Here is a 288,358-nt window from a genome sequence, read left to right on the forward strand (position 1 = left end):
CAGACAGACAGACAGACAGACAGACAGACAGACAGATAGATAGATAGATAGATAGATAGATAGATAGATAGATAGATAGATAGATAGATAGATTCAGACAGACAGACAGACAGACAGACAGACAGACAGACAGACAGACAGACAGACAGACAGACAGACAGACAGACAGACAGACAGACAGATAGATAGATAGATAGATAGATAGATTCAGACAGACAGACAGACAGACAGACAGACAGACAGACAGACAGACAGACAGACAGACAGATAGATAGATAGATAGATAGATAGATAGATAGATAGATAGATAGATAGATAGATAGATAGATAGATAGATTCAGACAGACAGACAGACAGACAGACAGACAGACAGACAGACAGACAGACAGACAGACAGACAGACAGATAGATAGATAGATAGATAGATAGATAGATAGATAGATAGATAGATAGATAGATAGATTCAGACAGACAGACAGACAGACAGACAGACAGACAGACAGACAGACAGACAGACAGACAGACAGACAGACAGATAGATAGATAGATAGATAGATAGATAGATAGATAGATAGATAGATAGATAGATAGATAGATTCAGACAGACAGACAGACAGACAGACAGACAGACAGACAGACAGATAGATAGATAGATAGATAGATAGATAGATAGATAGATAGATAGATAGATAGATAGATAGATAGATAGATAGATAGATTCAGACAGACAGACAGACAGACAGACAGACAGACAGACAGACAGACAGACAGACAGACAGACAGACAGATAGATAGATAGATAGATAGATAGATAGATAGATAGATAGATTCAGACAGACAGACAGACAGACAGACAGACAGACAGACAGACAGACAGACAGACAGACAGACAGACAGACAGACAGACAGACAGATAGATAGATAGATAGATAGATAGATAGATAGATTCAGACAGACAGACAGACAGACAGACAGACAGACAGACAGACAGACAGACAGACAGACAGACAGACAGACAGACAGACAGACAGACAGACAGACAGACAGATAGATAGATAGATAGATAGATAGATAGATAGATAGATAGATAGATAGATAGATAGATAGATAGATAGATAGATAGATTCAGACAGACAGACAGACAGTATTTGTATATTTGATGTAAGTATTTGAGAGGGGGTTTGATTTTTACCTCGGTGTGATCTGGGAACCGCAGGAGCTTTTCATTAGACCTGTAAAATTCACCGTGTGGAAAGAGTGACATCTAGTGTTTGTAGCCAGATTTAACGTCTATATAACTTTTGTTTGTTTCACATGGATCTTCTATACATTTGAGATGAAGAAAAGACACCTCGTGTGAACACTCGTAAGTCTCTTAGTCTCTTAGGGCTTTTTGATTTTCAAGTGACATATGCACATTTTATTTTTTGGTATTAAAAAGAATTAAATTATTATTTTTAAATATTTAAAGAGTATTGATATTTAATATTATACACCCGACACTAGTTTTATGGTATTACAAATTATTTCAATTGTAAGCAAAAACAATGGTCCCAACGTATTTCCTGTTTTACATATTTAACTTTTATAGCTTCCGACAATCAAAAGAGCCTCATATTGATAATATTATTATAGCTGTTTCACATGAAGTTATGATTGAATTTCCTCTGTTACACTCATGAAATAGTTTGAGAACTATTTATGGATCAATGACATGACCACATTGAAATGGTCTATATAATGGCCGCAAAAAAAGTTTGGCTTCTGCCTAATCGCTATTAACAAACAAGGTTAAAGAGATTTTGTTTAAACTCCTTCACAGAATATATCCTGCCATACTTTATTTAACTAAATATAAAAAAAGATGAGATGTAAAGATGCAGAGGCCAGAAAGTGCTGATGATTTACTTTGTAATTGGCCTTGTGTGTCTTTTTGGGGGGCGAAATGTAATTGGCTTTTAGGAATTTCTGAAGCTAAGACAAAAATTCCCATACATTTTTATTATTTTCTTTATTTTAATGGCCAAATTTCGTATTTATTAGTGTAGGATTTCAGGTTAAAATCAAAGTTTAAAAATTAAGTAAAACATTATATTGAGTCCATATTATACCTCAAAAAAAACTGTTTGCATTGTACAAGCCTGTGATATTGTTTAATATATTCCTGTGATATTGATTATATCTTGCCCTAGTCTTTGAAATGTTCTTGACATTTGTTGTACTTGAATGGCATTGTATTTTTTGACGTTATTCAATAAAAAATAAAAAGGGGAAAAATGTTTACTAGAGAGAGAAAGTACTCAAACAAGACTGTAAAAGAAGAGAAAAGAAAAGAACTTACAAGACTTGTTGCTAGAAGAGATACAGCTGTGGCCGGAGGTAAACAACAATTATTCATGCTATTTATTGAATTATCTATTAATTGCATTTTATTAATGTCTACCCGCTCCGGTTTCCCCCACAGTCCAAAGACATGTGGTACAGGTGAATTGGGTAGGCTAAATTGTCCGTAGTGTATGAGTGTGTGTATATTTATTTATTTACTTGCGTTTTAATTTATTTATTTTCCTATTTATTTATTTGCTTGTTTATTTATTCACGCAATTGTCAGTATTCTCACGCCAAAAATCCACTTTCTCACGCATGCCATTAACATTTTCCCAAAAATAAGCGGACTCTTTTAGCTGCAGCACAAACTTCTGCGCGAGGAGATCTGGAGGATTATTCTGCGTGTGGAGCGCATCTTCTTCGGACCAACGCGACGCGCTGTATCAATCACATCAGGAAGGCAGTCGCATTTTCTGGCAGTAATTTCTGATTAACACAAATCATTTTTTTCCTCAAGTAAGTTACATCTAAAATGCAATTTCAAATGCGCCTGGAGTGCCCAAAGTAATAATGGTGACCGCTATCAATAAGGACATCACAAGCAGCAGAGCTAGCCGACGTTTCCGAATTAGCGGGCATTTCTTTCTTTTTCATCATACAATTCTTCCTTTTCTCATCAGCTGACATGTCTTCTAATCGACTGGGATGAGTGAAAAATACTTAACATACAACTGAGATGCAGAATGAAAATAACTGGGACCGTCATGTTGCTTAAAAGTAATTTTGTTGATGGGAGTTATTGCTTTCACTTATGCTCACGACCCCATCTTGCGTTACTCCGTCTTCAACGCATCTCATGACGAGATGCTCAGCAAGTTCCATCTGCATTCTTTAAAGCTCTTACTCTTCATTTCAGTCGTGTCAGTTCTTACGGTGTTGCTGTTTGTACTTGACCAAGGTGAGTTCAATACCGATGGTACTAGTGGAGCCACGCCAATCTCACGAATTCCACTTCGTGAAGCTTCACTTCGGGCCAGTCTGTGATGTAGTTTCTCGCGGTTTGCGTACATAAACGCAACATCGTGAGATATATTACATGTTTGTTGCTTGAAATGTGCCGCCGAGCTACATTCCGGGTACTCCAGCACGGACTGGCGCCCGGTTGGCTCGTGCACTCCCTGGGGCGAGGCAGCCGTGCTCCCTAGGCAGGGGGCAATACAGACTCTGAGGACCCTCACGGAAACACGGGAGGCCGGTGCTTCACATATCTCTCGAAGTCCGCTTCATGAAGCTTCACATGGGCCAGTCTGTGCTGTAGTTCCTCGCGGTTTGCGTACGTAAACGCAACATCAGGTGGAATATTACGTGTTTGTTGCTTGAAATGTGCCGCCGAGCAACATTCCGGGTACTCCGGCACGGACTAGCACCCGGTTAGCTCGTGCACTCCCTGGGGCGAGACAGCCGTGCACTCTAGGCAGGAGGCAATACAGACTCTGAGGAACCTCAGGGAAACACGGGAGGCCGGTATAGTGGGACCTGCTACGAGCGTTATGGTGGATGGGAGCAGCGTGGCCCACTTTAGCTTCTATTTTAAATTATAGTTTTAAACTTTAGTTTACTATAGTCTAAAATAGACAACAGGGCCTTTGTGTGAACTGTTGAATGTTTTGTTTTGCAGCTGACCTGTGTTGTTGAGCAAAGAAGCCTTTCAGAACAACACACAAGACACACGTGGATTATTTGAGCGTGCATTATAATGGTTTCTCCGGTTTCTGTCTTCCGGTTTGTTATTTTCAGATAAGTTTGCAAATCAAACACAATAATGTTCTCTTTCTAAACACCTGAATTGTGTTTTTATTTGTCCTAGAGCTCACTGTAGCCTACATTGTCAAAACATTGAATGCATTTGGTTGACAATAATAAAGTGGTCCAACAAATTAGTTACAAATATACCTCCATTTCTCTCCAGAGTATTAAAACGCTTAATAAAATAAATAAATAAGGTTTTTGAAAAATGTTATATGTAACTTCATCAGAATTACACGTGCTTTCTCCTGGGATATCTAGCTGTCAATTGTAGTTCTAGTTTAGAAATGTGTTTACCATAAGCTACTGTTTCTATAAAGGAAGCCTGTCAAGTGTTTAAGAAATGTCAATAATCTAACCAGTGAGGTGAATGCATTCACATTAAACTACATAATTCTTTGGAAGTAACGTTAAATCTACAGTTAAAGTTGATAAGAAAAGCAGGAAGAACACAAACAGGGAAAATATTAACTGCTTACCTTCAGGTGAGGTTGTTCTTACAGTGTTTCACACACATTTAATGGCGATAGTTTTACTCGTTTTTGTGACCTTTGCTAGCTATGAAATTTGAAGGGAGCTACTATATAAGCTTTAGGCCAAGATAAGCTCAAGACAGAGTAAATGTTAATAAAACTGATAAATAATTAAAACTATGAGGAAAAATGTTTGCCCTAAAACGCAAACCGAGTCAATATATCACTGTAGTATAGCAGTTCTTATGGTTGACCACGAGGGGGAGATCTTATGCTGTGGTTGGGAATACTGTTTACTAGAAAATCATCTGGATTAGACAACTTGTTAAATATCCAGCTTCTATTTGCAATATGATTCCCCTTCATATTTTATCTAGTTTGGGTGGCATAAATATTTTTTACTCGTAATTTTGATAACAAAATACCCGTGAAACTTCCGTCATTTCACTGTCAAGCTTTTTTTAGCAGCGAATTTGATTTACAAACACAATTTTTCACTACATCTTTACTTTGTTTGGAATAACAAGGACATTTTATATGAACAAAAATCTCTCTATATATAGTTTGTATTTATTTTTTGATAACTGGTTTGGAAATACCATTGTATTGGTAAACCAATTATTTAATTCAGGTGGTCTTCTTTTCATATATGAGGAATTCTTAACTAAATATAATTTTCTCAGACCACCAGAGGAAATTACAATGGCTTTAGCACAGTCTATCCTAAAAGATGTATGTTGTATAAACATCAAAACAGATTAAATGATCAACTATTACCACAATTTGAACCCAGTGACTCTCTGGTAGGTCAAATGTGCTTTTCCTATAGTTGTAAGAATAATAACAGATCAATAAAAGCTCTTTTCCAAAATGATGCTGCATCAAAACCAAACGCAATAACATACTGAAATCAACTTATGAGTGATGTTGTTTGCAGAAAAGTTTGGCTTCTGCCTAATCGCTATTACAAACAAGGTTTAAAGAGATTTTGTTTAAACTCTTTCACAGAATATCCTGCCAAACTTTATTTAACTAAATGTAAAAAAGATATAGATGTGAGATTTAGCTTTTGCAAACAGAGGCCAGAAAATGCTGCTCATTTATTTTGGTATTGCCCTCATGTGTCTTTTCTTTTTCTTTTCTTTTTGGCTAAATGTAATTGACTGTTGCTGTTAATACTGATGAAAAATATTACTTTACATTGGAAAGGTGTTCTTTGAGGAATTTCTGGTGCTCAGACAAAAAGTCCCAGACATTTGTATTAATTTTTTTTTTATTTTAATGGCCAAATATCATATTCATAAACGTAAATTTTTAGATTAAAAAAATTATATATTGAGTCCATATTATACCTCAAAAATATCAAAATCTTCTGTGAATTGTACAAGCCTGCATATCATTTAATATATTCCTGTGATAATGTTTATTTCTCCACCTGTAGCCTTTGAAAATTTCTTAACATTTGTTTACTTGACTTGCCTTGTATTTTTGACGTTATTCAATAAAAAAATAAATAAGAGGCACAAAAAAATGTTTACTAGAAATCACTTAAATAAGAGCCACAGACTTTTAGAAAAACAGGGATAAAGCTGCCAGAAGTTAATGAGTTAATTTGATTATTTATTAAATTATCCATTAATTGTATTAATGTCTATCCCGAACCCTAAAACAAACTCTGATAGTAATTAAAAATCACACTTATACTGAATAATACTCATATTAGTCATTAAATTACCCAATGAATTGTATTTTATTAATGTCTACCCCAACCCTCACAGTAACATAAACAAATACGTTAACTATTGTTATATAGTGTACAGTTGTGTATCCTGATATTTAGAGTGTTTAGTAACACCTTCCGTAGCCTTCAGTATGATATTTTTATCATATTTATCATAAGATATGATATTCTTAGTCCTTTTATTAATCCGGGGTCACCACAGCGGAATGAACCGCCAACTTATCCAGCAAGTTTTTACGCAGCGGATGCCCTTCCAGCCGTAACCCATTTCTGGGAAAGATATTTTTCATAAAATAATAAAAATGAATCTGCATCATTAATCAATATTTTTAAAGCTATATTTTCTAGTTGTTTTTAAAAATTAGCAAATAAATTAGTCCCTTTATAAGAGAAGTTTTGGGAACCCTTGGTCTGAAAGTCCAATAAGCACTTACACTGACACACAGGTGTCAAACTCAGCTGCAAAAGGGCTGCAGCTCTGCACAGTTTAGTTCCAACCCTAATTAAACACACCTGATCAAACTAATTGAGTCCTTCAGGCTTGTTTGAAACCTACAGGTAAGTGTGTTGGAGCAGGGTTGGAACTAAACTATGCAGGGCTTCGGCCCTCCAGGAATTAAGTTTGACACTCCGGCACTAACAGAATAATGAGGACACAGCGACACCTAGTGATTGATCATGGCCAAAGGAACAACTTTATTTCTCAAACAAAACAACATAATACAAACAAGTAGATAATCATTGAAAACACTTTCATATTGTTTAGTTTGGCCATTTCATACAGTCGAACACCTCAGTTTGATTACAGTACACGAACCAAACTGCTCACACACTTCAAGATAAAGATCGTATCAAATTCTGTCAAAGAAACATTTTATAAAGCTGTAATATTTACTGAAACAACGGTCAAATGATATTGATCCAAGGGTGTGTTTGAGCAGCATTGCTGACCTGCATGCAAGCTGATTAAATGCTCACACTGGGACTGAACAAATATAGCAATATCATTTGACTAAGTGCTTTTAAAGACCTCTTTGTGAACACAGTACAGAACGACTCCATTTGAAAGAGTCTCATTCAACATCACAATTATAAAGCATCTATATATATATACACAACTTCAAGTCAACTGATCATTTCAAACATCAATCAGTGTTCATCACTTGCGCAAAGAACGATAAAATATGTGCCAAAAAACTGCAACATAACAGCATATAACAACTCGGGACGTCTATGAAAAAAAATATCCATAATGCTTGTTGACATTTCTAATGCAAATAAAAACTAGTGTTATATTTCTCATTTATTCAATGTCCTTTAAATACATTCTCTAGACCGTATTCGCTCTCTTTAAAAAAAAAAAATACAAACTTAATTACAATAAACATCTAATAGTATTAAGATTCTCACATTTCTCACAGAATTGTCTTTATATTAGCAGCGTGTTATTCAGACGACTCTTCAATGAGTTTTAAGGACTGGATTCAAACCAAGTAAATCACAAAAATAAAGTGAGGGGGAGAGGTACCATTAGTGCAACAAGCAATGCAAAAATATATTAAAAAAAGAAAGAAAGAAGAATTCCTCTCCGAGACGGGCTTGTGTGTTTAGACGTTAAGATGATGAACCTTCCTGTGAGATGGCTGAAATGTAAAGATTTGAACAGTTAGATATTTACAATCAGACACAGCTATGAATACTACTCATTTTAGCTGAACCAACCAACCTGTGAGATATTTTCTTTTTGCTTCAGCTCTTTCCTCTGAATCAAAGTACCACACAGTGATTGCATACCTGTAACACAAAAACACACACTTTTACATTATGCCAAACTATTCCTACAGCTACTCTACCTGACAAAAGCCTTGTCGCCAATCCCAGTTGTAAGAATAACAAATAATAACTTGACTTCTAGTTGATCATATGAAAAAGTGGCAGATGAATAATCTGCTGAACTGCATTCCAATCATCACAAATACTGCAGAAGATCTATTGGAACCCTCATGGAGCCAAGATTCTCACAGAAATCAGTCAAGTTTGGTGAAGGAAAAATCATGGTTTGGGGTTACATTCAGTATTGGGGTCTGCGAGAGATCTGCAGAGTGGACGGCAACATTAACAGCCTGAGGTATCAAGACATTTGTGCTGCACATTACATTACAGACCACAGGAGAGGGCAAATTCTTCAGCAGGATAGCGCTCCTCATACATTAGCTTCCACATTTAAGTTCCTGAAAGCAAAGAAGGTAAAGGTGCTCTAGGATTGGCCAGCCCAGTCACCAGACATGAACATTATTAAGCATGTCTGGGGTAACTGCACGTTCACACTGAAAGTGGCGAGAGCGTCAAAGTAGCTGGAAGTCAGCGGCGACAAGCGGCGAGGAGCAGCGCGGCACGTCTTCACTGGTGTGGGCATCGGGGAGAGTTGAAATCAAGTTAACTTTATGGTAATGAGCTATGAAGCGGTTCAGCGGCAAGCAATCAGAATGAAGTTCCTGAAAGCAAAGAAGGTAAAGGTGCTCCAGGACTGGCCAGCCCAGTCACCAGACATGAACATTATTAAGCATGTCTGAGGTAGCTGCACGTTCACACTGAAAGCGGCGAGAGCGTGAAAGTAGCTGGAAGTCAGCGGCGACAAGCGGCGAGGAGCAGCGCGACACGTCTTCAGTGGTGTGGGCGTCGGGGAGAGTTGAAATCAAGTTAACTTTATGGTAATGAGCTATTAGGCGGTTCAGCGGCAAGCAATCAGAATGAAGAAGTCCACCGCTTGAGAGGAGTCCAGAAAACACAATCCTGTGAACTTTGGTTCCGACCACAGTTGCTCCCAGGCGTTTGATTATTGCGGTCGCCGGATTTCCAATTATTTGCAATGTTTTGTTACAGGAACATAATTTAAAAAGTTACTGGTGAATTGATGATGTGCATTAATAGTTAAAAGTTTTTTTTTTTTTTTTAAAAAGCGGGAATGTCATGCAACAATACAAAACAGTATTGCTGCTTCAGGATATTTCAGACATATGGACACATTGGATAATTAAGTGGAGCAAGGCCACACCACATGCAACTTGATCTTCCATTGTTAAATGAATTTGGTAATAAGTGTGCAACATTTTCCCGCTAGAAAGTATGTTTTTATGCGGGAATGTAACTAATATAATATGCTGCAATGGCCCCTTTGTCTTCCGCCGCGGCTGAAGACAGACATCGTTGTTGCCAGGGTGGCCAGAGTGACCTTTGACGCTCTCGCCACTTTCGGTGTGAACGTACAGTAAGATGAAGGAAGAGGCATTAAAGATGAAGCCAAAGAATCTTGATGAACTCTGGGAGTCCCGCAAGAACACTTTCTCTGCCATACCAGATGATTTCATTAATAACTGATCTGAATCATTGCAGAGATATATGGATGCAGTCCTTCAAGCTCATGGGTGTCAGACACAATATTCATTCTTTTTCCACTGCAGCATGACTTTATATTCTATACTGGACATTATTTCTGTTAAGTGACAAGAGTTTTTTCAAAGCAAAGTTAGACATTACTGTCCTTATTAAATCATTAAAAATCAAGGCATGATCATATTTTATTTTGGTCAAATAAGCCTAATCTAGAAGCCTTTGCCTTTCATATAAGCCACTTTTGATACCAAATGATCCACTAGAAGTCAAGTTATTATTTGTAGTTCCTAAAACTTGGATAGAAGACAAGACGTTTGTCAGGTAGTGTACACTGTAAAAACAACATTGGGTTCCACACTATCTGTTTATGTTGGGACAACATGAAGGAATTAAGTTAACTTATTAGTTTTTACAAATGTAAATGAATTAATTGTAAAACCGTTAGGTTGTCACAAAAAAACTCAACAATTTGCTTCAGCTCACTTTAAATAATGATGATAAGCCTTTATCTGTCACAACACTTACATGTAGAGAAATTGGACCCCAACGACCATACACAAATCTCACACATTTCAAGGTAAAGGTAAAGGTTAAGTGTAAGACAACTAACATCATTTATTGTGTGTAACATGAAAGCTAATGCACTCACCTTGTAGCATACGACGGCTGAACTTCATGAGGATTCCTTCGATCTGACCAGAAAAGCAGAAGCCGGTCAAATAAAGGCTCAATATCGGCTACGTAAGGTTTCCCTTCAGGAAAGATCCTCAGCAATCCCCCATGTTCCTAATAAAACACAGAGTGACATCTAATTATTAGTCATTTATAACATTTATAGATTTATACATCATATGAACGCTGAATAAAAAAGCTTTCCATTGACGTATGGTTTGTCAGGATAATATTATCTGAGATGTAACTATTTGAAATATGATTTGAGCGTTAAAAACATCTAAATATTAAGAAAATCCCCTTTACATCTGTTCAGATTAAGCTCTCGGCAATGAAAAAATATGTTTTAATATAGTTACAGTAGGAAATTTACAAAATAGCTTTATGAAACATGATCTTTATTTGATATTCTAGTGTATTTTTGCATAAAATAAAAATAATTTTGACCCATATGGTCTACCGATGTGTTTTATGGTTATTTCCAGACATATATACAGACTGGATTTGTGGCCCAGGGTCATACATTTAAACACTAATTAATCAATATATACTGATGTTTTAAGTTTAGTAGAATTTCACATTAGTTTTACCTCTAGTTTTCAATTACCAATGTCAGCTGTAGTTTTACTTGTAGTTCTTTTTACTGGGAATTCAATCCAGCCACATTTTTACCACAGGCTAGTTATAACTATAGATTAAAAAAACATAGTTATTTTTACTTCTTACATAAATTTGTACAGTTAAATGATTTGCAAATGGCGTTGAAATAAAGTAAAAAGTACCTTGGCATTCCAGTTTTTATTCAGATAGTAAATACAGGTGACGCAGCGGCCATCAGCATTAGGGTTATCTACATGTTTCACATATCCAGCTCCATTTCCAGGATAACAAGCCACCATTGCCTGAAAAACAAAACACATGAAACTAAGTTTGATGGATATTTTACATTACAATTTATAATTAAGTTATAATCCAGATAGCCTATGTTATCTCTTTGTTGCAATCTTGTACTTTACTTCAATTTATGTATTTGATAAATCAGTGGCTAGTAAATCTTTAAGGCTCTTTTTGAACAACTAAAAAACACAAGTAAGTTTGTAAAGCTGCAGTAAACAGTAAAGTGGCCCATTAAACAACACTAGATAAATCTTGTACTTTAAATGTACAATGTGTAATTTTCGCCACTAGATGACGCGTTTTCACAACAAACCAAAGCGTAGTTTGATGACGCCCGTGAATGAGTGTGGAATCATAGGAGTTGTGGTCTTCATTAAATACAACAGGACAGGTGCAGAAATCACGAGCTAAAGTATTCAACACTTTTATCATGGTAGTATAAAGCAGGGTAAGGCAAAAAGAAGATCGCTGAAGCCACTGATAACGAGAGACGAACGCAATGTGTCACGCAGTGGAACTTTTATTATGCCGCAGTCCACGGCTTCCGGTTTGGTGTTTTCATGTTTCCCTCTTGGTTAGCATGGCGAAAATTATCTGGATTTAAACATTCTTGGAATCATTTCGGGTAAATGTAAGTACATATCTCATCAAAGTATATAACAGTGTTCTACTGTTTTTTGTATATGTTAATGAAAAAGTCGTATTGTGCCTTTAATCTATTTTGTTGGTTGTTTTAGTCTAAAACAAATGTATAATGTCTAAATATATCGGCTCATGTCACAAAATATTAGTCTGTTCGTGTATAAAAATATACATTAGACAAAAATTGTTTCTAAAGTTGTTTCAGTTGTAAACAAATTACACACACACACACACACACACACACACACACACACACACACACACACACACACACACACATATATATATATATATATAATTATCTATTAAATCTAAAATCGTTTGCTTTTAATTAATTTACTATGTAGTAAACTCATTTCTCCAATACCTTTGCTGGTCAAACAAATGTTTAACGTAGATGTTCAATAGTTGTTTAAACAGTTTTATTGTTTAGACTTTCAAATATTTCTGTCTGGTCTATTTTTATTGTTAATAAGATATGCTGCTTTGTTTACAACTGAAATATCAGATTTGGAGAATGAAATCCCTTTTTTGTTTGTTTTCACACTTTAACATATTTGCAAATGTTACACTTTGTAATTATGTATTTATATACAATCAGTTTATAAACTTTTAGTGCTTTACAAATAATAAGCTTTTGATAATTTCCAAATATAAACAAAAATATATAAACACACACATCAGAATTATTAGCCCCCTTTAAAATTTTTTTTTATATATATTTCCCAAATTATGTTTAACAGAGCAAGGAAATTTTCACAGTATGTCTGATAATATGTTTCTTTTTCTGTTTTCTTCTGAAGAAAGTCTTATTTGTTTTATTTCGGCTAAAATAAAATACGTTTTAAAAAAAATTATTAACTATTTTAGGGTAAATATTATTAGCCCCTTTAAGCTATATATTTGTTCTATAGTCTACAGAACCATGATTCTACAATAACTTGCCTAACTAACCTGCCTAGTTAACCTAATTAAGCTAGTTAAGCCTTTAACACACTACCGGCTTATTTTAAAATAAGCTTCTCCTGCTCATCAAGACTGCAATTATTGGATAAAAAATTCAGTACAAATTGTAAAATTGTGAAATGTTTTTGCGCTATAAAAAACTGTTTAAATATAGTTTATAATTTTATTTAATAATTTATTCCAGTGATTTTAATGCTGAATTTTCAGCTTCATTACTCTAGTCTTGAGTCACATGATCCTTTATAAATCACTCGGTTTTGTTATAATTGTAATAAATATTTAACAATTTGACTTATATACTTATATATATATATAGTTCTATTCTTAACTTTTGTCAAGTGTACTTCACTATTACAGATATACAAAGACCAAGTTCAAAGTGAACTCTCTATATTGTGTATTATTTCAATTGTCAACGAAGGGTTACTTTAAACAGAGCAAAGATATAATGCAGAACTCAACCAACAATAAAAAGGTTTAGAAACATTAAACATTTAACAAAAACAGTATTTCTGTCACATCAATAAAGACTAAACATCTGTTTCACTAGCACAAATATTTAAGAGAGGAGCTTTGTGTGCTTCATTGTAAAAAGCTAATTCTTTAGCATATTCTAATTCAAATAATAATAATCATAGTGCAAAATCTGTAATTTACCATTACAAATAAAATGTTATAGTGCCCAAAACTAATGCACTTGATTGTCCAGTATTTTACATATCTATTATATAGAAAACAATATACACTGTAAACAAACCAAAAAGCACAATGCAATGTTTTGGCCTTGACAATTGGGTCATTTAGACAGTCTAAACAACAATAAAACTGTATAAACCAGCAAACTATTAGAGCAAACCGTTTCCGACTCACATCCATACATCCTGCATGATTGTTTAACAATCAAGTATTTCAAAAGTGAACATTCATGTTAAATTATTAAAATCTAATCACGTTCAGCTTGATTATTATCTACAAAAATGCAATGATTATTAAACAAAGACCATAATATCTGCAATTTACCATAACAAATATGTTCTTAAAGTGTTCAAAAAAAAGCTCTTGATTGTCTATATCCTCTAAACAGATACTAGGTAGCCCTTCCCAATACAAACACACACACTCACACACACACAATGTGGGCAACAGTCACCGGTGCCCGTGTTTACATTTCTGCAGAGCAGTCTTTATCACAGTCACATTTCCACAATAAGAGCGCATACGCAGTTTGTCGTCACAGTCATATGTAAACATGCAGCAGCAGAGCGCGCAGGAGGAAGTGTGTGCGTGAGTGTGTGTGTGTTGAAGAGAGTGAATCTGGCCATAAGCCAGAGCTCTGGGGGTTTAATGACAGAGCTACGTGTTGCGCGTGAGTCCACAGACACACACACACACCATACAGAGCTCTGATTCAGCACCATTTACTCCCATGCACTCACCGTCAATGTGAAAGCGTTCCAAAACACTGGCTTAGCAAAGATCATTATCACTGGAGAAACGAGATTTAATCACAGTTGTAAATGAGACAGATACACTTATAAGAAGTTGGTGTAGAATCCACTGTGAAATTTATACATGTGATTAAAGTGACAAATAAATCCAAAGGAAACACTGAATTAGAGCATTTATTTTGAAGTGAAATAGTAAACTACAGACATTTTCACTCGGAGAAGTGGATTTAGTGCTTGATTCTGGTGTAATTGTTTATATAATGTACAATACTTTTTTTTTTTTTTTGCTATTTTTTTACATTTTTTCTACTTCAAAATGAGAAAAGTACATTGACAAACACTTTAATGCATTTCTGCTTTACAATTTAAAGATTAATTCACTGTGTTACCTGCCAATTATTTGTATTGTTTAGGATAAATGTTGTTTCTAAATCTGTTTTTCTTGTTAATAATGCTTTAAATACATACATTTGTTATTAATATCATTATGTAATTCAGTTTATTTCAACTTTTTTATGTACCTAAACTACTCTGCTATCTAAAATACAATATTTACACTTTAGTAAACTACTAAAAACCTCATTTAGAGGATTATATTCAATTAACCATGTTTATTGTCTTACTCTAATCACTCCCGATTTTTAAAGTTATCTTAATATTGTAATCATTATTATATATTTATACACTGTAAAACTTAATAAGTTAAGGTAACTCAAACCATTTGAAATAACCGATTGCAACAAACCATTTCAGTTCAAAAACTAATCCTAATGAGTACTTTGAACTTGATCCATTGAGTAAATGAAGCGGTTTTAGCACAGTGAAACCAAATAAATTAAGAAAAATCCAACCGTTTGAGGAAACCGATTGCTACAACCCAATTTGAGTTACAGTTAGTAAACTAATCTATATGAGCACTGTGAACTTACTCCATTTAAGTTGAAGTAATGAGGTATTTAATTAACTTGTTACCTTCAACACTGAGTTCAAAACTCTTTTCAAGTGAGTTGAATTAACTTCCAGTAAATTTTGTGTAAACTATTTCATTTGATAAAGTTGACTGTTAGGTTTTACTGCGTGCGTGTGTGTAAACACAAAACATTTATATATATTAGGCATGGGCTGGTATAGGTATCTAGTATGGTAACCTTGGATAAAAATATTACGGTTTCACAGTTTTCATGTTGTAAAAAAAGTTTTTTTTGAATGTCTGGGAAAAAAAAAAATTCTCTCCTTTTACCACAATATATTTCATATTATGAAACATTTATGATATTCATGCGTTTTTTTTTTTTGCAAAATATTTTTACCTTGACTTTTCCAAACCGCGATAAACCTTGAAACCGGTTATTGTCCCATCCCTAATATATATATATATATATATATATATATATATATATATATATATATATATATATATATATATATATATATATATATATATATATATATATATATATAAACAATACAAATTTTTTTATATAAATTACATAAAAATAAAGTGATTGAATTAATAATTGTGTAGCTCCTGGTCAACAATAATTGATACTGGACATTGCATATCTTTGTGATGTGACTATGCGGATGCGCACATTGCGATATCAATACTCAAACAATATATTGTGCAGCCCTGTGCAGCCCTTATATATATATATATATATATATATATATATATATATATATATATATATATATATATATATATATATATATATAGATAGATAGATAGATAGATAGATAGATAGATAGATAGATAGATAGATAGATAGATAGATAGATAGATAGATAGATAGATAGATAGGTTGTTGTCATTATTGTCTGTGTGATTTTAAATGTGTAACTACTTCATACAAAAAAATGTCTTTTGATCAATTAAATATGTTGAGTTATACATTATATTTACATTTATTTAAAGCGACTTTAATACAATTGGTGAGGTATTCAGCGATTCACAAGAGGAGGCAATACACACAAGAAGTGCTTGTTATATAAAGTAAAAAGTTTTTTTTTTTAAGAGAGTGAGAGAGAAAAAGTGTTTCAAGATGTGGTTTTGATTTTATTTATTGGGGTTCAGGTTGTTCTTGGAAGGGATGGGTTTTAGTTGTCGTTTGAAGGACAGCAGTGAATCCGTCCAAGTGGGAATGGGAAGATCATTCCAACAGCATGGAACATTGACATTGGAACACTTTATTAGGGCTGCATGATATTGGAAAATCTGATATTGCGATATTTTTTTTTTCATTTTTCTGTGATAAATATTGTGATGTGAATACAGTCTCAGAGAATGGTGAATAGCTCTATTTGGTTTTTCTAACAGTAATTAGGTACAGAAATTTGATAATCACAATGCAAAAATGTTTCTCCTACTTTGTTTTGTCTTGTTTCTAGTCCAAATATCAAAAAGAAAATCTTAGATCAAGTAAAAATATTGTTTAGTTTATCACCATCAAAAGAAATAAGTCAAAATTAAGAGTTTTAAGGAAATGATCTTGCAGTGGGGTTAGTGAAAAAATCTTGTTTTCGCTTTAAAATTCTAAGTAAGAACTTTTTATTTCCATAAATCTTATAAATTCCATATAAATACAGTAATTAAATACATTTCTGTAGCTTCTGGTAAACAATAATTTACATGGGACATTGCATATCTTTGCGATGTGATTATTGCAGATGACCACATTGCAATATCAATGACGAAACGATATAGTGTGCAGCTCTACATTATATCAACTCAAATGTACAAGTTATGTTATTATTCCCAGATACCATCTGCTTTTGTCAGCTGCTATTAAACCTGCAATATTCTACGAAAATAACCGGCTGGATGTACATTATACCTATCCCAACAAATGGAACTTTTGATTTTAATAATATATGAGCAAATATTGAAATTATATAATCAAATTAATAATTAAAAACACTTTTTTGCATTGCTGTGTCATGTTAACTGCTAAGTGTTAACAAACAGACCTTATTGCAAACCATCATGTTACCGTTAATGAGGAAACCGGTGAAACAGAATCAGAAAATAGCCTATTTGTTTCTCAACTCCAGTGCAACTCTTGTATGCGCAGCTGACTAGAGTAAAAGTGTCTCTTCCTGTGGCTCCAGTGCAGTGAGAGCAGTCACGTATACTGTTCACAACAGCAGAAACTCAAAGCCTATCTCTGCCATTCATCACCAGCACAGTAAAGACAGTGTGTGCCAAACGCACTCTACTGTAACTGATCAAAACAAAGAGCCAAACAAAGACACAAACTAATGCCTGATGGACTGAAATCCTGCATTCACCCCAAAGAACAAGCAAACTCTATGCTGTGAAAAATAATCACAAATTTAAATGTCCATCCTATTTCAATTAGAGAATACTGGGTTGGTAAACTTGAAAATAAACCAATATTTTTATTCTGTAAATATGCTGTAAGTTGATCAAAATCGACAGCTTGCATTGTTATAAAGATTTCAGGCAAATTATGTTCTATTTATCAAAGAATCCTAACAAACAAGTGTTATATGTGGAAAATAAATTTTAAAACTACTTGGGGTTTTTCCAGCCTGATCTCACGAGAAAACATAAGTATTTTATGTTTTGCCAGTTTAGTGGCAAATTTGTACGAGTTCAGTCGTACCAAATTGTATGATTTTAAAAAGTAGGCGTGGCACCTAACCCCACCCCTAAACCCAACCGTTATTGAGGGATGAGCAAATCGTACTAAATTTTAAGAATTAGATCTTACGAATTCATATGAATTATCCACTAAATGAAAAAGTTACGAATTGCTGTGAGACTGTGTTAGGTTTTTCTGGATTTACTAATTTAGCAGGTATGGGTTTGAGTAAAATGTTAATATTTTTATTACTATATATAGGTAATAATAGATTTATGTTTCACATGTGAAATAAAAATATAGCTATTCATTACTTTTTGTTTGTTTGTTTGTTTGTTTTAAAATGACAACTGGTCAGAAAAATAACAAAAGTTTTTCATTTGTTGTGAGTAGAAATCTGAGTTATTCCACCAAATGTTGACTCTTTACTTATTGTTTTGAAGTTATAACCAAGTTATAACATAAAAGTCTGAAAACGCGACCTTTTTTATTGTTTTCTACCTTAGAAAGTTAAATGAAAATGAAATGCAATCAATATCAGTAGTTGTACTCAAACCATAACTCTTTTTTTTCTTATCTGCATGTATATGTTTTTATAAAAAATAGCTTATTGCTAATAGCATTGTTTTGTTAGTCATTATCAAACTTTTAACACTTGGTATGGGTAATTAACAAAAAATAATGACATGTTTATTTATTTATACTTTATATATGTTTGTATATATGAATCCTAGTTTTGCAACACTTAAAACTATGAAGTTACAATAATAATATAATGTTTTATGTTCCAATTTTATCGATTAACAGTTGTTAAATAGTAATTGATTCAATTACTGATATATGATTCAAATTCATTTACAAATATATTTTCCAGCTGATAAAATATGAATATGAAAGTTTCATTAATCTTCAAACTTAAAGTTATTAGTCTTATAATATTTTATGTTTAATTGAAATCAATTAACAGTTGTTAAAATATAAAATTACTGATATATGATTCAAATACTTTTCCAGTTATGGTTTGCAGCTGGAAGGGCAGCCGCTGCGTAAACATATGCTGGATAAGTTGACAATTCATTCCGTTGTGGTGACCCCAGATTAATAAAATTACTCAAATACATTACAAACTTTTTATTTTCCAGCTGATACCTTTGTATTTTATGTTTGACTGTTATCAATTAACAGCTGTTAAACAGCAATAATCAGTTACTAATATATGATTTAAATACATTAGAACTTTTTATTTTCTAGCTGATACTTTTGCAAACACGAGGACCGGTATTACGATATGAGTTTTATAACATAAGTTATTACTCTAAAAATATTTTATGATTAACTTTTATCGATTAACAGCTGTTAAACAGCAACATTCAGTCACTGACATATGATTTAAATTCATTTCAAATATATTTTCCAGCTAAAATAAGGATGCAAACATGAATCCAAGTTTCATAACAGGACTGTTAGCGATTAACAGTTGATAATTATAATTTCCTAATATGACTAAAACACATTAAAACCCTTTTTCTTTTCCAGCTGATACTTTTGCAAACATTATAATATGAATCCAAGTTTCATAACACTTCAAGCTAAAAAAGTTACCAATCTTATAATATTTTATGCTCGACTGTTATCGATTAGCAGTTGTTATACAGCAATATTAAATTATTGATATAACTGAAATACATTAAAGACTTTTTATTTTCCAGCTGATACTTTTGTAAACATGACGATATGAGTTTCAGAACGCTTCTAAAAGTTACTAATCTTTCTTATGTTCGACTGTTATCAAATAAGAGTTGTTATACAGCAATATTCAATTACTGATTTGACTGAAATGCATTCAAAATTTACATTTTTGCTGATACTTTTGTAAACTTGTGAATCCAAGTTTCATAACGCTCTTATAACACAAATCTGCCTACTTATATTTTATGTTTGACTGTTATAACAGATGTTAAACAGCAATAAGCCTATTTAATTACTAATATATGATGCTAATTAATTTAAATATATATTTTCCTAGCTAACGATGGAAACAAATATATATTTTCCCAGATAGGCGACTCAGTGGTGCTGTAGGTAGTGCTGGCACCTCATAGCAAGAAGGTCGCTGGTTCGAGCCTCGGCTCAGTTGGTGTTTCTGTGTGGAGTTTGCATGTTCTTCCTGCATTCGCGTGGGTTTCCTCCGGGTGCTCCAGTTTCCCCCACAGTTTAAAGACATGTGGTACAGGTGAATTAGGTAGGCTAAATTTTAAACTGTACAAGTGTGTGTGTGGATGTTTCCCAGGGATGTGTTGCGGCTGGAAGGGCATCCGCTGTGTAAAAACTTGCTAGATAAGTTGGCGGTTCATTCCGCTGTGGCGACCGTGGAATAATAAAGGGACTAAGCCGACAAGAAAATGAATGAATTTTTCCAGCTAATGTAGGGATGCAAACAAACATGAATCCAAGTTTCATAACAGCACTGTTATCAATATTCAATTACTGATATGATTGAAATACATTACAGCTGTTAGGTTACTTTTGTAAACATGACAATATGAGTACAAGTTTCATAACACTTCAAACTAACAAAAAATACTAATCTTATAATATTTTATGTTAGACTATTATAAATTAACAGCTGTTATACAGCAATATTTAACTACTGATTTGATGGAAACACATTTAAAATGTTTTATTTTCCAGCTGATACTTTTGTAAACATATGAATCCATGATTGATAACACATGTAAAAGTTACTAATATTATATTTTATGTTTGAATGTTATTAATTAACAGTTGTTAAACAGCAATACTCCATTACTGATTTGACCAAAACATATTAAAACCTTTTTATTTTTTAGCTAAAACTTTTGTAAACATTACAATATGAATCCAAGTTTCATAACACAAATCTGCCTACTAATGTTTTTAGTTTGACTGGTGTAACATTTGTGAAACAGCAAATCAGCCTATTTAATTACCTATAACCCTAACTCTAGCCCTGCTGATATGATGCTAATTAATTTAAAAATATATTTTCCTAGCTAACGATGGAAACAAACATGAATCCAAGTTTCATAACAGGACTGTTATTGATTGACTGTTGATAAACAGCAATATTCTATTACTGATTTGATTGAAATACATTAAAACCTTTTTATTTTCAAGTTGATATGATATGAACGATATGACATAACACTTCAAACTAAAAAAAGTACTAATCTTACCATATTTTATGTTTCACTCAATTAACTGTTAAACAGCAATATTCAATTACTGATATAACTAAAACACATTAAAACCTTTTACATTTCCAGCTGATACTTTTGTAAACATGACGATATGAATCCAAGTCTCATAACACTTCCAACTTACAAAAAAGTGAATAGTATTATATTTTTTTATGTTCAACTGTTATCAAATAACAGTTCTTAAACAGCAATATTCAATTACTGATATATTATTTAATTCATTTTTAAAAAATGCTAGCTGATGGTATGTATGTAAACAAATACGAATGTAAGTGTCATAACACTGACTAATCTTATAATATTTTATGTTTAACTATTATCGATTAACTGTTGTTAAACAGCAATAAGCCTATTTAAATACTGATATATGATGCTAATTAATTTAAAAATATATTTTCCTAGCTAACGATGGAAACAAACATGAATCCAAGTTTCATAACAGGACTGTTATTGATTGACTGTTGATAAACAGCAATATTCAATCACTGATGACTGAAATACAATAAAACTTTTTATCTTTTCCAGCTGTTAAGTTAGTTTTGTAAACATGACTAAAAGAATCCAAGTTTCATAACACTTCAAACTAAACAAAACACTAATCTTATAATATTTTATGTTCGGCTGTTATCAGTTAACAGCTGTTATACAGGAATATTTAACTACTGATTTGACTGAAACGCATTCAAAGCTTTTTATTTTCCAGCTGATAATTTTGTAAACATGACAATAAGAATCCAAGTTTCATAAAACTTCAAACTAAAAGGAATCTGCCAACTGCACACTTATATTTTAAGGTCGACTTTTATAACAGTTGTTAAACAACAAGCCTATTTAATTACTGAAGAATGATGCGAATTACTTTTAAAATATATTTTCCCAGCTAATGTAAGGATGCAAACAAACAATCCAAGTTTCATAACAGGACTGTTATCGATTAACAATTGATAAACATTCATTCATTCATTTTCTTGTTGGCTTAGTCCCTTTATTAATCTGGGGTCGCCACAACGGAATGAACCACCAACTTTATCCAGCACATTTTTACGCGGCGGATGCCCTTCCAGCTGCAATCCATCCCTGGGAAACATCCACACACTCATTCATACACACACTCATACACTACGGACAATTTAGCCGACCAAATTCACCTGTACTGCATGTGTTTGGACTGTGGGGGAAACCAGAGGAAACCCACGCAAACGCAGGGAGAACATGCAAACAACACACAGAAACGCCAACTGAGCCGAGCCGAGGTTCGAACCAGCGAGCTTCTTGCTGTGAGGCGACAGCACTACCTACTGCGCCACCCCAATTGATAAACAGCAATATTTAATTATTAAAACACATTAAAACCTTTACATTTTCCAGCTGTTCGGCTATACTTTTGTGAACATAACGATAAGAATCCAAGTTTCATAACACTTCAAACTAACAAAAAAAACAAAACAATTTTATAATATTTTATGTTCAACTGGATTCACAGCTGTTAAACAGCAATATTTAATATTTATGTAAGATTTAAATTCATTTAAAAATAAGTTTTCCATCTGATGGTAAACAAATATGAATCGAAGTTTTATAACACTTCAAACTGAAAAAGTCTTGTAATATTTTACGTTCAACTTTTATCAATTAACAGTGATATATGATTCAAATGCATTACAAACATTTCATTTTCCAGCTGATACTTTTGTAAACATGACTATATGAATCCAAGTCTCATAACAGTTATCTTATACTATAAATAAAAATCTTTTAATATTTTATGTTTGACTGTTATCGATTAACAGCCGTTAAACAGCAATATTCACTAATATATGATTTAAATACATAAAAACTTTATTTTCCATTTGATACTTTTATAAACATTTTATAAAACAAAATATGAATCAAAGTTTCATAACACTTCAAGCTAAAATAAAAAAGCCTCTTTTACTCTTATAATATTTCATGTTCGACTGTTTTACGAGTTTTTGAACAGCATTATTTAATTATGATTGAATGATTTTCCAGATGATGCATTTGTAATAACTTTAAAGTGACACTTAGCAGCATGAATCTTACCTTTGACCTCGCACGAATGCTTTTTCCCAGTCGTCCCACACACAGAGAAATGAGTTTGTCTATAAGCGTTAATAAGAAGTTGACGGCTTCGGTTCCCCTCTCGGTCCCATTAACCCACGTTATTTTATCTCCTCTGATGTTCCTCCGGCAAACTCCACTACTTTGCCCTGCCAGCTGCCCGTCGTTGAGAAGCCCACAGGAATGCATGCGTTTGACCTGCCCCAAAACCATATGTCCTGCAATGTCCCCCAAAAAATGGTCCACGTAAAAAAAGCCCTGATCCAACAGAGCCGGGACAACCTGCGCAAAAGCCAAACTCTCCAACTGCGTGTCCAGATCGTGCTGAAGAAACGGCATTTTGTCCTGAGGCTGGTGCATTCAAATGAAAGTTTTTTGTTTTGTTTTGTTTAGTTTTAAGAGAGAGAGATGTCTAAATTGTGTGTGCTCGTCCTTTGAGAGCCGGGCAAATAATGCCAATGTTTTATAGGGACTCTGAATGCGCGTCCATGAGCGCCGGAGGATCAGAGCTCTGCGCACCTGACGAGCATGTGAAACGTGCAGAATGTGTGTCGCGCTCCGATGGGCGGATATTCATATGAAAAACCCCATTCAGCGCACTTTACTCCAGCGAATGAGGCTCGAGAGCACGTATTTCCTATGATCGACACCTTGTTAACCTGTAGGGGGCGCTCGGCGGATCAGAGGGCCAAGCACTTCAAATAACACGACATTTGCTCACATTTACATCCTTGAAAATGCATGGATTCTAATCTAACGTTTTTAAAACGTCACAAGGGCTTAGATTTTGGATTTTAAAACAGCTTGACATTGTTAATGTGTTGCTTTCATAATATTTTGTACTAAACAGATATAGCACCTACACTGTAAACAATTATAAGATAAGTTAGTCCTGACAGCATGTGCTTTAGGTCATTATGACTCAGTAAACTGTGAATCGTGTTCTAACTTAATTACGCAAGCTGTTTTAAGTCATATTAACATAATACAAGTTCAATGGACTCATAAGGTTTATTTGTTTCAGCTTAAAAATTAAGGCAACCAGGATTTTTTTTACAGTGTAGTATTAAAAAAGTAACATAAAAGAAATGTTTTTGCATGAAAAGAAAATTTTGGATCCTGTGAACATGTCTGCAGCATGATATGCTGGCTGTTTTAGGATGAAACTTTAAATAACATGATATTTGTTTACATATACATTCTTGAAAATGCACGCATTTTAATCTAATGTTTTATAAGGGCTTAGATTTGTTATTTTGAAGCTGCTAGGATATGTAATTGTGTTGCTTGAATATTTTCTTACTAAATATAGGTTAATAATGATTAAACCCACAAGGAATCTCCATGTGCAGATTTTTAGCCCATCATTAATTCTGTTTATTTACTTGTGTAGATGTGTGTACATTTATATTTATTCAGTTTTTAAATAATTTTTTTGTAATATCGACTAATACAAAAATATTCGTTGGATTTTTCTTACAATACAGCTTGTAAAGTAATATTGTACGTCTGTCTTTTAGTGGAGATATTATATGAGAGACTTTCTTTGTTTACCAAATAAAGTTTATCTAATTGGAATTTTATTATAAACACTAAATAAAAGTTAAAAAGGTATTTTTTAATTTATTTACTCCCAAAATAATTTTGCATCCACATAAACCCGCAGATTTTTAACAAAATTCTGCACAGAAATAGCAAAAATTGTCCGCAGATTTTGTATGGCCCTAATTTGGCCCTAAAAGTCAAATAAAAAAATGTTTTTTGCTTTTAAATAAAAAGAAAACTTTGGTTCCTGTGTACTTGTCTGCACCATGATATGACTGTCGTTTTTTAGGATGTGAGTTTAAATAACACAACATTTGTTTACATTTACATTCTTGAAAATGCATGCATTTTAATCTAATGTTTTCAAGATTTTACAAAGGCTTATTTGGGATTTTGAAACTCCTTGAATGTTATTGTGTTGCTTTTGTAATATATATATATATATATATATATATATATATATATATATATATATATATATATATATATATATATATATATATTATTTTTTTTTTTTTTTTTTTTTTTACAAATAGGTATAACATATTCACTGTAAACAAATATATGATAGATATGTTTTAGGTCATTGTGTCTTAGAAAATAAAGTTAGAACATGATTAATTTAGTTTAATAAGTTACACAAGCTGTTTTAAGTCAGTTTAACATAAGTTCAATGGACTCATAAGGTTAATTTTATTCAGCTTAAAAATTAAAGGCAACAGGATTTTTTACAGTGTAGTATTAACTACAGTTACATACAAAGTCACATAAAAGAAATGGTTTTGTATAAAAAAGAAAACTTTGGATCATGTGCACATGCCTGCAGCATGATATGCTGGCTTTTTGTAGGATGGAAGTTCAAAGAGCATAACATTTGTTTATATATACATCCTTGAAAATGAATGCAGTTTAATCTTACAAGGGCTCATATTTGGGATTTTGAAACTGTCAGTACATGTAATTTTATTGCTTTGATGATAATTTTTTTACTAATTTTAGCCTAATAATAATTAAATAAGTTAAATAAGAAATGTTTTTGCTTTTGCATAAAAATAAAGTCTGTGCATGTCTGCAGTATGATATGGCTGACATTTTACAGCATTATTAAAAAGTCAGTAACATGCCTATTTCTTTCTTAGAACATAAAAAAACGCATGTGTGTGTATGTAAATATGTAATTTACCACACTTGCTGGAATTAAAAATGCACCAAGTGCTTGAATTTGACTTTAAAAAAAATATAGTAGGTAGCTACCACTGATCTATATATTATCTATTATACATCAGTGACTAGGCTTACCATGTGTTATCAAAACATTTAAACTTCAAATTGCAATATTTTAAAATTTGTAATATTATTTATTCATATCCGATGTACAAATTGCGTTTAATCTCTGAAATCGCAATTAAAATAAGCCTACTTTTAGAGCTTGATTCAGTCATCGTAAATAACAATGATTGGTCCATTTTGACTGTCGATAACAAATGGAACGAGGGTCACGTGATAAAGCCGCCTACGTGCGAGTTAAAGCAGTGCTCTGAAAATGATTTACATGTGAATGAATGGTCAAACTGAGGAGTTTATCTGCGGCATTAAAAACACATGGTGAGGTGTTAAAACAACGCATTGTGTGGGTAATGTTTCAGACATCTTAATTACGTTCAAGATGCTTTAAGAGGCAGAAAAAATGTTATATAAATGAGTTTTGTTAAATGGCCTAACCTTAAACAACTTTTTATTAATGCCTGTTCTTCTAATATAGATTTTATAATAATCCTGACGTTGAGCTGTTTATAGCCTCTATTTTGTACATTTTTATTTATTTATTGTCAATCCTTATTTGTCGTTTTAAAAATGTAAATCAATTTAATTTTAATCGAGAATATGAACACATAAGAACAAAAACACAAGAATAAATAGATTAAAATACAAGAAATGTGGAGCAAATGTAAAATATCAAGACTGAACAGAACATGTGACACATTAGATCATTATTTTGTTGGTTTAATAACGTTTGTTTGGATATAGGCCTAAATAAATATTTAATCTAATATAAATGTGACCCAGCCCTAAAATGTAAAAGCCATAGTCTATTTTTATATAAAGACCAAATATTCTAACATTAATATTATAAATTGTATAAAAATATTTCTAATATGTTTGTAATATCTTTATTTATTAATTCATTCGTGATCGTGGATTTTACTAATAGCCTATGTATTTATTTATTTATCATCATCATCATTAATTCAAGTGTTTATTGCTGTTAAAATAAATTACATTTTGCATTCTTTTACTTCAATCCTATCCATAGACCCATCACTCGTTTAGGCCCCCTGAGGAACCCCAGACCCCCGTTTGCAAACCCCTGCCAACACTATACTACGTGACAAAGTCCAGTCCTGCAAGCCCCGCCCACTGAAGATCCCCGTTTCACACTGAGCGCCAGTCTGTTTGCTTGGTGAATTTCTCGGAGTTCAGCCGAAATGTGCTGATTTACTATCAGTGAAACCCAGCAGCTCAAACCACAGGCTCAACTCCTGTGCATTCATTCAAAGGCAAACAGTTTATCAAGAGGGAAATGTCACCATAAAGTAATCAAGACCGCCCTAGTTTAATCTCAAACAGTCTGCCTTTAGATGTAGTGTACGTGACAGCTCATCGTAAGATGTTTAAGCTCATTTAATAGTCATGCCCGACCCCGACCGCCATTGAGGAGCACAAGAGCCGCATGTATGCGAACAAACAAGGGGGGGTTTCCAAGAAGTCCATAAAAACAGCGCTTTACATCAATCACACAACATGCATGAGTTTTCTTTTTCTCTTCTCTTCTGCTCATAATTGGGAACTTTTGCAACAACAGTCTTTTATTGAATCAGTGTAAAGCATGCACATTCATTGTTATTATCATTTAGTATTAATAAGTCAAGTCATTTAATCATAAGTAAAATATTATTAATCCTCTTATGATCAAACTTTGCATTGCACCAGTTGTTTTTTGACGACGAATCTGTGTCAAATCAAAGCATAAAACCTCATGCACATTAAAAATGAATAATTAATATTAAGATCATCTCAGTTTCTGTATAGTGAAATGCATCCCTTTTGGACCTGTAAAATAACGCAGAATCTTTAACATTTCTTTTCAAGATGTGCATGCACTTTAAAAATGCTTTGTTATTGTAACCCAACATTGGGTAAATTAATACAACCGCTGCGTTAAAATATAAATGTAAAAATATACATTTTAATTTAAACTGTAAAAAAAAATTATAATAATAAACCCCATTGTTGGGTTTGTCCATGTATATGTCAAATATGGACAAGCCTAACATTGGGTTACTTACAACCACTCATCGGTTTTTACAATAAAGTTTTGTAGTGGCAAATTTGAGCTCAGTCATAAAAAATGTGATTCTTAAAATGCGTGGCAGTAAACCCAGGGTGTGAATTACAGGGGGGTTTGGGGGGGATTGACCCTCCCCCCGATTAACGCTTGATCCCCCTGAATGACATCAAAACACGATGGGGATCAGCACTTTAATTGTAAGAAATAGCTTTCTCTGATCACTGGTCTACATCTTAAATAATAACAATTAAAAATGTTTAATATAAGTATACATACGACCCCCCCCAACCCCATAATGGTTTATACCAGTGAATGCATAATGCGCCAATCAATGGAAAAATATCACCAGCCTGAAAACATGGCAGTTATTAACTTAAGTATTCACAAACATTCATTCATTCATTTTTTTTTTTGTCGGCTTGGTCCCTTTATTAATCTGGGGTCGCCACAGCAGAATGAACCGCCAACTTATCCTGCAAGTTTTTACGCAGCGGATGCTTTTCCAGCCACAACCCATCTCTGGGAAAATTCACAAAACATGTTACTTGTAAAATAGCTGTTTATATCTGCATGTAGCCTAGAAAATTAAAATAAAATAAAAATCATAGTTTCTATAGTTTGATCTACAGTAACCTCTAAAATAGTCACTAATATCCCTCAAATCACTGAAAACATATACATTTAATTAATAAATCTGATTTATTAATAAACTACTCCCAACCGTCATTGGAGGATGAGCCATATGAATTAGCCAGGAATTGCCACAAGCTGATTGTTCACTATTTGTTCACTTTAAAAAAGCTTTTTTTATTTCTTCAACTTGGGGTCAAACTGTTACATTCTCAGAAATAAAGGTACAGGAGCTGTCACTGGGAATTTAAAAGATTCATTGTACCCAAATAGCCCACAGTGGTACCTAAAAAGTGCATATTAGTACCCAAATGTACCTAATAAGTAGGCCCAATCTGATCATCATTAATTCTGTTTATTTACTTGTGTAAATGTGTGTAAATTCGTATTTATTCAGTTTTTAAATTAATTTCTGTAATATTATTGACTAATATGAAAATTTGGTATGATTTATTTACAGTACAGTTTGTAAAGTAATATTTTCTGGCTTTTACTAGATATATTATATGGGAGACTTGTTTTGTTTACCAAATAAGTTGGATCTAATTTGATTTGCATTGTAAATATTAAAAACAAGTTAAAAAGGTATTACTTTTTATTTCATATATTAAGGTTTTAGTTATAATACTCCCAAAATTATTCCGCACATCAGCAGATTTTTACCAACATTCTCTGCAGAAATGATAGAAAATGTCCGCAGATTCCGTCTGGCCCTAATAATAAGTAGGCTATACCAACCCTTCAGGTACAAGTATGTAGGCTACTTTGAAAAAGGTACTGCCCCAGCGGCTCCTGTACCTTTATTTCTGAGAGTGTAGATTAAAAAGTTTAATTTAAATGTTATTTACCAAAAACAATTAACTAAACTTTGAGTTTGTCCATATTTGACCCAACATTGGATTGACAACCCATCATGTTTGCGCGTGTCGTCTTCCGTCTTCTGATCAACTTCGAAAATATGCATTGCAACAATTAGACCTGTTGTCTATCATAATTGGCCATGTTGCAACTTGCAAATGAAAGCATAGCTGCATTTCCAAATACAAGCACAAACACCTTCTGTTTGTGTATTTCTTCCAGCAGTCAATTTCTTTGTGGAACTTAAACAGTTTTGAAACAAGTAGAAGATGAGTTAATGATGGCAGAATAAAAAGATTTGAGTGAAATGTCTCTTTAGACACTGCCGGTGTTCATGCACCTTTCAATTTTGATTTTTTTTTTCAAACTTTTAAGTAGGCTTATTCATTTTAACACACTTTATAAGGTATTTGTTTGTAGTCTTTAACTGTTACATAATCAAATTTTAAAAGTTCTGTTTTCGTGATGCTAATGGTCTCTCCTCACCTTGTGTCTGCCTGTGATTTTGAACTTGTCCAGTCTGCCGTCCGCGCACGTGATCAGTTTGTCCATGCGGGTCAGCAAATAGCCGATATTTTGGCAGCTGCCCTCGGTGCCACCGACCCACGCAATCTTGTCTCCGCGAATAGCTTTGCTTTTGTCCAGTTTTTGGCTCGCCAGCTGGCCGTCCTGCATGCCACCGCTCTGGTGAATGCGCCGGACCTCCTGCAAAACGCGCTCCCCGATCCGGTCCCCCAGAAACCGGTCGATAATACACAAGCCGTAGGAGTTCATGCACGGGACCACGTACTGCAGCACGAGTTTCTGCGCGTTTAAACGCTTGTGCTCTTTGCATTTAGCCCGGTTGCTGCGGGGGTTCCTCAGCTCTTTGGGCAGCTCATCTGGATCGTTTCTGCCGGTTTGGGGCCGGTTCGGGACCGGGCAGGGATTTCCGCGCTGATCTGCCATAGAGTTTGTAGAAGTGCGGCGCTCCTGTCAGATGAGATGAGAGGGAGAGTCTGAGTTACGTGAATATCATCACATGTGGCACAGCTTAAATTAGAGCACACACACACACACGTTAGAGATGCTCAGAGGAGACATCAGATTGGTCTCGAAGGAAAAAGCGTTAGGCTAAATAATGTCAGTGAAAAGTCAGCATGTCATAATTGTCAAAGATTGTATCATTAACATCTAACCATTTATTATTATTATTATTATTATATAAATTATCACCATTTAAAGATTGTCATTAACATCTGGCTATTTATTATCATTATTATTATTACTATTTTAAAAATTGTATGATTAACATCTAACCGTCTATTACTTGTATACTTATTGTACCAGATTCATATCAGCCTGCAGCCCAAGATTGGTTACTCATTAAAGCTAAGCAGGGCTGAGCCTGGTCACTATACTGGATAGAAGACCACAGGGAAAACTAGGTTGTTGTTGGAAGTGGTGCTAGGGTGTACTCGCTCTATGTACAGTTGTCTTGAACCGCGCCAAAGAATGCTTGTCCTCTCTCCTGACGACCTGCACTCAAATTACATTCGGGCCTGCGCACGCTTACGTCATCGAGGATGCGCTGTTCAGTAGAGAAGCCTTCTCGCTCAGCACAGTGGAGGTTTCTTTAGTTATATCGTTGTAGTTGTTTGGGATGCAGTGACACAGTCAAATATTTCACAGAACAGATCAGACACTTTTGGCGCTCATGAACAATCATAAAGTCCTTGTGTTGCAGATATTAGGAGGTTTGCTGTAGGTGCAGCTGTTGTGCAGTGATGTGTTTGCATCTTTATTAAGTACGTCAGTTTGTGTTCATTGAACAGTAATAAATCCATATGAAACAACCCTGTAAGAGTCACGTCTTGTCTTCAGTTTCAGGCTCAGGCGCGCTTTGCACTCACACTATAATCGTACCGCGCCAAAGCCCAAGTGAACTGCACTCAGGCACACCTCTTCCAACCGTGCCTAAGCCCGATTCAGAGAACTCACAGAAACGGGCCTGGGCACGATTTGAATAGCATAGTGTGAGTAGGCCCTTAGAGAGGCCAGCAGGGGGCGCTCAACCTGTGATCTGTGTGGGTCCACATGCCCCAGTATAGTGAAGGGGACTACACTGTCAGTGAGCGCCATCTTTCAGATGAGATGTTAAACCGAGCTCCTGACTCTCTGTGGTCATTAAAAATCCCATGACACTTCTCGTAAGGAGGGGTGTAGCTCCAGGCCAAATTCCCTCCATCCACCCTTATTTTGTGCTATACTATATAAATGCACATTACCTATTTAATACTGTTTTAATGATTTTATTATTAACATATGACCATCTATTAATAATATTATTGTTTTAAAGATTATATTATATTATTAAAAGACCATCTATTATTGTTGTTGTTGTTAATTAGCAGATGTAAAGGCATGTCAATAAGTTTATATATATATATATATATATATATATATATATATATATATATATATATATATATATATATATATATATATATATATATATATATATATATATGTATGTATGTATGTATGCATGCATGCATGCATGCATGCATGCATGCATGCATGTATGTATGTATGTATGTATGTATGTATGTATGTATGTATGTATGTATATATATATATATATGTATGTATATAATACCCATGTATATAATACCCACCCCTATAATATATATTATAAAATAAAGTATATTTTATTATGACTAAAGATTATGAAGACATGTACACAGTGACACAATTAAATATATTTTCTTTTTATTTATTTGTTTATTATTTATCTTACAGTATTATTATTATTAACAACAGTAATTATGTAAGTTAATTTATCAAAGCACATTGTAAATGTAATAATTCACTGTTAAGAACATTAGATCAGATCATCTATACCAGACAGATTAACATTGACATATAATTTTATATTTAACCTAGAAATAAGTTTTTTTGTTCTTTTCAGCATAAAATGTTGAACTTAATTTACTTTTACTTTACACTTAAAAAATAAGGAAAATACATTTTAGATTTATTCCTGTCACAAAGATATAGATATAAGATAAACATAAAATAAAATAAAACAAATTTGTATTTTGTTTGTATTTGTTTATCTTCACTAGTTTTGCATTTCTATGTTAATTAGTAAAATATACTTATGTTGATATTAATTTTTGATTATATTAATAATTTCTTGCCATGTCATCAGTGCCAAATTGACTTCTATATTGCTTATGTGACCTCAGACATTCACATTTAGTTAATGATCAAACAAAATCATTTATTTAGTTTTTTGCATATCTCTCACTGTGTTCTCAGATAAATCTGACGTGTCTCTGAAATGTCTGGAAACACCACTGAATGCACGTTGATCGGCTAAAAATAGTACGGAAATAATTAAAGGCATATCGCAGACGTGACGTTTGTACTGACCCAGATGACAGATCTGCTGGCTGGACTTCTGCACAGAGAAAGGTCAGAGTGAAATGACATTTGCACAATGGACTATGACACGATGCTGTGGGGTAAATGAACATATCAGTTCAGATGGTAGAGTAAAAAAACTAGTTTATTTTTGTATGTTACAAACAAGTTTGGGTTTCTTTCTTTTGTTGAACACAAATATATATATATATATATATATATATATATATATATATATATATATATATAGAAAAGTGTGTGTGTGTATGTGTGTGTATGTGTGTGTGTGTGTGTTTGTGTGTGTACATACATTTGAAGTCAGAATTATTAGTTATATATTAGTCAAATTATTTTTTTCTTTATTAAATATATTCCAAATGATGCTGATGCTATTTTTCTTCTGGAGAAAGTCTTATTTGTTTTATTTTGGCTAGAATAAAAGCAGTTTTAATTTTTTTTAAAAACCATTTTAAGGTCAATATTATTAGCCCCTTTAAGCTACATTTGTTTTTGATAGTCTACAGAACAAACCATTATTATAAAATGACTTGCCTAATTACCCTAACCTACCTAGTTCACCTAATTAACCTAGTTAAGCCTTTAAATGTCACTTTAAGCTGTATAGAAGTGTTTTGAAAAATAGTCAAATATTATTTACTGTCATCATGGCAAAGATAAAATAAATTGGTTATTAGAAATGAGTTATTGAAAGAATTATGTGTAGAAATGTGTTGAAAAGTCTCTCCGTTCAACAGAAAATTGAGAAAAAAAATAATCAGGGGGCTAATAATTCTGACTTCAACTGTGTATATTCATTCATTCATTTTCTTTTTCAGCGTAGTCCCATTATTTATTAGTGGGTTGCCACAGCGGAATGAACTGCCAACTTATCCAGCTTATTGTAACTTATTTAACTAAGTAAATCATGTTTTCAGTTTTCTAAGTATGCAAGCTGTTTTAAGTCAGTTTAACATAATATAAGTTCAATGGACTCATAAGGTTAACTTGATTCAGCTTAAAAAATTAAGACAAACAGGATTTTTTTACAGTGTAGTGATCGGCCGATACCAAGTACCGTTTTTTTGCCATGGTGATCGCTCAATACAGAGTACCGATTCTTTGTCATGGTGATCGCTCAATACAGAGTACTGATTCTTTGTCATGGTGATTGCTCCTTACAGAGTTCCAATTCCTTGCATGGTAATCAGCAGATACAGAGTACCGATTCTTTGTCATGGTGATCGGCCGGTACAGAGTACCAATTCTTTGTCATGGTGATTGCTCCATACAGAGTACCGATTCTTTGTCATGGTGATTGCTCCTTACAGAGTACCAATTCCTTGCATGGTAATCAGCAGATACAGAGTACCGATTCTTTGTCATGGTGATCGGCCGGTACAGAGTACCAATTCTTTGTCATGGTGATTGCTCCTTACAGAGTTCCAATTCCTTGCATGGTAATCAGCAGATACAGAGTACCGATTCTTTGTCATGGTGATCGGCCAATGCAAAGTACAGATTCCTTTGTCATGGTGTTTGGCTGATAGCGAGTCAGAATTCCTGGTCATGGTGACTGGGCGATAGCGAGTATTTGTACATAACTTGTCATGTTATCATCTTCTTACACAAACACTTGCGATTGGTTCATGAGATCGGCCAGTTCAGAGAGTACCAATTGAGTCATCTAATGTGATTATCAGCTGATACTGAACTCTGGCTGTGGTCGGAGCACCCCTAATAGTTGTATTTGAAAGTTGTGTTTCTTTTGTTGACACATCAGAGCGAAAGTTTTATAATAGTAACAATCTCCTTTAGTCACTTCATAATTTAAAAAATAAATTAAATTTAATGTATATTCAGGGAGATTTTGTATCAATATATAATAAAAAATAATAATAATTATAAAAATACTGTGGAAGTAAATGCCTGTTTCTTTATCCCAATTATCTTAATTATAACTTAATGTTCAACAGAAGAGACTAAAAGAGATTTTGTATCAAGTGGAGGACGAGTAAATAAGGGGTGAACTGTCCCTTTAAGCAACTGAAAAGCTTCTCAGTAAAGCACTACAGCTCTAACAGGACATCGCTGAACATCTAGAGTACAAACTCCAGCAGAGCAGCGATGGCCTACGTGAGGACACCCTCATCCTGGAGTTTAAACTGTAACCAGCTGCTATTCTCGTTTTGACTCATGCCAATGATATGAGCGCAGGACGGAAGTTCATTGGTTGCTGACTGTAAACTAAACTGATTCATCCATATCTTCAGTTCCACCTGTTGGGCGAGGATCAATATTTATAGGTTATTTATAGCTCAGACAGGCATGCTGTAATATGTTTTATGATCTGTTTTAAGCTATTTATGCATATCTACTGTAAACAACTGATAAATATGATGATTATACTGAACAACATGGATATCATCCACCCCGGCTCAAATATCAATAACAAATAGGTTTGAAGTATTTACAGCAATTGTGTGTTGCATAAATAAAAGTTTCGGTGAATTATAAAAGTCTATATATCAGCAAGTAACTGAATAAATCATTCAATCAAGTCAAGTGGTTGTAAACAATTTATTTGGGCTGAATTTAAACAACTTAAGTTGAACATTACTACACATACATTGTTTGTTTAAATTCAGCCCATATACATTGTTTACAACCACTTGACTTGATTGAATGATTTATTCAGTTACTTGCTGATATATAGACTTTTATAATTCACCAATGTTCAGTGTAACATGCTTAATTAAATGTGGAATTTTGAACACTAAAAGAAAAGTGCCGGGTTCCACACAATGGATTAGTGTTGGGTTAACTTAAGTTTATGCACATTTAAGTGGCTTGAACAAAAATTAAGTTGTCCAAAAAATTCAAGTTTTAGTTAATTTTAAATTGGGTTGAAAAAAAAAAACAGCAAACATCCCTTTTTGTGTAGTGGAAAGACTGAAATATTGATTATTGATATATTCATAGCTTAAAAGTATTTTGTGTTTAATTCATTTTTTACTTTAAAATTTCATGGGTCTGTGAAATTGGTCAAATTAGCAACTTCTGAGTTGATATGATTATATTGATTTTAAGTTTATTATTATTGTATTAGTTTTTGTTATTACCATCATGGCTGTCAAAAAATGGCTGCCTAAATCAAGACAAAACCCGAGTGTATTTTGTTTGACAATTCTAAGGTCAACCATTTAATCTCCAGCACATCTGGCTCAGTTTCCTCGCTTCACCCATGTGGTCAAAAACTTGGGTGAGAGACTAGACAGCAGTGTAAAATATAAGCAGATTGATTCTGTGATTAAAGCAAGCTTTTTTTTTTTTTCCAGCTTCGCCTTCTCTCTAAAATCAAGCCCTTCCTGAGCAAGGCTGATCTTGAAAAAAAACCATCCATGCTTTTGTTAGTTTGCGTTTGGACTACTGTAATGCACTTTATGTTGGAGTTAATCAGTCATGTCTTCATGGTTTGCAGCTTGTGCAAAATGCTGCTGCTCGCATGTTGACCAACAGTCGGAAAAGTGAACGCATTACACCAATTCTCTACTCCCTAAAACTGGCTCCTCGTTAAGTTTAGTATTGATTTGAAACTTTTGATGTTTGTTTTTAGTGCCATCAATGGCCTTGCTCCTATTTATGCAAATTTTTGCATGTGCACAAACCCAGAAGAGCTCTGTGATCTGCTGACCAACTCCTGCTTGAAGTCCCTCGGTCAACAAGCAGTGGGGTGACCGCTCTTTTGCAGTGGCACATCCTAAAGTCTGGAATACCCTTCCCACTGAGCTTCATACAAGCCCTGACCTGACACTTTTTAAAGCCCAGCTTAAGACCCACTTGTTTAAATTGGCTTTTAATGCAGGGCACTGATGCTGTGTTTTAATGTTTGTGGATTTTATTGATATTTTTTTTACTGTTTTGCATCGTCTGCTTTTCTGTTGTGTTGTATAATTTGCTTTTACTTGTGTCAAGCACTTTAGTCAGCCGTTATTGTAGTAAAGTGCTATATAAATAGTAGAAGAATTGATAAATAACAAGATTTAATTCAGTATTAAAATGTACTTATTTTACCACAAACAGGACACCTGAAGTGTAAAAGAAAATCTTTATTGCAAAACTATGTTAATCAGTTGAGAAGTCAGGAACAGACTAAAATAATTTAGATTCAACATTTTAATTGAGACATACAACTTGTTTTTCATAACTAGAGGCAATATTAATGTTTACATACCATTTACAATCTCCTCCATAAAGTAAAAGACTTATTTTCTCCTCAGGATTTTACAGTGAATCTGCTGAATAATTGTTCCAGAGCTCGAAGATCAAGGTAGATTACAGAAGGAGTTTACTGAAGTGTGTTTATGACCCGAGCAACCGGTTCTGAATGATCAACAATGGCGTCACACATCCGTCCATGACTCGCAATGTCAAATCTGATCAAAAGTAGATCCAAAACTATACCAGAGATAATTCAAACCACGTCATTTCAGGTCAATAAACCTCTATAAAAATCTTACAAACATGTATACAATTAAATATACACATCAAAAAATAAGTATCATCTGAACAAAGCACTGTCATGAAACAAAACTGAAGCATTATTTAAAAACAAAATCCTATATATATCTTATTTATAAAAGGATACCTTTGCAGACAGGGCAGTGTGTGCTATTACAGCGGCAGACTGTGCTGTTTACTGTTGTTCTCCTTCAGCAAACACAAGTGTCCATGTTTGAAGTGTTCATTTTCTTTCACGTGGAGAGTAGTTTTGGAGCAGTTCATTTTCCCGCCAACAGACGGCGGTGGCGCGCAGGATGATGATGACGATGATCCTGCTGGCTGTCGTCACTGGACCACTTCAAAATAGTGTAATATAGCCATAATGTGCTGCGGCATGAACACATAACCGGTGTAGACCGCCATCGCTGCCACTGAGATAAGCAGAGAATCTGAGATCATGGTTAAGGAAACCTTTATACAAGAGAAAATCCATTTATAACAACTAAACTGGATAAAAGATGGAATTAAATGGGGAAAAGGTAATGAAAAAAAAAAGATTTAAAATATATATTAATGATAATTATTATATAAATGAATTCCCAGAGATGGGTTGTGGCTGGAAGGGCATCCACTGCGTAAAAATATGCTGGATAAGTTGGTGGTTCATTCCGCTGTGGCGACCAGAAAATGAATGAATATAAATAAAATGGCAGTAAAATAAGTACACAAAATTACAATGAAATAAATATGAAAATTGTACTAATGTTTGTAAAAAAAAAAATAACTGATGCATAAGAGGTCAATGATATATACTAGGGTTGTCATAATTCTGGAATTCCATACCAATCAATACTGGCATTTTAAAAATGTCCATCTCACTAACATTTGAGCGCTGTGGAGCGTTCTTAAACACTGCTGATTTGCCACTGTGATCACGTGCTCAACACAAATGACTGTGATTGGCCATGAAGCTCATCAGTTCACCAAACTCACCACAGTTTACGGAGTGTAACCACAGAAACAGGGACACTGAAGTGCTTCAAAGCCGAGCTTCATCAGCAGATCTCTCGTATGTTTGCTTATAGACAAACCAGCTGATCGACGTGACTTTGAAGCGCTCCAGTGTCCCTGTTTCTGTGGTCACACTCAGTAAACTGTGGTGAGTTTGGTGAACTGATGAGCTTCATGGCCAATCAATGGCTGTTTCTCAATATGCGTTCTTCAGCGGTCTTGCGTCCTCGTGTTCTCGTGTAACGTCATCATCAGCTGCCCAAGTTCAGTTCCAATACTCAAGACCGCAAGTACGGAGGACGCGTGAAACTTCCCGGATGTGATCTTGATATCGAGGACGCACTGATGCAGACTTGAGCACCGAACTCGCACTGGAAGTCCCAGAAGTCATTGCGACTGGAGATGGGAAGCGCAGCATTTTATTTAGATTTATTAATAAAGTTCAGAGATATAACTTATTCACCTCAGGAGTTTCCCTAAATGACACCGTGAAAGTAAACATTACCATGGACATCTTAATAAAGAAATAAACACATTAAAGGTGTTTGTTTGCTGAAATTCGTATTAAAATCAGTTTTATTTATATTGTGCGACATATATTTATAATGTTTTATGCAATTTTGAAAAGGAGAAAAACAATAAATCGTTGTATGAAGGCTGTAATGTTTAAATAATTTACCATTTAAAACACGTGAAGGTCACATGACCATCAGGAAGAACGCAGCATCTCAATTCTCAAAGGACGCATTCTCTGCCCTCGCGGTCTCCTGAGTTCGTTCTTCCGAGGACACCTGGCAAGACCGGTCTCCACAAGAACGCAAGTCCGTTCTCTGCGTTCTTGGAATTGAGAAACAGCCACAGTCATTTCTGTTGAGCACGTGAACACAATGACCAGTCAGCACTGTTTAAGCATTCAAATGCTCAACAGCGCTCAAATGTTAGCGGGAAATGGATGTTTTAAAATTGTCAGTATCAGTTGGTACCAAATTCCAGTTTCGTGACAACCCTAACAGATACACACACATAAATAAATACAAACATATACACACACGCACATATATCAGACATGGGATGATAACCGAATTCAAAGTTCACCATGGTTTGGAAAAGTCAAAGTTTTAAAATAGCAGAAGAATTCTGTTAGACAGTTTGTTTGTTTTTTTATGACTGTTTTGTTGATTTTTTTTAGGGCAACAGCATCTCCAGCAGTAAAGGACCCTCCACATCAAAAGCTACAGTGGTCAGCTCACGATTTAGAAAACAAATCACTTATAAACCAGCATCCAAGCATGCTATAGACCTGAACAATGCTTCTGTATTTCCAAAAAATAAAAAATAAAAAGATCTCCAAAGACGCCTTTTACAAGTTGTAAAGAAATCTGTGCTTTTTAAAACTAAAGAAGACAGCAGAGGTTCATCCTTTATTTGGATTATTTAGTCTGACATGTCATTCATTTATTTACTTTTCGTCTTAGTCCCTTTATTAATCCGGGGTCACCACAGCAGAATGAACTGCCAATTTATCCAGCAAATGTTTTACGCAGCGGATGCCCTTCCAGCTGCAAACCATCTCTTGGAAACATCCATACACACTCATTCACACTGATACACTATGGACAATTTAGCCTACCCAATTCACCTGCAGCATGTCTTTGGACTGTGGGGGAAACCGAAGCACACTGAGGAAACCCACACAAATGCAGGAGAACATGCAAACTCTACACAGAAACGTGACTTTCTTGCTGTGAGGTGACCGCACTACCTACTGCGCCACCTACGTCGCCCATCTGCCATGTCTACTGTTGCAAAATATTATAAATATTTCTTAAAATAAAATAAATAGTGTTTAATGGGGGGAAAAGTTGTTGTTTTTTACTCAGACATTTAAAAAGAACTTATTTTACAGCAGCAATCACAATACTGTGATACTTTAAAATCACTGGAATAAATAATTAAATGATAAACTATTTTTGAACAGTTATCTTATAGTGCAATAACACTTCACACTTTATACTGTATTTTTGATTAAATAAATGCAGCTTAGGTGCTATAATTTTCTGTTACACCATTCCTAAGATTTATACAAGTTCTTTTTTTAATGTTTTTTATGCATCGTACATAAATGTGTTTTTGAAACCAATGAAGACAGCACAATTCAATGTTTTCTTTTAATTATTAAGCCTGACATATGTAGTTCTAAAATATTATAAATGTTTTCTAAAATGAAATATCTTGTGTTTAATGGGGGGAAAAGTTGTTATCTTGACTTTTATGAACCGCGGTTTACCTTGAAACCAGTCCCATCATCCCATGCCTAATACATACACACACACCACTAGTCAAGGTTTGGGGTCGATCTGATTTTTAAATGTTTTAAAATAAGCTTCTCCTGCTATGTATATATATATATATATATATATATATATATATATATATATATATATATATATATATATATATATATGGGCAATTCCATGCAAATGTCAACCTTGCCATAAAAGATAATTTAGTTTTCACCAAAATAGACAAACCGTTTCTACATTTTTTGTGTTAGCAAGTATTTTACAGTACTGTAAAAATACTCGTAAATGTATCTGTCAGTATTTCAAACTATTATATTTAATTTGCCAAAATCACACAAGTGGCTATTTCACAGCTGTCACATCCATAAGGGAAATGTGTCACATCCATAACGACACTTTTTCTTCATAAATGCAAAAATGTCAAATAAAATAAAATCAATCATTATAATTCTATAGTGAGCCGATTCATACCTGTTTGATGAGCATTGTTTCTTTTGGGTTGTGCAGTTTAACTGTCAGAATTTCTAAATAATCTGTTGTCCATTGTAAAAAAATTCGCAAACTTTTTTTGTCACATCCATAACGCATGTTTATTTTCCTAATTTAAAATATAAAACATGTTTACATATTGATATTTTTCTGCTACCATAACTCTGTGGTGAGCTATTTTGGAAAATATAAACAGAAGTTTCGATACAATGTCAACATATACTTTCTGTGTGAAATTATGTTTTGAGTTTTTACTGCAAATGTCACATCCATAACGCTGGAATTGCTCATATATATAAGGTTAATAATTTTGTTATCTTCTGCATTTACTGTAGTTATAAATTAGCTATTTTTAGTACAAACACTGTGCAATAAGTCATAATCATGATTTTTCAATTCTGAATAAACAATAAGGTACATTTATAAAACTATATTGAAATAACTGTTAGAAAACAGGCCAAGCAAAACTGCTGCTGTCTTGGGGCTATTATGTTTTTCAGTCTGGCTACCAAAAATTAATCCAATGATTAATGGATTAATTATTTTAATTAATACATATAATGTTTTTTTGTTTGTTTTTTTTAGCAAATGTATGCATTTCTTTTTATTTAGAAGAAAATGTATTCTCTATTTGTCCCACTTGAATTTAATTTGGGCTACCAAAACAGACCAAAAGTCTGCCTGTCCAAACGGCTACCAGAGATTTTGAAATTTTGCAAGCGCTGGAAAAATATAACAGAAAATATCTTGTCAGGTTGTTTTTTGTTTTACTGTCTGTGGGTTAACCATATACAAACCCAGCACTATAACACTGCTGTAAAGGTGTCAGGTGACATCATTTCCCAGGTGACCACAGAAAAATGTATTTCTCACGACAAAAAAAAGGCATCAAGTAAAACAGGTTACAGTGAAACTGAAGATCAACATGTTCTCAGAAGACACCTGGAAATCAGGTCATGTTGTGTCACTGATTTAAATATCACACGTCACACCCACAAGTGCGACACACCACTCATTCATTCATTCATTCATTTATTTCGCAAATACACACAGCTAAATACTTCCTGATTATCGTATATTAATTATAACCGATAATAAAAAACAATGACGATAATAATTTAGCTTAAAAGAGGAACTAAAATAATCAGCTGTTACGCAAACAAGTTAACACACCAGACTTCCAGAAACCACGCGTGTCGGAAATACATTATGTATTTTATTTTAATAATGTCAAAAACATGTCTTCGTATTAATTTATTAGTTAGTAGTACGCCACGAAAAAACAACTAACACTTAAAGAGCGAGGAAACAACTTCATACCTTTACCGGAGATAACAAGACAGCCCAAATAACGCTCCTTACGCATACAAAACTCAATGTTTTATGATAAAAGGATACTGAAGATAGTCCTCTCCCAAGGCTCCAGCATATACAGAGCTGTTACGAGCAAATACTGGTAATAAAACCAAGATAATTGTTTCCAGGCATCTCCAAACGCCATGTTTTCTGTCGGCTCGTGTTGGTCCCACCGCCGCTCCCTTCCGGATTGGACTAGAGCGTGACATAATAAAAGTCACGTGGTAAGGGGAAAATGTTGGCACTGAGTGTCAAAATAAAAGTCCGACTGAAATCCAGATCACAAAACAAATAATGTAATAAGCTGTTTTTATATTTGTTAGGGATGTTAACGCTTCGAGCTCACGATCAAGTGTTTATATAAAACCAGCTGTACCTCAGTCTGATTATTGGCTTCATAAAATGGAAAAAGTGCTACATTATGATGCAAAATTAAACAGAACAATATTGAGGTTTTATATATGCACATTCATTTATTTTTGAATGGTGACAACTAGTGACACGCTCCCTATATTGTTTACCACACTATTTGAATATTTAAGCCAAAATGACATGCAAGTATATAAGTAAATATGACCTGATTTTAAAGACTAATATAAGTAAAATAAGCCAGAATCAAGTCATAGATTAATTAATGGATTTTTATAAGTTTGTGAGAGAAAAGAGAACGGTTTTGAGACAAAATTAGAAACTGAATTGATATTTTAAGTCATTAAAAGTTTCTTTCAGTTGACAAAGAATTACATTTTAGCCTGGAATTAGGTTTAGGCATTGTTTGTGAAACTGGGGTACATAAACAGAGTATTTATCATTAAAAACTAAAAATATCAGAGTCTAAAATAACCAGAAAATTAAATGTTTCTTCAATACCAGTTGTGAGAGCAACAAATAATAACTTGACTTCAAGTTTATCATTTGGAAAAGTGGCAGAAGGTAGATTTTTAGATTAATTATCTGTTGAACTGCATCCCAATCATCACAAATACTGCAGAAGATCTATTGAAACCCTCATGGACCCAATAATGTCACAGAAACCAGTCAAGTTTGATGGAAAAATCATGGGGTTACATTCAGTATGAGAGATCTGCAGAGTGGATGGTAACATCAACAGCCTAAAACAGGGGGGTCAAACTCAATTCCTGGAGGGCCGAAGCCCTGCACAATTTAGTTCCAACCCTGCTCCAACACACTTACCTGTAGGTTTCAAACAAGCCTGAAGGACTCAATTAGTTTGATCAGGTGTGTTTAATTAGGGTTGGAACTAAACTGTGCAGAGCTGCGGCCCTTTTGGAACTGAGTTTGACACCTGTGGCCTAAGGAATCAAGACGTTTGTGCTGCCCATTACATTACAAACCCCAGGAGAGGGCAAATTCTTCAGCAAGAACAGCGCTCCTTCTCATACTTCAGCCTCCACATCAAAGTTCCTGAAAGCAAAGAAGGTCAAGATGCTCCAGGATTGGCCAGCCTAGTCACCAGATATAAACATTATTGAGCTTTTGTTAGGCAGTGTACATAAATTTATTATATGTGTATTTAGAGGGTTTTAAAGCACAATCTGCCACTTTCCCTAACAGACCAGCCATTCATTAGGAAGATTATATGCATTTCCAGCAGCAAGTAAATAATTTACATGTCACTTCAGTTTAATTCCCATCAATATCCTCTCCAGGTACAAAAATACAATAAAAAAAACCCTTAAAGAACATATCTTAAAGCCAATAGAATCAACTATGTGGAAATATGAAATGTCATTTACATGAAGCTGATCACTTGTGTGTGTTTGCATTTTACAACATCAGAAATCAAATAAAACCCTATAAATAAAATCATAAGTCTAACACCATTCCTTTCCCTCCAAAAAACATCTCCATATTTACTTTACAGTAAAATTATCTACATCAAACCAACTGAAAGAAGTGGTTTGGATTGATTGTGTCCAGTAAATGTCTTTAGCAGTGACTGGCGAGGATGTTGAAGAAATGGTAAACCTCGTCTTTATCAAACACAGCCACTTCAGTAGAGCATTCAGTGCACTTGACTGGGTGATAAAGCTCTTCTTCATCCATTCCTGCCAATCGTGCGTCAGTCAGACCTGCATTCGACTCTCTTTCAGCCTCTGTGGATGTAGATGCAGACTCCTGACGTGCTTTCTTCCTGCTGCGGCTCTGCTTTCTCTTGTTAATGGTTTTATAGCGCAAAACTTCCTGTTTGTTGACAGCGCAGTTCATCACAAACATCGCTCTGTACTGCGTGTGGTATTTCTCATGCCTGTTGATTAAGATAAATGTTATTCTATTGTGATCGTAACAAGCATTCTGCCTGATTTATTTATACATTACATTTATTCAGGGTTTCCACTCAAAGTTAAATGTCAAATTCTAGTAAAAAGCTGTATTTCCATGATCTATAATGAACAGAAAAACAGGCCGCTGTTGTGTTGAGCAGTCTCTAGAGAATTTAGCGATTTCTTCAATCAACACAAAATCAAAAAAATAGTGCAAAATATAAAGGAGCTTGCTTTTTTTTTTTCCAATTGCTGCAGATTTTTTCACAGATTTTGACCAAACACATACTTCAAATTCTTTTCATGCCATCTGTATTGTTTAATATTAAATAACATTATATTGTTGAAACTGCACCGAGCTGTATTCGAGGTCTCTGACCCACTTTACGCCTCTCACACCACATGCGCATGCAGTTTGTCTTTCACACTGAACAAAGGTGCGTCAACAGCGCACATCTGACCGGCTCATCAATCAATCTCAGTCTATTCTATCTAGTTACCCATCTATATATACATCTGAAGTCAGAATTATTAGCCCTCCTGTGAATTATTTTTCTTTTTTTAATATTTCCCAAATGATGTTTAACAGAGCAAGCAAATTCTCACAGTATGTCTGATAATATTTTTTCTTCTGGAGAAAGTCTTATTTGTTGTATTTTCGGCTAGAATAAAAGTAGTTTTTAATTTTTTAAAAGGCATTTTAAGGTCAGAATTATTAGCCCCTTTAAGCTATTTTCTTTTCAATAGTCTACAGAACAAACCATCATTATACAATACCTTGCCTAATTACACTAACCTGCCTATTTAACCTAATTAACCTAGTTAAGCCTTTAAATGTTTCTTTAAGCTGTATTGAAGCGTCTCGAAAAATATCTATTCTAATATTATTTGCTGTCATCATGGCAAAGACAAAATAAATCCGTTATTAGAAATGAGTTATTAAAACTATGTGAAGAAATGTGTTGAAAAAATGTTCTCTCTATTAAACAGAAATTGGGGAAAAAATAAACAGGAGGGCTAATAATTCAGGCGGAATATATTATATAATTCTGACTTCAACTGTACATAAATACACATTTTATTTTTACTTTGCACCAAGACACGCAGCACTTCCTTCCATGCTGTTTCCTTAACCTGCAAGTCTTTATTTGACTAATTATTTAGATAATAAAGAACTGTCTGCTGCTCACACTCTATGAGGAGTGTCATTCATGTATTTTCATGTACACCAAGGTGCACACAGAGCTCAATCGCCTGTGATATCGTGTAATTTTGTTTATGATTGTCAGGATAGTAATGAAATATAATTAAAATGATATTTGTACATGATCAAACTAGTGTGCAACTTAAGCAAATTTTAGGTTTGGTTTTGTAGTCTGGGACTCAAATAAATATTTGTTGCAGTTTTTAATCGTTTAAGTTCATTTAATTGAATCTGTGGATATTATCGAGGCTTTTATTGGGTAAAATTGCTACTTTTATTGTCATTCTATGTGTCTTTGGTCATTATCAATGCACTGTCACTTTAATTAAGCGCGAGCAGCACAGCAAAAATAGATCCAGCGCCAAAATGATCGCGACACTGCTGCTTCAGCGTCACTCATGCTCCGTACTGACGCACTCTGCTTCTGCGTGTGGTAAGACAGCTTTAATCTGTTGAGATGGACACTGAAAAAAAACACGCACTGCTCGCATTCTGCTTGTGTGTGTGGCGTGAAAGAGGCGTTAAACGCATAGTGACATCACAATTCAGCCAAGGCTAATTTGAACAGGGCTAGGTTTGTTGTACAGATTGCTAAAATCAAATGTGAAATTTTGTAACAAACTTCTGTACATGTTGTTACGAGATATCAGTACCACAGTTGCTTAATTAAGACAATTTTGAAATAAAAAATATAAAAAGTGAAATTTTTAAATATTTTTTCTAATGCAATTGTTGAGGAGAGTTAAACACCTTTTGCTTGTTTTGATAATTTAAAGTCAATCATGTATCAATTTTATTTATTTTGTCAAATAAATCTGAAATTTTTCCTAAATATTCAAGGAGGGACTGGTTGAGGATGGAGCATTGACAGACAGTATTTTAACAGGTACAGCCTGATGACTGCATTGATTGTTGGTTGACAAGTGGGAAAAGAATAAAATGGCAGTGAAAAATAACCCAACCATTACAAAAGCAAAATATGTAAAACAGCGCGTTAAAAACACTATATAGAAAAAACACATTTTGATAAACGGCAAGTAAAGTTTAAATCACAAATGAAAATCCCTGACTTGGACAATAAAATACAATTCCCTTATTTTCAATGTCTAGAATAGACCTTTTTAAATGTAGTGATTGTCCAGAAATTCCATAACTCTTGAGAACCTTGAATTATAAACAGACTAAGGTAAAATTATTAGCTCTCTTGTGAAATTTTAATTGTTTCAAAAATATTTTGCGAGTGTTGTTTAACAGAGATTTTTTTAACAGATTTTTTTTTGTTCAGATCTTTTTATTAACATTTTGGTTAATAAAACATTAATTTCAAAAGTATTTGAAAAACAGAGACAAATTATCTTTGCTCCAACAGAGCCCCCTGCCCCACTGCACCATTTCTCTACAATATGTTATGCCTATTTATTTATCTGCTTTTCATCATGTCATAATATATACACACATACAAGTAGATAAAAGTTCTATTATATGTTCACTCATCTATTGGACATATATACGCACACAACGAGTCACATTAGGCTTCGCAAATGTAAAAAAAAAAAAAAAAGAAAGAAAATAATTTAGATAGAAAATAAAATAAAATGGAGGAAAGGAAAAAAAATGTGAGATACAAATAAACAATGGTCAAACTGAAAATATTAAGTCTGGATACATTAGTTTTATGTATGTCAGCACTGGCTGCCAAATAAGATAACATTTTTGACTGCAACCTTTGGTGGAGTACAGAATCTTCTCCATTGTAAGATGGTACATATATTTTAAACCGATTTTTTAAACAATAATTTAATAACAAATTTTTAATGACTAATTTCTGTTGTGTTTGCCATGATGACAGTGCACAATATTTTACTAGTTATTTTTAACAATACTAGTATTCAGCTTAAAGTGACACTTAAAGGCTTATTTAGGTTAGTTAGGCAAATTTGGGTAATTGGTCATTGTATAACAGTGGTTTGTTCTGTAGACAATTGAAAATAAATATTGCTGAAGGGGGCTAATAATGTTGACTTTGAAATGTTTTACAAAAATATTTTGTCTGCTTTCATTCCAGCCAAACTAAAAGAATAATCCCTTCTCCAGAAAAAAAAATATATATATTATATGAAATGCTGTGAAAACGTCCTTGCTCTGTTAATCACTGGGGAAATATTTGAAAATGAATAAGAATTTCACAGGAGGACTAACCATTTTGACTTTAACTCAAATTTTATCTATGAAGGTATTTTTTACTCACTGCATGTCAACTGAAACTGGTGGAAATTTCCCTCCATATTAAACAGACTGTGGTATAACATAAAATAATCTGCACAGATGCACAACATGACATTACCTCTGACAGTCCAGACACAGTGTGGTCATACAGGCAGGACAGTTGAGCACAGCATCACTGCTGGGAAGAGCCTGGCTTTTGCCTCTTCTGTTCGCTGATGGCGGTAACGGTCTCTGACTTCTATATCTGTATTAAAAATAACAATAATAAGTTATTATCAAATAATAAGTTGTGAAAACCAAAATCATTTGAGCTCAATTCTGAGTGACAAAAACTCATTGGGGTAAAGCTGGTTTTTCATTTGCACATTCAGCCTTTCTCAGTAATATTATATTGTCAGAGAAGTATTGTTTGCAAATTCTAAATAGGGAAATCATTTTGGCAGCCAATGACTAATAAAGTACAGCATTGCTTACAGTCAATTTAATAGTGATCATGTTGTTATACTTGCAAGTCATTTTGGCTTAAATATTCAAATAGTGTGGTAAACAATATAGGGAGCGTGTCACAAGTTGTCACCATTCAAAAATAAATGAATGTGCATATATAAAACCTCAATATTGTTCTGTTTAATTTTGCATAATAATGTAGCCCTTTTTCTATTTTATAAAGCCAATAATCAGACTGGGGTACAGCTGGTTTTATATGTGCACATTCAGACTTTCTCCTAAATAGTGCTAATGCTGCTTTCAAGTCATACTTGCATGCTACTTGTGACTGATTATTCAAAATAGCATGGTAAACAATACCGATCAAAAACGTTAATTACTTCATATATTGTTTTCTACATATATTGTTTTTAGCACCAAAATGTATTACATCTAACTGGCTCACATCAAACCCACCTACATATAAGAAAAGGATCCAAAATATTAGAGAAATTTACGAAACGGAAAGGATAACTTATTGCCTTTGACTCCAGATAAATATATTTAATACAAGATTAAACCCAATCCTAAGAATAATACTTAAACACCTTTAAACAACCACATTATACACATATCCAGTACATGAAACATCTCCCAATGCACCCCTCTCCCGTTTTTTTTTTTTACTCCAACACTATACAGTGGGGGGCAAAGTATTGAACATATCATGTTATTTCCTGTGAATAATATTTCTAAAGGAGCTGTTGACATGGAATTGAACCAGACTTTGGTAAAAACCCAAACAATAAAAGCATAAAAATAAAACAAAACCAAAAAAAAAGTATTGATGGTTCTGTGGGTCTTGTCTATCTAATCTGATGTTTATTTAGTATTCTCTATTGAATTCATGTCAGGTGATTGGCTGGGCCATTCTACTGCTTGGTTTTCTTTCTCTGGAAGCATTTGAGAGTTTCCTTGGCTGTGTTTTGGATCATTGTCTTGCTAAAATATCTATTCTGGTTTCATCTTCATCCTCCTGCTAATGTAGATGTTGGACTGAAGCAGATAATATTCATTTACACTGATGAACGGCAGAATGTTGCTGAAGAACTACTGAGAGATTTCAGCTGCTGTCTGGGCTTTCACTGCATTCCACACCTTCCTTTCTTCATGTGTTCAATACTTTTTCTCTGTGTCATTTGATTTTATTATGCATAACTTCATTTTTTAACTAATTAGTTTTGTTTTTTTTGTATATATGGATTTCTTTGGTTGTTCCGAACATCCAGTGAACATTTCAAGTCAACAGCACCTTTAGAAATATGTTTTCTGAGAAAAATGGTGACGTGTTGATTACGTATTTCCGCCACTGTATATATATATATTTCTTTTTCTCCCTAATTTTTCAGTATTCATCTGCATCCCTATTGAATTTCTCTGATGCATTTCTGACTTTATGTAATTTACTAATAATGAAAAATAAAAACGCACGCTTTTCTTTTTGCATCCACCCAAGCCTGATCTCGGTCATCCTCATCTGGGTCGTACAACAGCTCGTCATTAGTGAGAAAAGTGCGCTGCTTCCTCCTCAGTCCCTGAGAAGCACCTGATAACCATGTTAATAACTGTTAATTATGCAGTTTAATGGCTGAAGCACAATTAAACATTTAGATGTTCATAAGTGAATACCAGCTGTAACATCTTCATCCGAGTCGGAGTCAAAGTAGATGCTGTCATACTCCTGAGTCTGTGGTTTGTTTGCTGCAGAAGTGCTGTCATTAGTCCCAGTTGCTTGACCTAGAATTAAATATTGATTAAAGCATTACATCGTGTACTAACAACACGTGACATGACAAGATTCCAGCAACAAGCAATTTATTATTATAATTTTGGCTTAGAAAACAGAATTCAAAACACATGATTTGTGGAGTCAGCGCAACTTTAATCTAATAGTGTGTAAGTGTTTTTAAAGGTGCACTAGGTGACTGTCTTCAGAAACCTTTTGGGTTGTGCTGGTTGAAAGTCTCTTCACATTCCAATAGTAATGATTAAAGTAAATCAGGGGTGTCCAAACTCGATGTCCTGCAAAGTTTAGTTCCAACCCCAATCAGACACACCTGGGCTAGCTAATCAAGCTCTTACTAAGCTTTCTAGAAACCAACTTGCCTCAACACACCTGCAAGGATGAGCTCAAACCGGCAGGACGCCGGCCCTCCAGGACCAGGTTTGAATACCCCTGAAGTAAATGATCTAAATTTATTTTTATAATCTGGGTAAGGCATAAAACAAAAAAAAAAAAACATTTCCAATTAAATATTGTCGGACCGACAAATAACTCAACAGGTTACAACTGGTAACTCAAACTGTCAACAAATTTAAATTAAAATTTCAGCGCAGCCTCTATAAGCAGACAGATATGTCACTCACGCGCATACATGAAGCACGGGTCTATCGCTGATAGAGAAACGTCAGGCAAACTCCACATCAACCTGAACTTCTTTCTGAAAGACCGTAGCCTTGTATGCATAAAAAGAAATAGTGTTTCTGAAAGAGCTTCTGCCAAAAATGCAGAATCAAAACTTCTAAACTATGAATCAATATCAGAATTACTTTTGCACAATGAAAGTGAATGACGTTATGCAGTTCAAAACAACAATCTGTAGGGTGACTTCTTTTAGACAGGTATGTTTTAAAAATATTTTAGCCACGCAAAGCTAATGTAGACTGTGTTGTTGTTTATGAATGGGTTTATATGCACAGTGGTGTTGTTCAGCTACTGAAAACGTCCAGCAGAAGATTGGCTATTTTTAAGTTCATGGAGAACCTTTTACAGCATCGATAATATAGTCTGTTAAATAGACCTGAGCATTGCAAAACAAGCGATGTGCGAGGATCAGCGAGCACAACTGAAAATGAAAAGTCCCTGGTTGTCTTGGTAACATAAATATTAGTGTAATGTAAACGGATGACAGGATATTTCAGTTTTTAGCACTGCTTTTTTCAGACCTAATTTTTATTTAGTTTAATAACAAAACATCAGTAAATGTGCTCTTCCGCCTAACCAGCTTTACTGAGGTGAAGTTTGATTTATATTCATTCACACATTCATTCATTGAACAGTGACAGCCTGTAATAGTTTTGGGGAAATATAATCCTGCACCAGCTGACTTGTCCACAACTACGCTTGATAAAGCGTGTGTCTCTGTAGAGTTTTCTAACTGGTGAATGACATGATCTAGTGTTCCATCTAATCAGTGCGCGTTCACGTGTTCCTGACTTAAGCAGGCTTGGCTTTGGACAGCAGGGAAGGATCGTAAAATTTCTAAGCTATTATGCTAATGCTAGCATTCTGGCAGATCACCTACTGCACCTTTAAGGCCTTTGAGTTTATGATTTCAAGCTAATTTAAAGCATTTGGGCACAGGGAACTTAAATTCACCACTTTAAAAAAATATTAATTGTGTTTAATTATTTAAACAACGAGAACTATACAGAGTCATTGGAAATCTGATAGTGTGAAAGTGTTTTTAAGATTAAGCTAATTGGCCACAAGAAATTTTAAAGAAATTTGACACTTTATGTTTTCCACTAATGAAAGTACATATGAATTGTGTTTAATTATTTAGATTTGATAACTTATTTTCTGTAGCTGAATACTGTTAGACACCACTGAAAACCATAAAGCACTGTTATTTCTTTTTTATTTTTGCTCTATTGTTTTCGTCTCTCCTTTAATTTGTTTATTTTATTTTGTAGATTTTATGAAAAATCGTCCCAATCAATGTAACAATATAAGTTCTAACAAAACAAAGCTCCTGCTGTTTATTTTTTCTTCAATTTCTGTTTAATGTAGAGCAGATTTTATCAACACATTTCTAAACATGTTTTAATAACTCATTTCTAATAACTGATAACTTATTTTATCTTTGCCATGATGACAGCACATCATATTTGACTAGATATTTTTCAAGACACTAGTATTCAGCTTAAAGTGACATTATCCCACGGTTTCACAAACAAGGTTTAAGGCTAGTCAAGATTAAATTGCATGTTTGAGCTGTCTCAACTCAAAATAACTTGCAGTGAGATGTCTTACAATACGTCAGTCTCCGGGTGCACACCAGTAAAATATTTTCCTAAAGCCATTTTTATGAATGTGGCTTAAATAGCCTAATTTAACTAAGGCCTAGTCCTGGCTTAATCTAAGCCCTGTTTGCGAAACTGGACATTAAAGGCTTAACTAGGTTAATTAGGTTAACTAGGCAGGTTAGGGTAATCAGGCAACATGCACATGTCTAGTCATAGGTAGAAAAAAATGTCTCTACCATAATCTCTGCAAAAGTTATTGTATTCTAACTGATAAGAGGTGCTGTACAAGCCACAGAAATCGATCATTGTTTTCATATTTCACTATTCTTTTGTTTGATCAAACATAATTCACTGTGTTTGGAGCACGTCAGACATATAAAAGGATTACTTATGCACATCACCTCAAAAACATCTCTTACCTGAAGCACATAGCATAAGGTAAGAGATGACAGCTGTATGTGCTATCTGGGGCTGCTTATTGATCATAAATGTATTGTTTTCACTTCTGCGCCATAGAAACACCGTGATTCATAATTCAGTAAAAAAAAAAAAGCAAGAGCCGTATGAGCACCGACAAGAGCTTTCATTTGAGCTATAACTTGTACATGTGTCATATATGAACCATATTAAAAATATGAAAATTACCCAATGTTCAATATCCAGCTCGGGTATCCAAAATACTGTGTATTTAAATGTAAATAACTTTTGTACAGTAGAATAAAAACCAGAGTGATGCATATGTGCATAAAATATAGATTCTACACTTTCAAACGAAACTACTTAAGAGGGTCTGGTGCAATGCTAATCCTTTAAATCTTAAAGCGAAAGTTGATGACGTCGATGATGGAGTTTAACTGGTTAAGGGGGCTAATAGTATTGACCTTAAAATGTTTTTGTTTTTTTTATCTGCTTTCATTCTAGCCGAAATAAAACAAATAAGACTTTCTTCAGAGAAAATACTGGGGAAAATTCCTTGCTCTGTTAAACATAATTTAGGAAATATTTGAAAAATGTACACGATGGCAAATAATTTTGCCTTCAACTGTCGCAATGTCAGTTTTTCCCCAATATCGCGCAGCCCTATTTGTTGCATATTTAGGGGTCATTGTTTTAACCCAGAGGTGCACAGATATTGAGAGTGAATGAGTAAAACCTTGTGTTGTAGATGCCGTCCAGCTGCCCTCCAGGCTCTTCATAGTGCTGCTGAGCTCAGCCTCCATCTCCTTCTCAAACTCATCTCCACTGGAGGACTCGCTCTCCCCCGTCAGATATTCTCTGATCAGCTTCCTCTTCTGCTCCGGCGTCCCGTTCAGGAGGACATCCAGCTCATCCTCAGAGCTGAGGAAATACAGATGAGGTGAAGTTAGTTTGACGCTTGAGTTTGGAGTTTCATAATCATTAATAAATCACTCTGATCATCTCATGAGATTTGAGCTCAGAACAACTAAAATATACAGCTGAAGCCAGAATTTTTAGCCCTCCTAAATGATTAGCCCCCCTGTAAATGTTTCCCCAATCTCTGTTTAATAAAAAGATTTCTTCAACACATTTCTAATCATAATAGTTTTAATAACTCATCTCTAATAACTGATTTATTTTATCTGTGCCATGATGACAGCACATAATATTCTAGTATTCAGCTTCAAGTGACATTTAAAGGCTTATGTAGATTATTTAGGTTAACTAGGCAAATTATTATATATGAGTGATTTGTTCTGAAGACAATCGAAAAAATACTGCTTAAGAGGGGCTAATAAATAAAATATAATTTTATCAATAATAAATATTGTACAATTCCTTTTTTAAACCTTTTAAACAGCTTAAAAAGACTTCCCCTTAAAATATATATTGAATTAAATTCTCTGATGTTATATATATATTAACATTTATATATATATATATATATATATATATATATATATATATATATATATATATAAATGTTAATATATATATATATATATATATATATATATATATATATATATATATATATATAGTCAAAATATTTTTACACACGTCACACATTTTTCTCTTTTAATAAATATTAGCGTGTAAGTCTTGAGTGCCCAATTCTATATCCTGTATGTGCAACCTGGTCATGTCGGTTTTCAAAATGGTAATACTGTTTTTTCAAACTGTAATTTAAACAACTAAACATTGTAGCAGTATATACCTGATGGTGGGTTATGCATTTTACATATTTTATATTATTTCTAGACCTTTGCATGCGTGCCTCAACTTAAGAGTGCGTGTTTTGTCTAAAGGTAACGTAAAGTTAACGTTATGTTAACAAATGTAAACTTCTCACAATATTATTCCTTTTAATAGAAATGTCTTGGGTTACAGTATTATATATATATATATATATATATATATATATATATATATAATGTTATACACAATAAATCCATTATACTCATACACCGTTTGGTTTAAACAAAAGTAATATTATTCTGGACAACTTCCAAACGCCACAACTTTATACCATTATACCATAGTGTTTGGAGTTTGTGATGAATTTATATAGTACTCTACATAAAAATGTTCATGTTTATAAAATATATGACTACAAAAATAGGTTATGAAGGTATTTATGCTGATAACAGTGTATGAGGCTACCAGCACAAAAATCAGCCCACGTTAGTTTGTTTACATGCTGTGTGAATAAATGAGTGTTTTGGCATTTACCTGCTCGCGGCTCCTTCATCATCGCTCGGCTCTTCAATCTCGTATGAATCATAATCTTCCTTTCGGTTCATTTTCTTAATTTCGACTAAAACACAACGACTAAAAAACGTGTTTTTGCTTCACAGACACTGCAACATCAGAAAACGTTGAGGAATGTTTCCGGGTGTCTTCTTTCTCAATTTCAAAATAAAGCTGTTAAAATAAAAGTCCTGCAAAAATACTTAAATATTTACTTTGGTCAATCAAGGGTCTGCTAAACAAAGAATTTGTTAGAAAGGAAGGAAGGAAGGTAGGTAGGTAGGTAGGTATCTATCTATCTATATATATATATCTATAGATAGATATAGTCTATCTATAGACTGTCTGTCTGTCTGTCTGTCTGTCTGTCTGTCTGTCTGTCTGTCTATCTATCTATCTGTCTATCCGTATCCAACTGTCCATCTCTCTATTTAATATTTGTCCATTTCTATCTGTCTATCCTTTTCTGTTTATCTACCCTTCTGTCTGTATATTTGATATTAGTCTTTTATCTATCTGGCTTTAAATTATGTTATACAACTGGATTTTCTCTATAAAAGTCTAATAGCAATATTGTCATTTTAAAGAAATCCAGAAAATTACAGCCAGAATAAAATTTTTATATGGAATTGAATAAAATGTTACAATCAGGTTTATTCTATTTAAAAAAAAGGAAAAAAATTATACAGATTTTTTTCTTCTGACAATTACAATGGTGAGATTAACATTTACATTTGTTTAGTTTGAACTCGTCTGAAGTAAAAGTTTCTTCCTTTAAAATAATTTAATTGAATAAAAACTTTCCTAAATCATGGCACCTTTTGATATCTTACACACAAAAAAGTAAAAAGTAAATAAATTGTAAATACATTAATTAAATATTTAAATAAATGTAATTAATATTTTATATAAAACACAAATGAAAAAAAAAAAGAATTTTCAAAGTCTCCATTTCTTCCCATCGCTATATATTACCAGTAAGCGAACACTGCTTTGATAATTTTCTTCTTTCCCTGCTTCAGACCAATCAGTCCTTTGTTCACATTTAAATAAAAAGAAAACGTCACTTAAAGTAAACAGCATCATTTATTTAGTTATTTTCATGGTCATTTTATCATTGTTATCACCAGCGTTTATATCAGCATTCCTCCATCTGAATAAATGGAAGCTTTGGTCACATATCGTGAAAAACAACATTCATATACAGTGCACTTTAAAAAAAATCTGGAGAGAAAAAAAAAATGCATCCATGTATAATCTTTTTTTCTTTTCTTTTTAAACAATATATGATTCTACATTAAGGCAAACATACCAAAGCGTTATTCATCAGGAATGAAAACAAAGAAAAATTAGTCTGATTACGATGATCCATATAGAAGCTATACGATGAAAACTAACACATGTACAAGGCTTTTGAGTGACCATACACTTTAATCGTAATAACAATCAGCTCAACTTGAACAAGATATCAGAGCAGCGTCCACACACAGATCACCAAAAACTAACTTTAAAGATTACAACAGAGGGGAAAAACAAACAAACAAAAAACATGCGGAACAAAGTAGTAGAACAAAACAAAAACAGAACAAACAAACAACAATATAACAAAAGAAAAACGAGGAACAAAATAAAACCAAAACAAACAAACATGCAATACAAGCAAGCAGAACAAAACAAACAAAAAAACAAGATACATAAAATAGGAACCAAAAAAAAAAACAAACAACAATAAAACAAGATAAACAAGGAACAAAACAGAACCAAAAACAAACAAACAACAATTAGAACAATATAGAAAAAAATTAACATGTGGAACCAAATAACAAAAATAAAAAAGCGGGACAAAATCGAACCAAAAACAAACCAAAACAACAACAATTAGAACAGCAAAAAAAAATAATAATAACAAAACAGAGCCAAAATAAAACAAAAACAAGCGGAACAAAACAGAACAAAAATAAAACAAAACTGAAAACAAACAAACAACAAACAAGCGAAACAAATTAGGGAACAAAAAAACAAGCAGAACAATATAGTAAAAAAACATAACAAAAAAAACTAACAAAGTGCTATCAAAACTGAAAAAACTAAAACAAGTGCAACAAAACTGGACAAACAAACAAACAAACAAACAAACAAACAAACAAGCGAAACAAATTAGAGAAAAAAGTGGAACAAAAAACACAAAAAAAAAGCACAATAAAGTAAAACAAATAAAAAAACTAAGTGTTAACAAAACTGAAAAAACAAACAAACAAACAAACGCAACAAAACAAAAAAAAAACAACGGAGCAAAACAAATGAGTAAAAAAACATAAGTGGAACAAAAAAGCAAAACAATACTGAACAAAAAAAAAACCTAACAAAACAAGGGGTTAACAAAATAGAGAAAAACAACAAACAAGTAAAAAAAATTAGGGGAAAATGAGGTGGAATAAAAAACAGAAAAGCAGAACAAAATAGAACAAAAAACTAGTGTTAACAAAACTGAAAAAACAAACAAACGAACAAACAAATTGGGGGGGAAAAGTGGAACAAAAAACAAAAAAAGCAAAACAAAACAAACTAACAAAACAAGTGTAACAAAACTGACCAAAAACAAACAAACAAAGAACAAGCAAAACAAAAAAACAAAAACAAAGCGTTAAACCAGACAAACGTTAACAGAAACAAAGAGTGACGAAAGCGAACCCCATGGAGAAAGGATGAAGAATTAAAAGCCAAAAAGGTGTGAATAAATGAAGCCGTGTATCGTGTGGATCTTCCACAGTGGACTGCCTCTCTGTAGGGGTTTGTGGATGGAGTGTGTGGTGTCTCTGGTAGTGGTGAGTACAGACGTCTCTTTAGACAAACTGACCCCATTATATGTTCTCTCCTCCATCTTCCGAATGAAGACGAGACCAAAGCAGGGACCAAGCCCTCTATCGAGAGCCCACCTTGGGCATCTAAGTGTCCCCTTTCAGGACTCCCAGGCAGCTCTGCAGCAGTTGTAGATTCCCCTGCAGAGAAAGAGAAAATGGTCAGGATGTATGGAGAGGAAGATGTTTGGATATCACTGAATGTAAAGTGAATGTAAACCTTGGCATGTTTGAGTTCCAGCTCTGCCAGTTCCACCAGGTTCTTTCTGAACGCTGCTACTCGCCGTGTCTTGAAATCTATCAGTTCTGTAGGGGAAGCAATATTATATTAATTATATTATATTATATTATATTATATTATATTATATTATAACATTATCATATTATATTTTATTATATTACATATTATTGTTATATTATATTTTAATATATTATATTATATTATTTAACATTATATTATATTAAATTTTATATTATATATTATATTTTTTTATATTATACTTTTATATTGTATTATATTATGTTATATCATGTTATGTTTATAAAGATTATAATGTTATATTAAATTATATACTGTAAAAATATTTTTCTGTTATCATTTAAATGCATTTTACTACTAATATTAAAACAATTATTTTAATACTATTATTAACTACTACAACGACTAATAATGATAATAAAAATAATAATAATAAAACAACAATAATATCTGTACCAATGCTACTACCAATAATAATAATTTTCTAATAATAAAATTATATTTTAAGATATACTCATTACACACACTGTATTATTATTATAAAATAACAACAATAACAATAGTAAAGTTGATAAAAGTTTTATTTTTAGTTACAACTGTGTTTCTGCAGGTTTCAACAAGTTAAATTTAAGCCTTTAAATACATTTTTAAGACCATTATAAATGAAATTTTAGACTCATAAAGGGCTAAAGGCTAAGTTTTTTTTATGGCCCAGATGGAAACGATTTTTATTTGCCTTATCAAAATAAATATTATCATTTAACACGTTTATTAATACAATAAAATAATTATTATAAAAAATATAAATATTTTAGATAATTCTTAGCAAATTATTTTAAATATTGTGTAAAAACAAAGCAAGCTCTACTTGTATCCATACACTTTTTTTTTAAAATAAAGAAATGAACAAATGCTTTAAAAGTTTTAAAAACTATAATAAACTAAATCTATGCACTATCTGTCCAGGTTGGTGTCCTCAGCAGTAAATACATGGAGCACTTTTAAACAAATAAGATTGAAAGGAAAATAATTGAACCATTATGTAAAACAGAATTGAAAATGACCTTTTTTTAAGAAAAAAGTTTAAAGTTTTATTGAGATGATGGTTGGTGATTGAATGGGTTTAAGCTAGATTGGGTAGCAATACATGAAGGAAAATTAAGACTTTAAAAGACTTTAAAAGTTAAGACCCTATAACACAATATTTTCGTACATTTAAGACTTTTTAAGGCCTAAAATTCTGCTTTTGGGATTTAAGACAATTTAAGACTTTTTAAGACTGTACAATGAGAACATTTATGGCTGCAATAGTTTTCACATTAATTCACACTATTTTTATTTCTTTTCAATAATACATCCCACCCTAATCTATCAACATCTAAGACAGGGTCCCCACGCTTTCACGAAAAGCATTCAAGGACTTTTCAATTTGAAATTAAGCACCTTTGAAATGTATACCTCTGCATATGTAGTGCCATGAAAGTCCTCACTACTAAACATTTCACTTACAGCTAATATTTACATAGAAAAAAAAATCATGTTCAAAGAACTTTAATAAAATTCAATAGTGCTGATATTCATATGTGGTTTCTGAAATATTGATAAAATGTCCATTATTTGTCAGTGTTGTTGTACAAGATTTAAATGCAAGATTTGTAATTTAAAGAATTTCTCAGCTTTTTCAGTACAATTGTTGAAATTAAGCCAGAAACGAGTTTAATTTCAGATTTAATTGAAACAATTTAAGGAACAGTGTTTGTTTTTAAGTACTTTCAGAACCTTGAGTCCATATGTCTGGAATTCAAGTAGTTTTAAGTAATTTCAAGACGTGTAGAAACCTTGCTAGGAACATATCAGTAATTTCTTTTTTTTCCCCAAGTACCTTGTTTTGCAGATTCAGAGATTTTCTCAAACTTCTGACAGCACACTTGCTGTGTGGTTTCTGCTTGAAGGACGTCCTTGTTTTTAGCTCTGGCTTTGTCCAGCGCTTTATTAGCATTCTCATAATCAACTAATGCCCGTCCTCGTCTGTACAGCAGGTCCTGTTGAAGAGATCATGCCATTCTCAAATAAAGACAAAACTTTTTTCACAAACAATAAATAAAAGAAGAAGAAGATGCGATAAACAATCAACATTAGGGATTTAATGCACATTAAACTGTTTTGATAAATACAGTTGAAGTCAGAATTATTAGCCCCCTGAATTTATTGCCCCACTTTTTATTTTTTTCCCTAATTTCTGTTTAAAAGAGATTTTTTTTCAACCCATTTCTAAACATATTAGATTTAATAACTCATTCCTTATAACTGATTTATTTTATCTTTGCCATGATGACAGTAAACAATATTTTACTAGATATTTCGGAAGACACTTCTATACAGCTTAAAGTGACATTTAAAGGCTTAATTAGGTTAATTAGGTTAACTAGGCAGGTTAGGGTAATTAGGCATGTTATTGTATAACGATGGTTTGTTCTATAGACTATCGAAAAAAAAATAGCTTTGAAGGGGCTAATAATTTTGTCCCTAAAATGGTTTTTAAAAATTTTAAAACTGCTTTTATTCTAGCCGAAAAAAAAAACTTTCTCTAGAAGAAAAAATATTATCAGACATACTGTAAAAATTTCCTTACTCTGTTCATCATCATTTGGGAAATATTTAAAAACGAAAAAAAATAAATAAAAATCAAAGGGGGGCTAATAATTCTGACTTTAACTGTATACAAGTCATGGTTCAGTATGTTTAGTTAAGGCCAAGTAAACAATATTGTAATCTTTTTGGCTTCTATTTAACAGAATTCATAATATTTCATAATAACAACAACTATTTATGATGATCATTGTTACAAAAAAACACTTGACTCAATTGAAATATTCTAAATACAAATATTATGCAAACATATTCACAAAATAAAATGAAGATAATATTTTTTTAATAGTATTTTTATGAAATAAAATTAAAATTAAATAAATGAATAAAACACTACTTTTGTTACTTCACTTTAAAATAGTCATGGTTCAGAGCATTATTGGTATGGGTTAAACAACATTGCTTATTTTTTCTATGCAATAATTCAATTAATGAAATAATTGAGTCTTATAATAATAACAACAAAAACATTAATAATAATAATAATATCAATAATAATCATACAAATAAACAAAACAGTATTACTATTGTTAACTTTAAAATAAAATCTTATTTAAAAGCAACTAAGAAATACAAAAATGATTGACTATAACTATTATTAAACAAATTATATTATGAAATAAAATACTAACATTTTACAAGAAAATAATAATAATATTTATTATTATTATTATTATTTCACTAAACTGTGTTCACAAATTCAGCCCATACCTTCAAATAAAAACAATAATTACGTTACAAATAAAACCTTACAATTCTATTTCAGCCAATGCTTGCACATTACCATAATCTACTACTACAAGTTCTTATTTTGAGATCAGGTACTCAGCATAATTGAGCAGACCCCATTTTGAAAATGAATATTTTTTTCCATTTCTTAGTGAATATGGGTAATACATTTTGGTGCATTTAAACAAAACAGATTTATTAAACATATATATGTATTAAATAATATTTTAGTCACAGAACACCTTTAGAAATTAAAAGATAATACAATTAAAAGCAAGCAAAGTATTGCAAAAATTGTATACTCAACAAAATTGTGTTTATATTTTGTTTCTTTTGACTTTTGCCATTTTTGAAAATTTTATTTTATTTTTTTGTCTAACATATAAATTAAGGCTACTAATTTTTGACCATTATTGTAAATTATTTTGATAGATAAGCTACATATTTGGCTTCAGTACTGACTAATCTAATTATATGCACAAATATAATATTGCAAAGCATCCTATATATGCTGAGCCCTGTATAACAGCTAACATACTTGAATATATTTCTAAACATGTTTGCTGTCACACTTTATCAAAACAGTTTACAAATATGAATCATAAGCTTCAGGTTTTCCTGCATTTTTGGCTCTGCCAAGTGCGAATCTGTGCAGACTGCATTTACACTGCATGGTTAAAGTGACCCAATTTTCTCTCATGGAACACAGATGGTATATGGCCCACATACATGCAAGCAGGAAAATATAATATAAAAATCACACAAATTCCTATTTACTCAGATCAGATTCAGGCCTCGTTCATATGTGGAAAGTTATCCAATATTAATAGGCTGTGTCTCCTCATGTCTGCAGTATAAGCAGGTAGATTTCCCAGTAGAGCTGCACAATTAATGGAAAAAGATCTCGACTCATCCCAACACACGATCTTAATCCAGCTTTTCTACAATTCAGCTAATTATATTTTCAAGGTCAGGAGAAAAGCATAAAGGCAACGCACAAGTCTTCACATTGTTTTATATACGTTGCTCAGAAACATAGACACCTGCAAATGGAGTTAAAAGTGTCACATACTGTATTTATAAGGTATAATTCAACCAAAATGTCATTTCTGTCTTCATCTAATGATGTATTCGAGACCATGAAATCACACGTGATGCACTACTAAGAGGATACGTGTGCTCGCCAATGATATATACTTTAGTGAACAGAGGCTGTGAATAACAGGTAATAAAGTGGCCAATAACGTTCAGTTTGTTGCACAGAGCGATTGTTTGAGAGAGTTTTTTTCCCTAAAGGTGACTGCAGCCATGACATGAACAGCATTCGGCAGTGAAAGTTAAAGCGCGCGTACATGTTTTAAATGATCATATCGCCTTTTAGAGTTCTGATTACGACAAATATTTGATATGTTTTTTTTCTTTCATAGCAAACACAAAGTGTTGTGCATGAAAATAAATGTTTAACATAAAAATAAATGCCTATATATTGAATATAAACCAGGATGGAATTTGACAACAAATGTTTCATTTTACCAGTGAAAAAAATGGTCTAATTATGTTGTCATTGACAAATGGCACGCCTATGCCTCAAACATAAGAAGGCCCCGTTTACACTAGTGCGTTTTAGTTTTAAAACGGCGTTGTAGAATGAAAACGATCCACGTCCACACTAGCGTTTCAGGGCCTAAATTATTCAGCTACACGACGCCTCAACATTTCTGCTGTCTGTTAAGTTGCTAATATCAAAATAAAAATAGGCAGTTCCCTCACATCATGTTTTCATTTTATTGTTAAGGCAGTGAAACAGCATAGCCAGGGTGATGTGAATAACTTTATAAAGTACACTCCATATCAAACTTGATAACTTGATGATGTCTGAACTTACAAGGAGAGGATGCAGGACTGAACTGTGTGTGTAGGCTACTTAATATTGAGGGAAAAGCCGAAGGCGAATGTCTGCAGCCCCGCCTTCGTTTTCAGAGGTCTCCGTTTTCCCCCATCCACACTGAGACGGAGCAGCAGCGTTTTAGAATGAAAACGGCCTCTCCAGCGTTTCCAAAACGCTCCGTTTTCGGGGCTCGAAAACTCCGGCATAGTGTGGATGGATGGCGTAACCGTAGCAAAACTTAAGCGTTTTAAAACTAAAACGCATTAGAGTAAACGGAGCCTAAATAAACTTCAGAATTATGAATAGTTGTATTCTGATGTCATCACTTTACTGTGAGTTAACAAACAGGATATATTTTAAGTCCACCATTCAAAGTCTATACAAAACTTTCAACTGTAGACCTACACACAGGCCTAATATTAATATTATTGTTGTTTTACCATATATTAGAGAAATAACAATTATAATAGCCTACTCATGTTAACCTTTATATAATAGAATCTACAGAATCAAGAGAAAATCATGATCTAAATTTGAAGCAAAAAAAAAATTGTGATTCTCATTTAAGCCAGAATCGTGCAGCCCTAAATGAGTCACATGTCATTAAAAAAATGGAAAAACTCTGACGCTTTCATTTCAGAAAAGAGTTCTCCAAGAGTCCCAAACCTTAAATCTCATGAACAAGAACAAATGTATATTGTCATGTAGCTTAATTAAATGCATTCAAGCATTTTAATAATAGGGTGAGAGAAACAAAAAGCAAAACATCCACCATATAAACAATATAAACCAATATAAACTACATACATCACGTGCATAACTCATGCCATGGAAACGAAATTAAAACTCCTACTGGTTTAAAAAAAAAAAAGCCTAGATTTAAAGATGACCAAATTAGAACTTTTCTGTCACACAAGAGTGAGGCCTAAATCCACAGTATTAACAATTCAGCCTAAAATAAAACTATTGTATAAACGATGTGCACAAACCAAACCCTGAAGTCTATATTAAAATAAGATCTTTTTTTTCATAACTTATTGTAAAACTACTTGACAAAAAAAAAAAAAAACTAAACTGTGCAGATTAAATACTAGAATGGAGAAAAGAGCGGTCTTTTAACATCAGCTGTCAAGTCAGCGCCCGCTCTTTTTTTTCAGGGTCATTTGTGTTTGCATGTGCAGCGTAAATGCAGACATCAATACAAGTCACTTTTAAAAGATGATGCAAGAGGGTCATCAAGAAACAAATAAATAAATGAAAAAAAATAATAATAATAATAATATTAAATAAGTAATAAATCTAAAAAAATTAATAATAAAAATAATAAAATAATTAATAATAATAATAATATATATACCAGACACAGTCACAAAATCAAAATTGACCATCAGGATCTGTGGTGTAAATGTATTCTTCGACTGTATGGCAGTGTAACTTGTCTCCATCGATGGAGAAAATACAAGTCACTTTTAAAAGATGTAAGAGGGTCATCAAAAATAAATAAATAAATAAATAAATAAATAAATAAATAAATAATTTAAAAAATGATTTTAAAAATTCTTAATAATAATAATACTAATAATAATAAAAATAACCATAATAATAAGAACAATAATAATAATAATTTTATATATATCAATCAGATACAGTCACAAAATCTAAATTGACCATCAGGATCTGTGGTGTAAATGTATTCTTGGACTGTATGGCAGTGTAACTCGTCTCCATCAATAAATCAGTGAGTAGTAAAGCAGCTGTATTGAGCCTCTGTCAGCTCCTCATGCTAATACACAAGACTCTACCTTTGCCGCCTGAGACTCTCGGAGGTAATACTTCAACAGGTCTGCAAGCTTCAGGTCCTCATCGGCCGCCACACGCGCTTCAATTTTCTGCACAGGAAACAGAGATGAAAAACAGGAAGTGCCGAGTCTTTTATTCTGCTTTCTGTTTTGATCAAATCTGCTGAGGTCAGAAACACCTCTGCAATTACAGTAGCTGGACAGAAAACAAGAAAACATCTCACACACGTTCACACAAAATGTTCATTTAGTTGATTATTAACTAATGACAGTGTAAATTCTCCATTCATCAGAAAAGTTTGGTGACAATTAATTGTAACGTTCGCTTGCAGAACGTATTTTGGACAGGTGTGTGCGTTTGTTTGTATGTGGGTGTGTCATTTCATGCGTGTGTTACAGGTAAGAACGGCATTGGAGGATCTGCATTTAATGCTGATGACGTTGGCCGCTGACGCTGGGTTTGCGCCTCCAATCGCTGGTTGGCGTAGCGTTTAAAAGCAGAGCCCAAACTGCAATGGCGATCTCTCTCTCTCTCTCTGTCTCTTTTCTTCTCGCTCTTACTTTTTCTGTGGGTCTCTGTGAGGACTGTCTCTCTTGCGAGGGCTAGTCTGAGAGAATGTGTTTAGCTTGTGTTTAATGCTCTTGTCTAAAGCTTTGATATTTGATAATGCAATGTGTGTTTGCTTGTGAACTCGTCCAGTTAACTGACATGTTTGAGTGATACCTCAGAGAGGTGTAGGAGTGAGTAAGTCGCACAATATACATATACAACACTGACAAACATAATTTGTATTAGTTCAATAGGTTCAGGAGGATGTGCTGTTTTTTGTATGTTTTGTTTTTAGTTAGAGTAGTTTAATTAAGACGTTTGGTACGTTGAGCTTTTTTTCATATTTAGTTTAGTTTGTTGAAAACCGTTACTGAGTTTTGTTATATTTATTTCTTTGATTTAAGCACATCTAACTACTTCCTCTCCCCCAGGTAATTGATCATGTAATCATTGTAAATATTTTAGTTTCTCTGTACAATATATTTTCACTAGTTTCACTGGAGGTATGGGCAATAAATAATTGCAGTGATATTTGGTTTTCAGTTCATTTCTCTCTCCATCCGCTTGTCACACACATGAAACTATTGTATGTTATGTCACATACTCTTAGTTTAACATTAACATCTGAAAGGACGTAACATAATAATAAAAAAACAACAGTCAAAAGACACATCACTAACTTAAAATAAAAATAAACAAAACACATAAAATGAAAGCTAAATTACACATTCATATGATATAATAGTCCATAAATAACATCACAACACAATGAGTTAACAAAACTCACTATGACAAAACTAAAATGCAATGTTAAGCATTAGTATTCATTATTAAACATCTACTAAAACATAATTTGTAAGCTATTTTGCAAGACTTTTTTACACTACATTTCTTTTCTTCTTTTTATAATGCCAGAAAGTGTTGTTGTTTTAAATGTGTTGTGATTAAATAAATCTTAAAAATGAGGTTATAAGTCTTAAATGTTACTTCATAAGGTAGTACAGCAAATAATTACTTCAAATATTAAAACCCATATACACGACCTGACAAGTCTTGCCCAAAAGTCCATGTTTATGAACAACAAATAATAACTTGTTACTCATTTGGTATCAGAAGTGGCTTATATGAAAGGCAAAGGCCTCTAGATTACGCTTATTTTACTAAAATAAAATATGATCATGCCTTGATTTAATTATTTAATTAGGACAGGGATGTGTGACTTGGATAAGACAAAAGTTTTGTCACTTAACAGAAATAATGTCCAGTATAGAATATAAAGTCATGGCGCAGTGGAAAAAGAATTAATATTGTATATTGACTCCTATGAGCTTGGAGGACTGCATCCATACATCTCTGCAATGACTCAAATCACTTATTAAAATTATCTGGAATGCCAAAGAAAGCGTTCTTGCAGGACTCCCAGAGTTCATCAGGATTATTTGGATTCTCCATCTTGGGCCAAACATGCTTAATAATATTCATATCTGGTGACTGGGCTGGCCATTCCTAAAGCACCTTGACCTTCTTTGCTTTCGGGAACTTTGATGTGGAGGCTTAAGTATGAGAGGGAGCGCTATCCTGCTGAAGAATTCACCCTTTCCTGTGGTTTTTCATGTAATGGGCAGCACAAATGTCTTGATAGCTCAGGCTGTTGATGTCGCCATCCACTCTGCAGATCTCTCACATGCCCCCATACTGAATGTAACCCCAAACCATGACTTTCCATCACCAAACTTGACTGATTTCTGAGGGAATCTGGGATCCATGCTGGTTCCAATAGGTCTTCTGCAGTATTTGTGATGATTCATCTGAAAAATCTACCTTCTGCCACTTTTCCATATGATCAACTAGAGGTCTTGTTATTATTTGTTGCTCTTACAACTGGGATTGATGACAAGACTTTTGTCAAGTGATGTATATTAAAAGTGCTATGAAAATGAAAGCACTTACCCGTGTTTTCTCAAAAAGCTCTGATACTTTCAGGAAAAATCTGTTTGGGGAGGAAAACAAAACAAAAAGCACATTTGAGAAACCCATTTGTCTCCATTAGCAAACCGGCTAAAATGCTTCGATCGGTGTCGTACTTGCACAGATCTGTGGAGTCTTGAGTTCCTAAAGTGTAGAGCGTGGAGGCGATTCTGTTGATGTCATCCGCTGCACCTGAAAAGCACACACATATACAAACAAACAAACAAAGACAGAGACACACACACAGACATACACACAAACATGCACACAAACAGACAAACACGCAAACAGACACAGAGGTCAGTCAAAGCTGCATATCCAGCCCGAATCACACCGCTTCAAAGCTCTTTCCGCTCTTCCAGATCAGGTTTCCGTGTTGTGCCAATAACACTCAAAGCACTCAAGAAAAAGCCTAAACATTTGGCTCAGAACAGGAAAAACACAACACAAAAGAGTCACAGGAATGATAAAGATGAACTTCTGAATACTGCATCTGAAGAGAAGTCACCATTTTCAGCCATCTGAACTATGTGCAACATAATATTATAATGCAATTAATTTCCAAAAAAAAAAAAGGTACAACTAAAACGGTAAGAGCCGTCAGAAACAGTGTTAACTGATAAAGAGAATTACTCCCTTTTGAAGCGATTTGTGCCTGATATTTGTCTGTTTCTTCAGGAAAACTTGAAAGAAGATTTTAAGCTAAATCTGTGGTGCATGGAGATTAGTGTAATGCAATTCACTGGTTATCGTTTTTGAGATTAAAAATAAACACATACAAATAAATTCAAATCAATCACCATGGCTCTTAATGATACACTGATGTCTTATGATGTAAACGATCAGTATGTGCACGATGTTGAACATTATTAACAATATTATTAGCTTTAATCCACAGTCTAAGAGTGAGAGTAAAGCTCTGCTCATGATTTGGTAGTCTGAGACGAATTTGGGAAATCCTAATGCTCGTTGATTGTTAAGGTGCATCTCAAATTGCATACTTATGCACTGTTCTATGCCAACTTGTAATATAAATAGTGTAAGTAGTGTGTTCACACTGAAAACTCTTAAAATAAGAAGTGCACTTTAATTACCCGGATGATGCACTCATTCAACCGGTGAAACGAAGTGTGGAATTATGGACAGTTCATGCACTCAATGGCAGCTGGTTTGCTCATTTAGCAGAAGGGGTGGCGCTATCAGGCGCACATGTTGGATTACTTCATTTATTTTGGATTGTGAAAGCAAAAGTCTCCTTAGAGAGTGATTATGGCGCCTCCTGATGGTGAATGCGGTTATCCTCATGGCAGGTATTATTTGATAGTTTGGTCATTTATTTCACTGATTTGGCAACCGTCATCAGGGAAATGGTTTAAATTTCCGCTAAGTCAAAAAATATTAGTGCTCTATTTTGGACGACACTACATACATAAACTATGCTGTTGAGTGTGTAAGTCCATAAGTACACCGTGCATAAGTGCATAGTGAGCCATTTTAGGACACAGCTTTAGTTTGACATTGACACCAGCAGCTGGTTTATGAGGACTACTTCTTAAAAAAAATAATAAAAAAAAAGAGAAAAGACCCTGTAAAGTATGTATTTTAAGTGTCTTGGATTACGAGGACACAAGGTACAGTTGAAGTCACAATTATTCACCCTACTGTGAATTTGTTTTTCTTTTTCAAATATTTTCCAAATGATGATTAACAGAGCACGGACATTTTCAAAGTATTTTCTACAATGTTTTCCTTCTGGAGAAAGTTTTATTTGCTTTTTTAGGCAAGAATAAAATCATTTTAAAACCTTTTTAAAGTCAATATTAATAGCCCCCTTAAGCATTATTTGTTTTTGATAGTCTACAGAACAAACCATCGCTATGCAATAACTTGCCTAATTACCCTAATTAACCTAGTTAAGCCATTAAATGTCACTTTAGGCTGAATAAGAGTATCTTGAGAAATATCTAGTCAAATATTTTGTATTGTCATCATGGCAAAGATAAATAAATCAGTAATGTGTTAAACAGAAATTGGGGGGAAAAGAATATAGGGGGGCTAATAATTCTGACTTCAACTGTATGTCCATGTAAACCACCTTAATAGAGTACATCTAGATCATTCCTATGTCATTATACAAATCTCTGTTCATCTAAACCACCACCACACACACACACAGACAGCACTGTTCCTGTGACAAGAGAACTTTGACCTTGCCTTTTCCTCAATGCTTTTGTTGTCACGAGACCCAGCAGAATCTATAAACGTGTCATGATTTTACTCACAAAAACGAGACGGAGACGAGAGAAACTTACTTTTGTGAGACCTGATCATTCGGTCAGATTTGGCAGAGGAGTCTTTGACTCGGTTGTGATACTCTAAAAGGAATGTCTTCTCATGTTCAAAGAAATCATCCACGTCCTGTCATTGAAAAATAAAAACAATGCAGAGTCACATAAAAAACATACTTTTCACAAATAACTATATTATTTATATTAAAATAGCAATTAAAATATTATATTAATTATATACAGGCCTTGACATTAACCCGCCAGTGCTCCAAATGCAGGGAGATTTCAGCTGTGTGTAAGACAGTCACTCCCACTAGCCACTTTGGCCAGTAGAAAAAGTTATTTATTTATTTTTATTTTTTTTTTAAATGGTAATTTTCCTAAAAGCAGGGTTCGACAATATTTGTGCAATTGCAATTTTAGAATAAAGAAGCAGCACGACTGACAAAAAAAATATCATCAATGCGAGCAAACGAAAGCAGGTGAATACCAAATGAGAGGCTGATCACTTGCAGGTGATGTGATGCACGCTTTTTAAAAAAGCGTGTGCGCTACCATTTGCTGGTGCGAAGCAGTCGTGCCTGGAAAAGCAACTGCGTTCGGTTCTCTTTGAAATAGACTGGACAGCAAGTGCTTGTGCACTCACAATACTGCTGCTTTTATAATTGTCTCTGCAACCAACACCAGCTGCCACTTTTGCTTTAACCATTCTTTAAACAGATTATTATTGGCCTAACCATATACATGCGATCATGTGTTCATTATCACACACAGTAGGACCACGTTTTTCACCAGCTTTCTTTTGCTTACAGTTTTTTTTTTTTGTTAATGGCTTATTTATTTTTTTACAATAACATTGCTTTAATAGGAGATTAACTCCCCATTTATGTTTAGTTAACTTGTGGTCTGAGAGACCTAGCCATTATTTTAGATACATGGCAATACTTTTTTTTTTTTTAACAAAAATATTGTTGTATTAAAAAGTGCATCTATACAGCAGTATTTTGCATGTTTTGACACATTATTTAAAAATTGTGGCTAAGAAATAATTATTTATTTTCGGTGTGATCTGAAAAAAATTGTGATAGAATTTGAGAAAATCAATCTTAGTGTTGAGCCCTGAAAAGTTATGTGAAATAAAGCTAATTGCAATGAGACACTATGAAAACACAGCCCATTTGCTCAAGCTCACTGAGCAAGCTCATACACAACACAAAACAGTGAAATGAATGAGGCGGCATGTGAACATAACATCTAAATCAAGTAATTTTAGCATGCCAAAGTCAAATATAATTTTCCCAATAATAAAAGTGTGGCTAGTGAACATGGGGAGTGACTGATGTTGGAAAACTACTAGACACAGGGGCTGGTGATCAAAAAAGTTAATGTCAAGTCCTGCTTATATACAATATTACCGACATTAAACTGGCAATATTTCCTATTCTAAATACAAATATTATGCAAACGAATTTGGGAAACAGAATCAAAATATTTCTGATTTTTAATATCATTATTATGATTAAATAAAAACAATATTTATAATATATATATATTCAATCATTCATTTTCTTGTCAGTTTAGTCCCTTTATTAATCCGGGGTCGCCACAGCGGAATGAACCGCCAATTTATCCAGCACGTTTTTACGCAGCGTATGCCTTTCCAGCCGCAACCCATCTCTGGGAAACATCCACACACACACATCCAAACACCCACCCACACCCACACCCACACCCACACCCACACACACACACACACACACACACACACACACACACACACACACACACACACACACACACTACGGACAATTTAGCCAACCCAATTCACCTGTGCAGCATGTCTTTGGACTGTGGGGGAAACCGGAGCACCCGGAGGAAACCCACGCGAAGGCAGGGAGAACATACAAACTCCACACAGAAACGGCAACTGAGCCGAGGTTTGAACCAGCGACCTTCTTGCTGTGAGGCGACAGCACTACCTACTGCGCCACAGCATCGCCACATAACATATATAATTATATAATATAATAAAATAATCATAAATAATAATAATACTATTGTTACTTCACTTCAAAAAGTCATGGTTATGGTATGTTACTGGTATATATATAAGAAAAAATGGCTTTTTTGATGCAATAACTCAATTAACAAAATAATTGAGCCTTTGGGATGTAATGACAGCAACAATTTCAACCTGTATTTCTGACTACATGTGTCATGGCCATCCTGCATTCCTCTACTAGTCAAGCATTCACCAGAGACTCATAAACTGTCCTTCAACCACAAGCTGAACTCAAAGCCAAAGTAAATAATTCCTCAGAAACGGTGCTGGCCGCTGTGGCCTCTCTTTCCTCCCCCTGATTTCTAAAGCAGAGTCACATAAAAGCGTCACATGATGCAGATAGAAAAAAACAACTGACCTTCACTCCAGCCACCAGAACCCCGTCTGCAGATTTCACCACGTTCTTAAAGAAATCCTCCAGTTTCTCCTTCTTGTTCTTCCCTCGTACACTCAGCTGAAATGTCAGCAGATAAAGACAAGGACAAATTAAGAATTAAAGTCTTAGACATTATTTTTAGCAACTACTCAGAATCAGTTAATACTCAGCTATTATTTCAAGTCACAAATCCAAGGTCAAACGAACAATTACATGCTCAGGAATATTTTTACACAGTATTTACTAGAGCTGCACAATTAAATCGTTAAAAGATCACGATCTCGATTCAACCCCTTAGACGATCTTAATCCCGCATTGCTACGGTTCTGCCAATCATATTTTCAAGTTCAGGAGAGAAGAAAAGGCGGCTGCACGAGTCTTTTCATTGTTTAACACACGTTGCTCCGTGACATTGACACCTCTAAAGGATGTTGAATGAGCCACATACTGTATTTATAAGGTATAATTCACCTAAAAATGTCATTTTTGTCTTAATATAATGATGTGAGCTGCTGACCGGGAGCTGTTATCACAGAGAGGGCGCGCGCTCTACTTAGTGAACAGAACCTGCATATGTTGCGAGTAACAGGTAATACAGTTGTAAATAATATTTAGTTTGTGGCACAGAGTGGTCGTTTGGGAGCTGCGTACGAAGTATGAACAAGCACTTAGCAGTCAAAATGAAACCGAAAGTGTGCACTTCATTTACATGATCATTTCGCATTTTAGAGTTATGATTACGACAAGCATTTGATATGTGTTTTCTTTCATAGCGAACCCACAGATGTGCATGAAAATAAATGTTTACAATGTCAGTATAACTACTCTAGCCTGTATAATGTTGACTATAATCTGATAATGTGAAATGTCTGATTTTACCAGTGAATTAAGTTGTCTAATATGACAGATTGCAAGCATATATCTCAAACATAATAATTCAACATCAGAATTATTATAAGAATAGATTAATATAGAATAGAATTAATTATAGAAACCAGTAGACCAACACATAATATTATTATCGAAGTTGTGCGATTCTCATTTTAGCCAGAATCGTGCAGCTCTAGCATTAACTGAATTTTAGGGATGCAACGGTTCTCTGTAAAAAAAAAAAAAAAAAACATATCATCCTGGTGTCCTTCCATGGTTTGGTGCGCTCTGTGATCCGCAGTTCAGAATATGCATTATTAATATTGGTTTGTTGTGCTCAATTATCAAGATGTGTTGACATAATTATTATCTGCATAATTGGTTGAGACTGTTGAGTCAAGATTTAAATATCCTCGGTCAGAGGATATTTATTTATTTATTTATTTACTGTTCCTAAAGTGCGGACTGAGATGGGGAAAAAGGCTTTTATATACGCAGCACCATTTGCATGGAATAATCTACAAAGTGGCAGTTTAAGGAATTGATTTCACTAAATGCTTTTAAAAGAGTATCAATGATTTAGAAATTGAAACACAGGCTTGTAGATGTTTTGAATAGTTTGTTTGTCAATGTGTGGTTCATGTTCACTGTAAATAGTTTTTTGTTTGTTGACCTATCTGACATGTATACTGCATAATCTTGGCCAGGATGCTCTTGTAAAAGAGATTTTTAATCTCAATGTGTCTATCCTGGTAAAATAAAAGGTTATAATAATAATGATGGTAACAATAATAATGATAGTTATAATGATAATAATAATATCAGTAAATAATAAAAGAAAAAAAAGTCAATTATTTTAGAATGGCTAGATTTAAATAAAAAATAATAATTACTGCAATAATTACAATAGTATAATCATTGACAAGACTTAAACTATAGTCATTGCAAAACATAAATAAATAAAGGAATTGTAAACTTACGTCTTGGTTGTACTCTAAGAAAACGTGAAAGTTCAAGTCTTTGCGCAGGACAGGATGGGCAGCAACGCGGCACAGAAAGACCTCATGCATCGCCACAGTCTTCTTGAAGATGGCCAGATATTCACTGCAACACATTTTCAAATAACACTTTACAAGGAGGTTGTGATAATTTATGTATTTACTAACACAAACAAACAATAAATAATACATTTATTCAAGTATTTATTGATGTTTGTTAAAGTTAGCCAATAGAAATACAGTTGCAAGTTAGAACAATAAGGAAAATCATTGTATAACGATGGTTTGTTCTGTTAAATATAGCTTTGGGGGCTAACAATATTGACCTTAAAATGATTTTTAGAAAGTTAAAAACTTTTTATTCTAGCCGAAATAAAACAAAGACTTTCTAGAGAAGAAAAATTATTATCAGAAATACTTAAAAAAAAAAAAAAAAACTCTGTTAAACATCATTTGGGAATATTTATTTTAAAAAAAATAATTAATTAATTTTTAAAAAATCTTATTTGACAGGAGAGCTAATGATTATTATAATTACAATAATTTTGACTTCAACTGTAAGATGATGAGCGACTCACGCCTCCAGTTCCTGCTTCATCTTGGTGAACTCCTCCTTCGTCATCGATCCTTCACCTTCTCCGAGTTTCTGGAGCTTCTCCCGTGAAGCGTCGAAATCCGGTCTCGGAGGGGCAGGAGGAATCTACAGGGAAAGACCATAACTGAGACTCCCAAAATAATTTCGCTTTTAGAGGGCATGGTGAGAACTACAGGGTGGTTTGGTGGGGATTGACCCCTTTAAATAACCCTTGATCCCCCCTTGAAAGACGTCAAAACAAGATGTATAGGGAGGTCTGCCCTTAATAGTGAGAAATAATTTCCTCTGATCTGTATCATAAATAATAATAATATTATTAATTAAAATAATGGATAATATAAATATACATGGACAAAAAAAAAAATCACTCAACAGCCTGAAACAGGCAGATTTAGAGCACCGATGGACATAATAAAGATTCACAAGACATTTTTATTGTAAAATAGCTGTTGGAATTTACATTGAGCCTAAAATAAAGTAAAATTGGATGCATAGTTTGTATAGCTGGACATACAGTAACCTTTAAAATAGCTAATCAGAGGTCAAGATACACTTAATATCCCTCAAAACACTGAAAACTATGTTTTATTAATACATTAGATGCATAACCAAAAAAGTCAATGTATAATTTGCATTCTTCTATTAAGACTCTGTGATAGATAATATCACCATTTACTGACTGTGAATTCTCAGTGTGGTGTCTAATGCGAAGAGCTATAAATAATTCAGAGCCTTTAACTTTTTTACCCTGACAATAGTTTCAAAGGAAACTGTAGCAAATATCGTTTCCCCTTTTTTCTTGCACCTGAACTGAAAGATATTAATACTGCGACAACAGATCTACTTATGAACAGCAGGGCTATAAAAGGACATTAAGTGATGATTTCAGCTTTGGCAAGAGTGGCTGGAGTGTTTGCTCTCAAACACACACACATAATGGAGCAGTGTTTAAAGAGAGCATGAGCCCGACAACTCAAACAAGTGTCCAGTGTAAAGCAAATGAAGGAATTACTTTACAAGCAGAACTGCAAACTGCAGGCCTGGGATGGCGATTGGCCATCAGTTACATCACTAACAGTGAAAAGATTTGGATCAGTTTTTAAAAAAAAGACAGCTAGTTTGCTTATCAATATTGCATTTATTTCATAAAAAAAACAGAAAATAGTTCTATTGTGAAATATTTGTATTTTTAATGTTTTCTTGATCAGTGTACTCTAAAATTTTGAAGGAAAGCTGAGTTTTAAGCATGAAAGCTTTTTTTATGTTAATTGAAAGCGGGGAGAACTCGCTTTATAAAGTATCTGTGTACATATGGACATGGCCTTAAATCACTCGATGGGCCCTATCATACACCCGGCACAAAAGGGCGCAAGACCTGTTTGCCCCGTCATGTTGTTATTTTTAGACCAACGCAACCTTCATTTTCCAGTTTTCCGCCACGTTGTTTAAATAGCAAATAAAATTTGCGCCACTTTGTGGACTCATTGGTGTTTTGGTCTAGTAAAGAGGTGTGTTAAGGCGCATTGTTGGTGCGTTGCTATCTTGAGGATCAGAGGCGCGTTAGTTGTGCGCCTCGCTTACACATTGCTTAAAACATGCAGGATGTACAGCAATACGCAAATATCTTTACAAAGGAAGAAGAATTAAATGATTAAAATATTACAAAAATTTATATTTTGTACATAAATATAAATACCACTGCCTTTATGCTTTCTTCTTGGGGGCTTTTTTTTTAGTTTATTAATGACATCTTGCTTTTGCATAACATTGTTATTATTTATTATTTATGCATATTTCTATTTGTTTTATTAAAAACATACTCAGATTTGTGTGTTTGAATATAACTCCGTTTTTTGACCACACTTCGTTATTATTCTTCATTTACTCGTTTGCTGGAAATTAGAACTGAATTTCGAAGTAGTTTTGAAACAAATCTTTGCGCTTAAACCAAATTAATAAAAAAAAAATAAATCAATAAACTAAATCATCATAGCACACGTGCTGCTGATGATGTGACAATAAAAGGGATTTGATTTGATTTAATTACGCAGGCTAATAGATGTCAACACACTTTCCTTATCCACGAAAGAGAGAAAGTGAAAGACCGATAGGAGGAGGCTCGTTCTTTATCCTCTCGCTGCAGATTTTCTGGTTAACTGTTTTCTCACTAGTGAAGCGTTCAGTTTTACCACTTACAAAGTCCACCAAGTAAATAGCAAATGCGCCATGGCCAACATAACTGACTCATAAATGTAATGGGAGATGAGACTGTGATTGGTTTATGCTCAAAACATTCCCATAACACATTAAGACAATAAGCTAAACCCTGTGAGACCATGCGCCGGGGCGCAGAGCATATTTTTCAGTCCTTAAAATAGTAAAAGTGAATTCGGAGACTCCCTTAATGCTTTTGCACCATGCACTTTAGACTTTGCACCTAGATTGTTAAAAGAGCCCGATATGTTTAAGAGAAAAAAACAAAAGCAAATTCTAAGCTTGAATTCCACAATGGATAAAGTTAGCAAGTGGCTGGAGGTCGACAACAACCCTTTCTTGACATTGAACATCAGCAATGTGACTATTGTAGATGCGCACATTGTCCTACCAATGCTGAAGCAATATATTGTACAGCCAAACACATAATAATATAGTAAATACTTACAATATATCCTGCATATTCTTCATTTTCCACAAACGAGTCGTGGAGCCAGATAAATTCTTCATGCTGTCTGACCACGGAAAATTCATTCTGCTTGAAATTAGGTAGAGTGCTCTGGGAAAAAAAACAAAACAATGTAATGAATGAGTGCAGTAAATGACATGCACACACAGCCAGCTGAAATCACAAACACACAGTTGTGGATTTCTTCCATCACTGATGTTGCATACCTTTGTGTGGACGGTGAACTTGACCTTGTCTCTCTCACTCAGAGCGTCTGAAATGTCCACCTGTAGTGTAGCGTCAGTCTGAAGATCCACATTCACCGCCCTGGGCTGTTAATACAACAATAAATACAGTGCAATCAATACAGTTTCCATAGGTCATTTAGTACTGTAGAGCTGTGCAATATGGGGAAAAGAAACCCATCGCGTTTTTCTTGACCAATGTTACGATTTCTATCTTAATCACGATTTCAAACGATTTTCACACAGAAATTTTACAGTGTGAATATGAAACATATTTCAAAGAAAGATAATTAGATTTTTATCAAAGGCCTGTAACATGTCTCTAAAACAGACATAAGGCAAAAAATGCACGAACAAGTACATTATTTCCAATGGACATGTACGCATATTCCAGGCGCCCCTATTTGAAAACATCTGAATTTTTTAAAATGCCAAGTCACGTAACAAAAACTGACCAATCAGCTTCATACTTTACATAAAATACACACATTTTAGTATTAACAGTAGACTAATTACCTCAGACAAACACAGAACACCCAAACACCCAGTGCTTTTTAATTTTCTCCATGAATAAAACTTGTATCAGAGCTGCAGCAATGTTTTGCTGTTTGTCTTCCTCTGTGAAAATAATTTATGGTCGCCCAGTAATGACAAAGGAGCGCGAGTGCAAAAGTGCGTTGAAAATGCTAAAGGAAGCGACGCGCCTCACGCTTTCCAAATGCTTTTAAATGTGATATGTGACTGGCAGAATACATCAGCCTTCAGATATACAAAGTAATCCCACACCACAGATTTTGACTTTTTGTGGGCACCAAGCCCTCCTGTGCTGAAGTCATCATCCCTGTTTATGCAGGCTATTTGCCATTAAGCTTACCTGTTCTCTCACTCTTAGGAGCACTGTGTTATGATTGGTTCAAATAGCAAACTAGGGGAGAAGCATTAGTCGGGACTGGAGTGCACAAAAATTTTGAATAAATAAATCATTTGTGATTTCGATACGATATTAATTAATCACACAGCCCTATAGTATAGTATAAACGTCAACCTTGCCATGAAAAAAAATTACGTTTTTACCAAAGTAATGATATAATTTCTACGTTGTTTGCTTAGGCTTGTATTTTACAGTACTGTAAATATACTCAAATGTCTCTGTCAGTGTTTTCAAACAATTATATTTGATTTACCAAAGTCACACAAGTGTCAATTTCACATCCATAACAAAGCTTTCTCCTCATAAATGCAAAAATGTAAAATAAAATCAATGATTTTTGTTCTATATAGAGCCAACCCTTATCCTTTTTAATAAGCATTATTTCTTTGGGGTTGTGCAGTTTACCTCACAGCATTTCTACAAAGTATGTTATATACTGTAAACTTGCAGACTTTGTCACATCTATAATGCATGTTTAGTTTCCTCATTTAAAATATAAAAATAAATTTTAAGTTATTTAAAATGCATATTAATGCTGCAACATAGTAAGTGAAATGAACATTTTAACACACACTGTTGAATACCAGACAAAACATGACAAGAACAAACAACAGTGTCATACTATGGACATACAAATAATACTTTTAATGGGACTTTAAGCTTTCAAGTACATTTGTAGGTAATAATAAAAAAACTTTCTCTGATATTTTAAGCATCAAGGAGTGCAATACATTAAATTTACACTTAATTTACAGCCTAATTTTCCCCCACATCCTCTCACTATGGTTTTAGTATAGCAACAGCCTTTGCACACACAAAAAATATACACACTACGGTCAAAAGTTTGGGGTCAGTATTTTTTTTTTCATGTTTATTTTTTTAAAGAAAATTATTGTGTTAATCACGGTGGCATTTATTAAATATAAATAAATTGTTAAATATTTATTACAATTTTAAATAGCTGTTTTCTTAATGTGTGTTCCAATGAAATTATTCTCCAGTCATTATTGCTTTTATTACTATTACCGTTAATAATAATAATAATAATAATAATAATAGCAATAATAATAATAATAATGTTAGTAATAATAACAATATTAATAATAATATTAGTAATAATAGTGATGATAATAATAATAATAATAATTATTATTATTAATATAAGAGCGATTTCTGAAGGATGTGACTCTAAAGACTGAAGTAATGAAAATGAAAATTCATCTTTAAAATGACTGAATAAATTATTAGAATCTTATTTTACAACATTTAAAAATCAGACTGACCCTAAACCTTTGACCGGTAGTGTATGCACACATACTGTTAAATTTAACACAAACTAGACTCATTTGACTCAAATACTTTATTGAACGATCACAATTTGGCCCAAAATGACAAATTAAATGTAATTTTAAATCTGTATAATCTGCCAATATCCCTCAAAATCCCTATATGTATGACACAATAGTAAACTAATATTTATATGGCTGAATTAGTATAGTTTTTTTATTTTAACAAATTTTGTTTCAAAGTAGACCATTTATTTGCATTTATTGTCTTTTTCTGTGCAAATTGGTAATTGCATGGCCTATATGAGTCATGGGCAGCACGGTGGCGCAGTGGGTAGCACAGTCGCCTCACGCCTAACCAATCGCTGGTTCGAGCCTCAGCTGGGACAGTTGGCATTTCTGTGTGACGTGTGCATGTTCTCCCCGTGGGTTTCCTCCGGGTGCTCCGGTTTCCCCCAAAGTCCAAAGACCTGTGTTATAAGTGAATTGGGTAAGCTAAATTGACAATAGTGTATGTGTGAGAATGGGAGTGTATGAGTGTTTCCCAGCATTGGGTTGCAGCTGGCAGGGCATCCGCTGCGCAAAACAAGTAAGTTGGAGGTTCATTCTGCTGTGGCGACCCCAAATTAATAAAAGGACTGAGCCCATGAAAATGAGTCATCTCTGCTTTGACCTACATTTAATCATTCAAAAATTCAATTTGTGTTATTTGCCTTTGACAACATACAAACAGCACTGCAGAGAAATATCAGGCTATTATTATTATTATTTTAAGTAAAATAATATGCGACTTGGTCACTTATTTATCTGGGGTTGCCACAGCAGAATGAACCGCTAACTATTCCAGCATTTGTTTTACGCAGTGGATGCCCTTCCAGCTGCATCCCAGTACTGGGAAACACCCGTACACTCTCACATTCACACCCGCCATCATGCACTACAGCCAATTTCGTTTTACCCAATCCAGACTGGGGGAAACTGGAGCATCCTGATGAAAACCCACATGAACAACTGGGCCAGCCGAGGCTCAAACGGTGGCTGTGAGGCGAACCACTGAGCCACCGTACCATTAAAATAACATCATTTCATATATTATAATCTTACATTAATGAACTCACTGTCAGAGTTACAATAGCTATATAAATTGTGGTAATAATTAAGCAAATACTATGGTTAAAACATGGTTGTGACTTTAGAATAAAGTATTTTAATTCTAAAAAACACTTGTCCCCAAAGACCCACACATTTTCTGCTACAATATTAAAGACTTGTATTTGGCTCCTGGTGATGCATCAAGGTAGTATGAAGTGAAATGATCAGTCTGTTAGAGAAACCAAACAGTGTTTACAGCCTCTAAAGTCTTTTCTTAGTGTGTTCGCGACAGTCTGGAGCAAGTCATGTCGCATAATAATGATATATGCAACTCACGTGTGAACTGACCCTTTTTGTTTGCAATGAAGAGAGAGAGACAACGTGCCTCATCAAAATACTGGTTTACCTGGTGCTTACATCAGGGTTCTTACTTTTTTTTTAAAGTATTCTCAAACTTTTACAACACTTACAAGTGTGTGAAATTACATATACAATCTTCATCACATTATATCAGATGCTAATCTTCGTTTTATTCTTTAGTATAGTATTTTAAGGAAATGTTTTGATGTCATGCTTGCCCCAAGCCCAATATTAAATTACTGTCATGCATTTAAGATGCAAGTAAAGGAAATTGTAGATCGTGCATCATCTTTAGTAAATATTAAGTAAAATAAAATCAAATAAATGAATATGAAAGCAACACTATTTCAAAACCTTGAATCTGAAATTCATATTTTTCACAAACTCCACAGTCTACATTTTATGCTAAAATATTTGTTTTATTTTATTTTAAATAGTTACCTATTTTAATTATTATTATTATTATTATTATTATTATTATTATTATTATTATTATCATCATCTATTAAGAAAAATAAATAAATATGAAAGCAACACAATTATTTAATTTACTTGCATTCTAAATATATTTAATTTAATTTCAAAGGGAGCAGATAAGAAAAGATCATTCACATGCACAAGTCCAGTTTACAATTTTTGCAAAAAAATATTTGTTTTATTTAATTTAAATATTTTATTATCATTGTTGTTGTTGTTGTTGTTGTTGTTGTTGTTGTTATTATTATTATTATTATTATTATTTAATTAGTAAAACAAATAACTGAATATGAAAGCAACCATATTGTATTTCCTTGAATCTGAAATTCATATTTATTTTAATTTCAAAGGGTGCAGATAAAAAGACCATTCACATGCAAAAAAACTCTACAGTCTACATTTTATGTAAAAACAAAAAGATTTGTTTTATTTAAATTGTTAATAATAATAATAAAAAAAAAAATAATAATAATAAAATAATAAATACTATTATTATAATTATCATCATTACCTATTTAGTAGAATAAATTAAAATATTATTATTATTATTATTATTATTAGCTATTTAGTAAAATAAATAAATATGCAACACAATTACTTTATTTACTTCCATCTTAAATTCTTATTTATTTTAATATCTAAGGGTACAGATTACATTTAATAAAAAAAGAAAAATTATTTGTTTTATTTTATTTAAATAGTTAATTATTATTATTATTGTTATTATTATTATTATTATGATTATTATATGCAATAAGATTAAAATGAAAGCAACAGAATTACATTTCCAAGCCGCTTAAGATTTCAAAACTTGAAAATTGATTAGGGTAAAGCTGGTTTATTTTCACACATTCTGACTTTTTCTTTTTAATAATATATTTCAAAAAATTATTCTTTGCAAATTATAAATGCAGAAATCATCTTAGCAGCCAATGACTATTAAAGTACAACATTCATGATAAAATATTTTTGCTACTTTCTCTTTACTGTTACTTATTATTTAAAATGAGCTGTGCAACAGTTCCTCAGGGAACTTGACTGTTTGTTTGTTCAATTAACTTGAAATTGTAAAAACCATTGAGTTAACTTAATCGATTTGCGATGAGAGGAGATGAAGGGATTGTGTGGAACCCAGTATTTTTTAACAGTCCATTAAATAGTGCTAATGTTGTTTTGAAGTCATACTTACAAGCGATTTTAGACAGAATATTCAAAGTAGTGTGGTAAACAAGATAGGGAGTGTTTCAAAAGTTGTGAACGAGTAAATAAAACCAACTTCACCTCAACATGTTTACATTGTTCTGTTTTATTTTGCATGATGATGTAGCACAGTTTCTATTTTGTACACCCAATAATCAGACTGGGCTGAAGCTGGTTTTATCTTCGTACATTCAGACTTTCTCTTTAAAAACATTATTTCAGAAAAGTATTCCTTGCAATTTCTAAATAAGGAAATTATATTAGCACAATGATCAAAGTATGACATTGTTTACAGTCAATCAAGGATTTAGGACGTTTCTAAGGGCCCATACGATCTACCATCGATCCTTTGTTTGGGCATAAAAACACTTTGAAATAAAAATAAAAACGGCAGGATTCCCTTTCCTTTTCATTACAAGTGTCGTCTCGCCTTCATATGCAATCCTAAAAACAATCATGTAGCGGTGCGTGACTGTCAGCTGACCGGCTCAATAATGCTAAATAGACGCTGCTTCCCAAACGGATTCTGTACACGCGATTTGAAGCGGAGTGAAAGTCTGGGTTTTCGGTGCGTTTCAACACATATACACATAATTAATAATAATCTAAAGATGTCGATCTTGGTGGGGGTTTTTTCAAACACAACTAATTTCATCCTAAATGAGCATAAAAAGTTAGGAAAGCAATCGAATGATTTCATTATAACTTTAGATGTGTGCATTTTTAAAGTAACATCTGTTATTTAATGTAAACAAACGAAAAAAATCTAAATAAATAAGTGATTCATTCGCTGCTTTTTACAGGGCTCTTTACAGGCTCTTTTCCACCTTCAAATTCCAGCATTTTCAAGATGCATTTGTATGCTTTTCCAGCACTTAACAACCACGGTTAATTGTGCTATTTTAAAAACACAATATATGACACTTCAACTTAAATTGTTGAATACTTTGGAGCATAGATTTATTGTGATAGTTTACCCAAAAATTATTTTAAAATAATTTTTTTAAAATTGGATGAAGTCTATTGGATGAAGTATGTTTTTAAGTTTGGTCTCTTTCTACCTAAAGTTGATATCTCAAGAAATGAGCTCACAGTCAGATTTTGTTTGGGTGTAGTACCAAACTTTCATGACTAGTCGTTCATGATATTTCAAGTGCATTGCTATTTTTTTTTTTTTTTAACAGTCATTGAATTGGCGTTTCAGGTGCAAAGATGCATTCTGGGTGAATATGTTCTAAATACGCATGAAGCTAATAGTGCCAAACGAATCTGAATTTGAATTGTGTTGGTTTGAATTTTTGAAAACTTAAACTGTGTTTTTAACGTCCCAATATCTACAGTCTTTGAATTCAGAACCAAAACAAATCTGAAGTTTGAAAATATGTCTATAAAAATCTGCCTTAAAAAATTAAGCTGTCTTAAATTTCAGATGTTCATTAATCAAGTTAAGAAACTCCAGTTAACATTTTAATAGCATATAATCAGCTTTATTAACTTACAATTGTTAATTCCATTTAACACGATTCAAATTCAGATTTTGGGATATTATTAGCTCCAGAAATACATGCAAGCCGTGAACATTTTGCAATGAAAACTGGTCGCACGACAACAATTCATGCACTCGCACATATGCTCCCAAATATATTTTGAGGTCACAAGGACAAAATTGTGCGCATATGCAACCAAAACAGTCACAATTTCGAGCCCAGCAAGTTCAAGCACTTTGTCCAAAAATCCAAGCACTTTTCTAACCTTGAAAAACACTATATTAAATATCAAGCATTTTCTAGAATTTCCAGCAGCCGTAAGAACCCCGTTTTTAATCTGAATGTGTGAGTTATGAGATTTGATAGCTTGATTCTATTTCATTATAATAGCTTTTAATTTTAATTAGCTTAACTGTTTGCTAATGTATTTGCTGCTAATTTTTCTTTTCATTCATTCATTCATTGTCTTGTCGGCTTAGTCCCTTTATTAATCCGGGGTTGCCACAGCGGAATGAACCGGCAACTTATCCAGCACGTTTTTACGCAGCGGATGCCCTTTCAGCCGCAACCCATCTCTGGAAAACATCCACACACTCACTCATACACTACGGACAATTTAGCCTACCTAATTCACCTGTACCGCATGTCTTTGGACTGTGGGGGAAACCGGAGCACCCGGAGGAAACCCACGCGAATGCAGGGAGAACATGCAAACTCCACACAGAAACGCCAACTGAGCCGAGGTTCTAACCAGCAACCTTCTTGCTGTGAGGCGACAGCACTACCTACTGCACCACTGCCTCGCCCTATTTTTACTTTTGTAAATAAAAATAATAAAACATATTACTGACCATTTAACTGTTTATTTATAATGAAACAACTCCAAATGAACATATTTAGCAATTTGGGATTTATTAAAGAGGGCTTGGGAAGTCGGGGCAATCTCTTATTAGGGTGGGTATATCCCTTATTTTCACATGCCAATGTTAACAGGTATGGTTTATATATCGAATCAATAGGCTTCAATGTGGTCAAAGAGGCTTGTGACCATGATGTATGACTCCGAAGCAACATTTAATTGCCTGTGAACAATGTTGTACTCTGATAGTCATTGGCTGCTAATATGACTTCACTATACAGAATTAGCAAAGCACACTTTCCTGATATTATATTATTAAGGAGAGGGTCTGACTATAAAACTTTAGCTAAACATCCTGTTTACAATTTTATACACACTATAATCAGTCAAAGAATATGACTAAAACAACACTGGCCACATCATTTGCACTACATAATAAAGCAACAGCTCGATGACAGACACTGACACACACACAGAGGTGGCTTATGCTTTAACTTTAACAGGGTAATTAAACAAGCTAACATCAAATCTGTTCGTGACATGATGTGGCTTGCGGGTTCTTGTCCTAGTTTCAGCCTAAACATAAGACTACAGGGTGTAAAAGGCGAATTATTGTGCACACACACACAGGTTAGTGTGTATGTGTGTGAGGTTTGTCAGAAGGAAGTGAGCGGACGGACTCAAATAGGACACACACACATATATATTATACACACACACAGGCCACAATGACACCAGCAAACACACACACTCTCTTAACACGACAACAAACGAACACGACTCGGAATAGGAGCACAAAAAGGCAATAGAAATAAGGAAAAAAGGGGAAAACTTACTCCTCTGTCCTCTTCTGAAAGAAAATCGGGACCGTCGTCCAGCCCTTCTTGCTGTGGAGAGACAGACAGAAAGGTGAGACATGGACGATTGGGGTGTAAAGACGACAGATGCGCGTTATTTCTCGACGCATTGAGTGAAATCTGATGTAAAGGATGAATGTGAAGGGAGTGAGAGAGAAAGGCACCCACCATCATGGCTGCTGCGGGTGGAGTATGAATGTGGCGGAGCGCGTGACGTCAGCGAGGCAGCAGATCTGAGAGGCGGAGTCTTCAAGTGCTCAAGACAAGAGCACATTAACTTTTATGTTTGCGATGTAAACTACCTCAATAAAGTCTTGTCGCTTATACAAGTTTTAGGAACAATAAATAATAACTTTTAGTTGATCATTTGGTATCAGAAGTGGCTTATATGAAAGGCAAAGGCCTCTAGATTACGCTTATTTTACCAAAATAAAATATGATCATGTCTTGATTTTTAATGATTTAATTAGGACAGTAAGGTCTGACTTTGCTTAAAAGTTTTGTCATTTAACAGAAATAATGTCCAGTATAGAATATAAAGTCATGCTGCAGTGGGAAAAGAATGATTATTGTGTATGACACTTATAAGCTTGGAGGACTGCATCCATACATCTCTGCAATGACTCTAATAGCTTATTAATAAAGTCATCTGGAATGGCAAAGAAAGCGTTCTTGCAGGACTCCCAGAGTTCATCAAGATTCTTTGGATTCATCTTCAATGCCTCCTCCTTCATCTTAGCCCAAACATGCTCAATAATGTTTATGTTTGGTGACGGGGCTGGCCATTCCTGAAGCACCTTGACCTTCTTTGCTTTCAGGAACTTTGATGTGGAGGCTGAAGTATAAGAAGGAGTGCTATCCTGCTGAAGAATTTGCCCACTCTTGTGGTTTGTAATGTAATAAGCAGCACAAATGTCTTGATACCTCATGCTGTTGATATTTCCACTTTTCAGATCTCTCGTACGCCCCCATACTGAATGTAACCCCAAACCATGATTTTCCTTCACTGAACTTGACTGATTTCTGTGGAAATCTTGAAACTACGCTCTTTCTTTTACCCCGGTGTGTCTGTTAAAAAAAATATTTATTAATTAACTAATTAGTAGATAGATAGATCTCAATGCACTGTTTCCATATTATTTATTCATTAATTAATTTTCATAAATTAATAAATTTCCTGATTTATTAGGGGTCATCACAGTGGAATGAACCGCCTGTTTTTATATTATACACAATAATCTGTCAAAAGATAGATAGAATAAAAATACAGACTTAAAAAACTATAATAATTAAATTATAACAAATTACTTTACAAAACTTTACAAAAATATTGTGTTTTAATTAGATTTAGTCCTGATTTATTTTTGTATTATTTGTTCCTTTATTTATTATTTTCTGCCTTTTTTGTTATTTATACTTAATTAATTCATTTATTTTATAACTTTATGTTTGTCTATTTTTGTATTTACTTATTTATTTATTAATTAATTGATTCATTTTTAATTTGTAATTTTTGCAGGTTTGGCACTCCATAGTCTGACTATCCTTGTGATTTATTTATTTGTTTGTCTTTATTCTTTGTGTTCTTGTTATATTATTGATGAGTTATGAAGATTTGCATACACATATACAGAAACAAAATTAAAAATTATGTAATTATTATATTTAATTATTGTCATTATGTAATGTTCAGTCTATGGTCTGTACAAAACAAAATTTCTTACCGTCAACGTTTGTGTGTTGATGTGATCACTGAGCACTAGAGGGCGACAAACACTCCTCTTCTTCCTCACCTGATTGAGATCTATTGAAATAGCCCGCTCAGTCATTCAGGTCACACAAGTTTAAAAGACTTCAGCAGAATTGAACAGCTATTTTTATCACAAATTTCCAGATAATATTCATGCCGTATCACATATTAGTACGGCCTATAGTTTGTGGTTACTGACAGACTGGCAAAACTTAGACCTAGCAAAGGCCAGACCTCCAGAAAACTGTCCATCATAAAATTGCAGCCCACCTGTAAGTGATTCCTGTACACAAAATACCCCAGGTAGCAAAGAATTCTGGCCCAGATTTGGCATAAATCTGGCACAGCAGGCTTTCATCCGGCACTGGCATACTGCATGTGGACCAAACATGGCCCAGAGGTGTCACTATCTTTAAGGTGGCACCTATGGGTGGCACACAATAGATGGGCCAGATATAAATTGTAGTATTTGGCCCAGATGTTAATAATTGATATGTGGCCCATGTAAGCTTGGCCTATCTTGACCCAAATTAAAAAAAAAAAAAACCTTGTTATTATTTTCAAATAAAAATATATCAATTCTACTAATCAAGTCACTTCAAGACAAAGCACGCCTATAGTGTGCCTAAAGCACAAAGATTCATGGGTTTATCAATTTCAATTGCGGTCATGACACACCAACATCAGTTATGGGTCATTAATTTGGCTGAGACTTGGCCCAGATATGGTCCATGTTTGGCCCTTGTATGGAAGCCAGACTTGGTCCAGGCATGTACCGTAATTCACTGCGGCATGTGGGCCAAGCAAAAGCTGATGTTGTGGACCAGAGCTGGGACAGAGATATTTTGCTATATGAGACATATATTATATGATTAAAAAGCCCATTAACATGCAAAAAACAAACAAACGTATTCAAAAATCATTTAACCTCTACATTTACATTTACATTTAGTCATTTAGCAGACGCTTTTATCAAAAGCGACTTACAAATGAGGACAAGGAAGCAATTTACACAACTATAAGAGCAACAATGAAGTGCTATAGGCAAGTTTCAGGTCTGTAAAGTCTAAGAAGGAAAGTATTAGTTTTTTTTTTTTTTTTTTTTTTTTGGGTACAGTTAGTGTGATATCCAGAGAGGCAATTGCAGATTAGGAAGTGAAGTGGAGACTAAACAGTTGAGTTTTTAGTCGTTTCTTGAAAATAGCGAGTGACTCTGCTGTTCTGATGCAGTTAGGGAGTTCATTCCACCAACTGGGCAGATTGAACGCGAGCATTCGGGAAAGTGATTTCTTCCCTCTTTAGGATGGAACCACGAGGCGACGTTCATTCACAGAACGCAAGTTTCTGGAGGGCACATAGATCTGCAGAAGCGAGAGCAGATAAGAAGGAGCAAAGCCAAAAGTCGCTTTGTAGGTAAACATCAGAGCTTTGAATTTGATGCAAGCAGCAACTGGCAGCCAGTGCAGACGGATGAGCAGCGGAGTGACATGTGCTCTTTTAGGTTCATTAAAGACCACTCGTGCTGCTGCATTCTGGAGCAGCTGAAGAGGCTTGATAGAGTTAGCTGGAAGCCCAGCTACATTAACCTCTAGTTTACATCACTTTTTTTGCAATTAAATCTTAATCGACAAATGTTTCTTTGGAAAGGAATGCATATATTACTATTGTTTTTATTTAGTAGGAAGTTTAATAGATTAAAACACAATTACCTTCACCCTAAATCCTGTTGCAGCTCTTATGGTTACATATTTAAACCTTAATATTGTAGTAAAAAAATAAAGCAACCATGACAAACCATATATCAGTTGAAAGCTTAAAAATAATAGTTTCCATATCTGACTGATTATGACAGTTATTATTAAGCAACAATTATTTATTGATTTGCAACAAGGATACTCATCATAGCCGTAAAGCATTACTTTGCTACAGCAATCCACATGTAAAAATGTTTTTTTTTTTTTTATTAGATGTTTTGGATGTTTTTTAGAGACTAAATACAAATCAAATACCACCAATCTCCCCCTACTATTTCATAATTGTATGTCTACTTTACAAATATTGTCAGAAGTATGAAAAATGCGATCACATAGGGGGCGCACTTTTATGGTCATTCATTCATTCAGTCATTTTCTTGTCGGCTTAGTCCCTTTATTAATCCGGGGTTGCCACAGCGGAATGAACTGCCAACTTATCCAGCACGTTTTTATGCAGCGGATGCCCTTCCAGCCGCAAGCCATCTCTGGGAAACATCCACACACTCACTTATACACTATAGACAATTTATCCTACCCAATTCACCTGTAATGCATGTCTTTGGACTATGGGGGAAACCGGAGCACCCTGCGAAGGCAGGGAGAACATGCAAACTCCACACAGAAACGCCGACTGAGCCGAGGTTCGAACCAGAGGCGACAACACTACCTACTGCGCCTTGTATGGTCACCTCTGAATCTCACCTGGTGGTGATGTCTGGTACTGCAGCCAAACTAAATCTTACCTATTACTGAAAGCAATTTTTTTTGAGATACCAACTTCAAATGTGGATTATAATTAATTCAGATTGCTTTTAACCTGTTTGCTACTGCATATACCTACTGTACTCTGGGCTATAATACAAAAAAAGTGATAAGTTATAAATAAATAGGCTAGTCTTGTGTAGCCCATGAACATTTCCTGCTTGTTATCAAACTATTTCATAACTGTAACAAGAGGCAATTCAATCATAACTTAATGTTTAAACAGCTATCATAACAATATCTATCAATATCTGGCTCTTTTTGAAATCTCGAAAGGTATAGAAATTAAAAATGTAAAACAGGAAATATGTTGGGACCGCTGTTTTTGTTTACATCCCTTAAAATGGTCTATAAAGCGCACACGTTTGGCTTTTATATGATGATGAAATAACAAAACACCAGCTCAGGACATAAACAGATATTGAGAAATTAAATACAGGCATCAGTATCACAGACGTGGGCATTCATATAAACATATTGAGTAACATTGTCCTCGAGTAAAATCTTGTGACCCTGCAACAAGCAATACTGATATTCCCTCAGCAGGTTATGTTTCACCGCATTAGACACAGCAAGTTCACACAACTGACCATATAGTGTTCGGTTAACTACAATGACCATGAAATACCCTCGTGATGTGCTACTTTAAAAGTTTGTTCGTTTTGTTTTGGAGGTACACAAGGTTTACATTCATCCAAAGTAAAAAAAAAAAACTTAAATTCTCTTGCATTGAAGCATCAGCTTTTCACTCTGTGTCTAAAATGGTTTGTTCAAGAAAGTGTTTTAAACCCCCCTTTCCAGAGTCTACTCTCCTTTGATTGGTCGATTCATGACACTATTTTGATATTTTTTTGTCTATTTTGATCGGTCAACCACTTACTGCTAGCATGCTGAATCATTTAAAAAAGTTTGCTGCCACCTACTGGCAGGTTTGATTATTTATAGTCGACAGACATAAAACATCCAAAAATATCAGTTAAATATCGTTTCATCATCAATAAAAGAAAAAAATTGATTGTGTGTAACCCCACCAGTCCTACGCCACCCAACCCGCTCCGAGCTGGTTTTGAAACGGTGACCTTCCGCAAGGGAGTCGGTTGCTCTAACAAGGAGGCTTAAGACCATGGCCTCTAGCATCTGCCGCTAGAGCACAGGAGTGAGGTTTAACTGCACAGCACTTACTAGCTGGCCTCCGTTACACGTGCAGGAAAACAGAATAAATTACTGACGACTCGTTTCAGGGAGTCGGATCTTTCTATTGGTAGACAACAACAACATTTAACCTGCGTTTTGAGGTTTGAAACTGCAGACTTTTCAAAACCGCTATTTAACACACTACATCAGCCGTTCCCAAACTGGGGTGTTTGCACAGTCTGACCACCAGGGGTGTGTGAGAGAATGTTTGTAATGGCAGAAAATTTTATCTTTTATTATTTTTATGCATTTATCCTGGGTAAACTTCACGTCACATTTTTGAGAGAAAAGAAATTCACTAAGAAAGAAAAAAAAATCACATTACTAATTGTAATTTACAACCTATGCATACTCACTCATCCCGCGGTTTAACGTCTGCCTCACAATAGCCCTGCCCTTTCCCATTAGACGCTAACTTATAGTACATTCGCATTTTTTTCTGCTTATTATTTAATCAAAATTAAAATAACTGCACTGTAAAGGTGTCAAGTGACAGTAGGGATGAACCATCTACATCAGCCTCTTCTGTGGAAATGTGCAGCGGCCTTGAATATATGGACTAAACCCCGTTTACACTAGTGCGTTTTAGTTTTAAAACGGCGTTGTAGAATGAAAACGATCCGCGTCCACACTCGCGTTTCACCCAGCGTTTCTGAACTGCTCTCCGTCCACACCAAAACGCTGAAAACGCACATCACGTGACCACACACACACTCTCAAGCGCTGTAGCCAATCTACCCAGATGAGAGCTCTGCTAGTCGGACTTCTCATCAAGCATCTCCCGCTGGATCTAATCTCACTATATTTATTAAACGTGATATTTCATTCATCTTGTTGTCTTTATTTAACGACATATTCATTGGACATTGAAATCTATTACTTGTTCTCAGGTAACGTGTTTTGGCTAAGCGCAAAGATAAGTTAATGATTAATGTAACCACGTACATTCTGTATATTGACTGATCGCTTGCCTTTATTTCCTATAATGTATAAACTTATTGTATGTTATACTTTTATAATGGCCATTATCGATTAAAACTGATATTCAGCAAAGAGAGGGTGTGTTTCGTATTTTCACTGAAATTGAAAGGAGGCATTTGTTATAGGCTCCGTTTTGTTATAAATATCCACACAGTGAAGATGACGCTCATATATGCAGCACGATACCTCAACATTTCTGCTGTCTGTTTAGTTGTTAATATTAAAATGAAAATAGGCAGTTCCATCATGTTTACATTTTATTGTTGAGAAAGTAAAACAACGTAGCCAGGGTGATGTGAATGAAGTTATAAAGCACACTGTTCCCTTTGAAGATTTACCCGTGTCCTCGGTATAGTCTGTTTTCCATATCAAACTGAGAAGAAGAGACTGCAGCCATGATCAAACTTGCGAAGTTTTAACTTACACGGAGAGGATGCGAGACTGAACTGTGTGTGGGCTACTTAATATTGAGGAAAAGCCCCAATCAGAGAGGCGAACGTCTGCAGCCCCGCCTCCGTTTTCAGATGTCTCCGTTTTCCATCATCCACACTGAGACGGAGCAGCAGCGTTTCAGAATGAAAACGGCCTCTCCAGCGTTTTCGAAACGCTCCGTTTTCGGCGCTCGAGAACTCCGGCGTAGTGTGGACGGATGGCGTAACCGTAGCAAAACTTATGCGTTTTCAAACTAAAACGCATTAGTGTAAAGAGGATAACGAATGAGGTGAAGAGGTGTAGGCGGGAACAGAGAAATCCATGTACTGATGAAGAGAATTAGGCCTACGCTAGAGAGCGAAAAAAAGTAAAGTAAGAAGCGCAAATATAGCAACAGTTACATTGGTTTCGGGTTTACATGGATTGGAGATGCAGAAAATCCAAATCCGCAATGTATAGTCTGTGGTAAGGCTTTAGCTAATAGCAGTGTTAAGCCCTCATACAGTATACTGAAAAAAGTGTTGCATGCAGAACTGTTGCAAACAATTTATTTGTGTTGAATTTAAACAAACAAATTAAGTTTATTAATGTTCAACTTAATTTGTTTGTTTAAATTCAACACAGATAAATTGTTTACAACCACTTTACGTTAAAAAATTTAGTAAATCCAAGGAGTCATCTCTGAATAATTTTTTTCAGTGATATGGTCCGGCACTTACAAACAAGACACAGCGACTTACAAGACATGCCTGTAAGTTTTTTTCTTGGATAATTGGGGAACTGCAGAAGAAGAAAAAAGGAGGCATAAAGGAGCAGAGGCTTTCATCTGAAAAATTGCACCATCGGTTTCCTGGGTTCACTGCAGCATCCACCAAGAAGCTCTAGTGATGAAAAACATTAGATTAGCTTATGTCTGTATTTAATGATGCTGTTAAAATTGTCAACTTCATAAAAGCTTGTCCATTCAATTCACATATTTTATTATTTTAATTTTTTATCACGTACACAGAAAATATATGTATTTTGTTATTGTATTTAAAATGTGACAGGTGTCAAATATTAGAAAGGGGTGCACACAGTAAAAAGAACCACTGCACTACATGAATGGTAGCTATCACCCAAAAAGCAAGTTCAACCGCGGCACTTTAAGCTGCTGTTGCAGTAAACATGACCCTGCAAACCTGAAGGTCAGCATCTTTATTCTGAGAAACCACATTCTGCATAACTCAAGACTGCACTTCTTCTCCTCTGTCCTTTAAACGCACAAACATTCTGTTTAAACCAGAAGGAACGATGTCAGTGTTCATGAAATGTTTTCACTACATGTCGCACACCTCACATGCTTTGTAACAGAAGCTATCAATACACAGTGAGTATGCAGTAGCGCACACTGGAGATCAGGGAGAGGTCATTTGTTTATTTTCAGCACGCTTGTCCAGACACAGAGATTCAGAGCTTACATGAAAGGCACTTTGTTTCATTTATAAAAGCTCTGGCAAATCAGTTGGCTACCCGAGCCCAAAATAGAGGCTCATTTTCTGTGCGCTTAAATATATGTTGAATTTAAGCATCAGCTAAATTAATAAATGGATATTTTGTAATAATTTATTTTCTTTTTTAGTGCATATTATTATACCTCCTTGTCAATGTATAATGTACAAAAATATAACTATGACTATACCATAGTATTTCAGTTACATTATTAATGACAATAAAAATAGCTTTGTGTCGTGTAAATAAATAAATATACAGTATATTTAATTATATATTCAATAGAGAACGAATGGATGGAGGGATGGATAGACAAAAGATGAATGGACAGACAGACAGAAAGATAGATAGATAGATAGATAGATAGATAGATAGATAGATAGATAGATAGATAGATAGATAGATAGATAGATAGATAGATAGATAAGTATACAGATGGATGGATGGGTGGATGGATGGATGGATGGATGGATGGATAGATGGATGGATGGATGGATGGATGGATGGATGGATAGACAGACAGACAGACAGACAGAAGGATATATAGACAAGAATAGATATGCATGTATGGATGGATGGATGGATGGATGGATGGATGGATAAATAGATGGATAGAAGGATAGATAGATAGACAAGAATAGGGATAGATAGATAGATAGATAGATAGATAGATAGATAGATAGATAGATAGATAGATAGATAGATAGATAGATAGATAGATAGATAGACAGTCAGACAGACAGAAGGATATATAGACAAGAATAGATATGCATGTATGGATGATGGATGGATGGATGGATAAATAGATGGATAGAAGGATAGATAGATAGACAAGAATAGGGATAGATAGATAGATAGATAGATAGATAGATAGATAGATAGATAGATAGATAGATAGATAGATAGATAGATAGATAGATAGATAGATAGATAGATAGATAGATAAGAATACAGATGGATAGATGGATGGATGGATGGATAGATAGATAGATAGATAGATAGATAGATAGATAGATAGATAGATAGATAGATAGATAGATAGATAGATAGATAGATAGATAGATAGATAGATAGATAGACAGTCAGACAGACAGAAGGATATATAGACAAGAATAGATATGCATGTATGGATGATGGATGGATGGATGGATAAATAGATGGATAGAAGGATAGATAGATAGACAAGAATAGGGATAGATAGATAGATAGATAGATAGATAGATAGATAGATAGATAGATAGATAGATAGATAGATAGATAGATAGATAGATAGAGACTTCCTGGAAAAAACATTTAAAAATTGTTGTCACAAAAGCACAATCCCCAGTGGTGGGAAACTCCCACACACCCTCCATTCACACACTACGACCAATTCAGTATATCCAGTTCACCTATACCTCATGTTTTCAGACTGTGGGGGAAACCGGAGCACCCAGAGGAACACGTGAAAAACATGCACACTTCATACAAAAATACCACCTGCTCCTGCTGTCACCCAAACCCATGACTTTCTTGTTGTGAGGCAACAGAGCTAACAACTGAGTGACCAATATTCTTCAGATGATCTTGTCAAGTGCTTAATAAATTAAAAACACTTGACAACGAGTAAATACTGAATTCATTTTCAGTTTGGGATGCAGTGTCCCTTTAAGAATGCCAAACCCAATATGAACCAATCTGATCTGACATATCCATTTGCACTCACACAAAATGTGCCTAAAGCATGAAGAACTAGCTTTAACTAACTAGAAACTTCCCACTGAAGAGTAGACAAGTGTTCATAACCAGCAATCTACAGCACAGATAAAGGCCAGAACTCAGAAAGATTTTGTGCAATGCGTTAAAAATATAACAAACCATACATTGTATTTTAAAATCAGTGACAGAGAGCAGCTCCTCTTGAGTTTCCTAAACCAGAGACTTTCCCTTTAACAGAAGAGTGAAAACCCTCTTTATACCAGCGTCCCTTTTGAAGCTGTTTGGAAGCATGTTCAGTTTTGCCATTTGTGGACACCGATGACAAGACACAAAAGCATGCTGGCCATAAATAGCGCCGAGCAGCGGAGGATTGCTCACTGCCTGTGGATCAAATTCTCCAAAGGGAAAAGCGGCCACTGGCCTGAAGCCCAGATCTACTGCTAGAGCTCGATTATAGAAAACACTGGCCAAAGAAGAAGAAGAAGTGAAGGTGGCTGAGCTGATCATTTCAGCTTCATTAAGACAAGAGCCAGCCACAGATGCAATATTGTCATTGGTGAGTTTGCCTGATTGGTTTGGAAGAATCTGAATGAATCTAAATGAATCAAACTAATAAATTAATTAAAAGGATATTTGGTCAAGACAAAAAAAAGTCTTGCCTTGTGTTCCTTAAACACCTGTGTACTTAAACAAATCAATGAATTAACAATTGTTTTATCGATGGCTAGACAAACAGATAAATCGACCGCCCGACTGACAGATAGATGGATAGTGATCGACTAGATAGATTAACAGACAGACAGACCGACAGAGACAGATAGATAGAAGGACAAGTAGATCGACCAGACAAAGACAAAAAAAGACAAACTGATGGATGGACAGATGATAAATAGATCAACAGACAGACAGATCGATAGAAAGACAGACAGACGGAGAGACAGACAGACAGATAGATAGATAGATAGATAGATAGATAGATAGATAGATATAGATAGATAAAAAGACAAATGATAAATACATCAACAGACAGACAGATCGATAGAAAGACAGACAGACGGAGAGACAGACAGACAGATATAGATGGATGGATGGATGAATGAATGGATGGATGGATAGACTGATGGATGGACAAATGATAAATAGATCGAAAGACAGACAAACAGACAGACACACAGATTGACCAGATAGATTAGACAAAGATAGATAACTAGATAAACAGATGGATAAACGGACGGACAGACAGACAAACAGATAGAAAGACAAGTAGACAGACAGACAGACAGACAGATAGATAGATAGATAGATAGATAGATAGATAGATAGATAAAAAGACAAATGATAAATACATCAACAGACAGACAGATCGATAGAAAGACAGACAGACGGACAGATATAGATGGATGGACGGATGGATGGATAGACTGATGGATGGACAAATGATAAATAGATCGAAAGACAGACAAACAGACAGACAGACATATCAATAGAAAGATAGACAGACATACACAGATTGACCAGATAGATTGTTAGACAGAAAGATAGATAATTAGATAAACAGATCGATAAACGGACGGACGGACAGACAGACAGACAGACAGATAGAAGGACAAGTAGATCGACCAGACAGACAGACAGACAGACAGACAGAGACAGACAGACAGACAGACAGATAGATAGATAGATAGAAGGATAGACAAACGAATGGACAGATAGATCGACAGACAGACAGAGAGATAAACAGACGGATTGATGGATGTATGGATAACCAGACGGGTGGACAAGTAGATTGACAAGATAAATTGACAGACAGACGGATAGACAAACAGACGGATGAAGAAACAGATAACAGACATATATAGATAGACAGACAGACTGACTTAAAGATGGACAGATTGACAGAAAGACAGAAATAGATTCTATTGATTAAACGACAGAACAACTGAACAAAATATTAATCGATCAATCAAAGCTACTCTAGAGCAAGCGATAAAAACAAAAGCTCAATCATTTGATCAATAACAGAACGATACAGATGAACAGAGAAACAGACCAACTAAAAATGGCAAACATAAATATCTTTAATTGAGAAGCTCCATCAAACGAGGGTCATGTTGACGAGCAAAGCGAACACATGTCAGACATATCACATCGCTGGAGTGACACCCGGATGAAACGACCACAGCAGTCAACCGAGCCAAGAAAACCCATCCAAGAATTCTGCCACAGGATTTTATTTCAAAGTGGCACCTTCCTCGATCTCACAAACAATGCTTCACTTCAGGCCGTCATCTTTACACATAATAATGTATTTCTGTTGTCATGTAGTGTCAAAAAACAAAACAAAAAAATAAAACAAACACTTTCCAAGCAGACGCTCTGCGGCGTGTGTTTGAATCAAAGGCTGCAATGGCAGAGTTCGAACCCGTCTGTTTGTGTCCATATGCGTAACAGGAATGAAAACTGTGGTAACTTCTATCACGAAATTGACGGACGACAGAAATCCCAAAGTCCTCCTTCAAATGCTAGAGTAAAAGTGCTTTGTTTATCTGCATAGAGTTTACGTGTTCGAAAGATTAGAGAGTTCAATAAATAGATTCAGACTTGTAAAGTGCTTGTCTCTGGTTAATGCATTGCTGTGAGGCATTAACGTACAGCATAATAAAATACCTCTGTAAATACATCATCAAATATAGACTGAGCTACTGTTCATTTAATAGATGTGATCATTTGAGTTTGGCAAAAAAAAAATGCACAGAGGGATACGGGGGAGGTACAAAAGCGACCAATCTTATTGGTAGATTTATGTTTTGCAAACAGTTGAAGTCAGAATTATTCGCAATCCTTGTAAATTTTTTCTCATATTTCCCAAATGATGTTTAACAGAGCATAGAATCTTTCACGGTATTTCCTATAATATTTTCTCTTCTGCTGGAAGTCTTATTTGATTTATTTCGGTTAGTTTTCAATTTTTTAAAAACATTTTAATGTCAATATTATTAGCTCTATTATTTTTTTTCGATTGTCAACAGAACAAACATCGCTATACAATGACCTGCCTAATTAACCTAGTTAAGCCTTTAAATGGCACTTTAAGCTAAATACTTGTATGTTAATAAATATCTAGAAAAATATTCGATGGTGGTGCTGACAAAAGTTAAAAGGAGCGGGAGTTAGGGTGGGTCATTGCGGACGAAAGTGAAAAGCAAGGGGGAGAGGGAGTGCTGGGTGGGTTGTCGCAGATGAAATTGAATAGTCTTGGGGGGGGGGCTTGTTGCGGACGAAAGTGAAGAGCGGGGGTCGTGGTGGTGATTCTCACATACTAAAGTAAAGACTGAGGAGGCAGTGGTCGGGAGGTTGCCGCGGACCAAAGTAAATAGTCTTGTATGGGGATGAGGGGTATTGTTACGGACAAAAGTGAAGAGCGGGGGTGTGTGAGTTCCCTCAGATAAAAGTGAAGGACGAGAGTGGTGGGGGGTGGGGGGTAGTCGTGGATTACAGTGAATAGTATTGGGGGGTCATTGCAGAAGAAAGTGAAGTGTGCGGGGGTGTAGGGTGGGTGGGTTCTTGTGGACGAAAGTGAATGGCGGGGGGCTGGTAGATTGTTGCGGCCAAAAGTGAGGAACGGGCATGTGGAGGGGCTGGTTCTCGCAGATGAAAGTAAATAAGGGGCCCTTATCCATCATGGCCTCCCAATCATCCCCATCCCACCGAATTGGCTCTATCACTATCTCTCCACTCCCCCTTTAGCTGGTGTGTGGTGAGCCGTGAGCGCACTGGCGTCCTTGTCCTGTGGCTGCCATCACATCATCCAAGTGGATGCTGCACGCTGGTGGTGGGGTGGAGAGACCTCCCTCATGATTGTGAAGCGCTTTGGGTGTATGGCCACATTTGAAAATTACACTCTATAAATACACATTACATTACATTTCCCCCACATAGCAGCACCCCTGACAGTCATCACGGCAAAAATAAAATAAATAAATTATTAGAAATGAGTTATTAAAACTTTTATGTTCAGAAATGTGTTGACAAAATCTTCTCTCCGTTAAACAGAAAGTAGGGAAAAATATATAGGGGCACTGATAATTCTGACTTCAACTGTGTGTTAATGAGATCTCCTTATTGTTAAATGTAAAAACAAGAGAAAAGGAAAAGAAATAAAAAGAAACGATAGGCCTATTCCTCCAGGATGAATTGATAGAGACAGCTGCTGAGATGAAAGCGTGTGGAATCCAGATGGCACATGGCGGCTCGCTCTACAATGGTCTTCCCTCCAGCGATACCACCACATTTCCTCCCAGCTTCTCTGCCAGAGTCGAGCGGTCCTGAATGTCGTCTAAACCGTTCACCTGCCATTCGTGTTTAATACCTGGAGAATGAAGCATGGCTGCATTAGATTTCACAATACATATTTGTTTAGCCCATGATTGAGTCTATTTATTTACTCAAATAAATCTGTGTTAATATGTACAGCTGAAATCAAGATGATTCGCCCTCCTGTGAATTGTTTTTCTTTTTCAAATTTTCCCAAATGATGTTTTTCGAGGGCAAGGAATTTTTCACAGTATTTTCTTAAATGTTTTTTTTTCTGGAGCAAGTCTGTTTAGCTATATTTTTATTGTTAGCTATATTTTTTCGATAGTCTACAGAACAAACCATCATTACACAATGAATTGCCTAATTACCCTAACTTACCTAATTAATACAATTAAGCCTTTAAATGTCACTTTAAGCTGAATACTAGTATCTTGAAAAATGTCTAGTAAAATATTATGTGCTGTCATCATGACAAATTAGTTATTAAAACTATTATATTTAGTAATGTCTTCTTTCTTTAATTCTGCAGGGCTAATAATTCTGAATTCAACTGTACATATTTATTCAGTTTTTATGAATTTTAATAATAGTATTGAATAATATGCAAATGTTTATATTATTTATATAGAATACACTTTGTCTTTTAGTAGATAAAGTCACCTTAGAATTATGTTCTTAGGTTCTATCTGACATTTTTGTCAAAATTGAGTTATTGACATTCTTATTAAATGACAACTTATTTACATTAAGGGATGTTTTTTTATAAGTTGTTAACATTAAGATTTTTTATTTAAAAACAAATGTTGCACACATACTGTTTGTTATGGAATGCAAAAACTTTGAAGCTCAATATTTCCAAATCATTCAGAACGCAGATAGAACCTTATAATTCCAAGGTAAAGATATATTATATGAGAGACTTACTTTTATTATATTTTATAATAAAACTTTTTATTATTATTATTATTTATTATCACACTATTATTATTATGTTTTTCTCTTCTTTTTCATTCTTTTATAACCTGTTTTAACATATTTTATCTGTTTTGATCATTTTTTTCATAATTTTCATCATTTTTACTATTTGTTTTTATTTTTCTTATATATGTCTCTTTTATTTCTGTATATGGAAAGCACTTTGAATTGCCACTGTGTATGAAATGTGCTATATAAATAAACTTGCTTTGTTTGGACACCCCTGCCTTAAAGGATAAAGTTTTTGGTGTGTGTGTGTGTGTGTGTGTGTGTGTGTGTGTGTGCGCGTTATGTTTTAGTTACTCAACTCTTAACGATGTAACACATATACACAGATTTTTATTTATTATTATTATTTTATTTTATTTTTTTATTTTTTTTACAAAACTCAAAATTGCAAAAAAAAAAAAAAAAGTCAGCAGATTCTGTTTGTCCTTGGTTATTCCCACTGCAGTACTGTTATGTCTGTTTTAAATTCCGCACAGTTGTTTTTTTTTCTGCATACAGTGCTCAGCATATACAAGTACACCCCTCACAAATCTATCTTTAAATTCATATTTCTAATAGGAAGCTATACAAGATTATATTTGTGCATATACATTAGATTAGTCAGTACTGAAGCTGAATCTGGAGCCTAACAAAATAACTTATGATAACAAAAACTAGAACATCAAAAAATTTATGTTATAGAAAAATATTGAATAAAAAAAAATTAATCTGGGATCCCCACAGCGGAATGAACAGCCAACTTATCCAGAATATGTTATACGCAATGGATGCCCTTCTAGCTGCAACCCATCACTGGGAAACATCATTACACACTCATACACACATACACTACAGTCAATTTAGCTTACCCAATTCACCTATACCACATGTCTTTGGTCTCGGAGGAAACCCACGCAAACACGGGGAGAACATGCAAACTCCACACAGAAATGCCATCTGACCCAGCCAGGGCTTTTTTTGTGTCGATTTGCAGTAAAAGATACCATAGACAACGGCCTATTTAGTACATGTTCATTATTTTAGACCAAGGGTGTCCAAGCTCGGTCCTGGAGGGCCGGTGTCCTGCTGAGTTTAGCTCCAACTTGCTTCAACACACCTGCCAGGAAGTTTCTAGTATATCTAATAAGCTTGATTAGCTGGTTCAGGTGTGTTTGATTAGGGTTGGAGCTAAACTCTCCAGGACCGAGATTGGACAACCCTGATTTAGACCTTAAAAACCATGGGTTTTGTAGCTTATAACATAACACTTAATATTCAACGTTTCAAATATAGCCGAACAGCAATAAAACTCAAGATAAAAGGTAAACAAGTCAAAATATGCATTTGTGGCGATAAAATCATGTAGTTTAAATCAAATTTTAATCATGCAATTTCTTAAAAAATATTTGGTTGTGGTTTAATATTCTTTCTGACAAACACAATTGGTCAAACCATGTTGTTTATGGAATTTTAGCCAGTGTGGGGCCGAGAGCTGTGGGAACAGGATGAGATTGGTGCTTGAGTGACAACGTTAAGCACCTGTGTTTAGCCTCGAGTCACATGGAGGAGCTCTGGATTATAAAAGGAGGAGACGCAGCAGTGGAAGACGAGAAACGTCCAGGCCTGAACGTTCCTCTTTTTTTATGTTTTCAAATTCAGGTGGAATACTTTCATAATGACTAAGGGTTGGGTTTACAATGTTTTTTGTAAAGTTTTACTGACACCGTTGTGGGTATTAATAATACATACACAGTAGCACAGTCAGCTAATGCTGAGTGGGAATTATGTAGTGTTCCAGAAATAAGAGTTGGGAACTTCAGCAGTAAAATGTCACACCTCCAACCCAAACGCATAATTCTAGCAGCATTCTGGATCTAGATGTTAATTCCATGTAGAAAGAAAAAAAGAAAAATCCTAATCTCTAATTTGGAATTTACTGCAATTAAGATCCGTTTCCTTTAAAAATCAATGATCCTCACTCCTTGATTGATATACAATATAAAGTCTCAAACTGTACATGAAGCACTGCATTTATATCCAATGTTCCATGCCATGTCTTTAAATCTAAAAATTTATTTTACCACAGTATATTTAAACAAGTTTCTGTGTTCGCCTGCTGATCTCGTTTTACGCTTGAACAACTAAATGAATGCTTAAGTCTATTTAACTGATTATATTTGAATCACATTACAACATCGATGCTGTAAAAGGAACCTTATGAAATTGAAAATAGTCACATAAACCTGTCACCGGAAGTTTATCGGTGGGTTTACCAGTGTTTTTTTTTTTTGGATGAATTAACCCTATAACAATACAGGATAATAAAATAATAACAAAATACTATAAAAGGTCTTGTGAAGCTTCGGTATTTGATAGCGATTGTGACAGTACTCACCTGTAAACTTCTTCTTAATGGCATCTTTTGAGCTAGCATAAATCATCTTGCTTTTTAATGGTGCACCTTCAGGGGCCCTATAATCAAAAACAGACGATATTAGTATGTTCACTTCCAAATGAAACAAAAAACTCAAAGCCACAGGTTATTATCATTATAAATAGAAGCCTTTATTTTTATGAAAATTATTCTAAAAACAATAAGGAGTTATTAAATTCAGTTGAAGTCAGAATTATTAGCCCCCCTTTGATTTTGATTTTTTTATATTTCCCAAATGATGTTTAACAGGGCAAATACATTTTTACGGTATGTCTGAAAATATTGTTTCTTTTAGAGAAAGTCTTATTTGTTTTATTTTGGCTAGAATAAAAGCAGTTTTTAATAAAAAATAAATTTAAAAAAAACTTTAAGGTCAAAATGATTAGCCCCTTTAAGCTATATTTGTTTTTGATAATCTACAGAACAAACCAGCATTATACAATAACTTGCCTATTTACCCTAACCTGCCTAGTTAACCTAATTAACCTAGTAAAGCCTTTAAATGTCACTTTAAGCTGCATAGAAGTGTCTTGAAAAATATCTATAAAAAATATTGTGTACTGTCATCATGGCAAAGATAAAATTAATCAGCTTTTCGGAAAAAAAAATCTTCTCTCCGTTAAGCAGAAATTGGGAAAAAATAAGTGCACTTTACGAATTTACACTTTACAACTGTATAAAATTATTTTTAATCAGTGCTTAATCCAAAATGAGGAAAAATCATCCCAGTTTTCTGAATAAATTTTCTGAATTTTTTTTTCTAAATTTTTTTTCTGAAAAAAAAATGCTTTTTTATATTAAATGTATATGTTGCCATCATAAGCAAACAACAAAAAGTTATAATTAAAATTAGAATAAAAAAAGTGAACTTTTCTAAATAAATGATAAATACACAAAGTTAAAAATCAAAATAATGCAAAGTCAATATAAATGCAAAGAAAAAGACTTAAGTTAAAAGCATGAATGCATAAATTAATGCATATATAAATAAATAAATGCATTAATATATACAGTTGAAGTCAGAATTATAAGCCCCCTGAATTATTAGCCATCTGTATATTTTTTTCTCTCGCAATTTTGGTTAACGGAAAGAATTTTTTTTTAAACACATTTTTAAACATAAGAATTTTAATAACTCATTATTAACAACTGATTTATTTTATCTAGATATTTTTCAAGATACTAGTATTCAGCTTAAAGTGACATTTAAAGCTTTAACTAGGTTAATTAGGCAGGTTAGGGTAATTAGGCAAGTCATTGTATAATGATGGTTTGTTCTGTAGACTATCACATTTTATTTATTAATTTTTTTTGCTTAAGGGGGCTAATAATATTGACCTTAAAATGGTTATTAATAATTAAAAATGGCTTTTATTGTAGTCAAAATAAAACAAATAAGGCTTTCTCCAGAAGAAAAAATATTATAGGAAATACTGTGAAAATTTTCTTACTCTGTTAAACATCAATTCGGATAAACACCAATCTCACAGGAGGGCAATTAATTTTGACTTTAACTGTACATGCTGTACATGTTTTTACAACTACAGTAACCGACACACACTACATACCAAAATATAAATACCAAGTCTTCTTTCTTGGACTCTTTGGTTTCATAAGTGGCATCATATAAGCCGTATCTGCAGTCGTTGAGCGGAAGGAGCTTCACGAAGCAGGCGTAAGGATCGTCAACACTGTCTCCAATATCTCCCACTAAAATCTGCCTGCCCTCCTCCACGATGATCTTCTTCTTGTCGTCGCTCAGGCAGAACAGCACTGCTTTTTTGCGCTTTTTCACCTCGTCTGAGGACGAGGATTTCCGGACCTTCATATCATTGAAGACTTTAATGACTTCATCACTGACTGTGACACCAGAGGCCTGCGATTGAGAAAAACACAGACGACTGCAGGTTTACAAGCAATATGGTGATTGTCTTCAGGTTTAAAGTCTCTCCACATCCTGATAGCAATCATTAAACTAAGTGGTCCAAATGTATTTATGTACTGTACTATTCTGTGGAAGGTGTGGGATTAAGAAAAATTCAGACCAATGTTTTGACTGGATGAACATTGCTATAGGCCAGGGGTGCCCAAACTTGGTCCTGGAGGTTTTGGAGTCCTGCTGATTTTACTTACCTCAACACACCTGCACGGATGTTTCTAGAAAGCCTAGTAAGAGCTTGATTGGCTAGGCTTTGCATGACACCGGCCTTCCTGGACCGTTTGGGCACCCCTGCTATAGGCTGTCCAAACTGCTTGTTCAGAAAGATCAACAACAACATGACTTTTTTTAAAATCTGTTATAGTAATTATTAACTGTACTATCCGCTTTTTAAGTGTGACGTCACAGGGAAGTGGCTTCTGAGTCCAAGCTCTCTGTCAAACTGTATGGGGAGACTCATCAAATGGTAAAAATGATTTTTTAGGGGTTTTCACCTTTATTGATAGGACAGTGGAGATATAGAGACAGAAAAGTGTGGGGAGCAGAGATAGGGGAAGGATCAGCAAAGGACCTCGAGACAGGAATCGAACTCGGGTCGCTGTGAGCACCTTAGTGCTATGTGTCGACGCACTAACCACTTGGCTATAGACTAATTTCACGCGGCCGCCATTTTCAAAAGCGATATCGAGGCTGCGGTGGGAAGAAACCCGGAAGTATCATTGGGAGTTACAAAGGAATGTTGTGTAACTGGCTATATATCTTATCAGCGAAGATAAAGTGACACAAATTTATAATTTCTCCGCCTTCCGGGTGACCCGAAGGTCCGTTCTGAATGAATGGTGAATGTAAAAAGGGATATCAGAGCTCATTTTCAGCTAAGTTAAGGGAAATGGCACTAGTTAGCTAACGTTTTCTTTCCCAAACACACGTTTTAGATGATATTCATCAAACTCGAGTTAATAAACTGATTCTTTCACTATAGTAGACTTGTCACGATACTGAATAAAAAAAAGACCGGCAATTTCGCGCTAACATTTAAGGCAATGTTGAGGGCTTTCTTGAAACAGCGCTGATTTGCCATTGTGTTCACGTGTTTAACAGAAATGATTGTGATTGGCCGAGAAGGTCATCAGTTCACCCACCGCTGTATACTGAGCACAAACACAGACGAGCCGAGCGATCTGCTTGATGACTCGACTGATCTTGACGGCTGCTTCGCGCTCCAGTCCGTGTATCTGTGCTTGCACTGGGTGAAGAGCGGTAAACTGAGCGCAAACCAAACACAGATACACGGAGACTGAAGCGCGAAGCCGTGAAGATCAGTCGACTCAACTGCGCTTAGCGGCGCTTCCATGTTAGCAGGAAATAGCCGGGTTTAAAACTTCTGTACCGGGACAACACTATTACTGACAACACGAGGGTGTGCTGCAGAGGACTGCAGTGTTTTATCACTCACCGGGTTACATAGGCTGAAGCAGGAAAGCGTCCTCACGGTGTTTAACTAGTGCCATGAGCTGAAGCCTAGGAGGACACTTAAGCGTATCACTGAGATTGTGATCTTGTTTGATGCTAAATTGCTTTTAATTGTTTAAAATAAACTTACTGAATAATATTAAAGTGATGGTTACACAATTTCTGCATTTTGAAATCTCTGCAACAGCTGGAGGTTTATAGTACACGGCATGTTACTGCAATGTTTACAGTGCTGGACCTATACTTCGGGGTTTCTTCCCACCGCAGCCTCGCTTTGATTCTTTAAAATGGCGGCCGCGTGAAATAAGCGTATTGGCGCCGACACAATGCCACTCTTTGAAAATCACGATTGCGATATATGGGTAATTCTTCAACAACGGGCACTTTTATGTCCTTTGATCATATATCCAAATATATATATATAATTTTGATCAAATTCCTCTTTCTTTGTCAAACTAACAATAAAACTTACTTTAAAAATTTGACTACCTTTCTATTATATATTATTATATATTTTTTCATATTATTCAACCTCCTTTTAGGTGTCAAGGAGGTGTTTTCACCCTGTTGCACACCCAGAGTTTTAAACTTCAACAATGAAAGTAACATTTTAAAATATGATTTATCTGGTAACTATTAGTGTATCTTAATTGAGCACTAGTGAAATCATTAAAACATTTTATAGTTATTAATGTGAGACTATTATCAATATCACTTTTTATACAAAATATAGCTGTTGCACAGTTTCAGTGTCATTTCCACCACAACACTGTAATGTTGCTTTAAAAAGTCTGTGCGAGAGATTGTTTAGGTGGTTTCTATAAAAATGAATAGTGCCATCTGAGAACATGTTCAAGATGGAGGGAATTAAATTTTTATCAACAACACTTGAAGAAAAATCAAGGTAAATATTGCTTGATAAGGAAATACATTTATTCTACGTCATTTCCAAACATGTTGTAACTTCAAAGATGTTTTTAAAAACCAAACAAAATGAAGGTAAATAAGAGTGCTTTGTTTACATGAAAGGCTAGTATCAATTCAAAGCTAATCGGTGAAGATATTTTTCATTTTTTCACAATAAACTGTTGAAATGTCATTTCCACCACCACGCACATTTAAAAAAAATATTTAAAAAGTTCTCATCACACATTAAAAGTGTATTCACAATGTATAAGTTCATGCTCTATATATAATATACAAATTCAGTTTATTTATTTTCTAATAAGCTCTTAACCAAATATATATATATATATATATATATATATATATATATATATATATATATATATATATATATATATATTCATTCATGTCAAGCAGTATGTGCAGGGCCGGTGAGCGCTCCGTGTATCTTTTGGTCACTCAGTTATGTTATAAAAATCTATTTTCTTGTGATAACGGGAAATTTTGTTGAGACATGCTTTCCTCACGCTTGCATATATATTTTTTTGCTTGTTAGTTTACTTACTGTTGATTTTAAATGCAATAAATAGGCTATGTTTGTATAAAACGGTGTAACGTTGCTTATAATTGGAGGGTGTGACTAGATTTTGGCTGATACACCTACATTTTTAAAGTTAGGAGCACCGTGCGACCAAGCAAAAAGGTTCATTTTGATCCCTGTCTTTGGTTCACTGGTTTTACCATTGACTGTGCGAGTTTCACCTCATATTTATGGCACTGTACACAGATACTTGAGTCATGTAAGTGTATTCAAAGTGTAAATATCCAATGGAATATACATAAAAATATTTGACATATGAATTCATATGGGTGTGGCACACATATATTTAGAAAATGATTGGCTTTTTGGTACAACTGTGCTGTATATTTGTTGTTCTAAGGGAGTATTTTTTGTTCACATTTTACACACAATATCAAAAGGTTAAAGGTCCTGTGAAGCGTTTTAAAATGTGCATTTTTATTTGATGTTTGATTTAATCTCAACTGAAACCTGAAGAGAGGGTGGGGCATATTGTAGCCCCTCCCCCTTTTAAAGTTTTTTTTTTTTATCACTGCTCTGCCAGTGATGGTGCTTGAGTTCAAGCGCATCAAATAAATAGCAAATGAGAAGTGTCTTGAAGGGGACGGGACATGTCAGATACAAAAGGATATTAGATTGGTCAGAAGATTTGATGAGAAACTGAAGTATGAGGTGACAAAAATGATTGATTCCTTAATGCCAGTCACACTACTGTTTGAGCATGTGAAATTCTGTTGCACGGTGCTGTGAAAAGGGGCGGGATTAAACAAAACGATTACACATTTAAAAAAGTGAGCGACTGGTTGGTCTATATTTTAAATTTCTGTACAGAGAGGTCATGTTTTGATCTTCAATTGGTCTCACGGAATCATGTGATGCGATGTCGCAGGTCAGAGTTCACCACACTTGAACTTTTCAACGCTGTAAAACTTGTCGTACGAGATTGTTTTTTCAGTCCATCATGTGTGTATGACGCACATGTGCATATGAATGGAAGTCTACGGGGTGAAAAGCGCAGTGTGACTGCGGCTTTAAGGCTCCTACACACCGGGACGCTTTTTGTTTGCGTTTATTGAGACGTTTATTCCAGACTCCGTTGAGCAAAAGAGTGTGCAAAATCACTCCTTGACATTAGATGTTGCTAACAACTTTAAGCTTCGGATACCCACATGTAACACAGAAGAAGACACGTTTGTTAAAGTTACTGCCGATTCTAAGCATGGATGGTTCAAGCAGCAGCTCCAATTAAGCAATTAAAAAAAAGATTATTGTTCACCAGAGCAACAAGCAGCTCCACGTTCATATCGCCTCTGGCCATCTTCTTCAATGTGCGCTCGCATGGACAGTTTTGCGCTTGAGCGCCTCCAAGTGCTGTTTACTGTAACTACAGCAGCTCCATGCACGTGAATAAAAGTGCCAATCTGATTGGAGGAGAAGGTTTTAACGCGGCGCGTCAAAACAAAAAAAAATGCATGAGGCTTTCTTTAAAAATGACACATTGGCGCCATTTATTTAGTCACGAGATGTTACACGTCGACGGAAAACGCAAGCAAAAAGCGTCCCGGTGTGCACAGGCCTTTAGGCGGATATGACAAACTACAAGCTTTGGATGTTTATTTCAGGGTTATATGTTCTAAATGTCAATTTTGTCACTGGTTTAGAGCACACTAGCAAATAGATATTCTTAAAACGAACATACTGATAATAACACATAGAAAACCTTTTAATTTAATGGGACATTTAAGCTATGTTATAACATATATAAAAAATATTTAAAATGTACAGCCCTAATAACAAACATGAATATTATCAGTAATGCGCTTTCAGCTTTAAAATCCTGACTCATGAACGTGGTGCAGTGCATTGCCAGCTGGTCTGTCACTGCGCTTCAAATCTCACACTCACATCTGAAAATGGACAGCAGGCCAAGTCATAGTGTGAATCCTGGACCACTAACTACTGTATATGAGTATTACACGCATATGGTTCATGAAAAATGACACTTTATGATGCCTGAGAAAGCTGAATTTAGCTTTTGAAATTGACTAAGTTTAAATCAATGTTTCTGCTATTCTCAAAGTCACTAACAAGCACCTAGATATGCAGGTGATAGGTCATTTTAAGAACTTAGATATAATTATTAGAGGAATAAATTAATTTATTTTCCTTTGGCTTAGTCCCTTTATCAATCTGGGGTTGTCACAGCAGAATGAAGCGCCAACTTACCCAGCACGTTTTACGCAGCGCATGCCCTTCCAGCTGCAAACCATCACTAAGAACCACCCATACACACTCAATAACTTTAAATATCTCATTAAACTTAAACAGATACTAGTATAAATGTTTAGGTTATCATAAACTATTCAAAAATCTCATGGCAATTAGTAACTTTTTGATTTAGTGGCTAATTCGTATGAGTTTGTACGTGTCACAATCACCAGCGACTTCTAACCACCAGAGGTCGCTGAAAAACATATCTCGTTTAAACTACAAATCCACCAGTTTATGGACTACAACTGCATACATGCACTTCGCCCACACACCTGCTTCCTCATTTAGGGTGCTTTCACACCTGTGAATCGATTCAGTTGTTCCGAAACAGAGATTACAAATGTTACATTGTTGCGGTTCGCTTTCACACTGCAAAGTTTCTAATCGCATCAAAAGAGCTAAAACAAGTCACGTGCGAGTAAACTCTCCTCACATTGGGAGTGTCAGGGTTTATTTTGCAGCGTCCCGCTCAGCTGTCAGGAGAGGTGGTGGTTTGATGGTGATTGACAGGGTGTGCGCGCGCGCGATGTGTCTGAGGAGAGATGTGGTGGGGAGGGGTGAGAAGGGTGCGCGACGTAGCGTATTTGAGGACCGGGAGGGAGACGCGAGAAACTTCCCGCCATGCTCATAATTCTCTCTTCATATGCCTATTACATATCCATAAAACACTGTGATATAACTGCGCTCGGATCAGATCGCTTTCCCACTGCAATCGAACCATTCCAGGGTTCATTTCAATCGAGTCGAGACCACCTCATTCAAGCGATCTCGGAGCGATTACTTTGACGCGGAACAGAGCGCGATTGCCCTGTTCACATATGCCAAACGAACCGCGCTAACTGGGCATCGAGACACGTTCCGAAACAAAAGTGTAGGTGTGAAAGCACCCTTAGGGCCTACTCACACTATGCCATCCGTACCGTGCCCAGGCCCGTTTCCCGGATCGTTTGAGAAGTGTGAGTGCGCTGAATCTGGCTCAAGCACGGTTCACTTGGCCGGCCCTGGCCCGGTTGGAAGAGGTGTGCCTGGATCACTTGGGCTTTGGCGCGGTACGCTTGTGTGTGAGTGCGAAACGCGCCAAAGCCCGAAAGCGAGATGTGACTTTTAAGGGGCTGTTTCATATGGATTTATTAATCATTCTTACTGTTCAGTGATCGCAAACTGCCGTAGTTTATTAAAGACGAGAACTCCTCACAGCATGACAGCTGCGCGCCTTCAGCAGACCTCCTCATTCCAGCAGCACGAGGGCTTTATGATCGTTTATGAGCGCCAAAAGATGCGGATCTGTTCGGCGAAATATCTGACTGCGTGCCACCGTATCCCAAAGAACTGTTTGGCGAAATATTTGACTGCATGTCACTGCATGACAAACGACTGAAACGATATAACTAGAGAAATCTCCACTGTGCTACTGGGTGAGAGCGTATGGCAAGCCGTTTTAGCATTTAAACCTTGTTCTGACTATCCATAAATATATTTAGAGATATCTCTAATTATATTTTGACTAGTCATAATTATAATTCGACTAGTCAGAATGACAAAGTCATAATATATTTGCAGATATCTCCAATCTGATTTCGTACTAGTACAATTGTAATTGCAGATATCTCTAATTGTCATTCTGACTAGTCGAATTATAATTATGACTAGTCAAAATATAATTAGAGATATCTCTAAATATATTTATGGCGTCAGAACAAAGATTTAAATGCTAAAAAGGCTTGCCATAGAGAGCGCTTCTGAACAGCGCAGCAGCGATGACGTAAGCGTGCCGAGGCCCGATATGGTGCGAGCGCGGGCCGTCGGGGGAGACGGGAGGGGGGACAAGCGTGCTTTGGCCCGGTTCGAGGCAACTGTACCTAGTGTGAGTACGGCCTTAGACTGATTACACTCGCACCACCTGAGGATTGTCAAAGAATGATTACACACACTATTTAGCAGCACACACACTCATTCACATTGCCGAGTCTTGTTAGCTGTATAGTGACATTACAACGCGTTACCTTTGTCTTGTTTTCCTGTGTTTAGACCTCAGCCTTGTTAGCCGTTTGTCCTAGTCTGCCGCCTGCCTTACGACCTCTCGCCTGTTATCTGATTACAATTCTGGACTGCCCCTGTACATCTGTTTGCACCTGTATTGACCATTGCTTGCCTGACTATCGAATAAACCTGCATGTGGATCCAAACCTCAGTTGTCATTGTCACTCCCCGTGTTACAGAACGATCTCGTTCAAACAATTTATTACGATTTGCTTATCCCCCAAAAACGGTTGGATTTAGGGGTGGGGTTTGGTGCTACGCCTCCTTTTAAAATCGTACATTTTCGTACAACTGAATTTGTACGAATTAGCCACTAAACTGTTACATTCAAATAGTTGTTTCCTTGTGAGATCCGGCTCGATATTAATTCTTAACTCTGAATTCTTATTTTGTTTTAATTATTTATTACTATTTATAAGACTAAATGTTGCTTAATGAAAAATAAGATAAATAATGATTAAATAAAAAAGATGTCTACCAAAAAATATATAAGCTGCGTCCCAAATAACACACTACACGTATACATTATGTACTTATGCACTTACACACTGAACAGTATATTATATGAATGTAGTGTCGGCCCAAATAGAACACTAATGTTTTTTTTTTTACCAAGTGAAAATTTGAACAGTTTATACAAAAAGTTTAATAAAAGACCAAACTACCAAAAATTCACCATCGGGAGGCAGTAGAATCACTGTAGTAGGAGAATTTTGCTTTCACCATCCAAAAAAAAATAAAGATATACAACATCAGTGGCAGAAAGCTCCGCCTCTTCAGCTACGTGGGCAAAGCAGCTATCGATGAGTGCGTGAAGTGTCCATCATTCCACATTTCATATTTTCAGTTGAATAAGTGCATCATCCAGGGGTCCGTTCTTCGTACCTCGCTTAAATGATCTAAGATGATTTGGCAGATCCCGGATCTTTTAATCTTGATAACTGATCTCTGGCTAATTTGGTTCTTCAAACAAGTTCGCGAATCAGATTAGAATGTCTGGATAAACTGATCTGAGATCGCTGCGTGTGTTGCGAAGGACAGATCTATCGATCCTCGAAATCATGATCAGAAATGCAACGATTGGCTGACGGCACAGCAGCGTAATGACATCATCTGATTAATATTCAATTATCCATGTGAGCAAAATTACATCAAATTAAACGGCTTGTTAAATATGACACGCAATAACCTTCCACATTTGTTGTGAGCTGCAGGCTTTACACTTCATCATGTATTTCAATGCAAATCAATGTATTTAGTTCTACATTTAGAAAAGATTTTCTTTATTATAGTAGTTGTTTTTTTAATCGGTGTAAAGAATAACTGGTTGTTTACAAAAGCATTTTGATATTGGTAAAGGCGTCTGCAACTTTTGTGAAGCATCAAATCACTGGCATATTAACTATCAAAACATGTTTATGACTGCATAAATGTATTATTGCTTTAAAAAAAAGTCACATATTGTGCATTTCTATTATACACAATTTGTACTAAAGCGATCTAAAAAGTTCATATCAATAAGTTTTCTCTTCGCACCACCAGGTGGCAGTCTTTGTACTTTCATTTCGAGGGTGCAGATTGCATACGTTTTATTAATATGTATAACTTTATTTATTTTATTAATGACTATAACTTTATATATATATATATATATAGTTAAAAATATGTACCATTTTCCCAAGTGTATATAACTACTACTGTAAGAAAATATCAGAATTCAGAACATACTTTCTGTATTATATTTGCTTGAACTGAGCCGATCTAATCCTGTTTATATGAATTGAACCTGCTCCCGATCAGGTTTGACCTAGCAGAACTGTTGCTATGACAACAACTCTCGGATCAGCTTTGAAGAACGAAACGATCCTGGATCGTGTCAAATCGTCAACATCCAAATCCAGCTAATTGAGTAATCCACGTACGAAGAACGGACCCCTGGTAATAAAAGTGTGTTTATTATTTTAAACGTTTTCAGTGTGAACGCACCACTTATTATTCACTATTTATACTACAAAATGGCGTAGAATTGTGCATAAGCATGCGATTTGGGATGCACCTATAGACATTAGGTTGACATAATTAACTTTATCGTAGTACTTGATTTTACAATTAATAAACAGTAAATAAATCATTTAAAATATTAAGTATAAATATAAATATACATATATACATTTTTAATTAATTAACAAACACAATTTTATTTAAGTACATAATAAAATTGCCAATAGTGTAAGCAAAGAAATCTGATATAAGATTAGATAGATTAGATAGATTTTAGGTTTAAATAATAAACATACCTTATAAATTAGACACTAAAACTAATTCTTGATTTAAGAATCTTTAGAAAAGGTTTAGAAAATAAAAGAAAATGCAGAGAAATTTGTATTTTTTAGTGTGCCACTTGTTTTTGTGTCTTTTCAGCAGTCATATACAGTCCTGCCAAGCAGATATGAACTAGTCATTGACAAAAAAAATTAACTTTTACTTATTCATTGAATCAAAGCAGTATCTGTTTTTTCTCTACTTTTTAATACATTTTTGTACTTAAAACTTCACAATGAACAAGCTTTACCCACTAAACCTTATAAATGTACGTGCTAAAACACAATGTTGCAAGTTAGAGAAGTACTAAATGGGTATATCTAATTCTTAAGCATTGATTTATCTGTTCAATATTTAATAAACACACACTATAAACTACTACAAGTTTTAAAAGTAGTTTGTGGTAGCTAGCACAGCGCATGCGCACAAACCCGCACTGAGCAGCTGGTGCGGAGCTCCGACTCTCACACACACTATGCCCACTAAATCCTATTGAATCACGAATAAATAGTCTAATTCACACCCCAAGTCATAGAACAGTCATTTCACAGCATGAAACAGTCCGTTTTAAACTGCTTACACGCGTTTGTGTACATCAATTTACTCCCATTTATTTCTCCAGCGCCTGTGAGGAAAAGTTGGAGAGAAGCGCGCTCACAGTGATTAAAGCACCGGCTAAAATTAGCTTAACATGGCCGCCTCGGGACACAGGCCTGATATATAAAGATTTATAACAAAAATAAAACTGATTTCACTAACCACGAAATAAAGTTAAGGCCAAATAACGCAGTGTTTTCTTCAGCCTGAGCGCGTATAGTGAAGATTCCCGCTATAGCGCCACAGCGCCGCATTACAGATCCTGCCTGGAGCTGAAAACGTGACAGTTGCCGATCAAAAGTTTGACAGAAAGAGTTTCAAAACAGCGCGACGACATCTCTTATGAATTAAGAATTAAATGTGTGAGGGAAAAGACTGGCTTACCATGCTGTCCGATGCGATGAATCGATAAACCGTTATTTTCTAGGTACTTCTATCTGGGAATGTGAACAGCCGAGACGGTGAGAGAGAGGAGAGAAAGAGAGAGAGAGAGAGAGACGCACGCACACATGCACGCGCACGCACTTACACACCGAATTTTAGATTGTGAAAAATTAATTTTGATAGTTTAATATTTTGTTTATTATAATTGTGTTGTTATTTTTATTTAATTATTGTTGTTATTATTACTATATAACCCTATGTAATATGTTTTAATGTTATATGCAGTGTAATGCATGCTTTGGCAATATATTTGTCGTCCCTTTAAATTACGTTTCAGCTGAATTTAATTATGTTTGTGTGTGTGTGTGTGTGAGAGAGAAAGAGAGAGAGAACTGCACAGCCACAGTGAGGGCTTGATCGAGCATAAATGCACTGTCATTCACTGTCTTAGGAGCAGCTGGCAAGGAAAAATGGATTAAAAATATAACAGAGATAGCAATTACAAGATCGTTGATTATTATTTAGCCCTTTGCTGTAACACCCATTTGTTTTATTAAATTATATGGTACTGCAACTTGTTTTAATTGTGATTTAATACTTATACTTTTTGCATGGAGATAAATTATATACCGTAGTTGTAATCAGTGTTGAGGATAAGTAACGTGACTTACGTAATAATATAACTTTTCTAAGTAAGGAGTAAAGGCATTACTTAAATTAAGAAATAATATTTGAGTTCATTAAAATTGTAAGGCGAGTTACTTAATTCAAATTTAAAATTAATTAATTGCTGGATTAAAATTAATATAGTCACATTTAAACACAACGAGGGAATGTGTTCATTATTTTAAACACATTAAATAAGGAAATGGGGATTGTTTCAAGACAAAAAGTGCAAAGGCAGCAAACTTGGAAATTAGGTCAAGATGTAGGCCCACTAAAATAGTTTAGTTTCTTCAGTGATTCCGCCTGACAACAAAAATTAAGGTAGGATAAGGTTTATTTACTTATTTGCTGGACATCTATTGTCAATCAAATCCATTCATTGGTACTCATAAGACATCGTAGGCTACTACAGGACAAATGAAAACACAACTCAGGTGTTTAGAAAAATAACTTTATTGTGTTTGATCTGCAAACTCATCTGAAAACAACAAACCGGAAGACCCAAACCGGAGAAACCATTATAATGCGCGCATATGACTATAAATCGCGGTTGTCTTGTGTTGTTCTGAAGGCTTCTTTGCTCAACAACACTGGTCATCTGAAAAACAAGACATTAAACAGTTCACACAAAGGCCCTGTTGTCTATTTTAAACTATAGTAAACTAAAGTTTAAAATTATAGTTTAAAATAGAAGCTAAAGTGGGCCACGCTGCTCCCTTCCACCATAACCCTCGCAACAGGTCCCACTATAACGGCCTCCCGTGTTTCCTCAGAGCTCGTCTTGATCCCTGCCTAGGGTTCACGAATGCCTAGCCCTAGGGAGTGCACAAGCTAACTGGGCGCCAGTTCATGCCGGAGTACCCGGAATGTAGCTCGGCGGCACATTTCGAGCAACAAAAACATAATAGGGCCTATTCCTCGCGAGGAACTAGAGCACAGACGGGCCCAAGTGAAGCTTGACGAAGTGGACTTCGTGAGATTGGTGTGGCTCCACTCCTGCTGTCGGCATTGAACTCACCTTGGTCACGTACAAACTGCAACACCTTGAGAACTGACTAAACTGAGAGGAGACGTAAGAGCTTTAACAGAATGCAGATGGAATGTTTAGAACGCGACGTCACTTGCAGAGTGAGCATCTCGTCATGAGCTGTAAAACTGAAACAACTTCTAATTAACACAATACAACTGGTGTATGATTGAATGAAAATACACTTTAAATGTTTTAACTATTAAATTAGTTGTTTTAATACCAGCAGCAAAATTAATAAATAAATAAATAAATAATAGGCTAATTCATTACAAATAACAAAACTCAAAGTTCTATAGTCAACTCTAAGGGTATACACCTATATATACCCATATATACACACTTGCAACATAAAATTAAGTTTTGCCAACAAAAATAAGGTATTGAGAAAAAAATGTGAAGATAATGCAAATGGCAAAGGGAAGATTAAGTTGACAAATAAAAAGCAACTTTGCAAACAAGAAAATACTGCAAATAAAAATCAAGCAGTGCAAAATAAAATATTAGCATTAAAAAAAACAAATTATATCTACAAAATATTTTTTCCCAGTATTGCCTTCCCCTCAATTGCAACGCTCATTTTGTTATGAGATGACATGGAGAAAGAAAAAAATAAATAAATAAAATCACTGATGCATTTAGGCAGAAGTGAGAAACTGCAAGCTTCGGATGTTTATATCAGTTTAATATTTTCCAAACGTGAATTGTGTGGCTGTTTTGGAGCACACTAGATTATAGATAACCTTAAAACTAACAGACTGAAACTAACATCTAGACAACATCCTTTTCATTTCATGGGACCTTATAAAAAGTGCATTTGCTTCAGTGTATGAGGGTGAAAGAGAGTGATTACAACATCAGATTCATTCCTTTTCTGCTGTTCAAACCAAACATGGAATTAAGCATTCACAGACTAAACTGCTTACAAATTAATGCAATCAGGCAAATTTTTACCGATTAAACAAAATTCACCACAAAGACTGAAGTTGCAGTGATTATTGCTAGGAGTCGTGGTTTCGTAGGGTCGCAGTACAATTCATTTATTTGACATGACTTAAGAAAATTACAATTTATAAATTATTTTCATCGTGCCAGATTGGCTGGCAGGAATGACTGTCCGACTCGCCACAGCTGAAATAATGCAGCATTTGGTGTGTTGATGTCAAGCGAATACATATACACTCACCGGCCACTTTATTAGGTAAACCTTACTAGTACCAGGTTGGACCCTCTTTTCTCTTAAGAACTGCCTTAATCCTTCGTGGCATAGATTCAACAAGGTACTGGAAATATTCCTCAGAGATTTTGCTCCATATTGACATGATAGCATCGCGCAGTTGCTGCATATTAGTCGGCTGCACATCCATGATGTGAATGTCTCGATCCACCACATCCCAAAGGAGCTCTACTGGATTGAACTCTGGTGACTGTGGAGGCCATTTGAGTACACTGAACTCATCGTCATGATCAAGAGACCAGTCTGAGAGGATTCTCGCTTTTCTGACATGGTGCGTTATCCTGCTGGAAGCAGCCATCAGAAAATGAGTACACAGTGGTCATGAAGGGATGGACATGGTCAGCAACAATACTCAGGTAGGCTGTGGCGTTGACACAATGCTCAGTTGGTACCAATGGGCCCAAAGTGTGCCAAGAAAACATCCCCTACACAGCCTGAACTGTTGATACAAGGCAGGATACTTTCATGTTGTCTGACATTACTATCCTAATGTCACAGCAGAAATCGAGACTCATTAGACCAGGCAATGTTTTCCAATCTTCTATTCTATTGTCTAAATCTGTGGTCACATTAGAGTTTGAGCATGCGATATTCTGTCGTGCGGCGCTGCGAAAAGGGGCGGAATTAGACAAGATGCTTAGACATTTAAAAAAGCGAGCGATTGCTCCATGTTTTAAATTTCTGTCATGTTTTGATCCTCGATTGGTCTTACGCAGTCAAGTAAAGCGATTTCGCAGGTCAGAGTTCACAAAGCTTGAACTTCGCACCGCAGCAACCTGCGAAACTTGACGCATGACCCTGCGTTTCCGGTCTGACGCATTCGCGTGCGTATGAATGGGAGTCCATGGGAGGAAAAGCCCAGTGTGACCGCAGCTTAATTTTGGTGGGCCTGTGCCAATTGTAGCCTCAGTTTCCTGTTCTAAGCTGATCCGCTTGTTAAGTGGTGACGTGTTTGTGACGTATGTAATACTGTTTCCGGGTCCAAGCCGTCACTCATTTGAGTTGAGAAATCATTCGTTTATGATCACTTTTTATTCATATAACACATTAAAGTTAATTTTACATAGTCATAGTGTACGCAACAATCGCTGGGCTTGCTGCATAACAAATACCAAAATTTTAACAATTTATAAAACAATGAATTACTTTCTGGCCATCGGATATTAGGCATGGACATATATATTGCGATTGTGACTTTCTAAACTATTAAATCGCTTTGTAAATGTTTATTATTACCATTTCATGAATCTCCCCATTCAGTTGAATAGAGCGCTTGGACCCGGAAGCCGCTCCGCGTGACGTCACACTTAACAAGCGGATAGGAATGGCTCATGGTGTGGTCTTTCTGCTGCTGTAGCCATGTGATTGGCTGATTAGAAATTTGCATTAACAATCAGTTGGGCAGGTGTACCCAATAATGTGTATAATCAGCCGTGCTGTGAAACGTCTACACTAGTGTTGTGCATAACTCAAAAATGTTACCATGTGATCAAGTCAAATATTAACAAAATTTATTTTACATCTGGAAAAAAGAATTACACAGCAGGTAAAATGAATCTTAAGACCAATGAGAGATAAACAAACTGATTCATTCAGCTTTCTGAAGTACAGAGAAAAGGGAAAAAAAGACAAACAACCTATAAAGACAATCTTATAAATAAAGCAAGCAAATTATACCCAAATCTAAATAAATAACCAAAAGCTGAGAAGGAAAACAGTGAAACGAGATGGTCTGGTTCCTACTTAGTGTTTAAGCAAGCTATAGGGACCCGACAGAAGGAACTTGAATCTTTACAACTATTCACAACTACAAAACCAATTCTATTTGCTTCTTTTGAGATGCAAGACTTAATTTATTGTCACTCGGGTGTGTAAAAATCTATACAAAATAGTAGTCTAGAAATGCAGTCAAGGTATAAACACAAAAAAAAAATGCACCATTTTTAAATTTCAGACAAAAGAACAAACCAAAACGTACAAATGCTTTTTGTCCTGAGTTACTGTGAACGCAAAAACTTCTCAGAATACAGTGCAAATAACTTTTTTTCTTCACAGCATAGTTATTTTACCTTTCTGCTGCTTTAAAAGACTTATCCATAGGATTAAAGGCCAATTAATACTCCCGTCACTGGCTGTGAAGATAAACGTCGCTTGAAATCAGTCAAGAGTGCATTCTGCAAATATATTTTCCTGTGAACAAGAGCTATGTAGAATTTTATCGAGTCACACACCACGCTGGAATGTTCATAAACATTCCTCAAATGCCACGGAGCAAAATAATTAGAGAGCAGATTATGAACTGGCCTTCAAGTCTTGGCCAGTCGGTGGATTTGTGGGAAAGACGGACTTGTTTACATCCGTGGTCGTTTCTGTGGAGGGGTCATGCGGTCAGCCAGGCCGAGTCTCTGAAGCTCTGAATGGAAGAAAGCCTGGAGCCGGAGACCGGCCTTTGCTTCATTGGTGTTATGCGGGTTGTACTCCAGACAGTTGGAAAACATGAGCTCTACATCCTCAATATACTCCGCTAAAAGATTCAAAACAACAGGAAATTACAATGAGCTATGAACAGTGTTTTTCAACTATCTTTTATAATTTATTCTGTATAACATTTTACAAATAATAATAAAAATTAATAATAATTTGTATTTTATTATTTAATGCCATGTCAGCAACAAAGGCTGTTAAACAATTAAAATATACAATTAAAAACAACAAATAAATACATCAATTAAATTAGATTTTTAGTGTCAATACATGACACAAATTCTAAAAAAATTCCTAGTGTCACTTTGTTAAAAATGTCCTTAAGAGAGTTAATTTCATAAAAATGCCTTCGTGAATATTTAGAAGCAGGACAGTCTAGTAAAATGTGTTTTACAGTAAGTGGAATTGTGCAGTACAAACACTGGGTGAGGTCTTCATCTTTAAGCAAAAAAGCATGGGTTAATCTTGTATGTCCAATACGACATCTGGTAGAAATCACTTGATCAAATCTAGTTTTAAAATGTCTTAGAACTCTGTTTAAGATTTCAGGTTGTATTTCATACATTTTATTATTTTCCAATGCATCCCACTCCTCTTGCTACGCATTTAAAATGTAAACATTGATTAAAGGTCTCAAGGAGGAATTTGGCTCTGTGGGAAAAAAATCTTCAGTATTAAACCACTTCCAATGCGAAAATGACATTTCGGGTGGATTATTTCAAAAATATGAAAATCCAAAAATCTAACCCAAAGTGCTTCAGGGGTGGTTAAATCTTCTTCTTAAATCAAAATAATGTTAACAGATTTGTGTGTGTGTTGAGCATCAGTTAAGACAATGTTAGCACCCGTCAGCTTCAATTGTGGGGAAAACTGGATGAGCTTTTGTCAGCTAATTTCATCTTACGGGTTTAAAATCATTATTAGGGCAGGATCAAAATCAGTGACGTAGCGCGCATCTGCCTGTCTAGTGATGACATGTCGGTTTCTCATTAGTATTCATAGTTGAGTTTTCTTATCCTATAAGAAGACCCTGCTACTTAATTATTCATGACAGCATGGGTTTCCGATGACTAGACCCACATGGAATCTGCACAAATCCACAGATTTTCAGCCCATTATTGAGTCTGTATTTACTTAAATGTGTGTAAATTTATATTTATTCAGTTTTTAAATTAATTTCATAAATAATATTGTGATATAAAAATAGTAATAATTGAATTTTCATCATTTATTTACAACACAGTTTGTAAAGTGATATTTTCTGTTATTTAGTAGATATTTAATATGAGAGACTTGCTTTGTTTACCAAATAAGTGGATCTAATTGGATTTGCATTGTAAACATAAAAAAAAAAAAAGATTAAAAAGTATTGTTTTTTTATTGCATATAATACGTTTTTAGTTACGATAATTCCGCAGAAATCCACAGATTTATTTATTTTATTTTATTTTACAAAATTCTCAACAGAAATAGCAGCAAAAATTTTACGCAGATTCTGTCTGGCCCTACCGATGACAGACTTGCCAAGCTGTGAGGCCGAGCATGCAGTATTTAGCCGTTCATCAAGGGTCATTTAATGTCTTGGTGCTCTTTAGGTAAGGGATTCAAAAGAACTAAATCATCAGTCCACGGCGCTTTAAGGCCTAAAATTTTGTTTTTGAAATTTAAGACATTAAGACACCGCAGAAACTCGAACAAAAAAATAAATAAATAGTGCTCTTTATCTTTAGGTTATCCACAATTTAGGTGATGCTCTTAATCTTAAATAGACCATTAAAGAAGACTTTTAGCTGAAGCTGTGGTCTTTCGTGATTCATAAAATTGCAAATCATTACCAATGATCTTGATCGTATGCAGTAAAATGATTGATCTGTGCAAGAAACTGAACATTACTTCTTTCAATTCCATTTTAATCCCATTTACTGGCACTAAAAGGCCAGTTTCAGCTAAAAAGGTTCTTTAAAGAAACCAAAAAAAAAAAAAAAACACTTAGTTCACCTGATGGTGAGTAAAATTACAGCACACATTTTTTTTGTGTGACAATATGCCCCAATAGTAGGCCATTATTTGGGGTTGTCATTACTACACTGTAAAAAGTGATTAGCTACTTAAAAAAATATTAAGTAAATAAACTATGTACATACAATAATTATATGCATAATATTATAAAAATTAAGTCAGACTTTGCTCACTTTTTAAAAGTAAAATCAACTAAAGCTCTTTTAAATCTTTTAGATTCAAACCTTAAAATTTCCACAAAATAAAACGGCAAACTTACCAGCAGTTTGGTATTCACAGTTGTTGACCTTTTCCCTGATTGTGCTCAAGGCAATGGGTTTTTTGATTATGTCATAGTAATCAGGCACCTGAAATTACAGAAAATCAAGAGAATAGTCAATACAACCAAGTAATGCCCTGGAGTAAAACTGGGAAAGTGAGATGTCATGTATAAATGCAAAGTTTATAACTATACCCTTAAAGCGTAAAGCTATGCATAAATCAACCAAAAATGGAACTATATAACCATAATACAGAGGGCTGGGAGTGTGAGCAGGTCTTAACGTCTAACCTGAGTTCTGGACACTAGCTTCATGAAGGGCCAGCTGTCCTCATGTCTGACTAGATCCACGGAAAGCAGCTCACAGGCAGACAGCTCGTGGACGCCCAAGTTTCTCCCTGAGCTTCGACGACTTGATGAAGTGGTGGTTGGGGCCAAGATGATTTTGGATTTTGGGGAGACCTCTGCTGGAGAAACAGCGACAAACCACAATAACTGAGATTTGAACAAGAATTGAAAATGAAAAAGAAAGAATAGAGGTCTAAAATATGAAATCAATTTAATCCAACCAATCGATGTATTATGGAAATACATTCAAAAATATAAATAGTAATAGCAACATTTAATCTCACTTTGTCTTGCAACTACTAGAACTTATGTTAAGCTGCTTTGACACAATCTAAATTGCAAAAGCACTATAAAACTAAACATGATCTGAACTGTAAGTTTATGCATCGCAATTTTGACTTTTCTCCATTAATCTCACCTGTGAAGTAACTGAAGTTTGAAATAAAATGTTTGCATGACATCAATTAGGGCAGCAAGATATTGGAAAAATCTGACATTGAGATATTTTTTTCTCTCTGTGATTTATATCGCGTTATGAATACAAATCTCACCAGATGACAAAATCAATAATTTAGATTGATTGGAATGATTTTGTAGGGGAGTGAATCATGTATAGGTCTGCATTTTATTTTATCTAAATATTTTTTTCTATAAAAAAAAAAAAATTGAATTAGGATTGGGGCTTAGTGTACCCAAGAGAATAAATGAAGGATGCTGCATTTAATACCTTAAACAAACTTCTTATAACCATTTAGGTGTGAACATATCATGGCCAGCTTTACATTGAACCTCAGAAACGTAATGGTTAAAACATTACTGTTTCTCCCGTGATCTGTTCTCTTGCTCATTCACTCTCGTTGCCATGATTTCCGGGTATTTTAACAAATTTTTGGGGATCATTCAGCTGGTATAAATATGTGGGAGACTCGCATAGCTTCCGGGAGAGTTCATGAAGTTAAACGAGACACTAGATATGGGAGATCGCTCGGTTTATGTCACAGCAGCTCAAAACATTGGACATACAATGGCTGCACTTACTTAAGAGATCATCAATCGCGCAAGTCGTGCCAATAAACTGTAAACAGAGGTCGCATTGCATCTGTATATATTTTATTTGTTGTGACGGGAGCGCATTGATCGCTCACGCCCCCACGCATCATTCACCTCCTCACGTGTTGTGGCTGCTGTAGGCTATGCATAATATATGGGAGCGCACAAACATCTTCCTCTGCTTGTAAACTCATAAACAAACATCTGTGATCGGTTCATGAGATCGGCCAGATTGGCAAGTGCCGATCGAGTCATTAAATGCGATTATCGGCTGATACTGATTTTTAGCCGATCGATCGGAGCATCCCTACTTCTAACATGTACTTGAAAAAGTTTTAATTGCAATATGAAAATCTTGTGGCTAATGATCTTGCACTTATGAGAAACATTTTTTAAATAATTGTTAGACAAAAAGCTGCAATGACCATTTTGTCCTTTTACAAGGCAAAAACAAGCTATTAAACTGCAATTAGATGTGATGTGAATGTCAAACATCTTAGTCAGATTGGTTTATTTATTTATTTCAGCAAAATCACTGACACTCCTTACCAGTAATGGGCCTCTTCCTGGACTCTGCATTCCCTGCAGCAGGACTGGACTGCTCGGATTTCCCTGTCGTGTCATTAGTGGAGATCACCTCTAAACTAAGACGAGCACTAGAGCGGTTTCCTGCCCGAGATGGAGGTTTGCCATTGGACACTGGGGTGGCTTTCTTCCCTGAGTTTTTAGACCCTCCTTTATTAGCAGGCTGGCTCTGTTTGGGTGTGTTCTGCTGCGAGCGGGACGTGGAATTAGCGGATTCAGCTTGTTTTGATTTGCTGTTCGAACGACCTCCTTTATTGTTCTGTAGAGGAAGTTTGACCGCAGCCTTCTTAGGTACCCTGTTTTAAATTAGGGAAAAAAGAAAACAACCTTCATTAAAACTTCTGAACTTATTTCTGCCTGAAATCACGATCAAATTCCAGAAAACAGCAATTCTACTAACTCTTCCTCCTCTGATTGTTCCTCCTCTGACTCTTCTTCCTCTTCAGATTCTTCTTCGTCCTCTTCTTCAGACTCCTCCTCATCCTCCATTTCTTCTTCCGAGTCCACAGAGGAACGTTGGCGGGAGTTGATTCTATTTAAGCGCTGTTTGGGACGACACTCGGGACAGAACCAGTCTTCAGAAGGAACAGCCTTTAAAAGCAAATCAAATAAATGATTTGTTTATTGTAAAACTTTCTTTAGAAATGAGAAGTTTAAAATGGTGATGACTAGGCATGCCCAAAACCCGATATAATATTGAACTGTTTGGAATGAACTCCATGGTTCAACGTGTATATGGAAATAGCAGTTTTTCAGTTTGCATTTAAATAGACCTTTCTTTCCATTTTACCCATTTCTATAATTAAACTCTGAACTGGCTCTGCATGTTAGAAAGTATATCCTGAAACAAGGCTCTCCTTGAGTAAATGTGCATTAGTGAGCACTAAAGTTAGGGAGACTTTCACATGAAAATTAGTCTCTGCTTGCACCAGACACTTTATTACAATCACTTCATGTTGCCAAATGGGGAAACAATGCATTTATGATGTGTGCTTCACACAGGTGAGTGGGCTTGACAAACCACCTGTAAAAACACTCTTTTCTTAGAAAAAATTAATAATAACACCAACAACAACAACAACAACAAAACACTACCTCTTCCTGACTCTAGCACTTAATTCTGTTGGTACTAATAGCCCCTCTGTAAAATTAGCAGCTCTTGTGCTTTGCTAAATGACTAAATGTAATGTAAATGTAAAATGAAACAGACGTGTGCCACCAAAAGCCCACACTATATGACATTATTACTGTTTGTACTAAATTCATAAGCTTTAGTTAATTAAACTTTGAAGCTCAAAGCGCAAAGAGAACTCATGTCGGACATCTGAATAGGTAAATAAAAGTTACGACGTGCAAATTAATTCTTGCTTCTCGACACTAACACCCTGTTCATGCTTCCCATTCACTTTGAATGGGTGACGTCAGGCGTTGCCGAACTGCATTGACGGAAGCGTTAGCCAATCAGATCGCTGTATGCAAATCGCATCAGCCCCAACTTCAGTCAAGCGTTAACGCTGAAGCCCCGTGTGAATAAGGCGTTAAACTTAATTATGACCAATACTTATGTCAACATGTCCAACCTGACGAGTAGTCAATGAGTTATGCCTTAGGGCTGATTTATACTTCTGCGTCAAGTGCACGTGTATGGTGCTGTCGCATAGCTCATGCCATGGCTGACGCATGCGCTGACCTCTTAAAACAATGCAACTACACGTCGCATAGCGCAAGCTCTGTGATTGGTCAGCTTGGTAGCACTGACAAGTGCGAACGTTGCTGAGAGCTGCGAGCCAGATGGAGCCAGTGTTTACAAGTTTCGAGTCCCATGAAGGAGCTCCAGATGAAAACTTTTGTTTTGTGTTTACCTTATGATTAAAGTTGTTGCACAACTGCTGGTTCCCGCATCTGTATGAGCGAGTTTGAGCTACTTGTAGTGTTCAGAAAAAACAAAACACCAGTGAAGAAACTCAACACAGAGGAACATAAACACCTACTGCCAGCTAGCGTTTCAAAAGTGTTATTGCAGAGCAACACAAACAGCACACAGAAATTTAAATGCACGACTGTGTGTAAAGCAGGCGCCGATCACTGGACGCAGAAGTATATATGAGCCTTTAGAATGTAAACATTCAGAAAATAGCTTGTTCTGCAAGTTTCTTATTGTGCAATATCCGTTTTAATATTAATCAAACAAAAGATAATGAAATCACTCACTGATTTTGACTGAATAACTATGCAAAGCTCAATAATGTTTAACTTTAATTTTAACAGTTAAGAGCATATACAGTATGAGCATTTACAGTATGAAGTGTTATATGAGTAGTTTTTAGTTACACAAACTGAATAATAAACTGTTAAGATACTTCAAAAACACTTATTTTAGCATCATCTTCGCTATATTGTACTCATTTTGTATTGTATTTTGCTTGAACGGTTTTCTTTCTTTATTCTTCTTTGACAGTGTTGTTTTTTTTTATTGAACATATCATATACCAAACCTTACCCATAAAACAGAAGCGTGAGAAGCCTGTGTTGTTCCACCCATAGTAGGGCTGCACAATATATAGTTTTCACATCGATATCACCAATGTGCAAACCTGCAATAGTCACACTGCAGTATGTAGAGTCGGTATTATATCTGACCCGTTTAAAACATTGAGGAAATTTTTATTTTTTATTTTAAATCAAGATTATTTTATTGGATTATTTATATAGTGAACACTATACAGTGTTATTTTTACATTTGATTATTCAATTTCGCTATCTGAATACTTTTATACTAAAAACCTTTAAGCATTGTTTATTTTACTTTTGTCTTTGCTCTAGTCTATTTATCTATGCTTAATTTGCGTAATTTGTTAATTGTTTTTATACATGATTAACTCCCCTACAGAATTATCCCAATCAACCTAAATGACTTAATTTTTTCTAAATAAAGCTATTCAAGTTATCTGGGGAAGTCGTTTTAACAAACAAAATATGGCAATGTCAGATTTTTCTAATATTATGCAGCCCTAACCCCTAATGTCCACTACATTAGCAAGCCCTTACCTTCAGTTTTGGCCGAACACAGAAGATATGATAGCCTCTGCCACAGCCGTCACATAGAAGCATGTTCTCAGCATCTCCTTTTCTACGGCAAACCTTACAGCGGGTGTTCAGGATAGATTTGGCCCAGGCTACACTGCGCTCAAGTGTGGAGAGATGCAAGAAAACCTGAGAGAGGCTGGTGCAAGCCAAAAGAGACTCGCGCCAGCGTTCTTGCACAGTCTTCACCTGCCGCCCACTTTCACTACCATCTGTTGAGACCATACAGAGAAAAACCGGTTTAGTGTTGATTGTTAAATACAGCATGTGCTAAAAAATGAAAACACTTTCAGTTTGGTAAACATGCTTAAGCAAACAGCTGGTCAGTCTCCCAAATCGGTAAACAACAAATCATACCGTCTTTCTCACTGGATTGGTCATCATCCTTTTTTTTGTCCTTTTTCTTCGCCTTCTGGTCTTTTTTGGCATCCTCATCACCTACATAAAAATATAACAGTCACAAGTGAGAGACTGTAGATTGCAGAATTCAAACATTGTGAAGAAAAAACAATAATAATTACATATCAATTAAATGTTAGTTTTACAAAATGTTATAAAATAAAATTGTAAAACAGCATTTGAATGAAGTGTTAACAATCTCTTAAAAAAGACAAGTCATAAAGTATGGAAATAAACCCAACACAATCTAATAGAGCATGCTTGATATTTAAAGTGCTTTTATATGTGGGAAAATCTTCATCAAGTATTACAAACTAGTTTATCATCCAGACCAATTAAACAGTGAGTAAAATAATAATATCCAAGTTGTTGGAGAATTTATAGAGGTGAATAAACTGAATAAATTGTTGGTTTTTTGGTCCAAAAGAGGAACTGGACAAAGTTTGAGGTTTGACAATAGTGCAACAGAGTCTGCTTGATGCTATAGCATTAAAAGTCCTGTGTAATATAATGTATTTTTTATTTAGTGCCATGTCAGCAACCAAGGCTATCTTCATGGCAGGAATCTTTCAACAATAAATATACAATTTAAAAATCAACAAACAAAATAAAACATAAATTAAATAAGATTTTTTGCGTTAATACATGATAAAAATTCTAAAATCTTTTCTGGTTTCACTTTGTCAAAAATGTCCTTAAAAGACTTCATTTCATAAAAAGTCCTTCTGGAATCAGTAAAAGCAGGACAGTCCAGTAAAATATGTTTTACAGTAAGAGGATAAAAGTGTGAAATGCTTTGTAATATGTGTTTTTAATCGATTTCTGACATGATCTCAAGCGAAACACGAAGTAAGGGTGGGACAGTGTAGTTCTTCTTTAAAAAAAAAACAGCCAATAGTGTTTTGTTTGATCACTGCTCTGCCAGTGGGAGTGGTCGAGCTCAAGTGCATCAAATGAAAAGCAAATGATTAGCATATTGAAGGGAGCGGGGCATATCAGATGCTAGAAAGAATCTGACTGGTCAAAAGATTTGATTTCAAACTGTAATATGTGGTGACGTGAACAAAACCATTGATCCATTTCAATAACATCCAGCTGCAGACCCACATGTTTCAGCATACACAAACCAGGACACAAGATAAAGACAGGGGTGAACCATATACGGTTAATGACGGATCAGTTTTCCATTTTTTTTCCTTGTTTAACGATGACCAACTCCTTAAGAGCATTATCAACACCTACAGTATTTCACAAATATGACAAGACAATCTATGACGGTGAACAGTTTAAGGTTTACCATTTCAGTCATTATTTCATTATTATATCGTAACAATAATTTTAGCATGTGTGCAGTGTTGATACTGATATTATGTAAATAAAAATAATTAGTTAAAACACGGATAAACTATTAATTGATTAAGCAAATAAATACTATTTAATCACAGAAGTAAATATAGTGTTATACGTTCATTAAATGTAAAATGATTTTTATTACATATAAAGGCATATTATAGCCTATACATATTATTTCCTTGATTATAATGAATTCATTATATAAATTAAACCGGTCAAATTTAGATTGTTTATATATCTCTGAAAATGTTTCAGCAAGGCCAGCAATCAAGTATCTGCTATATCGACTCTGTCAGATGAATAATGACTGATCATTTATGATGACTGATAGAGAACGGTTCAGTCTATTATATTGAATGGCGATGGAAAACAACGTTCCCTATTTGCCCATTTCGATCAAGATATTTGTGAAATGGTATACACTATTGTCTATGGTTGACATTAATTATTAACAATATATAAAAATATATTTATGATGAGATCTGAGAAGATGTATTGACATTAACATCTGTCTTAACCATATATGGTTTGTGTGTCCTGGATTGTGTTCTGAAACGTGTGTGGGTCGGCAGCTGTATACATCTCATACATTTAGGCGTAATTGACAACCCATGTTTAAATTAGTTTATATCTTCTAAATGCAAATTTTGTCACTGTTTTAGAGCACATTAGCTTATAGATCTCTTTAAAACAATTCTCATACAAACATCTAAAAAACTGTTTTAATTTCGTGGGACCTTTAAAAGATCTTACCTAGTGGAGCTTTCAGAAACTTGCGCTCTATGCCCTGCTCCACCTGTGCAAGGGCATGTGCCAAGCAGTGAACGACATTATTCACGGGTTGTGGTGTGCTCACACTAGTGGATGTGGCACTCTGACCCTCCACCTTCAGTTCTTGCAGCCTAAACAAGAGAAAGACACCATCAGTTCCTACATTCACAGAGCACTTCTGCAAAGTACCATTATACAAACAAGTAAAAATACACAATGAACAGGTATTCAAGTAAAATAACCTGTCTTTGACTCTGTGATTCTCCTCAATCTCCATTGGCTCCTCTTCTCTGTCAGTTAGCCCATACTCTTTGAAGTCAGGGTCTAATAGTTCATAGTTCCCATTTTCGAGCGCAGCTCGCCATGAGTTTCTCTCCATCACCTTTTCATACACGAGAGGTGAAAAGACAGTGTATAATTAAAAAAGATCCAATCACAAACAATATTTATAAGTTAGTAAAGAGCTTACTTTAATTGAGCCAAGAGTTCCCTGATATATGCGGTCCTCGATATCCAATAATAGATCTCGAAGACGATTCTCCATGAAGCACTCAGCAGGTACAGTGCTTTGTGGGCCAACTTTTGCTTTTCCCGAACTGCCTTTTGTCTCTGGCAGAGATTCACCTGTGCAATGAGCAGTAAAGTAAATATATAACCACAAGGTATAGCGTGTTCATGCTCAACAGATATAAAAACTAAAAATTTTAATAAAATAAAAAGACAGAAAAATACACACAAGTATGAAAACAAAGCAATAGTTTGAATCTTGCTGTAAGTCTCTTCTATTGAACAGAAAAGAAGATATTTTGAAGAATGCTGATTACAAAACAGTCTTCCATAGTAAAAGAAAAATATTATGGAAGTTATGTACTGCCATGGGGCGACATGGTGGCTCAGTGGTTAGCACTGTTGCCCCATAGCAAGAAGGTCGCTGGTTCGAGTCTCGGCTAGGCCAGTTGGCATTTCTGTGTAGAGTTTGCATGTTCTCCACGTGTTTGTGTGAGTTTCCTTCGAATGCTTCGGTTTTCCCCCACAGTCCAAAGACATGCGCTATAGGGGAATTAAAAACTAAATTGGCCAAATTGTATGAATGTGCATGACTGTGTATGGATGTCTCCCAGTACTGGGTTGCAGCTGGAAAGGTATTCGCTGTGTAAAACACATGCTGGATAAGTTGGCGGTTCATTTTGACCTCTGATCAATAAAGGCACTAAGCCGAAAGAAAATGAATGAATGTACGTACTACCTTTCTGGGAAATATTTTCCTTTGAGTTCAACAGAATAAACTCCATAGTTCCTGAACAAATTGTTAATTCAATTGTTAATGGTTAAATTACTAAAATTGTCATGAAGTACCCCTTTAAAAGTGTAGTCACACACCACAATTATACATTTAGTGGATGCTTTTATCCAAAGAATCGAAGAAAGGTAACTGTAATGTCAGCTATATTGGGATCCGCATCAATGAATATTTATAGCTCGGTCCTTGGTATGAACTAGTGTTGTTAAAGTATCGAGTTCGATATCAATCCATGGTTTCCGCATCATTCATCCTTTCATGGCAGGGCGCCACGCCAAAATTCATCCCGCCACGGCTACATTAGAGCTTCTCATTCAAAACATTATATTTTTTTTAATAGCGGGTAATAATCGCACCAAAGATATATACATTCATAAATATTCCTACTAAATCTAATAAATGCTGGAGACATACTCGTTACATAAACGCACTAAATCGCACTTCAGCATCGTTTATTTGAGAGCGCACATGAAAATCTGCGGAAATTGGCGCGCAAGCAAAGAGATCCGCATGCTCGTAGGCTATTACATTAATGCGATCTCGACTTCTAATACTGTGCTCACAACATTTGTCATTTGAAATAACGCCACAGGTAGGTGGTAAATCTGTGTATAAAAGGCCTGCCGCCACAGCTGGAAAAAATCCTAGAGAAAACACTGCAGCCGGTTTTCGTGATCTTGTGACAACACTAGTATGAGCACGTCTTAGGGGCAGTTCATGTCACGTCTTTTGCAGATGCAAGTTGGTTATTTCTAATGGAGGTGCGATACGACGTGCTGGTGTATTCCAAGCACACCCATCAAAACGGTTGATGGTCGCCTAGCAAGAATAGGCAACAAAGGAGCATGATCGCAGAGAGTGCTGAAAATGGTGAAGGAAAGCTTTCCACATGCTTTTAGATGTGATATGTGAACGGCCCCTAAGGAAATCTACCTCCAAAATCCCACAGTACCTGAGTGATGGTAGCGCTGAGCAGCGTTGCTTTCCATTAGCTGAAAAATGCGGCCCCTCTCCAGCGTCAGAGTCTCTTTGAGGGAGCTCTCTCTGAGTCCACGAGGGTTTAGAGCCTCTATAAGCTGTTCCACCTCTTCAGTTGTGCTGTAAAAGTACCACTGATTGGGCCGATTGACTGGGGGTGAGGTGTTTTGGACCAGCACCAGCTCTTCAGTGGCACCATCTGTCTTAACGGGGCTCTCAGCTGAGAGAACTTCTTCAATTTTGGGTTCGGGAGTAGGACAGGGCTCTAGCATGTCTTCTGTCAGCCCGAAAAAGTCATCCTCAACAAACAGGGCCCCGGCAGAAGGGAATATCCAGTAACGGCGATAGAGGCGGTCTCTGCCGAGAGGTAGAATATAGGTACAGGCCATGGCTTGCTGAATGCGCTCCAGAAGTTCTCTCTCTTTGAGCTGCTGTAGCTGTAGCTCTTCTGGGCTCAGGTTGTCTTTTATTTCAACCTCACCGGCCGGTTTCTCTTTTGTTGTGCCATTTGTTTTCTTCACTGGAAAATGAAAATAAGAATGCTATAAATATTTGCTGCAAAAGGTTTATTATCTGTTCAGGGTTTCTGCAGGTTTCACTTTTTAAGACCATTAGGAATTAAATTTCAGATATAGAGCTAAACACTACTGATTTTTTAAATGGCCCAGCAGATTTTTTTTTTTTACTTGACCCCATCAAAAAAAAAAAAAAAAAAAAAAAAAACTCTAATTAAATAATTCTAATTAGTGACCTCTTAGCCTCAAATTTTATATTATGTTTCGAAACAAGCAGACTTTAGTTCTATACATACAATTTATCTCAACATAACTCTTCTTTTGTATTATTGGTGATTGAATGTGTTAGATTGATTATGTAGCTTTACATAAACGAGGGAAAATTAAGACCTGTTTAAAATGATTTTAGATAAATAACACAACATTTTGGACGTTCTAAAACTTTAGGACCCCAGCAGATACCCTGTCTGTTAATTTGCTTATTCAAAATTATTAATTTTTTAAATCACAATAAGACTAATTCCCATTCCCACCCACTTGACTTTTCTAACAGGGTATTCGGGTGAATGTAGTGGGACTGCTATAGAGGAGTTATTATTAGGGATTATAGATAGCAAAATATAGCAGGTTTTATTTTAGCATTCTTTTAAAAGCATGACGGTAAAACACAAACCGTTATGAATATACTAAAACATGTACTTGTTTGTTGTAAAAATTTTATATATATATATATACACACATACACACAAATTAGTGGATCTCCTTACTTCCGGGTGCTGCTATCCTGTTGTTGTGACTGGTGTATTCTGGGAAATTTTCTTACTCCTTGGTTTCGAGCATGGTCCTGAAAATCTACCCCCATCTACCCCTTAGCCCTATGCCTTCAAGCTATTGAGAATTGGGACACCCCTACCCCTTCACATGAAACGAGGGGTGGAGGTAAGGGAAATGGCTAAGGGGTAGATTGGGATTGGGATTGGGCCTAAGTATGCGTCTTATAAAAATAAACTTAACACAAAGTAAATTTACCTTTTTTAGATTTGGCAGGTTGCTCCTCCTCATCCTCTGTGTGTTGCTCAGCGTGACCTTCCTGACTCTCTGTGCTGGTGTCCATCTCCTCTCTTCAGCAAATAGAGACAAGATTAATCAACTGAACAGGTATGTAAGCAATGAGATTTAGAAATGACTGTATTACTGGCTCAACTCACCCTGCCAATTGACCTCCATTTTTGGCCTCCTCTTTAAGTCTTTCATGTTTTTCTTTCAACTTCAGTTCCTGTTCCCTCAGCTTCTCCTCCTTTCTTTTTCGAACCCTGAAACATAGAAATGCAACTAATAGTCTCCCAGCATAAAAATCTTTGTACTAATAGGTAAGTGCAGGTGTAAGTAATGCCATACCTCTCTGCAGCTTCCTCTCGCTCTCTGCGATGCTGTTCAGCTTTAAGCTCTCGCAGTTCCTGTTTGGCAGCTCGCTGTTCGTCAGCATTGTCCTCAATAAAATCTCTTGTGGAAACTAATGTCAGCAGTTTTCCACACATAGAATGGAGGATCTTCAGCTTTTCTCCTGAATGTACATTAGTATTACAAAATCAGAATATGCTTGCACGTGTGCTCACTTTACACAGGGTTCCCACACTTTCATCAACAGCAGATTCAAGAACTTTCTCAAAGAACAATTCATTTTTAAATCAAGCACGGTTGTAATTCAAATATTAACAACCACATATATCGTCATGAAAGTTCTTGATGTACTTAACATTTCATTTACTTTTAATAATTACATTAAAGAGTCATTTTCAAAAAGTTTGACTGTTTTAAAAAGTCGTTCAAAGAATTTTAATAAAAACTTGTTGAATTCACTACCAGTGATATTCAAATGTGGTTTCTGAAACATTGATAAAATGTGCATTATTTCTCAGTGTCATTGTACATGATTTAAATTTTTCAGATTTTTAATTTAGGAATTTCTCAACTTTTTCACTCCGTTTTTGACAATTCATTACAATTGTTGAAATAAAACCATAAAATTCAATTCAAGCACTTTTAAAGTCCTTGTGTTTGTTTTGAAGTACTTTCCAGGCCTTGAATCTATAGGTCTAAAATTCAAGTACTTTTAAAGGTGCTGTATGTACGTTTTTCACTGTTCTAAAGAATGAAAATACCATAATATGTTTGCAGATATTTTAAGAAACATGTCAAGTGAACACACTTGTGAACACACTGCCACTTTAGCCAATTATATTTCAGCACCCTGGGTTGCCTTGTTGGAAAACCATATATTATTTATTAATTCAAAAAGGCTCTCAAAGCATGCAAATAATATAAATATTACGATAGTAAACATTAGGTGAGCAGCTTACATTGTTACCCCGTGTCCTAACAACACGCTACGTGAGATTTGCAGTGATAAGCAATTTGAGTGTTTGCACCAGACAAAACATGACAAAAAATTTAATACAGCCATTCAGAAGCACAGAATAGTGCACTTACTGCACTCCAACAAAATTTGTGAAGTTTTACAATCTAAATAATAATACATATTAAACCTTCTTAACATTATTAAATGTACATGCTGAATCACTGTGTTGTTCACGGCTCTAAAGTTCAATTTCAAAAAGTTTATTTTATTTTCAAGATCTGAGGTGAACTATCTGCTGCTGCTTTCAGCATATAGCAATACATGTCATGTTAAATGACATTAAAACTCACATTGCTAGTGTTTAATACTGACAATGATCACCTGAGGTACACCTCATGCTTTATTCAGTTCTCTGTTGTTCAGCTGCAAGAAATAGAAGTTGTTACAAGTATCATTTTGAGGTGTAGGTTAGAACAAAATTCCTTTAAATATAAAAACTATTCCTTCTATCGCGTGCCGTTGCGTTTATATAGAACATTTATATGATTTAAATCAACCTTTAGGCTTGATAATCAGAATCGGTCCTGTTGGTTTTCAATCTGGAAACCTGTGCTTTTGTTTGTTTTGATCCGGGGACGCAATACCTAGTTAAACCACTGGGTGTCAAGCTTACATACTGCACCTTTAAGTACTTTCAAGAAGTGTGGAAACTCTGTTTCCATCAAACCATTTTATTTTTCCATTTTAGTTTTATCATTCTATAAAAAAAAGAAAAACACAATTACCAGGCAGCAGGTCATAAACAGAAGTGCAGGAGAGCTTTTTGAGCAGGCCATGATTTGACAGGCGCAGCTCCACACAGGGGTCGTCTGTGGAGCCAAAGCCTCCCTGTTTCTGATAGCGGAACTTCGCATTGGTGAAGCCGCAGTCGGCTCCTGAAGACAGGATGTGCAGCCTCAGAATCTCAGAGAGAGTACAGCTGTCCAAATCCAACTGCTTCAGACTACAGCCTGTGCAAAAAAAAAAAGAAACGTGAAGTGCACTGGATGTCCAAATGTACTGCAAATCTAAATTATAACTGGTCTAATTTCCATTTTCAGCCATTTTAGGGGACAATATCTGACCTTGGTGTAGTTGTGGCCAGGCAGCAGCAAGAGATGCCACAGCACTAATGGCAGACTGTGTGGGGTCAGCATCATCGTCCAGAGCTTCACTCAGATCTAAGAATGAAATCGGTCAAGCCATGAGAGTTACTAACATTACAAATGGAACATAATCTGGCACTTTAAGATTATCAAAACATTTTATTTTCCCCCAAATACTGTAAAATATAATATAATACAAACAAGTTATCCTCTACCTTCTGCCAACTGATCTTTGGCCACTTCTTCTTGTTCCTCTGCTAAAGCCTGGAATATTGCAGAAAGAAAGAAGAAGAGCAGCTCACAGAGCGGTCCCTCAGGATCAGAGCCCACCACAGCCTCCTCCAGCACCTCTGTAAGCAGAAAAAAATAATATTAGGTACATTATTTGTAGAGCTGTGAACCTACACTAGTCTCACGGTTCGGTTACGATTATAATGCCATCGATTCGGTTCAATTCGACATCACGGTGCATTAACGATGCTTTTCATACACAGTTTTATATTTTCTTCACAGCAGCATTTCTTTTATTAAAATGTATGAATATATTTATATTTATATACTATTTGTAATACATTTTTTGTCATTTAATACAAACAGTCAGATATATAAACTGTAACTTTAAACAAAACGAGCATTTAGCAAATAATATAAACAAATATAAATATCCAGCTCAATTTCTGATCCTTGTCTAGTTCTCTTACACCCCTTTGATTGGTCACACCCTCAAAAAAAAAAAAAAAAAAAAAAACGGTTGCGATTGGCTCTTGCGCGCTGCGCTCTTCACAGATGAGTGATACTGATAAGCGGCAGGCGGCAATCTCACACCTGATGTATGATAGACACGGTGGAGAAAACTCTGCAGACACGCGCTCGTTTCTGTATGCAAAAGTAACGCTGTAAAACAGCCGAGAAGAGAAGAAAAGCCACGCCAGCAGGTCAAATGGGCCACTGTGTGTGTGTGAGAAAGAGAGAGAGAGACAGAGCGAGAGAGAGAGAGAGAGAGAAATGGAGTAGGCTACTTTCATTCTCTCGATCTCAGTTAATTAGGGGCTATTGTTGTATATGTCAGTGAAAGAATGATCCAGCAAACACACAAAGTGAAATTGTGCACAGTTTATGAGTTTTAAGTAGTTAAAAATTGCTGTAAATACTCGCGATCGCCTCCCTCGCGACAGAGCGCATATGAGGTAAATGACGTCAGTAATAACCGGTTATGATTATTACTGAAACGATACCGAATTGTCTGCGTTTGCATCGCAGTGCACCGAAGAAACAATTAATTGACACCCCTAATTATTTGCCACCAACACCAAAAACTGCAATGTTATTGGAAGACTCTGACGAGATTCATTAGCAATTGAAAATAACGTTTTATGCACTTGAGCAGTATATGCATCTTACCCAGTGTTACACCATCAGGAAACTCATCTTTTAAATCAAACAGCTCTCCAAAAGCATGCAAGAACTCGAGCACCATCAGAGCATCTCCAAACAGCTCTGGAGGAAGACGCGTCTTCACTGGAATAGGTTTTGGCAGCTCCTGATAAGAGACAACCGACGTTTAGTTTGTCACTCATGCATGCGCTAAAACAAAGATGTCCCAGCAGGAGACTTACCTTCAGGTCATCACACTCCATGTCCTCTCGAGGTTTACTCCATAGCTTTAGTCGTTCAGCATATTTTTTCTTTTCTTCTTTTAGCTTCTCTCGTTCCTGAACCACATCATAAAATAAAAGGAATTATGCAACTAGTATATTTACTACCATATAGCTAAAAATAAATATGCCATTAATTTAGCATTAATTTACTTACTCTGCAGGACCAAAGAGCAGGCATTTATGAAAGGCTTGAGACAAGACACGCACTTCAAAAATTACAACAAAAGAAAGTACAACTCACCCTCTCTTTCTCGACCTTCATTCGTTCCCTCTCCTCTTTCCTTCTCAGTTTCTCCTCTTCAAGAATCCTCTTCATCTCCTCTTTCTTTTTCTCCTTGTCCTCTTTTTCTTTCTTCTTAGCCTCTATTAGATCATCTCTTTCTTTTCTGAATTTTTCTTAATAAATGTAAAGAAACAGCAGTTTTATGCAGATACACAGCACATTTTGCTCTATATTAGTCTTGATTTAAATTAGCATGCATGTTACACTTACCCATGGACATCATTTGCTCTTTCTGCTGCATCAATTTGAGCTTCTCTTCAATATAATTCATCTAGAATTGGAAAACAAGTCCTCATAAGAAAAACTGTATTTAAAGCAATTTTCTACCACACTGATTGCATCTTAACAAATGACATGTCATGCTTTAAATTAGGTGAATGGAAGAAAACAAGTAGCAAACATTTACACACAAACACACACATAAAAACTAGGGATTTAACAATTCACCAGACTCACCATACAATACGATTCACGATACTAAACTAACGATTTAGACACGATTATAACAAAACTATTTAAAACAAATTTAAGATGAAGAGCCTTCATCTTTTAAAAACGCATAAAAAAAAAGTATACAAACTAAAGACTCACTAATATAAACAAACCGTGACTGTGCTGAGATTTTATATTTCTAAAAAATATATCAGCATATCTGGTAAAAGCTAAGATCTCTACATTGCCCCCTGCTGATGAAAAAACTTTCACGGAAGACTAAGATGGCTGGTGTGGAGAGGCAAGTCATTTCCAAACTAGAGAGCTGGGTGTACAGAGGTGGTCAATAGGCCCTCTTATCCAGGGGACTGGCCACTGGCATAAAATACTGATTATAAAATTATTAATTATATAGTAGCAGGGTTTTTGTTGGTTTCATCAAGCCAAACTTAAGACTTTTTAAGACCCTTTTAAGACCATTATGAATGAAATTTTAGACTTATACCGGGGCAAAGACTAAGGATTTTTTGTTAAAACCCCAGTTCAGTATGTTTCTTTTTTAATGACTAGTTTAGCAATGTCAAATGTATATTAATTATAAAGAAAATTGCAAAAAATATACATTTGTTTGCTTTTTGTTCAAATTAAGAGTATAAATCCTATTCGACCTAATGCATTTCTGTCATAAAACCTTACATTTCAAGATTATTTATAAATATTATGTCCACTCACCCTTACTTCTGCAAATAGGTTTAGTGTAAATGGAAGATCATGTAAAGGGATATATTGCTGTTATTATCATGAGGAGTTGCATAATTGCTTTTAGTTTTTTTTTCCTGATTAGGGAATTTAATAATTTATTGTAAAAAATCTCTTTGCAATAAAAAAACCTCAAATATATTTATATATATATATATATATATATATATATATATATATATATATATATATAAATACTTGGATTGTTGGTGATTGGATGGGTCTTCTGAAAATTAGGACCAGTTTAAAATGATTTAAGACCTACAACACAATATTTATGTGAAATTAAGACTGTAAGGCATAACATTTTGTTTTAAGACATTTAAAACTTTAAGACTCCGCGAACACATTGAGTAGGATAAAGACAGGAGTTGAAAATTATTATGAAGGTGAATAAGTAATATTATTTGTATAATTAATCAGGATAAGGCCCAATCCCAATTCTCTTTAGCTTAAAGGTGTAGGGCTAAGGGGAACTGGTAGATAGCCCTTCAAACAGAGATTTTTCAGGACCACATTTGAAACCAAGAGGTAAGAAAATTTCACAGAATACACCAGCCACAACAGCAGGAAGGCTGCACCTGGATGTAAGGAGATCCACAAATAAGTATTTTTTTGTCATTAAGAATTTTACAATAAACAAGCACTTGTTTTAATATATTTACAACAGTGTTTGTGTGTTACAGTCATACTTAAATAAATAAATTAAAATAAAAACTGCTAAATTTAATTATCTTTAATCCTGAAAATCTGATCTTCAGTGGACATTCGCGTCACGTTAACCAATCACAAGCTTTCTCTTGTATGGGCATGATTATGATGCAGTGCTTGTTGTTGGGGTCCCAAAGGGAAATCCTTTTGCTGACACAGGACAACAGTTAATCAAACTGGCTTGGCTCAGTCGGAAGCACCGCTGAAAGCCTCCATCATTCAGGTATAGCTTCTGGAGGAGTTGATGAACAGAGCTGGGTGCACCTCTGAAAGGATCTAGCGGACTCAGACATGGCGCCGAGCTATACTCTCAATATAATCCACAGTAGCCATTTAGCAACTAAGCTGGAGTCACCAGGCAGACAAAAGCCCCTCCCATGACGAATCCACATCTATAGTGAAGTGAATTTGACGCACGAATGAAGCAAGTAAACTCAAAATGTTTACGCATGTATTTACGTGCAATTTATTCACACGTTCTGCATCTGGTGTAAACACAGCATAAGTAAACTTCTTTTTGCAGTATTTGCAGTTTGTTTTTTGTCTGGTGCACTTCACCACTGTCATTTTACTCTGCTGCCCCAACTCTTGCTTACCCCTGATGTGCAGGTAGAGTCTGTAAATGCAGCGTTCAAAAAATGTATTGCAATTCATTCAACATTTCTACCAATATGAAGTCACATATTTGAATCGATTTTCAACCGGCTCGCGGAGAATCGTTACATCCCTAGTAAAAACACTATAACACTGACCTCCGTTGAAGAGGCATTATTAGGAGGGCGACCTCTGCCCTTCCCTGGTGGACTGAAGGTAAATACTGGGGGCTCGTCCGGGAAGAAGTGGGAAAAACTGTGTTCGGCTAACTTGTATTGTAAAGCTGATGATGGCTGCAAAAAAATAACATCAATAAAAACTTCAATACAGTAATCAGGCAAACTAGGTAACTTCAGCCATCTGAAAGTTAATAATTTTTTGTTTTTACCTTAACTCTGATGGTCCCATGCATTGGTTCACAATGCTGTTTAAGCAAAAGCTTCAATCTGTCTCGACTGAAAATGCTCTTTTTTCGACTGTTAAATGCATCAGCAGAAGAAGAAAAAAAAATCATTGAGTATAAATATATATATTGTATTTATTTTAAAATACAAGTAAACAACCAACAACTCACCTCATTTGAGCAACTTTTACTATTACTGGTTCGCAAGCCTCTGGGCTAACAGGCTGAACTCTGTATTTAAATGAAGATGGGTTGATGGCCTTTTTCTTCTTGCTTCACACGATCAAGGAATGAAAATACACAATTTAGATGGAAACTAGCCAAGGAAACGTGTATGAAGCATTAAAACAAAGCTTTGTGAACTGACCCATTGGATGGTGTTTTGGGTGAAGTGACTGTGGGCTCGTCATCGCTGTCACTGATCACTATTGAATCCCCCTCAATGCGGTGTTTGGTGTGGCCATTGACTGCGCCATTGGAATACGGAGGTATAACTTCCAATATTTTGCAGAGCTGCCTGTTGAACAAAGAAACATTATAATAGATTTGGCTCCTCAGCATGCAAATGTTCAGCTTTAAAAGGAGAAGTGTGACCTGTTAAAAAAAAATGTAAACAATTCAAGAAAATAAAGTGTCAATTAGAAAGTGAGCATGTGAGAAAAAAATAATAAATAATTCAGATTTACTTAATCTGAAACACACTGAAAATAATGAATTTTGATTATTTAGGGTTTTTAGTTGCTGGTGATGATGGATATAATAATTAGTTTTCAAGAGAAATGCATTTTTGAATAAAAGGGATAGTTCACCCAAACATGAAAATTTGGTCGTCATTTACTCACCCTTCATTTGTTCAAAACCTACTGAGGTATGTTCTTCTGTTGAACACAAAAGAAGATATTTTGAAAAATGCTGGTTGTCGGGACCCATTGACTTCCATAGTAGTCATTTTTTCCCCATTATGGAAGTTGATGCGTGTCAGCAACCATCATTGCTTCTCAAAGAAGTTAACAATGTAAAGTAAATAAGGAATTTAAGTTTGCAGTGAACTAACCCTTTAAACCAAGAAAATTCATAATACAGTACATGTATTTATCATGAAATAGAGAAATTAGCTGACATGTTCTTGTTAGAGCTTATCCACATTGTGTATGAACGGTGCTGCACGGTCTACACTGTAGAGACAATTAAACCATTGTTTTGGTCAACAATTTCAGATCGAAACCTTTCTGAAAAGAACTTATAAGGCAAAACAGTTATTTCTTTAAGATCAGCCACTTTCAATACAGATAAACTTCAACCATACATAATAATGCAGGCAATTTGGGTGTAACCGAATTGTCTCACTAGATGAGACAGAAACGCTCAGCTAAACACACAGCCTTCCTACTTGTCTTTGAGAAAAAAAAAAAAAAAAAAACTCCCCCTCCACCCCCTGACTACCAGTGGGACTCCATGCTGCCTCATGTCTGGCTGTCTCTGATGATGTCTGAGGCAACTCCTTGTACCAGTTCAGCCAATCAGAAGGATTCTTTAAGCTCCACCCATTTACTTTCAGCTATCTCCAAACAGCAAGGTCAGCTCATGATGGCTGACTCTGATCCTGTCCAAGACAGAGCTTGGATACATTTCCCTTCAGCGGGCAAGTTTCCATTCTGTCGGACTTATAATTATTGTAGCTTGGCATACTCGTCTTGAGAGACCTGATAACATTCTGCATAAAGAGCTGCCAAGGACTTTCAGAGCTTCAAAACAGCTTTGTCTAGAGGAGGCAGATGAGGGTGGAGACATGTCGATGAACATCTGAGTGTTTCTCTGCTGTTAAGCCATGGTCCGTTCAAAACAGTTCTTTATGCTGGGTTATTGTTCATCACTATTCATATTCTTTCTCTTCAACACAAGTGTGGAACATCTAGATAAAGGTTTGTTTGTTTTCCCTTCAGTTAAAACAAAAACAAGTCAGCTGCTGCACAAAAGTTGTTTTGCATTTCAAAACAGAATCAAACGAATCAAATAATTATTAAATGGGCAGTTTCTACTGTAAAACCACATTAAAAAGGTCATGTAAAATATATTGTGACCTAAAATTATACAATAAAAAACATAAAACCAGGTTAATATTATTATTCAAATAAACAAACAAAAAAAAATCAGAGTTCACTCATTAAATGAGCAAGTTATCATTACTTCCCATGATATCAAAATCAAGCAAATATGTACTTTAGGTTAATAAGCCCTAAATAAACATTCCAAATGGCTGAATGTTTATTTAATGGTTGAATTAATGTTCTTAAATACATTTTTTTCATTTTAAAAACTGCCTTACTGATTCCAATGACATTATAAAAAAAGGTAAAGATTTAGTTGAGCTGCTCTGACAGAAACACAACAATCTGTACAGTGATTTCATGTTGATGATCATAACACCTCACCTGGTTGAGCGACTGGTAATATCCACCATTTCTCCAGGAAAGAATCGGTCTTTAACATAGGCGTAAACATCATCACATATCTCATGCAGGCGTGAGCGGTGTGTAAGTGCTGTCAGGTGCAGGAGGGGGACGGCTAGAGCATTGGGGAAGTTCTGAAGACTAAGTCTGGCTTTTTTCTCGCTCTCCAAAGCCTCCTGGTAGGTCAGGCCGGGCTTCCCTGTCACTGCACAGCTCCACACCAGACTGTTACACAGAATAGTCCTCTCAAAGAATTCACTGTTTAAAAAAAAAAAAAAAAAAAAAAAAAAAAAAAAATTAAAAATCTCAATAATAATTTTCTATATTGAACGACAGCGATATACATTTGCATTTAAGCTGTTAATGCTTCCACTTTGAAGAGCATCACAACCATGACTGAAGGCGGATACTGCTGGCAGGAAAGTAAAACAAGCAGGCAAAGTAATAATGGATGATGCAGCATGATAATAGATGATGCAGCATTTCAGCCGATAAATTAAATCGGCGACCAAAAATTTGGTTAATCTCTAAAATCAACACAATTATAGATTTCTGTTGTTGCATATATCTGCTGTGTGATTGGCTGATCCTTGGTGATTGGGATCAATATCAAGTAAAAATGTCCAGAGCTTGTTATCATTATCGACAAATTTTATTGTGATTTGATGATATTGTTTATCGGCCCAGCCCTAGTGTAATAGTACTCAACTATCCTGAATATACGGTTAACATTGATATCATAATCAGTGATGAAAGGAGGTAGGTTTGTTTTGGAGCAAAGAATTGTCACAATGCTTTACAAAAGGCACCCACTAAAATGTCAGAGCAACAATAGTTTACAGAGCAAAAAAAGCTTTTTATTTAAGGATCACAGAGCAGCATCAAAATAATAATTGTCATTTTAAATCTTTAGAATTTGCCACCACGCATTATCCATTTGATAGTTTTTAATAATTTAAAATATAATAACCTTTACTATACACCCTACTTGGATGAAAATACTTTGTATACAAAATCCCATTCATAAAACTTAAATGACTAATAAAACCTTGTCAAGACGTCAAGTTTTGGGAAAAACAACTGACTCGACAGGGCTCAACAATAAGAATGGCCTGGGGTCAGTGTGATAGACGCTCAGGACAGATGAGAATCGTTACTGGCCTGATCAGTGCTGCCTTGTCACTAAAGTTTAATTTGTCTGCGACTATTTGTCAATTGCATGCAAATATAAAATATTTTTTTAAATAATGTCTTAGAATCGATAAACAGTTTGTGTTTTCAGGCCTTTAAATGCCATCTTCTCTGTGATGTCGTTGATGGGCATGAGACTATAACCAGTTTTAAGGTATACCGTGGTTTGGATAAGTCAAGGTTTTAAAAGAACCAAAATTTTCTGCTATAAAAGTTCCTAGGGTATATGTAAGATTTTTATTTATGTTTTTTTTTTAGTACGACAGTATCTGCAGCAGAAAAGATAACCAAAGATGCCTGTGCCAAAGAAATCTGTGTTTTTGAAACTAATGAAGACAGCAGAAGTCAATGATTAATTTGAATTATTTAGCCTGACTTGTTTACTGCTCCAAAGTATTTTAAATGTTTCTTAAAATAAAATTTTTAAAAAAGTAGCTTTTAAAAAAAGTGTTTTAAGTGTTTTTTTTCTTGCTTTTTTTACCAAGACATTTAAAAGGAGCATATTTTAGAGCAGTTATCACAATACAGTGAAATTTTTATCCAAGGTTACCATACTGTCAGAATCTTATACTGGCCCATGCCTAGTCGTAAACGCAATAGTGCTTTTTGGTTCCTCTTATCTGATTGGATGTTGTGTGCATGTTATTATTTTCAATAACCAGTACTGTGAAGAGAAGAAAACATTGCGGCAACATCAAATTATGAGGATAAACAAAGGCGTCTGTTTCTAACATCTTGAAAGCAGGACGAAAAACATGACGAAAAAATTAAGTGAAGTTTTGCACAGTTTGCCGTCAGTTTGGCAAGTCAGCCACCTTTTGTAAAATAGTTTAGAACTGCAATAAAATTCCTGCACGTTCTCTATACTGCTCTTTTTGTTTGCATAGCATTTGAATTTTGCTCATTATACATTTATTAAGATTTTTTGAATATTTAAACTCTAGATTCACAGATGTTTTTTTTGACAAGCAATTTAAAATATGTGGCTAAGAAAAATCTATTAACTTTAGTTTATTAACATTTCAAACTTGTTATAAATAGGAATCATAAATTTTTTTTAAAATCTGTCAATAGACATAACTAAGCCAACTAAAAGTCAATACTTTAAAAATGACCAAAAAAAGATCTTTCTATTATTCTATAGAACAGAGGTCCCCAAAGTAGGCCCATGGTAACCTTTGGTTTGGTCCGCCATCTTATCTAAAGAGAGGGAGAATGATAGGGAGTTGATTGGGGCGAATGCCTTTGACAAAGTTTGTCATTTCCAATTTAACCTAACCTTTTGTTTCTCTGTTTAATTGAGGAGCTACAAAAAAAGCCAACTAAATTTAAATGTTGTAAATGAATCAGACTTTTAAAATGTAAATACTGTCACTTGACAGAGGTAAATACACAAGACATCGGCGAGCAAATCAAGGCAAAGACGGGAGCTGCTCAGCTAGTGTACTCAGCATTGATCTCCATTGTGTTATAAATGTGATTGTTTATGTTGTAACTATAGTAAGATCATTATAAAATGTAAAAAATGATACTGCATTGTTAATAAATATGTTTTAAAGCAACGTTTTATAGTTATTTGTAAAATATTAGCAAAAAAGTGGGAAATGACCCATGGCAAATTTAATGCAATATGGTTTGGTATATTCAACTTCGGTCCACAGCCCTCAATCAAGTTTGGTTTTTGGCCCTTTTTATTTATATATATATATATATATATATATATATATATATATATATATATATATATATATATATGGCTCCTAGTCTACAATCTATTAAACAAAATTTGAGATCAAAGGACTAAAGTTTTGCTTTATCTAAGATTCACCATCAGGTAGTTGCATTGCCCAGTAAACAGATCTGACATTAGTGACAAATGATGCTAAATGCCAATTTGCATCTTACTTCCTATATCTGATGACCCCAAACGACCACTGACCAAAACAAACAACAACTTTTTGTAAAATGATGACAGATTATACACATGCCATCAACACCAAGACTAAAGAACACCATCCAAAACAAACATGTCCGGATAGTTGCAACTAAGTACTACTTGGTCATCATAACCATGCCCATTCCAGACCCTCATGACCAGTAAGTCAATTGTCCAAAACCTAATGACAAGTGTCATCAAAACAAAAAGTGCAGCAGTAAAACTCCTGCCTCTAATGGCCAGATACATTAACAATAGCAGCGACCACGTTTCAAGCTACAACATCCTGTGTGTGGATGAGATCTTCCCCATCCCCGCTAACACCCCAAAAACACCCGAGCAGGGGCTTCCCGCGGACATCCCATCCGTGATATGACACTATATAAAGACTTATAACAAATCGACAGAGAGTTTTAGACATGATCTTATTCATATTAGTCTTTATATCGTGGTTAACTCGGCTACAGTAAGCTAACTAACTAGCGGCCAACTATGTTAGCAAAGGCCTCCAACTGACACCTGCCGGGTGTATAGAGGAAAGAAAAACTAAAGTCTTACTAATAAATATGTTTATTTTACACAAAAAGCTGCAGGATTATTAATAAATTAGTTTAAAAAATCAAATCAGTGTACATATAAAGCGTAAGTTGCTTTATTTACGAAACATTAAAACTTTAAAGCGGGCTGTCACTTGTGTTGTTGGTTTCCAGTTATTCTGTTGTTGACTGGTATCGAAGAGGAAGTTGAGAACAACATTTAGGAAATAAAAAATAACAATTCCTTACTCGTATGTCCTGAAGATTTCGTGTGTATATTTGCAAAGGAAGACTTCTTCATCGGGTCTGAGATCCGCGGGTGGTTTCTGCCTCACGAACGGCTTTTTGTGGAGCAGCGGCATCTTTTCTTTCTCTTTCTCGGAGACTTTGAATAAACAACAAACACATTAATACAACCGTAAAGTAATAACATACCACATTAATAAGAGTCCATTAAAAGTCAATATGTGAGAGTCGTCGAAAGCGACCGAAGTAAAATCGTTATGATTTCAAATGTATAAAAAATAACGATATTCTTCAGTCTTTGTTAATGACACGCGCTTCCCGGGTGACGTTCAAAATCCAGCCCACATGTTTCGCTTTCCATTCAAACCGAATAATAAGTACTTATTTCATCCTATATAACTAATAAATCCCATATAATAGACGAGTAAATATTCCAATTACCAAATCTATGATGTAAAGAGATAATCGGCTCCGGAAGGGAAAGAAAACCACAAGAGTATCAGCAGCGCACGTCCCACTTCTCCGAGCGGGGATCAGCGTGTTGACGACAAGTTTTGATCCGCTCTAGTTCACTTACCCACCGGGCACCGCCGTGGGTGGAGTTTGCACAATTCTGTCATTCCATTGGTCAGTTTGAGCGCCCATCACGCCCCCACAGCCAATAGTGGGAGGGAAAGTAGAAATAGGGTTTTTTTCCGCCACAGAAGCTTCATGTAATTTGAATGACAATTTTTGTCTATCATGTTTGAATAGGCGTTGATGCGACATGATGACAGATATTCAGTGGTTGGAAATAAAGATAAATAAGTGCGGCGCCATCTTTGTTATAAATGTCCCCACCACAAAGCCAGGCTTCTCGGATATACGGGATATTTGCAAAACCATTAAAGTAAACAACCTTTACTTCGTCATACCTCTATCAAATTGGGAGATAAGTGGCTTTTCATTCATGTCTGAAACTTTTGTGTACGTATCAACTTAACAAATATATACAAATGTATCTTGGCAGAACATAATAAAATTACTTTTGCTTGTTTTTTTTTTTACTTTTAAAAATTCTGTACCTAAATTAACATTTATACTTCCAAGAATGTACACAATGCTGATTTATATGACCCTGAGCTAAAATAAATTGCAATTAGGCAATCCATGAAAACGTAACTGTAACCTTATTTATTTATATATATATATATATATGACAAAAAAGTTTTATTGAAGAGACACAGATTCAGAAAGTCCACATAAAACATAGGCGAAGCAAATAAGAAAAAAAGGAAACACAACATGAGAATTATCTATAATAAAGAAAAACAACAAAAACAAAAAAACACCCACTTAAAAAGCAAACTTGTTACAAAGACCTGTTTGAAATAACAGAATGATGACAAAGCATATAAAAACATTACAGAAATGATGCATTAATATGAGAGCTTTTTTCAAGGTAACAGACTAAAAGATTCCAAATTTTGTCAAATTGTTCAAGTTTTCTTTTCAAATAGTATCTAATTCGCTCCAAATTTAACATAGAGGCAATTTCTCCAAGCCACAGTTTACATGTTTGCGATATCTTTAATTTCCAAAACAGTAGCTTCTTGGCAGTAGTTAAGCAGTATATGAGAATTTTTTGTTTTGTGTGGATGTGTGTGTGCATATATATATTTATACTACCCGACAAAAGTCTTGTTGCATATCCAAGTTTTAGGAAAAACAAATAATAACTTGACTTCTAGTTGATCATTTGGTATCAGAAGTGGCTTATATGAAAGGTAAAGGCCTCTAGATTACACTTATTTTACCAAAATGCAATATGATCATACATCTCTGGAATGGAAAGAAAGCGTTCTTGCAGGACTCCCAGAGTTCATCAAGATTCTTTGGATTCATCTTTAATGCTTCCTCCATCTTACCCCAGACATGCTCAATAATGTTCATCTCTGGTGACTGGGCTGGCCAATCCTGGAGCACTTTGACCTTTTTTGCTTTCAGGAACCTTGTTGTGGCGGCTGAAGTATAAGGGCCGCTGTCCTGCTGGAGAATTTGCCCTCTCCTGTGATTTGTAATGTAATGAGCAGCACAAATGTCTTGATACCTCAAGCTGTTGCTGTTACCATCCACTCTGCAGATCTCTCGCACACCCCCATACTGAATGTAATCCCAAACCGTGATTTTCCTTCACCAAACTTGACTGATTTCTGTGAGAATCTTGGGTCCATGCAGGTTCCAATAAGTCGTCTGCAATATTTGTGATGATTTGGATGTGGTTCAACAGATGATTCATCAGAAAAATCGACCTTCTGCCACTTTACCAAAAGATCAACTAGAAGTCAAGTTATAATTTGACTGAAAATAATAAACACTGACTGAATAAAAACATCATCATCAGTCATGGCTGACTTTGCCTTTAATCTGTAGCAAAATTAATCTCATGGATGGTTTTAATAGTCTCCACTGCATTACCTCTGCCAGTGAATGAAGAAAAAACAGATGCAGCAATCCCTCCCCTACTTCCTGTTTCATCAGAAAGAATAGGACACAAAAATACATTAAAAGAAAATACAAAACCAAGCAAGAGGACACTTACAGGAAAACATTTATTATCACTCAATGAGGGCTGCTTTGAAATGAAGCAGTGACATAAAGATATTCTATGACATGCACAGCAAATACAACAGATGATTTTAAAGTATAAACGTATTAAAAATAAAAGCAAATAGTAAAAGTTGACAAATGAAAATGGTTTAGTTTTTAATTGTTTTAAAATCGCCACTGCTTGCTCGGATTGGGACTTGTGGAGCTGCGCATCGATGGATTTGCTCTTCAGTGTTTGAACTTTCAGCAGTGAAAATTAAACCACACTTAATTGAACTTCCACTCTGAAATCTGGACTTTACTAGAACTATGTTAAGCTGCTTTGACACAATCTACATTGTGAAAGTGCTATACATAATCATGAACTGAATTTGTCCTGTTAAAAGCCTCATGGAGGCCAATCATATTCATTGGTTTCACTGTATCCAAAAAGTGTATCGCTTTCTCCTCTGAGTGTCAAAGTACTCTATATAGATGGATTTGCTTGAGAGAATCTGGATCCGTGTCATTTTTTAGATAAACACTGTAATCGACAGGTATCTCCTCAATCCACTGGCTGATCGACAATGTTTCTAGGAACTGAGAAAGAAAATAAAACATTGGGTTTCATGAAATCTTATGAAGGGCTTGTGTATTTAATTACAAGTAGAAGACCAAGGGTGCGTCTCAATCAGCTCATGAGGTAGTGAAACAGTATGTTGTGTACAAAAATTCCAACGCTGCTAAAGATAGTAAAGGCCTTGGTTCACTATATATTAGTATACTGATGGTGACATGAGAATATCCACAATGTAAAACGTGAAAAAGATTAATTAAAGTACATTATAGATACAGATTTAGTTTCATGTACAAGCAACATTTCAACAATTATTCAATTATAAATATTTGTTAGACTGTTCTGTAGCCAACAATGTTCATTTATGAGACTTAATGTTCATTTATGATCTACTTAGCCTTATAGCCTAATGACTACAGCCCATTGACATGCTCTGACAATGCATTGATGAAATTAACAGTTGCATGTGCCAACATTTTCTTTAGTTAAATGAAGAGAAAACTGAAGTCATTGGCCAGACGGAAGCCTCTTTCCGCCTGGAATTTGCCAAAAGGCACCTGAAGGACTCTCAGACCATAAGAAACAAAATTGTCTGATCTGATGAGACTAAAATTGAAGTGTTTGGAGTGAATGCAAGGCGTTACGTTTGGAGAAAACCAGGCACCGCTCATCACCAGGATAATACAATCCCTACAGTGGAGCATGGTGGTGGCAGCATCATGCTGTGGGGATGTTTTTCAGCAGCAGGAACTGAAAGACTATAGAGGGAAAGATGAATGCTGCAATGTACAGAGACATCCTGAATGAAAACCTGCTTCAGAGTGCTCTTGACCTCAGACTGGGGCGACGGTTTATTTTCCAGCAGGACAATGACCCAAAGCACACCGCCAAAATATCAATGGAGTGGCTTCACAACAACTCGGTGAATGTCCTTGAGTGGCCCAGTCAGAGCCCAGACCTAAATCCTATTGAACAACTCTGGAGAGATCTGAAAATGATCTGATAATAGAGCTTGAGAGGTACTGCGAAGAGGAATGGGCAAAAATTCCCAAAGACCGGTGTGCCAAGCTTGTGGCATCATATTCAAAAAGACTTGAGGCTGTAATTGCTGCCAAAGGTGCATCAACAAAGTATTAAGCAAAGGCTGTGAATACTGATGTACATGTGATTTTTCAGGTTTTTTATTTTTAATAAATTTTCAACAATTTCAAAAACTCTTTTTTCACATTGTCATTATGGGGTACTGTGCGTAGAATGTTGAGGAATAAGGAATAAGGCTGTAACAAAAAAACAAATGTGGAAAAAGTGAAGCGCTATGAATACTTTCCAGATGCACTGTATACCCCATTGAGACAGCCCTTAAAATGTCTGAATCCCTGATCAGTGTTCTGAGCACTAAACAAGAGAGCTGAGTGAGACGAACCCTTATTCTGTAATATCAGATATAAAGTTACTCACAGCAGCATCCTGAAGTAAACCAAGTGCCTCCTGAATGCTGGGTACAGTCACCAACAGAGCACCTTTCTTTCTGAAATTTTGACTAATATACAGCCAAGCCCTGGAAAAAGAAAACATTTTAGTGCTAGTCTTTATAAGAGACAGTCATTTTATGATTGATTTCATTATTGGTTTATTAAAGAGAACACATGAAAGCAGGCATGAAACTAAAGGTGTAATAAACTTCTTCTCTGTGATATTAATTAATTTATTCATTCATTTTCCTTCGACTTAGTCCCTTTTTTTTATCAGGGGTCGCGACAGCGGAATGAACCACCAACTTATCCAGTATATGTTTTACACAGCGGATAACCTTCTAGCCACAACCCAGTACTGGGAAACACCCATACACTCTCACACACGCACACATACACTAAGGACAGTTTAGTTTATTCAATTCACCTATAGCGCATGTCTTTGGACTATGGAAACTGGGGCACCCTGAGGAAACCCAGGCCAACATATGCTGGAAAATTTGGCGGTTCATTCCGCTGTGGCGACCCCAGTTTAATAAAGGGACTAAGCCGAAAAGAAAATGAATGAATGAATGAATGAATTATGAGCGCACATTCACTTTAAAAATATATATATGTGCAAAAATAAATCTTACATACGAAAATCTGCGATATGCCAAAGTTAATTTTGTCATGGTGACAAACAAGACTTTGAACTTACTGCATTTGATCCCTTGGTTCCATGAAGTATTCAAACACGTTATTCATGATCAGAACATCTGCTTTTTGCACCAAGGCAATCTGAGAGCGAATGTCTGCATGAATCACCTACGGGCACATTGAACATCTCTATAAACATACTGTCATGATGAAACAATGACCAGCAAGGAAAAAAGAAACAACAACAGTATGACAGATTACCTGAATTCTGTCACTGAAGCCATATTTCTCTACAGCCATTGACTGAAGCTTGACAAACTCTGAACTCATTTCAACTCCGACTAGTTGAGACGCAGCACTGTATAGGTATCCCTAAAAAGAGAGAAATCATCTGTCTAGGGCAATATTGAAGAGACCAACAGAAAATACTCTCTGGATTTATATAGTTGCATTTTAAGATCCATTTTACATTTATTCTGTTTTTTTATATATGATATTTTGTCTAAATCTAAGATAAAAAGCTCTTAGTTAATGCATTTTTATTTCTGCAGTAAATATGAAAAGTTTCCTTCGGGTGCTCCAGTTTCTCTCACAAGTCCAAAGACATGTGCTATACATGAATTGGGTAAACAAAATTGGCCAAAGTGTATAAGAGTTATGTTTTTCAGTACTGGGTTGCAGCTGGAAGGGCATCCGCTATGTAAAACAAATTCTGGATAAATTGGCGGTTCATTCCGCTGTGGTGACCCCTGATGAATAAGGGAACTAAGCCAGGGGTGTCCAAACTCAAGTCCTGGAGGGGCTCCAACTTGCCTCCACACACCTGCAGGGATGTTTTAAACTGTTAAAATGTTCACAAAAGTCACCTTTTAGAACTTTTACAGGTTAAGAATTGTTGGAAGATCAAGGTCCCATAATGCAATGCAAAACCATTAAATAATAATAATAAACAAAAAAAATGAATGGCGACGCAGTGGCGCAGTGGGTAGCACGTTCGCCTCACAGCAAGAAGGTCGCTAGTTCGATCCTCGGCTCAGTTGGCGTTTCTGTGTGGAGTTTGCATGTTCTCCCTGCATTCGCGTGGATTTCCTCCGGGTGCTCCGGTTTCTCCCACAGTCCAAAGATGGTACAGGTGAATTGGGTAGGCTAAGTTGTCCATAGTGTATGTGTGGATGTTTCCCAGAGATTGGTTGCGGCTGGAAGGGCATCCGCTGTGTAAAAACTTGCTGGATAAGTTGGCGGTTCATTCCGCTGTGGCGACCACAGATTAATAAAGGGACTAAGCCGACAAGAAAATGAATGAATGAAAAAAATGAATCACAAAACACAAGAAAACTGCTAATTTACAGATATTTTTACAGTGTAGCCTTCTATGGCATATGTAAATATAAATAGTGCAGCTAGTATTCCAATTATAAACATTTGCATAGAAATCTTACCTAAACATTAGCTCATGGCAGATACATTGTTCATTAACTTATTGATGATTATGGCTCATATGATAATTTAAAGTGTTTAATTGAGTCAAATTTAAGTTAAATATGATTACCTAACAGTTTACGTACAGCTGCAGATGTACTCTAGTCAAATTTGTTTTTATAGATCACAAACTTTGCATGGTAAGTGGCATACGCACATGTCCGCCCCCATTTTGTGCATATGCCACGTTAATAACTGAGAGCCCTGTGCTGGTAAGGCTGTAGATTTAAACCTGGTAGTTCAAAGTTCTTAACCCCTGATTGCTCTGTTCGCTATGAACATTAGTTAATTTACAAGTGATAATATGGTTTAGGTAAACACACAATCATCAGCAGTTTACCCCGAACAGCACAGCTCCTAGTCTTGATCCCACATCCAACACCAGTTTTCCAGTGAGTTCTGGAAGAACGTTGTGGAATAAGAACTGGAGCTCTGGGATTGAGAATGAATGTGAGATGAACTCTGCAAAAACATTAGAAAATCAAATATATTATTGTGTTCCTTTATTACTGTATGAAATACAGGGCTAAGTGATATGACAAAAGCCTCATTATTATTACAATATAAGTAATCTCAAATCCTGATAACACAATATTGTACCATTTCTGTAAATTCAATCAATTAATGGTCATATACAACGGGCAAAATAAGTATTGAACATGTCACCATTTTTCTCAGAAAACATATTTCTAAAAGGTGCTGTTGAATTGAAATTTTCATCAGATGTTGGTGTCATGACTGTCAGTGACCTCCTGAGGGCGCTGTAGTTCAACAGACTCTGAGAGTGAACTACAGCGCCCAAGAACTACAAGTCCATACATACCACACGCATTACACCCCGTTCACTTACACTGGCTGTTTCTTAATATGCGTTCTTCAGCGGTCTTGCGTCCTCGTGTTCTCGTGCAACGTCATCATCAGCTGCCTAAGTTCAGTTCCAATACTCAAGACCGCAAGTACGGAGGACGCGTGAAACTTCCCGGATGTGATCTTGATATCGAGGACGCAACGATGCAGACTTGAGCACCGAACTCGCTCTATATTAAAATTTGTTTTATTTATATTGTGCAGAGTATATTGATAACGTTTTTATGCAAAGTATATATTTTGAAGAGGGGGGGAACAATAAATCATTGTATGAACGCTGTAATGTTTAAATAATTTCCATTTAAAACGCGTGAAGGTCACATGACCATCAGGAAGAACGCAGCATCCCCTTTCCTTAAGGACGCATTCTCTGCCCTCGCGGTCTCCTGAGTTCGTTCTTCCGAGGACACCTGGCAAGACCGCTCTCCACAAGAACGCAATTTCGTTCTCTGCGTTCTTGGAATTGAGAAACAGCCACTGATTGGCCATCACAGCTGTTCCTGTTTCCTGTTGATTTCCTGGACTATTTATACTACCATTTTCCCACTGTTCGTCACTGCGTCGTTTGTCTTTCTTGTCTCCGTGATCTAGTAAGTCTTGAATATCGAGTTTGTGTTTCCTGAGCCCTGTTCTTGATCCTGATTTATGTTGTATTTTCTTGTTTTGCTGTTTATTTGTTACTTTGTTATTTTTTGAACACCGGACACCTTGTTTTTCTGTTTGCTGCACTATTGTAAATAAATCTGCACTTGGATCCGCACCTTTTGTTTCCGTTTCGATCCCGTAACGTGACAGTTGGTAACAACCAAAGAAATCCATATATTCAAATAAAACAAATCTAATTAGTTTACAAATGATCTTATGTGCAATAAAATGAAATGACGCAGGGAAAAAGTATTAAACACGTGAAGATAGTGAGGTGTTGAAAGGCAGTAAAAACCCAGACAGCAGCTGAAATCTCATTAGTTCTTCAGAAACCCTCTGCCCTTCCTCAGTGTAAATGAATGAGTTTCTCCAGTCCAACATCTACATTAGCAGGATGATGAAGATGAAACTATGCAGGGTGGAAATTTCAGCAAGACATGAATCAATATAAAACACCAGACGAGACTCACGAAACCATCAAGACTTTTACACTCTGTTGAAGTCTGTGAAAAACTCACACCTGAGCAACTGATGTGACTTCATTCTCTATATGAGAGGCGTCTTTAAGCTGCCATCACTAAAAAAGCCTTTTATATAAAGTATTAAATACATTTCAGTTTTTCAGTACTTTCTCCTTGTGTCATTTCATTGTTATTACCCTGCAAAAAAATCCAGCTTAAACCAGCCTAGGCTGGTTGGCTGGTTTTAGCTGGTTGACCAGGCTGGTTTTAGAGGGATTTTGGCCACTTCCAGGCTGGTTTCCAGCCATTTCCAGCCTGGTCTTAGCTGGTCAGGCTGGAAAATGACCAGCTAAATCCAGCTAAAACCAGCTTGACCAGCCTGGTTTAAGCTGGACATAGCTGGTTTTGGCTGGGCTCCCAGCCTGGCTAGGCTGGTCAAGCTGGTTTTAGCTGGTCATCTCCCAGCCTGACCAGGTAAGACCAGGCTGGAAATGGCTGGAAACCAGCCTGGAAGTGGCCAAAACCCCTCTAAAACCAGCCTGGTTGACCAGCTAAAACCAGCCAACCAGCCTAGGCTGGTTTAAGCTGGATTTTTCAGCAAGGTACACATAACTCATTTTTCAGATTGTTTTGATTTACTTTCATGTTTGTGTTGTTTGGGTTTTTACCAAAATCTGGTTCAATTTCATGTCAATAGCTCCTTTAAAAATATTATTCCAAGGAAAAAACATGACGAGATGTAAAAGACAACTCATTTTTTTTTACATTTCAAGTGTATATGTATTAAACTGACTCATTTATATGTGATCAGATTTCAGGGCAAACTTTGACTAAGAATGTACAAATATAAAAAAAAAAATTATAAAAAAATTATAAATTACACACACACACCCACACACACGTTTGTTTTTGTGAAAAGTGGGGACATTACATAGGTTTCCATTCATTTTATACTGTCCAAACCGTATATAATATATCCCTCACCCAACCCCACTCCTAAACCCAACCATCACAAGAGACTGTGTGCAGCTTTACTCTCTGATTAAACTCATTCTCTAGGATTTATAAGCATTTTGAGCAATGAGGACGTCACCAATGTCCTTATATTTCACCTCCTTTTTGTAATACCTGTGTCATACCCATGTCATTATACAGATTTTTGTCCTGATATGTCAAAATGCAGCAAGACGTACCTCTGGCTACATAGTTAGCAATCTCCGGAAATGTATAGGGGATAACGTAAACACAATTAGCCTGTGTTGCATATTGCACTCATATAAATTTTGATAAAGTATAACAATAAACTGTATCCTTTGTGAAATAAACCATAGAGCATAATATGAAATGACAGACTTTTTATTTTGTCCATATGATCACTATAGTCACAGCACTACCTGCATAGCATATAGTATTCATGCAAACACTCACCCAACGGTGCGGTTCTGTGTGATCCACAGTTGAGGCAGTAGGTGCGACTCATTTTTCCCTCCTCACACAACGAATCCACAGTTTCATCATCATATAGGAATGCATCCACATGCACAGTGGGATGAGCTTTCTGTTGTGTCTTAAATGTAAAGCACGCTATAGAATCTAACAATGTCGTTGTGCATAGGCATGTCACAATAATCATTATATCGCAAAACACATGGACGTGACCTCAATCATTTTTGATGATGCACTATGTATCCCCCATACATAAAGACCAATTCTAGCAACATTGTAGCTGACTGTGCAACATTTCTATCTCTATTGGAGGTGTCAATGTCAGTATGGTTAAAAACAATAGTATTTATTACAAATTACTATAGTATATTTTCATAAGGGTGTCTGGTAGACCATGGTAGCAGATATTGCAGCCTCTGTTATTTTTTACCTTACACTTTTTTGTTAACATTTATTATTATATATTTAGGATATGTGGATAGAATTCAGTTGAAACCAGAAGTTTACATACACTGTATAAAAAGGCACATAACCTTTTAAAAAAGTCAGATGTTGATGTGACTAAACTTTTTCTATTTTAAGTACGTTAGGATTATCAAATGTGTTTCTGTTATTTTTGAGAAATAGTTAAACCTTTTCTTGAAAGTCGAGTTTACATACAATAAGATTATTATGCCTCTGAAAAAGCTCAGATGATGGTGTCAAGGTTTTGGAAGTTTCTGATTGGCTAATTGATAACATTTGAGTTAATTGGAGGCACAACTGTAGAATAGTATTTAAGGAAAACCTCAAACACACTGCTTCCTCGTGTGACAACATGGAAAAAAATCAACAAGCCAAAATCAGCAAAAGAGCTAGATTACAATTTGCTAAATTACACTGGGAAAAAGAATAATTTCAGGACACATGTCCTGTGATCTGATGGAACTAAGATGGAACTGTTTGGCCATAATGATCAGTGTTACATTTGGAAGACAAAGGGGTAAGCTTACAAGCCTAGGAACACCATCCCAACTGTGAAGTATGGGGGTGGCAGCATCATGTTGTGGGGCTGTTTTGCTGCAGGAGGGACTGGTCCAATTCACAGCATAGATGGCATCAAGAAGAAAGAACTCTTCTTCTTCTTCTTGGGCCTTAGTCCCGCATGGTTGCAGGGTCGGCTCTTTGGAACAAATTCTCCATTAAAACTTGTCCATATGATAACAACTTTTTTTACACATTCCAGCCGGCCTGTCGTCTGGGCCTGTCACCCTCATACACTCATAGACTACAGACAATTTAGCCTACCCAATTCACCTGTAGCATGTCGTTTAGAATGTGGGGGAAAACGGAGCACCCGGAGGAAACCCACACGAACCCAGGGAGAACATGCAAACTCCTCACAGAAATGCCAACTGAGCCGAGGTTCAAACCAGCGACCCAGCAACCTTCTCATCATGAAGAAATAACATTATGTAGAAATACTGAAGCAAAATCTCAAGACATCAGCCAGGAAATTAAAACTTGGCCACAAATGGGTCTTGCAAACAGACCATGACCCTAAGCATACTGCCAAATTAGTTAAAATGTGCTTTAAAGACAAATGAGTGAATATTTTGGAGTGGCCATCACAAAGCCCTGATCTCAATCCTATAGAAAATTTGTGGGCAGAGTTGAAAAAGCTTGTGCGAGCAAGACAACAAATCTGACTCAGTCACACCAATTCTGTCAGGAGGAATGGGCCAAAATTCCTTCAAACTATTGTGAGAAGCTTGTGGAAGGATACCCAAAACACTTGACCAAAGTTATACAGTTTAAAAGCAAAGCTAAAAAAATACCAAGGAAATGTATGTAAACTTTTGACTGTCTAGAAATTAATAAAAATTCTCCAAAAAAATAAAAAATAAATAAAATTCTCTCATTATTCTGGCATTTAGCAAATGTAAATTAATTAGGTAATCCTAACGAACCTAAAATAGTAAACGTTTAGTATGATTTACCATCAGACATTTTAAAAAATTGTTATGTTCCTTTTTTTAGAGTGTATGTAAACTTCTGGTTTCAACTGAATATAATTATTAAATTGTTAAAATGTCTATAATTAAACTAAATATTCTTAAGAATAAAATATGATGTGTTCTTTGGAAGAGTGTACTTGCCTTGTGATTTTAGTATATTGTTAATCTGGTATCATTTAATGAGTGGCATAAAATGGTCTTAAAATGACAATAATATAGTTTATCACAATATATATTTTGGTGCAATATATCATTCGACAAAAAATAGATATCGTGACAGGCCTATGCATGCCAGAGTAAATGAATAAAAACCTAATGCACAAACCTTCTGCATAGCCAGAGTCTCAGAAGGAGCCATAGCTTCCATTGGAAGGCAAGCTCTTAGATCCTCTGCAATACTGTGAAGAATAACACTTTGGTTATCCACCAGGATATCATCCAGGTCATCTGAAAACGTAGATGAAAAGTGATTAGGTGATTAGGCGAGGCAAGTTGATTTACAAAGCACATTTCATACATGATGGTAGGCCTGTCATTATAATCAATATATCGACTTATTGCACAACATGTGGGCATGTCCTCAATCATTTTTGGTGATGCAATATATATTTCCCATAAACACAAATCAATTCTAACCACATTTTAGCTGATAGCGTAGCTTCTCCATTTCTATTAGAGGTGTCAGTGTCATGGTTAAAAAAAACACACTCTAGGATTTACTATAAATGTGTTTTTTATGTTTGATGTTTGATGACTGAAAATAGATCTGTTACTTTTTACCTTGGGCATTTCTGTTAACATTTATTATTATATAATTGTTTAGGATATGTTTTGCCGTTCTGATTTCCATATCCTAATTAAATTGTTCAAATGACTATAATTAAATGAAAAATTCTTAAGAATAATCTATTATGTGTTGATTGGGAGAGCGTACTAGCACTATGATCTTATTATAGTGTCAAAATGGTTTTAAAATGACAGTAATATCATTTCATTGCAATAAGTTTTGTTGCTATATAACGTAACAGGCCTACACAATGGCAATTCAAAGTGCTTTATATAAACAAAAATATCCATAAACAAACATAAAAACTAAAATCAAAGAATAAAAAAGATTAAAAACAGATTAAAATGTGTTTAAACATGTTTTAAAAGGATGAAAAAATAGAAAGACATAACAGTGCGATTAGGGTAAAATAATGAGCTCAAATAAACACTACAACTCTTCATTTTGTTTACTCATGTTAATATTAGTAAATTTTTTTCACACTTTATTTCAAGGTACAATTCTTGCTATTAAATAATCCAAACAGTGATTGTTTTGGAGTGGCCATCACAAAGCCCTGAGCTTAATCCTATAGAAAATGTGTGGGCAGAGTTGAAAAAGCTTGTGCAAGCAAGACAGTCTACAAATCTGACTCACTTACACCAATTCTGTCAGGGGGAATGGGACAAAATTACTTCAAACTATTGTGAGAAGCTTGTGGAAGGATACCCAAAACATTATTAAGTTATACAGTTTAAAAGCAAAGCTAAAAAAACAAGGAAATGTATGAAAACGTTTGACTGTCTTTGAAAACAAAGAATAAAAATTATTAAAAACTTATTAAAATGTGTTTAAACAGGTTTTAAAAGAATTAAAAAAATAGAAAGACATAATAGTGTGATTAGGATAAAATACTCTGCTCAAATAAACACTTCAGCTCTTCCTTTTGTTTAATCATGTTAATAATAATACATTTTTGTCACACTTTGTTTCAAGGTACAATTCTTGCTATTCATTAATTTTCCTTGGGCTTAGTCTCTATTTCAGAGGTCGCCACATTGGAATGAACCACCAACTATTCCAGCAAATGTTTTACACAGTGGATGCCCTACCAGCTGCAACTCAATGGGAAAAAATCTTGCTATCAATAAAAAATTAAGTATGATGTTTAGCTCAATAACCTTCTAATTTGCTTTGGAAGTAGTCAGATTTAGGTATCACACAGGATTAGGGATGAAGAATAGGATCATGCAGAATATATACTAATAAACAGCTAATATCTTGATAATAAACAGGTATTATTGTCAGTAATAGTGAGAATTTGGTACTTAAACTAAAATGTTAACTAATTGTTTATTACAAGTTAACTGAAATATTATGTTTATCTATGCACGTGCTTTCTGTTAATAAAAATGCATTATTTGCATACAATTTTTCTGGAATAATGTATTGCATACATTTTATGAATGTATGAATTAACGAGGATTTCTCCAGGATTAAAAATAACCATTTAAGTAATTCTAACGGACCTAACATAGTAAACGATTTACCATTAGAGATTTTTAAAAAAATCATCTTATTTTTTAGAGTGTATGTAAACTCCTGGTTTCAACTGTAAGATCACATTGCAATATCGATGATGAAATGATATGTTGTGCAGCCCTAGTACAGACAAAAATGTAGCAGATGTACTTTAATACTGTAACAAATGTTTTGGTCATTGTGAAAGTTACTCAATGCATCTTCCGAAGTTAATCAGTGGAACCTTGTCGTAAATATTACCCACCAAGATCCGAGGAAACACAGAACAGACGACTTAACAACAACAAAACCTCGAAATTATGTATTTACCCGAGGTTTTCATCCATTCTAACAGCTTTGGAAGATGCTGTCTCTCCGTCTTGGACAACACCTGGAGGATCTCGTTCTTAGCATCGTTAAAATTCATTGACTCAAGCTACAGAAACTTGATTTACGCCAAACACAATCAAAACCAATGCGAGCAACACATGGATCTGCTGATTTACAGTAACGTTAGAGAGAAGAGCGTGTTTTTAAGGTAGAACTGTACATTGCGTCGACTTCAAACTTATGACAGGTGCTAAAAACAAAAGAAATATATTAGTATATATTATATTATGAAACTATTTTGTTCATTATAATTTAATTCATAAAGTTAAAAATGCAGTTATTTTGTTTAATAATTATATCTATTTTATTTACAGATGTACCACCTTAATATTTCGACTCATGTCTAATTTAAACACAAATATCTGTAAATACACAAGGAATAACATCTAATTTTTATGAACAAAAATATGTTAATTTCGCACACAGTTTAAATGAGCAGTATATTAAGACTAATCTTAATGATAAATGTTAATTTCTAACAAAAATACCGACGACTCTTATTTTCACGGAAGTAGGAAAGATGCGTCACGGGAAGTTGGGGGTTAGATGACGTTTGTGTAGTTGGTCTACCACTCGGCGAAAAAACAGCTGCTGCGAGTTTAGGTAAGTAATATTTGATCAAAAAAGACGTTTTATCGTAATAATTTGAGCATTTAACGTTGTAAATTATCGTTGATCTCGATTAAACATGAATCCAATCCTGTCTTTGATTAAATCGAGCACGGTAATGCGGTTTACTACGGCTGTCTGGCCTGATTTCAGCATAGAGCTTTAACTGTTTACTCTTGTTAATTATACGTGTCTATACACTATTCAACGAGTATAGTTTTATAATAGTCTAAGTTATTAATAAACCTGGTGGAATTAGTGTTTTAGTTACGACTCATGTTTTTAAATGATCCGGTTTCATCCAGGTTGGATAGTAACGTTACATGGCTTGTGGTAGTAACGGAGAAACTCCTCCGAAATATTATTATTTAAAGTCTCTTATCATGTTTTTGTTCATGAAGGTTGAAGCCTTGAAGGTTGGAGTGGAGATAACGGTGACAGTTGGATTGTTTTGGGGGGAAACCCCACCACATTGGAAAGTCACATTCATAATAAGAAGTAAGCAATAGATGCTTTCACGTTTTAATGTCATCACTCAAGTCTTCTCAATGCTCTTGTGATTCAAAGCTGTTCATTAATACCACAGTTTTTTTTTTTTTTACCTCCAATGAGATTGAGGTAAAGTTGGTTTTATATTCACACATTCAGAATTTTACCTTGTTAATATCATTTCTGAAAAGTATTGTTTGCTAGATGTTAAATAGGGAAATCAAATTAGCAGCTAATCACTATCAAAGTCACTATCAAGTATCAAAGTATAAAAATAATACATTTTTGGATAGTTAATCATCTTTATTTTTTGATGTATGTCATAAAACGTTTCGCATTCTCATTTAAAAAGATAATTAATACTAACCTGTTGAATAATATTATTCGAGAGAATAGACATTACAAAATGTAAAATAAATTTTAAAAGTATGGTAAAACAGAAATCTCTTAATAATAAATATTTGAAATAAGAAGTAAATGCATGTGCATATACATTTATAAATGCAGTTCTGTTATAAGTATAAAAAATGAACAATGTGACTTACAAAATAAAACATTTTCAAATTATGTTTTAGAATTTTTTTTTTAAAAGGATAATTCATCATATTTTGGTCATCTGAACAATTGATAACCTGTACAGATTAGGGTTGCACAATATATTGTTATTGCAATGTGTGTATCTGCAATGCTCAGGATATTCAATGCTATATTAGGAATAATAAAACTTGACCAAATCTTATCGTGTGAAATACATTTTAATGTATTTTAAAGCCCTTTGACTGTAAGATTTCAAGCAAAATTAAACCAAGAAGTTTTGAAGCTTGTCACTTCAACAAAGATTAAAAGTTTATTTATACAATGAACACTATACGGTGTTAATTTACATTTGATTTTTTCATTTCTGCACCTCAATGCTGTTTGACTTCACTGAAAACTATGAAGTGCTGTTTTTTTAATATATTTTTTATCCTTGTTCTATTATTTTCATCTGTGCTTTAGATATTTGTTCATATTTTTGTATAGTTTTATATATTTTTTGCAGATGCACTTCTTAAAATTATAAATACTTTCCAAATGGAGTTTACTCAAGTCATCTTGTGAAATTATATTCAAGTCTCAATTTATATTGCAGAAAAACAAATTATCACAATGTCAGTTTTTTTTTCCAATATCGTTTAGCCCTAGTACAGATACTTTCTCTTTAATCTTTACTACCTGATGTAACAAATAGTCCCTGTTGCAGGTTGGCAGCTGATTAACCGCAAAAATGGTTTTAGCTGATCTGGGGAGGAAAATAACCTCAGCTTTGAGGTCTCTCAGCAATGCCACCATCATCAATGAGGAGGTACAGATGCAATCTTAAAGTCACACTTGATAAGCATTGCCACCATCATAAAATGTTAATTTAATTGCGATCTCCTTAGGTATTAAATGCTATGCTCAAAGAAGTCTGTGCTGCCCTGCTGGAGGCTGATGTGAATATCAAGTTGGTAAAGCAGCTTAGGGAAAATGTCAAGTAAGTAACGAAAGTTAAACAAAACGTCATTGCATGGTATTATTGAATGTCTCTAAAACCACTCTATTATCTCCAGGGCAGCCATTGATTTGGAGGAGATGGCCTCCGGTCTGAACAAGAGACGAATGATCCAACATGCCGTTTTCAAGGAACTTGTCAAGGTAAATGATGCTGTATTATTATTGTCTGTTAAATCTTATTACATCGTTCTTTAGAACTGGGACAAACCAAGCTGATGCCAAACAACTAGCACTGACGAACACTAGATTCAAGCCCTGTTCACACAAACATGGGTATTTTCTAAATGGGACTGTTTTCTGTGGGGTTTTGCTATTTGTTTACATAAATATGGAGTGTCGGTTGACTGACACTTAGTGAAAACTCTGGCCAGGGTGAGGATTTTCCAAAACTTAAGTTACAGTGTAGTCATGTGGACACTACAGCCAGAGTTTTTGCCTCATGTTTTTCTCCTTTCTGATTGGACAAAAGGGCTGGTTTACACCAAATGTGGAAGACGCAAATTGCGCACATTTGTGGCAAATGTATTGCATTATTCGGCTGCGAGAAGATAATGCGCCTCTATTCTCATGTTTTAATTTGTATGCAGTTCACTCGCGATGATACTTCTTATTCATTGTTTGGTGTGAGCCCAGCATAAGTGTCATTATGGTCAACTTTTGGCTCAGCGTGCCCTTTAAAACGTGGAAAACTTTGTTTATAATGCCTCGTTTCCACTGACTGGTACAGTACGGTACAGATCGGGTCGGTACGGGTCACCTTTATCAGGCTTGCGTTTCCACCACAAAGGGTACCCTTTTGGTGGGCGTGATGTACGACATAAAGTTTAAGTCGACGTCATGCTCTGTCGAAATTATGTCAACAGTAAAGCTGTACGGGTCGTTCACATATCATAATGAGCAGCACTTCTCACAAAACAGATATTTTATACACATAAATACTTGTTTATAAATGATTATTACTAACTTTTCTGTGAACATGATTTGATTATAACTGCAGATCAAGGACAGTGCGAAATAGCCTACTGTAATGTCTGCAATTATATAAATAAATGCAACATGTATGAACACATACAGCCCCTTACAGTCTCCGATATATTATTAATTACAGAAAAATAATACACAGCAAACATTTAGTACTTATTTGAGTTCAAAAACACACGCAATATAGCCCACAGTCAGCGCTAACCTCTCATCTGTGTCTGTAATCTTCACCAGCACATGTAAGCTCTGTTAGAGAGTCATTTTGTCATTCCCAGTTCATAATAGTCCAAAAGGCGAAGATAATCATGGCAGTTTGTTCATGATTCAGGTTGCTAAAACAATTTTGCTCCTGTGTTTTGCTGGGCTTCTCTTTTTTTTTCCGCGTTTCACTCTCACTTCACTCTCGCGTTGTCCTTTTTTTCTGAATGGATCAGATGACGGAGAAACTTCAATAATCACACACACACACGTTATCATCATCAGCCCAGGAAGTTCGTTTTATCAAATATAGACGCGGTGCGCGAGCTCCCGGAAGAAAGCGAATACAGCTCGCACTTTTAGACGGGCTCGTAAAACAACAACAGGACATGGCAGATTTTTCTTTTTGGCTGTGTGTCTGTTCGTGGAGACGACGACAAGGTTTGTTTCAGCCCGGGTCATCCCATTATTATATGCATAAAGTATTTTCATGTAATGTCTCGGCTTTGTATTTAAAAAAAAACATGGCAGTTCCTTTGTTTACGTTCTGTGTAGCTCCACAAGCTTGTGACGTATCTTTGTAACCAATCAGCATTCAGCTGCACGTGTTGCTCCACCTTTTGGTATCCTTTCTCTTGTTTGGTACCCTTTCGAAAGAGTGCCGAAAAAGTGGTAAAAAGTTCTGTACCAATCCGAACCGTACTGTACCGTACCACTCAATGAAAACGGGCCAAAAAATAACCGTGTATGTGTGGACATAGCTTTGGACCACTAGATCCAGGCTTTCAAGTAGGATGATTAGTGTTACAGCTGGCTAATGAGAATGTGGACATACATAAAACATCATTTTTGTGACTCAGTACAACAATAAATACTGTTTATTCATAAATGTAAGGGATAGGTGTTGACTTGGGGTCGGTGTAGATGTTAAGACACAATAGGTTAAATAAAGATAAAGTAATTATCTCATAATCCGCAGTCAAAAATGTTATGGTTCATTATATTGACCAAAATGAATATCAGTAAACAGAGCGGATTCTGTAATTGTAGTTTGGTGTATTGTTGGTGAATACTGAATATAATTCATGTGGATATTTTTGAGATGGCTCATTTAATGAGACAGGGTCTGCAGGCTGGTCTCATCTGGACCAAAACGCTGCACAAGAACACGCCAAACCGAATGACAGCTGAATGAAATGAGAGCTTGTTATCTGCATCTGAATTGTTTACTTGGTTACATCACTTCAGTTTTTGTTCTCGCGCTCTGATTCGTTGCTGAATAACGAATCGGAGTCTCTAGATTCTTCAGCTGTTGATTGACTCTATATGCTGAATTGGACCAACTTGTTTAGCACCGTCGCCTCACAGCAAGAAGGTCACTGGTTCAAGTCCCAGCTGGGCTAGTTGGCATTTCAGCGTGGAGTTTGCATGTTTTCCCTGTGATGGCGTGGGTTTCCTCCGGGTGCTCCGGTTTACCCCATAGTCCAAAGACGAGTTATAGGTAAATTGGATAGACTAAATTGGCCATAGTGTATAAGTGCATGTGTGAGTGTTAATGTATGGGTGTTTCCCAGTACTGGGTTGTGGCTGGAAGGGATTCCGTACATATTCTGTAATAGTTGGCAGTTCATTACACTTTGGTGACCCCTTGTAAATAAGGGACTAAGCTGAAGGAGAAGGAATAAATGAATGATTTGAGAGACAACGTCCATAAAAGCTAGCCAGACCAACACAGACAGACGGCTCGATGCTCCTCAACAGCATGGTGTGTCCTGGCCCTTAGGGACTCCCGGTGTATTTAGATACTTGGTTTATCACATAGAAACTGTATGGCTTGTTTTTGTTGCAGCTGGTGGATCCTGGAGTGAAAGCTTGGACTCCGACAAAAGGAAAGAACAACGTCATCATGTTTGTGGGTCTGCAGGGCAGTGGGAAAACCACAACATGTTCTAAGGTGAGCCATTATTGGGTAGTTACACACTGACCTCTGGCCCTTTTCCAGAAATAAATTAACATCTGACTATGTCGCCCTGGCTCAAATTTCAATCATTGAAAGTCACATTTTACTAGGTCATTCAGAAATAATGTAAAATAGGCTGTCGGTATTACTAAATAATGCACAAGAATTATTGTGGCATAGTCACATCACTGAATGCCCCATTTTTAATGTTATCAGCCAACAATTTCTATCTGGAGAGACTTTAAATGAAATATTTTTAAATGTGAATCCATCTAAAGTTGTAAAATTTTTATCCAAAGGAAAACTTAAACTGTTTTAGATTTTTTTATCTTACACATTATCATTATTATTATTGTTTATATATTTTATCTTGTATATCATTTATTGCTGTTGATGACTTTGAATTGTTAGAATATTTTCATAATTATAAAAAAATTGGTATTTATAAAACGTGATAATCTTGATCTATTTTCTTTTTGCCATAACATAGAAGCTGAAATGGCAATAAAATTAAAACTCCCTCTCTAGTCACATAACTGACAGAATCTGTATTGCCTTTTTATTAGTTGGCATACTACTTCCAAAGAAAAGGATGGAAAACGTGTTTGATTTGTGCTGACACATTCAGAGCAGGTAAAGTTTGTACATGGTGATTATATATTTGCATACTTTATGCATTTTGGTCAGAAAATAATAACTATGTCCATTTTTATAGGTGCCTTTGACCAACTCAAGCAAAATGCAACAAAAGCCAGAATACCCTTTTACGGCAGGTAATAAATGTGCCGTTCTCCACTTGAACTATTTTATATATTTAACTCCTCACACTCAGCCATTGATTCATGTTGGTGTGATTGAACAGTTACACAGAAATGGACCCGGTGATCATAGCTGCAGAAGGTGTAGAAAAATTCAAGTCGGAAAACTTTGAAATAATCATCGTGGACACAAGTGGTAGACATAAACAGGAAGACTCGCTTTTTGAAGAAATGCTTCAGGTGTCAAATGCTGTGGTAAGTCCTGTTTCGATGAAATATCAAACAGAAAGACTGATGTAAAGCTTGATGCTTCATAAGTCATGTGTGTCCCACAGCAACCTGACAATATAGTGTACGTGATGGACGCCTCCATTGGTCAGGCTTGCGAGGCTCAAGCTAAGGCCTTTAAAGACAAGGTAGATGTGGCTTCTGTTATTGTCACCAAACTGGACGGCCATGCCAAGGGTGGTGGTGCGCTCAGTGCGTAAGTACACACTTTCTGCTTCGTACTTTCAGCTCTTAAGTAAATAAATACAGGGGGTTGACTGTAAATTTATGTTTACAGTGTGGCTGCTACAAAGAGTCCCATCATTTTTATCGGCACAGGCGAGCACATTGATGACTTTGAGCCTTTCAAAACTCAGCCCTTCATAAGCAAACTACTTGGTAAGATATTGCTGAGCTGCTGGGTCCTTTAAAGGTCCCATGAAGTGCTTTGAAATGTGCAGTTTTTTATTTGATGTTTGACGTAATCTCAACTGAAAAAGGAAGAGAGGGCAGGACATATAGTAGCTCCTCCCTTTCAAAAACAGCCTAGAGGATTTTGTTTTTATCACAGCCCTGCCAGTGAGAGTGGTTGAGCTCAAGCCCATCAAATGAAAAGCAAATGAGAAGTGTCTTGAAGGGGGTGGGGAATGTCAGATACTAGAAAGCATTTGATTGGTCAAGATTTAATGAGAAACTGAAGTATGAAGTTACGTGAAAAAAAAAACGTTAATCCATTAGGTGGAAATGGCAAACTAGTAGCTCCACGTTAGGGCTGCTCGATTATGGGAAAAATCATTATCATGATTATTTTGGTCATGTCATAATTGTAATCACGTATATGGAAACGATTATCAGTTGAAGTCAAAATGATTAGCGCTTCTGTGAAATGTTTTTTTAATATAAATATTTCCCAAATGATGTTGAACAGATTGAGGAATTTTTCACAGTATTTCCTATATTTTTTCCTTCTGGAAAAAGTGTTATTTGTTTTATTTTGGCAAGAATAAAAGCAGGTTTAAATATTTAAAAAACGATTTTAAGGTCAATATTATTAGCCCCCTTAAGCAATATATTGTTTGATTGTCTGCTGAAGTAACTACTGTTATAAAATTACTTGCCTAATTACCCTATATAAACCTTTGAATCGCACTTTAATCTAAATGCTTGTATTTTTAAAAATATCTAGTAAAATATAGTGTACTGTCATCATGCAAGATAAAAGAAATTAGTTATTAGAAATGAGTTAATAAAACTATTATGTTCAGAAATGGGTTGAAAAAATATCTTTTTTCCATTAAACAGAAATTGGGGGGGAAAGGGTTGCTAATAATTCAGGAGGGCTAATAATTCTGACTTCAACTGCAAATATGCAGTTATTTTCCTCCCTGTAAATAAGGAAAGGGAACTTTGCTTTAAGCATCTCTGCTGTAAGAAAAACACTTTAGCTACAAAAGTCCTTCAGTCAAGAGCAGTGAGTGATTTTGTCCTTTTGTTGTTCGATTAATAATGATAAAAACAGGCAGCAGCAGAAATATTGTGCGCTGTCACTTTAATGGTTTCTCTTTCACGTGTCTTTTGATTCTCAACTCGTTTGTTTATTACAAAAATGAGGGTTAATATGAGTAATCCCTAAACACAGCGTTTTGACATCTATTTGATCATTAAAGCGCTCGCATTAAGATGACTTTAGATGTGTGTGCCCTACTTTTCTCTGAGCGCACAGTGTCTGAATGAGACCAAATACTGACCGCATGTTGTGTGTGCGGCATAAAAACGATGCAAATGTACAACAATGAACTGTGCTGCAAAAGTTACATTACAGTACATGCTTTTAGTCATTTTCATGTGAAACGGCTTTGCAGAGCAAAATGGGTACAACTGGAAAAGGGGCGGTATATGATGCAATAATCGTTTCATCTCGATTAATGGTTTTCATAATTGTTAGAAGCCGAAATCGAATTTTCGATTAATTGCACAGCCCTACTTCACACGTTTATATCAGCCTTACATGTACGAGGGTGTTTTCACACCTGCCTTTTTTAGTTCGGTTGAATCGCACTTGAATTCGTTTTCCTTCTTGGTGCTGTTTGTTTGGGCAGATGTGAATGTAACAATCGCACCTGAGTGCACACCAAAAGCGGAGCATAAAAGCATACCAAACCCCTTGAAGAGGTGGTCTTGGTAGGCTTTCAAACAAACGCTGGAGCAGTTTGTTTGTGGTAAGAAAATGATCCGAACTAGAACAGACCCACTGCCAAAAGTACTGCGCCTTTTGGACTAATCCAGCTGCTGTAGTCCAATGCACTTTGCATTATGGGATGTGAAGGAAAATTGTTTGTTGACAGCGCTTTACCAATAACTTTAAACAGAGAGAGAGAAAGAGAGAGAGAGAGGGAGAGGAGAAAAACATTACCTTATGTATCGTTGGTAATATTTCCAGAAGATGACTATGTCGTAGTTTAGCTAATTTAATTCATGCCTCCTCCTGAAGTGATTTGCGATGTGTCTACGCCGTTTGCAATGCATTAAGACATTGTTTTCTAGCCACGCTTCATCCTCAATGTATAGTCTTTCTAAATTGTTGTATACAAGCTATATAGTATACCATGACCAGCGATACAATGAACCTGTGCAGTTTTCCCTCCATAGTAAAAAGGGACATTTTGTGTCTGCCAGTTTGTTTACTTGCGGGAGTTAATTCTGTGTTAATTCATGTTAATTCTGACCAATCGAAAAGCAGTATAGAAAATACGTTCATTAACATCTGGCCAATGAGTGATGTGGATTTTGTCATATGACTGCATTTTGGTTCTTTTCAACTGGTTCGGACCAAAGCAATCAGTGTGGTGTGAAAAGGACTCATAAACGGCAAGAAAAGCTACAGTGTAGCATTTGTTGCTGTTGGTCTGGACCAAATGAACCGAACTACAAATATTTAAGCACCTTTAAACACGAATTTTGTCATTGTTTTGTACCACACTAGCTTATAGAAATCATTGAAGACTAAGATAATGATACTAAAATCTAAAAAACATTATTTTATTTTCACTAGACATTTAAAACAAAAAATTGTGGAGTTAACAATAATATTATTATATTTTATTTATAATGCGCTTTTCTTAAACTCAAATCGCTAATTTAGCACTGAGCTAGCTTGTGCATTTTTCCTCTAGGTATGGGAGACATTGAGGGACTGATTGACAAAGTGAATGAACTAAAGCTTGATGACAACGAGGAGCTAATTGACAAGCTTAAACACGGTAACTATAACATTACTTCTATGAGAATGTTAGTGTTTTCAGTACTGTTTTTTGGACAGTAGCACTATATTAAGATTCTTTTCAGCACCTTGTCAGATATGACGTTTTCTCTCTTTTAGGTCAGTTTACACTCAGGGACATGTATGAGCAGTTTCAGAACATCATGAAGATGGGACCCTTCGGTCAGATCATGGTAACGTCAACATTAAAAAAATGAAAAATCAAACTGAAAGAAATTAATTTGGCAGATGTTTTCCATAATTTCTGATTTTCTTCGTGTGTGTTCAGGGCATGATCCCAGGTTTCGGAACCGATTTCATGAGCAAAGGAAACGAGCAGGAGTCTATGGCCAGGCTAAAGAAACTCATGACAATAATGGATAGTATGAATGACCAGGGTATGTGATTTGTTCTAAAACGAGAACAATGCATACATTTCCATGCCCTGTTTAAGCGTTGCATTAAGGTGCATCCTTGTTGATCTCAGCAATGTTAAAACTGGTTTTAAAATGTTTTGAGCCAATCTGATTTCAGCCACCTTCAGAGTCGAAAGCACATTTCATAGCTTTGCTTTTGTAGTGCTGATGCTCTTGTTGTCAGGTGCCAAAGATTCAGACTACATTTACACGAAACATAATCAGCCTTGTGTATATTCGTTTATACTTGCCTTAAATACTAACCCCGTTAAAGAATATCAGTGTTTCCCCTAGGTTTACAGTTTTGGGCGGGGATTGCGGCTGCGGCACGATGCGGCTCAACGCAGTGTGACTTTTCAGACTCACACTGATACAAGGAGTCATGGTCATTTAATGACAGCAGTAAATAACTGAGCACTTTTTGAACTGTACAACCGTTTGTAAATTATAATTCACCATTTATTTTATATCGTTTTTTATTCACAAACTGTACAGCTTTTGTCACTGCACTGTATCTTTATGGGCTTCTGGAAGAACATTTCCTGAGCCTCTTGGTATGGAAAGTCAGAAATGTCTGGCCTATTTATTGAGACATTTATTAAACATGTCTCTATTATAAAAATTTAGATGTAAAAATGTCATGGCCAGAAGCAGCTTTACAGAAAATTACTGATTTGCACTCGCAAAATCTTTACTGCTCTGTTCATTTAACATATCAGATGTCATTTTTAGACCATCACTGTGCCTCCCACGATCTGTTCACCTGCTCATTCACTCTTGTCGCCATGATTTTCGGGAGATTATCATTAGTTTATGGGCATCCGGGAGTCTCTATGCATTTGCAGAAGATTCCTGGAACTATCGAGAGACTTGGGATGTCTGCATCTGTATATATTTTAGCTGCAGTGACGCGAGCGAGGAACAGAAATGACATGCTGTGGTGTAAATAAAATGTTACATACGGCTATTTAGCTTGTTTATTAAAAAAATGAATCTAGCGCTATATAGATGATACAATTAATGTGACTTCAAGGGGTGTGGGGACAGCTGTTGGGAGGGCGGGGCGCCCCCCTTATATAATGGTAGGGGAAACACTGAATATGCAAGTGCATGACATCAATTTTTTCAAAGACTTTCATGTTCAGGTGTTTAGACGGACATGACAACAGCTGCGTTTTTAAAAATGTCCACTTTGAAACCCGTTTGTAAATGTATGCATTTTCAGTTCCAAAAACTATGTTGTTGAGTAAATGAACAAGCAAAATGTATAATAAGTTTCCCATTTTTAGTTGAAAATGTTGTTCAATTGTATGTTGTCAAAGGGCACATGCTAAACGGAAATGATATTAATATCTTAAACTGTTAATTTGAGCTGATGTATGATGTTCTATTAACAATCCTGATTTAAGCCCACAGTGTTTAGTGTAGTCCTGCACAAATGAAAGCTGCTTTATCTTTAGTAATTAAAAAAACTCATTATTATTGGTGCAGGTTAGTTATGCAAAATTATAGCGAAAGATCAGAAAAGCACATTTATAAACCCTCAACAGACCCTCCTCAGAACAATGGTAGCTAAAATAGCTCTGTACAAATACGAATGCGCATTATTTACTGTGATCTGATTAGGCATGGGCCGGTATAAGTTTCTGACGGCATGATAGCCTTGGATAAAAATTGTATGGTATCACAGTATTGTGATTACTGCTCTAAAATATTTTATTTTTAAATATCAGATTTTTTTTCCCCTTTAAAAACAATATATTTTATTTTTTGAAAGATTTCTAATATTTTGGAGCAGTAAACATGTCAGGCTAAACAATTCAAATGAATCACTGACTTCTGCTGTCTTCATTAGTTTCAAAAACACTGATTTCTTTACATTTTAAAACTCCATCTTTGGAAATCTTTTCTGCTGAAGATGCTGTTGTCCTTAAAAAAAAAAAAAAAAAAAAAAAAAAAAAAAAAAAAAATATATATATATATATATATATATATATATATATATATATATATATATATATATATATATATAAACACACACACACACACACATACATACGGTATTACAGAAAATTTTAGCAGTTTTAAATTCTTGACCTTTCCAAACCATGGTATACCTTGAAAACGGTTATCGTCCCACGCCTAGATCTGATTGTGCAAAATTCACCTTAATGCCTCATGTAAATGAAGCCAATATTGGAAAGTTTGATCATGTCTGAACTCCACTGATTTAGCATATTGTGGTTTCTCAACTCAGAACTGGACAACAAAGATGGCGCCAAGCTCTTCAGCAAACAGCCGAACCGCATCCAGCGAGTGGCCCGGGGGTCTGGAGTGGCCACCAGGGATGTACAAGAGTTGCTCACCCAGTACACAAAGTTTGCCCAGATGGTCAAGAAGATGGGAGGCATTAAAGGCTTGTTTAAAGGTAGAGTGATTTGTATCCAGTGCTTGTGAACAAACTGACATTGATGCATGCAAAGTGTTTGTTTCATGATCTAATTAAATTATGGTGGTGGTGTTGTTTTAAAGGAGGAGACATGTCCAAGAACGTCAACCCATCACAGATGGCGAAACTGAACCAGCAGATGGCTAAAATGATGGATCCAAGAGTGCTTCATCACATGGGTATGAGCTCCACTGATACTCTAAGGGTGTTTTAACACCTGCTTAGTATTTGTTTCAGATCCTGGTGCATTTTCTTTCTTTTTTTTTACTTTGGTTTGTTTATCCTTATATGAACTACAGAAATAATAGCATTTTGTAAATATAGTGACCAAAATTATCATGGTTCTCAACAATCCCGATTTTGTTAAAAATGATTTGAAAATGCTCTAAAATACAATTCATTTCTACCAGGGTTCAAAATGAACTAACAACAACTTAAAATTTGCAGCTTAATGCAATTTTGTGACAAACAACATAAACCTGGATCCCTGCATTATGGATTTGTTTACTTAAGTTTGTTTATATATATATATATATATATATATATATATATATATATATATATATATATATATATATATATATATATATATATATATATTAGATAGATAGATAGATATAGAGAGATAAATAGAGAGAGAGAGTTTTTGTGTTTTTATTGGTAATTCAGGGTTTTGTTTGTTTACATTGTTTTCCCAATATTGCTGCTTCTTTAGATACTGTATATATTGCTTTTATAGTAAAACAATTGCAAAAAGGGTTGTACAATTTAATAAAAAATCTAATTGTAATTTTCAAATCATATTGCGATTCGATTTGTGATTTTAATTTGGTGAAGACAGGCTTCAGGTCTGTATTAATACTGTGCAGGACACAATTTAAATGAAAGGAATACAACAGTGTGTGTGTGTGTGTGTGTGTGTGTGTGTGTGTGTGTGTGTGTGTGTGTGTGTGTGTGTGTGTGTGTGTGTGTGTGTGTGTGTGTGTGTTTGTGTTTGTGTGTGTGTGTAATATTGCGAAATGCAAGTATATTTATATACACTCACCGGCCACTTTATTAGGTACACCTAACTAGTACCCGGTTGGACCACCTTTTACCTTCAGAACTGCCTTAATTCTTCATGGAATAGATTCTTCAAGGTACTGGAAGATTTTGGTCTAAATTAACATGATAGCATCACGCAGTTGCTGCACATCCATGATGCGAATCTCCCGTTCCACCACATCCCTAAGGTGCTCTATTGGATTGAGTTCTGGTGACTGTGGAGGCCATTTGAGTACAATGAACTCATTGTCCTGTTCAAGAAACCAGTCTGAGACGATTTGCACTTCATGACATGGTGCGTTATCCTTCTGGAAGTAGCCATCAGAAGATGGGAACACTGTGGTCATAAAGGGATGGACATGGTCAGCAACAATACTCGGGTAGGCTGTGGCGTTGACACGATGCTCAATTGGTACTAATGGGCCCAAAGTGTGCCAAGAAAATATCCTCCACACCATAAAACTACCACCACCAGCCAGAACTGTTGATACAAGGCAGGATGAATCCATGCTTTCATGGTGTTGATGCTAAATTCTGATGCTACCATCCAGATGTCGCAGCAGGAATCAAGACTTATCAGACTTGGCAATGTTTTTCCAATCTCTTATTGTCCAATTTTTGTGAGCCTGTGCGATCTTAGCAGAAGGTGTGGTCTTCTGCTGCTGTAGCTCATCCGCCTCAAGGTTGGATGTGTTATGCATTCAGAGATGCTCTTCTGCAGACCTCGGTTGTAACGGGTGGTTCCTTAAATTACTTTTGCCTTTCTATCAGCTGCTACCAGTCTGGCCATTCTCCTTTGATCACTGGCGTCAGCAAGGCATTTGTGCCCACAGAACTGCCGCTCACTGGATATTTTCTCTTTTTCTGACCATTCTCTGTAAACCATAGAGATAGTTGTGCGTGAAAATCCCAGTAGATCAGCAGTTTCTGAAATTCTCAGACCAGATAGACTGGCAACATCAAGCATGCCACATTCGGAGTTACTTAAATCACCTTTCTTCCCCATTCTGATGCTCGCTTTGAACTGCAGCAGATCGTCTTGACCATGTCTACATGACTAAATGCATTGAGTTCCTGCCATGTGATTGGCCGATTAGAAGTTTGCGTTAGCAAACAGGACAGGTGTATCTAATAAAGTGCCCAGTGTGTGTGTGTATTTTATTTATATATATATTTTTATATATATATATATATATATATATATAAAACTGTCTATATAAACAATGTATTATCATTGCAACCTTTCACAATGAGCTAATCACAATGTTACAGGACTTACAGTGAGTTTTTAATATCGCAATCATAGTTTTAATGATGAGAATTTTTTAAAACTGTAATACTAAATGTCAGAAAAATTACAATACTTTAGCTTGAAACCGATAATCATGACAGCATCTGAACCAACTGAAAACACTTGTATAATAATTTGTGCACATGTATTTTTGTGGTAAAGTCTTACTTACAGGGGTTTCTCTTGGTTTCTTGTAAGGTGGCATGGCCGGACTGCAGTCTATGATGAGGCAGTTTCAACAGGGAGCTGCTGGCAACATGAAAGGCATGATGGGATTTAACAACATGTGAACCTGCAAACAGAGGACACTAAAAGAATCTGATGGTTTTGGCAAGCAAAACGGGCCGATGAAGATAGTTTGATTTGTATGTCTTGTATGCCACAAGTAATTTAATTCTTTAAAAGGTGTAAAACATTAAATGGAGGCACATTTACATGTAAAAGCCCAATGTGTCTTCTTTGGAGCAGGATTGATATGGGGGACTATTAGAAGAAATTATGCTTCCTGAGATCAAGTCCAGCGACGTTCAAAATGTCACGTGAGGTTGGAAAGTGATCAGCTTGGCAAATACACACACACACACACACACACACACACACAGAGACGTCTGGATCTGAGTGCTTTACGATACTGCCAGACTTGTCGACAGCTGATTTCTTTCGGTTATATGATTTTACCGTAATTGCTATGACCGTCTTCATAGCAAAGGATATTCATAAGTAGAAAATCATGGTTTATTGTATAATTGACTGTTTCTGATTTATTAATCTGCCATAGAGAAGCTCCAGCTTTGTATCAGAGATGAATACAGTAGTTGCAAAAGAGTATGTGGCAATATTTTGTCATAATATTATAATAAAGTTTATATGGCAACATTTTAACAATATTTGTCTCTCTTTTTTTAAATCTTTGGTTTGTTTGTACTGAAATTATGTCTTCAAATATTGAATCTGTGTGAGTGAAGTGACTGTATTATTTGCATTGTTTATGATGTATGTAATCCAGGCTGTGCAAAGAAAGAGCTAGACAAATTTACACTGAGATTAGTTGGTAATCTTTGTTTTATCCCTTGTAAAATGATTGTAACTAGTTCAAAATATCTTAAAATTATTTAACTTGGCAAACATTGTAAATATACTTATTCACGTTTTAAATGACTCTTTAACCAAGGAAATTGAATTAAATGTATAAGTATATGCTAATCACATTTTTATGTGACACACAGTTAAATGTTTACTGGTTATTTAATTAAGGAAATTAATTTCTGATCTTTTTAAATATATTTTACATCTAACTATTCAGAATTACTAAACAGATCCAAATAAAGTATTTTACGAGTGTTTAAAAGACTTAAAGCAAACAATTTAATATATTTTAAATATTAATAAATTAATATTTAAAAATTCACAGAATTAAACTAGATATGATTTGCATTTAGATGAAGCGTTACTTTTATAGCAGACAACAAAATGAGTGCGGGACTCTTGACGTGGCACCGACTCCATGTTGAGCTGCTACGTCATTAGCTCGGGCACTCGCTTCTGCTCGTGAGCGCGCTGTCACTGACTGGGAGTCTCTGAGGAGACACAAAATCAAGGATTCAGGTACGTCTAAACTCAACTTTCTCTCAACAGACATCGGCTATTGAACCCTGCATTAGTGATCCGGTCAATGAGGAGGATTTTCAAACCTTAGCTGGACCGTAGTTCAAGAAATGGAGGGTTTAAAGGGCATTTAGCTTTAAGTCAGTGTTGACTGGAAGCATCATGTCTACGTAACATCAACAAGCAGGTCATCGGAGCGGTTGTTCACTGAATTGTTTGATGGGATCAGATCTTTATATAGTGATTATAGGCACTTAAGTTGTTTTAATGTTGATATACGTGAATGTTTATTCCCTAAACTACCGAACTAGCTTTCTGTGGCTAATTCTGGAGGGTGGGCTAACGCCCCCAGTGGATCGCTATAGAGTGAGTAAAACTAAACTAAAAGTATTATTGACCAAACTAAAATAGCTTTCTGACCAACGTTGGCATGTGTGAGACTTAACAGACTTTTGTTTTAAAACAGTTTTGTTTTTCTCTCCTTAATAGAAATGAATGCTACATTTGCTATGATGAGCTATATAATGTTGGTTATTTACTCGAAAACTTGGCAGGCTGTTGCATTGCTTGTTTGTTGTGAAGTCAATTACTCCTCTAAGTTACAAGTGTTGTATTTCACACACTTTACTGTTTTTTATGTGTTTTTCTTCATTGGTTTGTGTTCTTCTCATCTGCACATGTGGCATTTTTGGTTCTCATCTGTAGTTAGTCTATGATAGGGACTTTCAATGAAATTTTTAAAACTAAACCCAGAAATGTGATTTTATTTACGTAGAAAGCATATTATAGGCAAGTAAAGTGTCTTCTCTAAGGTTTCAAATTACTTGTCACGATAAAAAAAAATCTAAATCAATGTTTCTTAATCAATCGGTGCAACATACACTCACCGGCCACTTTATTGGGTACACCTTACAAGTACCGGGTTGGACCCCTTTTGCCTTCAGAACTGCCTTAATCCTTCGTGGCATAGATTCAACAAGGTACTGGAAATATTCCTCAGAGATTTTAGTCAATATTGACATGATGGAGTCATGCAGTTGCTGTGGATTTGTCAGCTGCACATCCATGATGCGAATTTCCCACATCCCAAATGTGCTCTATTGGATTGAGTTCTGGTTACTGTGGAGGCCATTTGAGTACTCATTACCATGTTGGAGGAACCAGTCTAAGATGATTCACGTTTTATGACATGGCACGTTATCCTGCTGAAAATAGCCATCAGAAGATGGGTACACTGTCTTCATAAAGAGATGGACATGGTCAGCAACAATACTCGGGTGGGCTGTGGGGTTGACACAATGCTCAATTTGTTATAATGGGCCCAAAGTGTGGCAAAAAGATAGCTCTCACATCATTACACCACCACCAGCAGCCTGAACTGTTGATACAACGCAGGATGGATCCATGCTTCCATGGTGTTGACACCATATTTTGACCCTACCATCCGAATGTTGCAGCAGAAATCGAGACTCATTAGACCAGGCAACATTTTTCAAGTCATCTGTTGTCAAATTTTGGTGATCCTGTGTGAATTGTAGCCTCAGTTTCCTGTTCTTAGCTGACAGGAGTGGCACCCGGTGTGGTCTTCTGCTGCTGTAGCTCATCTGCCTCAAGGTTGGACATGTTGTGTGTTCAGAGATGCTCTTCTGCATACCTTTGTGGTAACAAGTGGTTATTTGAGTTACTGTTGCCTTTCTATCAGCTCAAACCAGTCTGGTCATTCACCTCTGACTTCAACAAGGCATTTGCGCCCACAGAACTGCCGCTCATTTTCTCTTTTTCAGACATTTTCAGGCACCAACAAGCATGCCACGTTCATAGCAACTTAGCAACCTTTCTTCCCCATTCTGATGCTCGGTTTGAACTGCAGCAGATCGTCTCTTCACCATGTCTACATGCCTAAATGCAATGAGTTGCTGCCATGTGAACGGCTGTTAAGAAATTTGTTAATGAGCAGTTGGACAGATGTACCTAATAAAGTGGCCGGCGAGTGTATATATTCATGAAAACATGGAAAAAGTAATTTAATCTTACCCTGAATTATTTAAATATATAAAAAGAATAAGTTATCATAATAAACTTTTAAACATATCACTGCCAAATAGCTAAAACATAGTAGTTTCAAGGAGATTGGTAAAGAAGACTCTTAAGGCATTACCAAACTATCCCTGTTCAAAATAAGTGTATTTTATTTGTTAATGGTCGATTTATTCATCAGAAAATTAGAAACATTCTGTTTATGAATCAATACTTTATGAAGCATCTGCCTAGACAGGATTTTTGGCATCATAATTGTGACCAAACCCAAAAAATATAAGCAGTTACTCAAAACTCAAAGGTGTAGTCATCCAAAAGTGAAAATGTACTCACTATTTGCTCACCTTTGAGTGGTTATTATAAACATTTATAACTTTCTGAAACCTGAAAACCTGTAACCACTGACATCCATAGAAGGACGTATACATTGTAAATCAATGGTTACAGATTTCCAGCTTTCTTCAGATTTACTTGAAGAGTTATTGATGACAGAACATTTTTTGGTGAACTGTCCCTTTAATATAGTAGTTTTAATATGTTTAAATCTGCAAAAGTCGCAATTAAATAAGTAAAATATCTACTAAGTATGTCTACTTAGTGAAATGTGTGCATACTTGAGTGTTTTCAGATCAGATGTTATATATCTCTTATCTCATTCCAGCATTTAATGATATGTGATGTGACATTATAGTTTGCCCTGTGTCCAAAGGGTAACACTGAATCAGACTGGGCTGGTCTGTTTCTGTATACACACACAAATACACAGATCATATCGCATGTGTTCAATACATCACTGCATGCATTTCTTTACAACTTCTGTACAACTCGCAGATTCCAGAGGGTGCGATGGCGACCTTCCAGGAGTTCATCCAGCAGAACGAGGACCGCGATGGCGTCCGTTTCAGCTGGAACGTTTGGCCGTCCAGTCGTCTGGAAGCCACGCGTATGGTTGTGCCGGTGGCCTCGCTGTTCACCCCGCTGAAAGAGCGTCCGGATCTCCCCCCCATTCAGTACGAGCCGGTGCTGTGCAGTCGGGCCACGTGCCGAGCTGTGCTCAATCCTCTGTGGTAAGTCTGAGAGATCAGAGTCAGAGTCGACAGCATAATGAGTTCACAGATGGAGGATCTGCTCCTTATCCGGGGCAGTAATTTCCAAATAAACACATTTATTATGAAAGCTGGATACATTATACGTGATGCTCTAATATTATTGTGCTTCTGTTTTTTTTCTTTTCCCACTGTTTGAACAATCAGTCAAGTGGATTACAGAGCAAAACTCTGGGCATGCAACTTCTGTTATCAGAGAAATCAGGTACAGTCATTGCTGTTCTCCAGAGTTAGAGAGCTGAGATTAACGTTTCATTGGACAGCCAGATTAATCTGTCCACAACTTTTGTAAATTAAATTAAAAAGCTAAATGTGATTGTTTTAAAAAAAATGTATTTACCCCCAAAAATAAACTATTTCCATAATTGTGATTTCACATATTGTTACTGCCCTATGTGCAATTTTATTACACATAAACAATGAATTTATACAATAAACAATGAATTTATACAATGAAATCTATATGTGACCCTGGACCACACAACCAGTCATGCATGCACGAAAGCTGAATAAATAGGGTTTCATTTGATAATATGGAATGGTTTGTCAGGATAGGACAATATTTGGCTGAGATATGGTTTCTATAAAATCTGAGGGTTAAAAAAAAATCTAAATATTGATAAAGTTGTCTACAAAATAGTTTAAATGAAGTACTTTGCAATGCATATTACTAATCAAACATTGAGTTTTGATGCCGGCGACAGTAGTGTAATGGTTAGTACGTCGACACATGCACTCCGGTGCTGACGACGACCCGAGTTTGATTCCCACCTTGCGGTCCTATGCCGATCCTTTCCCTCTCTCTGCTTTCCTGTCAATACACTCTACTGTCCTATCCATTAAAGGTAAAAATTCTGAAAAAAAATTATTAATATATATATATATATATATATATATATATATATATATATATATATATATATATATATATATATATTTTTTTTTTTATATATAATATATATTTAGCTTCATGGCAGTTAAAAAAAAAAAAAAAAAAAAAAATATATATATATATATATATATATATATATATATATATATATATATATATATATATATATATATAAAACTGCTTTTATTCCAGCCGAAATAAATCTAATAAGAATTTCTCCAGAAGAAAAAAACATTATTAGACCTTCTCTGAAAATTTCCTTGCTCTGTTAAACATCATTTGCAGAATATTTAAAAAATACAAAAAAAATCAAAGGGGGTATAACTGAATGTTGTTTTAAATAATAAAATTTAAATAGACTTTCGGATGTTTTCCATGCATAAGTAAGGTTTTTACAGCCTTAAAAAAAGTGCATTGCATTTTTTAAAGCTTTTTTTTTTTGTATTAATATTGTTAAACAATATCCCTGTGCTTTTATAGTTCCCACCAACCTATGCTGGAATATCTGAAGTCAACCAGCCTGCTGAGCTACTTCCACAGTTTTCAACTATTGAATATGTTGTCCAGGTAAAGCTATTATTTACACCTTTTCAAGGTATATAAAAAGTGAACAATAGAATTGGATAAACCATTGTATGGTCCTAAATATTGATTTAATGTGGTATATAAACATACCAAACAGCTATTAGAAATATATTAGAAATTAATAAATTATTATAGTTTACTTATTGAATTGATCTCACGTCTCAAATGTATAATATTTTAATTAACATGAAAGTTTAAAGTCTGTTTTAGCTAATGTTATAATGCTTTCTGCATTTATATTTAAACTTTGATTGAATGATTGTGTTGCTATTGAATAGCGTGGTCCACAAATGCCCCTGAACTTCCTGTATGTGGTGGACACCTGCATGGAAGATGATGATCTGCAGGCGCTGAAAGAGTCCCTTCAGATGTCGCTCAGTCTGCTGCCCCCTACTGCCCTAGTGGGCCTCATTACATTTGGACGGATGGTTCAGGTTCACGAGCTGGGCTGTGAAGGCATCTCTAAGAGCTACGTCTTCAGAGGGACCAAAGACCTCAATGCTAAGCAGCTCCAGGTAGAGATTACTGCAAATGAAGCTCATTTGAAAAGGATCGTTTACCCAAAAATGAAAATTGACTCATCCTCAAGTGGTTTCAGACTTTTGAGAGTTTATTTATTGTGTCAAACACAAAAGATGATAATTTGAAGAAAGCTGGAAACTGGTAACCATTGAGATCCATAGTATTTTTTTTTGCTTAAATGGAAGTTAATGGTGACTGAGTTGATTTTCTGATGCTTGTCTTTACATCTGAAAATCCACTGCATTAATGGCAGTTCATTCTTCAAAATATCTTCTTTTTATGCTCAACAACAACAACAAAAAGTCAAATGGGTTTTAAACAACGACTGAAGAGTGAGTAAGTTATGATGGAGTTTTCAGTTTTGGGTGAACTATCTTCAACATATCTCTTAATTTACACCGATTTTATGGTGTAAATCTTGTTTGCAGGAGATGCTTGGGTTAACTAAACCAGCTGCAGCCCAGGCAGGCCGAGGCCCACAGCAGCCTCAGGTTCCTCCATCAAACAGGTGAGCTAAACAAGCTTTTATTGCCGCCTTCCAACTTTAAAGTGCTTCTTTGAATATGTAAAGTTTTATGCAAAAGGTCTGCAATGTTTTCAAGTGCTCAATAAATAGAGTTGTCTTCCGAAAGAATGAAACAGTTTGTAACTGCATGAACTGGATAATTCTAGCTTTACTTGATGCACAAGCTACATGGGTTTGCAAACAAAGCACATAATGGAAGCCAGTGATCCTAGTTTGCTTCCTGCAATGTCTGCTTTGACCTTCAAACAGTGTAGCTGAGGTTGGTTCAAGTTATCGAATTTCAGGGTTTCTGCAGGTTTCACAAAGTCAAATTTAAGACTTTTTAAGACCATTATGGAATTTCAGACTTACAAACCAGCTCAAATGTTCACGAATAAAACGTGTTGTGGTAATGCACAATCGTTAGTGATTTGAGACATTTTATAACAGCACTCCTGCAACATTCTCTCTTGTTATTTATCTTATTTATCTTTCATTTATATCCATTATTAATAGCCTATTTAAGTGTTAAGGTAGGCCCACGTGTAATCTGCGTGCACAGAATTCCGTAGATTTCCAAACAATTCTGCAGATTTCCGCAGATTTTTAGCCCAGTGTTAATTCTGTTTATTTACTTGAGTAAATGTGTGTACTTATATTTATTCAGTTTTAAATTTATTTCAGTAATATTATTAATTAATATGAAAATGTTCATCTGATTTATGTACAATGCAGTTTGTAGTATAATATTTTCTGTCTTTTAGTAGAGATATTATATGAGAGACTTGTTTTGTTTACCAAATAAACTGAAGTGAATCTAATTACTGTTATTTCACATATTAAGGTTTTAGTTATGATACACCCAATATAATTCCACAGAAATCCGCAGATTTTTACCAAAATTCTCAGCAGAAATTGCAAAAAAACATTCGCAAATTCCGTCTGGAAAAGTTGTTTTTGTCAGTCATGCTGCTTCTCGATTCTAAGATCACATTTGTACGCATATAGACAAAAAGTCTCATCTGTAGTGACGACGAGCCGGCACTGGCAATTTCAAAATATTTTTTTATTTTGCTGCAAATTTGAATATGTGATAGAGGATGCTAATTTAAAAACAGCAGTCTTAAAAATAAAGGTGCTGAAAAGGTTATTTGTTGGTGTTGATCAGAGGTCACCAATCTCTGTCCTAGAGGGCCGGTGTCCCTGCAAGGTTTAGCTCCAACTTGCCTTAACACACCGACCTGGGTGTTTCAAGTACACCTTGATTAGCTTGTTCAGGTGTGTTTGATTAGGGTTGGAGCTAAAATCTGCAGGACACCGGACCTCCAGAAACAAGTTTGTTGATCCCTGGTGTAGATGTTTCTTTGTAGCCCCAAATGGTACATGATAGCCTCACTGTAAAAAAAAAAATAAATAAATAAAATAAATAAATAAATAAATAAAAATGTGTGTGTGTGTGTATGTATATATATATATATATATATATATGTATGTTTTATTTATTTATTTATTTTTTACATATATATATATATATATATATATATATATATATATATATATATATATATATATATATATATATATATATATATATATATATATATATATATATATACACACACATATACAGAGTTTTAGCCGGCCAAAGTGGCTAGTGAGAGTGGCTGTCTAACCCACCACATCTGAAATCTTGGCGGGTGTTAATGTAAAGCCTTGCCTGTATTCATCTGTTTGCCCCTGTGTTGACCATTGCTTGTCTGACCATTCTAGTAAACCTGCACTTGGATCCGCACCCCTATTGTCAGCGTCACTTCCCTGTTACAGTTTGTTTTACTTTGAACTTATGTAAGCTTGATGTAGCCCTTTAAAATGACATAATAGAAGCACTTTAAATCTTCACAGTATATAGATTAATGATTTCTTTGCATATTCAAGTTAATATATGCAAAAATTGAATTAAACGTTGTCATGTTTTTGTTATTTGAATATTTGTGTGCTCAGGTTTCTCCAGCCGGTGCAGAAGATAGATATGAATCTGACAGATTTGCTGGGTGAGCTGCAGAGAGACCCCTGGCCCGTCACTCAAGGAAAGCGTCCGCTGAGATCACTCGGAGTGGCTCTTTCTATTGCTGTTGGGCTCTTAGAGGTGAGGTTTTTCACAAATCAAGACTTGTGATCATTTCTTTAAAAATCTGCTGGTACTACAACTCGTTTTCCGGCAGCTGCAGCTTTACACAACCAATTTTGTTTTAGGGATGAAAAAGAAAATTCTGGATGCACCTGGCCAAAAACCAAAACTGCTTTGCAATAATTATTTATTATTTTATTCAATTATATTAAGTAATTTTGTAATTTTTTTTTTCAAATTTAGCTCAGTAACTTAAATTATACTGATTAAAAAAAAAAAACACACACACAAGCTAAGGGAGAGTGGGTGGGTAGGGATGTTGCCTCACAGCAAGAACGTCGCGGGTTCGAACCTCTGCTGGACCAGTTGGCATTTTTGTGTGGAGTTTGCATATTCGTCCCGTGTTGGCGTTGGTTTTCTCCGGGTGCTCTAGTGTACCCCACAGTCCAAAGACATGCGCTATAGGTGAATTGGGTAAGCTAAATTGTTAGTAGTGGATGTGTGAATGAGTGTGTAGATGGGTTGCAGCTGGAAGGGCATCCGCTGAGTATGCTGGATAAGTTGGTGGTTCATTCCGCTGTGGCGGCCCCTGATTAATAAACTGACTAAGCCGAATTGAAAGTGAACAAATTAATGAACACAAGCCAACAAAATAACCAGATTTTATTGACATTAAACTTTTAGGTGCATCTCTATGTTTTCCACACTTTGGTTTATAAATAAGTTTTTAAAACCATGAATTAACACCACATAGATGTATGAAAATTGTGACCAATTTATGATTTGTGACCAAATCTAAGGCTTCAGAATAGTTTTACACACTCCAAGCACACGCTCAAACATGTATATGCGTCCTAGGATGGACTTTAAACATTGATAAAGAAACTATCATGTGTAATTGCTTTTCATTCACTGTTGTTCAAAAATTAAAAGGTCCCACTTTATTTTTAGGGGCCTTAATTAATATGTACTTACACCGAAATTGATAATTAATTACAATTTACTTATTGTAAATGCATGTTTTTGCTTTGTACTTATGCTTTATCAAACTCATGCATGTAATTTCATCGGTCCCACTGTATTTTAAGTGTCGCTTATACCTGTGAACTTACACTGAACTAGATGTGTAAGTAGTATGCAACTACAGTGTATATACGCACTGGTGCATAGTATTTACTTGTGTAATACTGGTTTAACTACACACTTGTAAAAACACACTGATTAGTAGGTGTAGGTTCAAATGTCTTGTTCTTCGTCTTATGTTCAAATCTTTGGTAAACTACTCCTTTAATGTAGATTACTGATGTGATTCTGCAGTTTACCTTAAAACAACATATAAACAAGGCATTTGTATATTTCTATATACACTTATACTTTTTTTAGCAGAAGTTTGCTGTTGTTAAACAGCTGCATAAAGGCTTAGGCTTTACAGTAATTTGTGACCATTTTACACTTTATATTGAGTGGACCGTTCCTGATGATTTACCATGTAATTACACTGGTATCACAAGGTGAAACCTTCTGATGCAGCGTTTGTTCTGTTATTCTTAAATTATTAGTGTTCAGAACGTACATGGTATGCAAACAGGTGTGGAAGTGGGAAAACACCTGCAAGCATATTGTTACACAATGCACTTATGTAATTCTTGTTACAGATGTTTACTTTCTCAGTGTTGTTCCTAATGTCCTGTTACACATTTGTACTTACACATACTATTTAGTGTGTTGTTACATGTGTGTAGTTACACCAGTATTACACAAGTAAATACTACGTACCAGTGTGTTCATACACTGTAGTTACATACTACTTCCTCATCCAGTTACCATGCAAAATCACAGGTATAAACGACACTTAATATAAAGTGGGACCATTTCATCTGTTATCAATTTCTGTAGTTACATTTTATAACTACACTATTGATCCATCCCTTACATCAGGGGGGTCCAAACTCGGTCCTGGAGGGCCGATGTCCTGCAAAGTTTAGTTCCAACCCCATCAGACACACCTGGGCTAGCTAATCAAGCTCTTACTAGGCTTTTAGAAACATTTACGCAGGTGTGTTGAGGCAAGTTGGAGCTAAAATCTAGAGGGTCTGTGTCCTGGAGGACTGAGTTTGAACACCCCTGCCTTACACCATAACCCGAACCCATGCCAACTCAAGAGCATCAGAATTGTTCTGCAATAAATTATGAACACATTGTGTACATTGTTTTTATATTTTGATGAAAGTACATTGTAGTTAAGGACACTCAATATAAAGTGGGACCAGTTCATATTTTGTAATGTGAAACATTCACACATTGATCAGTTTTGCTTTGTGCTTTTTAAAGGGATAGTTCACCCAAAACTGAATATTCTGTTATCATTTACTCATCATTTGCGCTTCTTTATTCTGTTGAACACTAAAGAAAATATTTTGAAGAAAGCTGGAAACCTGTTACCCTTTGATTTCCATAATATTTGTTTAGCCTAATATGGCAGTCAGTGATTACAGGTTTTCAGCTTTCTTCAAAATATCTTCTTTAGTGTTATACAGAAGAAATAAACTCACAAAGGTTTGCAACCACTTGATGGTTTCGAATTTTTGGGTGAACTATCACTTTAATAGTTTCCTTTTGTGTACCTGTCTCTTGTAGTGCACTTTCCCCAACACTGGCGCCCGTATCATGGCTTTCATCGGTGGACCGGCCACTCAGGGTCCTGGCATGGTGGTCGGAGATGAGCTGAAAACACCTATTAGATCCTGGCATGACATCGAGAAAGACAATGCCAAGTTTATGAAGAAAGCCACTAAAGTGAGTACTCCTGTACTTGTTATCTATGACTCAGTTAGATAAAGTACCAGCATCCTGGTGTTAGCATTGAATTCAGACATCAGTTTATGATATTAAGTCAGTCAGTCTATTCTTAACCATGTGACATTTTATATATATATATATATATATAAAATATATAAAATATATAAAATATATATATATATATATATATATATATATATATATATATATATATATATATATATATATATATATAAAAGCTATTTTTTAAGCCAATTTTTGCTGACATTTAAGCATTAGACGCATTATAATGCATCATATGTATCTTAAATGGGGTATATGCACACACTTTACATTTTCAGTCAGCCACTTCAAGAGTTTTCTGTGAATTGTCATCCCAATACAGGTTTAAGATCTGATTTCTTTAAAAATTAATGATCTTCACTGCCTCATTGATATATGATATAACGAAAGGACTGCATTAAATTAAATTTTTAATGCCATCTCTTTAAAACATGGTAATGTATTTTACCCCAGCATTTTCAAAGGAGTTTCTGCGCTACTACTGATGGCACTTGTGTTAACATGGCCTTTCATCTCATTTTAAGCTTGAACAGCTAAATGAATGCTTAAGTCTATTTATCTGATTTTATTTTAGTTACATTACAAAATCATTGCTGTAAAAGAAACATTATGAAATAAAAAATAGTCACATAAACCTTTTAAGTTTACCGTTGGCTGAAAAACCCTAGCTATGCGAACCCATGACCTTAATGCTAACAGAGTCATTCTCTGCACTTTGAGATACAGGAATACAGCATTGAAGTTATTGTACACATGTAAAATAATATTTATTGCATTCTAGCACTACGAAGCTTTGGCCAATCGTGCAGCTGCCAATGGACACATCATTGATATTTATGCGTGCGCTCTGGATCAGACAGGATTACTGGAAATGAAGTGCTGCACCAACTATACAGGGTATGTGGCTCTACTTTACATTTAAATTTATAAACATATCACTGCATATCATCCTGTGTATGTGACAAATACAAATAGATTTTTTATTTTTCTAAATTTGAATTGATTTATTTGGCAGGGTTTCTTTTTTCTTTTTAAAGTGTTTATGTTAAGACTTTGGCGAATATTAAAGAATGTTGAAATCTGACATTTTTGTTTTCAGTTGTTTCAGATTAAACCTTTATAACTTTTATTTTAATTTTGAAGTTAGTGGATGAAATATATGGACCTTAAAGTCTAAACACTTCACTGATATAGCGTACAGCTAAGCACATGTGGTCAGAACACAAACGAGTAACTATAAAGAACAGATCTTAAATAAAACAAATACCTTTATAGAGATGGTATAGAAGTATATAATTTCACTCACCTGAGAAATCGAGGCAACTTGAACAGTTTGTGAGCACAATGAAGTGCACACAGCATGCTATTTCATCTGATTATTGTAGGAAATAATCCCAAAAGGCAATTGACTGTGTAAAGATAAAGAAACATTAAACAAAACAATAACATGATGCATATGCCGAGCTCAGTGGCTAATTAGCTGGAATTAGCTGAGGTGACGAGACAGCGAGCAGCGAGACCTAGCTTTCACTCAAGTGGCCACGCCCTTAATTATGCAGACCTAATATAACTTGATAAAAATGAAACGGATGAGTTATAAAAAAAATGTACCAAAGCCATCTTTCGTACCAGGTTATAAACATGTTTTTATCAGCTGTAAAAATTGAAAATTTACCACTGCAGTCAGAAATCATCTGGATTTCCTGGAGCAGCCCCCAAGGCGAGTCGATAAATTCCAGTTTTAGTTACTTCCATATTGGCTTCCCGAGGGAGAGCTCGAGGTTGCCGCTTGGTTACCACAAAGTATGCTTGGGCAGCTGTTAATATACCTGGGCGGTCCGTCCATGTGTGGGAAGCACTGACCATTTTACAAAGCATGTTGTAAACATGATGCAAATTTTGACAGATTAAAAACAGCATCACTGGTTTTTGAATAAAAGAGGAAAAGGTAAAAACCATGAGCCAAAAGATATCCCACAATTGATAATAAGTATGTGAAAATGTCTGCTCTAACAGAAAACAAGCTTATTCTGCTCAAAACAAAAAAAGAAATACACTTAGTAATATATCCACCAGGATTTTATCAATCTTTACTCATTCATTATGTTTACTTTGCAGGATTTCTATTCGTTTGTACAAAAAAGTCTCTCATTGGGTGTTTTATTAAAGGATAATTGTGCTGAATTCATACTTGAATATATTTCTCCTTCACTGTATCCGGCAGGGGTTACATGGTCATGGCGGACTCTTTCAACACCTCTTTATTCAAGCAAACGTTCCAGAGAGTTTTCACCAAGGACGTGCAGGGCTGCTTTAAAATGGCATTAGCAGGGACTCTGGAGATTAAGGTGGCTTGCTTTTCTTTTCACCAAATGTTTTGAAGGATAAGTTGACTGGATAAATTAGCTTATTATTATGGGTTTTTCCCTGTTATTTCAGACTTCTAGAGAGATCAAAATTTCTGGTGCAATCGGCCCATGCGTCTCTCTGAACGCTAAAGGACCCTGCGTGTCAGAAAATGTAAGTAAATCATCTGTTTTAAATCAGATAGGCTGTCAGAGTTGCTTTGTTGTCTTCACAGAGAATATACTGACTTCTGCTTGTAGGAAATGGGAACTGGTGGCACAAGCCAGTGGAAAATTTGTGGACTGGACCCAAATACCACCCTCGGATTCTACTTTGAGGTCGTGAATCAGGTAGATATAAGTAAAAAGGCTTGCATTGCTTTTATTTAAGAGAGAATATAATATTTGACTCACAGACACCAGTATGCAAAAAACATTTGAAAAAAATCACCCTAAATGCAGGTGGTCCACTAGGTGGCAAACTTTCTTCATACAAGACATTATTTTACTGCATTTCAGTTGAAAGCATTACTTCACTGCAGTGGCTTTATCTTTTCATCGCGTTAAGTGATTTACAAATGCTAGAATTGTTTTCAGAGTATGATTTGGGGTTGGTCTCCTCTTTATCCACTTGTTAAGTCATGAAATACTGTTTCCAGGTCCAGGCCGCTACTCATTTGAATTGAGAAAATATTCCTTTATGACCACTTTTCAGTCATATCACACATTAAAGTGAATTTTATACAAAATCATGGTGTACACTAGAGTCTCTGAACATGCTGCATAACAGACACCAATAACCTAACAATATATAAAAATATCAGATTATTAAAATATTAATATTGTGTCTGAAGGGTCTTAAAAAGTCCTAAAATGAAAAAAACTAAATTTAAAAAAAGTCTTAAATTCACTGAAATATTGTGTTGTAGGTCGTAAATCATTTTTAACAGGTCTTAATTTCCCTATGTCTAAGTAAAGCTACCCAATCACCTATAACTCATCTTAAAACTTCAGTTTTTTATATTTAAGTTTTTATTGCATAGAGAGACGATTCACAACAGCTGTTAGACATTTTTACAGCAAAATAAAATCCCTAATCAAGGAAAGAAATCCCTTTACATGATTTTCCATTAATACAAAAACTATTTTCAGAATTAACCAGGCCATTAGAAAAACTCCTTGATGTTTAGCCCTGTATAAGTCTAAAATTTCATTCTTAAAGTGTCTTAAAAAGTCTTAAATTTGACTTGAAGAAACTTGCAGAAACCCTGATTAATAATCCGTTCTGACAATCAGATATTAGGCATGGATTTACATATTGTGATCGTGATTTTTCGAAAGTATTACAGTGCTTTGTAAATGTTTTTTGCTACTATTTGTTGAGCCTCACTGTATAGTTTGAGTGTATAGAGCGCTTGGACCCGGTAACCACTTTGCGTGATGTCACATGTAAGTAGTGATAATGCATTGTGAGAATGCATGGTCTTAATTGCCATCATACATTTAGCAGGATTCATTTTTCTAGGATGGTGTAGGCTTTTAAGTTTAAAAAGCTACATACAGTAGTCAGTGGAATGCATCCCTTCTGATTGTGACATTCAAACAATGCAACATCATGCCAATTATTCAAAGTTGCAGTTAAAGTAAGAAGTTAAAGGGACAGTTCACCCAAAATGCAATAACACTACCTTCTCTGTGATGTCGTAAACACCATATTGCTTTCCGGTTCCTCTTATCTGATTGACCATGCTATTTATTTCCGTATCCTGGTAACAATCAGTACAGCGAAGAAACGGCAACATGGCGGCAACATCAAATTATAAGGCTAAAAAAAAATGTTTCTAACGTCTTGGAAGTAAACATTTACGTTTGAACAGCACGACAAAATAAAAATTTAGTGATGTTTTGCACAGTTTGCTGCCAGTTTGACAAATCAGCCACCTTTTGTTTTCCGTACTGCTCTTTTTGTTTGCATAACACTTTTATTTACAATTTTTTTAAAAGTATTTAAATTCTAGATTCACAGACTTTATTTTTAACACATTTTTTAAAATATGTGGGTAAAAAATAGCTATTAACTTCCCTTTTTTTTTGGTGGGGCCAGTGAAAATTTTGGCAGGGCAAGTAAAAATCTGAACCACTGGCCCGATCGGACCAGAAGAAAAAATCCATAGCGTTGAACCCTGTATGTAAACACACAAAAACAACATTAACATTATAGCAGATACTGTAAAAAGCTCATTCCCAGCCACTAGACATTACTGACAGGGTATTCCAGTGTCATCGAGTGGCAGAATATTGTTTACATATTGGACTGCTAAACCCTCTTAAGGCCCAAGCTGTCTTTTACATGCATTTTTATATTTCTCTTCACTATTTGGGCTTATTGGAACCTAATTAGAATAAAAACCTAAGTATCATCTTTTGATGTGATGTACTTTTAGAGAAAAATGATGTCCATATATGTGAACTCGTGGTTGGAATTTACACAAAACACCTTTTCCTGACTGTTTTTTAATGCATTATTTTTTTTTAACATGTTTTGTCTATTAGAGAGTAAAAACATCATTTTTCCTCATTTTGGACTGTTAAAAATAGGGTTTGTGATATTTTATATGCTGCAAAAGTTGCAGGATGACGCTGTATGTCTCTAACAAAATATAAAACATTTAAAGTATCTTAAATAGCCAGTTAAGAGCTCAAATGTGCTGTCCATGTATGTGGCCACTGAGCCCTAGGAGGATACAGGAGTTATTATTATGGATTATTGAAACGCACTATTAAACCACTTCACATAAATGGTTAACTATCTGCGGCAAACAAAACATAATTTCATTTTTAACAACAATTGTATTTATTATGACAGTGTTATAAACAGTTTCTCCTCAATGGGTTAAAGTAAAAGACTGTTGAGAAAAAAAAAAAAAAGAAATCCACCATTTCTCTTACTTTTATGCTATTCAGGAGCCATGTGCACACACTGACAGGGTAAACTCTGCTATAGCATTTATAGCATTTATAATATTTTAACATCATCAAATGAATAAAATAATCAGCAAATAAGAAAAAAAGTTTTAAAGTTGTAGATTATTTAAATATGGCAAATGTGTTGATTAGCCATTACTAATGGTGTACATATATTCTGCAGCTAGTTAAGACCTGTCACTTCGTCTTCTCTGAGTATATAGGAAAGTTTTTCTGAATCGTTTAGATTAAAGGATCTATTGTTTCATTTTTTTGGGGGGGCTCGCGGCTCTGCGCTCTGTCAGCTCTGAAGGAAGCAGAAAGTAGTCTTTAATAAAAGAGTAAGGTAAAAATGCATACGAGCTTTAGTAAGCAAAAGCAAAAGTTGGACATGCAGTGACATTTAGAAGATTAGAAACCCGGGCCGGATGAATTTTTAAGTCTCAAAAAGGCGCACCTCTGTAATGCACGTGAGACTATCTGTGGGAGTGCTGACAGGTACGATGCAGAACGAGACGGGTAAACTAGAGAAGATTTTCCACTGCTTAATCGAGGGCTATTCAATTAGTTTGTCAGGGGGGCCAGTTCATGAAAAGCATCCCAAATCAAGGGGGCAGAGAGATATAACTTGCACTATAAGTGATGACAAAACAGCAACTAAGAGCCCATATGGGGAATTTTTGCTCCTTAAGACACTCACGTTGTATTTTTCTACATTAAAATGTAAATATATTGTGTTTTGAAACTGCATAACATCACTGCGTTGCACAATAGGCTTTGTTATAAACATTCAAATGTTGTGTTACAAAGCACAACAAAAGCAGTGCATTGCTTAAGTAGGCTTCTTCTACATTCAGACTCATTCATATCTCATGTTTTAAACTGCGTAACAATTAGGGATGTAACAATTATAGATTTTGGTTGTACGATTATATAGTCTGAATGGTTATCACGTCCAATGTAAATTTAAGCTTTATATTAGGTAAATAAAATGAACTGCTGTTATCATCTGTGTTTATACATGCATAATCGTCTTAGTAATTTGTTATAACTTGTCTAACGTATCTTTTGTTTACATTACACTGAAAGCCACGCACAACTCTCACCGCCACAGTGTGAGATGTTTTCTACCTGGTGCGCCTGTATATTGGCATGTATTCTGACATTGGAAATAACTAACTTGTGCGCAAACTTAATGAGATATGAATGATCCACTGCTATAGTTAATCCAGTGTGCGTGCATATTAGCCTTGGTGTATGAGCTCGGAACTTTAAACCAGCGCACAGGTGGCATAACTTTGTTTAGTTGCAACAGTTTTGTTCCGTGCAACAGAAACGCGGCATTGAGAAGCTCTTATGATTAAGTGTCCAAATGTTTTCGGCTGCTCGCACCACTCGCTTAATATCAGGTCACTCGCACTCTGCGCAGCCTTCAACTGCAGCTCGTGCTGTATTGAACAGAAGCATGTCACTTCATAACTATAGCGGTCGTTTTTCAACTGAACTAAATTTATTTTTGATGTATTGTCACAGTATTTGGAGTGCTCGAACAAATTGCCTCAGGGGCCAAATTTGGCCTGCGGGTCGCTGATTGATTAGCCCTGACTTAATTGGTTGGGGATGTTTAGTTATATTGGGCGTATACAAAAATGGTGTAAAACCATGTTAATAAAAGTAAAAAAATAAATAAATGTGTCACTAAATATACTTGGGTGGCTGTTAATATAACTTGGCGGCCCGCCCAAGTAAAATCTATGTATGGGAAGCACTGTTTAGTGTTACCTTTGCTTGAGAAGACCAGGGGCCTCATGTACGAAGACTTGCGTTGAAATCATACTAAAACATTGAGTACGCACAAAGCTGTAATTGTGCGTACGCAGTAAAAAAATTCAGATGTATAAAAACACTGCGTACGCCGAATCCCGCGCATATTCTCTTTGTACATCCAAATAAACGTGAAACTGAGCTCACGTACACGAACGCAAAACCCCTCCCTACCTCATCCGCCTTATGAATATGCTAATGACTGTACTTTGGCAAAACTCAACGAAAAAGCAATGGCAAAAGCAAGCAAAAAACGAAACTTTGAACAGAATGTGAATTGGATGTGGACCGGAAAAAAACGGTTTTATAAGTTTGTTCTACGGAATTTAAAAATAAAATTAAAAAAATAGAGCGGGAGAGTTTAGCTGATGCGGTTAACACAGTGGGGTCTGAACATCGCACTGAGTGGATTTAAAAAAGTAACTGTGTAAAATTTTGTAGTGTCTTTATCAGCGTGAGTGGCGTAGCTCGTAAAATGCATGACAACATGTTTTGACACGTTGGAGCAGCATGAACTCGGTTCGAATCCAGTGTCTGATAAACTTATTCTTTTTTTCCCCCGCTACATATCAGATTTTGCCTATACTCTTCATCATGAGGAAGACAAGTAGGAATCATTATTAAATCTGTGCATCACATATTATTTACACATTTATTGAATGGAAATGTTTTGATTCACGTATGCAAATTCATCTTTCCATGGTGCCTTAATAGCAATGTGTGTGCAGTAGATTGCTCCGATTACATTAGGAAAAACGGTGACCGCTGCAAATTGCGCTTTAATGTTTGGCTGGTCAACTGCATGGTATGGAAACCTTATATACCTGCTAGACACGCGGATGAACCTACAGCTGCCATTGCACGGCTCAAAGACACTTTGTAGAGTGCATTTTAACACAACTGCCTCTAGGAGTCGCCAATGGAAATAAAACAGACACACATAAGAAATGTACGTACGCCAGACATGAAGTTGGCATGGACCTGCCCACGTTAGTAAATCCAAACTTGAGCGTGAAACCTGGCGTACGCAAAGTTTTTGTGCGTACGCAGCGTTGATATATAAGGCCCCAGATCTAATCCTCTTTAAAGAAATAAGCCTGCTCCCTGCTAACTTTCGGATGAGTTTTGAAGAACGAAATGATTCTGGATCATGTCAGATCGTCAATAACCAAATCCAGCTAATTAAGTAATCCACGTACGAAGAACATTGGAAGTAAGTTCTTCCACAGCAGGACCATGCCCCAAATCCTAATCGTGGAGGAGACTCAATCACCGAATCATCAGCATATTTACTAAATTTGTATTACATTATATCAAAACCACATGAGGGGGAGTAAATGATCAGGTAATTGTGAATTGTGGGTGAACTATCCCTTTAATGCATTTAAAAAAAAAATCTGCTTAACATTGTATTTCACAATCAAAAAAACATTTCATCTAGAAAAAGAACGAATCACCATTTCTGTTCAAGTGCAGTGCATCATCTGATACAATAGTCTTTTTTTTTCCATTTTCAATTTACTACAGAAAATCGCACAGGCTTTCTTCTGTCTGCAAGTCGTTTTCACATCATAAGTGCTGAAATCGCCTCAGGTTACCTCCGCCAACCCAGTGTCCTCTTGCGTTGGGGTGAAACCATGCCGTAGAAGCTTCCTTAAGTCATGATTATCTCTGCGCTATTCAAACCAGTAAAGGTCAGTGAGGGTCGCGTTCAGACCAGCGTGAGGTCCTGTTGGGGTTGGTTGTTTGTTTGTTGTGCCGGAGGAACACTGGGGGCCGGTGAAGAGGAGCTGTTGCTCTCGCTGCGTGGCTGTATAGTTGTGCACTGAGAGAGGGAGCCTTTACGAGGATACTCAAACATCTGCTGGATTTTATTCAGGCTTTTGCGCAGCGCCGCTCTGTACCTCCTGAGAGATACAAACAAGGTCATGGTAAACCTCCCACATACTCGCAAGCTCTTAGAATCTAAATAACAACCACATATCAATACGGTGATTCATAGCCCGCTACATGTTCTCTTTCTAGACGAGGCCCAAATTGGCCGTTGAGTATCAACACCTTCCTTTTTTCAATCCTGCTCCACATTCAGCTCCTGCCACTTTTTATTTAGCAAACTGTATTGAATGTGGCAGGTATTAATATGGGCTGCCTCATTTAATGGTTAAACGGCAAGGAAAGACTTAATCAACAATACAAAGGTAATGTCCATCCATGATTACACTTCCCAGAAATAGAGAGCTCATTATCTGGGAGAATGTGTCTTATAGATTTTCCTGTCTGTCTTCTATCTGTGGTTGTTTACTCGTGGAATTCAAGAATGGATTGGTTTATATATTAATTAGGGTTGTTCATTTAATGCATTAATTATATTAATTAATTACCCCTCACATATTTAAAGCACATTGCCCACCTATTTTGTCCTGCAATGCCAGGGGTTCTCATCTAAACCTGTTGGCCACAAAATAAATTAAAATATTATTCTATAATTGCTTAAATTCATTAATAATGACTGGGCCCACGCGGAATCTGTACACGCAGAATTCCACAGATGTTTAGCCCATCATTCATTCTGTTTATTTACTTGTGTTAATGTGTGTAAACTTATATTTATTCAGTTTTTAAATTAATTTCATTAATATTATTAACTAATATGAAAGTATTCATATGATGCATTTACAATACAGTTTGTAAGTAATATTTTCTGTATTTTAGTAGAGATATTATATGGGAGACTTGTTTTGTTAACCAAATAAAGTGGATGTAATTGGATTTGCATTGTGATCATTAAATGGTTAAAAAGGTTTTGTTTTTTAATTTCACATATTACGTTTTTAGTTATGATACTCCCAATATCATTCCGCATAAATCCACAGATTTTCAACAATATTCTGCGCAGAAAATGTCCTCAGATTCTGTCTGGCCCTAATAATGAGTACAATTAGAATAAGGGCTGCACGATGTTGGAAAAATCTAACACTGCAATATTTTTTTATTCTCCGATATAAACTGCGATATGAATACAATTTCACCAGATGACTTAATATCTCTATTTGGAAAGAATTTATAATAACGTTAGATCAATTGAGATGATTCTGCAGTGGGAATGCATCTTTATAAAATCTAACAAACTGTCTATAAACCTTTTGGGGTCCCCAGACAGTTTTTCGTTGTGGTCTGTGCCATTTGCAGTGCATGTCTGTAACCATCATTATGTGGTCTGTATTCTGTTGTGAGTATTTTCATGTATAACAATCTATAAATACAATCAATAATTAATCGTGGTTAAGGTCACAAATGTTACAATTTCTTAAGCTGTATGCATTTAAAAGCATTATACAGGCATCAAAAACGCGTGCAAATGATAAATTGTGATACAAACTCAACATTTATCATCCTGCGATTTGACTATTGCGAATGATCATGTTGCGATATCGATGCTGAAATGATTTATTGTGCAGCCCTAATTAAAATATTTATAGCATTATTGCTTCGTATTCATTACAAATGTCTCATTGCACTGTTCAATACAGACTAAACAGTAGTTCAAAACTCCTAACCCCTGCATGCCAAATAGCTTTCCATCCTTCAGTTGCATAAATCAACCCATTATGCAAATGTAAAGTTAAAAATGGTGCTAATAATAAATAATGTCCATATCGTGAGTTCCAAAGTTTGGAATCGATTTTATAAAATGAATCAACTCATTTTTAATTCAAAATAATTGATAATTTGACTCTCTATGGTTAATAAAGATCAAAAGTTACTTGCTTATAAAGATCAGATATATTTCCATGAAGGTGAACAGATATGCATAATTTTTATAATTGGTTCAAATCAGATCAGTTCACTTATACTATAAATTTAGACAGCTTGTTATGAGATGTCATGCTGCAAAATCCAAATAATAGAGTATATAAACATGCATTGCTTATAATTAACTTTCATTTATTACATTTAATAGTAAAAGTGTTTGTTTTAGCCTAATTTTTATAGCTAATACACACATTTAGACAATGATACACAAATAGTTTCATTTCTTTGTGCCTATGTGGCATGCTTTTACATCACATGTGAATTATAGTCCACAACAGATGGTCTTGAGATCCAGTCTGATGCATAAATATAGCAGATTCATGTTTTTTTGTATTAAATCAAATTATACTATATTTTTCTTTTAAATAATGCTGAAAGTCTGCCGTTGTTATTGAAAAAGCCTCCACACATTTCTGATTAACAGATAAACTGTACACTCCTATTTCTGTGTTATAATGCTATGGTTATTTCGGTGCACTGTTTACTGTTTCTATTTGACAGCTGTACACATGCATTTTAGACACAGTGTGTCAGTGCAGTATGTCTGCAGTCAAATAAAAATAAAAGTTATGTGCTTTCAGTCACTTACTGAAAGTCTTTAATTGTTTATTTCAGCTAGAATAAAAGCAGTTTTTAATTTTTAAACACCATTTTAAGGATAAAATTATTAGCCCCTTTAAGCTATTTTTTCTTTCGATAGTCTACATAACAAACCATCGTTATCTAATAACTTGCTTAAATACCCTAACCTGGGGTGCGTTTCTCAAAACCATCGTTAGCCAACCAAGGTCGCAAGTTCCGTTGTTAGAAGCATAGTTTGATGATTTGCCATTTCCCAAATCAGTCGCTCCAAAGAACATTCGCAAACCGTGTGGCAAATTTGAGCACTTGCAACTACATCTCTGGAGCTGTTGTTAGATGCATAGTTCCTGGCTGTGTTCTATTCCCAGTTACCCCCCCCCCCCATGCCCTATTCATTTAGAACATTCTAACATTCAAAGTTGGAATTATTAAAAATAAAAAAAGCTTTCAAACTGTTTTTACAGTTCAGTTTTAGCGATCTTCATGTTTACAGTCGTGCTCCCTTTGCAGTGCACTTTGAAAACATTGATGGAATTTTGAACACAGCCTCAAGTTGGTCACCCCAGAGGTGACCAATGTTTGAATAAGATTCTTCTTGTGATTATTATGTATGTGCATATTGTTATATGTGCATGTACAGTGCTCAGCATAAATGAGTACACCCCATTATGAAAATGAATATTTTTTTTTCCATTTCTTAGTGAATATGGGTAATATGTATTGGTGCATTTGAACAAAGCAGATTTATTAAACAGATATATTTGTTAAAATAATATTTTAGTCACAGAACATCTTTACAAATTGGATATATAATACATTTAAATTCACGCAAAATATTGCAAAAAAAATTACAATTATGAGTCAATCTTAGAGGTCTTGAGATCCAGTCTGATGCATAAATATAGCAGATTCATGTTTTTTTGTATTAAATCAAATTATACTATATTTTTCTTTTAAATAATGCTGAAAGTCTGCCGTTGTTATTGAAAAAGCCTCCACACATTTCTGATTAACAGATAAACTGTACACTCCTATTTCTGTGTTATAATGCTATGGTTATTTCGGTGCACTGTTTACTGTTTCTATTTGACAGCTGTACACATGCATTTTAGACACAGTGTGTCAGTGCAGTATGTCTGCAGTCAAATAAAAATAAAAGTTATGTGCTTTCAGTCACTTACTGCTGGGGTTTAAATATAAAGAATCGAAAAAGATTCGCAACAATAGTGTGCAATCGATTCTCTGAATCAAATCCGTCAATTCCAGAATTAGGAATCAAAATTTGTATTCAAAGAGCTCAGAGTCCTACATTAGCCAGGTATAAGTCCATATTTTATTCACAAAAAGTATGAATCGTATACAAAAAATCAAATACAAAAAACGTGAATCGTTATTTTTATGCTTCAGACTGGAGCTCAAGACCATCTGTTGTGGACTATAATTCACATGTAATGTAAAAAGCATGCCACATAGGCACAGAAATTAAACTATTTATGTATCAATGTCTATATATGTGAATTAGCTATAAAATTAGGCTAAAACTTAAAACACTTTTACTATTAAATGTAATAAATGAAAGTTAATAATAAGCAATGCATATTTATATACTCTATTATTTGGATTTTGCAGCAAGACATCTCATAACAAGCTGTCTAAAATGCTTTCTGTGTGCTAAAATGCTTTTTGAATGAACACTTCATCATGTGCATAACTGTTGAATTCTCTTCAATAGATGCTCGCCCATACAGAAGGATCTTGTGTAAATAAAATACTAACAATAGAGCAGAATCTCTACCTCTAGTAGACTACTGGTTACATTAAATATACTGACATAGTCCTATACTGTTTAAAAGATCTGAGTTTTCTGTGATTCTTTTTTTCAACTTATTTATGCTTTTGAATCACATTACGGGACCTTGATATTGAAAAGTTAGAAAAATGTACTTTTATTAACGCTTTTAGTAGTTTGAAGTGATATCGTCTGGGGTGATGTTGTATATTATTTTTGTATGATACAAAAACCTGGTAATAAGCTGCCAGTACATTTTCTGTTAGACTTCCAGATCTCTATATATTATTTCTTATACATTATATTATCTCATAGTACTAAAATGTCAATAAAAGGCACTGTAAAACTACAGAGCTTAGTTTTCAACATCAAAAGTGGGAGAGCAGAGATGAAACTCTCATAATGCAGTTCACAACCGTAAATAAACAGAAATCACTTGTGAATCACAAAATACGGAACCTGGAAATCAAGATATTTTTACAGTGTATAGAGTTGAAGTCAGAATTATTAGCCCCCCTTTAAATTGTTTTTTTTTCTTTAATATTTCCCAAATTATTCTTAACAAAGCAGGGAAATGTTTACAGTATGTCTGATAATATTTTTTTATTCTGGAGAAAGTCTTTAATTGTTTATTTCAGCTAGAATAAAAGCAGTTTTTAATTTTTAAACACCATTTTAAGGATAAAATTATTAGCCCCTTTAAGCTATTTTTTCTTTCGATAGTCTACATAACAAACCATCGTTATCTAATAACTTGCTTAAATACCCTAACCTGGGGTGCGTTTCTCAAAACCATCGTTAGCCAACCAAGGTCGCAAGTTCCGTTGTTAGAAGCATAGTTTGATGATTTGCCATTTCCCAAATCAGTCGCTCCAAAGAACATTCGCAAACCGTGTGGCAAATTTGAGCACTTGCAACTACATCTCTGGAGCTGTTGTTAGATGCATAGTTCCTGGCTGTGTTCTATTCCCAGTTACCCCCCCCCCCCATGCCCTATTCATTTAGAACATTCTAACATTCAAAGTTGGAATTATTAAAAATAAAAAAAGCTTTCAAACTGTTTTTACAGTTCAGTTTTAGCGATCTTCATGTTTACAGTCGTGCTCCCTTTGCAGTGCACTTTGAAAACATTGATGGAATTTTGAACACAGCCTCAAGCAAAAGCCTTTAGGTGACCTATTATTTAAAAGCAGAATTAATGTTACGTCATCAAAGCTTGTGAAAACAAAAAGCATACGTTAATTATTTTAATTTATAGTAGGTTAATTATTAAGTATCTGTACTGTATAAGGCATGGGCCTGCTGGTTAGAACTTTCTGCTGTGGTTTACAAGTGTCAAATTGTAAGTAGACTTTTCTAAAAAATAAATAAACAAAACTCTACTTAATAAATAAATAAAATATTAATAATAATAATTATTATTATTATTAAATTATGATTTTTTTCATTTCTAATACATAATGAAAAAATCATCATCATCATCATCATCATCCTCATGATCATCATTAGTATTATTAATTTTATTATTAAATTAGGATTGTTTTCATTTCCTAATACATAATAAATATTACATTTCATTTTAGAATAAATAGCCTCATTATTTATTTATTCATAGGATTTATATATGATGTTAGATTAGGTGTTAGCTTTTGTTAGTGATTTGTTTTGGAATAGGATATCATATTTTCAATAATATTTGTAAAGAAAACTATATGTGGCGTTTAAATATAATTCGGTTAATATGGAAAGTGAGTGCATGTTTTTACCTAAACTAATATTGGATTTTTTTTAAATGCGTGTGCGTGTAAAACAATATAATTTGCGCAAAGAAATGATGGGGTTCTTCTCTAAAGAAGTAGTTACTTCACCGTGTTTAGAGCGTCATTATGGGTGTTTCACGTTATAACTAACATGGTTCAAGCGATGGATCTGCAACAGAGAAACTATGCCTTTTGGTAAACACTCGTCACTACATCGTTCTTTTCCTAAACGATGCATCATACTATGATAGTTCAGCCGTGACTTACATTGTTGTTTGGGAAACACACCCCAGCCAAGTTAACCTAATTAACCTAGTTAAGCCTTTAAATGTCACTTTAAGCTGTATCGAAGTGTCTTGAACAATATGTACTGTCATCATGACAAAAATAAAATAAATTCATTATTAGAAATGAGTTATTAAAACTGTCATGTTTAGAAATGTGTTAAAAAAAATTCTCTCCGTTAAACAGAAATTGGGGGAAAATAAACAGGCAGGCTAACAATTCAGAGGAGCTAATAATTCTGACTTCATTTTTACACTACATGCTTTCTAAGGATCAAAATGGTGTACTTCGTTGCTTACGTTTGAGTCATGGAGTTGATCCATGGGTTGAGAGCTGAAGTGAAGAGTACGAGCCATGTGGCAACAGCCGAGGCAGGCTGCGGGCTCTCTTTTCCCGTCAGTGTCTCATAGAAACAGATAACGATATATGGCAGCCAGCAAACGAGCAGGCACACTGTCAACAACACACACAAATCACATGATGTGGTTAAAGATTTTTTTGGACAAGCTTATTTCATTAGCTCAAGAGCAATATTGACCTCCACTGTGTGATATATTTAGCTAATTACTTTCTCCATAACCTCAACCGTTGTTGTGTTTTTTTTTCTGTCATTTAATACATCATACATTTTAAATAATTAAATTGTCAATCAATTCAAATAGATTTGACATTTATATAATTAATGATTAAATTAATTTATGGTTCCACATTATTTAATATTATTATTATATTATATAAAGATCTGTCCAAGACTTCTGTCTGTAATATTATTTATACACTGTAAAACCAAATAAATTAGGGTAACTCAAAGCATTTGAGGAAACCGATTGCAACAAATCATTTATATCCAAAAACTAACCCTTATGAGTTCTGTGAAATTAACCCATTTGAGTAAATGAAGCAATTTTGAGCACAGTAAAACCCAATAAATGAAGAGAACTCAAACTAGCTGAGTACTGTAAAACCCAATAAGTTAAGGCAACTCAAACTGTTTGAGGAAACCGATTGCTATAAACCATTTGAGTCAAACTAATCTATATGAGTACTGTAAACTGATTACATATAAGTTGAAGTAATGAGCAGGGCCAGACGTAATCTGCGGATGTTTTTTGCTATTTCTGCAGAGAATTTTGGTAAAAATCTGCAGATTTCTGCAGAAATATTTTGAGAGTTTCCAGCAGAGTATCATAACTAAAGCCTTAATATATAAAATAAAAAGAAATAAATTACTGAATAAAAACTGAATAATTTCAGATTTACACATTTAATCAAGTAAATAAACAAAATTAATAATGGGCTAAAAATCTGCGTAATTCTGTGGAAAATCTGTAGAATTCTGTGTGCGCAGATTCCGTGTGGGCCTAGTAATGAGGTATTTAATGAACTCATTACCTTCAACACTGAGTTCAAAACTCTTTTCAAATGAGTTGAATTAACCTTCAGTCAATTTTGAGTTAACTACACTCATTTCAATCGATAAAGTTGACTGTTGGGTTTTAAGGCTGATTTATACTTCTGCGTCAAATGACGGCGTATGCTACGGCGCTGACGCATAGCCCTTCTCCGTGGCCGTCGGCGTCGCTGACGTGCACCTCTCAAAAAATGCAACTACACGTCGCAACGACGCGTAGGGCAAGCTCTGTGATTGGTCGGCTTGGTAGCGCTGACGAGTCTGGGCGGGACCGAGAGCCGCGTGAATGGTGCGATCCTGATGGAGGGATTGTTTACAAGTGTGGAGTCCTGTAAAGGAGCTCCGCACGGAAAGTTTTGTTTTGTGTTTACCTCATAGTTAAGGTTGTTGCATGTCTGCCGGTTCCTGCCTCAAAATGAGCGAGTTTGAGCCACTTGTACATCCCGGAAGTGTTCAGGAAAAGCAAAAAGCAGCGAAGAAACTCGACACAGAGGAGCATTAACACCTCACTGCCAACTAGCGTTTCAAAAGTGTTAATGCAGACCAACAGAGAAAGCGCGCAGAAGTATAAATGCACAGCCACGCGCGTTGCATGCGCCGTGGGTTACGCCGGTCACTTGGCGCAGAAGTATAAACCAGGCTTTACAGTGTATGCTCCAGCTAAAATCTTCTTTTCATGTTTATTATTCTCATAACATAGAACATGTCAAAACTTTGAAATTACAAATCTATACAAGTATGTTACTATAATAAAAAAGTATCTTGTATTCACGAGTTGAAATGTTGGTTCTTTATAAACAGCGCCCAAGTAATTTAATGGACACTTGTTTGCTGCATTTCATTCCTCTCCGGTCCAACTCTTCCATTAAAGAAATTGTTTTGTTTTGAAAAGAAATTCATACATGGGCAATTTATGTTTCTTTCAGCAAATCTAATTTGCAGTATTAAAGCGCAGGTCTTTATATTGATTTTTAAGGTCATGAAGCGTAATAGGGTTACTAGCAGTTATCAATACCAATACAGTTTCAAGAAAGTCCATTCAATGCTGCTGTTGCTTCTGTTAGGCAGCAAATAGGTTCAATTAATTAAGCTTTATTCTCTTTTCTGAGAGAAAGCTCTAGTAATTACACATTTTGTACAAGTTCCTCTAGTTTCAGACGATACCTCAATGTCTCAATTGTCATATTTCTTAATGTTTACTAAATGTAAACATTTTTCTTCAAACAGGATGAATTATTAAGACTCTAAAGTTAAACTACAGTTCTAAAATCGGATGTTCAGCAAAGAGCTTTAACATGTTACAAAATAGGGCTGCACAATATATCAATTCAGCATTGATATCACAATCTGTGCATCTGCATAGGCACCTTTGCAAAGATATGTCCAGTCTGAATTCTAGTTGAGCAGGAGCCACAGAATTGTATTTAATCACTGTATGCACTGTATATGTAATTTCAATGATTTATGTAGAAAACGCTTTCTTACTTTTGTTTCTAGTCCAAATATCTACATTTCAAAGTAAAAACAAGATTAGTTCACTTATTTCACTGGCTGATCATTTCCTTAAAACAAGCAAAATCTCTTAATTTTCACTTATTTTTTCTGATGGTGAAAACTAAATAATATTTTTATTCTGGTTAGATTTTTTTATATGTATATTTGGACCAGAAACAAGAAGAAACAAAGTAAGAAAAGCATTTTTTTTTTTTTTGCATTATGATAATTACATTTCTGTACCTGAATACTGTTCACGAGTAGGAGTCCACAGAAAACTGTCAAATAAAGCCATTCTCTATATCTTCTGAAACTGTATTTATATCGCAGTATTTATCACAGAAAAATAAAATATCTCAATATCAGATTTTTCCAATATTGTGCAGCCCTATTTGAAAAAAAAAAATAATAATAATAAATAAATAAAAAAAAAAAATATATATATATATATATATATATATATATATATATATATATATATATATATATATATATATATATATATATATATATATATACATACAGTATATATTATATTATATAATAAAAAATAATAACTTTTTCTTCATCACTATCACAAAACATGTCACAGCTCCCACAAAACTATACAATAATATAGATGATGACAAAATTAAATTAAATTTATATCTGTTGAATCATGTGGCACAGAGATCACAGGAATAAATTACATTTTAAAAACACTCTGGGTATTTTAAATTGTAATAATATACCACAATATTACTGTTTTACCCTACATTTAATAAATCAATTGCAGCATTGTCAAGCATAAGAAGTCTTTCAAAATTAAAAATGTTAAATGGCTGGGTATACTGAAGCTGAAATAGTTCTATGTTTGTATTAAGCAGGAAGCAAATCTCCAAGATGTCATGGTAAAATAAACCACCAAGATAAGCACTTAATGAACATCCAAAACACTGAGGCAGATCAAACACCATAAAACAGCTTTATGTCCCCTTTGTTAATTATGCTTACCTGTGGTTGTCACCATTACTATGGAGCTTTTGAAGTAATTATTGGCCGGTACATAGAAACAATGGTCTTCATTGCAAACAAACGTCCCTCGTCGTACCTGATTCCTGGCTATATACACTATATATCCATACATGGAGCACATCAATACTATGGGAATGATTATTCCCAACACCATGAAGAGCATGTTGAAGGCGATGCTTGAAGGTTTAAAGCTGGGAACGCAAAGAAACTTGGTTTCGCTGTAGGCATAACTACCAAAACCAAAGAGAGGCAGGGATGCGTTGACGATGCTGTAAACCCACACCATCACAAGGATGATTTTGGCCCTGTACGCTGTGAAAATCACAGGGTAACTGAGGGCGAAGCAGATCTCTGTGAACTTGTCAACAGTAGCCCATGTGAGCGAATGAATCGAGGCGAGCTGAAGTGCCAAAAACAGAAATGCGCTGCCTTGGCAGGTGGCGCTCTTGCTAGGGTAGCTCTTCACTTTGAAAAGACTGTTATGGATACCGAATGGGATGGTGGAAACACCCAAAGCCAGATCGCATACGCAGAAGCTCAACGTGAGAACCCAGGTGTCCGTTTGAAGGGTTTGGTTGAGTAAAATCACCAACAGCAATAGCAAGTTGCCAAATACAGAGCAGATACTGGAACCAATCATCAACACCGCATAAACCACCGCCGTCCACTGCATGTTTACATTGGCATTGGCATTTACGGACACAAACGCTCAATCGACGACAGACAATCACACTGGAAGCTGTGAAAAGAGGAGGTCACATTATGTTTGCCAAACCACCAGGGAAGGTGTTGCTGTATGGGAGGAGTGAACCTCATGCTGATCCTTATGAGTCGAGGATCTACTGCCCTTCACTAAGCACTGATGTCTTCAGGGAGTGTTAGTCAAGCCCCTCTCCATCTTTACTATCAGTACTTGCCTCAGTCGGTTTGCAAATGGCAAACATTCTGTCTTGAGAGGCAAAGAAACAGCTACAATCACACGTAGCGAAGTAAATAAAGCATCTAACATTTTAAAGAGTGTGTTTCTGTGGACACAAAGGCACATTGGGGAGGCTAGCGTTGTGCTGCTTGCCAAACACCACACTTGAGATTCAATATCCTCTCTGTCGCCAATTTTTATGAGCCATTTCGTACTCTAGTGCCTTTTTTGATATATAATTGGCAAGAAAAATGACTAATGCAGTCTAAGCCATAATCATTAATTAAGGCTTCAGTGCTTTTACTCGGAGCTTAAGCCTTTCTTCCAGTTATATCAGTTATATCCTGTTACAGGAGTCTTTTCATACAGGTATTAAAGCATTTGTGGATTATAGTTTTTTTTTCTTCTGGTTTTGCATTAGGTAGTTTTGCTGTACCTCATCTCATCGTTCAGTAATAAAAACATATTAATTAGATCATGATTGTAGTCAGTTTATAGACGAGTTGTGATTAATTTAATTCACATGGTAAAGTTTTTAGATCCTTTCTGGAATTAATTTCTTTACCAATTTAATATGTAGAGACATTTTTAAATGTATTTTTTTACAATTTGTATTATATATTTTGAATTGTAATTTATTGCTATAAAAGAAAAAGTTACATATTAAATTTTTTTGTAAAAATCCTGTTCTTAACTATGGCCTTCGGTCACAGGATATTTACTGTCTGTTCCTAAAGTGCAGACTGAGAAAAAGGAAAGAAAAAAAGGCTTTTAAATACGCAGCACCTTTTGCATGGAATAAACTACAAAGTAGCAGTTTAAAGAATTGATTTCACTAAATGCCTTTAAAAAGAGTATCAATGATTTAGAAATTGAAACACAGGCTTGTAGATGTTTTGAATAGTTTGTTTGTCAATGTGATTCATTAACTGTCAATTGTTTTTTGTTTGTTGACCCATCTGACATGTATACTACATAATCTTGGCCAGGACGCTCTTGTAAGAGAGATTTTTAATCTCAATGTTTCTTTCCTGGTAAAATAAAAATAATAATAATATTTATCAGCTATTATCCCAGCTACAGTGTAGCATAATCCTTCAGAAATTACAGTAGTATGTTTTTTTTCCAATAATAAAGTATGCGTTAATGCATCTTGTAAGAATTTGTTACAATGTACAACTAATATTAGGTTGATAGAAACATAGCAGTTTAGAAATACTTAAGAAATGTTTTGAAAAGTCCTTTAATTTTGTATTGATCCACTAGATCATGTCATTCGCCAGTTTGAAAACTTTATAGTCCTTTTACTACAATTCTGAATGAAAAACTGTATTATATTAGCATGTTTTCAGTAGTGTAGCAAGCAAAACTTGTCATAATGTGCAATATTGAATATAATGTGCAATATTGCATGGGCGCAAGGATCGCTGGTCTCACTCTCTGACGCATTTGGTGCTTGGCTGGTGGGCTGCAGGAATTGCACTTATTACTAAGCCATCCTTACATGCTATTTCAGTCCGAATATTCAGAGTAGCTTGGTAAACAATATAGGGAGCGCGTGACAGGTTGTCATTGTTCAAAAATGAAGCAATGTGAATATAAAACCAACTTCACCTCAGTAAAGCGGGCAACAGTAAAGTTTTGTTGTTAAACTAACAACTATATTGAATCAGGATTTTCAAAAGTTTTGATTTAGCATTAGTTTTAAAGTAATACTGCTGTCATTCACTCGTGTGCATGTGAATGCGTGCGCGAACAGCTGATCTGTCTGCGTGAACCGGGGTGCGCAGATGTACAGATATACATTTGTTGACAGACAGTTTAAGCTACTTATCAGAATTATAGGAATTGTCTTCTCAGCAATATTCAATTTGATGAACATTTTTTAATCTTATGCCTTACTGAATATTACAATAATGCATATAAATACATTTAGATCATTTACTTTAATCATTACTATTGGAATGTAAAGAGACTTTTAACCAGCACAAATTTTTTTTCCTAAATGCAATCACCTACTGCACCGTTAATACTCTTTAAACTGAACAATATATTGAACATCTTTATTTCTTTTTCCTCAGCACAATGCTCCTATCCCACAAGGTGGACGTGGAGCAATACAGTACGTAACGCAGTATCAGCATTCTAGCGGACAGAGGCGCATCAGAGTGACCACCATTGCAAGAAAGTAAGTGCTTTTATTTTATTTCAGCAAATATTTGATCATAAATATATTATGATTCTGTGTTAGGGCTGCACGATTCTGGCCAAAATGTGAATCGCGATTTCTTTTGCTCAATCAAGATCATGATTTTGTCACGATTCTGTAGATGTTAAAAGTTTAATATGAGTAGTATATTGTTGTTTCTCAAACAAATGGTAAAACAACAATAGTAATATTAGGCCTGTGTGTGTAGGTCTACTGTTGGTTAAAATGCTACATTTTGTATAGACTGAATGGACCTAAACATACTTTAAATTTGTCCTGGTTGTTAATTCAAAGTAAAGTGAGGCATCAATATTTGTAATTCTAAAGTTGAATTATTGTGTTTGAGACATGTGCTTGTCATTTGTTATTAGACCATTTATTCACTGATAAAATCAGACATTTGTCATGATCAGATTCCCTCCTTCATTATATTCATCATCAGACAGCCTAGAGTAGTTATTTACCCCGTAATAACTGTGATCGCTATGAAAGAAAAACCATCTCAAATGCTTGTCGTAATCATAACTCTAAAATGCGATGCGATCATTTAAATGATGTGTGTGCTGGTTTCACTTTCACTGCTGAGTGCGACTCATGTCATGGATCTCGTCATTTTGAGGAAATCAAACTTCCCGCGCGGCTCCCAAACAATCACTCTGTGCAACAATCTGAACATTATTTACAACTTTATTACCTGTTATTCGAGGCTTATGCAGGTTCTGTTCACTAAAGTACATCCTTGACGGGCACGCGTACATTCTCTAGATAGTAATCAAACAGTGTGTCAGCTCACGTGGGATTTTGCGGCCGTGAATATATCATTACATTATGACAGAAGTGACATTTTGGGGTAAATTATACCTTATAATAACAGTATGTGACACAATTAACGCCATTTGGAGGTGTCCATGTTGCTGAGCAACGTATATAAAACAATGTGAAGACTTGTGCTACTGCCTTTATGCTTCCTTTCTGATCTTGAAAATATAATAAGCTGAATCGTAGAAAAGCAGAATTAAGGTCGAGTGTAGGGTCGAATCTAGATCGCAATTTTTTTTTCTTTTCGATTAATTATGCAGCCCTATTATTTGTTCTAATTTGAAATTAAATTCTGTTCTTATGAAACTGGCATTCATCAAATAATTACAGAAAAACATCACGGTTTCCAGGAAAAAATAAGCAGCTCAACAGATTTCAATGTTTATAATATTAAGAAAAAAATCATGTTGAAGTTTTAGATCACAGATACAAATGACATTTCAAACATTGAATTTTTGGTCAAATGTATGTAGCCGTCTTATCAAACTCAACATTTTGAAGGGTAAAATTGCGCTTTCAACCCTAAATGTTGTGATTTTTCTTTTGTGAATCACTACGTGTCCATTTGTTTTCAAACTAGTAATGAGTAGAAGGTAGTGCTGTCGCCTCACAGCAAGGTCGCTAGGTCGCTGGTTCGATCCTCGGCTCAGTTGGCGTTTCTGTGTGGAGTTTGCATGTTCTCCCTGCGTTCGCGTGGGTTTCCCACACAGTCCAAAGACATGCGGTACAGGTGAATTAAGTAGGCTAAATTGTCTGTAGTGTATGAGTGTGTGTGAATGTGTGTGTGGAAGTTTCACAGAGATGGGTTGCGGCTGGAAGGGCATCCGCTGCGTAAAAATGTGCTGAATGAGTTGGCAGCTCGTTCCGCTGTGGCGACCCCGGATTGGTAAAGAGACTAAGCCGACAAGAAAATAAATGAATGAATAAATAATGATACATTCAATAACAGGAACTGGGCACAACATTGAGACTTTAGCTTATTCTTAGTTTGACCCTCTTCTTTACATAAGTGCCTCCAAGTTTGGACTTTTGCCTCTGCACGTCTTCCATTTGTTGTCTTCAACAATCACATCCAGTTTCCATGACAACCCGAAGTCGACTTTCCGCTTTTAGAACATTACATTTGTTTGTCTGAATCTCGATAGAGTAAATTCAATCTTTGACCAAGACTAATGTGCCTCTTATAGCTTTTAAAACTAGTTGAAGTGTCTGAAAGAACGTTTCAGAGCTCTCTGCCTCTGTCCTGTTGCTCTTTTGAATAAGCTTGGAAGATTCTTTCCATCATCCAGACAGTGAGTCAGCTTGATGATGCGAAAGCTTGTGTTCGAAGGTCATTTGTGCTATAATGTGCTCTCCTTCTCCTCCTCTTCAGCTGGGCAGATGCTCAGTCTCAGATCCAGAGCATCGCTGCATCTTTTGACCAAGAGGCCGCTGCTATCTTAATGGCCCGTCTTGCTGTGTACAAGGCAGAGACGGAGGAGGGCCCGGATGTTTTGCGCTGGTTGGACAGACAGCTCATCCGCTTGGTGAGTCTTTCAGCGCTTCTTCTTTTAAAGGGGTCATGAACTGCTTTTTTATTTTTTTCAACAGATCTCTTAGATTCATTTATAATGTTATCAAGATGTTTTTACACAAGTATTGTAGTCTATTTTTTATAGTCCCTATTTTGACCACCCCATTAGAACATTTGATTGTTGACTCTAAATCAATCCCTACTTCATCCCTACTTCATTTCACTGTGGAGTCATTTACAAACAAAGCACAGTTCAGCACTTGATTTTTAGTAAGACTAAAACCACAAGATAGTGCTTGATGTGCCAACTATATTCACCTTAATCTCCGCATATGAGCGGTCGCAGCCATTTGAATCTTTTGAATCATTAAAAACAGCTTGTTTCACTGCTTGATGTTGCAAACTGATTTTTTTTTTATTATATTATTCTAGTTTGTCTGTGTAATCATGCAAACACATGTTAGTAGAGCTAGCAGTTTGACTGTTTTCTGCCCATTATTGTTTCTAGTCATTTCTCCCATAGGCAACTTAATCAGAAGTTCTAAAACAATCGCAAAAACGTGCACACTTCCAACAAGGTCAATTGGATGCAACAGTACCAAATGTTGCACCCCCCAAATATAATTAACTGTAATTTATTACATATTCACCATTTCTTTTTCTGTTTAAAAAGTTTATACTTAGTATTTCAGGGCTATATTTAACCTAAATCAAAGCTGTGTCCATTAATAAAAGATGTAAGCTGTCACATGCAAAAAGTTTACATCGTGGGCACACAGCGGTCCTTTAAAGCCAGTCATACCTAGGGTTGGGTATTGTTTGGGGTTATTTCGATACTGGTGCTAAATTGACTTTTAAAACGGTACCGGTGCCTGAACTGATACTTTTGAGGCACACAATTAAGGTGGATGACTCTAGAAAAATCTTTTATTTTTACAAAAAAATTAAATGTAAAACTTTTTCCTGAGCATCTATATAGTTTGGTTGTGTAGACCTGCATTTGCCTCTCATTTTTTAGTTCTACAGCATGAATCAGTGGGCGGAGTTTAGACATACTGTTACATAATCAATTGGCAGATTCCACAGTCTGTCGTGTTGCCAGACTGGCAGAAAGTTTTGAGCTCTAAAACTTGCAGGATGCTTTTTTGGTAACTGTAAAAAGGGTGTTTTGATTTTCTCAGTTTATGTCCACTGGGTAAATAATCACTACCTTAACATGTAGCAGTTGTTGTAAAAAAAAATAAATGAGTGAAAAGAAGAGAGAACCCAGTCCAGGAGACTCGAAACAAGCAGAATTCCTTTATTGAGACGTGTTGGTTAATCTGCAGTCATACAGCGTCTTCAAGATGTTCAATGTGTCTGCAAGAGCCTACTAGAGGTCAGCAGTCTGCAAGTTCTTTCACAAGTCTCTCACAAGTCTCACACAAGTCTGCAAATAGTCTGAATTAAGACAAAGATTTCATGTCTATATTATGTTCTTAGGAGGAGGGGATTTGGCTAAACAAAGAATGCAAATCAAGAGTTGTGGTCGGCAGGGTAAACTGCTTCTCAGGTCTAATCTCATCATGTTCTGGAGACAGAAACCGCCTGACCATTTGATCGAAAAGAGAAAACAATAGACACCCCATGCTGTGAAACTGACAATTTGCATTACTTTGGCTTAGCCTGTAATCAGAAAGACAAAAGGTTAATGTCCCTCCTAGCTGGGATGTTAATGAAATTATATAATTAAAAACCAGAGAATATAACTTTTCAGTTATACGTAGATTATTGTTCATTTGGAATTAGTTGATAGAAATTTATATTTCCACACACTACAGTAAATGCACAGCAAATTTACTAAACATTTCCTTCAATTTACAGTGCCAGAAGTTTGGAGATTATCATAAAGAAGATCCCAACTCTTTCCGTTTCTCCGAGACGTTCTCGCTGTATCCTCAGGTACACTTTTGTCTCTCACTCTGAGACTGCACTGAATCTCACTCTAAAGCAGTGTGAAAATGAGGTGTTGATGTTGTTTTTGGCAGTTTATGTTCCATCTGAGGAGGTCGCCGTTCCTGCAAGTGTTCAACAACAGTCCTGATGAAAGCACCTATTACAGGCATCAATTCATGAGGCAGGACCTGACCCAGTCTCTGATAATGGTACAGCCCATTCTGTATGCTTACTCCTTCAACGGGCCGCCAGAGGTAAGCATGCAAACCTTCCAACACATTTATGGTTTGCAGGATTTGACTGACTGTTGAGGGTTTCCATTAAAGTGTTAGTTAACCAAGAAATGATCATTCTGTTAGATACTCACCCTCATGTCCAAACCATACCTGTCAACCCTCCCGTTTTTTCCGGGATTCTCCCGTATTTTACAGTTCTATCCCGCTATCATCCTGTAAAGGTATTTTCCCGTATTTCTCCCATATTTTCTGTCTTTCTCTGAAGGGTGACAAATAAACATTTAAAGAGTCGAGCCTTCCTATACGCAATCCCATACCGCCGAACCATTAGGGGCCGCCCCTTGCTCTTAAATGTGAGTCTTTTCTGTGCTTTCGCTTTGTTTAGGCATGAAAACACTTTGAAATAAACATAAAAACTCGGGCGAATAGCAGCGCCACATTTGATTTGAGTTGAATATGAATCACTTCGGGATTTTGTCTGAAACAGGTATGACTGTACAGACATCTTTATGATCAGTGCATGCATGATCATAGGGATAACCAGATAAACAATAATTCTTGGCTAGAAATTGCAACAGCAGTGGGAAAGGAGGAGAGTTTTTGTAAGCGTTTAGAAAAACTTGAGGTATAGGGATAAGTTTGTTAAAACCAACAAGAGAGGCCATGCAAAATTGGAGACCCAGGGGGTTTTAATATTACAGAATATGTTTTGCCACCATTCATAGGTTTTACACTGATGTATATATTACAATTTTGAATTTAAAACAATGTAATAGTTACAAACTAAAATTAAGTAACAACAAATTATTTCTTTAATAACTGGAAAGGAATATTTGAACCTGTCAGTTTACAATATACTAATGCCCTATTTCTAAGCTGTATTGGTGATAATGGTCAGCAATGTTGGACCATTATTCCTTTTTAGCTTTAAAAAATCTTGAATGGCTATAAAAATATTTATAATCATTATAATAAATTATAAAAAAAATAACTAGTTAACCTTGAATGATATTAATGATATGACTTGGTTACGGAAACTTCCTACTTCTGTTTATTCGTCTGACTTTGTGGTGAGTTTCTTTTGACCGCCTGTTGTTTTAAAGAGCCTCGTTCGTTTCATGAGGTACACGTGCAGCCAGCAGAGGTTCAGTGGTGCATCCAACCTGTCTTCAGTACTGTTTAATTTAAATACATTTATTTTGTCAGTAAATTTGTGATTTTTTTTTTTCCTTCATTTTCTCTTTATGTGTATGTGTGTTTTTAATATTGTAATATAGGACGTAAACTTAGGGCTCTATTTTGACGATCCATGCGCAGGGCGCAAACGCTTTCAGGGCGTGTCAGAACGCATTTTTGCTAATTTACGGACGGGAAAACCTGCTTTGCGCCAAGGCGCATGGGCTAAAAGGGTTGAGTTTATTTTCTTAATGAGCTATAGGTGTGTTTTGAGAATAAACTAATTAGAGTCTCATCTACCATTCCCTTTAAGAGCCAGCTGCGTCGTGCCAAGAGCGCATTCGCTATTTACAGGACGCAAAGTAAGTCTAAGTGGAAAAACTGAGCATTTCACAAGCAAACAGTTAACAGTTTTTTAACAGAAAACTGTTAAACAGGGCATCTACTGCGTGAGAATGAGAGATAATGGATCTACTTTCAGTTTCACTCTTGGATGGGGAAACCTTTACGCACAGACATCAATTAGCCTATAAATAATTAATTTTGTTTGTTAAGCGCAAATATTTGTTTCAAAACTATTTCTAAATTCAGTTCTAATTTCTAGCAAACGAATAAATGAACAATAATTACCAAGTGTGGTCAAAATACTGAGTTATTTCCAAATACACCTGCCATGACCCATATGGTCTAAAACCTGACAGGTGGGCAAATCTTAGCTTGTTTTTAATAAAACAAATATAAATATGGATATAATAAATAATACTGCTAATAATAATAACATTATACAAAAGCAAATTTTTATGAATGAACTGAAAAAGCCTCCCGAGATGAAGAAGACATAAAAGCAGTGGTTTTTCATATTTATGTAGGCTAGAAAATAATATGTTTTGGAATATTTTAATCCTTTATATTTATATCCTATATCTATTCTTATTATATCCTATATATATCCTTAATATTTAATTTTTTTCATATGTAAAGATATTTGCCTATTGCTCTCTTGTGCGTATTAAGCAGTGCGTAAGCGAGGCACAACTCTGCGTCGGAGTTTAGACCGGGTTAGTTTTGGTCTAATGAAAAATCTATTATAGTTTCTCAAAATAGCAATGCGCCAGCGGTCCGCCTCAGAACGCCTCCCTTTTTAGACCAGAACGCCTATGGGCGCACAAATGAGCGCTAATGCATTTGCTATTTAAACAGCGTAGCGCAACGCCTCAAAACGACTCTTGCGCCAAGCTGAAACTACCAAAAGACTATTGCGCCACGCCTTGCACCACACTGCGCCGAGTGGATGATAGGGCCCTTAGTACTTAATGGTCTTAAATTTGACATTATGATATCTGCAGAAACCCTGTGTTAGTGCAGATGTTCATAAGCAGTTCTTTTGTTTATTGTTTTTGGAGTACTTAAACAAGACAATTCCAACTATGCATGAATGTGTTTTATAATAAATGCTGGAAAGTTTTGTTAATAGTGGGGCAAGAGCTCTCTCAAATGACTTTTTATTTAAAAGATTTTTGAATGCATCAAATACAAGACGGGTAATAAATGTCAAATCATGGAAAATTATGTTAATGGAAGGGAAAGAGTTGAGTTAAATGACTAAACTTTTTTTCTTATGCTGTTGGAAGCATTATCAAACGTCAAAAACATTCCATTAACATCAAGTGTTAATGAGTATTCACAGTACATCATGTGCCATGACATGTGACATTGAATCTAAAGTGCCTTGTCATGATAACTGTGCACATGATGTCCCCTGAGTCAACAGATTAAAATGTACGTTTAATTAGTGCGCTGTGATCTTATTACCATTCAAAGCTCAAACTATCATTGGCTGTTATTGTTTTTAAACCTATTTTACTAAAAGGCCTGAAAGTTGCACGTATTTTCTCACACGTTTTGTGAGGGGAAAAACGACTTCATTAATAGGTTGTAGAAACTTCTTTAGTTTAGTAGAGTGAATTAAACATCATCAAGATGATGATACAACAAGCAACTCACACTGACTTGTATTATTCTAATCTGCTTTAATGGAGGGCTCAGTGTTTTTCCCCTGACGCTGAGACCAGAAGCAGCTGAGCTTTCAGGAAAGATGTTTATCAAAGCATCTAATTGAGAGTGACAGTCCAGTAAATGCTTTTGTTTCTTGTTGTTGTAGCCTGTGTTGCTGGACAGCAGCAGTATCTTGCCCGACCGCATCCTCCTCATGGACACTTTCTTCCAGATTCTGATTTACCACGGAGAGGTAAGATTGAGGAGGAGAAACAGCACGCGTCCTGCTTTCCTGCTGTGATTTATTTCCCCGGTGACTAGATAGACGTTGGTTTAGCGCCAAGTCTTTTTCATGTTTTCAATAATTAAGAATACAGTCTGCTTTCTCAGTCCCGCTATGAGAACGGTTCAATAATCTGTGCGCATGAAATCCAAGCCAGTAAACTGAAGCAAGTTTAAACTTGGCTGCGTTTCAGAGGACGGACGTTTTCTGATGAAACACTTGTAGGTGTCTCGCTGAAGTACATGCTAATGAAGTGAAATTTGAAACAAATGCAGTGAGATGTTCCCATAGTCACAGCTCAGCAAACACACTTGCACCAGTAAACAAGACGAGTGTTCAGATTTGGCTTGTTGTTGTTGTGTGAGTTGTGACAGATGCACTGTGTTTTCCCCTCATGTAGACTGTGTCTCAGTGGCGTAAAGCCGGGTACCAGGACATGCCCGAGTATGAGAACTTCCGCCACCTGCTTCAGGCTCCAGTCGATGATGCTCAGGAGCTTCTACACACTCGTTTCCCCATGCCACGCTACATCGACACTGAGCACGGCGGCAGTCAGGTACAAACAACATTAAATCATGCCACAGGAAATGTACAGCTGAAGTCAAAATTATTAGCCCTCAGGTGATTTTCTTTTTTTTTTCAAATATTTCCCAGATGATGTTTAACAGAGCAAGGAAATTTTCACAGTATTTCCTATAATATTTTTTCTTCTGGAGAAAGTCTTAATTGTTTTATTTCGGCTTGAGTAAAAGCAGTTTTTAATTTTTAAACACCATTTTAAGGATAAAATTATTAGTCCCTTTAAGCTCTTTTTTCTTTCCCATTATCTAACAACTTGCCTAATGACTAGGGATGTAACGGTATCAGAATTTCACGGTACGATAATACCTCGTTATGAATGGCACGGTACGGTATTTATTGAATAATTTACAGGAAAAACAAAACCAATGAAAAGACTTGAAAAAAGTGCCAAAAGTGTTTATTTACCTTAGCACTGACCATATCAATGACATACAAATTTATCTATCTGTATTTATCCATCCATCTATCTGTAAGTTTCGAAACAGGAACTTCAATTTTTCAATTTTAATAACAAAAAACTAATAAATCATATAAAAAAATAAATAAAGTTTCAATTTAGTATTGTTGAAAACTCATCACATTCAACATTTAATCACTCACTCACTTAGATAGAGATGGGTTTTTTAAGGAAAATTATCATATAACTATAATCTGGTAAAAGCTGGGATCTCTGGGCATGTGCCCTGCAACAGATAAAAAAAAAACTCTCATTTGGGACTGAAGTTTCTGGGACAGAGAGATATGATTTAGCCAAGGTTGACAGCAGTGGGTAACGTTGTGCATTGTCTTTCCACCACTTGAGAGGACAAGCCATGAGTGAGATAGAGGTCTCTTTGCGGTACAAGTCAATGTCTGCATCAATCTGAACAGTGTGCTGTGTTTCTGCAGTCCCCATGACTGTTTTTAGTCGTATTCCGGACTTATATTTCACCACAGTTTGGCAGTGCCTGCATACCGTTTTTGTCTTTGTCTGTCACCTTTTCTCCTTTTTCGTATCTTTTTAGAAAGAAACCGAAATGCTTCCACACATCCGATTTAAAACCCGCTTTAGGTTCGATCATTTCCAGCTCTTTTTCTTCCCCGCTACTAGCAACACACTCCATTTCCGCATTACTGGATCTGTAGTGACAACAGACCGCAAAGGATGATGGCCACGCCTAGGCTGATGGGAATTGTAGTTCCCGCTACCTCCCGTTCGCTTCATTTGCCTAAGCAAACTTTTCTCAGAAATCTAGTTTTATTGAGTCATGCGACTACGGTAATATTGAAAAAAATTACTATTGCGGTATGATGGTATTTACAATATTGTTACATCCCTACTAATTACCATAACCTGGGGTGCTTAATTTAGACTAAAATAAAAGAAAGGCTAGAATTTATAATTTTTTAAAAAACATTTTAAGTTCAATATTATTAGCCCCCTTAAGCAGTATTTTTATTCAATAGTCTACTGAACAAACAATCATTATACAGTGACTTGCCTAATTACCCCAACTTGCCTAATTAACCTAGTTAAGCCTTTTACTGTCACTTTAAGCTGAATACAAGTGTCTTGAAAAATAGCTAGTCAAATATTATGTACTGTCATCAAGGCAAATATAAAATAAATCAGTTATTAGAAATTAATTATTAAAACCAAATACTGCTGGCAGAAACAAAACAAGTCAAAACTGAACTATAATAAGCTCGCAGCCTACTTAGCTATATTGGCAATTTGGTCAGTGACCCTTTATGCCACCTAATATAGGCTAGTCCAGCCTGAAATGTAAGTTTATTCATGGGGCAGATGATGTCAGATTTTTGTTGCTGACTTGAAATATGTCATTTAAAGATTAAGAAGGCAAGCAGGTTTTGAGATAAAAAATTTGTCATTTCATTTCAGTGAAGTTCATTTATAAACTAATTTCGAGAAGAGCATGTGCTTATGATTGATAGCACCTGGTCCACATTAGCTAACACTGATTTACCAATCAGACGACTCCTTAACCACTATAAATAAGTATCTTACCTCAGCCATCTTCGTCTTGAAGAATCCCCCCTTTCACCCCTACTCCTCCCATTTCCTTGTCAGGGCAGCACGGAGGCCTAATGGTTAGCACCACGGCCACACGGCAAGAATGTCATCAGCTCAGACACTACCTGGCCAAGTTGGCATTTCTGTGCGGAGTTTGCATGTTCTCCCCGTGTTTGCGTGGGTTTTCAATGGGCTCTCCGGTTTCCTCCCACAGACCAAAAGCATGTAACATAAGCAAATTGACAAATCTAAATTGACAGCATAGACACATTATAATCTACTTCCAACATTATCAAGCAGGGGAGTTCTGGAGACCTGCCTAAACTCGGAATCCCCTCTCGCCCTGCAATGGGGGGAAGCCCTGGGCTCGAGGATCTTAAGAGCTCTCTCCCGGGACAGCATGCCAAACACACTCCTTAATCAATCATCAGCTAAGGGCGAACTCCTGAAATGGCTCAAAAAAAAAATAGCTGCTAAGCAATCAGAATTTTCCATAGCCCCTTTCGCACATACAGACCTTTTAGGAAAATTACCAGCAATTTTCTGCAAAGGTCTGTATGTGTGAACAGGCCCTTTTGAAAAAAACGGTAAATTTGTTACAGTAATGTGCCGGTATGCTGCACTGAACGCAGAAGGAAAATTGCCGGAAAGAGCGCGTTCACATTTAGAACGTGTTTACGAGAGACGTCTACTTTAACCAATCAGAGCATTCATACACATTCACATCCGCGCCGTTTATGAAAATAAAAGCCTTTAAACCTTTTTCCAGGAACATTTAGCTGCAAGATGTTAGTCAGATAACGTTTATGTGTTCCTTCTTAATGCCAACTGTGAAAAAATGTATCAATACGATGCTTATGATAAACCGTTATTTGTTTACCTTCAAGCTGTGCTTCAGTTGCTTGAAGCCATGTGTGTGCACGTGAAGCAGCCGGTGAGCGCCAGCATTCACACATGTACATCTCGACATGCAACAGTGTTCCTCCATGTTTTCATCGAAGTTGTTCACAATACTGATCCATCCACAGAGTTTGTAATATAGTCAAATGTTTCCAAATAAAAGTGCAGCTGTTTAGAGGCCATTTCTGGTTAATGGTGTCAGAATTTTCCGGTATTTCGCTTTTTTGAGGTCATTCTGGTAATTTTCAGTATATTTACCAGTATTACTATGTGAAAGGGGCTAATGATGCCATGGGAGAGAGAACTTGTAAACAGCAGTGAAGCAACGCAAGTAAAACCGTAAAAACTATACAAATTCCCAATTAGTATAATAACCCATTATTTACTCAAGCATCGTATAGAATAATTATCATATGTAAGGTTGAATATTCAATGTTCAGAAAACAGCAATCCAAACTTAAAATATATATTAGAAAGCCTAATTGGATGTAAGAGTAGGATAAACTTTGCTCATTCCCTCATTCCTCATTTCTTTGTTATAGTCCCTTTATTAAGCAGGGGTTACCAAATGTGCATAAACTGTGATGTAATTTATCAAATAATTTAGCATGCTCATCAAATAGTCGTGATTTTGTTTTAATTGATCATGTGTTGACAAAAATGGGAGGGATGGAACGGCATTATTAGACAAATCAGCAGACCGACCACATTGTAAAACTTCTGAAATGTTGGTTTGGCCATTCTAAAATGCCTCAGCCAAAGTCTGTGATCAAAGTGGTTCAGTAATATTACCTCCAGAACTGTCTCGTGCCCCTACACTCCAAAAAAGTGGTCTCACAGCATCCAAAAGTCATTGCCCATTCACAGAGAGTCCTGTCTTTGTCTTTTGAGGCAAAAGAAATTTACTATATAAGAAAAAAGGCCTACAGTGGCTTCTCTTACCGCAGCAAATGACATTTTTCTTTAGAAAAGGTTTGGCTATTAGGCTCCAGTTTATCAGGAAGTGTTGATTTTGATTTATTTTGACTCATTAGATTGAAACAGTGCTTTATTTGCAAATATTTTTAAGCAATATTTTAGTTTTATTTAATTTGCACTGTTGAATGGAAGCATCAGCTCAAGCATCAAACCACAAGCTATTGTTTCAAAACCTGCTCCATCCTAAGTCAGCTCCCTTATAAGCTGCTGTCCACTCTCCAGTATGCATGTGAAACATGTAAGGCGGGACTCACAGTTGATTTAAAAAAAATCTGACTTTATCATGTTGCTAAGTGATAATCTCATGAGCAAGAATTAATTTCTAAGGGCATCATTTTACCTTTGCTCCAGAACCCTCTTAGCAACATTGGTGGATTATTGTGTTTTTATGATATCTATGGCAACAGTTGTGACATAAAATATGCCCAAATATGACATTTAGTAATTGTAAGTATAAGAAACAAACAAACAAGCAATTCTTTTGCCAAGTAATACAGTTTAATAGCCCGGCTGAGGTTTATGTTTGCCAGGAAGCATAACAAATCAAACATCATTCTTAGTATTGCAGCCAACATTTAAGTGCACTTGGCCCTTCAATATGGCGTTCAGTTGATGTCTGGTCGTGTGTGTATGTGACTGACAAGGTTATTAATGTTTTGCATATTTAAATGAGATTTTATTTTAACGCAGCAGTTTGTTTCAATTAAATGTTCTTTGTTAGTTTTACTTAATTTATAATTTGTGATCACATTTCGGTTTAGTTTTTATATATTTAGTTTCAGTTTTAGTAAAGAGTTAATAGGTCATGTCCAGCGTCAACCAAAGCAAACTTTAATGTTTGCACAGCTTGTATTAAGTCTTGTGCAAACCTCTGAGTAATACAACAAAGTAATTGTTTGAACAGACACTGAAGGGAACTATACTATAAACTATACAAATGCAGCTCAAACGAATTAAAGTCAAAATGATGTGGAATTTAGACCAACATATTCATATTAAACATCATACATGTAGTAAAACAAGTAAAGAAAAACAAGTTTACATTTTTGGCAACTGAACAAAAGTTTAGTTTAAATCACATTTAATGTTTAATCACATTTTTATGTGCTTGACTGATGTGTTGGGCTGTAAAAGCACCATCTACAGCTACTTCTCTGACCAGCCTCAGGTCAGATTAAACAACAACAACATTAAATTATTATTTGATTTCAGTTAGTTTCTCTGTGACTTTGATTGGTTTTAGTTTTAGTTGTTTCATTATTATTAATTTTTTAGTTAATAATGTTTTTAGACCAACAGTCTAACCAACCGACTAGTCTTAGTTTTCGTTTCATAAAATCATTTTAATGCTTGGTGCACACTATTTTACACCTAAATTTCAAAGCCAGATCTACTTATTTTGTTCAAAATAACAAGCAAAAACAAATCTGAGAAGAGTCATATATTTGTTTAGCACATAATTCTAAACTGGTCCGGGCAAATATTTATAAATCACTATATACAGTCCAACCAGTTTTTGTTTGCTAAAATAACCTTAATGCATAGTGCATAGACCTGGCTGTGAAATTTGGCTGTAAAATAGCGTGCACTAAGCGTTTTGTTCAAAACAACAACAAACAAAGAAAATCATACTTGTTTAACACAATACTGCATGAGTCAGTGCAAATATTTATAAATCACTATATACAGTCTAACCAGCTAGCTTTAGTTTTTGTTTACTATAATAACTTTGATGCGTGGTGCACACTATTTTACATCCAAATTTCACAGACAGATCTAACAATTTTGTTTAAAATAATTCACAAAATAGATAAATCTGAGAGAATCATATTTGTTTAGCACATAATTCTGCATGAGTCAGTGCAAATACTTATAAATCACTATATACAGTCTAACCAGCTAGCTTTAGTCTTAGTTTTTGTTTACTAAAATAACTTATTTGCATGGTGCATGCTATTTTACTACCAAATTTCACAGGCAGATAACCATTTTAAAAAAGCAACAAAAAAAATAACAAAAATAAAATAATTCTGAGAGAGCGTATTTGTTCGACACAAAATTCTGCATCAGTGCGTGCAAATATTTATAAATTGCTATCTAAAGTCTAACCATGTAACTTTAGTCTTAGTTTTCGTTAACTAAAATAACTTTGGTGCGTAGTACACGCTATTTTACAGACAAATTTCACAGCCAAATCTAACCGTTTTGTTCAAAATAACAACAAAAACTCTTGAGAGAATTATATTGGTTTAACACATAATTCTGCATCAGTCAGTGCAAATGTTTATAAATCACTATATACAGTCTAACCAGCTAGCTTTAGTCTTAGTTTTCATTAACTAAAATAACTTTAATGCATGGTGAACACTATTTTACAACCAAATTTTACAGCCAAATAACCATAACAAAAAAACCTGAGAGAAATATATTTGTTTAGCATATAACTGCATTAGTCAGTGTAAATATTTCTAAATCGCTATATACAGTCTAACTGTGTGTTCACACCAAAAACAGTGAGAGCGTCCAAGGTCGCTCTGGCTTTCCTGGCAACTTTAATTTTAGTTTTTGTTTAATAAAATACCTTTGGTGCATAGTAAATCCTATTTTACAACCATCTGTCACCGCCAAATAACCATTAAAAATAATAACAACAACAAAATCTGAAAGAATCATATTTAACACATAATTCTGCGTCAGTGAGTGCAAATGTTTATAAATCACTATATATAGTATAACCAGATGACTTCACCTTTAGTTTTTGTTTAATAAAATAATTTTGGTGCATAGTAAATCCTATTTTTTCAACTATATTTCACAACCATATAACCATTAAAAATAAAAACAACAACAAAATCTGAGATAATCATATTTGTTTACCACATAATTCTGTATTTCAACAGTTTAAATATTTATTAATCGATATATACAGTCTTACCAGATAGCTTTAGTCTTAGTTTTCATTAACTAAAATAACTTTAATCCATGGTGCACACCATTTAAAATCTAATATCACAGCCAGATCTAACAGTTTTGTTAAATGTAACAACAAAAACTGAGAAATCATATTTGTTAAATGCATAATTCTGCATCAGTGAGTGCAAATAATTATTAGTCGCTATATTCAGTCTAACCAGCTAGCTTTAGTCTTAGTTTTTATTAACTAAAATAACTTTAATGCAAGGTGCACACTATTTTACAACCAAATTTAAAAGCCAGATCTAACTATTTTGTTAAATAACAAAAAACAAAACAAAAAAAACACAGAGAAAATCTTATTTGTTTATCATAATTCTTCATTAGTCAGCGTAAATATTTAGAAACTGCTAGTCTTGCTGTCTAACCTTAGTGTTAGGGTGCTTTCACACCTACACTTTTGTTTCGGAACCTGTGTCGTTTGCCCAGTTAGCGCGGTTCGTTTGGCATATGTGAACAGGGCAATCGCGCTCTGTTCCGCTATATGAAGAGAGAATTATGAGTGTGGCGAGAAGTTTCGCAAGTCTCCGGATGACCGCAAACGAATGACGATCTCCCGATAATCTCTTGTTTCCCTCCCGGTCCTCAAATAGGCATCGTCGCGCACCCTTCTCACCCCTCCCCACCGTATCTTTCCTCAGACACGTCGCGCGCACCTTGTCAAACACCACCAAACCACCACCTCTCCTGACAGCTGAGCAGGACGCTGCAAAATAAACCCTGACACTCTGACTAATGTGAGGAGAGTTTACTCGGACGTGACTTGTTTTAGCTCTTTTGGTCCGATTAGAAACTTTGCAGTGTGAAAGCGAACCGCTCCAAAAACAAAGAGCAACAATGTAACATTTGTAATCTCTGTTTCAGAACAACTGAATCGATTCACAGGTGTGAAAGCACCCTCAGTTTTCATTTACTAAAAAAAGCTTTGGTGCATGGTGTACACTATTTTAACAGAATTTCACAGCCAGAAAACCATTTTAAAAAACTAATATATATATATATATATATATATATATATATATATATATATATATATATATATATATATATATATATATATATATATATATAAATATTAGGGATGTGCGCAGCAGCCGGTATTTGTATTTGTATTTGTTGAGGGGGAAAAGTATTTGTATTTGTATTTGTATTCGAGTAAAATTCAAAATGGCGCAGAAATATATATTTTTTTCTATTACACTTCTAATTTACGTTATAGTGAAAGTATTGTTTAATTATACCCATTATATAAATTATAGATATGCAATATTGGCTGTTGTTTTTGAACATGTGATAAGAAATGTCATTGAAAAGAAAATAACATAGAAGCCATTATCTCATCCATGGTTAAACCAACAACTAATAAAATACCATTGTGAATATTATGAACCCCACCACCACCGTTCTTGTTTAAGGACACTGAATAGACAGAATAAAAACAAATAATACTTTAAAAAACTGTTCTTCTTCCGAAAGATCTTTTTTCCAATGCACAGAATTCCAAAAACTAAAATTAACTAAACAAATCTAAATAAAACCCTGCCTGGGAGATCTGGCAGAACAAAAGTATTCTATATAATACTAAAAGATGCAGCCTTGCTATTATCATCTGCCAGCCACAAAAAAGACACAAAGTTTGTTTGTTTGTTTATTTAGAGATATCTGCAAATATTTTTCAATGGAAGTCAATGGAGGAATATGACTAGTCAGTCATAATATATTTGCAGATATTTCCAATCTGAATTATAATTATGACAAGTCAAAATATAATTAGAGATATCTCTAAATATATTTATGGATAGTCTCAACAAGGTTTAAATGCTAAAACGGCTTGCCATACGCACAGTAGCACAGTGGAGATTTCTCTAGTTATATCGTTTCAGTCGTTTGTTATGCAGTGACATGCAGTCAAATATTTCGCCAAACAGTCCTTAGGGATGCGGTGACACGCAGTCAGATATTTTACCGGACAGATCCGCCACTTTTGGCGCGCATAAACAATCATAAAGCTCTCGTGCTGCAGGAATGAGGAGGTCTGCTGAAGGCGCACAGCTGACGTGCAGTGAGAGGTTTGCGTCTTTAATAAACTACGGCAGTTTGCGATCACTGAACAGTAAGAATGATTAATAAATCCATATGAAACAGTCCCTTAAAAGTCACGTCTCGCTTTCAGATTCGGGCTTTGGCGCGTTTTGCACTGAGCGTGTCTCTCTCTCTCTCTCTCTCTCTCTCTCTCTCTCTCTCACTCACTCACTCACTCACTCACGCGGGCATGCACTGTGGTCTCATGAGGAAACGCTGCTTTTTGATATAGTGTTTTTCTTGCTCCCGAATACAAATAATTTTTCAAGTATTTGTTAGAATCAAGTATTCGTAAAAACACGCTATTCGTGCCTTTCCGAATACCGTATTCGGGTTCGGCTCCACCCTTAATAAATATATATATATATTTGTTAAATACATAAATCTGTATTCTTCAGTTTAAATATTTATAAATCGTTATATACAGTCTGACCAGCTAACTTTAGTCTAAGTTTTTGTTTGCTGTTGTAACTTTAATACATGGTGCACACTATTTTACAACCAAATATCACAGCCTGATCTAACTGTTTTGGTAAATATAACAGCAATGAAAATCTGAGAGAATCATATTTGTTTAACACATAATTCTGCATGAGTCGGTGCAAATATTTATAAATCATTATATAAAGTCTAACCAGATAACTTTAGTCTAAATTTTTGTTTACTAAAATAATTGTAATGCATAGTGCACACTATTTAAAATCTTATTTCACTGCCAGATCTAACGGTTTTGTTCAAAATAACAAAAAAATAAATAATAAATTTGAGCAAATCATATTTGTTTAACGCATAATTCTACATGAGTCAGTGCAAATATGTATAAACTGCTCCACAAAACCAGCTCTCTGGGTTCTCAATCCTTGATTAACGACGGCTCAAATGAAATGTGCAACTTTGAAAGCTGTTGTTCCGACAGCTCTTTTGTCACTTTCTACGCTTCGGTGACTCGCCCCCGAGATTTTTTAAACGTCGCTTGTGAATAAATGACTGTAACAGGTCATCAAGACTCAGCTTCTGTTTTGCTTATCAACCGTTTTAAAGATGCATCAAGATTTATTTCTTCTCTCCCTCCAGGCTCGTTTCCTCCTCTCCAAAGTCAATCCTTCTCAGACTCACAACAACATGTATGCATGGGGTCAGGTGAGTGCTGTACATCTCACAAGCACATTTCCTTCGCCAGCAATATTGATTAGTCTGCTGTAACAAGTTGCTGTTCTACAGCTCCATAAACACGTCTGGGCTTGTTCTAATATTGTATTACCCGCACCGCCGCTGATTGAATCACACTTCCTCTGTTTGTGTAGGAGTCTGGCGCACCCATTCTGACAGACGACGTGAGTCTTCAGGTGTTTATGGATCATCTGAAAAAGCTGGCGGTCTCTAGCGCCGCATAAAAGCTTTCTCTCATCAGTAACACACAGCCAGCAGGGTCACATTGGCACTGCCCTCAGTTTTTTTTCCTATTTACATCTTGCATAAATGGAGCACAGATTTCAAAAGAGAGACTGAATCGATCGGGAAGGAGCGTATGATTCGTAATGATCATTGTGAGGCTGTGTGTCATAACACTACATCATGGCAAGATGTTTGTTACTGTTAATCAGAGAAACAGCTGTGTTATTTAGCTGTGTGACGAGGGTTAGTTCACACTAAATGAAAACGTACTCATCCTCAAGTGGTTATAAACCTTTCTGTCGAACAGCTGAAAACCTGTAACCATTGACTCCTTTGTAGTAGGAAAAACAAAAACTATGGAAGTCAATGGTTACAGGTTTTCAGCATTTTTCTAAATATCTTATTTTGTGTTTTACAGAAGAAAAGAAACTTAGTTTTAAACAAGTAAAGGGTGAGGTAAATGACAATGTTTATTTTTGGGTGAGGTATCCACTATTTAAAGAAATAGTTTACATAAAAAAAGAATATTTAGTTGATATTTTCACACTAAAAGAACATTTACTCACGATTTACTCATCTTAAAGTGGTTATAAATCTGAGTTTCTTTCTTCTGTTGAACACTGAAGACGATATTTTGAAGAAAGCTGAAAACCTGTAACCATTGAACTCAATAATAGAAAAACAAATAGAATGAGAGTCAATGGTTACAGGTTTTCAACATTTTTCAAAATATCTTCTTTTGTGTTTAACAAAAAAAAAAAATTTGCAGCAAGGAATGGGTGAGGTAAATGACAGAATGTTAATTTCTGTGTGTGGTATCCACTATTTAAAGAAATAGTTTACATAAAAAATGATAATTTAGTTGATATTTTCTCACTAAAAGAACATTTACTCAATATTTACCCATACTCAGGTGTTCATAAATTTAAGTTCTTCCTTCTGTTGAACACTGTAGAAGATATATTTTGAAGAAAACAATTGACTTCCATAGTATTTGTTTTTCCTACAATGGAATGGTTACAGGTTTTAAGCATTTTTCTAAATATCTTTTTTTGTGTGTGTTTTAACAGAGGAAAAAGTAAATGATGAACATTTTTGTTTCTGGATGAACTATCTATTTAAAGAAATGGTTTACACAAAAAAAAGAGATTATTTAGTTGATATTTTCACACTAAATGAAAATTCTCTTACTATTTACTCAGTTTCTTTCTTCTGTTCAACACTAAAGATATTTTAAAGAATGTTGAAAACCAGTAATGATTGACTCTTCTATAATAGAAAAAAAAATACAATGTGAGTCAATGGTTACAGATTTTCAGCATTTTTCTAAATATATTCTTTTGTGTTTTACAGAAGAAAGAAACTCATAGAAGTTTGAAACAAGTAAACAATGGCAGAATGTTCATTTTGGGTGAAGTATTCAATATTTAAAAAAATAGTTGAACACTAAAGATATTTTGAAGAAAGCTGAAAATCTGTAACCATTGACTTCCATAGTGGGACAAAACAAATACCATGAAAGTCAGTGGTTACATGTTTTCAGCATTTTTCTAAATATCTTCATTTTTTGTTTTAACAGAGAAAAATAAACTCATAAAAGTTTGCAACAAGGGCGAATAAATGATGACAATTTTCGCTTCCGGGTAAACTATCTATTTAAAGAAATGGTTTACAGAAAAAAATCATTATTTAGTTAATATTTTTACACTCAATGAAAATTCACTCACGATTTACTCATCCACAAGTGGTTATAAATCTGTCTTCTGTTGAACACTGAAGAAGATATTTTGAAGAAAACTAGAAACTATTGACTTCCACAGCAGGAAAAACAAATACCATGGGAGTCAATGGTTACAGGTTTTCAGTATTTTTCTAAATATCTTCTTTAGTGTTTTACAGAAGAAAGAAACTTGTAAAAGTTTAAACAAGTAAATGATGACAGAATTTTCATTTATGGGTGAACTATTCATTTAAAGAAATAATTTACACCCACACAAAGTATTTTGTTGATATTTCCACACTAAACAAAACTTTATTCACGATTTCCTCATCCTCAAGTAGTTATAAAGTTGAGTTTCTATCTTCTGTTCAACACTGAAGAAGATATTTTGAAGAAAGCTGAAAACCAGTAACCATTGACTCCTCTGTAGGTAAAACAAACACTATGGGAGTCAATGGTTACAGATCTTCAACATTTTTCAAAATATCTCCTTTTGTGTTAAACAGAAGAAACTCAAAGTTTGCAACAAGTGAATAAACAATATAATTTTCATTTTTGTGAACTATCCCTTCAAAGAAATAGTTTACACACAAAAAAGATTTAGTTGATATTTACTTACCCTCATGCTATTCCAAATTGTACACAAACCACTATTTCTTAATAATTATTTACACAAACATATGTCTTATGCTTTATTTCTGAGTTTTTAAAGTCATTTAACTGATTGGTTTGCCTCTGAAATTTGGAAACTGGCACATTGATTTCATTTTATGCACCTATTTTGAGTGAACTAGACATGCGTTTTCTAAATGACAACTTACAAAGGTATCATTCAGCTTTAAAAAAAACTGGAATTTATTGCATATTTATCAAGTTTGTGCTTCTTTAATATAGCAAAAGCCAAAAACTGTTCTTTAGAAGCTGTTACTGTGTGTTTTAGTGAAACCAAAATTGCAGCACGTGGATTTGGAACAGCATGAGGGAGAGTAACTATTATTGTTCTTATTTTGGCTGAATTGTAGCTTTGAATCTGATGTTCATGCATATGAAGCTCTGTGATGAGACCTGATGTTGAACAGAGAGAGGAAACCGTTTTTTAAGCACACCTGCAGCAGATACTTTTGTTTGCCTATAGTGGAGGAAGGTGAACGCAGTGCCATTGTAGCCAATTAAGCATGAGAGCTGGAACGCCGCCTCTAGCCAGCAGTGCAGAACAATGGCTTATTTTTAGACGCTGTCTCTCGTCTCGCTGAATGTTGAAGGTTCGTTTCAGCGCAGGGTTGAGCGCTCGATTCCAAACACAGACTTGCGGAATTTGTACGCTGCCTTTCTGTCTGTCGCTCTGATATTTATAAGCCATTTCTAGCAGTATTGTATGTTTTGTTTCTAATAAAACCGGCTTCGTGATCCCAGCTGGTCGGCTGAGTTCTGAAACTATTCTTTCTTTGTCGCTCTCGTCTTTCAAGTTGGCATCCTGCAAATCTCAAAGGACACAAAAGCCACCTGTGCCTCGCTTTGTGTTTTTTCGGGTAAAGGAATAGTTGAAAACACTGTCATTTTTTTTTTATCCTCATGTCAATGCACACAGCATGTCTATCATCTCTTCTCTATGCTGAGTTTGATTGACCCAAGGGGTGAACTGTTCCTCAATATTGTGCAACTTGGAATTTGGGTTGTTTTGTGAAGTAATTTACTGCATTTATACATCAGGAAGTACCATAATGCAGTTCATGTCCAGCACAAACAACCCAAAAAAGATCCCATTTCACCATTTTAGCAGCTGTTTATACTGATGGCCACATGGGAGCAGCAATTAACAAGACAGCACTGCTCCATCTAGAATTATTCAAAGAGATAGTTCACTAAAAATCAACATTACTCACCATCTACTCTTTTTGAAATGGTTCTCTGCTAAAATAGTTGGGTTAAAAATACACCAACATACAACCCAACTATAGGTTATTATTGCACCTTTCCAACTATGGGTTATTGCATTGGGTTGTTTCGATTAAATATAATTTTTTTTCCATTCTGGTATTACTATTGCTACTATTACTAGTACTACTATTTAATTTATTATTGTGGCTGGGTAAATAAATAACATACAGTTTACAAAAATATTAAAAATGCTTTCATTTTAGTTCCAGACACTTTTGTTAAAATAAATTTAGAATCACAAACAATGAAGAAACAGAACAAAGTATAGACAGTTATAATCTGAGCAAGTGCTGTGTTGATGGAGCAGATTATGGGGCTCTGTGTGCTGTAGAGACTGTCCAGCAGCTGCAGCAGGCTTCACTCAGTGTCCACTAGGGATGCAGCAATACAGTTAGACCATGGTTCAATACATACCTCGGTTTTTTAACACTGTTTTTGGTTCGGTTCTCATGGCTTGACAATTATTTATTTTTTTTATTCTATAGGCAATAGGAACAGTAAGAGGTTAAGGAGAGAAAAAATAAAATCGATTTATTGCAATACGTATTTTGTTTTACTTAAAAGCCAAGAAAGTACTCTAGTTCCTAGTGTATTGCATAAAAAAATTAACAGTGAAATCTCACAGCTGCTGGTAGCCCATGTACAAACTGGGGAACACATAAAATTCTACACTTTGAAAATAAACGTACATGTGAAGGTAATAAAGATAAACTGGCCATTTCAAATAAACATTTTTACTTCAGTAAACATAAATAAACCATCTTAATTATCTTGGTGCTGAAAAAATGCGAGATTTTAGTCTGTAATGCGGATCAAGTGCTTTTATAAGATGACAAAAGTCCACATCTCCAATCACTGAAAACGGCTGTAAATCTTTAGAAATAAACACCCGCACTGCCTTTGTTATTTTATGTGTCTCTCGAAACCAGTTGGGTATGTTTCCTGGAAGGATTCAGCGAGAGATTGTTGCTGTTTGGAGGACTGTATTACCTTCGCTGCTATTCTGCCTTCAGGCAGTGAGATTGCTGGGTGATGGCGCTGCAGATGTGCAGTCATGGTTATACGTGTAAAACAATGCTTGCACACAGTTATTTTTTGTTCACCGTTTTTTTATTGGCATGATGCTTACCGGCAAAAACGAAATGTACTCACGCCGCAGTTTTGAAAGACACCGGCGCTTTCTCGTACTGTTGCCTCACTTCGCCGGCGCTTCCTTGTACTGTTGCCTCAGCCTCACTTCACCACCGCTCGCCATGTTAAATTGTGGAATGATGGTCAAGCGCCCCTTAACTTTAGAGCATAGTGATTGGATATTTACTCGCGGGGTGGAGTTTCCTCTTCTCATCTCATGAACTTAAAGGCACACACAGTTAATTCGGGGAGATATAAAACGCACATATATTATTTAAAAGCAAAACCAAGAAAACCGCAATTAACAAGCGCGTATTGAACCGTGGATGTCGTACCGTACGATTCAATGTTATGTTGAGAACTGTGGCATCCCTAGTGTCCACAATGTACAATACATTTAACCACGACCAAACGCTTCTAAAAGATGGTCCTGGATGGTGAAACAGAAATATAAAAACCACGACACAGAGGTAATTTGTTAAAAAATAACAACAAAATTATAGTGTTATAGCTTAAATAAACTTTATAACGCAAAAACAACATTACGCATAATATTAATACAGCTGTTTTGTGTCAGTTAAATCAGTTATCTGTTAAAATACAAAATTTCAACTTAACTGGTTGAGTTATTAATTAAATATCCGAATAAAGGTTAAAAATAACCCAACAAAGCACCAAATATGTTTGACTCAACCATTGGGTTAAATAAATAACCCTTTTTAGAGTGTTTCAAAGTGCAAGCAGTGTCCTTTTTTCTGTTGAACACAAAAGAAGATATTTTGAAGAATGTTACAAACGTGTAACCATTGACTTCCATTGTAGGAAAAACAAATACTGCAAGTCAGATCTTCAACATTTTTCTAAATATCTTCTTTTGTGTTCAACAGAAAAATTAAAGTCGGACAGAACTTGATGACATTATTTTCAGTTTAGGTCAGGGATGGACAAACTTGATCCTCGAGGGCCGGTGTCCCTGCATAGTTTTGCTCCAACCCTAATCAAAACACACCTGCCTGTAGCTTTCTAGTGATCTTGAAGACTCTGATTAGTCAGGTGTGTTGGTGTTCAGGTGTGTTTGATTAGTGATGGAGCAAAAGTCTGCAGGGACACCGGCCCCTCGAGGATCAAGTTTGCCCATCCCTGGTTTAGGTGAACTGTCCCTTTAAGAAGTTTCTGCAGTCAGCCCAGAATTTTAATGGAAAGCAGTGACTAGTGTCTGCCTTCAAGTGTTCATTATTTGAGAGAGCACCATGTTATTGCAGGTAAGGTTTCTCATTTGTCACTCTATCAATAGTTTTATGGATTGTGCTGTCAAATAGGCATGCCAGAGTGTTCATGCTTATTAAATTCAACACTTCATTAGGCCGGTATGAAAGGATATTACTTACACCCCCTGAGAATAATGTAGTGTATAATCTGTCATCTACAGTCGGATCCTATTGTGCATTATGAAAGCTTGTGAAGTAGCTTTACCTGTAAATTCCTTCAAATTGTCTTGCACTTTTATTTACCTCTCTCGACTCTTTCTAAAATTGCGTAAGACGCCCAGATAGCACAGGTACGTCGTGGAGACATCTTTGAAAGATCGTAACATCTGCTAAACATTGCATTCGATCGAAAGTTTTTATTTGTTAATGAGCCGTCTTCCTTACCTCTATACGACGTCTATACGATGAATCTTAAGCTCCTGAAATTACCTAGGCATGGCAAGCTCTGGTAAACAGATGCAACCAGCTTAAACTAGAATGAGGAGGATGAATAATCATATCCAAAGGACAAGAAATATGGTAATTAAAATACTCAGGAGGCTGAGATGGAAATTGTTTCACTTCCAAATGAACTGTTGGTTTTCAGCTGAAATACAAAAGTAATGTGGGACAAAGACATCTCAAGGAACAAAATATGAAGACATAATGTCCCGAGAAGAACAGAATGCTCCAGAATACGTTTATTTCTCATCAGAAATGACGTTGTCCATTACAGACTACCGTAAAATACAGCGTCAAACTAAATGCATTATTGTTTTGGTCTGGACTAAGTCAACCACTACAGTCAGATTTTACAATAAGGTTTCATTAGTTTATGTATTTACTAACATGAATCACAGGCAATTTTCCGAAAAGTTCTGTATGTGTGAACAGGCCCTTTTTGAAAATACCGGTAAATTTATTTGGGCAATTTTCCAGAAAGAGAAGTTATAACATTACCGGTAATTTGTCGGAATGATGCACTGTGGGAACGCAGAAGGAAGATTGCTGGAAATCTTATTTATCAGGGGTCACCACAGTGGAATGAACTGCCAAATATTCCAGCATATGTTTTACAAAGCGGATGCTCTTTCAACTGCAACCCAGTACTGGGAAACACCCACACACGCACACTCTATGGTCAATTTAGTTTATTCTATTCACCTATAGTGCATGTCTCCAGGAAACCGGAGCACTCTGTGGAAAACCATGTGAACAAGGGGAGAACATGCAACAGTCCATACAGAAATGCCGACTGGCCCAGCCAGGACTCAAACCAGCGACCTTCCTGCTATGAGGCAACAGTGCTAACCACTGAGGCTTTGTGCCACCCAATTTAGAGACAATGGGAGTAAAAGATGTTTAATAATCCTGTCAGTTTGATTGACTTAATCTTAGAAAACAAACATTTACTTAAATCGCTACCTAGAAAATATCAAATCTCGGGTTTGTTTTGACAAATTAAGACGTATGTTTATATCAAAACCACATCTGGGGTCCGTTCTTCGTACCTCGCTTAAATGATCTAAGATTATTTGGCAGATCCCGGATCTTTTAATCTTGATAACTGATCTCTGGCTAATTTGGTTCTTCAAACAAGTTCGCGAATCAGATTAGAATGTCTGGATAAACTGATCTGAGATCGCTGCGTGTGTTGTGAAGGATAGATCTATCGATCCTCGAAATCCTGATCAGCAATGCAGCGATTGGCTGACGGCACAGCAGCGTAATGACATCATCTGCTTAATATTCAATTATCCATGTGAGCAAAATTACATCAAATTAGCTGTAAACGGCTTGTTAAATATGACACGCAATAACATTACACATTTGCTGTGAGCTGCAGGCTTTACACTTTCATGTGTCAAGAGTATTCATCATGTATTTCAATGCAAATCAATGTATTTAGTTCTACATTTAGAAAATATTTTCTTTATTATAGTAGCTGTTTTTTAATCGGTGTAAAGAATAACTGGTTGTTTACAAAAGCGTTTTCATATTGGTAAAGGCGTCTGCAACTTTTGTGAAGCATCAAATCACCGGCATATTAACTATCAAAACATGTTTATGAGTGCACAAATGTATTATTGCTTTAAAAAAAAAGTCACATATTGTGCATTTCTATTATACACAATTTGTACTAAAGCGATCTAAAAAGTTCATATCAATAAGTTTTCTCTTTGCACCACCAGGTGGCAGTCTTAGTACTTTTATTTCGAGGGTGCAGATTGCATACGTTTTATTAATATGTATAACTTTATTTATTTTATTAATGACTATAACTTTATATATATAGTTAAAAAATATGTACCATTTTACCAAGTGTATAACTACTACTGTAAGAAAATATCAGAATTCGGTACATACTTTCTGTATTATATTTGCTTGAACTGAGCCGATCTAATCCTGTTTATATGAATTGAACCTGCTCCCAATCAGGTTTGACCTAGCAGAACTGTTGCTATGACAACAACTCTCAGATCAGCTTTGAAGAACAAAACGATCCTGGATCGTGTCAAATCGTCAACATCCAAATCCAGCTAACTGAGTAATCCACGTACGAAGAACGGACCCCTGGAGATCTGGTTAAACCCAATCTCTCATAACATCCTCCAGAGAGCTTGATAATGATTTTATCTCCTGCCAGAAATGCTCCTGTAATTACAGCGCAAGATCTGCAGCATTTGAGTGTAAAATCTGCTCTTTAATTATGCATAGATTTGATCAAATCTCCATGGCTCATTGAAAGAAAAATCAGTGCAACAGATTTCGGGTCAGTGTGTCTCACTTTTCCATTTCATTAGCCATGATAGATCTGGCTAATTAACCCACACAGTTCTGGCCTCTCACAGATGGGTGGAAATACACTCAATATGGCAAATGAAGAAACAGCCTTGCTGATTGACATCCTCAAAACGTGTCTCTAGATTGGAGTGTGTTTTTATCAAATGATCAAACTCGGATCATTGAAGAACGTGAATGATCAGGTCACATCGATTACAAGCAGACCATTGACACGGCTGCCTAAATAAATGAACCCAGGTTTTATTTTTAGAGGTTTGTCCTTTGGGGATGTAAAGCGTTTCCGCAGGTTTAGAATAAGCAGCTATTTGGTCCTTGTAAACAGGACAACTGTTTGTCTTTTAAGCATTAGGTGAACGATTTATCTGTGACTCCATTATGTCACAAAAGAGAGCAGCACAGAAAGCATGTGCTTTACAAATGAATCCAGAGGACATCGTGAACCACTCTCACCACACACTGCCAAGGATAAAGTGCTTTCTGTCGGGTTAGCTTTGAAAAAGGTACAAAAGTTGCTGTTTTTAAGAGTTTCTATCACTGCATTGTGGGGAAAAAAGGTCTGTAAAATCTATAACTTCATTCAATTTCTTTTCGGCTTAGTGCCTTTATTAATCTGGGGTCAACACAGTGGAATGAACCGCCAACTTATCCTGGGAACACACATACACACTCATTCACATATATACACTAATGACAGTTTAGTTTCCCCAATTCACCTATACCTGTTTTTGGACTGTATAAGGGAAACCCACGCCAACACGGGGAGAACATGCTCACACAACTCCACACAGACATGCCAACTGACCCAGCTGAGGCTCAAACCAGTGACCTTCTTGCTTTTTGCAAATATTTGCAAGAGATTAAAATATATATACATATATATTTAAAAAAGGATCAACATTTCACATGCAGAAGGGCTAATAGTTTTGTCTTCATCTGTAAGTGTCAGAATAACTACAAATTCAAAACATCAAATTAACAAACAATTGACCAATAATATGTTAATTTAAAAAAAAAAAATCTAATTTCTGTTAATCAAACTAAGAAAAAATATCACAAAAAAAATTATTATTTTAAACACTTTTTCCAAACAATATATGTAGATAGGTAGAACAAATTATTTAAAAAGGGTGTATACACACTCACTGGCCACTTTATTAGGTACACCTTACAAGTACCAGGTTGGTCCTCCTTTTGCCTTCAGGTACTGGAAACATTCCTAAGAAATTTTGGTCCATGTTGACATGATAGCATCACAGATGCCGGTATGTTACTTAGTCAAAACCAGCATGAATTTATTTTAAAATGGTGCAAAATGTTGCAAGATTCTTTTCATTAAAATTCAGTAAAACATGAAGATGGACTGAGTGAATATAACAGCAATGTTTCTAGTTTCAGTAAAAAGTAACCTCTACATTATTATGAGGGTCTATGGAACTAAAACAGAATAATCTAATTGATTTTATGTGCAGTCATTTCTCTGAGTTTTGATTATATGCGGGTAAAGGGCTTTTTCATGAGCTATTATTCAAACAGATAATCAAATATTATTTCAGTTATGAAAAATAGATCAAGATGTACTAAAATTGTTGTTTCTTGGGTGATTCTGCTGTTTTCAGTTTATCATCAGTTCTCAGTAACATCTGTGTGTTCTTGAATCTGTTTCTATTATTGAAAAAACATTATTTAATTCTGCAAACCTGATTCAAATACTGTTGAAATTTCAACCTTTCGACAGATGAATTAATGTTAATTCTACAAAAGTCTGCTGTTGAATCTGGGTGTACTTTAATGACATTTTTTAATACTCTGGAGAGAAGTTCAGGGTATATCTGTACTTACTTGGACCACGTTAACTATCAACCTAAAGTATTAAATGGTATTCCTATGACATTGTAGGCTACTACAGTGAGCTCTAGAAAAAATGAAAACACAATTCAGATGTTTAGAAAGCAAATCAAACACAATAAAGTTCTCTATCTCATCTCAGAACAACAAACCGAAAGACCGAAACCGGAGAAACCATTATAATGCGCGCATATATTAAATCACGGTTGTCTTGTGTGTTGTTCTGAAGGCTTCTTTGCTCAACAACACTGGTCATCTGAAAAACAAAACAAAACATCAAACAGTTCACACAAAGGCCCTGTTGTCAATTTTAGACTATAGTAAACTAAAGTTTAAACTATAGTTTAAAATAGAAGCTAAAGTGGGCCACGCTGCTCCCATCCACCATAACCCTCGCAGCAGGTCCCACTATACCGGCCTCCCGTGTTTCCCTGAGAGTCCTCAGAGCTCGTGTTGCTCCCTGCTTAGGGTTCACGAGTGCCTCGCCCCAGGGAGCGCACGAAATAACCGGGTGCCAGTCCGTGCCAGAGTACTCGGATTCCCGGAATGTTGCTCGGACGGCACATTTCGAGCAACAAACACGTAATATTCCTCGCGATGCTGCGTTTACGTACGCAAACCTGCGAGGAACTACAGCACAGGCGGGCCTGAGTGAAGCTTCACGAAGCGGACTTTGCAAGATTGGTGTGGCTCCACTGGTACCATCGGTATTGAACTCACCTTGGTCAAGTACAAACAGCAACACCTTGAGAACTGACTAAACTAACGGTCACGGTTAATTTAGTTGTTTTAATACCAGCAGCAAAATGCAAAGAGCAGCAAATGAATACATAATAAAAAAAAAGTTTTAGGCTAATCCATTACAATAAACAAAACCCATTAAAGGTCTATGGAGCCTTAGGCCATCTAGAGCACACTAGATTATAGCAAACTGAAACTAACATCTAAATAAAACATTTTAATTTCATGGACCCTAATAAAAAGTGCATTTGCTTCAGTGTATGAGGGTGAAGGAGACTCATTACAACTTTCATCAGATTCATTTCTTTGCTGCAGTTCACACCAATTTCGCCAAACGGATAAAACTGCATAGAAATGATTGCAAACACACGAATAAAAGCAAATTCTCACAGATTGAACAAAATTCACCACAAAGAGTGAAGTTGCAGTGATTGCTCATGGGAGTCGTGGTTTTGAAGTTATTTAAAAATTATATTGGTTTGTAGGAAGGGCTGTCTAACCTGCCACAGCTGAAATAATGCAGCATTTGGTGGGTGTTAATGTCAAGTCTTATGTAATAGACACATATACACTTACTGGCCACTTTATTAGGTAAACCTTACTTTACCGGGGCGGGTTGGACCCCTTTTTGCCTTCAGAACTGCCTCAATCCTTAGTGGCATAGATTCAACAAGGTACTGGAAATATTCCTCACAGAATTTGGTCCATATTGACATTATAGCATCACGCAGTTGCTGCAGATTTGCACGGCTGCACATCCATGATGCCAATCTCCCGTTCCACCACATCCCAAAGGTGCTCTATTGGATTGAGATTTGGTGACTGTGGAAGCCATTTGAGTACAGTGAACTCCTTGTCATGTTCAAGAAACCAGTCTGAGATGATTTGCACTTTTTGAAATGGTGCGTTATTCTGCTGGAAGTAGCCATCAGAAGATGAGTACACTGTGGTCATAAAGGGATGGACATGGTCAGTAACAATAATCAGGTAGGCTGAGGCTTTGACACCATGCTCAATTGGTACTAACGGACCCAAAGTGTGCCAAGAAAATATCCCCCATATCCTTGTCATGAGTATGAATGTCATATGTATTGTTGTGTAATTCGCCATGTATCAGATTTCTACATGGGTTAGCTGTCAAATAATATTCAATACATATAACACTTGCTGCCATCATGCGACAGGTGTTGCTATGCCAAGATGTTCTGAGGGTTTGTTATTGAGTTGCTTTGGTGACGATCGTAATAATAATTGACCTTATTCATAGTAGATGGATGCCGGTATGATTCACCAATGCAAATTGTACAGACTCACAGTATAACCAACTGAAAGGTCTCTTTATGGCTGAACCTATAAGATAAATGGTCATTTGGGTTTAACAAGCTGTTTGGCTTAAGTAGTTTGTTTATGTCCTTAAATGTGTATGTTAGTAAGCAAACACCACTAACAGGCACATTTCACACTGGCAAGGTAATAACCACGCTGATCTTGAAGCATTAAAAAAAAAACTCCTATTTCTCATCTCGTGGCAATGGACCTGCTTTTACAACACTGGAATGCATCACATCCGGTCGGCCGGTCGCATGCGGTCTAGTAGCAGGAGTTCAAAATTTTCAATGGATCCGCAGCTCAAATCAAATCCGAATTTTCCGTATACGGAGATGATCGGAACTCCACGCAGCTCCAAGACTGCTCTCCAGTGGAAAAGAATGACTTCCGGTCTGTTGCTTGTTGTTTGTCGAGTGCAGTGGAAAGGAGGGTTAAGGCAGGGGTGTCAAACTCAATTCCTGAAGGGCCGAAGCCCTGCACAGTTTAGTTCCAACCCTGCTCCAACACACTTACCTGTAGGTTTTTAACAAGCCTGAAGGACTAAATTAGTTTGATCAGGTGTGCTTAATTAGGGTTCGAACTAAACTGTGCAGAGCTGCGGCCCTCCAGGAATTGAGTTTGACATCCCTGGACTAAAAGCTTTTGAACTATTGAGGACATAGTTCAGTCAAAACTGAAAATTCTACCCTCATTTACTCTCCTGGGCATCACTGCGACTCAGTGGGTAGTACAATTCCCTCACAGCAAGAAGGTCGCTGGTTCGAGCCTCAGCTAGGCCAATTGGCAATTCTGTGTGGAGTTTGCATGTTCTCCCTTTGTTGGCGTGGGTATCTGGTTTCTCCCACAAGTCCAAAGACATGCGGTACAGGTGAATTGGGTAGGCTAAATTGTTCGTAGTGTATGTATGTGATTAGGTGTGTATGGATGTTTCCAAGTACTGGGTTGCAGCTGGAATATCCGCTGCATAAAACATATGCTGGATAAGTTGGCGTTTCATTCCGCTGTGGTGACCCCTGATTAATAAAGGGACTAAGCAAAAAGGAAAATGAATAAATGCATTTACTCATCCTTCACTTGTTCCAAACTTTAGTGCTTTTCTTTACTCTGCTGAACTCAAAGGAAGACATTTTGAAGATTTCATTGGGTAAACTATGCCTTTTATAAATAATGGACACCTGAAGCATTACCACCATATAATACTAATTTAACTGCCTGCCATTTAATCCTCTGCAATTTGTTCTTTTAATGAAAAAGGTTCAATTTAAGCTCTGCAGTCTTTTGTTTAAGTTTAATTATGGGTGTTTAATATGATTAAAAAAATCCTTAAGCGTTTAGAAAAACTGTAATGTTACCAAGGCAACCCTTCAACCCAGGATATTTTTAACCATATAATTATCTGAGATCATTTTAATCCAGCACTGACAGCCAAGACTAGATGCAGTCCCTTCGAAATTTGTCAAAGTAAATTCACGTTTAAATACTAATCGTTTATCATCAGAGAACTTTGATAAAATATAAAATCTGAAAATTAAGCACAATGAATTAAGCAATTATGTATGAAAACTGTCAGCATTACTCTTACATGATTATGACTTTACATTATTACATGATCATCACAGATACTGTATGACAAGACTATAATAGTACAAAAATTCATTCATTCATTTTCCTTCGGCTTAGTACCTTATTTATCAGGGGTTGCCATGGCGGACTAAACCACCAACTATTAATATTTTAAACAGTTAATCTTTTATTACCCTTTAACAATATACAGGAAATGATGCATGCCCATTCTTCATCATTGAGTTGACATTATTAAGTTGGTTTTAGGGGTTCTTCCTAGAAAAAAACCTTGTTGTAAAAACTGTTGTTCTTTGATTTGGCAATCATCTCTTGTTAGATGTCCTCTACTAAAACATAAACACAGACAAGCTGCTTAATCACAGTGATAACAGTGTTATCTCTAACTGTGGGTTATAATGGACAACAAGCCAGCAATGCATCTGAGAAGCTTCACAACGTCCTGACAAGAAGACTAGCAAGATTACTTTTTTTCTGTGTCCACAATTGGATAATCTAAAACAAAAATAATAAGTCTGGAACCAACCTTAATTTGAACATTGTTAACTAAAGAGCAGGTCATATGTTTTTAGAGCAGATCAAACTGCTTATTTGCCATTTTTAACATTGTCACTGTGCTTAAATGTAAACAAATGTAAAGTTTGATCTAAAAGGTGCATAGTAAACAAAGATCTTGTTTCTCAACAACAACAAAAAAAAGTTGGCTCCCTTGAATAAGTTGTTTTACTTTCAAATCTTTTGCCTGCTAATGGTCTACATTAGTGCTCAACCCTGTTCCTGGAGATCTACTTTCCCGCAGAGTTTAGCTCCAACCCTGAACCAACACAACTAAAACAACTAAATATGATCTGAAGGAGGTTGGTAATTAAAGACACGTGTGTTTGATTAAGGTTGCAGCTGAACTCTGCAGGAAGGTAGATCTCCAGGAACAGGGTTGAGCACCTCTGGTCTACATCAAGACTCTGAAATGGGCATTTCAATAGAGACATATAATAAATACAGAAAGAAAATCAGCCAGCTGACCAATCAAAACAGAGCTAGCTTGTGAAAGGGAAGGGTTTATAGACCTTAAGCAAATGAATTGTTTCAATGGAGGTTAACAAAATCAAGTGTATCGTAATTCATTCATTCATTTTCCTTTGGCTTAGTCCAGGGATGGGCAAACTCGGTCCTGGAGGGTCGGCACAGTTTAGCTCCAACACTAATCAAACACACCTGAACAAGCTGATCAGTGTCTTCAAGATCACTAGAAATCTACAAGCAGGTGTGTTTGATTAGAGTTGGAACTAAACTGTGCAGGACACTGGCCCTCCAGGACCGAGTTTGCCCATCCCTGGCTTAGTCTCTATTTCAGAGGTCACCACAGTGGAATGTATCGCCAACTATTCAGGTATATGTTTTACACAGCGGATGCCCTTCTTCCCGCAACCCAGTACTGGGAAACACCCATACACTCTCACATTTACACATGCACTCACACACTTCGGCCAATTTAGATTATCCAATTCACCTGTAGCGCATGTGTTTGGACTGTGAGGGATACCGGAGCACCTAGAGGAAATGCCACACGAACATGGGGAGAACATGCAAACTCCACAAAGAAATGCCAATTGGCCCAGCTGAGACTCGAACTTGTGACTTTCATGCCGTAAGGCGACGATGCCAACCACTTTTAAACTGTCAAAATTAAGTTATCCTCTTAGCTATGAGGAATTCGATGCTAAAAATCTTCAGGTTCAACTCTAGTTCATACCGTATTGTTTCCAAAGCTGTTTATCAATTAGAACAAAGAAAGGTCGAATAAAATTGCACCATTATGTAGAGGTGCCATTTCTTTATCATTATAAGTGCCCTTTAATAGCTGGCATGTATATAATTTCATATTTGCAGGTTGTTTCTTTGTCCTGTGTTGCCAAGTAACTAAATGTCTATTCACTTGAGTCCAGCACATTTCCCTTAGTCTGCTGCACGTCAGTAATTCTCAAATCTCAGCACACAATCTCTGAAGACGCTCTCCACGCTGGTGCTTTCAGCTCATTCAGGCCATGTCCCAGATGTCCACAAGTGTTCCGGTGAATGAGCATGGTTTCTTCAATATACAGGCCTTCAGTCTCAATGAACACCCATCCTAGGTCTTCTCTGATTGATGGCTCGCTTGTGTGACTGGTTGAGTTTCATTTCATGAGATCCATTTTTTTTGCTCTCCTTGTGCACCAGACACCTTCTTATTAGCGCCCCATAGAGGAATTACCAACCTACATCACACATGATGTCACACGGGTTCCCGGTTGCAAAAAGAGACCGGTTGCAATAGCAAATATGCCGTGTTGCCAAATTCAAAAGTCCAAAAATAGAAAACTTATCTTTTACTGTACACCACACTGCTTTTAATGCCAACTGCAGACGTCTTTGGCTAAAATAAGGGAGCTGAATGAAGTGACAACCTAATTATAAATGCTGGACTCTGCAGTTCCCATTTCATATAAGGTAAATTTCACGCTATGCTGAATCATACAAATCACTCGTTTTTGATTGCAGCAATGATTTCAGTAAAAACAGTTACATATGGTGAATTAAACTGAATGCTAAGAATGAAATGTAAAAATGTAAGTTTTTATACCCTGCCGTACAGGTGCAGTTTGCTGACAGACTGCAATTGTTTGCTTGTTGATGATCACTCAGGCTTTGTACAGTTCTGTCTTCTTTCCTTGTCTTTGGCTCGGCAGAGCCTCGGTTTTTAGCACTACAGAGCTTTGAATCTTGTCATCATTGAGCATTATTTCTTGCACATGACCACACAGAACAAAATTGCTGGCATCCAAAGACTTGTAGGCCTTAAACTTCTCTCTTGTTAAAACACTTGGAGCTTCAATGAGATTGTATATTTGGGGCTGGATGCTCGGTCATTTCGTCTTATCCAATATCCATTGGGAGGGTGCTATCGTAAATGGACCTGTCAGATTAACGCCGCTCACTTTAACGTTAATTTTGCCAAATCACTGTGCTTGTCACTGGGTGATGAGTTGTTATAATACGCTGAAAGCATTATGTAAATAATATATATAATATGTAATCAATATAACTTCTTTCTAATACAACAACAAACTCTGTACTGCATCGGATGTCATTCCCTCTCTGTAAATGCTAGCGCTTCCGTTTTTTTTTTTTGTTTTTTTTCTGCAACCTCACTGTGCGCGCATCCTGAATGTATACAAACATGGTAATTCATTTACACTGGAGACCTGCACTTCCAAAATTTGATGACGGATGATCGCGGGTGTGGGTGATAATTTGGCAGCAGGCACAGGTCATCAACATGACGTCAGATTGTTGTACCTCAACATTGTGGGCTGTTGCAATTCGGGTGGAAATGATGTCAGAACCCAACATCAGATCAACATTGATGTTAAATTTTGGTCACTTTCGAACGCAACCTATAAACAACCAAATATCAACGTATAATGATGTTACAGCTTGACGTTGTGTGAATGTTATACTATGACGTCTATCAGAAGTTGGATTTTGGTTGCCATACCTGATGAATAAATGTCAGTATTAGACGTCATTATGATGTTGGTTTAAGATGTTGGCTCGAGGATGGATTTTGGTCAAGACAGCCTAAAATCAACCAATTATCAACATATTTTGACATCGTTGTTCAATGACAAAATAACCTTGTCCTTAGACGCTGGCTAGATACTGAATTTTGGTCATTCGATGTCACAACCTAAAACTAACCTAATATTAACATCTTATGCCTGCTGGGTTATGTGCAGGTTGTGAGACAATATAATTTTATATATATATAAATTGAATGTGTTTGGGTATTGATGAATAAAAAAAGGCTAGTGCACGGTCTGAAGCAATATTAGGATAAATGTTTTTGTGTTTGACCACTTAAGAAATCATTGTTTATTCTTATTTTGTTTCACTGCAAAATTATTAGCCTATTTCTAACTGTTTAAACTGTATTTCTACATCCTGAAAAGCTCCTTGTTCATGTTCATCATCATTTAATTGAATTAAACTCCAATAAAACAAAACCTAATTGATTTTTTTTCTATTTTTTGCTTCTATAAAAAAAAAACAACAAAAAAAAAAAAAAACAAGTGAGATAACAGAGAAGTGGGAAGAAGCATTGAAAATTAAACTATTTATATGTTTACCTGTGGAATTTTTGAGCGGGACAAAACTTGAATTGTTTGGTTAGGAGCAAAGAAAATGATAAATATTTTTGCCAGAGCGAGATCCCGTGCAGGTCTCTAACCCACACTTCTTGGAAAAATGCTTCTGCATCTTGTTGGCAGCCTATATATTTAATTAAATTAAATTCAATTCAATTAATATTTATTTGTATAGAGCTTTTACAATGTAGATTGTGTCAAAGCAGCTTCACATAAAAGATCATAGTGAATTTAAACAGTGTCAGTCCAGTTTTAAGAGATTAAGTTTAGTACAGTTTAGATTAGTTCAGTTCAGTTCAGAGTGGTTTAATATTCACTTCTGAGAGTTCAAACCCTGAAGAGTAATCCATCGATGTGCAGCTCTACAAGTCTCGAACCATGCAAGCCAATGGCGACAGCAGCGAGGAAAAAACTTCACCAATTGGCGAAAGTGAAAGAAAAAAAAAACCTAGAGAGAAACCAGACTCAGATGGGCATGACCATTTCTCCAATAGCCAAACGTCTTGTGCAGAGCTGCAGTCTAGGTGCTGGAGGCTGGAGAACGCTGGACCTCAGCAAAGACTCATCTGTCTTACAGGAATCAGTCTCATGCTCTCTACTCCTCCAAGACCACTACAGCAGCTGCTACGGCTTGGTCCAGGATTGTGGAAAACTTGGGATCATCTCTTCACAGGTCTTGGATCACGTGAGTGGTACTGCATAATCTCTGGGGGCCTCAGGAAGAGTTTCCCCAGGTGGAAATGGAGAATAAAGAGAATAATTAGCATAGCTTCTTTTTTATAGTGTATATAAACGAGATGTGTGGAGCACATTCATGTATCATACCGCTAAGTGATGCACTGAGTGTGTGCTTTACAAAAAATTAGGTTTTATATCTAGTTTTGAACTGCGAGAGCGTGTCTGAGCCTCGGACATTATCAGGATGGCTATTCCAGACTTTAGGAGTAATAAATGAGGAGGCTCGACCTCCTTTACTCGATTTTGCTATTCTAGGTACTTCTAGAAGCCCTGAGTTTTGAGATCTTAAAGAGGGAGTTGGATTGTATCGAGACAGAAGATTGGTTAGATAAACAGGAGCTGGATTATTTAAAGCTTTATAGGTAAGAAGTAATATTTTAAAATCAATACGAAACTTAACAGGCAGCCAGTGTAAGCAGGATAAAATTGGGGTGATATGATCATATTTTCTAGACCTGGTCAGAACTCTGGCTGCTGCATTTTGTACTAGCTGAAGTTTGTTAATAGAGGATGCTGGGCAGCCAGCGAATAGAGCATTACAGTAATCCAGCCTAGAAGTCATAAAATCATGGACTAGCTTTTCTGCATCTGAGATGGATAGCATACTTCATAACTTAGTGATATTTCTCAGATGAAAGAGGGCAGTTTTTGTGACATGGGTTATATGATTTTCAAAAGCTAGATTGCTGTCTAATAAGACACCCAGATCTTTTATAGTAGAGCTAATGCTAACTTTATATCGCTCTAATTGCACGTTGAGTTGTGAGATCTGCTGAGTACAGGATTTAGGGCCAATAAGTTATAATTCTGTTTTGTCTTATATATGTCCCAGTAGAAGTACTAGGTATAAGTAAATGTAAATGAGTAAATGTACATTTCAGTCAAACATACACTCATTGGCCTCTTTATTAGGTACATCTTGTTAGGACCAGGTAGGACCCTGTTTTAGTTTTCAGAACTGCTTTAATTCTTCATGCCATTGATTCAACCATATGGACCCTTTTTTACAATGCCATTATGATGCATTTGACAGTCATCGGCATCTTAAATATATTAAAAATATTACATTAAACTATATTAAATAATTTAAATAAAAAAATGTTTGAACATTTGTATTTATTTATGTATGCATTATTTCATCCTTGCATCAAATTACAAAAACTAATTACCGCTTATGTGAAACTTATTTCTCTGGTAATGCAGAGTGTGTGGGGCAGGACAGTACATTTGATGTTGTTCTCTCTTCTGGCGCCGTTATCAGTCCCATAGTCTCACACAATTGTTTTTCCTTTTTCGGAAAGTTTTTCTAAAAAGGTATTTCTTTAATTATTTCAGCAAGTAGAATTGTTAAAAATATTCATTGCTACGTCTTCTGCTACTGAGAAACCAGGAAATGTGAAAAAGGCCCAATAGCATCACACCAGCCCAGGCTCATAGGAAATATGTGCCTCAGTCTACATTTTTGCGAAACGTGAAATGCATTGCTCTGGGTACATTTCATTGCACATTTCAGATGGCAAATCCACTAGAGGGTGCTGTCTACATTTATGTGAATGTGAAATATGTTACTTAGGGTACATTTTGTTGTATGTTTTAGACACAATCTATATTGTAAAAAGTGCTATAGAATTAAAGATGACTTGTCTCTGTTTCTTTTTTAAGCTAACAGGAGTGTGTAACAGTGTCTCTTCTTTAGCTGGTGCTGCTGATAATCTGCCTCGAGGTTTGATGTGTTCTGCAGACTCGTTTGTAACATTATTTGAGTTACTGTTGCCTTTCTATCAGCTGAAGCGCTCTGGTCATTCTCTTCTGACCTCCGGCATCAACAAGGCATTTTAGCTCACAGAGCTGCCGCTCACTGGATATTGATATTCCATTTCAGACCATTCAAAGCAGATCAACATCTGGCACTAAAAAGCATCAATCAATGAAATCACTTTCTTTCCCATTCAGATGCTCAGTTTGAACTTCAGCAAACTGACTGTTGATCATGTCTCTATCGGTGCATTCTAATCTTTATAGTCTATACGGCATTTTAAAGCCCACTTTAGAGTGAAAGAAATCATGGTTGTCATACTGAAGTATCGTTTTAAACCAAAAAAACTGGCAGCTTCGAAGGGTACAATTGATGGAGACTCCATGATCTTTTGCAAAGTGAAGTTCCATTCAGAAGGGCTCATCCCTATGCCCTAATCTCTTAGAAGCTGTCACTCCAGAGGGTAAACTCTTCAAAGGGATTAGGACATAGAAATGAACTCTTCAAAATGTTTGACGGCAAATAACTTTCTTGCTCAAAGGATCATGGAGTGTACATGCATTTTGCTACCATGTGATTGGCTGATTAGATATTTGTCCTAACATGCAAAGGAAGAGGTGTACCTACTAAGTGAAGTTTCACAAACTAATTGAGTGAAAAGCACGTGATATGATTGAGCACGACTGGCTTCTCATCTGTAATTAATAATCCAATCAGAGTGATCCAAGCTTACTATTGACCTTATTCTAAAATGCGGAAGTGCGCCTGTTTTCGCGATTGTCTTAGAACTTCCGATTCAGTCGCCTATGGGACAAATGACTAGGAATAATAAACGGCAGAAAATGGCCAAACTACTTGCTCAACAAACAATTGTTTGCATGACTACACAGACCAAGTAGCATAATATAATAAGAAAATATTAAATTGCATCATCAAGCAGCGTAACGAGCAGTTGTTAACGTCAAAAAATGAATGGAAGTGAATGTGACCGGAAGTCGCGAGACAAAAAGATTCAAATGGCAGCGCCCACTCGTCAGCTGAGAATAAGGTGAATAAATGGATCGTTTCTCCCTACTACTCTAACTTCGTTTTGGAAGAATGCCCCCTTCCACCCTATCTCCTCCTTTTCTTCCCTTTCTAAGGGGGAGCTCTGGAGACCTACCTGATCTCGGATCCTCTTATATGCTCATTGACCCGGCGGGAGCCTTGGGCTCAAGTTAACAAACTTATAATGAAAATATTCTAAAGTATTATTCAGTCTTAGTAAATGTCATCATTTTCTAAATTGTCAAAATCAAAACTATATATACACTATTAAACATGAAAAAAATCTAATACTGCGATATTTTATTTTTCTGCAATAATTATTGTGATATAATCTTGCAGGACTCCCAGAGCTTCATCGTCAATGCCTTCTCTATCTTACCCCAGACAAACTTAATAATGTTCATGTCTGGTGACTGGGCTGACCCATCCTGGAGCACCTTGGCCTTCTTTGCTTTCTGGAACTTTTCTGGAACTCACCCTCTCCTGTGGTTTGTATTGTAATGGGCAACACAATGTCTTGATACCTCAGGCTGTTGATGTTGCCATCCACTCTGCAGATCTCTCGCACGCCACCATACTGAATGTAACCCCAAACCATGATTTTTCCTTCACCAAACTTGACTGATTTCTATGAGAATCTTGGTTCCATGTGGGCTCCAGTAGGTCTTCTGCAGTATTTGTTAATGATTGGGATGCAGTTCAACAGATGATTCATCAGAAAAGTCTACCTTCTGTCACTTTTCCAAATGATCAACTAGAAGTCAAGTTATTATTTGTTGCTCTTACAACTGGGCTCGATGACAAAGCTTTTGTCAGGTATTGTATAGTTTTTATCATGTAAATAATTATATTTAATTAATCTTTGTTGCATCTCCAAACCGCAGCATTTCTTGTGCCCAACTCTTTTAAACTCTCTTGAAATGTTCACAGGTGAAGCAGTGGCGCAGTAGGTAGTGCTGTCGCCTCACAGCAAGAAGGTCGCTGGGTCGCTGGTTCGAGCCTCAGCTCAGTTGGCGTTTCTGTGTGGAGTTTGCATGTTCTCCCTGTGTTCACGTGGGTTTCCTCCGGGTGCTCCGGTTTCCCCCACAGTCCAAAGACATGCGGTACAGATGAATTGGGTAGGCTAAATTGCCCGTAGTGTATCATTGTGTGTTTGGATATTTCCCAAAGATGGGTTGCGGCTGGAAGGGCATCCGCTGTGTAAAAACTTGCTGAATAAGTTGGCGATTCATTCCGCTGTGGCGACCCCGGATTAATAAAGGGACTAAGCCGACAAGAAAATGAATGAATGAATGAATGAAATGTTCACACAGTCACAAGCCCTAAAAACACATGCAGATGATAAACTTTCATTCTACTGTGGATAAACATTGCAGTGACTCTACAAATCCCAAGTGTTCAGTGAAACTTGGTCAACATTGTACAAACCCCAATGTGATTATTGCAGATGTGAACATTGTGAAATCAATGATGAAATGATATATTGCGCAACCCTAAAGCGTATCATTTTAATAGACCCACGTTAACATGAATGAATAATTAATGGTTACATTAATAACAAACATCAATTAATTTAAGATGAAAGACAATAAATGCATGACAATGTTTCAGTAGTGACTAATGTTATCCTTATTGTAAAGTTGTAAAAATTAACATGGTAAATAATTTAATCTAATTGAAGTGTTAAACTGAAGGCCTATAAACGCGCACCCTCCATCTTATTTGAGTTGCTGAGTTTTATTTCATGCAAACTACAAATGTGGATAAATATAGTTCAGTATATTTTGATCGGCCACCAGGCACTGATTTATCATATCTGCATCAACACTCACGAAACCTGCAACAACAATAATAATAATAAGGATCTAAAATAGCGCTTTCGTATGTGTGTGAGTGTGTTTTGTGTGTGTGTGTGTGTGTGTGTATGTGTGTGTGCTGTTAATTATTTATGTTGCCATATGGAGTGCTGTGAGCTAAAAGTGGTTTTCATCCTGTTTATCTATATCTGTACCTGCGGCGCTGATTACTTTGACTGAGCAGCAAATAATCTCCTGATATAAAAACGACGCCTGCGGGGGATTTGATTTAAAAGCTGCAACAATAAGGAACTACGTTCAATAAACATGCAGCAGAGCGTGATTTGGAAGTATGTGAATGTTGTACTATAGCACAAACCTTTCTACCACAAAACTCCGGATGGTGTTCAGAACTAAATATAGTATGCCGTGTTTATTAGTAGCTTGATTTTAAAACATTTTTTATTAGTATATATTAATTATTTTTAGTTGTAGACATTGTTTTATAATTTTATTGACACTTTTGTGAATAAACCATGTTTATGTAATTGTATTGATTTTTTTCCATATTTTTGATTTTACCTTTAAGTTAAACTAAAACCAATTAATTATTTTTTTTTGACCACCAGTTAAGATTTTTATTTCAAGAGACAAACAAAATGAAGCCTAATTTAAATGAGTAATATTCATGAAACAGAAGTTCAGGTTTATACTTCAAATGTCAGATTTCCTGGAACTTCATCTACATAGTAAAGAGCCCCATAGAAATACGTATAAATTGAATTGTCTTCGTTACTTGCCATTTCTGTGTAAATAATTGTAAATTTTATCACCAATTTCTAAGTGATTATTTTTCTACATTATTTTTGCATCTATTAACAATATTTAAATGTGTTATATGTTCAATTAATCATGAATTAATACATATTTAGAATATTTTAAGCAATTTTGTGATTTTTTTTACTTGATTACCTGTAATATGATTACATATTACATAAAAGGTGAAAAATCATGGATGGTATTTAATAAAAATTATTTTTTGGAAAAGATGTCAACACTGGTATCCATCACACATGCACTTCACATCTATCTGCTCAGAAACTTGTTTAATATACATAAATATGTTCACCGTCCACTTTATTAGGTACACCTGTCCAATTGCTTGTTAACACAAACTTCTAATCAGCCAATCACATGGCAGCAACTCAATGCAAATAGGCATGTAGACATGGTCAAGACGATCTGCTGCAGTTCAAACCGAGCATGAGAATGGGGAAGAAAGATGATTTAAGAAAGGCAACAGTAACTCAAATAATGCAGTAGAGCATTTCCGAATGGACAACACGTCCAACCTGAAAGGCGGGTGAGCTACAGCAGCAGAAGACCACTCCGGGTGCCACTCCTGTCAGCTAAGAACAGGAAACTGAGGCTACAATTCGTACAGGCTCACCAAAATTGAACAATAGAAAATTGGAAAAATGTTACCTGGTCTGATGAGTCTCGATTTCTGCTGCGACATTTCGAAGATAGGGTCAGAATTTGGTGTCAACACCATTCAAGCATGGATTCATCCTGCCTTGTATCAATGGTTCAGTGTGGTGTCAGGTGGTGGTGATGTAATGGTGTGGGGAATATTTTCTTGTCACACTTTCGGTACCTACTTGTGCATCATGTCAACGCCACAGCATACCCGAATACTGCGACTGACCATGTCCATCCCTTTATGAACACAGTGTATCCATCTTCTGATGGCTACTTCCAGCAGGATAACACACCATATTAAAAAAAGAATCATATCAGACTGGTTGCTTGAACATGACAATGAGTTCACTGGACTCAAATGGCCACCACAGTCACCAGGTCTCAACCTAATAGAGCACCTTTAGGATGTGGTAGAACAGGAGATTCGGATCATGGACGTGCAGCAGACAAATCTGCAGCAACTGCGCGATGCTATCATGTCAATATGGACCAAAATCTCTGAGGAATATTTCCAGTACCTTGTTGAATCTACGCCATGAAGGATTAAGGCAGTCTGAAGTCTGCAGGCAAAAAAAAGGTACATCCCGGTACTAGTAAGGTGTACCTAATAAAAGTGGCCAGTGAGTTTATGTTTATGTTTATATACCCTGAAAATGGCTCCATATATTTAATTTTCATTAAAAAAGGACATAAAATTGCATGTTTTTTTATTTCTATGCATATAAAAGGCATTTGCAGGATGGCATAATTAATGATGCATGAACTTAAATTCTAAAGACACCTATTTACGTCTTTTGAAATGCATGTAAAAGCACACCTTTAGGACATTTTCCTTTTCTATTCAGGCATTCTTATATTGAGAGATCAGCCACATATCATTTAACTGTGGAGCTTATAATGCCAAAGAAATCTGGGTGGCATATTTCTGGAGTTGTAAGAAGTGCATTGCATAAAGATACATTTTTTATTCTGTGCACAGTAGGAACAGTATGAATGCTCTCCAAATATGCCATGCAGACACAAATAATTGTGGAAGTGCTTGTCAGTTTCGATCATGAGCTGCCTCGAAAGCGGATGATTAGTCAGGAATTGCTTTTCCACATCGAGAGCTTTTAAAATGCATTGAGAATCACCACGATTTAAAGGTCAGCACTTCAGGATGACTATCAGAGGGGAAGATTTCTCACTTGAAAAGAGTTAATCTTTCATTTTACTGGCTTTTTGAGTGCACAGTGGGCTGTAAAAAAAAAAAATAAATAAAAAAATCGAATGACTTTCTAATGAGTTCCTCTTCATTGAGACGTAGAAATTGGATTGTTACGACCCACGCTGAGCTCTGCCAGATGGGACACAACAAGAGAAGATTAAAGAAAACAAATAAAATATTAAGCAAACTCAGCGCAGATCAATGTGTTACATCTATTGAGTTGTCGAATAGAGCTCCTATAAATCAAAATCAAAAGAATAAAAATAAATCAAAAGAAGCAGCCATCCAGAAAGTAATGAAATTACATTACAGCAGAGGGGAGTGAGTAAATTACGAAGAGAAATCACTAGTGACTGTATTTCAAGAGACAGCAAAACAGCCACAACACTCATTTCATTGCTCATACTAATTATCTCAAAGACTATATACCAGTGTTTCCCAACCCTGTTCCCGAATTCACACACCAACAGTACACATTTTCAACCTCTTCCTAATCAAACACACCTCAACTTATCAGAACATTAGAAGAGACTATTAGTTAGTTAATGGGATAAGGGATACATCCAAAATATGTACTGTTGGTGTGCCTCCAGGAACAGTGTTGGGAAACATGTTGTATTTAGTCTTCACTGTTTTTGTGAAGAATTTACCATTTAAGAAGGTTTGGGGTGATTTTATAGAGGAGTGCATGTGCATACATTATTAAAGTTCACTTTAGCTGGATTTTGAAGCGTCTGGTAAGTCTTAATGAAAGTTGGACACAAATATTTTTAAAAGAATTAATGTATAACATCAGTCTTCACTATAAAAATGTCATTTAATTTGTCTTTGTGAAAGCAAAATAGTTTCTTTGCCAGAATGCTTTAAACTGACTTGATGTGTTTAAGAGAACGAAGCAAAACAAATGCAATTAATAAACTTTAAATCACACACAAACACAACAGTTAAACTTTGACATTAATCTATAAGCATTAATCTATAACCTAGTCAACAATAAGCCATACTTGACATTGCAGATTCAGCAATGTGACTTTTGCGGATGCGCATATTGCAATATCGATGCTGAAATATTGTGCAGCTGTAATTTAAAATATACACTGTAAAAAAGTGTTGCATGCAGAACTGTTGCAAACAATTTATTAGTGTTTCATTTAAACAAACAAATTAAGTTTAAATTCAACACAAATAAATTATTTACAACCACTTAACGTAAAAAAATGGAGTAAATCCAAGAAATCATCTCTGAAATTTTTTTTTTTCAGTGTACCCTTTTAAAATTATTATTATTATAATTTTAATAAGTACAGGTTGCTCTAAATGACAAGAAAACATTATTACATCAGCATTTTGACATTTTATTTCATTAAAGTTATTAAAGCAGACTTGCGTCCAATATGTTTAAGTCTATAAAATGACTTTTGAAAATTAAATTTGAAGCACACACTGAAAATGAACATCTCCTCTTTAACCTAAATTATTAATAATTCACCAAAAACCCTAAAAAAAGTCATTAAAAGAAACATAAAAGCAGAGTTGTCTTTTTAAAGCGATGCTTACCCTGGCTTTGTTTAAATGACAGCACATGTGAAGGCCTCTCGGCAGGTTATTCTGACATTAGGCAGAGTTAATGATGTGTGAACTGTCAGTGATTGTGCCCTCAGTCCAGCGGCGCCGCTCTTTCACCATCCTTTAACAGTAGTAGGTCATTTTAATCACAAGATGTGGCGCTCCGCTAACAGCCTCACATATCACACCTCACACAGAATACACTTACAGCTTTATATAGACTCACGGTCTGCCTGCGCTCCAGCATCTCAACACTTGTTTGCGTTTTGACACAAAACCATACTCTGAAAATTCACTTTTCTATATTTGCTTTAAAGTTATTATAGTGTTACATTTGAAATTCCTTTTTATTTTATTTAGGGCTGTCACAATATCTATTTTTTGCTGGCCGATTTATTGCACCCAAATTAATTCCAATAAACGAGATTATTGCTACTTTATGACTTATAATCACTAATAAAAAACATTTTTACATCATAATAGTGTAATAATTCAGGTAAACTGTTTCAAAGAACATTTTATTTGTAAGAATATTTAGATGTTTGAAATTAAAACATGAAAAAAAAATCGTAAAACAATGAAGTAATAATAAATAATAGATGTAAACCAAAAAGTGAAAATTCAAAAGTAGACTTTTAAAGCATCTCAGGTGATTTTTTTTAAATAATTAGGCAGACTCCAAGACAGGACTGTTTGTTAAAGGGTCACGAAACACCAAAACACATTTTTTGAGCTGTTGTATATGTGTCCCACACTGCTAAAAACACTATTAGGACACCTATATTTCACTAAAAAGTGTAAATTGGTTGTTTTTGCGTTATTTCAAGCAAATTCGTACTTCCGGTTTGAAACAAATTTTTGAAGCTGCGTCACGGTCATAACATAATAGCCTGTATTCCAGCGTGCAGACTGGGCGTCTGTGCCAGAGTGTGTCTTATTACGTCTTACAGTGTGTTGCATTAATGCATGAGTAAGGCTTGAGTAAGGCAAACCAATCAGCGCGCTCTATTGTGCAACTTCATTAATATTCATTGCTGTCAGAGTGTAGACGGCAGAGACGCCACGTTGTGTTGGCAAAACAAGCGTGAAGTGTTGCTTTTATTGTTTGCTGCAGTTAAGTTTTGTTTTCATTTTCTCTCTGTGAGAGCGCAGCTGGAGTCACGCGTGGATTAACAGTGTACGCGACGCGCGACAACAATAACTTACGTGTCTAAGGAGGAACATTGTTTACCTGAGAGCTGTTCTCATCTGCAAACGCTGAAATCCGGATTCGCTTGTAGTCTCCTCTAAATAAAGACGCGGCTCTAGTTGCTGGTGATTGTCCCGTCTCTACAGATTTGGTAAGTGAGCGACCAGTGCTCTTTGTTTATTCAGTTCGTATTTTATACGTATCAAACAAACTATTGCACCAGTGTAAACAAGTTAGCACTAACAGTTACAACCAAACTTTAACCTCGTGTTGGATTTTGTGACCGGAATAACACACGCGGCTTTCTGACGCTACCTACCGTGTGCAAGTTTCCGGGAAATGCTGAGTTTTTTTTTCTCTCATTCGCCGTGCGGTATCAAACATTGCATGAAAAATACACGCTTAGAGCAGTTCCTCGAATCAATTATCTCGTTTGTCGGGAGGGACATGAATGAATTCCCTGAATGAAAGAGCCAAACTGCAGTTAAAGTCCACCATTTAATAATTTGGCAAATAATTCGACTACAGATGTCCATGTAAACACAGTCACATTGTCCGCTGAGGTTGTGTGTTTTGACTCTGAAATTCAGCGCGCCCAAATAGACACTCCCACACCAACCCTCTTTTCTTCCTCCGACACTCCCCCCTAAACAGAGCTGGACACGCCCACTTTTCTGACTTTTTCCAAAGTAGAGGTGTGAAAACACCCTGCTGAAACGAGGGGGTTTCATGGCCCTTTAAAGGTTTGCAGCATTTTTAACGCGTTTAACAGGCCCGTGCAGAGACTGTCCAAAGGGCGCGAACTGAAGAGCCCGGGGGTTAGGGGTTTGGGGGTGGGATTGGAGGGGGGGTGTCAGAGGGGGACTTTAGATCATTTTGGAAAGGCACTTTCTATCCAAGACTAAAAGGGGCACTGCACAGGTTAATTCCTATGTGTGCACGTGCCTGGTGTTTAACTGCGACAACTCTTTAGCTATATAATAGTACCTGTGAGTGTGTGCCATTTCGCGCTGTCACATTTATATTTACACTGGCAGGTAAATACATCCATTACAGTTTACTGTCTGGAAGACCTCTCTCCAGTACCAGCTGTGGTTGTTGTTCCCATGTTGAAAAAATGGGTTTGTTTTAGGTGTGGTTTAAGGTTAGTTGTGTTTCCTTTTTCATTGCCACTGTTCCATAATCAGTTCGTTCACGTTAACAGGCTCTCCTGTCTCATAAAAGCCAAAATGTTCCCACACCGGAGCTGAAGACTGTATCTTTGAAACCAAGTCTGTCGTGACTTTTTTAAAATCCTAACTGACTGTAGTTCTTGTCTGTTCTCGCATCTTGTCTCCTTTACCTACACTATCCGCTCCCTTCAGTGTGTGTGTGCGCAGCGTGCGTTGAGATGCTGTTTAAGCCCCGCCTTCCACAGAGAGCAGTGTGTTCAACAAAAAATCTAGCTTGTGATATTATATAGCCTAATCATCATCATCATCTTACATCTCTTCATATAAAATAGACAATAGATCGGGCCTCCAAAATTTACCACCCTCATTTTCATTTATTGCACGATAAGTCAATATATTCGCGACAGACCTAATTTTAATACTTAAAAAATAGCTATACATTTCAGTTTAGTTTCATCACGAAGGGACATAAAACATCAAAATAAATATTTTAAGATGTTTACAATCATTTATTTGTGTTGCATTAATAAAAACACTGTTGAGACATATATATTTACCTTAAATAAATTTTTTTTTTGCTTTGTTTTGAGCAAATTTGTCCTTCTGGTTTGAAAAGAAATGTTGAAGCTACGTCACGGCCATGAGATCATTGTGTGAATTCCAGCGTGGAGAGTGGATGTCTGTACCAGCCGATACAAAGTGACATCATTGAGTTTTCAGCACACTGTTCAATAATTCATGAGAAAGACTTGGTTTGACCCAATCAGCATGCTCTATTGTGAACGAGATGCAACTTCATTAATATGCATGAAATAGCTCCTTTTACCTGTTACAGTGTTCAGAAAGATGCCACGTTGGGTTGCAAACCGCAATTCAAACTAGTAGAAGAATTGTTCAAACACGTGGTTCGTCAAGTGTTGCGTTTTTTTTTTTTTAAATGTGCCGCAATGAAGGTTTTGTTTCCATTACCCCGTGATGAGAGCTCAGCTCGCGTGTAGACTACAGTGGTTTGCTAACACACAACAAAAATATGTTTTTCAAATCTGGGAATGATGAAATCTGTATTTGCCACTCATCTTCTTTTAAAAATGACGCGGTTCCAGTTATTGTTGATTGTCCTGTCCCTAAAGATTTGGTAAGTGTGTGACCAATGTTCTTTGTTTATGTTTATTCAGATGGCAAAGCTAGGTAGTATCGACAGCAGTATTCTTTCAGTTTTTAAAGACACACCTTAGTCAAAATGATTTAGTTGCTAAGTTTACAATAATATCACTTCAATATTATAGACTGAAAATCCTCCACTTCCATACAGCCATACAGCTCTTAGATCTGTAAATGCTGCTTCTCATATTATTGTCTATTGTTGGAATATTCAATTAATTCCATGCGTGTTCAATAAAAAAGGTCAGGAAAGGTTTTTCTTCAATGTGAAAAATCTTAACAATTTATTGGATACAAATGAATTATTCAGTTCACAGAATTCTTAAATTCTCAATGCAAAAGTTATATGAAGGAGGTGCGCAACCACTTTTTTTCCTGACTTCAACCTATATAGGCAGCTGCTATTAACAGGTGGAGTTTAGTGGAATTCACCACTTGTCAATCATTCTCCAGTCCCCCATTGGCCGCACCCCATAAGTCCTTTTTTTCTATGAACTCTCTGCACAACATTAAAAGCATAAGAATTTCTGTGTTCTGTGTTCAGTTTTAAAACCTTTCTTCAAACAGAAAGTTTCTGAAAAGCGCAATTTAATTTTGGACCAGCATTTATCTACTTCATGCTTCATAAATATGCAAAACATCAGACTCGAGAAAATCTTCAGTTAATATATAACCTTTAAATGACCAATACAAATAATTGTTAATGAAAAGAAAGAGAGACAAAAATATAAAAAAATATACTCCTTTTTTCCCAAGACTATCTCCCCTGTATCTGTGTTTGTGTTGCCGCTGTGAAAATCAGCTTTAATGCACGTAATGAAACTCCTCTTTTCATGCAAACCCTTCCCTAATGTATCCCTTCCCTAATAGATATTTACATTAGATTTCTACCCTGTTGTTTTCTATTGGAAGGAATGCATCAATAGAGCCGCCATTTTAGTACAGGGCATCGCTCCTTTGAAATTAATGCAGGACCAAGGTGCAGTGGAAAACTGTGGCCATCCAGAGACAGAGATATACACATACACGCATATATCTATGATCCGGAGGTTTCCCAGTGGTCAGTATGCAAATATTTTTTAAATTACAAAATTTATCATTTTACATCACTTTTCTACAATGATGGATCAGTGACCACACAGGAATTGCCAACAAAGAGCGTGTGTTTGTGTGCATGGAAATGTATTATCCTCCCTGTTTAATTTGATCTAATACGTGATCTAATCTGTATCCTGAAACACACCCTCTCTTCACTTTCCCTTCTCATTCTGATGGAGGGAGCGATTCGTCTGTGAATAAATCCCTGTTATGATGGACATGTTCACTCAGCCAACAATAATACAAGTTTCTGGCAGCGCAGCGTCTTGTTTTCATACTTCTTTTTTATTGTTTGCTTATTTTATTCAAAAAAACTAGCATAAGCCTAAAATTTAGTGTGCGTTGGTGCTTCTTTGCCTTATTGTGAGTGCAGTAGGTGACTGTATTATCATCAATAACATTACTTGTTGAGCACAAAAGTTGGATTTGTTGTTCTCGTGTGCGTACTGAAGAGCAGTGTTGTCGCGCGCGTTCTCATCAGCGGTGTTGAAGTGCGAGTACTGTAAGGGGGGGGGGTCACGGGGGCACTTTTGATCTTTTTGGAAGGGGGGGTTGGGGGCACTTTCTATCCAAGACTAAAAAGGCCATGTGCACTGCACAGGTTGAGCCCTATGTTTGCGCAAGCCTGCTGTCTTGACTAGTACAGTTGAATGACATTTGTCCTGCCAACACTGTACAAATGTGGCGGTGCTATTGACGCATGCCCGGGGTCCCTATGTGATAGCTAGTGTATATATCTATGTCTTTCGCCAGTCATCACTTCCACCTAAACAAAGCTGGACTCACCCACGTTCCTGACTTTTTTCAAACTAAAGGTTTGAACACCCTACTAAGACAGGGGGGGGGGGTTCATGGCCCTTTTTGTTTATTTATTTATTGCCTGCTTTTTATTTATTTAGTTTTAGAGTTATTAGAACATTTCAGTGTCAAACAAAGCAAAGAAAAAAAAAAACTGCTGCATTCGAAATTTCAATTAGTCTATCCTAAATCATAGTATGTTGAAAAGAGTATGCTAGAGGTTCCCGGATGGTTTACTATTTCCTGGTAAATATACGAAGTGTAGAACCATACTCCAACCTCTGATATTGCCCCAATACATTGTGTGCTGGAGGTCAATTTGATAATAACAACAACCTCAGGTAAAATGTGTAAATAAACTACAAACATGGCAGACATGCAAAACTAAAAAGCAAGAGAGGCTTCGATAAAGTAGCTTGAGTGACTATTAATTAATATCCAGCCAGCTGGAAAATATTTAAATCGTGTTTCCGTGTTATATTTCACAATGTGAACTTATATAAAAATATGTTTGGGCATTAACTTCTGCATCCATAATTATCCAAAGACCTGAGGAGATTTCCCTGCATGAAAGACTGCGAATGGCAGATTATCCTGTTGCTGCTTTTGCAATAAGGTAGGTAATTAAATATGAAAGAAATGTGGATAGTGTGTTGAGAGATTATTGACAGAGGACGTAACTAAGCAACATAACAATCTGTTAACGATGAAGTATGTCCCAAACAGTGGCGCCCCCAGAAAATTTTCTTAGAGGTGACCAGAAGAGGCCACACCAAATCTTGGGATGGCACACAAAAAAATCATGAATTCAGTGAAAAATGTTGTATATATTTTTTTCTGTTAAATGAAATAATGTGGTTTTAATTCATCTAAGTAATTAATTCTGAAATGCAATTTATTCCTTGAAATAATCCAGCAAGTACATGTACAAACCAAATAAAAATCAATACATAGTTTAAAAACACTTTTCATATAATAACTTGTTATTTTTCACATACTTTTATTGTACAGCATACTGTATATGCCATGTCTAAAATTATTGAAGATTAATGAATGAATTAATAAAACAAACAAATGAACCAACTGAACAAAAGGCATTACTATACACACACTCTATACAGCCCTTAATAATATCATTTATCCATTTCCTTTTTGTGTCACAATATTATTAATACAGCTTCTTGTATTGATGTGTGTGTGCTGTCAACGACGATCGGTGAGGGGGAGGGGAAGTGAATCAGCTACGTCACTGGCACAGACCAGTCAACAATAATTTTTGCTGATGTTTATTTATTTATTGAAATATTGTGAATTTACTAAAGTACATTTAAATTAATCATAACAACAGCAAAATCATATTGTGGTGGCCACAGGGATGGCCAGAGTTTATACAGGGGTGGCCGTGGTACCAAAACTTGCATACTCTTCTGTTACACGCTAAAAAGTATATACTTTTCCTTTACAAAAAAAAGTACAAACTAGTAGGGCGTACTATAAATATGTGAATTGGGACACAGCAAAGGTTTTAAGATTATATAGAAAAGATGTTAGTATAAGAAAGTGCTTGACTGATGTGTTTGGCTGTAAGAGCGCCATCTACAGGTACTTCTATAAACTTAAAAAATAACTAAAATAAAATATTGAGTGCTTATTAACCCTAAAAACAATATATATTTTTTCTAATTATAATTTTATTTCAGTTCATTTGTCAATGACGGATGTTAGATTTCTGTTTTTGCCAATAGTTTTAGTCTTAGTTTTTGTTTACTAAAAGTCGATTTGCGGTTAGACCTAGCTGGTGAAACAGCAGTGAATTAGAGGTGTTTTAAAGTAATATCTTAATGGTTTCTATTCAGTAATGCTGGCTCTGCTGAAGCTAAATGACTCTGATGACTGGCTGCTTTTCAGCACTGATGATTACTAGGCATTTTAGCACACTTCCATTTTCTAACTACCTGGGACAAATCGACACTGTAGCCAAAAATAAACACTTTTTTTCTGGAATGGAAAAAAAGACTTTATCACACCTATTCTATATGTTTTTAAACAATATTCAAAAATCATCACATTTATTATCTCTGGATTAAGCAATAGTCTATCAAATCATATTATGTACAGTGTTGCCAGATTGGGTGGTTCCCCACCCAATTGGGTGGTTTTGAATTTGTTTTTGCGAGTTAAAAATTACATAGGCGGGTAGTGAAAATCTGGGCGGTTTTGCAACGGCGTACCCGCCAGCCCCAGTTTTCACTTTTAAACCTGTTATGATTTCCCAAAGAGATGCCATAGCCCCCGTTCCTCACATACAAACGCTTACAACAGTTGTGATCTAACAGTGTTTTTTAAAGTGTACAAAATATATAATTCGAGTGTAAACGTATCTCTATTTAGTGTGAACCTATATATACATATGTATATATACATACTGTAGCGAGGCAGAGGGAAAACAGCGGCACAACAGAATGAGTTTACAGACAAGTCCCCGGAGGGTGCTTTATTTACAAAGTGAATGTGCTGTAAAAGGTGCTCTTCTTTAGGGTGAGGTGCTCTGGTGCTCCGGGAAGTAGGTGAAGGAAGGTGAGTAGTCGGGTGCAGGATCGTCACTAGCTGGAGTCCGCTAAGGAGAGACAGAGAGACAAGCATTAGCACAGGGAGTCATAGAAGGAATGAAGCTCATCTTCTCCTGGCGTAGGTTGGGCTTATATGTCTCTCCGCTTGATGAGCTCCAGCTGTGTATGATCCTGGCTTGATGAAGGTCCAGCTGGGTGAAATTTGCGACCAGGGCGACGTGGCATATAATTGCTCGTTACATTCCCCCCCCCCTTAGCGTCGTCCTGGTCCTGGGTGTCCTGCGGAGAAAAGGTAGAGTATTGTGAGGGGGGGTAGAATGGTTTGACAGACCTGCCCATCCTGACCATAGCCTTGAGAGCCCGTCGGCGTTTCCGTGGGAGGCCCCGGCTCGATGTTGTACCGTGAAGTTATAATCCTGGAGCGACAGGAACCATCTGGTGACTCGAGCGTTGTTATTTTTCGCCGTTGACATCCATTGAAGTGGAGCGTGGTCGGTCACCAGGGTGAATCTTCTGCCAAGGAGATAATATCTGAGCTCCAGGATTGCCCACTTGATCGCCAGGGCCTCCTTCTCCACCGTGGCGTACCGGGTCTCTGCAGGGGTAAGCTTCCGACTCACGTACATGATGGGGTGTTCTTCATCGCCGTGGACCTGGGAGAGGACCGCGCCCAGGCCCGAGTCGGAAGCGTCTGTTTGTAGGATGAAGGGGCAGCCGAAGTCAGGTGCGTGCAGTACCGGAGAAGATGTTAGTGCCGTCTTCAGGGCTTGGAACGCGCCATCTGCTTCCCTGTTCCATTGTATCTTCTCTGGCTGCCCCTTTCTGGTCAGGTCTGTCAACGGGCTGGCTATGGATGAGAAATTGGGAATGAAACATCTATAGTAGCCCGCTAACCCCAGAAATGCACGTACCTGGGTCTTTGTGGTGGGTTGTGGAGTTTCTTGTAGTGCTCTGATCTTGTTCTGTTGTGGCTGTATGAGACCTCTACCGATGTGGAAACCGAGGTATTTTGCTTCTGCTAGACCCAGGTGGCATTTCTTGGGATTAGCTGTGAGCCCAGCCCTACGAAGATCAAGGAGCACCCTCCGCAACCGGGATAGATGTTCTTCCCATGACTCGGAGTGGACGATTAGGTCGTCGAGGTATGCTGCTGCATACGGCTGGTGGGGTCTCAGCATGATGTCCATCATACGCTGGAATGTTGCTGGAGCCCCGTGGAGCCCGAAGGGAAGAACCCGGTATTGCCAGTGCCCACCGGGAGTGGAGAAGGCGGTTTTCTCCTTGGCGCTTTCACTTAGTGGTAGTTGCCAGTAGCCTTTGGTGAGGTCGATCGTGGATATGAATCGGGCTCCACCCAGCCGATCCAGCAGCTCGTCCACCCGAGGCATGGGGTACCCGTCGAATTTGGAAATTTCGTTCAGCTTCCTGAAGTCATTGCAGAAGCGGAGGGTGCCGTCGGGTTTGGGGACCATCACTATGGGGCTGGACCACGGGCTACGAGATGGTTCGATGATTCCCAATTTCCTCATCTTTTGGATCTCATCGTTGATAGCCAGCCGGCGAGCTTCTGGTACTCGATAAGGCCTCTGCCGGACGATGGTGCCAGGTGGGGTGATGATGTCGTGCTGGATGATGGTGGTTCGGCCCGGTTTCTCTGAGAACACATCCCTGAACTGACCGACCAAGGCTTGCAGCTCCGCCTTCTGATTCGGTGAGAGTTGTTCACCTATATGGACAACGGGAGAAGTTTCTTCTGAGAAGGCAACTAGATGACCTGGAGCTGCAACCCATTTCTTCATCAAATTGATGTGGTAAAGTTGTTCTTCTCTTCTTCGTCCCGGCTGACGGACTCGATAGTTTACCGGCCCTACCCTTTCTACCACTGTATATGGCCCCTTCCAAGAGGCCAAGAACTTCGAGGTGGTGGTAGGTATCAGGATCATTACTTTGTCCCCTGGTTGGAACTCTCTGGGTTGGGCGGGCCGGTTATATAATCGTTGTTGGGCGCGCTGGGCTTCGGTCAGATGTTGCTTGACAATGGGCATGACTTTCTCTATACGTCCTCTCATGTCCCGTACGTGCTCAATCACTGACCGTTGTGGGGCTGGCTCTTGCTCCCAAGCTTGACGAGCCACGTCCAATAGCCCTCGTGGTTGACGGCCGAACAGCAACTCAAAAGGTGTAAAACCTGTAGATCCTTGGGGAACTTCTCTGATCCCGAAAAGCACGTACGGGATCATGAGGTCCCAGTCGCGCCCATCCTCTGCCACCACCCTGCGGAGCATCTGCTTTAGCGTCTTGTTAAAGCGCTCCACCAAGCCATCAGTCTGCGGATGATAAACAGAGGTTTTTATTTGCTTTACCTTTAGGAGGCGGCAGAGGTCTGCCATCAACCGGGACATGAATGGGGTGCCCTGGTCGGTCAGTATCTCTGCTGGTATTCCTACTCGGCTGCATAATAAAAACAGCTCCTTAGCGATTGCCGATGACGTGGCTTTTCTCAGAGGGATCGCTTCTGGATATCTGGTGGCGTAGTCGAGGATGACAAGGATGTGTTCATGTCCCCGGGCCGACTTCGGCAAAGGCCCTATCAAGTCCATGCCAATGCGGTTGAAGGGCACTTCAATGATGGGTAATGGTATCAGAGGGCTGGGGGGTGGTCGTTGGGGAGACGTTCTTTGGCATATGTCACATGCCTGACAATACTTCTTGACTTCTCCATCCAACCCGGGCCAGTGGAAACGATCTCTGATCCTCTTGATCGTGTTGGCTGCTCCTAGATGTCCTGCCATCGGGTGAGTATGTGCCAGTTCTAGAACAGTCTCCCTTTTGGTCCTCGGGACGACCAATAGCGTCTTCGTTTCCCCCCGCCTCTCTGCGACACAGTACAGCAGACCATTTTGTACAATAAAATGTGGGAGGGGGTGAGGGCTGGGAAACCGTTCGTTACCGTCTATGATCCTGACTTGTGGCCAGCAGTGCTTCAACGTTTCATCTTCACGCTGTGCTCTCCCGAAATCGCCACCTGCGGTAATCTGTTGAAAAAGATCATAGTACAGGTTAGCCGATGATGACTCACCCCCTCTGTCGCTCTCGGTGGCCATCAGCGCTGTTTGGCGGTCCCGTTGAGCCCGTCCCTTGCTGTTCTTCTTTGCCCGAGCCGATCGAGCCTGATGGTGGGTGAGGAGATCATCGAACCCCGGCCAGTCTCTGCCCAGAAGAAGGGGTACAGGAAGATCTGGAACCACTCCTACTTCGATGCGCCAGCTTCCCGACTTAGTCGCTATAGTGACTCTTTGGGCGGGTACGTGGCGGGTATCACCGTGTATGCATGTAATCGGGATTCGACCTTTCCCTTCCTGATGGTATTTTAACGTGTTTGGGTGGACCAGTGTTATTGCACTTCCTGTATCCAGTGTGGCCGTCTGTGTTTTCCCGTCTAAACATACTTTTCGGGTGGGAGCTTCGGGAGGGACGTTGCGATGTACCACGCACCCTGCCGTCCAGGCCGGGGCCGAGAGTGTTGTTGGCTCTGTGGGCATCGGCTCGTCGACTGGGCTGGGGACCGCCGGTCTGCTGCCTGGTCTTGTTGTGCCCTCCACCGGTCGCCATGGTGCATTTACCCTCCGGGGTGGCAGAGCCGCTCTCTCCCCAGTCTCCCGGGCCACGTGAGCTTCCGCCAGCTCCACCGCCTCCACCAAAGCGGCCAGCGAGTCGGGGTTCCTCATGCTGGTAAGTGTGCGGAGCCGTCTGGGTAGCGCCCTCATCATCTTTTCAATGACTACTTTCTCAGCGACCTGGACTGCGGTTGGATCTCCTCCCAGTAACCATAATCTTCCCAATCTGGATAAGTTGGCTGCTTGGATCCGAACCGGCTGTTTGTCATCATAGGACCACTGAGAAAATTGTTGTGCTGCGCTTATATTGGAGAGTCCCATTCTGGCGAGTATCTCCTTTTTTAATGCTTTATAGTCGTCATTTTTCGGTGTCTCTAATGCGAAATAAGCTCTTTGAGCTTCTCCAGTCAGGAATGGCGCTAGCATCCTCGCCCAACTTTCCTTCGGCCATTTCTCTCTTTCCGCAATTACCTCAAAGGTGTGCAGGTAAGCATCAATATCATCCAGGTCGCTGAGTTTTGTGATAAATCTATGGGCGCTCACCTCAGAGAACTGGCTGGAACCGGCCGCTTGGCGGAGCTGTTGTTCCATACGGTCTTGTCTGGCGGTGAGTTGTTCAGTTATCACTTGTTGTCTTCTTGAGATTTCCGCTAGATGGCGTACTACCTCTTCGATCGACATGACTCAGGAGGGGATGACAGCCGAGTAAGAGAGCGTGAGTGAGAGAGAGAGCGGATGCCTGTCTGTAAACAGAAGAAAAACAGAGAAAATTCAGTGGTTACTTCTTCTTACTGGTAAGTGCTGAATTTTTTTCCCTCTGAAAAAGCGCGCATTCTCCACCAGTTGTAGCGAGGCAGAGGGAAAACAGCGGCACAACAGAATGAGTTTACAGACAAGTCCCCGGAGGGTGCTTTATTTACAAAGTGAATGTGCTGTAAAAGGTGCTCTTCTTTAGGGTGAGGTGCTCTGGTGCTCCGGGAAGTAGGTGAAGGAAGGTGAGTAGTCGGGTGCAGGATCGTCACTAGCTGGAGTCCGCTAAGGAGAGACAGAGAGACAAGCATTAGCACAGGGAGTCATAGAAGGAATGAAGCTCATCTTCTCCTGGCGTAGGTTGGGCTTATATGTCTCTCCGCTTGATGAGCTCCAGCTGTGTACGATCCTGGCTTGATGAAGGTCCAGCTGGGTGAAATTTGCGACCAGGGCGACGTGGCATATAATTGCTCGTTACAATACATATATATACAATCAATACAGCATATTTCCTGTTTTAAGTTTTTAATTTCTATAGCTTCCGAAAATCTAAAAAGAGCCACAAATTCATAAATAATAACCATGACTACATTGAAATGGTCTATAGCCAAAAATATACCTGTGCAACAGAAGGCTGGGTTCCAGGGTCACAAACTGTATAATAAATACCCAGGACTTGTTGTCTCAAGGGTATTTCATATATTATAAGGTTTTGCAACACAATATCATGGGTATGGCAATTCGAAACTTTTTGATTTAGTGGCTAATTTGCATGAATTGTTATGATCACATTCGTATAAATTAGTCCGGTTTGCTCATCCCCCCCCCAATGATGATTGGGTTTAAGGGTGGGGTTGGGTGCCACAGCTTCTTTTTACAATCTTGCATTTTCTTACGTCTGAACTCATAAACATTTGTAAGAATTAGCCACTAAACTGATAAAACGTAAAATAGTTATGTTTCCCCATTAGATCAGGCTGGGTTTTGAGATGAACAGACAGATTTTGTGATGAACAATAATATTTACACAGTAATATAAACATAAAATTTATGTAAACAGTTATTTAAATAAGATTAAATAAGGGTGCTGTTTTTTTATTTACTAATTTTTTATTTGTGCTAGTATATTAACTAATATTAAGACCAACTACTAAACTATTACTACTAGGGCTGCACGATTCTGGCTAAAAAGAAAATCAAGATTTTTTTTTGCTTAAAATAAAGTCACGACTCTGTAGATGTAAAATAAAGGTTATTATGAGTAGACTATTTCTCAAACAATAATAATGTTATTTGTAGTTCTTCTCTTGGTTACAATGCAAAATTTAGCAAAGATACGAATGCAAAATTTATATTATATATAATGTGGACTTGAAAATACTTGAAAATTGTCCTGTTTGTTAATGCACAAGAAAAGTGACTTTATCGAAAGACAACTATTTATAATTCAAAAGTTATATTATTACAGGTGTGTTTGCAATCTGTCATTGACAACATTATTAAACCATTTTTTTTTACTGGTAAAATTAGACATTTGTCATTATCAAATTGTCTCTTGCACTATATTTAACGTTATATAGTATATCAACGCAATCTCACGGCAATACGTAACTTTTTGATTTAGTGGATAATTCGTATGAATTTGTACGATCTAATTCGTACAATTTAGTACGATTTGCTCATCACCCAGCGACTGTTGGGGTTAGGGGTGGGGTTGGATGCCACGCCTCCTTTTTAAAATCGTACATTCTCATACGACTGAACTCGTATAAATTAGCCACTAAACTGAAAAGACGTCAAATACTTACGTTTCTTTGTGAGATCAGGCTGAGTATATAGTGGCACATTTATTCTCACGCACAATACTCTGTGTTCGCTATGAAAGAAAAAACATACTTGACATAATAATAACTTGTGAAATGGCCCGGCCCAAGTAAAATGTATGTTTGGGAAGCACTGCTTATATTGCACGCTGCTGTTCTTGACTGTTTGGTGCCATTTTTGTGATAAAAAAAATAAAGTAGTGTAGGCTGTATTCATTCATTTTTGTTTCTGTAAGCTTTACGTTTAATTAAAGAGTTAGTAAATTATACCAACTTAGATCAGTGTTTTGTGTCTAATTGTTTAGTTGTGTTGTAATTAGCCATCTAATAAGTAGGATAATGTAAATCTAGGCAGTTGTTTTCACAAAATAACGCCCTGCAGTCTTAAGCCTGATTTATACTTCTGTGTCAAGTGACCGGCGTGACTCACGGCGCAGGCAACGCGCGTGGCTGTGCATTTATACTTCTGCGCGCTGTCTCTGTTGGTGTGCATTAACACTTCTGAAACGCTAGTTGGCAGTGAGGTGTAAATGTTCCTCTGTGTCGAGTTTCTTCGCTGCTTTTTTGCTTTTCCTGAACACTTCCGGGATGTACAAGTGGCTCAAACTCGCTCATTTTGAGGCAGGAACCGGCGGACGTGCAACAACTTTAACTATGAGGTAAACACAAAACAAAACTTTCCATCCGGAGCTCCTTCACGGGACTCCACACTTGTAAAAAATCACTACATTGGGTTCGCGCCATTCGCGCGGCTCTCGGTCCTGCCCCGACTCGTCAGCGCTACCAAGCCGACCAATCACAGAGCTTGCGCTACGCATTGTAGTTACATTTTTTGAGAGGTGCACGTCAGTGACACGACGACCACGGTGAAGGGCTATGTGTCAGCGGTGTAGCATACGCCGGCGTTTGACGCAGAAGTATAAATCAGCCTTTATACAACAAGAAAAAGCCTTCATGCAATTATTTTTTCTTTTTCAACTATTTCCCAAATGATGTTTAACAGAGCAAGAAATTTTTCACAGTGTTTCTTATAATATTTTTTCTTCTGGAGAAAGTCTTATTTGTTTTATTTCGGCCAGAATAAAAGCAGTTTTTAATCTTATAAAAGCATTTTAAGGTCAATATTATTAGCCCCCCTAGGCAATTTTCCCCATTGTCTACAGAACAAACCATCATTGTATAATGACTTGCCTTATTACCCTAACCTGCCTAGCTAACCTAGTTAAGCCTTTTAATGTAACTTTAAGCTGAATACTAGTGAAAATATCTAGTAAAATATTATGTGCTGTCACCATGACAAAGATAAAAGAAATCAGTTATTAAAACTATTGTGTTTGGAAATGTGTTGAAAAAAATCTTCTTTCCATTAAACAGAAATTGTCTGAAAAAATTACAGAATAATTCTGACTTCAGATATTAAAAATGTATTCATACTTTAAATTTTTGACAACATGCACCAAATTAGTCAATGAACTGTAACTGAACTGTTCTTCCTGGACAATAATGCTGGAAAATAATCAAGCTTCAAGGTATAAAATCTCCCCCTCTCTCTCCTTTCCCTGTCTAATTTTCATTAAGAATAAAAAGTGTGACAAATAGCCTCAGTCTCCTCTCATGTAAAGCAAAGTGGAAGTCTTCAAAGCTGTGTGTGTTGAAAGGTGTGTTTCTGTAGTGCACAAGCATGAGGGAAACTATGAAGCTCACGCAGCTCTGAAGTCTTTCCGCAAAGCACAAATTAATCAACGCTGCATTAATCTCTGCTCCCAGCGCTCTGTGTTATAGCCGCTATACTTGTGATGAGGTTTTACTCTTTCCTGCTGGAAGGAAGCCAGACAGAGAATGTGTCCTTCCTCAAACTGACTGCGAGAGGAATTTTACATAACGTGCCAATCAGATTAGAGAACATGAAATGTTTCCTTTGGGCTCCATGACAGATTCTGTCCAACAACTTGGGTTCCTGTCGTTCTTTTAAGAGATTGGGCAGGACAACGATGTCACTTCCTTTAATTTCGGAATGTTTCGAGGCAGGAACATCAATCACTCGGGACTTAATGACACATAGTGCTGGAATTCTCAGCGTTTGATCTGTCCATAATCCTTCCCAATAGGCAGTGCAGAGACTCTACGGATGAGAGCTGATACATTATTCATGCCATTGCCCTTAAAACATGAGAAATGAATAGAGTGCGACACAAAGTTTAGACTAAAGGTTGAAGTTAATTTGTTTTGTGGGATCCCAGGTGGATTCTCTGTTGCTGTTGTTGATCCGGCTGGTTGAAATTAAAATTTGATCCGTGGAAACCCAAAGGGCAATGCATTCTGTATACTCCAGGCTTGAATTTTTACCTCCTAACCTGTGTCTGTAAGAGCAATCATCTCCTTCTATTGGGCTCAAGGGAGCATGGAGCAATATCAAAGCACATCCAGATTGAAAATGTGCATCAGGAATCTGCCAACAGCCAATTTATTAGGGATCAGATCACTGATAAAAACAAAACATGCCATATTATATATGAGTTTCAATTATGTAACAGAATGATCCCCCAGATGAGATATTATCTATATTATTAACTAGAGTTTATAGGTGCAGTATGTAAGTTTGACACCCAGTGGTTAAACTAGGCATTGATAAAGACATGCAAGTGCAGGTTGCCAGATAGATGATATCAACAGGAGCGTGCCTGACTATTGAGCCTAAAAGCTGATTTAAATCATGTTCTAAATAAAAGCAGAGACACCAGATAGAAGGAATATTTTTCATATTAAAAGGAGTTTCTGTCCTAACCAACGCCAGCAATGTATATTTAAGAAACAGCTTCTATTTCTTGCAGCTGAACAACAGAAAACTATGACAATGATCACCTCAGGTACACCTCATGTGCTTTATTCAGTGTTAAATGCTAATAATGCGAGTTTGAACGCCATTTTACATGATATTTATTGCCATACTACTGAAAGCAGCAGCAGATAGTTCACCTCGGATGAGCACAGAATAGTGCACTCACTGCACACCAACGAAATGGTAAGGTTTATAATCTAACTATTACATATTAAACCTCTTTAACATTATTAAATGCACGTGCTGAATCAGTGATATGTGTTGGCATGCACTTTATTTTATTTTCAAGATCAGGGGCGGTATGTATAAACCTTCTGAAAATGCTCTTAAGAGTAGTCTTAAACTTTGACTTAAGTATCAAAAAATTATTAGTAAGAAGTAGGACTTTTTTTAAGAGTAGGAGAGATTTATAAAGAATCCAAAAGCCACTTTCAGTAAAGTTTGAGACTGATTGTTAAGTTCTGACTAAAGAGTTGTGTAGCGTACAGTCCACAGATAAAATTACTTATTGATTTTATCAAGGAGTATCTTGCGTGGGTTTTACGACTCCTGGCTCCACGAAGTCTGGGTATCCACGACACCTTTCGTTATCCAGAGCCACCCAGAGAGATAGGCCGGGAGCTTCAAAGACATTCCTTTCTTAGGCCCCGTTTACACTAGTGCGTTTGAGTTTTAAAACGGCGTTGTAGAATGAAAACGATCCGCGTCCACACTCGCGTTTTACCCAGCGCTTCTGAACAGCTCTCCGTCCACACCAAAACGCTGAAAACGCACATCACGTGACCACACACACACTCTCGGGCAAGCGCTCCAGCATTTCTACCCAGATGAGAGCTCTGCTTGTCGGACTGCTCATCACGCATCTCCCGCTGGATCTAATCTCACTATATTTGCTAAACGTGATATTTCATTCATGTTGTTGTCTTTATCTAACGATAGGCCAATTCCCTGACTTTGGTCATTGGAATCTATTAAGTTACTTGTTCACGGGTAACATGTTTTGGTTAAGCGCAAAGATAAGTTAATGATTAATCCAGGTACATTGACTGATCGCTTGCCTTTATTTCCTACAATGTATAAACTTATTGTATTGTTATACTTTTATAATTATCGATTATTAAAACTGATATTCAGCAAAAGAGAGGGTGTTTCGTATTTTCACTGAAACTGAAAGGAGGCAGTTGTTATCGGCTCCGATTTGTTATAAATATCCACACAGTGAAGATGACGCTCATATATGCAGCACGACGCCTCAACATTTCTGCTGTCTGTTAAGTTGCTAATATTAAAAAGAAAATAGGCAGTTCCTTAAATCATGTTTCCATTTTATTGTTGAGAAAGTGAAACAACGTAGCCAGGGTGATGTGAATGAAGTTATAAAGTACACTGTTCCCTGTGAAGATTTACCCGTGTCCTCGGTATGTTTTCCATATCAAACTGAGAAGGGGGAGACTGCAACCTTGATCAAACTTGCAAAGTCTTAACTTACAAGAAGAGGATGCGAGACTGAACTGTGTGTTAGGCTACTTAATATTGAGGAAAAGCCCCAATCAGAGAGGCGAACGTTTGCAGCCCCGCCTCCGTTTTCAGATGTCTCCGTCTTTCCCCATCCACACTGAGACGGAGCAGCAGCATTTCAGAATGAAAACGGCCTCTCCAGCTTTTTCAAAACGCTCCGTTTTCGGCGCTTGAGAACTCCGGCGTAGTGTGGACGGACGGCGTAACCGTAGCAAAACTTATGCGTTTTCAAACTAAAGCGCACTAGTGTAAACGGGGCCTTACACACACACACACACACACACACACACACACACACACACACACAAGGACACTAGTCCAAAAAGAAATTTGACTGAGAAATCAGGGACAAGCAAAAAAAACTAAAATATTAAGTTTGCAAACTTTGTATCTCATTTCTGAGCTTTCCTACCTGTACAACCCCTCCAGGAATTGAGTTTGACACCCCTGCTTAAGGCCCTTTTTAGAGCATAAATAATGTAAGTGTGGGAATTATGTTGATGTATTTGTGATGTACCTAAACCGTTATTGTTGATTATTAATATTCATAAAATGAGCTAATTTCCGTTACAGTTGTAAATTGTGTAAATGATCAGGAGCCTGCAAGGATGAAGTTACAGCAGCACGACACCATTCACTGATGAATTAATAAAATAGAATTATTCAATAATTTTAAATTAATTAAATTTTAATTTTAAATCATTAAGAAGTACTGTAGTTTTCTGCATTATGTGAAAAAAATACAAATAAATACATGCATTTTACACAATCTTGCATAAACTGATTGATTGCATGGACAAATGTGATGCTACTTAAGTCATTAAGCTGATAAATCACTTAATTGTAAATTGCACTCTTAGCTGTTTATAAAAGAAAGACCAAAGTTTTAAACCTTTAAAAAATGGATTAAAAAAAAAAAAAAAACTGGTCCAAGGAGGAAAGTGTTCTTCTAAATGACATCCAGGGGGACATAATTCTGTTCAAATAACCTAGTGAGTCCACTCTCTGACAGAGCCCAAGCATCATGTGTTGGCCATTTTGGCAAAGGATCTTGTAATTGGCATCAAACACAATTTGAACATTGATGCTGTGAAATCCTTTACTATTGACATATGCCTCTTTATTTACAGTTGGAGCAATGATGCGAACATGAGTGCCATCAATGGCTCCAACAACTCCAGGGAATCCTGCAATCCTCATAAAAGCTTTTGCTGTATAGTTTGGAGGTCACTTGGAAAGTCAATGAACTATGCTGCTATGGTGATGTTTCTGACTCTGCTGACTGTGAATTGTGATGGACCTAAGTCATCGCTGGTGCATTGCTGCATCTTTATTTAGAGTCATTATTACCTTGTCTGCAGTTAAGGCATTGTTTCGTAGGGTGTGTAAAAATCATTGCATTTCTAGTTACAAATAGAAACCTTCATTATCAAACGTTTTAGCAGCTCCCTGTCATCATATAATTGCAACACATTCTTTTGTTCTTGAAAAGGTGCGTTGTCTCCTTTCTGCTGCATCTTGTTACTCCTAACTAGGTTAAGATACATCCCAAACACTCCTAAATAATTCAGGAGCTGAGATCAAGTCTTAACACTTAAGAATCTTTATAAATCACACTTAATCTTAAGTCTAGAAATAAAAGTAAAATGAAGTCATTCTTAGAATTTTGACACACTTAAGAGTAAAATTCTACACTGAGTAGCTTTTTATACACGGCCCCAGGACTACAGCTGCTGACAAAATTGCACAAAGCAATGATGAGGATACAGAATGATTGCCTTACTTTGTGTAGTCAGAGATGTATAAAGTACTAGAGACCCAGATTTAAGTAAAAGAACAAGTGCTCTATCAAAAAGTGACTTGAGTAGAATTTTAAGCAACCCAAGCTCATTCTGGAAACATAGCCCCGCGGACGTTTCTGGAGACCGCGATTTACGTGGCCGGAGGTAAGTAAGGCCGCGTTTAATTTTTTTTCGAGCGAACGCTGCGGGGCGGTGTGGCGCCGCTCCGCCCCTCCTCTTCGCGCTCGCCAGCCGACGGCTCGCCTCCGAGTGGAGGGCTTTCCCGATGCAACCAGTTTGTCCATTTAGCTCACAGTGTTGCGTCTGCGGAGCGGAGGCCCCGGAGGAGGAGGAGGAGCCGGCCGCGGGGACGACGACCGGGATTGAGTCCGGGGAAGAGCGGTTCCGGAAATCAGGTAAGAGGAAAAACGGAATCCGAAAAATAAAGGCGAGAACGCAGCGGGATCCGAAAACGCGGTCGAAATCGAAGACGAGGGCTTTTGCTTTTTTTGCTTTTTTTTTCTGGACGGCTTTTGCAAACCGTCACTCGGGTTTAGGGAAGGAGGAGGAGGAGGAAGAGGAGGCCGATCCGGCGGCTTTTCGCGCGAGAACGGCGCGGGCGCGAACGGTGCGCTCCCGAGAGGCGTGAAGCACGGAAAAGCGCGCACAGCGGCCTCTCGCAGATCCGCGAAAACAAAACCGCTCGAATACGTACCTCCCGGGACGTGAATCGTGGTCCGTTTCCACAATGAGCCCGGGTTGATTTTAAGTGCTCTTTAAGCACCATACTTAAGTGAAAGTACTAAAGTATTTAACATTTTTTGTATTTAAGTATTGCAAGTAGTTTATTTCAAAATTTACTAAAGTACTGAAAGTTAAAGTACAAGTATTGTGAAATGTAGTTAAAGAAAGCAGTCAAAAGACATCATATTGTTTTGTTTATTTTAAATATCTTTTTTTGGGGCACGTGATCAAGCAGAACGAAAAGAAACATGGCTTACAATACTGCTTTTGTCTCGCGCTTGAACCACAGATCTGACAGATTATAACAGCTATAACACACACCTTTCAAAGTTGTGTCACAAAAACACTCCGTAATCCACTCAAAATGCTATTGAAATCCATTTTCGGATCGCAAATCACTGGTTGTTAATGCTGTAAACTGAAGTTCAAAACATTCTACCGAAAGATGCTGGTCACAATGGTGCCCTCAATGCAGCAGCCAAGAAAAAGGCGGTGTGAATCTATGGTTTCACAGTTTGGTTCGGTTATGATTATCATGCAATCGATTCGGTTCAATTCGATATCTCGGTGCATCTCGGTGCATTGACGATGCTTTCCATACATAATTAGATTTTTTCTTCACAACACAAGAATTTTTTTTAATTAAATTCTATAACTAGATTAATATTTATATATTTTTTGCAATACAATTTTGTTTTTTAATACTGCAGTCAGATATATGAACTGTACCCTTAAGTTGACCTGCTCAAAGAAAATACTCTTTCTGAATGTATCAAACAAAACTCCAACACATGCACAGAAGACAGCATGAGCATTTATAGCAAATAAACTTATGTCAATATTATCCCAGTCGCTTTTTGAGCGCTGACAGGCGAGGTCTCTATAATTGGTTTTTGTCTTCACCTGCTCAACAGAAAGGACTGTGATCGGCTTTAGAAATTAAATCGCTGTTTACCGATGGCGGGAAGAACAGCTGCGGGTACAGTCTATATGTACATATTACGCAGTTATAACAGGTAATTCATAATAGACACAGTGGAGAAAACTTGCACCTCAGGCACGCTCGTGTCTGGATCCACAAGCATCGCTTTAACAGCCAAGAGGAGAGGAAAAGTTTCCTCACAAAAACGCCAGCGGGTCACATGTCCAAAGTGAGAGAGAGAGAGAGAGAGAGAGAGAGGTAAAGATGGAGTTTACAGCATTTCTCCGTAGTAGTGAAATAGCAGCTTGTGTGCTGTGCCACCCTCATTGTATTAAGAGCTTTATTCACTCGCCCTCGCATCCTTCGACTGCAACATCGCGCATAGAAGATAAATGACGTCAGTACGTAATAACCGGTTATGATCTATTACTGAACCGATATAAATAATTTTGATACCCCTAGTAATAAATAACAATGCAGCACATAAAAATATATCAGAATAAAAGTATTAAAATCATCGAAAAAATGTACTGAAGTAAAAGTGCAAGTAGGAGAAAAAAAAACAATACTCCAGTAGAGTACAGATACAGCCTTTTAGTACTTAAGTATAGTAGTGAAGTAGTTCTACTTAGTTACTATACATCTCTGTGTATAACTGAAACTTGATAGTATATTTTGATTTTCTGTTAACTACTTTTCATTGGATACCTCAGTTTCAAGAGACCGCAAGGGAGGGGGGTGGGGGTATTTGAGTTGATATATTTCATTATATTGTTTTTTCAGCCTGTATGTCTTGTTAACAATTATTAAAAACAAAAAAAAAACACGGAAAACTGGACTAACACTGTTTCAATTTACTGTGATCTTCTATGTGAAGCTGCTTTGACACAATCTACATTGTAAAAGCACTATAAAAATAAAGATAAATTGAATTTTCTGTTGTTAAGCTGTAAGAAATAGAATCCATTTCTAAAGTATAAATTTCAGATGTTATCCCGGTGCATCAGAGAACAATTATTTCTGACACCCCTAGTGAATATATTAAATTATTATTAAAGCATTATGCATATATTTGATTTGAATAAAGCCTTTTAATTATTGAGATGTTTCATCAAGTTGCACATTCCTAGCTTACCTGTGAAAACATTCTTTGTAAAATTCCAAATTAGAAGATCAATGCCTGCAAAGAGCACACTGAAGGCAGAGGGGAACGTTATTCGAGTGTGCGCTGTTATCATGGGCTAATACATCACCTCCACCTTTTCTGTGTCTGTTGCCATAGTAAACCCATTCTTCCATCAACCAAAACACATGCAAAACACAGACCCTTTCCACTTTTACCGTGAGCTTCGGCCGTCTCTATGGCAATGCCTGTTAGAAAGCACCTTTGATACTTTGAGTTATGTGCAGCAACTGTTGGAAACAATGGCAGTGTTTAACATTCTAATCAGCAGAAATGGAGCAGTGAGCAGTCACAAAGACGGCTCCCATATCTCACGCAAACACAAAGCCTCTACAAACATTGCAGCGTAAACTCCTGATTTAACTTACTAACACAGTCGCCACACACTGATGGAAATATTGCAACATCTCATCTGCCTTTCAGAATGAGCTCAGAGCGGACAGCTGTAGTTTCTTACTTATTAAACTTAAAGTTCTACTAAAATACTTTCTGAGTAAAGCAGAGAAGCTCTAAAATTCATAATTATTGCTTGGCATATTTTACAGTTAAATTAGCTAAACATCTACATTCTTAAGCTTATACAAATTCTGTAAAGATTTTAAGATGCTGATTTTCAAAACAAGTCACGTGACACCAGAAAATGTCATCAAAGTCCATATTAGAGAACATATGTGTTTTAAAGAGCAGGTCATAGGGCATTTTAGTTTTCTAATATTGTGTCGGAGTCCCCTAAACTGGATTTAAATGCATCATAGGCAAGAAAACCTTGTCATATTCTCAGATAATGCATCATTTTGGATTTACGACACAAGGGCGGCACGATGGCTCAGTGGGGAGCACTGTCACCTCACAGCAAGAAGGTCCCTGGTTTGAGTCCAAGCTGGACCAGTTGGCGTTTCTGTGTGGAGTTTGCATGTTCTGCCTATGTTGGCATGGGTTTCCTCGGGTGCTCCGGTTTCGCCCACAGTCTAAAGACGTATGATATACTTTAGGTGAATTGAATAAAACAAAATTGGCCGTAGTGTGTGAGTGAATGAGTGTTTATGGGTGTTTCCCAGTACTCGGTTGCAGCTGGAAGGGCATCTGCTGTGTAAAAAATATGCCGGAATAGCTGGCGATTCATTCCACTGTGGTGATATCTAAAGTAGAGTCTAAGCCAAAGGAAAATGAATGAATGAATTACGATACAATTGATTTTGTTAACCTCCATTGAAACAATTCATTTGCTTAAGGTCTATAAACGCCTCCCTTTCACAAGCTAGCTCTGCTTTGATTGGTCAGCTGGCTGATTTTTTTTCTGTATCTATTATATGTCTCTATTGAAATGCCCATTTCAGAGTCTTGATGTAGACCAGAGGTGCTCAACCCTGTTCCTGGAGATCTACCTTCCTGCAGAGTTCAGCTGCAACCTTAATCAAACACACCTGTCTTTAATTACCAACCTCCTTCAGATCCTATTTAGTTGTTTTAGTTGTGTTGGTTCAGGGTTGGAGCTAAACTCTGCGGGAAAGTAGATCTCCAGGAACAGGGTTGAGCACTAATGTAGACCATTAGCAGGCAAAAGATTTGAAAGTAAAACAACTCATTAAAGGTGATTGGGAGCCGACTTTTTTTTATTTTTTTGAGAAACAAGATCTTTGTTTACTATGCACTTTTTAGATCAAACTTTACATTTGTTTACATTTAAGCACAGTGACAATGTTAAAAATGGCAAATAAGCAGTTTGATCTGCTCTAAAAACATATGACCTGCTCTTTAGTTGACAATGTTCAAATTAAGGTTGGTTCCAGACTAATTATTATTTTTGTTTTAGATTATCCAGTTGTGGACACAGAAAAAAAGTAATCTTGCTAGTCTTGATGTCAGGACATTGTGAAGCTTCTCAGATGCATTGCTGGCTTGTTGTTCATTATAACCCGCAGTTAGAGATAACACTGTTATCACTGTGATTAAGCAGCTTGTCTGTGTTTATGTTTTAGTAGAGGACATCTAACAAGAGATGATTGCCAAATCAAAGAACAACAGTTTTTACAACAATGTTTTTTTTCTAGAAAGAACCCCTAAAACCAACTTAATAATGACAACTCAATGATGAAGAATGGGCATGCATCATTTCCTGTATATTGTTAAAGGTTAATAAAAGATTAACGGTTTAAAATATTAAGTTACATTAATCGTAAAAATACTGTCAATATTTAGTAAGTCCCTGTTAAATTTTCATGTGCATTAAAAAAAGTTTTGCCAAAATCAAATATTGTATATTTATGTGCTACATTTTCAGTTTAAATGATTAAAATTTAACCCATTCAAGTGTACAATCACACCAGGGTGATGTTCCTTAAACTTGTGTGATTAGAACGTTAAGAGCACACGTCATCAACTGCTAAAATTCAGATATGACTGCACGCGCTGAGGCAAGGAAAGAGATGTGCAGCACTTGTCATAAGTTACAATTTATTGATACTTTTAAACAAAAAAACTATTTTTTAGGTTTCAGACATTCAAATACGCATAACTGCAAGCAAAACATATACCATTTAAAGTTTGTAAAATACATGTGGATGTCTATGGAGAGGACAATAATATATATATTTTTTTTAATATGGCAGACAATTTGAGAATTTAATGTGTTCCCATTCAGACAAAATGCCAAAGCATACTGCCTGAAAGGCGTTTCAAAGATGGCTTCTAAGTGAAATGACTTGCCTTAAAAAAAAGAAAAAACACAGGAGGGTCAGCTGGAGTATTTAGAACTCATGCGTTAAAAGGTTAATTAGACATTTGCTAAAATAACAAATTTAAAAATGGGTTCATTTGGTGAACCTTACATTATTTTGTAAATTGATTTCCACTTTATTGGAAATATATGTAACAAACTCAATTAATAGCCCCTTAGCAGAAAATGGACTATACTATAAACTATAGATTTTAGACCTAGGGCACCGTCATCTTGGAATATCGCTGTGTCTAACGTCATGGGGTTGGTTCCATTCACTCAGCTAAACAAATACATTGGAAGCAATCGACTGAACACAGAGACTGCAAAGCCTAATTTAACCCAATGCGTGAAGGTGTGGACATGGAGCTGGTGCAAATACAAGCATCAGATGTGTGTCTAATATAAAAATATATATTTATTGTATTTTTTTTCCACTTTTTTATTACCGATCATTTGATGCTTTGTTCCACTTTCTGTATTATGCTGCCTGATTGCCTAGGTCTGGGTTTCAACAAGGTCCAGTATTGATGCAATGGTGCCAACTTTCACTTTTCATTACTTCAGCCCCTCACCTCTTTTTGTGTCCAAACTACACTAACATCGCCGCGGTTCTTCACATGGCAGGTTTTTACATCCTTCATACATTTGGAAAG

At 35.9% G+C, this 288,358-nt stretch overlaps 10 protein-coding genes and 2 long non-coding RNA genes across 21 annotated transcripts; 4 read left to right on the forward strand and 8 right to left on the reverse strand.

Moving 5' to 3' along the window:
- Positions 1 to 7,014: 7,014 nt before the first annotated feature.
- Positions 7,015 to 30,848, reverse strand: egln3 (egl-9 family hypoxia-inducible factor 3). Of its 2 annotated transcripts, none has more exon segments than NM_213310.2 (5): positions 7,015 to 7,991; positions 8,075 to 8,142; positions 10,391 to 10,527; positions 11,196 to 11,315; positions 23,275 to 23,849. In NM_213310.2, coding segments are annotated over 5 exon segments (711 nt in total). In that variant the 5' UTR covers positions 23,632 to 23,849; the 3' UTR covers positions 7,015 to 7,962.
- LOC108179745 (uncharacterized) lies at positions 11,862 to 40,443 on the forward strand. 2 transcript variants are annotated; one of them, XR_015512989.1, is made up of 4 exons: positions 11,862 to 11,941; positions 32,978 to 33,133; positions 35,056 to 35,579; positions 35,778 to 36,177. It is a non-coding gene; the product is annotated as an uncharacterized LOC108179745 (long non-coding RNA). The 2 variants fall into 2 exon arrangements; XR_015512990.1 differs by lacking the exons at positions 35,056 to 35,579; positions 35,778 to 36,177 and adding an exon at positions 39,783 to 40,443.
- Positions 36,271 to 37,537, forward strand: LOC147833016 (uncharacterized). Its single transcript, XR_015513045.1, has 2 exons — positions 36,271 to 36,341; positions 36,418 to 37,537. It is a non-coding gene; the product is annotated as an uncharacterized LOC147833016 (long non-coding RNA).
- sptssa (serine palmitoyltransferase, small subunit A) lies at positions 37,174 to 42,925 on the reverse strand. The gene is given in 2 exon segments (NM_001093727.1): positions 37,174 to 38,031; positions 42,784 to 42,925. Coding segments are annotated over 2 exon segments (207 nt in total). The 5' UTR covers positions 42,887 to 42,925; the 3' UTR covers positions 37,174 to 37,927.
- A 1,442-nt stretch (positions 42,926 to 44,367) lies between these two features.
- Positions 44,368 to 55,808, reverse strand: eapp (e2f-associated phosphoprotein). Its single transcript, NM_199784.1, has 6 exons — positions 55,663 to 55,808; positions 54,125 to 54,309; positions 50,572 to 50,679; positions 50,374 to 50,488; positions 48,575 to 48,700; positions 44,368 to 45,010 (listed from the first exon to the last, which is right to left on the reverse strand). The coding sequence occupies exons 1-6, from the start codon at positions 55,731 to 55,733 to the stop codon at positions 44,692 to 44,694; spliced, it is 924 nt and encodes a 307-aa protein (NP_956078.1). The 5' UTR covers positions 55,734 to 55,808; the 3' UTR covers positions 44,368 to 44,691.
- Positions 55,809 to 56,747: 939 nt separating this feature from the next.
- Positions 56,748 to 87,219, reverse strand: snx6 (sorting nexin 6). The gene is given in 14 exon segments (NM_001030217.2): positions 56,748 to 58,679; positions 58,759 to 58,844; positions 60,680 to 60,839; positions 65,866 to 65,952; positions 68,363 to 68,402; positions 68,497 to 68,572; positions 70,693 to 70,798; positions 73,089 to 73,184; positions 74,957 to 75,080; positions 75,553 to 75,674; positions 78,232 to 78,342; positions 78,459 to 78,563; positions 87,005 to 87,055; positions 87,194 to 87,219. Coding segments are annotated over 14 exon segments (1,224 nt in total). The 5' UTR covers positions 87,200 to 87,219; the 3' UTR covers positions 56,748 to 58,625.
- Positions 87,220 to 99,147: 11,928 nt separating this feature from the next.
- cfl2 (cofilin 2 (muscle)) lies at positions 99,148 to 117,401 on the reverse strand. Of its 2 annotated transcripts, XR_015512494.1 has the most exons (5): positions 117,314 to 117,401; positions 106,370 to 106,677; positions 104,763 to 104,839; positions 101,198 to 101,456; positions 99,148 to 99,909 (listed from the first exon to the last, which is right to left on the reverse strand). XR_015512494.1 is itself a non-coding variant. In NM_205700.1 (4 exon segments), coding segments are annotated over 4 exon segments (501 nt in total). In that variant the 5' UTR covers positions 117,317 to 117,386; the 3' UTR covers positions 99,148 to 101,343.
- A 4,331-nt stretch (positions 117,402 to 121,732) lies between these two features.
- baz1a (bromodomain adjacent to zinc finger domain, 1A) lies at positions 121,733 to 150,657 on the reverse strand. Of its 3 annotated transcripts, none has more exon segments than NM_001365144.1 (28): positions 121,733 to 122,767; positions 125,006 to 125,093; positions 125,297 to 125,469; positions 126,953 to 127,284; positions 127,389 to 127,579; positions 130,037 to 130,284; positions 130,430 to 130,510; positions 132,578 to 132,726; positions 132,838 to 132,977; positions 133,065 to 133,219; positions 134,848 to 135,393; positions 136,418 to 136,509; positions 136,597 to 136,701; positions 136,787 to 136,952; positions 138,533 to 138,757; positions 138,872 to 138,967; positions 139,108 to 139,242; positions 140,294 to 140,432; positions 140,509 to 140,604; positions 140,792 to 140,946; positions 141,044 to 141,104; positions 143,488 to 143,622; positions 143,718 to 143,805; positions 143,904 to 144,005; positions 144,100 to 144,249; positions 146,165 to 146,440; positions 150,095 to 150,230; positions 150,533 to 150,657. In NM_001365144.1, coding segments are annotated over 27 exon segments (4,410 nt in total). In that variant the 5' UTR covers positions 150,208 to 150,230; positions 150,533 to 150,657; the 3' UTR covers positions 121,733 to 122,594.
- Positions 150,658 to 152,668: 2,011 nt separating this feature from the next.
- Positions 152,669 to 165,038, reverse strand: zgc:109986. Of its 2 annotated transcripts, NM_001020545.1 has the most exon segments (8): positions 152,669 to 153,259; positions 154,695 to 154,794; positions 155,409 to 155,515; positions 155,609 to 155,719; positions 157,167 to 157,288; positions 160,228 to 160,366; positions 162,568 to 162,689; positions 164,860 to 165,038. In NM_001020545.1, coding segments are annotated over 8 exon segments (921 nt in total). In that variant the 5' UTR covers positions 164,957 to 165,038; the 3' UTR covers positions 152,669 to 153,136.
- Positions 165,039 to 165,449: 411 nt separating this feature from the next.
- srp54 (signal recognition particle 54) lies at positions 165,450 to 181,061 on the forward strand. The gene is given in 17 exon segments (NM_200988.2): positions 165,450 to 165,522; positions 165,930 to 166,026; positions 167,261 to 167,362; positions 167,442 to 167,533; positions 167,610 to 167,694; positions 170,582 to 170,686; positions 171,259 to 171,325; positions 171,408 to 171,465; positions 171,555 to 171,705; positions 171,786 to 171,934; positions 172,016 to 172,116; positions 174,891 to 174,977; positions 175,097 to 175,170; positions 175,266 to 175,374; positions 177,650 to 177,820; positions 177,925 to 178,020; positions 180,375 to 181,061. Coding segments are annotated over 15 exon segments (1,515 nt in total). The 5' UTR covers positions 165,450 to 165,522; positions 165,930 to 166,026; positions 167,261 to 167,284; the 3' UTR covers positions 180,467 to 181,061.
- Positions 181,062 to 181,710: 649 nt separating this feature from the next.
- sec23a (Sec23 homolog A, coat complex II component) lies at positions 181,711 to 236,865 on the forward strand. 3 transcript variants are annotated; one of them, NM_213465.1, is given in 20 exon segments: positions 181,715 to 181,781; positions 184,650 to 184,885; positions 185,072 to 185,129; positions 186,297 to 186,383; positions 186,680 to 186,916; positions 187,352 to 187,431; positions 189,430 to 189,574; positions 192,194 to 192,352; positions 193,200 to 193,315; positions 194,643 to 194,766; positions 194,858 to 194,938; positions 195,025 to 195,114; positions 214,700 to 214,806; positions 217,019 to 217,172; positions 219,023 to 219,100; positions 219,187 to 219,348; positions 222,668 to 222,754; positions 223,185 to 223,340; positions 233,388 to 233,453; positions 233,618 to 236,865. In NM_213465.1, coding segments are annotated over 19 exon segments (2,298 nt in total). In that variant the 5' UTR covers positions 181,715 to 181,781; positions 184,650 to 184,664; the 3' UTR covers positions 233,708 to 236,865.
- Positions 198,007 to 213,882, reverse strand: LOC101882633 (adenosine receptor A3). 2 transcript variants are annotated; one of them, XR_015512929.1, is made up of 4 exons: positions 211,679 to 213,882; positions 208,080 to 208,233; positions 200,415 to 201,458; positions 198,007 to 200,328 (listed from the first exon to the last, which is right to left on the reverse strand). XR_015512929.1 is itself a non-coding variant. In XM_087290086.1 (3 exons), exons 1-3 carry the CDS (start codon positions 212,370 to 212,372, stop codon positions 201,263 to 201,265), a joined length of 1,044 nt encoding a protein of 347 aa, XP_087146212.1. In that variant the 5' UTR covers positions 212,373 to 213,882; the 3' UTR covers positions 198,007 to 201,262. The 2 variants fall into 2 exon arrangements, 1 of the variants encoding a protein (XP_087146212.1); XM_087290086.1 differs by having other exon boundaries at positions 198,007 to 201,458.
- Positions 236,866 to 288,358: the final 51,493 nt, after the last annotated feature.

The sequence above is a fragment of the Danio rerio genome, chromosome 17, assembly GCF_052040795.2.
Source record: "Danio rerio strain M-AB ecotype USA chromosome 17, GRCz13ab, whole genome shotgun sequence".
NCBI classification, from domain to species: domain Eukaryota; kingdom Metazoa; phylum Chordata; class Actinopteri; order Cypriniformes; family Danionidae; genus Danio; species Danio rerio.

Coding starts and splice junctions, on each gene's coding strand:
- egln3 (XM_087288861.1), bottom strand. CDS start 30,622: ATGGCAGATCAGCGCGGAAATCCCTGCCCGGTCCCGAACCGGCCCCAA. Junction 10,528..11,195: donor ATAAAAACTGGAATGCCAAG/GTACTTTTTACT, acceptor GTGTTTTATTAG/GAACATGGGGGATTGCTGAG. Junction 7,992..8,074: donor AAAAAGAAAATATCTCACAG/GTTGGTTGGTTC, acceptor TTTACATTTCAG/CCATCTCACAGGAAGGTTCA.
- eapp (NM_199784.1), bottom strand. CDS start 55,733: ATGAACCGAAAGGAAGATTATGATTCATACGAGATTGAAGAGCCGAGC. Junction 50,680..54,124: donor GACGGCATCTACAACACAAG/GTTTTACTCATT, acceptor ATTTAATTCTAG/GTCAAGCAACTGGGACTAAT. Junction 50,489..50,571: donor GGATGAAGATGTTACAGCTG/GTATTCACTTAT, acceptor CATGGTTATCAG/GTGCTTCTCAGGGACTGAGG.
- zgc:109986 (XM_087289115.1), bottom strand. CDS start 164,956: ATGAATTTTAACGATGCTAAGAACGAGATCCTCCAGGTGTTGTCCAAG. Junction 155,720..162,567: donor AGACTCTGGCTATGCAGAAG/GTTTGTGCATTA, acceptor CTCTCTTTTTAG/GGATACCTATACAGTGCTGC. Junction 154,795..155,408: donor GAACCAAGGGATCAAATGCA/GTAAGTTCAAAG, acceptor TTCTTTTTCCAG/GGCTTGGCTGTATATTAGTC.
- sec23a (XM_087288879.1), top strand. CDS start 184,665: ATGGCGACCTTCCAGGAGTTCATCCAGCAGAACGAGGACCGCGATGGC. Junction 189,575..192,193: donor TTGCTGTTGGGCTCTTAGAG/GTGAGGTTTTTC, acceptor TGTCTCTTGTAG/TGCACTTTCCCCAACACTGG. Junction 192,353..193,199: donor TTATGAAGAAAGCCACTAAA/GTGAGTACTCCT, acceptor ATTGCATTCTAG/CACTACGAAGCTTTGGCCAA.
- LOC101882633 (XM_087290086.1), bottom strand. CDS start 212,372: ATGCAGTGGACGGCGGTGGTTTATGCGGTGTTGATGATTGGTTCCAGT. Junction 208,234..211,678: donor AGTAATGGTGACAACCACAG/GTAAGCATAATT, acceptor TGTTGTTGACAG/TGTGCCTGCTCGTTTGCTGG. Junction 201,459..208,079: donor ATCAACTCCATGACTCAAAC/GTAAGCAACGAA, acceptor TGTATCTCTCAG/GAGGTACAGAGCGGCGCTGC.